The 288,358-nt window shown below is 32.9% G+C and overlaps 13 protein-coding genes and 1 long non-coding RNA gene across 23 annotated transcripts in view; 5 read left to right on the top strand and 9 right to left on the bottom strand.

Moving 5' to 3' along the window:
• The window catches only part of LOC145325246 (protein drumstick-like), an 18,394-nt gene extending 2,397 nt beyond the window's left edge, over nucleotides 1-15,997 (bottom strand). Inside the window, exons 1-2 of the mRNA XM_080168178.1 lie at nucleotides 15,851-15,997; nucleotides 14,254-14,322 (exon numbers count right to left, since the gene is read on the bottom strand). Coding sequence (XP_080024304.1) covers nucleotides 14,254-14,322 — 69 coding nt within the window. The 5' untranslated portion in view covers nucleotides 15,851-15,997. The remainder of the gene's footprint in view (nucleotides 1-14,253; nucleotides 14,323-15,850) is intronic.
• A 41,133-nt stretch (nucleotides 15,998-57,130) lies between these two features.
• On the top strand, nucleotides 57,131-58,447 carry LOC145325244 (uncharacterized). Its single transcript, XM_080168176.1, has one exon. The coding sequence runs from the start codon at nucleotides 57,563-57,565 to the stop codon at nucleotides 58,346-58,348; it is 786 nt and encodes a 261-aa protein (XP_080024302.1). The 5' UTR covers nucleotides 57,131-57,562; the 3' UTR covers nucleotides 58,349-58,447.
• Nucleotides 58,448-59,827: 1,380 nt separating this feature from the next.
• Nucleotides 59,828-112,156, bottom strand: subdued (anoctamin 1). Of its 4 annotated transcripts, XM_080168173.1 has the most exons (38): nucleotides 112,032-112,156; nucleotides 109,606-109,683; nucleotides 108,640-108,675; nucleotides 107,274-107,362; nucleotides 106,908-106,928; nucleotides 105,998-106,039; nucleotides 104,898-104,974; nucleotides 104,659-104,719; nucleotides 104,271-104,310; nucleotides 101,649-101,679; nucleotides 98,281-98,335; nucleotides 97,995-98,032; nucleotides 97,556-97,626; nucleotides 94,659-94,766; nucleotides 93,330-93,474; nucleotides 92,821-92,920; nucleotides 84,039-84,118; nucleotides 83,624-83,662; nucleotides 82,671-82,736; nucleotides 82,169-82,235; nucleotides 76,233-76,324; nucleotides 75,547-75,626; nucleotides 75,074-75,158; nucleotides 72,436-72,536; nucleotides 70,893-70,941; nucleotides 69,970-70,113; nucleotides 69,481-69,562; nucleotides 69,019-69,106; nucleotides 68,463-68,523; nucleotides 68,202-68,263; nucleotides 67,729-67,788; nucleotides 67,013-67,094; nucleotides 65,862-65,974; nucleotides 65,178-65,287; nucleotides 64,640-64,742; nucleotides 62,165-62,236; nucleotides 61,697-61,788; nucleotides 59,828-60,886 (listed from the first exon to the last, which is right to left on the bottom strand). In XM_080168173.1, the coding sequence occupies exons 4-37, from the start codon at nucleotides 107,325-107,327 to the stop codon at nucleotides 61,712-61,714; spliced, it is 2,556 nt and encodes an 851-aa protein (XP_080024299.1). In that variant the 5' UTR covers nucleotides 107,328-107,362; nucleotides 108,640-108,675; nucleotides 109,606-109,683; nucleotides 112,032-112,156; the 3' UTR covers nucleotides 59,828-60,886; nucleotides 61,697-61,711. The 4 variants fall into 4 exon arrangements, with proteins under 4 accessions (XP_080024299.1, XP_080024298.1, XP_080024300.1 ...); XM_080168172.1 differs by having other exon boundaries at nucleotides 59,828-61,788; XM_080168175.1 differs by lacking the exons at nucleotides 59,828-60,886; nucleotides 61,697-61,788 and adding an exon at nucleotides 62,857-62,881.
• Nucleotides 77,945-80,955, bottom strand: LOC145325242 (uncharacterized). Its single transcript, XM_080168170.1, has 4 exons — nucleotides 80,517-80,955; nucleotides 80,163-80,284; nucleotides 79,251-79,832; nucleotides 77,945-78,594 (listed from the first exon to the last, which is right to left on the bottom strand). The coding sequence occupies exons 1-4, from the start codon at nucleotides 80,821-80,823 to the stop codon at nucleotides 78,088-78,090; spliced, it is 1,518 nt and encodes a 505-aa protein (XP_080024296.1). The 5' UTR covers nucleotides 80,824-80,955; the 3' UTR covers nucleotides 77,945-78,087.
• Nucleotides 112,157-125,984: 13,828 nt separating the features above from the next.
• On the bottom strand, nucleotides 125,985-149,135 carry LOC145325238 (steroid receptor RNA activator 1-like). Of its 2 annotated transcripts, XM_080168165.1 has the most exons (7): nucleotides 149,008-149,134; nucleotides 131,998-132,122; nucleotides 131,535-131,652; nucleotides 129,830-129,990; nucleotides 129,174-129,316; nucleotides 128,461-128,581; nucleotides 125,985-126,554 (listed from the first exon to the last, which is right to left on the bottom strand). In XM_080168165.1, the coding sequence occupies exons 1-7, from the start codon at nucleotides 149,018-149,020 to the stop codon at nucleotides 126,483-126,485; spliced, it is 753 nt and encodes a 250-aa protein (XP_080024291.1). In that variant the 5' UTR covers nucleotides 149,021-149,134; the 3' UTR covers nucleotides 125,985-126,482. The 2 variants fall into 2 exon arrangements, with proteins under 2 accessions (XP_080024291.1, XP_080024292.1); XM_080168166.1 differs by lacking the exon at nucleotides 128,461-128,581 and having other exon boundaries at nucleotides 149,008-149,135.
• LOC145325233 (uncharacterized) lies at nucleotides 132,831-143,579 on the bottom strand. Its single transcript, XM_080168158.1, has 9 exons — nucleotides 143,514-143,579; nucleotides 143,180-143,298; nucleotides 143,007-143,073; nucleotides 142,661-142,865; nucleotides 133,938-142,458; nucleotides 133,604-133,722; nucleotides 133,431-133,497; nucleotides 133,085-133,289; nucleotides 132,831-132,882 (listed from the first exon to the last, which is right to left on the bottom strand). The coding sequence occupies exon 5, from the start codon at nucleotides 142,292-142,294 to the stop codon at nucleotides 135,209-135,211; it is 7,086 nt and encodes a 2,361-aa protein (XP_080024284.1). The 5' UTR covers nucleotides 142,295-142,458; nucleotides 142,661-142,865; nucleotides 143,007-143,073; nucleotides 143,180-143,298; nucleotides 143,514-143,579; the 3' UTR covers nucleotides 132,831-132,882; nucleotides 133,085-133,289; nucleotides 133,431-133,497; nucleotides 133,604-133,722; nucleotides 133,938-135,208.
• Nucleotides 149,045-221,679, bottom strand: LOC145324492 (uncharacterized). Its single transcript, XM_080167076.1, has 4 exons — nucleotides 221,650-221,679; nucleotides 151,944-152,069; nucleotides 150,084-150,186; nucleotides 149,045-149,053 (listed from the first exon to the last, which is right to left on the bottom strand). Exons 2-4 carry the CDS (start codon nucleotides 152,048-152,050, stop codon nucleotides 149,045-149,047), a joined length of 219 nt encoding a protein of 72 aa, XP_080023202.1. The 5' UTR covers nucleotides 152,051-152,069; nucleotides 221,650-221,679.
• On the bottom strand, nucleotides 152,067-154,962 carry LOC145325234 (DNA-binding protein SMUBP-2-like). Of its 3 annotated transcripts, none has more exons than XM_080168159.1 (2): nucleotides 152,659-154,962; nucleotides 152,067-152,339 (listed from the first exon to the last, which is right to left on the bottom strand). In XM_080168159.1, exon 1 carries the CDS (start codon nucleotides 154,855-154,857, stop codon nucleotides 152,701-152,703), a length of 2,157 nt encoding a protein of 718 aa, XP_080024285.1. In that variant the 5' UTR covers nucleotides 154,858-154,962; the 3' UTR covers nucleotides 152,067-152,339; nucleotides 152,659-152,700. The 3 variants fall into 3 exon arrangements, with proteins under 3 accessions (XP_080024285.1, XP_080024286.1, XP_080024287.1); XM_080168160.1 differs by having other exon boundaries at nucleotides 152,067-152,330; XM_080168161.1 differs by having other exon boundaries at nucleotides 152,067-152,241.
• Nucleotides 165,342-168,106, top strand: LOC145325241 (uncharacterized). Its single transcript, XR_013881418.1, has 4 exons — nucleotides 165,342-165,484; nucleotides 165,933-166,006; nucleotides 166,522-166,578; nucleotides 167,207-168,106. It is a non-coding gene; the product is annotated as an uncharacterized LOC145325241 (long non-coding RNA).
• Nucleotides 168,236-190,547, top strand: LOC145325237 (uncharacterized). The gene is made up of 11 exons (XM_080168164.1): nucleotides 168,236-168,340; nucleotides 176,280-176,350; nucleotides 176,918-177,024; nucleotides 177,510-177,569; nucleotides 177,837-177,921; nucleotides 178,863-178,912; nucleotides 179,459-179,509; nucleotides 179,822-179,892; nucleotides 180,340-180,443; nucleotides 189,410-189,501; nucleotides 189,941-190,547. The coding sequence occupies exons 1-11, from the start codon at nucleotides 168,268-168,270 to the stop codon at nucleotides 189,993-189,995; spliced, it is 819 nt and encodes a 272-aa protein (XP_080024290.1). The 5' UTR covers nucleotides 168,236-168,267; the 3' UTR covers nucleotides 189,996-190,547.
• Nucleotides 182,760-187,038, bottom strand: LOC145325240 (uncharacterized). Its single transcript, XM_080168169.1, has 5 exons — nucleotides 186,651-187,038; nucleotides 186,094-186,153; nucleotides 183,790-183,865; nucleotides 183,193-183,255; nucleotides 182,760-182,874 (listed from the first exon to the last, which is right to left on the bottom strand). The coding sequence occupies exons 1-5, from the start codon at nucleotides 186,732-186,734 to the stop codon at nucleotides 182,831-182,833; spliced, it is 327 nt and encodes a 108-aa protein (XP_080024295.1). The 5' UTR covers nucleotides 186,735-187,038; the 3' UTR covers nucleotides 182,760-182,830.
• Nucleotides 209,719-270,203, top strand: LOC145325232 (uncharacterized). Of its 4 annotated transcripts, none has more exons than XM_080168157.1 (35): nucleotides 209,719-212,370; nucleotides 214,313-214,393; nucleotides 215,203-215,275; nucleotides 225,155-225,267; nucleotides 225,897-226,029; nucleotides 227,410-227,509; nucleotides 229,414-229,518; nucleotides 229,811-229,941; nucleotides 247,481-247,611; nucleotides 247,904-248,007; nucleotides 248,436-248,515; nucleotides 249,969-250,075; nucleotides 250,504-250,584; nucleotides 251,127-251,201; nucleotides 251,524-251,570; nucleotides 255,315-255,647; nucleotides 256,131-256,243; nucleotides 256,714-256,841; nucleotides 257,239-257,383; nucleotides 257,780-257,898; nucleotides 258,253-258,332; nucleotides 258,651-258,704; nucleotides 258,906-258,998; nucleotides 259,311-259,547; nucleotides 259,835-260,701; nucleotides 261,333-261,418; nucleotides 261,663-263,474; nucleotides 263,785-264,781; nucleotides 265,014-265,208; nucleotides 266,472-266,539; nucleotides 266,849-267,529; nucleotides 267,871-267,935; nucleotides 268,100-268,352; nucleotides 268,538-268,651; nucleotides 268,944-270,203. In XM_080168157.1, the coding sequence occupies exons 2-35, from the start codon at nucleotides 214,314-214,316 to the stop codon at nucleotides 269,040-269,042; spliced, it is 7,899 nt and encodes a 2,632-aa protein (XP_080024283.1). In that variant the 5' UTR covers nucleotides 209,719-212,370; nucleotide 214,313; the 3' UTR covers nucleotides 269,043-270,203. The 4 variants fall into 4 exon arrangements, with proteins under 4 accessions (XP_080024283.1, XP_080024280.1, XP_080024282.1 ...); XM_080168154.1 differs by having other exon boundaries at nucleotides 251,524-252,905; XM_080168156.1 differs by lacking the exons at nucleotides 209,719-212,370; nucleotides 214,313-214,393; nucleotides 215,203-215,275; nucleotides 225,155-225,267 and adding an exon at nucleotides 225,296-225,361 and having other exon boundaries at nucleotides 251,524-252,905.
• Nucleotides 240,923-243,035, top strand: LOC145325239 (uncharacterized). The gene is made up of 5 exons (XM_080168167.1): nucleotides 240,923-241,175; nucleotides 241,512-241,648; nucleotides 241,926-242,007; nucleotides 242,330-242,510; nucleotides 242,890-243,035. The coding sequence occupies exons 1-5, from the start codon at nucleotides 241,026-241,028 to the stop codon at nucleotides 243,018-243,020; spliced, it is 681 nt and encodes a 226-aa protein (XP_080024293.1). The 5' UTR covers nucleotides 240,923-241,025; the 3' UTR covers nucleotides 243,021-243,035.
• Nucleotides 270,204-274,266: 4,063 nt separating the features above from the next.
• LOC145325236 (uncharacterized) overlaps nucleotides 274,267-288,358 on the bottom strand; it is a 14,548-nt gene continuing 456 nt past the window's right edge. The window contains exons 2-13 of the mRNA XM_080168162.1: nucleotides 288,090-288,162; nucleotides 284,982-285,053; nucleotides 283,897-283,949; nucleotides 283,658-283,706; nucleotides 282,676-282,777; nucleotides 280,024-280,050; nucleotides 279,577-279,645; nucleotides 278,074-278,196; nucleotides 277,724-277,791; nucleotides 277,061-277,139; nucleotides 276,778-276,857; nucleotides 274,267-274,606 (exon numbers count right to left, since the gene is read on the bottom strand). Of these exons, the coding sequence (XP_080024288.1) occupies nucleotides 274,549-274,606; nucleotides 276,778-276,857; nucleotides 277,061-277,139; nucleotides 277,724-277,791; nucleotides 278,074-278,196; nucleotides 279,577-279,645; nucleotides 280,024-280,050; nucleotides 282,676-282,777; nucleotides 283,658-283,706; nucleotides 283,897-283,949; nucleotides 284,982-285,053; nucleotides 288,090-288,162 (853 nt within the window). The 3' untranslated portion in view covers nucleotides 274,267-274,548. The remainder of the gene's footprint in view (nucleotides 274,607-276,777; nucleotides 276,858-277,060; nucleotides 277,140-277,723; nucleotides 277,792-278,073; nucleotides 278,197-279,576; nucleotides 279,646-280,023; nucleotides 280,051-282,675; nucleotides 282,778-283,657; nucleotides 283,707-283,896; nucleotides 283,950-284,981; nucleotides 285,054-288,089; nucleotides 288,163-288,358) is intronic.

The following is a 288,358-nucleotide window of genomic DNA, read 5'->3' as shown; positions in this document are numbered from 1 at the left end:
AATTATCAATTTGTATTTAGATGAATATAGTAAAACAAGGATGACAACATCCATTAAAACGAAGCTTTAAAATGGTAGGAAAAACGAAAATTTAAACTTGTAGAGTGTCAGAATTGAACTGAATAAGCAGAATAAAAATGTATAAGTCTAAACCAAATTGTAAGTAAATTTGTTGCGAAACTGTTTAAATACAGGATAATGTTTAAGTGTAGACTTACATTTTTAGGTCTTGATAAAAGAAATGCTTTACTTATAACATTGTACCTTGTTGTAATAGGAATCAGTATCCAAAAATCAGATGATTAGGATAATTATATTATACAAAATGTTTTGCCAAAAAGTAAAAAAAAAGTCAGCATATTCAAAATGGACGTTCAGACAATATAGGAAGCATCAGGACAATTCTGTTTGAATAGATAGAAAGAGCCAACCGTTCTGGACGGAACGACCCTAATTATAGAAAACCTTCGCTTTTAAAAATACAATTAGAGTAAGGAGAAAAATAATAGACATAGAAAGAACTTAAGATTGTTAAAAACGATAAGAAGATCGAAAGAAAGAGTAAAATAGAGTGATTTATAAAGCTAGAAAAACGAATGTGAAAAAGGGTAAGCATGGTTTATGCCTTAAAATTATGCATATCTTGATTTTAGGTCTATATCTTTTTAACCCGGGTTTAAATAGTTGCCCTGTAAAACTGCTAAAATAAATAAAAAAGTATTTAGGCAGATATATTAGGGAAATCACAAGAGACACATATTTAAGAGACAGTTGCACCTAACTTTGTATATTATTTCTTAGATTTATGGATATTGCTACATTTGAGATTAATGCTACGTCTTTGTAGGGAAATTAATGCATATTTTGACAATATTTAATATTCTTTTTTTTTGCTAAAAAGCAATAACGTTTCCCTGCCAAAGAAACTCGTTTTCCAGAGAGTTATTGACTGGTTGTATTTAAATCCGTCATGGGTATTATATATCTGTTTAGATGCCTGCCAAATACCTTTCAATAAGTACACTCGATAATCTTTACAAAGTTGGGTAGTTGCAAGCATATTTTAGTTCTTAAAAGTTTTTATAAGATTATATATTTCAAAAAGCTATTTCAAAATTATAATGGTACCCAAAGTATCATAAACACGAACCCACATTTGTTGGACTAAGAAATTGTGACTCCTTTTAAAAATAATTTATACAAGGATGGTAATTTTATGTACATCCCCAATGATGATAATCACAATTAACACTCTTGTAAATTAAAATTATTGGTTGAAAATTTCGGACACTGTCAATTGGAACCAATTAATAAAGTTTTAATAAAAGTACCCAAAATTTGTTAGCAAACAAATAAGAATAAGTCTTCATGTATATCATAATTTAAGTAAAGAAAAATATCTTTAATCTCCTAACTAGATAATCCATCTATATTGTAAATAGATGGATGGACAAAAAGTTATTCTATTTGTATATAGATTAGTCCATCTTTTTATGCATATTTAAGAATAAGAAAAAGATTAACTTTTAGGCAAAGGGTCAACGATTCATTTTTGAATAGAAATGAAGGGTTATTTAAAAAAACAAATTAAAAAAATATAGATATTTTTGTAATAAAGTCTAATTTTCAAATATGTCTGTCTTTTTAGAATACTTATATTTACCTCATATAGGAGCTTTATTACTTAAACATTATGTTAGACTTATCAAAAATTGGTTTGCCCTATTCTGCCATTTGCTTGTAGCGAAGCATAATTTTAATGTCTGTCCGTCTGTTTTCTAGACCAATGAACATACATTAAATTAAATTCACTTGGTCCTTCGGTCAGTCATTCATATCCATCCATGATTTTTGCTTCACTACTGATAAATGTTATCATCCTTGTTTTAAGAATACTTGTATTAATCCCATATATGAATATTAATATTATATGAAGTGACTGAAATTACTAATTTTAGCCCTAGGAGATGATTAGAAGATGATTATTTCTCAGCAGAATCATGCTGCGAGATCAATTCTATGTATATGAAGTGTTCTTGTTATGAATTCAAACTTTTAAATAGCAAAAATTTGTAAAATTAAGCTTGGTTGTCTAAACTAGTTGGGTAGGGGGGTCCTTCACAACTCCTTCATTATTAATTTAGTTTTAAAAAAAGGAAATTTATTGAGGGGGAAGTTTTTTTCTAGAGGCAATTTCTCTTGGGAGGGTGGTACCCTCCTCAAAAATTATTATAAACCTTCCCATGACCTATGAGAAGCTAACCTGTAAAGGGGAACCACATCGGTTTAGCGGTTTGCAAGATCCTTTGGTACAAACAGCAAACATCCTGTTACTTTATTATAAATCTTACTATAATACAATCATATGACTATAATGTCAAAATTTTATTTCATATTTTTTTATTTGGTTACATTGTTTGAATACTTTAATATTAAAATGGGTGGTAGATTGAGATATAAAGATTTAAAAGGAGAGAAAGATGGAGAGATAGATAAATAGAGAGAGAGAAAGAAAGAGAGAGAGAGAGAGAGAGAGAGAGAGGGAGAGAGAGAGAGAGAGAGACAGATAGAGAGAGAGTAAGAGAGAGGACATGAATATGTTCATTAAGTAACAATATTATATTTCAATATTCATATCAACATGATTCGAATTTGTTATGTAGATTTATAGATATAGCTATATAGTCATGGAATGTGGTACATGAAAAATGTATTAAGCTTTGGATTTTTTAAATATTATAGTTATCAATAACAATTATAGCATGCTTTTGTACAGTAAGACGACGAAAAATAATATATTAAGTCTTAATAGTTATTTGTGTATTTAAAGAAAAGAATTTTCACTAAAAAATATGAAAATAAACTAAAATTTCCAACCATTAGTTTAAATGATGTATTTTAAGAGGGTTCTTTATGAATTTAAATAAGATACCCAGGAAAAAACTATTTAACCTTAAAGTCAAGTCAAATCTGTTTACGGTGAAAGATACAGACTTTCAAAAATTCTAAATGTGTATAAATTTAGAATTGAAAAGTAAAAAGAAAAGAGAAATTGGTTTTCAATATAAAAAAGGATAACAACTTTAAAAGTAGCGAAGCACATAAATAAGAGCCTAAAAGACGGACAGACGAATATATAGAGCAGATAATTATTGTTCAAGAAAATCTTCACAAGAAATTTCAGAAGCATATCTATACTAAGTATACTTTAGTAAAAAAATAACTTTTCAGACAGAGTGAGTTTTCAAATACAAATTTCAACCTTGTATCTCTACGATAAAAGCAAGTAGATTAAATTCAGACTTATAGACAGACAGAAAAAGTATTATAAGTAAGAAATGGAGTAGCTTGGCTTAATTCAGCACAAACATTTTATGTTTCAAAATGATTAAAATCACTGAATATCTACCCCTGTTCCAAAATATGAAAAGGTTAAGCAAAGTCTTTAAGTCTGTGGAGCTATTGTTAAAATTTTAACTAGTTTTTGTCAAGTTTCTTCTTATAGTTGCCATCTTATATACTCATGTCAGCACTTTTTCATACATTTTTTCAGGGATAAATGAATATCTTATTATTATAAATAAAAAAATTATTTTAACAACAAGACTGTGCTTAACTTATTTTTGATAAAATTTGTTTATGTTATTTTAATAATACAATCTCTTTTCAAATTTAGCAAGTTGTATGTGGTTTTTCCAATAAGATCTTAGAAACCACGAGAATGCCATTATCAGGGAAGATTTACATTAGTCTTAGTCATAAAAATGTTTTTCCTTTTTTAAAGGGGGAGCTAAATACTAGAGGCGAAGCATTACATATATCCAAGAAAAAAATCTTGAAAAAATAACGGTTTTTTTTGGAGAAACAAAACCTTTTTTCCTGAATTTTTCTTATTAGTCTGAACAACTTTTTAGCTATTAAAGGCCGCACCTTTTTAGTTAACATTACTAAAGATTACTAAAAGATAATTTCCTTAATTAAATTTAAGCTCGTAAGTAAAAAATGATCCATAAGAAAAGTCTAAAAATCTTAACAGTATTAGTAAACTTTTTATCTGTGTTTTTAATAATAAAAAACAACTATTTGTATGAAATATTTTCTGTCGTTGCTTTAATAATGGAATCATTTTTATACCAAAGTAACACAATGTCTGTCTGTGTGCCTGTCTTTCTGTACCAAAGGATCTGCTCATAGGTTAAAACTATATTGGGGGAGGGTACAACCACCCTCCGAAAAGAAATTTCTCCTAGAAAAAACGGCAATAATACTAAAATTTAAAGTGAGGGGAGGTCGACTTCAATTCCTCCCCCTCCTCAAGTTACCCCTAGAGGTCTTTAGGGGCGTAGCCGATGGTTATAGAGAAACTACGCCACCTAATAGTAATAGATATTAAACGACCTACAATTTACCCTAATAATTTGAAATGATATTGAATTCTAATTTATTACAACTTCCACACCCAATTTGAATTTATCAATAAATCTATGAAATTAATGATTTTAACGACTAATCGCAAACACACACACACACACCACATCAAGACAATGTAAGGTAAATAAATATAGATGAAAATAAGAAAAATAGAAAATTTTAATAAAACAACGATGATTACGAATTCTAATAGTAACAAAACTGTTTACTATATATTAATATTCTAACCTAAATGATTATGAATTTTTTACTGATAATTTCCTTTAATCTATTTCTGATTTTTGATGATAATGATTTTATTACAAAGTGTAAATGATCCAGAATAAATTCTAGATTTATGAACACGAGCAAATATTATTGATGGATTTTTTTTCCATAAATTTTATATTATCAAAGATAAGTATAGTAAAGAAAACTACCTGACTAAAAGTGCAAATAATGCACAAAACGCGCGTATAATAAGTATTTTCCGCGCATGTTTGTGTGATACGATATAAGACCCTCCATTATGTGTGAAAATAGCATGTAAGGTAAGCTGTAAGGTTGCTAACATCTTAAAAAGGAATGTGATAAGAAGTTTTAGCCTTCTATATTTTACAGCAGCCGTGAAAATCAGGTTTTCCCCAAAACTTTTTAGACAGACGGACATTTCAAATTATAAAGTAGCTTTGTTATCGATTTTTCTCTTAAATTCGAACCTACTAAAATCTTCGGAATAAATTTCCTTATTTTGAAAGTTATGTATGGACTTTTTATAAATAAATATCTCGTGGACAATTTATTAACATTTTTGGCAGAAGATTGCCAGATAAATCAAAATTTGGACTAAATTTATGGCTTAGTGGTTTTTTTGGGATAGGTCAATTGGCCTTAGTCGTGAGTTTTTAGGCCTAAGTGGTTTTTATGATAAGAAATATAAAGAAAAAAACATCTTATCCACAGACGGACATGCATTTCTAGCGTAAACGTTTCAAACAGACGGATTTTTGGAATTATAGAGTAGCTTCTTTACTTAAGTAGACTAATATTGCTTGAGTAATACATTTTAGTTACAAGTATAAAAATAAAGATGACAACATCCATAAAAGCGAAGCTCTGATATTGAAGGACAAATGAACATTAACACTTGTAGAGTGTCAGAACTAAATAAGCAGAATATTAATGCTTAAATCTAACAAAATTATAAGTAAATTTGTTGCAAAACTGCTTAAATACATGATACTGTTTAAGGACATACTTACACTCTTAGGACTTGAATACAGATATGCTTTGCTTTTAACATAGTACCTTGAGGCTTGTTGAACTAGAAATCAATATTCCAAAAATCAGATGAATCGGATAATTCTGACATACAAAATTTTGTGGTCAAAATAGAAAAAAATCATCTTGTTTTAAATGGATGTACGGACTTTCTGGTAACGATTATAGAGTTGCTGCGCTTTTTAAGTCGTGCCTAACTGTTAGGAATCATCATGTAATGTTTAAAATTCATAGGACATTTACAACCTGTTAAAATTTACGAAAAGAGCCAACCGTTACGGACAGGCGGACCGACCCTAATCATACAAAAGCTTCGCTTTTATAAATTGTTACAATAACACATGGTTAAATATAAAAATAACAAAAAATGTAGAGAATCTTAAAACAATCAGAACCCTATGATTTTAGAAAACTTTAAATTTTAAAGGTCTAGAAATTTGGAATGCATTTCAGTAATTGACAAGAAGGAAGGGATATTGCAAGGGAAAATAAAACAGTATTTTCTTTGATGAAAATTTTAATGAGATCATTTTTTGTTCCAATAGATTATGAATGCTTCAATGTAATAAAAGTGGTCATCTTCTTTGATATTCACGTCGACATTTTGACAACAAAAATAATATTAATGCTTGAATAAAATGAAAGTTCTACGAGAAACTAAAACCCTGCGGAGACTTATCCATTCAAGGTTCTCCTAAACCTTACCTAACCTATGTTTTTTTCGTTTGGTGTCAAATTTTTAGATAGAGCGAAAATGAAAAATGGGAAAATATAATTAATTTTCTCGTATTCATTCGAATCCGGTGGATAGGAACCGGTTCTCATCCATACGAAAAAACTATGTCTAGCATCGTATTATATCCAGTTTTCTACGAATATAGAAATGTACAATCATAAGATTAAAACTGGTTTTTTTAGCCGGTGCCTTCGGCACCACGGGGCTCAAAAAAACTAGTTTTAATCTTATAATTGTATATTCTATATCCGCGGAAAGCCGTTTATAATACGATACGAGAAATAACTATTCCATTGATCTATCCCCATATCCCTCAAAGTTTGGCATCCTTCACATATAACCCAGCATTTATGGTTTCATGTAGGTCAGAGTTGAAATTCTTACCAGATGATTTGTGGGGTGTGTATTCATTTCCGCAAGTGTATCTCATTTAGTAAACCGCTAATTATTAGAGTAAAACACTAGAGGGAGAAGGGGTTATAAAACTGCAATTCCCCATCCCAAGGACACTGTGCCGACTTTCAATTGGGTCTTTGAAATTCAACGAATTGCGTCGGGAATATAACACAGCCAAATCTTTACAAAAGAGCAAAAAGCAATTTGCTAGCAGACGTAAAAAGTCCTTAACCCTTACAGATCGGGGGGGGGGGTCATATTGACCCCCCCCTCTAGTTTTTTCAATGTCATTTTTTTTGTAGGTAAGATGGAGAGCTGTGACTTCATGACTTTTTAAGTTTAGTAATTATGCGTCGGCAAGAGTTGATTTTATTAGGATATCTGGTCTGTGTCGGTCGTGGTGTCCGGTCAAAGTCGGTTGGGTAGCACCAAAATTAAAAAAAAATTCTAAATAAATCTTAATTTCTACATTATGACTTTTGTGTATAAGGTAGAAACCTAAAATTTTTTTGGTGAATACTGAGATATCAATGACCTTATGAGAAAAGTGGTGCTATGCCCGTTTGACCGCACCCTGACCGACTTTATGACCGATTTTTGTCCGGCTTTTACTACAGACATATATCATGTATATCATGGCTTCTATTACAGCTAGAGACATATAAATTTTTTTGGTAAATTCTTGAGCAACAATAAACAGATAAAAATATTAATTGGCGCCGCCAACCGCCGTTTTACCGCCGTAACCGCCGAAAATGGCGGTTTCCGTTATTTGCGGTTTTTCGGCGATGATCAGAAAAAGTAATTTTTTTGTTATGAAAAATAAAAGTTCGTCCTAAAATTTGGTCATCCTAGCTGCAAAATTAGCTGCTCTACAGCTGTTTTAAAATTTAGCGGCTGGCCGCTAAAAAGCGGCTAAGGAGCGGCCTGGCCGCTATGACTAGAAAAAGTAATTTTCTCTAAAAATACACATGAACCACCAGAAAAAAATTTTACGTCTTTATCTGTAACAGAAGCCGAGATAAAGGGGGGGGTCAATATGACCCCCCCCCCCGATCTATTAAGGTGGGAATAGGGGCCCGATCTGTAAGGGTTAATAGGGGGATCCTGGTAGTTGTCTGGTTATACATCTATACTTTAAATTTATTTGCTAATTATTACAACAGCACTAAACATCCCCTCTAATTTTAATGCTATTGTGTTTCTTTGCTATCATTGTGATTATATGCGGAGGTGAATTCACACCTAAGATTATTATTAGAAGAAATGTTATAGAAACTTTAAAGACGTACCTTTTTTCAAAAAATTATTTTAATAGGACAATAGAAGATTTAGGAAACAAGATGCATTAACATTAAGAAAAGGAAAAGAAAATGAGAGAAAAAAAAAAAGTTGCATAATTTTTGGATTATTTTCTTATATATCATTGATTTGAAATAGGCTATTAGATAAATTTTCTTCGAGGAAGAAAGTAATATTTCAAACTTTTAAAAAGCAATGTTTATGATAAAGAAACAGGATGTTTGTCTGTCTGTACCGAGGAATCGCTAAACCGATATGGTTCTCCTCTACTGGGTAGCTTCTCTTAAATCCTGGGAAGACTTATAACTATTTTGGGGAGGGTACCACCACCTTCCAAGAGAAATTTAAATTTTTTAAAAATCTAAAATAAAAATTAGGTTATCAAATTCAACTTTCCCCTCTTCTAGTGCTCCTAGAGGCTTCTAGGGGCGTATCCACCAGTTTAAAATATAAAGTATCTAATTTTGACCACAAAATATTGAAATATGAAGTTTACATGTATCTAAACATACCACAGAGGAATTTAGAATTTTGGTAAAACATCTCCCATGATATATTTCAATTTAGAGAAGGTTTTTCATCACATTTGACCTTTTACCACATATTTATAAACTTTGGAATTTAGAATTCTTGTCAAATTCGAATACTTTCCACAAATAAGGATGTTCATTCTGATAAGTTTTTTATTAAATTTGGAGATCTTAGAATTGACCTTTTAATTTAAAACCTTTCACGAGGATTCCAGCAACAATAAAGCGTTGCTGCAACTGTATTATAATTAGTAAAAAGTCCTTATGGTTTTAAATATGAAGAACTAAGTTTTTTTTATATAAAATTGTTATATGAAAGAATTGTTTTTCTAAGTTTTTGATATGGCGATTCTTAGGAAAATTAAAAATAATGTTAAAAGTGAAGCATCTCTACATTTACTCCCTAAAAGGAAAATAATGACATACTTCATCCTAGATTTTGCGCAATTTTATTGTCATTTTACATTTATTAGAGAAAGCTCTTTCGTTTGTCTTATTTGTAAATCTTTTTTTATAGAATTTTTTCATCCTTGTTAATTAAAATTCTAGATTTTCATGCTTAAATTACTTAAAAATCAATTTTACAAGTAATTAAAACAAAACTACATAAAATATAAAATGAATCGAGGATTTTTTATTCAAATTTTTTCATTGTTTTGGCCATAGCAGGGAAAAAGGGGAAGTAAATGAAATAAAATTATACGAAAAAAGTCAAAAGCGAATCCTTTGTGTGTTTGGGGTATGTCAGACCTTGCAACGACGTAAAGAATGGCTCATTACATAATTAGGCTTGTTAGAATCTACCTATTAATTTCAAACCGTGAACCGTGAATGTTAGAATGTCAGAATGGCAAAACGAACATTAAATTCTAAGCTAGTTTTACAACAAATTTTGATTTAAAAGAATCATTCTATTGATTTGAAACAAGGGCTTTGTAAAGATTATACAAAGGTGTTTGTCAAATGTGGATGTTCACTATTTGTCATCAGGAGGGCGTCAAAACACCCTTGCAACATGAATCATTTAATCATTATTGATATACTTATTTCTTTATTTAAGTTTCACAAAATGAATGTTAATTTTTCCAAGTATATCATGACATAGAAATATGCTAATTAGTAGTTTCAATTAAATATCCAAAATTGCGTGATCTTCGAGACTTGTGAGCAAAAATATTTTGCGCATTTTTTGCTCAATAAAGAATTATTTTAATAATTCAATATCATGGTTTTATTTGGGGCTGACATGATCTAATAAAGATTAAAAGGTAAAAAAGGATGATTTTGTTTAAAAGAATCATACAAAGCATATAATGAAATATTACATTGAGTAATAAAAACAAAATTTAAGAAAAGCTTTGCGTATAATTGAAAATTATAAGCAAAGCCATAAGTAAGATTGAAGGGGCTGAAAAATAATCAGTGTACAGTACACCCATCTCCCTTTACTTTAAGGGTGGTTCAAACGATTCACACACCCCCTTTGCCAAACATACAGGGATAATACAATGGTCAATAAATGATGTACATTCCCAATGATAATACATAAAATTTATCTTTAGCGTAAAATTAGTGCTTGAAAAGTTTGAACACTTACCTTAAAAACCAACCAATCAAAATTTACTAAAGTCTCCAAATTTATCAAACCGAAGAATAAGAAAGAAGTCCTAAAGGTTAAGAAAACGCTATTATAAAACTTTGGGGACTAGTCTAATAAACAGCTCGTTGTCCTCTCTCTCTCTGGTGCAAATTGCTGATTATTAGGCAAAATGAGCAAAACTCAATGTAAAATAAAAGTTCAAACATCAAATGTAACTTTTTTCTTGAAATTGAATAAATTAGAAGGCTACACACAATATTTGGACATTAAAAAATTTAAAATATTTGGACAAAGGTGTAAAATTTGCGAATCATCTTCGAATAAAAAAGTTTTTTTTATTTCATGGTTTTTGCTAATTTATCTATTCAGAAAGAAAGAAAAAAAGTTAAAATATGCTTTAGAAAGTCAAAATTTCTTCTGTGCAGAGCAAAAAGTTAAATTATTCATAATTCATAAATAAAGGATTAAAGCATGAAATATTATATTTTTGCTTTTTTTGTTTCATCAAATACAAAATTGATAAATAAACAAAAAGATTTAAAACAAAGTTATTTCAACTGAGAAAATTTTAGGCTATGTAGAAAATCATTTTCTAGTATGGCTTCGTAACCGATTAGTATCCTCTTGATTAAATCTGGTTCTCAACAATTATGAAGAATCATGTATAGCATCGTATTACAGAAAATTTTCCACGGATATTAATTAGAAATTATAAAATTAGTATCAGTTTTGTTAGTCCAGACCTAACTAAACTGGGTTTAATCTTAAAATTTTTCATTTTAAAATCTGCTGAAATCTGTCTACAATACGATGCGAATAGCATTCTTAAATTTTTTTTTGTAAAAATTTGTTTTTTCATAAGTGATATTTTATTTTCATTTCCGTGGATAGTTAAAAGATATCTTTATTATATCAAACAAATTAACCAAAATCTAATCCTGAATAAGGGTTATATATTAAGAGATATAAGTTTTCCGGAATTTTAATGTAGGGAGTAGATTTGAAATCTGCATCAAATTTTAAGGATTTTTTATAAAATTCGTTTTTTGTAAAATTCTTTATCTAAAAGCGAAAATACATTTTAAGTTAATTAATTTTGACCAATAGGATAGGTGGATTTTAAACTACCTGCGCTCTAATTGGTTGAATGATGTACGACATCCAATCAGAGCGCAGATTTTTTAAATCCACCAATCACAGATGCCAAAATTAATTAACTTAATTTGTAATTCCGCTTTTAGATAAAGAATTATACAAAAAACGAATTTTATAAAAAATCCTTAAAATTTGATGCAGATTTCAAATCTACTCCCTACATTACAATTCCGGAAAACTTATATCTCTTATTATATATGTAATTTATAAATGTTTAATCCATGTATAAATAATGTAATTCATATTATCAGGTGAGACTACAATTCTGCAAATTATCATTTTGTCTGGTTATCAGAGAAGCATTTCATAAGAAAATAAAATACTGCTCCCATACGAAAAATTGATATATATCCCCAATAATGATAATGAAAATTACCCATTCTGTAGATACAATTAGTGGTTGAAATTTAATAAAAGTCCCCAAGGTTGTTAAGTCAAATAAAAAGAAAATGCTATTATAAACTGTGGGGAGTAGTGTAATAAACAGTACAATATCCCCTTCCCCCCTGCGTTGCTATTGTGATTATGTGAAACACTTGTGTTTAATGAACCTATGCGGAATTGAAGACTTACCCTAATACCGACCGTATAAATGTAATTTAATCTTGGAGTAATCCATTCTATATAGCTAGTTAGGATAACGATTTTATCACAAGTTCGCACAGTTTGGCAACGTCTTTTAATATGTAAGTGGACCTTCCACCCCCCTCCCCTGTCCCTTCAAAATACGTCGGGGAATGTGATATAAGAAAAGTTATGTGATATGGTAGTTTCCTTTCTCTTTCGTTAAAATCTTTTAAATTTTTAGGGATGTTTAGGGATAAGAACATGTCAACGAATGGACAATGAATCCATACCCTATTATGACATACAACATGTCCCTTTCTGTTTTTAGAATGGAAGAGGGTAATTTCAGTCTACTTACAATTTAAAGGATATTGATAAGAATTTAAACGATCAAGTAATATTACATTTAACAAGGCCAATAATTATATCTTACATTTTCCCACCTTATAGCCTACTAACGTTATCTAAATAGAGCAGCTTCTCTTTAGCTATCTTTGTCTGTATGTCTACTACATTTGGTACAAGTAATACATGCACTTATTAATATGAGGTTTTGTGAGTTTCATAGCTTTAATATTAAGAATGAAATGAATCACATAAAAATATTTAGGCTTATTTATTTCAATATAGGTGTTTTTTCTATTTTTGTAGGTATGCCTATCTTTAATGCAGGTAAGACTATCTTACTTGATAGGTTTAGTTATATAGAGTTGCTTTGCATGTCATTTGAGTTTTGCCAATATAATGATTAAAAAAACAAAATAAAGGATTTCCATCACGTTATTAATTAAGGATGGCAACATTTATAATGCCTGATCCTTCTAGTAATCATTATGAAATTAGATTAGTTAAATAAATTCATGGATTCTCTGGTTATGATTTTATATGTAGTTACTTCAATTTAACATCATTGTTTGATATTGATAAAACGATTCTAACATATCTTAATTTATAAATAAAGCTAACCGATATAGACATGCAAACCGTCAAATTATAGGAAACCTTTGCTTTTGAAGTCTAAGTAGAAATTTTTAAAATAATAATAAATCGCCAGCTAAAAAAATCTAGCAATCTAATATATGCAATTTTCACAGCATGACGTAAGTATGGGAAACAAAAGTTGAAAAAAAGGCTTTAAAATATTTAATAAAATTTATATTGGTATTTAACATTTAGGAGCACAGCTACTCGTTATTTTAGATTGTGATTGTTAAACTAACGTTACGTAATTTTTAAGCATATCAATAAATACTTCAATGCTTTTTATATGTACTTGAGTCTACGCTCCTAAAGGCCTTGAAAATGTTTGTTTTTTTAGGACGATTTGTTTTGAGAGAATCGCATAAACCTTCCCTCTGAAACTAAGAGCTTCACAGCAATGAAGAACTATATCGGTTCAGCTTTTAGCGAGATCCTTCGATACAGTTAGACAACCTTTCATTCTTATATAAACTATTGAAATTTAAATCGTGTTAAAATTCACTTTTGCATTTCTTTGGATTTTTTGTTCTAGATTTTGACCATGCCTGTAGAACAATATTGAACCATTTTAGATTTATTGTTTCAAAACATTAAATTTCGTGTTAAGTATTACATCAATATTGAGAGCCAGATCTATCAGGGTTAAAAAGATATTCAAGACGATAAGGTACACTAAAACAATGCAATTTCATATTGAAACTGAAATTTTCGTCCATTCTTTTTTCTATTCAAAACATATTTCATTGAAAAATTTATGGTATAACCTGTGTATTTAATTAAAAAAAAAACATGTAATGAATTCGAATTTTTCTTTTGCAGAAAATCTTCGAAGAACTCTATCCCTGTAATCTCTAAAAATTGAGAGTATCCCATGTCAAAAAAGAATTTACTTTTCAATATTGAAAATACGATACCGTTTTATTTCACACAATCTATAATACTACTATACAGGGCAACTTAAAGGGTGTCTGAAAGTCCGTCCATATGTCAATCAGAATAAAACCTATATTATATAACATTTTTTTCTTGTAAATTATGAAAACAAGAAAGTTAGTATAAAAATGATGAGACAAACAAAAAAAAATCAAAACTTTTTTATTTCATTAAATAATATTATTTTTAGATGTAAAAATCTGCATATTTGTGTATTTATCAACTTATTTTTTTAACAAATTACAACGCTCATGGTAAGATAAATTTTAGACCTTAAATAGCTACAAAACCAATAGTGGCATCATACTGTTGGGTGTAACAAAATGTAGTATAGCTTCGCTACAAATGACATAAAAACCAACCTTCATAGATCTTTTTCTACCAATGAGTTTAGCCTCGTATAGCTCAATTGTGCAGCTAACAGAAAACATCTAAAAAATCAAATAACAAGATTAGGTTTCAGAAAAACTGGCGCCTCTTGAATTTAGAAAATCTACCAGTTCCTTTTACTGAACTTGCTAAAAGGTATGTAGTGACGCTCGGAATTAGTCTTTAAAAAATTCTCTACTAGGGAATTATTAGGTTTTGTGATAAATTAGATTGGTAAGAATGAGCCTTAAAAGAAGAAAAAATATTATATTTTAATTAAACTTAGCTTTTACGAAATCTTTTACTTAATGAAAGCAAACTAATGAATTTTTAGTAATTATGTATAAATGTATTTATTTAAACCCTTAGGCGTTTTTACACATAATTATTTTAACTTTAAGCAACTTATGCATGTTTAATTATCTACTTCCCCCATAAGTAAGTATTCCTAAAGTATTTGAATATCTAGAAAAAAAATAATTCAATGCAAATTCAGTGTTATATTGATAAAACTTTTATATAGACAATAAATCCTTAGAATTTTTTTCTGGAATTAATTTATGATATAGGTTTTTAAAAAATACAATAATATGCATATTTATAATATTGTGTAAACCTTAACTATTAATTAAGAATTAGGTATTAAAACTTTTCCATTAAGAATCGAACTATAATAAAGGTTAAAAAAATGTGCAAGAATAATCCTCACTCTAATGGGTGGTGTCAAGAGTAAGATATGAAGAGAATTCCCACATTTTGGTTAGGTAATCATAGGATAATGCAATAGGGATATAGATAACAAATAAAAAGCAACCTTCCGCAGTTAGTATAATAAAAAATTGTCTAAAATATGATAAGATACAAGATTTTCCAGTGTGGCACAGAACCAGTTGTAATCCATGGAATATTAATCGGTTTTAAAGCCATACTGGATATATCTTTTTACAGATTTAAAAAAAAAATACCTACATAATTGACTATAAAATCAATCTTTTTCAAAATTCTTTTATTTATTATAAATACTTGGGAAGAAAAGGCTTAGATTGATTCAATCGTTATTATCACGGTTAAATCAATAAAGATAGAATCTTATTACTATTTTACTGTACTATTTGATTTTAAGAATACTTTTCTGCCCCTATCAAAATAACCAATACCACACACATATAAGATTCAAGGTTTTTAATACATTTTTAAAGAACTTTTTAAAAAGATCCTTTTTATTGTTATTTTTGTTACATATAGACCTAATTTATAGTTATAGGTCATTTATGGATAACTCAACCAAAAAAACAAAAAAAGATACATATCAATTCATATATTTTTTTTAATTTAACAATAAATGAAAATCATAGATTCTAAAACAAAATTAAGGCCGTTCCTTGTATTATGAACCCTGACACCCATATGTGTGATTGAATATTATCACCCATCCACCCAATAATAACAATCATAATCACTTTAAAAATAGATTTGGCTACACAGTTATATAGGTGGATACCTTAACCAATATCACGCAATCCAATTAGTGGCAGCTGAAGAGAAAAAAAGGGCGGGAAAATGTTCCACATATGAACTAAAAATGATTACCTTGTGACAGATGACTTTCCTTCCAAAAAAAAGCAGGTATATATTTTAATCTGTCTGAGTTGTAGTGGGCTATATAATTATAATTTGATAGTAATGAACAAAATATTTAGTATTAGCTCGTACAGCCTAGGTCCTAACTGGTATACTGGTCTTACGCGCTCCTAAAAGGCTCCCCGCGCCCTTTTTTGGGACACCCCTCAGCCCCCCATGTACCTCTCAAAAGCACTTTTAGATAAGATATCTCTGAAAAAGGACCCCTATTATTTCTTACCCACCTCCCTTTTGTATATTTTTCATTAGTTATAAAATACATAACGTGCTTTATGGAAAATGGGGGGGGGGGGTGTATATTTCCATAGGGGATGGTAAAGTTTAGGGCGCGCCGTAAATGTGATGTCAATGGCCCAAAAAGTGCTATCGCATTTCTCCCCCCTCCCCCTTTACCTTTTTCTCCCATACATGTGTATATGTCTTGGTTTTGGCGGCATCTCACAACGTAGGGAGATGTTGATCTTAATTTAAATAAAAAAAATTATAAAGTACTCTTGTAAATTATGTAACACAATAAAAAAAGAAAAATTTTATAGAGAAATTAAAGAAATGATAAAGATTTTAAAAAATTAGAGAGATTTTTATCCAATTTAATTAGGAAAAAGGAGTTTTTAAAGAAGTGATTATAAAGATGCTAAACTTATAATACTGTCCCTAATTGTATTAGGAATTACATTTTAAAGATCCAGTTGGTAAGATAAAACAAAATCAATGTCAAACATGTCAAACATGTCAAAAATGGTCAATATGGATTTTTCAAATTATACCTAATAGTAACAGATATACAGTTACAAGGTTTTAATTTTCTCAAAATTGGTACCATTTTGAGAACAAAATGCAAAGCTGTACGTCCCCGAAGGCGCGATATATGTGTATAATGAAAAAAGATTTGTAGTGTCTATGTATGTACATTATTATGTACACTATTACATACATTTTATACATGATCAAACATAATTATTTTTACATATAAACAAAAGGAAACTTATAACAAAAAAAGGATATAAATATAGAAAAGTAACATAATCGATGTCTGTCTGTCTATCTGTACCAAAAGATCTTTCTACTCGCTGAACGATATGGTTCTCTCTAACAGTAAAGCTTCACTGAGGTCCTGGTAAGGTTTATAACTATTTTAGAGAAGGCTGCTACCACCCTCACAAAATTGGCAAATGGCAAATAGAAAAACTCACAAAAAAAATATAATGGCACCCTCTTCCCCTCTACAAAAATTGCCATGTTCATTTCTTAATTCTATTCTTTACCTAAAAATCAAATCAACAAGCAAGTGTATCATCTATTTATAATCATGTGCTCATATACAAATTTATAAAAAGATTATACAAAATTTCGAACACAAAGAAAAATTATTGATACCATGATGAAAACTGTTTGGCATACAGTTTAAGAGATTTTAAGCATCACACAAAGGAAAATATCTATTACATTAAGAACACAATAGGAAAAATCCAGGGCTCGGCAGCCGCGCCGCATGTAAGCCTTATATCTATAAACCCGCCTGTGATCAAAAAATAATTTCTATTTAGGAGCAGGTTTAGACATCTGGCTGAAAACAAAGTTACAAAATGACGATTTTACTGAGGCTTACGCAACGCTGCCGAGCCCTGGAAAAATCCTTTTATTGCTCTAAAGTAAAATTTGGCGTAATGCCATATTCTTAAGTACCACACAACGCGACAAATTTAAAAACTCAAACATTTTTTGCTTAACACTTAATATTATTACTTTACATAGTTATAGAAAAGGTTTAGTTTTTACCAGATTTTCAAAAAATTTTAATTTATATTTTTGTCAGGTTTCAACAAATCAAGGTTGAAGTTATAATAACTGCAGAAAAACTATTTTGCTTTAAACTTGTGTACTAGTCAGAAATAGTTTTCAAAATTCCAGATGTCTATATTTAGTTTACGAACGAAGGAAATGTGATATTTATTCAGCTGCTATTAAAAAGGTTCACTAATTTAGACCATCTAGAGACAGAGAGGGGCTAAAAATAGCTTTCAACCATTCCATGACTTAAATCTGAAAACATTACAGGACCCATGTGAAGATTAAAGTAGAGAACCCAATCGGCTAGGTGATCATAAGCTTCAGACAAAAAAACCTTACCACTTTAAATAAAAGAATATAACTTCTATAACTTAGTCAAATAATTTACCTAGAAAAAATATAAATCTACACCTTTTCCATGACATTAAAGTAAGTAATGGGAAATAAACTAATCCTTTACTTGCAAATTTAGTAACAAGGATGATTAGTGATTACGTCATATAGAAAGATGGCTTTTAAACAAATGATTAAAAATTATATTTGTCAATTTTTCTCTAAATTGATATTAACTTTCTGAATTATCTTCTTTTTGTAATTGTTTTACACTTTGCCCCTTGACATCTCCTTGATATTGCTTACTGATAGGTAAACAAACGGGATAAGACTTTTAGAGTAGCTATGCAACTAAAAATAATAAAACCCAAGGAATGAGACAATGGAAGATAAATTGATTTGCAGCCCATAAGTAGAAAAAAATCATTGCTTTAAAATTTTTTACACCAACCGATCAAGATTAAATAAAAGTACCTAAAGTTTTTCAAGTAGGAATGTTGTTTTTTATGGTCAGTTTTATTTCCAGTCCAATGTCCTTTCTTCCCTGGTAAAACCTAACTTAATACAAGACTCAATATTTACCATTTATTCACTTCTTTCCGTTGCATTGAAAGTAATAAGTATTCAGAAAAAAAGTGATGTTCTATTTAATATTCTCTAGTTTCAATAGAGAAGCGTCTTTATAAATCACTTTGTTAGTCTGACTGTTCTTGGGATGAAACTTTAAAACTAACGGTGTCTTTATTAATATCATAAATATCGAATTTGTAATGGGAAAAAATGAAATAAATGTCTGATGAGGTCCATGAAGATTCCTATTACCAATTAGAATCATTTACATATGACTTTGTCAGTAAATCTGTTTGGCTGTTCAAATGATTTAGAATAATGTTTTTTTTATAATTATAACCTTTGCTATTTCAGCTTGTTGTCACTCTGAACTTTGTTTACCTTAAAAAAAACAGTTATATATCTATCTATCTATCTTTTAGCTGTTATTTTTAGATTCCTAGTCCCTTCCAATTCCTAGTTTTGTCATCCTTAAAGCACAGTAATAAGTTTTTATGTTTTTGTTATTTTGTCGCAATTATATTTGGTAAATTTGTTAACTATAAATCGGCGGGTATGATTTACCCCCCCCCCCCCCATTCCTCCTGCAAATGCTAATTTTCACAATTTTTTTTCTTTTCTTTTTAGTAAAGTTTTTGTAATTCCAAATTTCCGTTCTTTCGTCTGTATGTTTTCTCAGCTGCTATAGGAGATATACGACCAATGAGCATCCAGGACAATAATTTACTTGGGCCTCAGTCTCTTTGTAATGCTCTGATGATTATTTTATTTCTGTAGTAAAAGATTCATTCGCTCATCTGCTATTCACGATAAAAAGGTAATTTTGCTAATAAGAAATGAAAACGCCCGCAGATAAAGAGTTAAATGGTTAAATTGGTTAAATAGTAAAGACATATGAGGGGCCATAAACTTTATGGGAAACAGGGGACAGAGAAACGTATGTTGACAAACAGACAAAATTACTGGTAATTTAATCGTCTCCTAGACATTAAAACATTCGACCATAGGCTTTCAGTGTGCATATTAGGGATCTTAAGGGATAATACAATGAACTGGTAAGTTATACCCCTAATTATTAATTATTATTAACAAAATTAACCCTTCTCTAGCTTAAAATCATTAGTCAATAAATTTATAAACTGCTGGGTTAAACAACACAAAATTTACACTGCAATGCAATACATGACATAAAAAAACATGCAAAAGTTAGCCTTTTTTAGTGTATCCTGTATGACGCTGTTTATGTGTCCTTCATGATTGATTTTAGGAACAGTAATCTCTATTTTTGAAGATTTTGAAGATTACTTAGTTTTTCAATTGAGCAAAATTAAATGAAGTATTTACCAATCGGTTACAATATTAGGTACACATCTTGAATATTTGAATTTCGACCAGATTGAGATCCTAATATAAAATATGTTTAGACAACGTCTTACAAACAAGTATATTTTTTTTCTGGAAATTCCGGAGACGCCTTTACCTATAATGTCACTCGCCTTACATAGCTGCAGCATATTATTTGGCAATTTACCTCCAAGCACATTATTTGAGGAAGATGGGATATATTTTGTATGCTTATCGTAGGTTGGGTTATTAAAAGTCACAAAAACTCCCTAGGAAGAGAACCTAGTGGGGAAAAGGGACCTCAAACGTGCTTTTTCATTATAATGAATTATTACAATTTATGGGTTTTTTAACAAGATGTAGGTTGAGTAAAAGCACCTATTGTTTAACCTTGTAGTAAATAATTCTTGACGAAAACAAGCTTCATTATTTTGCTTTAACCCTTTTACAATCTTTTACAAATTTTACCTAAACCTCAAATGACAGTAAAATTAAGAAATATTGTAATTGAGGGTTTCAATGTTTTTCTGTAGCAAAGCTACTCCATAATGAGGGTATGGCCGAAAGACCGTCGTTCCGTCTATATAATAGCCAAAAATTGTTTGTTTGTTGATGTATGTAATAAATTTGCAAACATAAAATGCTTTCATTAAATGGACTTTAATGATTTAATGACCATACCAATAAATATACGTGGGTATTATGAAAAATTGGGGAAAAATTGTCGTCAATTCAGGTTGCTAATATGGACATCACTTATTAGTCAGTTCGTTCATCTAATAGAAGGGAAAGGATGGGGTAAAGGGGTGGATGGGGGGATCGTTATTTAAATAAATAAATCCATTACTATACCTTTCAAAATTATATTTTTACTGATTAATACTTTACTGTTTGTTAAACCAAATACGTTGTTGTCTTTTTCAAGACATTTTAAATCAGCGTTTCGGAGCCGGAGCCGTATTTTTTGTTAAAAACGGCTCCGGCTCCAGATTAGCTAAAAATGATTTTTTAAGTAATATTATAATTTGGCAACGGTCTATTTCCATATAATAAACTGAAAAACTATTTACTTAACAAATAGACACACCTCCTTCTATTTTTATATAGCTTTAATAAAATAAAAGCAAATATTTTATATTATTTATTTTATTTTATCAAATTCAATAATGAACAAAAATTGATATATTAATTTTAAGGTAGAAGCCGGAGCTGGAGCCAGAGCAGGAGCCGGAGCTGGAGCCGCATCAAAATTAAACGGCTCCGAAACGCTGTTTTAAATGATTGGGTTCTGCTTTTCAGGGAATCATCCTATGATATATAACTATGAATGTGTTGAATAACAAATTAAGAATATTAAAATAACCTCTTGATTCTACCTTGTTTTTTTTGCAGTTTATATTTAACTAGAGACCAACAACTTTTAGTGAAAATCCCTTAAGACTAGAGCCAAACTTTTATCTACTTAAATCTTTGTCTGTTCTGTTATCAACAATTACTATTCTACTCAATCTATCCGCTATAATTCCGCAAAAAAGTACATTTGCAGGAAAAAAAACACAAATATTTCATGTGTTTTTTAGGCCTTTTGAAGGCGCATTAGAAACGGGTTAAAGAGGGCAAAAAAAGTTGTGTTGTATAGGATGCCATTTACTAGATCATTGGATGCATTGCGCGGTTTTTAACAATACATTTGACTAGAGCGGCTAGAGCAGCTTGCTTATCATTACGATGTAAAAGAGTATTGGATAAAGTTTTTCTCCTGCAGCTAGTATGTTAAAACATTGCTTCTATTTTTAAAAGCTCTTTAAAGTGCCCTTAGAAAAGGGGAAAGCTTTAAAAACTGTTGAAAAAATAAGTATCCCGAATGATGTCATATTAGAATAATCCATACTCTAATATGACGTTAGTTTGGATACTTTGGCCAAAAAAATTATTTATCACCATTTTTATTGGCACAATAAAGAGCTTCCTATATTTATATTGTCAAATTAAGAATAGATTCTGGAAATAATTTTTAATATCCTAAATTTAACCCATTTTCGACACCATTCAAATGTATTAGTACATTATAATTAGAAATAATATGATTTTAAAAACTGTTATTGTTACTGCAAAAGCCAGAGCTGTTTCAAAATAAAAGTAGATTGACATTTTTAACATAAAGCTTGTTGTTCAAAATTACCCACTCTTAAAAATGCTTTTACATTTTTCAACTTGTTCAATACAACTGAATTTTATGTGTTATTGTTGTACGTCTTTTTTTCATTAAACTTTTAGAATACCAGTATTATATACAAAAAGAGTTTAATAAAATTATTCAGTATATAATTTGCACACTATAAGTGAAGTGACGGGTAGCTTAAAGTTTAAACTTACTATTTGTTTTGAATTTTTATAGTGGGATATGACACATAATATATTTTGTAGGTTACCTGAATTTTTTCCCCAGATTTATACTTTTACTGCACTATTCGTTGCACTTTCCTAATATTCAATGAGCAATGTCTTTTAGTCTGTTATAAAAATAAAGGTAATATTTATTCTAACAAATCTATTATACATTCCTACTCTATTAAAACACCTCTATTGGTCAAATAAAGTTGAATCTTTTGCATAAATCACAACTTGTGTGTGTGTGTATGTGTGTGTGTTTGGATTCTTTTAAATGTTTCTTTTATCCTTACGACTTTCCTCAAGTTTTTTGGAAAGTCTGTCTTTCGGTAACGCTTTTGTTTCAACACGTAGCAGAGTTGGTTTGAATGATTGAAGAAGATTTAAACTATTTAATAATCTTAAATGACAGAATATATTGGCATCCTACATTTTTAACAAAAAGAAAACATAAAAGTGTAATACAGAAATATTTCAAAGGATTTAACCTGGATAATTTTTAAAGACATGATACGCCACGAGATCATATTTGGTGTATCTCTGAACCAAAGCTTGATAATAAAATACATGATTATACGGTCCTGAAGACAACCAATTACTCATTGATTGTACGACCTTTGTTTGGCTGTCCAAACGGTGCATAGTATAAGTTACCTATTCTGACTATAATAAGAGGTCATAGCTGACATAATATCGACAATCTAATGGCATTATAACTACATACTTTTGTTGACATAATAACGACAAAATATTTTAAAAGAAAGCAAGATAAATAAAACACAGAGGTTAGGAAAGTGCATTGAAATTAAAGGCCGTAATCCTAGAAATATTGGCGGACCTCTTTCTCTTTTTAATTTTTTTCTTTCTTTTTCTACAGGATGGTAGGGATGGTATAGTTGGTAAAAATTCGTTCAGGCTTATAAACAGGAGGATGTTCTAGATTGTTTTTTAGGGTAGATTCTGTTTATCAGTATTTTCAGCAAAAATATAACTCCAACTTTTCTAATGATAAAGTTATCTTTTTCACTTGATTTTTGGAATATAAATTCCTAGTACTATCATGTATAATGTTTTAAGTAAAGCATTCATTTTATCATGTAAGTATAACCATTTTAAGCATCCTGCATAGAATTTTTATTATTAAATGCGTTGCTACTCTATATTTGTTGATGTCCATTTGTTCGGCATTTTGTTCTTTTTTATTAATAAAAACTGGCATTGCCAATTATTGGAATCCTCAAATCCTCTATCAAACTCCTTAATACAATTAAATGTCCTATCACAATTTCTCTGTATTTTCTATCTATCTCTCTCCCTCAATATGCAGACTTTAAAAATATGCAATCACTTCCACCAAAAGTAGCATAACCGCAAAATATTAATTCAACACAAAAATCCCATTCCTCTCAGCATTCTTTAATCATTAACACCCCTAACGACTCAGTTGCTATTTTGTCATTTGCTAATAAGAAGAAGCACTTTGCTATTGTGCCGAATTGAGGATGTGATGACACACCAACTCAAATCCATCAATGGAGATAAAAGAAATAAAACCCAAATTTTCTCCTTTTTTCCACTGCAAACTTTTAAGCGGTGAATGAAATTCTTGGGATTTTATTGAACATGTGAAATTTTAAGTGTATGCATGTAAAAACAACAAGAATGACTATACACGAATTGGTCGCAGGGCTTGGTAATTTATTTAATACCCAGAAAAGATAATGATTCGAATTATGAAATACTAAAGACGTCAAATTTGTACCTTCTGCTGCTATACCCTTAATGGTACAAAAATAAGCCAAATCCTATTAATTTCCTTAGGCTAACATAGGAGTTAAGATTTTCTAAGTTTCTTTAAATCTATGCAGTAAGGCTCAGAAAATCCCAGCTCCAAAGAAATTTAATAGGATTTGGCTTAATAACAATAGAAAAGGGAACGTCTTTGCCTTGTAACCGGCTTTACTCACATAGTCAGCTCAGTCGTTTTGGGTTTAAAGTCTTCAAATTTCGGCACCTTCAAATTATCGGATAGACACATTTAGATTGACGGACAGACAACCGGACAAAGTAATTCACATAAAAGCTACGCCATATTTACAAAATTTTAGTTTATGTGTCTTTCGGTTTAAAGGGCATTGAATAAAGGGTGAATAAAATTTGTATTTTTGTTGGAAAACAACAATAAATAGACATTCTATCAAATTCTTTCAAAAAATAAAATAGAATTTCTCTAAAAAAAACTTTATAAATTTTAAAAACCTTTATTTGTTTTCTTTAATTGTTTGTTTTGTCTTTTTTCCTTCCTTCTATGTTCTATTGCAGCTTCAATTACTTCTGCTTTTCAAATTCAAGGCGCATGTTATATTTCGCTTTCATCTTTTATTATAGATTATTTAAATATTGGACTTCCTATAATTATTCATTGGCGCCCCTGATATATCGTAAACAAGGATAACTTTGTGCATAATAAAGAAGCTCTTTTGGCTAGCGAACATAATCGATCTTAAAATGACTAAAAGAGAAACAAGTTCTATAAAAATGTTCATTTACTAATATAACTTTAAGGAAGCGATTATTATAGTAACATTTTTCAAATTTCATTTCTCAGAACAAACGTACTTGCAAATAATAGAGTAGCCAAGCCACGCATTTATAATTATTACATTTTAAAACTATTAAAAAAGGTTCTTTTTTAATTGCACTTTGATAACAAAAGAAATAAATAGTGAGTTATAGATTAGCTATGCTTCCAAAAAGATTAATTAACTACGATGTTCATTTAGAGTTAGATTTATTGTATAAAGTTGCTTTAAGGTATACCATAGTATATCATTAGAAGGCCTCTTTAAATATTCAAGAATAAGAGGTACGTTGAGTAACATGAAAAAAATGTTAGGATATAAAGAAATCCTTATTTGATATTTTGATATCGCCTATATCGATTTGAAGCAAAGTTTTTAAAAGAAAACTCTTGCATATTAGTAAATATATTTATTACTAGCGGCTACGCCCTTATCATCTAGGATCTTTGAATAGATCCCCCTACTTAAACTTAATAAATCAGATAGCCTAAAACCATCCCAAGACCTTTGTGAAGCTTCCTTTAACTGGAGAACCCAATCAGTTCAGCAGTCATCGAAATCTTAAGCTACAGACAAAAAAACCTTATTACTTTATAATTTAGGATTATAGGATATAAAAAACATATTTTCTTATTTACCCCATCGTCTTTTTATTGCATCGAAATAAAGGTCGTGTTATCAAAGGGTTGGTTGTCTGCAAAAGTTGCAAGGGCTTGGTTCTCCCTTTTTTAACCATATTAATCTATTATCATAGTTCCATTTTTCTTTAAAATATCATATCCCTAAAAATCCTGACTTTAAAATGCCCAGAGATAGGCCTTAAAATAAAAACAGGGGCTAACTTCTAGGCCTTGCATGGGATTAGGTTAATTATTCAGAAAAATCATTGGTAGAAGTTGAACTTTCATTGTAGTAAAATTATTTAATTTTGTTGTGGAATAATAAACTATTTTTGACCTCAAATTTCTACAATTTTTATATACTTTTTCCATGGACTAAAATGAAGATTCCATACAAAAAATAACCTAATTTTCTTTAAAATATTTATTTCTTTGTAAAGATTTCAGCCATTTACTGGTAGATTTTTCCATTTTTTCAAGTAGATTTTTTTTCATGATAATTGTTACAGTTTCACTAGAAATCATTACTTATTCAAATTTCATCATATTTTGCTTCTGCTAACTATTAACATTTAACTTACTCAATTTACAAATAGGTCAGCAAACTTTGTGATAAACTAAAGTAATAAGATGGTTGTCTATCTGTTTGTTTGCTAAGATATCGTATACGGATGGCCGATAATTCCACAGATTAAATGGAAGTTTTCCATGAGTCAAGGTAAGGTTCAAGGCTATTTAGACCATTTAATTTTTCAAAAGAAGTTGTATCAACTTTTTTTTTTATAGCTAGCCGGTTCTTTTAGTAAGTAGTAGATGTAAAATTTTTCATAGAATTCAAATATGCAATCGGTTTTTTTGTAGACCTCTTATTTTTTAAGTAATTTAAGTTTTTAAAAAAAATAATTAAGTCGGTTTTAAGGTACTAAAACGCAACAAAATAAAAGAAGAAAATGGTCAGTAAGAACAAAAATAGTAAGATCTTTAATTTGACACCTTACTTTTAAAATTCTGTTGAGTAATTATTGAAAAAATCTATTTTTTTAACCTCGGTATAATAAAAACTTTAGACCTAAATATTTTCTCAAACAGACATAAAAAACATGGGTTCATATATACCATTAGAATCAGAAAAATATTACGAATCCATTGTAAGCAAAATTGAAAAAAATTAAAAAATTAAAAAATTACAGAAATGGCCAATTATTTTTTTTGTTCAGACAACACTATTGTCTTCCCTTTTTTACCCCCTCTTTACCCCCTCTTTACCCCCTTCCCATTTTTATACTCAATTGAAGAATTAAGACGTTGCCTGTACAACATAATATGATATTTTCATATAATTCCTTTTATTGTAGTTTATATACTATATTGTAAACTTTTTTTTTCAATTTTGCTTACAATGGATTCGTAATATTTTTCTGATTCTAATGGTATATATGAACCCATATTTTTTTATTTGTGAAATAATAAAATTAAGTTCAAAGTTTTTATTCTCGTGGGTTTAAAAAAATCGATTTTTTCAATAATTACCTGACAGAATTGAAAAAGTAAGGTGTCAAATTAAAGATCTTACTATTTTTGTTCATAATGACCATTTTCTTTCTTTTTTTTGTTGCATTTTAGTACCTTAAAATCGACTTAATTTTTTTTTTTTTAAACTTAAATTACTTAAAAAATAAGAGGTCTACAAAAAAACCGATTGCATATCTGAATTCTATGAAAAATTTTACATCTACTACTTACTAAAAGAACCGGCTAGCTATAAAAAAAATAGTTGATACACCTTCTTTGTAAATTAAATAGGTCATTTTTTAGCTATAAAAAGGATGACAACATCCAAAAAATCGAAGTTCTGAAACGGTAGGACAAACGAACATTAAAAATTGTAGGGTGTCAGAACTGAATAATCAGAATAGAATCCATGTAATTCGAAATAAAATTGTAAGTAAATTTGTTGAAAATCTGCCTACATGCAAGATAATTTTTAAGGACATACTTACATTTTTAGGACTTGATTATAGAGATGAAAAGATTATAGAAAAGGTAAGATATAAGTACATTTTTAAGCTTTAGTGATTAAAAAGAAGTTTATTTTGGAAAATGTAAAATATAAGTACATTATTGTATAACGAACAAAGTTCATTTAAAGACCTAATTCATAAATCCATAAAATAATAGTGCATAGTATAATAATACTTCAATAGGATATAGCGATCTGTAAATGGGTCAGAATTGGTATTTTTGAATATTTTTTAAAAACCATATTTAGTGGTAAATTGTAATATAATGAAATAAATTTTTTCATATATTTTAACCAGTGGTGTGCAAAGGGATTTACCAGGGGGGGGGGATTAAAACGAGAGGGCATGCCTTTTCCAATTTCATTGTAAAGGGGGTGAAGGCATCCCACTTAATCACGCCTAGATTTTTTCATACAAAAGAAATCAAGAGACTTAGTGGTCTTTGAATTTTTTAAATAAAATATTTTTTTAGTCAATTTAATCTCCCCTTTTCCCTGTGATCTTTATGAGGTTAAAAATCTTGGGTTCCCATGGATTCAAAAGAACAAACGGTTGGCAAATAAATTTCCAACGGTGTGCCATAATTTGCGCATGAATATTAATATTGCAAATTTATTTTTCTGTCAAAATGAGAAAGAAATACGATTATAATGACATACAGAATTTAATCAGGGGCGTCCAAGCTTTTTTTTTGGGGGGGGTAAAAAAATTTAGGGGGGGGGTAATTCGTGTTTGGGGGGGGTAAAATGGCGCGCGAAGCGCGCCGAAATTTTTTTTTACCCCCCCCAAAATTTTTACCCCGGGGGTAAAATTTGATTGGGGGGGGTAATTACCCCCCCTAAAGTCTGTTGGGGGGGGGTAAATACTCCCCCCAAATCTGTTGGGGGGGGTAATTACCCCCCCCAAACTAATTTACCCCGGGGGTAAAATTTTTGGGGGGGGTAATTTAATTATGTAAAAAAGCACCTACCTAATCTATTAAGTTAATAAGTACTATCCTATAACATAAAGTAGTAAGTAAGGTTTATTTGACTATAGCTTCAGATTTCATTACTTTTAATACTGAGTTCTCCTTGTTAGGAAAGCTTCACATAGATCCCATGATGGTTCCACACTATTATAGGTCAATCCTTTGAGTGGTTTTAGGCTATTTTTCTCCTCCCTTTTTACCCTTTAGAAAACACGTGTTCTTAGATGCTAAGGGCGCCACTACTATTCAAATATATAGTAGTATCTCATTCTTTAGAACATAAAAATACAATAATTAACTCACTAACCAATGAACCAATATGATTATACTTTAAAGTGAAGCGTCTTATAGGTCCTGGTAAGTTTTATAACTAGTTTTGAGACACCCTGACATCCTCCCAAAAGAAATCGCCTATAGAAATTCTTTTTCATTATTTAATGAAATATTTAATTTAGTTAGGTATCTATTTTATGGAATCTTCAGTGCTTTACAATTACATCATAGATCCCCCCCCCCAAAAAAAAATTTTCAGTAAAATTTTTTTTTAAGAACATTCAATTTGGGGGGGGGGGGGGTAAATACCCCCCCCAAAAATTTTTTTTAAAGAACATTTATCTTGGGGGGGGTAATTACCCCCCCCCCCAAAATGGTTTGGGGGGGGTAAATACTCCCCCCAAAATCGTTAGGGGTTCCTACGGCACCCCCAAGGTAGGGGTAATTTTTTTTTTGGGGGGGTATTGTTCAAAAAATTTTGGGGGTGCCAAATGGCCCATTACCCCCCCCCCTTGGACGCCTATGAATTTAATATCAAAGTTTAAGAATCAAACAATTTTCAAAGACATTCAAAATGTTAAAATTGCAATCGCAATTGTTAATGTTTAATATTTGGCTAATAAAACCAATTTTTGATTTTAACTATCAATATTTTGTTATTATAAGATTGTTTGCTAATGTGGTAATGTGGTAATGCTAAAAAAATACACTATGATAAATGTATCTCTATCTTTTTTGTTGTTTAAATAATCTTCCTGTATTACCATTCCGATTTTGGCTGTTTAATTTTTTTCTGTGCCGAATTAATGGCACACCAATGAATTGCGAGCATCGGAGCAAAAGCACAATAATCCTAAAACCTCATTTCTTTCTTTAATCTGGGAGCAATTGGGGTTTGGGTCAATTTCATTCTCTGTTTTCCAATTAAGCCGCTAATGCTAGCCGCTAGACCTATTAAGTTCTCCATTTTTGGAAAGCATTAAAGAGGTCCCATGATACTTTAACTCTTTGCATGGTTTTAGACTACTTTTCAACCCCCTCTCATCTCCTTCGAGTAAAAAAATCTTTGCTACTTAAGGAAGAATTATATCTTATTATACACTTGATCGTAAACTTATTAGAAAATCTTATATTATAATATGAATAGTTAAACTAAGCCAGGGATCTAAAGGGATAAGACAATGGCTATAAATAGGTGTACCTCACCAATGATGATAGACAAAATGTTGTAGATTACAATTAGCAGTTGCAACGTTTAAAAACACTCGGCCTTATGAAGTTGAACCAATCGAACAAAATTAATTAAAGTCCCGAAATTTTTGAAGCCAACGAATAAGAAACAATTTTATAAAAAAAACCTTGAGATGCCAAATGTCCCCTCCCTCCCTGAAACTAAGCACATGCATAACAAGGATGACAACATCCATAAAAGCGAAGCACTGAAACGGTAGGACAAACGGACATTTACACTTGTATAGTGTCTAAACTGAATAATCAGAATATAAAAGTATAAGAGTCGAAGCAAAATAGTAAGTAAATTTGTTGAAAAACTGCTTGATACAGGATAATGTTTATGGACATACTTACATTTTTAGGACTTGATTATAGAGTTGCTTTGCTTGTAATATTGTTTTTTGTTGTTCCAGGAATCAATATACCAAAAATCAGATCTAACGGAAAATTAGATCACATAAAAATTTATGTTAAAAAAGTAGAAAAATCAACATGTTTCAAATGGACATACGGGCATTCTGGTAATGTTTATAGAGTTGCTACGCTTTCTAAATCGTACCTAACTGATACAGGAAACATCATGCAAAGTTTAAAATCGATAGGACAATTCTAACATATCTAAATTAACGAATTAAAGCTATCTATCTCGGACGGACGTACGGACGGACTGACGTACGGACCGACCCTAATTATAGAAAAGCTTCGCTTTTAAAAATAACACAACAATCCTAGCTAGTAATAACAGATTTTCATATACCAAAAATAACAAAGTTTTTATTTATTCAGGTTGGTAAAAATTAGAGAGGGATGGGATATTGAAGTTGAAATTAGAATGGTCCCAAAATGTTAAAAAATACATTTCCAATTTCGCTGTCTTAAAATATGTGAGACTTTTACTAATTCCAAATCTTAAGTAAAAATAGAACTAATTTCAGAGTTGTATAAATATTTGCTCTAAGACAAGGTATGCAAATTTTTATAATTTTGATGGGGTTGTTTTGTATTATGCTATAATAAGAAGGTGCTCATAAAATCAAGCAAAGTTTTTAAAATAGCACATTTAATACTATATTTTACACCTAAAAGCATCAAAATTTAATACAAGTGTTCATATGGAACACATTATAGGCTTACTATTTCTATATATATATGCTAGCGGCTACGCCTCTAGAAGACTCTAGGGGCATTAAGGTGTGGGGGGGGAGAAGTCGAACATCCCCTTTTATTTCATTTTAAGATTTTAGGCTTCACTGTAAAGGAGAACTATATCGGTACAGCGGTTAGTGAGGTTCTCGCCACAGACAAAAAAAACTTGCTACTTCATATAATAGGATATATACAAAGTCTAGAATTCATTTCTTTATTATGGAGAAATTTCTTGGGTTTTTTTTATTTCTTAAAATAAATTATACAATTTCACATGAACATATGATGTTAGGTTTGCGTAAGTGAGGGTGCTAGGGCTTGAAATAGGTTCAAGAGGCCACTAACTGATATATAATTCAGGGAGGGACGGGACATTAGACTGGAAATAATACTAATCCCCAAAGTTTAGTAAACACATCCTTTTATTCTTTGGGTTTAGTCGTACAAGCCCTCTGTGTCCAAAAATTACCACCAACAATTTAATTTTAGAAGGGTTAATTTTGTTCACCGTTAATGGGGGTTTACATTAACTAATCTAGCATTGTCTTATCCCTAAAGATCCTTATGATATAAAAGATATTTACATGGATGAATAAAAATCTTATATAAGCACAAACGAGCATTAACAACTATAGAGTAGCAGTTCATGAGCATTCATTTGGAGTTATTAAAAATAATTTTTGATTAGAGATAAAAAAAATTAAAAACCTTTCCGGTCAATTTTAACTATCGTCTATTTAATTTCAATTTTAAATATCTAAAATCTGAATAAAATAGACGGAAATCAACATGATCGACATGGACAGGATATGTTGGCTGGCAATCTGTTGATGATTATAGAGTGTCTTTGCTTATTTAAAAAAAATAAAGTACAAGTTATTTTTTTGTAAATCATTTTCATGAAGACATCATCAGCATTTATCAAACAATTATTGAATAATACAAACAAATAATACAATGTCTGTCTGTTTTCTTGTTTGTACCAAAGGATCTCGCTAACTATTGAACAGATCGGGTTCTCCTTAACAGGGTTCTTAGGGCTTCTCATAGGTCCCGGAAAAGTTTATAACTATTTTAGGGGAGGGTACCTCCCAAGACAAATAATCGCCCCTAGAAAAAAATTCCTCCTACCCAAAAATCGTTTTTTTACAATCTAAATGTAAAAAATTGGTTTTGGGATTCAACACCTCCCTCCTGAAGTGTGGTTAACTAGTAACTTTGTATGTAATTCTCCTATTAATCCTCAATTTTATATATTTTTTTATTATAGTTTAAAATTACTAAATATATCAACATAATTTTGTGAGCTTTAAAAGTTGCAAGAAACTTTAAACTAGGTAAAAAGATAAAAAGATAACTAAAGATGTTAAAAATGGTTCCTACTGCTGCTATGTCAGATGCGCGACATAAATAGTTAGAGTAGGGGGAATGCCTTGGCCCAAAACAGGCGCAACTCGTTACCATGCACAGTTGGGACTTCTCAGACAAAGGTCGTGCATCACAAAGAGTTGGTTGTCTGTTGGGATGTTACTTAACCTAATATCCTTGGGTGTTTGGACAGAGAAGGGTGCGTACCAGTCATCCTTAGTTCTCCTGGATTGCTGGACCAGGACCTAGACAGTACACCAAGTCGAAAAGGTCCTGGTCTGTATTTCTGCCCGTACGAGGTAATAGAGACTAGAACTTATTTAAGGATTTACTAGAACTAGAAAACCCTACAAATGTTATAATTCTATCCTATTATAAAGTAGTAGGTTTTTTGTTTGTCTGTTAATATATCACTAACTACTAAAAGTTCGGAAATCATTACAAGGGTCCCAGGATAGTTTTAGGCTATTTTGCTGTCCTATTTGATAGGTATAAATTAAAGTATTAGCTGGGTTTTATTATTATATTGGAAGGATTTTGGCTATTTTCTTGGGCTAGCGAACACATGATTTTAATAATATATCCTGTAATAAATTACTGCTTGGGAATAAACTGAGTATATAATATAAATATTTATGCATTGCTTATGCCAAAACTTTAAAGTATTGCCATTAATTCAACCATGCACGCACACACATACGCACAGACACACACACACACACACACACACACACACACACACACACATGACTTATATGACCACACATCTGTTGATTACTAACATTGATACAGACATATATCCTTAGAAAACAAGGATGGTGACGTAAACCAAATAAGCAAAGCTCAACAAATTAGACAAACGAACATTAGCATTATTTAGAGTAGCAGGCTTCAAATGCTTTAATATGTAATTATTGAGATGTTATGCTATGTCATTGTTCGCCATAGCAAAGGGACGAATCATTATTTCAAAATTTAGTGTCCAAATTAAAAAAAAAAATTTTTTAATGATCTTCTTAAATTAATTATGATGTCCAAAACTTTTCAAGATGAAATTTTAAAACTCTATGACGATTCTATTACATCTAAATTGATAGACTAATTGCCTAACCCAAAGGTTTACAAAGTATTTGCTTTTAAGACTTTTATTTTGTGTACATGATATCTATAATACAAAGTAGTACGATGTCTGTCTGTCTGTCTGTCTGTCTGTCTGTCTGACTGTCTGTCCGTCTGTCTGTCTGTCTGTCTGCAAAGAATTTTTGTCTGTAGCATAAGATTGGATATCTACTGAACCGATTGAGTTCTTCAGTTTAGGTAAGATATGCATAAGTATTGGGATGGTTCTAGGCTCTTCTTTATGTCTTTCCCTATCTCTTAGAATACATAGCCCCTAGATGCTAGGGGCAAAGTCGCTAGTATTTTATATATCTAACTTCATTTTTCTATTATTTTTGTCTTTGTAGGTGATTACTGAGAAAGCCTAGTAGAAGAGAGAGGAGAGGATGGTATAAAATCAACATCAACCAAAGCTTTAACTAATCATTAGTACCCTTTATCATAACACTCATACATACCACAAAATTTGCTGTGTATCTCATGTTAAATATTGTGTATGATATTCTCGCATATAGCACAAGTTTCAGGCATTCCTCGCATATTCTACTCATATACATGGAAATATTAGGTCCCGGGATTTTCATATTTTTTAGATAAAAAAAAAACATTTCAAAATAATAATATTCTGTGGATTATTTGCAAATTTAAAACACTTGAAATAGAAAAATTTTTATAAATAAATTATTTGAAAATGTGAAAATCCAGGGACCATAATGGTTGGCCAAGGCTGAGAAATAGTTGATGCCCGCGTTCTCATAACTCGTGCCTTCCTTCAGGCACACACCATGCTTCAGATATTACACACACACACACACACACGGATAGAGCACCTAAGTCACGGGTCAAATAAGGGGTCAGAGGGGGGAATTCACGGTTTTGAGTAAAGAGAGAGAGAGAGGAGGGGAGAGAAAGAAAGAAAAGAAAGAAAGAGAAGAGTAAAGTGGAAAAAATTATGCTTTTATATGATGACTGGGTTCAAACAGATAAAGAAAAAACTCTTAGATAGATAGATAGAAAGATCAAAAGATAGAAAGATTATAGAATATGAAGACAGAGAAAGGTAGATAGATAGATAGATAGATAGATAGATAGATAGATAGATAGATAGATAGATAGATAGATAGATAGATAGATAGATAGATAGATAGATAGATAGATAGATAGATAGATAGATAGATAGATAGATAGATAGATAGATAGATAGATAGATAGATAGATAGATAGATAGAGATAGAGAGAGAGAGAGAGAGAAATAAGAATAAGTATAAGTGTATATACATATAGATAGATAGATGTAAGGAAAGAGAAACAGAAAAAAATAAAAAGATATAAAGAGAGATAGGTTCCTAGAGGCGAATAAGAGAAAGAGAGAGAAAAACGTAAAAAAGTGAGAAAGACAGAGAGTGATAATGGTTCTGAATTACAAGCACACTTTTTTCCTTCTCTCCCTTTTTTCTTTCTCTCTCTCTCTCTCTCTCTCTCTCTTTTCCTTTCTTTCTTTGTAAAAGGGCATCATCATTACATGGTGTTTATACTTTTATGCTAAATAAGTTACACAAGGCTCAAGGTAAAGGTTGTTTGCTCATTTAGCCTGTTACCATTAATGGCATGTATCTAAACAAAGCAGCGTGGCGGTAGGAACCATATATGCAACCTTTAAAGATATCACGGTTGGGCCCTCAGATGTCAAAACTTTATTTTAGTGTTTGGCCAAAATGACTTTGCAATTGTATCTGTAAGTACGTCTAATAACACCCTTTGCTATTTTTAAAATCCTAGAAAATTTTTTTTGCAAGAAAATTGCATAAATTCGCAACCTTTTTTAGAACCACTACATAACTCGAGTTTTAAAACTTTTTATATAAAATCCTTTTTACAAAAAATATCAATAATTACTTAAAATTAAACCTGAAAGAAAAAAAATCTCATTACACGTGTTAATTTGCATGTTTTAGGTCTTTTTTTGAGGAAAGTATAACTTCCACATTTTTGACAATAATTATATTTTTTTAACATTTCAAAGTAAAATATAATAAAACTTAAACGATTTTTCTTGAATTATCAGTTGAAAATTTCATCAAACATGCAATTTAAGTGATGAAAATTTAATAAAATCATTTTTTGAATGTTTAGAATTACCAATTTTCTACATTTAAAACAAAATGTTAACAAAATTTAAAAACATTTTAACATATAACTTCAAAAATCAATAACATTTTATAAAAAGATGTTTCAAAAAATAAATCATTAAAAGGTATTAAAATGCATTTCAAATTACTTAAAATTAAAACGAGAACATCTTTTTACAATGTATTCTGTGTAATAGAGTTTAAATGACATGATTAGTAAATGAAATATTTCCTAAACTCATTAAGCCTTTTTGTGACTATATTAAAAATAATTTATTTTGTTTTATAGTGTTTTTTTATTCAAATATTTGACAAAATTTTCCCTACGTCAATAAAATAAAGTCAGTTTTTTACTGTTCCCAGGTTTTTCTTTATAATTATAACAATTAAATATAATATAAATCTTCATTATCTTTTATTTGAATTATCATACACATTAAAATGTAAAGTATAAGCTAGAATAGCACTTTTTTTAACGAATATTTTAATGACATTATATCAAAATAATTCCTCTTAAATATCACACAACATATGATTGGGAAGTATAGCCATTTCTTGGAGGTACAATATTTACAAAAATACCATTAATTCTGTTTTTATCAGAAGTTAAAAAAATTGAACAATTCTAAAACAATGGTTGGCTGTCTAGATATTGAGTACACTAAGACTACGGCTCTGTTCTATTGAAATAACGTTGCAAAAAGAGGGGTTCTGAAAGTAATCTACCTAATTATTTTTAAAGAACCAACAAGTACTGTCAGTATCTTTTTTCTTGTAATCTAGCAGACAATCAAATCATAACACAATTTTCATGATAAAATATTCAGGTTTCTACTTCACATTTTAAAAAATATACTGATCAATAAAATGTTCAAAATTTTACTTTGTACTAATTGAAAAAATATGTTGTAATTCTTATTTTAAAGTTACATTTTTATCCCTGACAAAATCATAGACGACTTTTAAAGGCATCTTATCTAAACTTTTTGAAGAAAAACTTAAAAACGTTAATTAAGTATTAAAACTATTTTCTTCGATTTTTCTGAAGTTATTATCGCATTCTATGGGTTTTTTATTATCATTTACTTATATCAAAAGTGCCAAACATTGTACCCTAACTTATTCATTTAATAAAAAACCAAGCGTGATATAACACATTTATTTTACAAAATATTTGTTGTTTTACAGAAACTATCATTATTATCTGGACTTGAAATTAAAGGCAGAGGTCAAATCATTCTTTTGTGTTGCGTAGTATCTCTACAAGCTATTCTTATTTGTAGCAGCTTATAGTGTCTAATAAAAAATTACCTCATACAATGCAAATGACCAATGATAGGCCAGTAAACAATGTAATTGACCAATTGTAGCCTATCATTGGTCATTTCTATTGTATGACGTCATTTTTTATTAGGCACTATAAACTGCTACTTATTATTATCTAGATAATAGTTGAGTAGTATCTCTATAAATCATTCTAAACCCTTATAAATAGTTACAAATATAAATTTATAGTATAGATGTATAACCAGATAACAATCTAGATCACCATGCTAGGGACCTATTCGTCTGCTAGCAAATTGCTTTCTGCTCTTTTGTATCGACTTGGCTGTGTTCTTAATTGAAAGTCGGCACAAAGTCTTTGTAAAGTGGATATACAGTTATTTATCCCCTTCCCCCTCTAGTGTTTTACTCTAATGTTGCCAAGCTTCTCCACAATCATTCTTGAATACTGCACATAAAACTGGGTTTTTTTGCTTTAATTGTAACGATTATGGATTTTTTTATCCTTGTTTTTTTCTTGAATTTCTAGCATATTTCACAAAGGCATCTTCACATAGTTTTAAGAAATTCTCCAACTTTTTTTCTGACAAAATTCTTTTGGGAATTAAAATTTAAAACATATAATTATGTTCTCATCTTTTAATAGCTGAAGAATGTTTTGAAAAGTTTCTATACATGGATTATGTAGGTTATCAAAAGCAGATGTCTTAAAATTATTTGTAGGGGATCTATAAGTAAAATTAGAAGATTTAAAAATTAATGTAATTAAGTTTGTTTGTGGATGTTTTTTGTTGTTGTATACATACGGTCATAGACTGCGTAGAGACTGGGGAATTTTTTAGACTGCATAGAAACTGTAGGATATGAAGGCTGCATAGAGACTGTAGAGAAAATGACAGGTTAATATACAAACGTATCCTCAATTTTAGAGTAATTATTAAATTTTGAAGCATAAATGCTACTGAAATGCTATTAGCTAAAAAGATTTTAACGATCATAAAGAAGATATCAATTTAAAAATATGTAAAATCTTTTTTATAAAAGAAATAGGATCTGTGTCTGTGTGCACTGAAGGTTCTCCTAATAGCCGCTTCGCAGTGTAGCTTCTTATAGGTCCTGGGAAGGTTTATAGCTATTATGGAAGGATAGTACCACCACCCTCCCAAGAGAAATGTTTTGACTCTTAAATATAAACTAAATTTGAAGGTTGGGGGTCGACCCCCTCAATAATGAAGTTTTTCATATATCCAGAGGAGGACTTAAAAAAAAATCGCTAATAGAAAAAAGAACCCTTCCAAAAACAATTATATTATTTTTTTCAAAACTAAAATTAAAAGTTTAGGGTCCAATCCCCCCTTTAACTTAAGTGTCTCTAGAGGCCTCTAGAAGCGTAGCAGCTAGTAAGAAAGAAAGAGAAAGGAGAGTGTATATTTAAATATCTGAATGTCAACCATAGAGAAAATATGGCAAGCCATCGGACAGGAATAGCTATTAGTAAAAACAACAAGATAAATTATGTCCATAAGTAGCGCAGTAAAGAAGTAAGTTTTCAACAAGTACGTGCGGACTTATCTTGTATATAGCGTGGCTGATCTTCTTTAAATAAAGTTTAATAAAATTGTGATTTTTGTTTTTTCTTAGGCGATTTCTCTTGCGATTGTGGAGGTACTCTTCCCTAAATTATATAAAAGAAAAGTCCAGAGAAGTCAATTTATTAAGGAGACCCAAGTCTGCCTTGCAATTAGTGAGAATTTTTGGTACAAAGAGATAAGCTGTTTATATTGCCTATAAAAGAAATAAGGTAATACAATACAAATGACCAATAAGAGGCCAATACAGAGAATAGATTACCATTGGCAGGCCAGTTTGATGTCATTTTATACAGACACTATAAAAAGCTACACACACAGATATATTTTTACGAATCTTTGTCTCACTGGTCGGGGTGAAAAAAATGGGGGAAATATGCATGCATACACTTAAATAATATAGCCAACCCTGTGGGGTTCCAACATATTTACAATCATAAACTATCCATCCTTTCATCCCATAACCTTTCAGGAATTTATACAAAACAGTGGAAAATCCGTAGTGTTTTTTTGCTTTCAGGGAAGTTTATATTTTGTTCTTTGCAAAGAAAACTATTTGCAAGGTTGATTTTGTTTATTGGAAGCGCAGCACTACCAAGCACTTTAATAATAATAGACCCTTTTTTTGCACGAACTTTGTCTAGGAGACCATAGTATTGTGGGTCTAGGCCTTTAGTGTTATGTGCCAGGCATTGTAGCAGTGGATAACATTTTAATGTCTCTTGTATGATGCAGTGTGCCCCAGACACCTATCCGACACTATCGCTAGGGCACACGGTAACATTTTGTTATCTACATTGTAATCAAAGAAAAATCAAGGCATCTTCAGTAATTGTTATTAATCGCTTTGCACTATAAACAGGTTTCCGCGGATATAAAAATGTACAAATTTAAGATTGAAACTAGTTTTGTTAGCTATGAGATTTTTATATTCTTAGAAAATTGGATAAAATACGATGTGATACATTATTTTTCAGTATCGCTTAAAACCGGTTCTAATACAGCAAATATTAATAGGTTTCAAAGCCTTGCTAGAAATGTATTTCTTTCTGGCTAATTTAGCAAGTTTGTATGAGTGTCAAAATATGGCAATTGAAATGAAAATAAAAGTTGCTAGTAGGCGAGTAAGAATGCATGCAAGTTCCCAGGCTTTCTTCAATTCATTTCATACAGGGATCTTAAGGGATAAGACATTGGACGATAATTGAAATTCCAATGTACTTCGACTGAATTTGTTGGTTGGAAGTTTGGACATCATTAGTTTAAAAACATCCTATAAAGATTCAATAAACATTTTGGGTACTAGTATAATTTACAGTCCAATGTCCCCTCCCTCCTTGGTTTCATAAGATACATCATCCTAACATCCACACTTGCACAGTTATCATGGATATAAGGACTTCTAATTTTATACATTGAATAGAAGAAAAAAAATTCGGGTTCTTTCCATCAAAGTGCCCATCGAGCATGTTAAAGTTAATATAAATCTAACTATCTTATTTTGTTAATAGCCTTTTTTTATTGTAAGCAATTTTTAAAAAATTTCATAAACAAAAAAGAAATACTATTTATTATATAAGTTTATTGTTTTGAAGCATAAGATCTTTGCCTTTTTAGATGGGTTGCGTTGCACTTTTTATATTGTTATAGACCTAGGGGTAGTTTTAAGATTGAGACCTTCCACAAATAATTTGCCCCTACTGGCTAGGGTCACCGCCACCAGAAATTGATAAACTATATCAGATGCATTGGAAAAATTATCTAAAATTCAAAAAATGATTATTTTACTTATTTCCTTAACCTTGTTCATTCATATAGCAACCCATGATTGCATTATTATTCATTAGCAAAATTCATTTTCATCAATTATTAAAATCCATTCTCACCCATTCTCAGTTATATTTTCACATAATCATAGCTTTCATGAGAAAGGGGCACAACATCATCCCAAGATTCATTTTAATTTGATTCATATACACACACAAATAGATTTATCATGATAATGAAATAATTCAAGAAATTTTCTGTAAACCTAACCACTGCGGGGAGCCTTAACCATGAGGGACTACCCAACCTTACCGAACATTACCTAAAGTTAAACACAAATACACGCAAAACTAAACATAAGCCCCCTTTATTTATATTTATTTTTAAAAGGTTTTTAATTATATAACCTCTGTTTTAGACACTGGTTTATTACATTTTAAAGCGAACCTTTTCTATAATTAGGGTGTGTCCTGTCCATAATTAGGTACGATTTAGAAAAGGTAGCACTTCTAAAATCGTTACCAGAATGTCCATACGTCCATTCAAACATATTGATTTTTACTTTTTAACAACATATGTCATATGACTATCTGATTGATCTGTTTTTTGGCCTGAATACTGATTCTTGGGACAATAAGTACAGCATCTTTATAATTTAGTCTTAAAAATGTCCTTACAATATCCTATATTTAATAAGTTTTGCAACAAATTCAAATCCATTTTGTTTACATTTAAATTTTGCTTATTCACTTCTGACACTCAACAATTGTTAATGTTCGTTTATCGTACCGTTTCAGAGCTTCGCTTTTATGGGTGTTGCCAGTATGTGAACTATTTTTCAACAATTATATAAATACAGATGTAGGTTTATGAGAAAAAAGTATTATTGCTCAGATTGCATGTGGGAATGTTAAATAAATGGTTATACAATTTAAAGGTATGCTTCCAACCAGGGATCTAAAGGGATAAGACAATGGCCGATAAATTGGTGTACATCCCAAATGATGATATACAAAATTGCCCTTTCTGTAGATTACAATTAGTGGTTGAAACGTAGGGACACTTAATTTAATAAACCATCAAATTAAATAAAAGCCCCCAAGGCTGTTAAGCCAACAAATAAGAAAATATTATTATAAAACTTTGGGGACTAGTGTAATTAACAAACCAATCCCTCCCTGGCTTCCAACACCTAGCGGTGTGCCTTCCCTACCGCTAATTGACATATCCTAGAGTTTTTTTTCATGGCAATTAAATTTGGAAATGTGTCTAAAGATGATACAGAGGTGAAGGAGAAATGGCAGTTAATGCTATAGAAATAAATTACAGTTCTGATAATTTCATATCTCTTTAAATTTTGCGTATGTGATGGCACAGAGCACTTAGTGCAGGTCTTGGCAATTTAAAATGACAGTATGTTTTGAAATTATACAATGCTTGCAACAAAATAATTTTAGACATATATTTCTCAGGGAGTAAGATTAGCAGGGAAAAGGGTACATTGGACAGCTATTTACCTTCTGTTTTTTATAACTAAGTTATCTTTTTCGTTAGCTCAAAAACTTTTGTTAAATTTTGATTTGTTGGTTTCAAACTAGCAGTGTCTAAACTTTCAAACAATATCTTTAGAGGGGTAAATTTTGTTAATCAAAATTGTGGGTATAAATTAATTTTTTGTCCATTATATTATCCATAAGATCTTTGGAGGTGGACTTTAAATCATACTTGTCCCCACAGTATATGAAAAACGTTTTCTTATTCATTGGATCAAAAAATTTTATTACTTTAATTAATCTTAATTGCCTGTTTTAAAGTTGCAGTGTACAAACATTTGTACCAATAATTTCAAGATATCCCTCAAGATTCCTAACATTTTCTGATTTAAGTTTTCTGACTGGTTTTGAATAAAAAATTTGCTGTACAGTTCTTTCACACATTTCTACAATTTACAAAATAACAAACAAATTTTAAAATTGTCTTGAAAGTAATTTACTCTTTTTTGACCCCGAGGCGTTAAATCTAAATAAAAAAACTAGACTACTGAAAAAATGGAACTATGATAAGTGTATTTTTTTTACTATACGTCTTTAGTAAAAAGTATAAAAAGAAAGCTAAAGATGCAGGTTGCAGTAAAAGTATATGCTTTCATCTTTAGGATTTGATTATAGAGATGCCTTGCTTATATTATTGTACCTTGTTGTTCTAGAAAACATTATTTCAAGAATCAGTTGAAAATCAGCTTGTTTTAAATGGACGCACGGGCTTTCTGGTAACGAATAGATTTGCTACGCTTATAAATCAAACCTGTTATAGGATTCAAAATACTAAGTTTGAAATCGATAGGACAATTTTAACATGTCTAAATCAACTAAAAGAGCTAACCGTTACAGACATACGTACAATCCAATTCTAATTATAGAAAAACTTCGATTTTAATAACAGATTTAAAAAGTTCTTGTTCTGTTTTTTTTTATTTAAAACTGCTTTGTTCTTACATTTCTTTTTGGGAAGTTTTTTAAACTTTTTTTTAAGCTTTAGAATATTTAAATTTAAATGAATTTATCGATTATAAAATCAAAATATATTTACACTTTAAGCATGAATATTGAACAAGGCGCAATAAATATTTTTCCTTTAATTTCAAAAATTGTTATGCATTACTTGGAAGGGACCCTCGCTTACTTTTGTATTTCAATTACTTTTCTAAGGAATATCTTTTATCCACAAAAACCAGAATCTGACTATAATAGTTTCATTTAGGGCTCGGCAGCTGTGCGTCAGCCGCGACTAAGCCTCAAATTTAAACCCTTCTAGATTTGAAATGAACGTGTTACTCTATCACTCAATGCTATTTACCTAAGTAATACCCAACAGACAACCAACCATTGCATGACCTCTGCATGGAAGTCCTAGCTGTGCATCGTAATGATTTGCAATTGTTTATTAACGAAGGCATTCCCCCTACAATTACTGACATAACAGCAGGGCAGTAGGTATAATTTTACTGACTCTAGTATGACACGGTAGATTTAGACTCAATATTTCTTTTTAATTTGTACTGCATTAAGATATTTTTTGTCTAAAGCTTAAAATTTTACTAACTACTAATCTGATAGGGAAGCTTCATTGCTGGTTTCAGGCCATTCTACTCTTAAATTTAAGTGTTGGGTTGGTTTTATAATATTTTACAACCCCTTTCTTACCACTAAAAATACAATGCCCCTTAATGCTAGAGACGAATCCGCTAGTTTAATTTCTTTTAGAAAAGTTTATTTTGTGCAAATAAGACAAAACAAAAGACTGTCCACTGAGATAAGTTGATACCTAGAAAAGTGTAGCAAATCTGGATTTTAATAACAATTTAAATTCTCTCATCATAGGGTCCAAACAATTTTATACACTGATAACAGCAGGGGTGCAGGGATAGGTGGATTGGAGACAAATTAATCATTTTCAATGAAAGGGAGGGACAAAGATTTTAAATTTAAGATATCCTGTAATGTTTCTCTGAAGCTTCAAATCTCAAAAATTGCTGCTCCGAATTAACTGTACTTTTCAGATAATCTTCAAGACCTTAGACAGGTTTTGAGCTATTTTTCTGACCAATAAGCTGAGGGCGAAGATATTCGCAAGAAAGAAGGAGGTAAAAATGTGAATAGTAAAGTTTACTAAAATGATTGCTAATGAAGTTACCATTTATTTATTCCTTTATATCTGATTTTATGTAATCTAGATAGCAAAGTGAAATATTAACACCAACGCACCAAGCATCAATTATCAAGTATAGCACGTGAACAAAGTAGTGCAGCGTTAATTCAATTATAGTTATTTATCACATCGTATTATAGACAATTTTCCGCGGATAAAAAAATGAAAAATTATAAGATTAAATCCGAAGTCCCTGTCCAACAAAATTGGTATTGAACTTATGAATTCTATTTAATAATCGTGGAAAATTGCCTACATTACGACGATAGACATAATTTTAAAGTATGGCTGAGAAGTTTGAAACCTTTATGGTAATTTTTAATGTTGAAATTTTCGATTAAAGATATCCATAACAAACTTACTATATACCCTTAATGATAAAAAGATTCGCAATTTACAAAAATAATATTGAATTGAAAATTGATTTTTTCAATCACAGAATTTTAATGACCCCAAAAAAAGTAGAATTAGTTACTTTGTTTATTTTCTTGTCATTTTTTTCAACCATTTCTCTTATCTTATATATTTTTACAAGCCTTTTTAACCCTTCATTTTAATGACGTAGAAAACAGCAAAAAAAAATTTTTTTTTAAGGCGTTAAAAATGGCACCCAATTCTGCTATGTCTTACTCATCTTGGAGCAAGCTAGAACTTTTAAACAAAGGCCGTACAATTAAATGGTCGAGTTTGTTGTCTTCTAGATGAAAAAAATACCCAAGGTCCTGAGATTTAGGAAACTAAAGTAGCTGGATTTGGATATATGTAAGTGTGTGTCAAATAAGATCTCGACTATTTTTGACATGAAATTTCTTGGGATTCTTTGTATTTAGGCTTGTAAGGTTTTAGACTATTTTGAGGGAGTTGAGTTATTAAAATTCCCTAAAAGACTTAGCACTGTATCCCCTTCCTTTACAAGAAAACTCCTTTCCAAAAAAATTTAAACGAATTTTCAATGATTTTACATAGTAGCGTTTGGTAAAGGGTGTAGAACGGTGTCAACACCACCCTTAATATTGAAATTGAGAAGGCCTGACTTCCCTTTTTTCATCCTCTAATGGTTTTACATTTCTCTGGTAAATCGCTGTGCACGCCACAAGTTAAACATTTTCTGTAATATAGGAACACTATTCCTTCCAAACTGATAAGCTAGTTTTGTTTTGAGGCGACACCACACAAATATCATAGACCTCAATATACCTCCCAAACAGATACTACGTAGGGACTCAGTTGTAAAGGAGTCATGTAAGGCAGGGATCTAAAGGGATAAGACAATTACAAATAAATTGATGTATATCCCCAATGATGTTATACAAAATTATACCTTTCGTAGATTAAAATTAATGGTTAAAACTTTTGAACTTATAATCCAACCAATCAAAATTCACGTCAAAAGTTAATAAGCCAACAATTAAGAAAACATTATTATAAAACTTTGGGGACAAGTAACAGTAAATTGTCCCCTCTCTCTCTTCGTGTAAGGTTAATGTAGAAAAAATATCATAGGACTGAGCAAAATAAATTCAGATAATATGACAAAAATAGAAGAATTGCACGAAACCAATAAAAAAAGCATTTAGGTCTATTGAAGCAAGAACGACAAACAGACGGGCAAACAATGTATAGACTAGGTGTGCACATGTCACAGAAATCTTAACTGAAAATTTCTGCTGACTATCTTATATAGCAGCTGAGAAAATCATATTTTCCCCCAAGCGTACGGATTTACTGACGGACGGACAAATAAGGATAAATATAGAGTAGCTTCTAAAATATAGTAGTATGTAAGAAGTGAACATCAAGTAGATGTTAATTTGTTGTACACGTAGTATTATTTATTGATAAAATGAATAAAAATTTGGTGTCAAATGAGCTAAAATATTAACATTCTGGTAATGGTTATAGAGTTTCTTAATGCAAGTTTTAAAACAATAAGATGATTAATTTTTTGATAAAATTGTTTTTCGCTTAAAATCACCTTTAGATAGGGACCTGAGGTGTTAGATGCCGCCTATTTGACACTTTCATGGGTGGAGATAAAGTAATTTTGTGGGTAGTCATTAGACCACACTTTTAGAATAGATAAATATTCACGGATATAGGGATATTAGACCACACTTTCAGAATAGATAAATATTCACGGATATAGGGATATTAGACCACACTTTTAGAATAGATAAATATTCAGGGATATAGGGATATTAGACCATACTTTCAGAATAGATAAATATTCAGGGATATAGGGATATTAGACCACACTTTCAGAATAGATAAATATTCACAGATATAGGGATATTAGACCATACTTTCAGAATAGATAAATATTCACGGATATAGGGATATTAGACCACACTTTCAGAATAGATAAATATTCAGGGATATAGGGATATTAGACCACACTTTCAGAATAGATAAATATTCACGGATATAGGGATATTAGACCATACTTTCAGAATAGATAAATATTCACGGATATAGGGATATTAGACCACACTTTCAGAATAGATAAATAATCATGGATATAGGGATATTAGACCACACTTTCAGAATAGATAAATATTCATGGATATAGGGATATTAGACCACACTTTCAGAATAGATAAATATTCATGGATATAGGGATATTAGACCACACTTTCAGAATAGATAACTATTCATGGATATAGGGATATTAGACCACACTTTCAGAATATATAAATATTCATGGATATAGGGATATTAGACCACACTTTCAGAATAGATAAATATTCATGGATATAGGGATATTAGACCACACTTTCAGAATATATAAATATTCATGGATATAGGGATATTAGACCATACTTTCAGAATATATAAATATTCATGGATATAGGGATATTAGACCATACTTTCAGAATATATAAATATTCACGGATATAGGGATATTAGACCACACTTTCAGAATAGATAAATATTCACGGATATAGGGATATTAGACCACACTTTCAGAATAGATAAATATTCACGGATATAGGGATATTAGACCACACTTTTAGAATAGATAAATATTCACGGATATAGGGATATTAGACCACACTTTCAGAATAGATAAATATTCATGGATATAGGGATATTAGACCACACTTTCAGAATAGATAAATATTCACGGATATAGAATTATTAGACCATACTTTCAGAATATATAAATATTCAGGGATATAGGAATATTAGACTGCACTTTCAGAATAGATAAATATTCACGGATATAGGGATATTAGACCACACTTTCAGAATAGATAAATATTCATGGATATAGGGATATTAGACCACACTTTCAGAATAGATAAATATTCACGGATATAGAATTATTAGACCATACTTTCAGAATATATAAATATTCAGGGATATAGGAATATTAGACCGCACTTTCAGAATAGATAAATATTCATGGATATAGGGATATTAGACCACACTTTCAGAATAGATAAATATTCATGGATATAGGGATATTAGACCACACTTTCAGAATAGATAAATATTCACGGATATAGGGATATTAGACCACACTTTTAGAATAGATAAATATTCACGGATATAGGGATATTAGACCACACTTTCAGAATAGATAAATATTCACGGATATAGGGATATTAGACCATACTTTCAGAATATATAAATATTCACGGATATAGGGATATTAGACCACACTTTCAGAATAGATAAATATTCACGGATATAGGGATATTAGACCACACTTTCAGAATAGATAAATATTCACGGATATAGGGATATTAGACCACACTTTTAGAATAGATAAATATTCACGGATATAGGGATATTAGACCACACTTTCAGAATAGATAAATATTCATGGATATAGGGATATTAGACCACACTTTCAGAATAGATAAATATTCACGGATATAGAATTATTAGACCATACTTTCAGAATATATAAATATTCAGGGATATAGGAATATTAGACTGCACTTTCAGAATAGATAAATATTCACGGATATAGGGATATTAGACCACACTTTCAGAATAGATAAATATTCATGGATATAGGGATATTAGACCACACTTTCAGAATAGATAAATATTCACGGATATAGAATTATTAGACCATACTTTCAGAATATATAAATATTCAGGGATATAGGAATATTAGACCGCACTTTCAGAATAGATAAATATTCATGGATATAGGGATATTAGACCACACTTTCAGAATAGATAAATATTCATGGATATAGGGATATTAGACCACACTTTCAGAATAGATAAATATTCACGGATATAGGGATATTAGACCACACTTTTAGAATAGATAAATATTCACGGATATAGGGATATTAGACCACACTTTCAGAATAGATAAATATTCATGGATATAGGGATATTAGACCACACTTTCAGAATAGATAAATATTCACGGATATAGAATTATTAGACCATACTTTCAGAATATATAAATATTCAGGGATATAGGAATATTAGACCGCACTTTCAGAATAGATAAATATTCACGGATATAGGGATATTAGACCACACTTTCAGAATAGATAAATATTCAGGTATTTAGGGATGCTATTTATTAAACTAGTCCCCAAAGCTTCAATAAAGTTTTCTTATTCGTTGGCATAACAACTTTTAAACTTTTAATGAATTTTCATTGGTTGGTTCATTAAGTTCAACCACTAATTTTAATCTACATAAGAGAGAATGTTGTGTATCATGATTGGGGATGTACATTAATTGAATGGCCATTGTCTTATCCCTTTAGATCCCTGGCTATATTAGCTATATGGGTTAAGTAAGGAAAGAAATGGCACGTTAAATAAAAATATATTTTCATAACTAAAACTCAAATTTATAAGGCATTTTCCTTTCTCGTTTTAAAATGTCCTGAATGCATTTATTGGCGCATCCGCTTGCAACCTAAAAGGTATACCCTAAGCAAATCTCATTTCATAGTTCCCTAATTTAATCATAGCCTTAGGGGAGGGCGGGAAATGTATAAAAAAAAACTTAAAACCATCCCAAGACATTATAAAGCTTCTTTGAAATTTAAACTTTAAAAAAACTTCTCTTAAAAGCAAATAATCAAGCCAATTTTAAAATACTTAGAGAATAAATATTTGGTTTCAATTCAAACAATTTATTGATTTCTACTTTCATTTTACTTAATATTTGTTTTAGTTCAAACGATCAAAATAGGCTTTTTGGGTATGTGTGTGCTATTAAAAGAGTGTTTGTGTGTGTGTGTTTGAGACAGTTTCAGTGTGCTTCTGTGTGTGTGTGTGTGACATTATGTGTGGTCAACCCATATAACCCATATTATCTTCTAACACTAACTAAACGCAGTTTCCTATTGGTTTCAGACTTTTAAAAAATAAAAAAAACTCCCCCCCCCCCTCCAACAAAAAAAATTGCTAATTGCTTTGAAACTTTTCCCCATCTGTGTTAAATTAAAAGATTAAGATAAGTCAAATGCAGACCTATTATAAAGGTTATCATGTTGTTAACAATTGAGATAGGCACATGCATTTTTATTTTAGCAATGATTAGTCAATCAATACAATATATTTTTGTGGAGGGTCTTCTAAAAGTCTCCAAAACATCAAATGGGAAATTACACAACTCTTTTATGTCTTCTAAATGGATACCAAAACAAAAAAGGTCCCCTCCCCCCCCCCCATTCTTTCATTCGACTCATTTTATGTTTGAATTTTTTCACCAATTTGTCCATTTGTGTCTTCAAATTGGACTGTCCCTGTCAAAATACCTAGAGAAGATGTTTGAGAAATAAACTACAAACATGATTCTTTTTGTAGGATATAGAAACAAAATCACATTAACCCCATATAAATTGAATTTCTTTATTTACTAAATGAATCAGGAATTAGTTTAGCAAATTATAATTTATTTGGAAAAATCCACTTTAAAGGCATTTTCATGGTTCAAGCTCCTATCCCACAAGAATCTTCTTTTGAAATTCAAGCTGTCCATTTGAATAGCAGCCATATAAAATACACAGTGACATGTACTGACAACAGAATGACGGACAGCAATTGTGAATCATGGAGTAGCCTTACTGACAAACTAAGTTTTAAAACTAATTGAAACTATTTCGAAAGTACATATCATATAAAGTTTGTAAGTTAGGGATCTTAGTTTGTTAAAGACCATCTTGAAAATATCTTTAGAGGGATTTAGGTGTTCCCTCAAACTAGACAATGTGTCAAATGATTAATTTAGCAGCTTTAGCTGAATTAAACTTATTATTTTTTAAGGCAAAAAACATGAATGTCAAAAGCTCGACAATGATGATAAAAAGACAAAATTTAACGTTCATATTATTTTAAGGAAAAAATTTGAATTGCTACGATTTTAAAATTATATTTAATTCTGTCATTTTTTAAGGACATAAAAATGTGAGAGACGCTTGACTTTATGTGAATGTATGAATGTGTCTTTTTTTTGTCTGCGAGTGTGTGGCTTAACAGGGATAAGGGGTTAAATAATGACAAAAATGTAATGTTTTTCTGGATATAATTATTACCTTTTGTTCGACCATTGACTATCTTAATTTGTTTATTCTATCAAAAAATGGCTGGACATAACGTTTTTAGGTTATTTTCTATTAATGAATCCCTGTATAGTTAAGTTTGAATAGTTTGACAATACTGTATCCATGTATCCCTGTATAGTTAAGTTTGATTAGTTTGACAATACTGTATCAATGTATCCCTGTATAGTTAAGTTTGAATGAATAGTTTGACAATACTGTATCCATGTATCCCTGTATAGTTAAGTTTGATTAGTTTGACAATAATGTATCCATGTATCCCTGTATAGTTAAGTTTGAATGAATAGTTTGACAATAATGTATCCATGTATCCCTGTATAGTTAAGTTTGAATGAATAGTTTGACAATACTGTATCCATGTATCCCTGTATAGTTAAGTTTGAATGAATAGTTTGACAATACTGTATCCATGTATCCCTGTATAGTTAAGTTTGAATGAATAGTTTGACAATGCTGTATCCATGTATCCCTGTATAGTTAAGTTTGAATGAATAGTTTAACAATACTGTATCCATGTATCCCTGTATAGTTAAGTTTAAATGAATAGTTTGACAATACTGTATCCATGTATCCCTGTATAGTTAAGTTTGAATGAATAGTTTGACAATACTGTATCCATGTATCCCTGTATAGTTAAGTTTGAATGAATAGTTTGACAATACTGTATCCATGTATCCCTGTATAGTTAAGTTTGATTAGTTTGACAATACTGTATCCATGTATCCCTGTATAGTTAAGTTTAAATGAATAGTTTAACAATACTGTATCCATGTATCCCTGTATAGTTAAGTTTAAATGAATAGTTTGACAATACTGTATCCATGTATCCCTGTATAGTTAAGTTTGAATGAATAGTTTGACAATACTGTATCCATGTATCCCTGTATAGTTAAGTTTGAATGAATAGTTTGACAATACTGTATCCATGTATCCCTGTATTGTTAAGTTTGAATGAATAGTTTGACAATACTGTATCCATGTATCCCTGTATTGTTAAGTTTGAATGAATAGTTTGACAATACTGTATCCATGTATCCCTGTATAGTTAAGTTTGAATGAATAGTTTGACAATAATGTATCCATGTATCCCTGTATAGTTAAGTTTGAATGAATAGTTTGACAATACTGTATCCATGTATCCCTGTATAGTTAAGTTTGAATGAATAGTTTGACAATACTGTATCCATGTATCCCTGTATAGTTAAGTTTGAATGAATAGTTTGACAATAATGTATCCATGTATCCCTGTATTGTTAAGTTTGAATGAATAGTTTGACAATACTCGTAATTTCTTCACAACAATCTCTTCTTACAATTAGACCCCAAAGATTAGACCTTGCAGGACGCCTCAAATTTTATTTCTCACAGACAGTTTCCCAACGGTAGTCGAATGAAATGGAGAACAAAGCACAAAAGACCCTAATAATACCGTAATTCATTATTTTCTCATTGATTTAGCCACAAAAGAAATAAATGTAGCCTAAACACCATAATAGTTTTGAGTAGAACCAATTATAACACAGGTTTATTGCCAAATTTTTCTAATGGAGGGAGGGGGGTTAAGGTTTAATTTCTTTTATAGGGTGGAGGCACCTACACTCCCCCAATATAGTATTAAGACTTCCCTGGAACTACAAGAAGTTTCACTGTAAAGCGGTTTGCATTACTTTTATATAAGGATTAGGATCAATCCTGTAGAATTACAGGGCTAGACTAGGAAATTTTATTTAATTTGTCTGATTTTTCGTATTGTCTTAAGATTAACCATTTAAAAATCAATTACAGAAGGATAGATATGTAACTTGGATCTTAATACTGAAAAGGTACAAAATATTCGTAGCACCCTAACAAACAATTGAGAGTTGAATCTTTATTTGCCTCAAAAATATCTTCAGCTCTTATCCATGGAAGCAATCTTTCTCTCTCTTGCCACAATAATTTAAAAGTAAACCTTTTCTAAAATTGGGTAGTTGTATTTTAGAATCGTCCTATCATATTTAAATCTTGCATGAAGGTTCCTTTACTGATAAAATAGTAAACAAGATATTTTATGTTTATTGACTTTTTTGTTATTTTGACGTCATAGAAATATCATATTTATTTAAATATTTAAAAGATTGATTTCTATTAGCAAAAGGAAAAATGTAACAGGCATTGGCCAAGCTTTTAAGATTAAAATTTCTTATTCTGTTTAATATTGTAGCGGCTTCGCCCCTAGCCTCTAGAGGCTTTGCCCCAAGAGGTATAATTACATCTTTTATTACCTACCCAGCCGAAAAAAATGTGAATGAACTGCAAATTTTTGCGAATAAATGGCGAATTCGCAAAATTCGTAAAAATTAAGTACTTCTGGTGATGTCCCACTTCACCACTATTTTAAATGATTTTAAAAAAATTGGTGGGGGATTTTTTTTATTTTGGGGGGGTTAGGTGTCCCTCCCCTCAAGAAAATAGCCTAAAACCACCACAGAACCAGTAGGTATATTCCCTGAAGAGTAGAATCCGATCGGTTCAGTGGTTACCGAGATCTTAAGAGACAGACGGACAGACAGACGGACGGACGGACAGACATCATTCTACTTTGTATTATAGATGATGCTTCCCTAAAACCGATGTTGTCATCCTAGTTTACAATAGACCTAACAAATCTTCTTGATTTCCCTGCATCCTTTTGTATAGAGTTTATAGCTACTCTATAATTGATTGTAATCTTCAGAAACACATATAATAACATAATACATAGTGGTCTTAGGAATCATCATAAATCAGATAATTTAAGTTTTTTGACGTAAAAAACATGATCTTAAAAAGAGAAAAAAATCATCTTAAAAATTAGATTTTTCTAGTAATTATTTAAGAGTTGCTAAGCTTTTCAAAATAAACCTTGTGGTTGAAGGAATCTTCATATTCTAAAATCAATAGAATGATTCAAATTTGTCTACATTGATATGTTGTATATTTTCAAATTCATGATAATGACTCATTAGGTAATCCTAACATAGCATGTAAAACTGCTCAAGAATACTAAGAATTAAATACGAACACAGTAATAGTGTCTGACTGATTATTACGTAACAAAAAAAATTAGCCAATGAGAGGCCACTATAAATTTTACCATTGGTCAATAACGGCCTCTCATTGGCTAATTTTTTTTTGTTACGTCATAATCAGTAAGACACTATTACTGTGTTCATTAAATACATTTTTAAAAATAAAAAAACCACAAAATCACAATACTATAACAGGTTTTAATTACCAGAAAGTTAGGTGTAACTTTCTTCAACGTTTGCCTCCAAGTATTAATGTCGAGTGTGATATTTTTTTCGCACAACAAAAACTATGTTAATGGTATGGAGAAAATTACATCATACTGGTCTCAAAAACTTAACTTTTTAAAAACGTCCTCTGATTTGTTGGCATAAAAAAAACTTTGGTGACTTTTGCATAATTTTGAGTGATTTGTACAGACATCAGTGGTATTACTGTTACAGAAATAATCATGCAAAGTTTGAAAATGATTGAAAATTCTAACATACATAATTGATTATAAGAACTATTCGTTACGTACGGATGGACAGACTGGAATCTACTTCGTTCTAAAAAGCATTTTAACTGATATTTGCGATTAATTTGCCCTGTAGATATTTATGCGGGAATGATAGCACACTTCTATGTTGTCATACATAATGACATAAGAAGCATACAAGACACAAAAAAATGTACAAGACAAAAATGACATTCACAAGAAAAACAAGAAATACTCCCCGTCATATTTTATAAGCCTTTTTAAACTTTTGTAGATTTTAATAGCTTATGTCATATTTTGTGGCTTTGCCCTAACTTTAGGATTTATTTCTTATAATAGTCTAAACCCCTCCAAAAGGAAAGAAAATTGAACACTGGTAAGTCTAATAAAAAATAATTTTTATTTATGTTTTTATGTTTATTTTTTTTAAGCAAATCTTGTCAATAATTAGGATCTTTCCTTCCACACGTAACAGATAATTATAATCGTTAATTTAGGCATTTTATAACTGTCCTACCGATTTCAAACTTTCAATGCTTTTAGCAACTCTATAAGTGTTACCTGAAAGTTCGTACGTCCATTTAAAACATGATGATTTTTTGACAAAATTTTTTGTAAGATATAATTATTCTATTCATCTGACTTTTAAATTAATGATTCGAAGAAAAAACAATTACAATACTATAAGTGAAGCATCTACATATATTCAAGTTTTAAGAATGTATTTGTCCTGTATTTAGGCAATTTTGAAACAAAATTTTGTTTAGAGTCATAAGTTAATATACTAATAAGTTAATGGTTGTTTGTTTTACCGTCTTATTTAAGAGCCTCTCTTTAATGGATGTTGTCATCCTTGTTTTATAGAAAGAAGTATATTCATTTTAGAATATATCCATGTTTAGTGTATGCTAAAGACGTGTACGTGGTTTGCATATAATACCAGTAAAAAAAATATATGCCTAGCTTCAAAAAAGAGACAAACATTCTAAAAATTAAATTGTGTACATGACAGATTCAAGTACAAAAACGTTTTAATTTAATCAAAATGTAACTAATTATAGTAACTATACCCTTTTTATAGTCATGTTTAAATATATCCAATAATTATAGCTTTTCATTCAGTGTACATAAAAAATAAACAGTATAAAATTGAAAGTTTATCTAAAATTTGTTCAAGTGGCAGAAACGTAGCAATCAATAATGTCAATAATCTAGTTTTTTGGGACAATCAAGATTTTTAAGGTTTCTTTCGGTTTTCATTTGATTTATGCCAAGGGTACCTTTGAAACATATGCTGTCTTTTTTAAAAACATTTTTTTCTGAAAAAATGTCAGTTGGCATGAAAAAAAACATATATGAATGTACGTATATCCAGTAAACTGCCTTAAGTAGTAGTGCCTTACATAGGCCTGTAATATGCCTCGTTGTTTGGATATTAACATCCATATATGCAGGCCCATATCCTATATGCAAAACTTTCTGGAGGGGGGTGTTGGGGGCATATAGTAGGGATAAGGTGGCCCCATTTGCATGCAAGGGGGCTGGCTACCGCGAAGCAAATACACACACACACACATACAGTAGAAGGAGCACGGTAATTTGGAGTGCGCGCGTTTTTCCTACCAACAATGCACAAATGCCGCTGTCTCACTCGTCAAATTTTGCCGCCAAAATTTTCCTCTTTCTTAGAACCATTACAGAGCAAGGGGGAAGGGGGGGAGTAGCAATATATAGTAGATGGATATATGACTTCTTGGGAAGGTTATTTTGTGTACTTGGAATCATGTGCGCTACCATCCATACACACAAACACATAAATTCAAGTATACTACCAAAACAACCCTCCCCCCACTGGAAAAAAGAGAGGTGATTGTTTAGAGAAATTCACTTTTATGGGGTGAGTGTGGCATGCATCCATATATTTTGCCACACCACCCCCCCCCCCCCCCCCCATTTACTGGAATTTTTGGGGAGGGAATTTTAGCCCAGGCGGGAGCAACCGGGAGCCTTGAGGGGGCAAAGTATCCGGAGCTGTAGTAGAGCGCACCCGAGATGCTCCCGAGGGGGGCAAATATAACTCCCCCCCGCCCCCGAAAAGAAATACACTAGGCCATGAAGCAGTAGGAACCAACCATCCTATATCAACTTCTTGATTCTTGTCAGAAAACTTTCAAATTGAGGGGTGAAGACCCTCCCTAAAGGGGAAATTCAGTGACCCATTCATTTAGCTGTAAGGGAAGTGGGAATATATTGCTTTAAAAAAAGGGGGGTTAAGAGGTTTGACATGGTTCAAATATATCTCCCCCCCCCTCTTTAGCATCCTTTTTATCATCATCTCACCTCCTTGCTTGGTAACCCCCCTTTTTAATGACACTACCATAAGCAGCAGTCTTATTTGGAAGCTGGAATCTTTAGCTACTCAGAATCTACCAAAAATTGTACAAAAATGCTGTTAAAGTGTTAAAGAAAATAGATATTATAAAGTTGAAATAAAACAATAGTTAAATTTAAGTGCAATAATCAAAACTAAAATAAAACATTGTGTTAATTAGAGTACATTTTGATAATACAAGAAATGGATAAGTTAGGAGGAGGTGGGGCTGGGGTGAGCCCCCCCGCATATTTGTCCCCAGGGATGTTATTTCCGCACCTACACTACCCCGCCCTGCTGGCCCATCATGCACAAATGCTGCAGCAACGAGAAAAATCTGCATTTAGTCCAATTATGTCAAAATCTACCAATTCCTCCACAAATAATTCGCCAAATACACCGCCTTCCCCGCCGTTAGACTCGCCGCCGCCGGGCTATAGATCTGCCAACACACCGCCGGAAGATGACAAGTCTCTGATTCCTAAGTTTGGTTTGCCTTCTTTGTCAGGGAAGCGTTGATTTTCATTGTTAAAAAAAACCTTAAAAAAAAGAAAGACTTACAGTTTAAATTAAGTTCATCATTTAAATATGATATTTAATAATATCAAATCGTATGTTTTACAAATATATTGGACAACAATTTGATATAAACAAAACATTTAATACATGTATACTAGATTAATACATATTATTTAAATATGAAATGTAAACACTTGTTGATATTATTATACTTTATTACAAGTTCAAATCATTTTATCAAAATCTCAATGAAAATCAACACTGAAATATTACAGGATCTCCCCCAACAAGTTTAGTCAGCCCTCTCCCATCCACCTCACCCCCCAACCTTACCACCCCCTTATCCTCAGCCTCGCCCCCCAATTTGTTGCCCCCACTGTCCTCGGGAGGCCTCCCAACCACCCCCCTGTCGGGGCTTCCCTCTGGAATACTACCAAACTTTAATCAAGCCCTGCTGATGCGCCATTGGTTGGGCTCAACTAACCTAACCCAGCCCACCTCAAGTCCTTTCTACCCCTCCTATGACCCGAGGCTGTTTAGAGGCCCGGGGCGGGCGTCCCGGCCAAAAAAGCGTTTCATCTGCAAGTATTGCAACCGTGAATTTACCAAGTCGTACAATTTGTTGATCCACGAGCGTACACACACAGATGAGCGGCCATATCCTTGTGATATCTGCGGCAAATCTTTCCGCCGTCAGGATCATTTGCGGGACCACAGATACATCCACAGCAAGGAGAAGCCGTACAAGTGCGGGGAGTGCGGCAAGGGATTCTGTCAGAGTCGTACACTGGCCGTACATAAAATCCTGCACATGGAGGATTCCCCCAACCATACCTGTCCAATCTGCAGGAGGTCTTTCAATCAAAGATCAAATCTGAAAACCCACCTCCTAACCCACACGGATGTCAAACCAAAACAGTTGTTGGAACTGGCTGAACGGATTGAAAGTCTTAGCGGCTGCCGGCCAACCTGTGGCGGGAATAATAACAATAATAATAGTGCAAATACCGCTGCCAAGGCGGAAGGAAAACCGTTACAGCCGTCTATTGAAGAAATGAGCAACGAAGACATCGCCGCTGAAGACCAAGAAATTGACGTCTGTTCGGACGACGATAATTTATCACCACCGGCGAAAGTTGGCGGTTTTACCGCCCATGGATTGTTATCATTGGCGGGCAATACAAATGAAGCCGCGGTGAAATTAAGTCACGCGTTTAGCATAGCTGCGCTTATGCGCAAGTGATTACTCTAGTTGTTATGTTGTTTAAGATAATTTATTTGATATAAAATGTGATCATCTGTTTTAGAGATATTAATTTGCAATAAATATTATAGAAAATTATTTGATTTTGTTCATCTATTGGTACTTTCGGCCACTAATACTGTTTATTAATTTCAAAGCGTGTTCTTAAAGCTTAACTTCCCTCAATCACTTGTAGAGTGTCAGAACTGAATAATCAGAATATAAACAAAGAAAATTTGAAACAAAAATTTGATGATAAACTGCTTAAATACAAGATAATTTTTAATGACAAACTTACGTTTCTAGAACTTGATTATAAAGATGCTATGCGTATAAAATTGTACTTTGTTGTCCTGGGAATCAGTATTTTAAAAAGTAAGGTAATTTGCTAGCTGTTTAAAAAGTTAAAAATCAACATGTTTAAAATGGGCATACGGACATTCTGGTAATGATTATAGAGTTGCTACACTTTCTAAATCGTACCTGACTACTACAGGAATCTCCATGCAAAGTTTGAAATTGATAGGACAATTCTAACATGCCTAAATTAATGAAAAGAACTATCCGTCTCTGACGGACGGATCGACCCTAATTATAGAGAAGCTTTGCTTTAAAAAGCATTATGTGTAATAGCTTCATACTTTCTGAATTATTAAACAAAAGCTCTAAACACAAAACTAATTACAATGTCTTTTCCAATAAATTATGTAATTCCTTTTCTCCTCTTCAGGGAAGCCTAAATAGGCCCGCTAGTTCTATTTTATAAAGTAGGAACAGGTTTTAGTCTGAAACTTAAGATCTCAATAACTAGTGAACCGATAGGGTTATCTAATTTAGATAATCTTCAAAAGGGCCCTGTTTTAGGCTATTTAAGTTGCTATAAGTCTTTGGATGGTTTTAAACTATTTTTCTAGCCTTTAAATATACAGCCCTTAGTTGAAAGTTAAAGTAATCGTTTACCTGATACTTTCAAGCTTCTCTTTACAGGAATATAAATTATCTATAATTCATCTTGCCTTCTAAAAATTTTCTAAGTAACACACTTTTAATAAAATTATTTAAGAGGTTTGGTGATTATAATTTCTTTATGTTGAAGGAAAGGTTTCGTGATTTTAATAGTAACTTTTTTTTAATGTAAAAAGGTAATACAGGAAGCAATCCTGAATTTACTTTACTGTTATATAAACAAGTACGGATTAACCTTTAGTAGCGAAGTTATTTAAACAAAGAAGCATACATAGGAAAGTGTGTGATATTGCTACTTAATATGTGCTAAACTTTACGTTCGCTTGTTCTTCCATCTGAATTTAAAGCTTTGCTTTTATGGAAGTTGTCATATTTATTTTCTACAGAATTTGGCCCATTACCATTCTTATGTATTTTTTTTCTTACGTGGTAACAATAATGGCAACATACATAAAATCGAAGCTCAACAATTGAAAACCACAACATTATCTAATTTTAAAGTAACACAACTAATATTTTTCTAATTTTATTCATAAAATACAATTGTTTGATAATAATAATCAAGTAGAAGATCAGTTAAAGAAGTTTTCCAGTATGACTTCAAAACCGAATAACATCCGCTGGATTAGAACCGGTTCTCAGCCATACTAAAAAATCATGTATAGCATCGTATTACAGACAATATTCAACGAACATTAAAGTAAAAAGCATAAAATTGATACCAGTTTTGTTAGACCAGGCCTCTGGTCCCTCGGAGCTAATAAAACTTGATTTTCTGTTATAATTTTTCATTTCAAAATCCGCGGAAAGCTGTCTATAATACATGCGATAACATTTATTATATAAATTAAATAACTAAACTAATACAAAAAATGAGCTATTGTTATAATAAAGTATGTAAGTAGAAGTACTAAATCAAAAATATTAAAATCATTCATGGTACAGAGATATGTATGACACTTCTTTACACATTGGCGCGACTCTTATTTAGGATAAAGATTTTGTCAAAAAGATATGAATAGTAGATCACAAGAGAAAAAAAGATAGAATAGTTATATCGCACCGTATTATAGACAGTTTTCCGGGGACAATAAAAGGAAAAATTTTAAAATAAAAAAAAAACAGTTTTATTAGTCCCGAGAGGCTTTTTATGATTTTTATTTTAATATTCGAGGAAAATTGTCTGTAACACGATGCAGCACATGATTTTTAAGTATGGCTGAGAACCGGTTATTATCCAGAGGATATTAATCGGTTTCGAAAATTTCAAGACTCTGCTGTGTTCGTTCATCTTACCTTTATTTTATATTAATCAGGAAAAAGGGACCAGAATTTTGGCAAAAAGTGAAATGTTTCATTATCCCAATTTATTTATTATTTCATTTTAAAAATCCATTTTACCCCGAGTTTACCCCCAACAAAATATCCTATATTAGGTAATTATTACTAATATTAATGAAATTGATAAATCGCTGCTTCAGATATTTGCAAAATTAAAAATCACATTTTTTTGTGGTACATAAAGCGTATAAATATGCATAGTTGTTTTTAATTGGTCTTTTTGGCATCTTACTAAATATTTTGAAATATAAATACAAGAATGACAACATCCATAAAAAGCGAAGCATAAAAATAATTGACGAGGACAATGTGATATAAAAAACACGGAACCTTTCATTTGTATTTTTATGTTTATATTTTGTAGCATGACATATATATCGATAGACAGGGTAAATTACATATTGAATACAAATCGGTAGACAGAATATTTCTTTTAAAAATTCAGGTGTTTATTGAGATAATCACAGGCTGAATGACGAAAAGACAAAGAGAATTATAGAGCACATTCGCTACTAACAACCAATAATACAAATGACTAAATTAATTCTTTAAGTTAGAAAATATATTTTTAAGCATTAGTAAATAAATAAATAATAGATAACTATGAATTTCTTTTCAAATTAATTTTGCTTTTCATGATGAATTGAGCAAATAAATTCAAACTTTTTGGCTAGAGTGTTCTATTACCTTAAAGTTATCTTGAGTTAATGGTTCGATTCCTCCAATTACAAAATTTGACGAGTTAAAAAGATCCTTACATTCACTTAGTAGAAAGGCAATAGCAGTGAAATAAATTTACAAGCCCTTCTACCCCCCCCCCCCCTCTCACTTGTAGCAAAATTTTAGATGTATTTCTGAAGGTTAAAATCTTGCTAACCACTGAACCAATTACGTTGTGCTCCTCAGATAATAAATCTACGAGACTTGTTGATTTTATAAGATATTTTATGAAAGGGATGGATGGAACACCACCCTCAAAAAAATTGTCAAATTTATTTGAACTGCATTGTCCTGTATAATCAAAACGTCTTTAATACTCACTAAGATAAAACTGGTTTAAATGTCTATATATCTATTTCTCATGTTTAGAAAATCTATGGTCAAAGCGTCAGAACTTGGAGACAGGTCTTCACCTAAAATATAAAAAACATTTTGTCAGAAAGTTAAAACAAAACACAATGTTTTATTTTTTCAAAGGTAGGATTAGCACGACGACATTTGAGATATTAAGTTAGAATATTTAGTATAATTCATGATGCTATATTAACAGGAAAGTTTGGGCGGTTTCCCTCAAAGTGCCTTGTCGAGCACTGAAAACTTCATCTATCCCATGGTTAGGGAACTCTATGTTAAGGCCCCGAAAGGTTGGGTCCAACCGAAGGGGTAAGGAAAAAAGAAAAAAACTACACCTTTCTTACAATTAATTTATTTTTAAAAATGAGTAGTGAGGGTTCCCTGCTTCGCTATGGACTTTAAGGTAAAGTTTATATATAACTTGCATTAACTGACCTAAAGGAAGACTATCTCTACTTCGTAATGAATGATGGCTTGTAGAACTTTTAGAGGTTATTTTACCTTCATCTAAAAATAAAAACAAAATTATTTTGATTATTAGGACAAAAATCTTTCTCTTATACAAAGCATTTTAATGCAATATAATCATACAACTACCACAGTTTTTATATTTGTTTATCAGTTCTTACATAAATTTAAAACAAGCATTTCTTTTAGAAAAAGCATTTATAAAACATTAGGTAACCAAAACAAAACAAAAAACTAATAAAATAGTAAGGGCAAGGATCAAAGATCAAACTATTTCTTTGGGTCAAAAAATTTCTTTTAACAAAAATTTCGAAAAGTGATTGGGGGGGGGGGGTGACCAAAACACATAGGAACTTAACAAAAAAAAGAGCTATATAACTGAAATTATGAATGGCAATTGCTTAAATGTAGTACAATGTGGAAATGTTAAATAATGGCAGCGCCAAAAAAACGCCGTTTCCATTTCTTTTGGCTTTCCACCCCATTTAAGAATTCTTTTGAATGTCCTTATATATTTATGGTATTTCGCGGGAGCGGCGGTTCCGCCGCCGTTACTTCACAGGTCCTCAGTGTATTTTAACAAAAAAGATAAAAATTTCAATAATCACAAAAAGGACAATTGGACAAAGTGTGAAAACGAAAAGCTTTTTATTAACTACCTGTTTTCAATAACAACATGCGATTCTATAAAAAAAATATTAGGTAATAAAATTCTGGTAAAAATTATCAAAAAAATAAAAATTTTAGAATATGATAACGGAACATATCTGACACATAAATTATTTATTACTAGCGGCTATGGCCCCCCCTAGAAGCCCCTAGATGCACTTAAGGTGGGAGGGGGAAAAGTCAAACCTCCCCATTTTCAACATGAGTTTTTTTGGGGGGGAGGTCATTTTTATTAGAAGGGTGGTGATACCCTCCCCCAAAATAGTTATAAACCTTTCCCAGGACCCATGAGAAGCTACCATGTAAAGGAGATCTTTAACGGTTCGGAACAGACAGACATCCTGTTATTTTATTATAAGGATATCTACCTGACAAAGTATCTGGTATATTAGGTACAGAGTTACTCTTGTGTAATTCTTTCTATCTATCTATCTATCTATATTAGTATGATATATCTCACCTGACCAAAGTATCTGGAATATTAGGTGCAGAGTTACTCTTGTGTAATTCTTTCTATCTATCTATCTATCTATATATACATATATCTATCTATATTAGTATGATATATCTCACCTGACCAAAGTATCTGGAATATTAGGTGCAGAGTTACTCTTGTGTAATTCTTTCTATCTATCTATCTATCTATATATACATATATCTATCTATATTAGTATGGTATATCTTACCTGACAAAGTATCTGGAATATTAGGTACAGAGTTACACTTGTGTAATTCTTTCTTTCTATCTATCTATATTAGTATGATATATCTTACCAGACAAAGTATCTGGAATATTAGGTACAGAGTTACTCTTGTGTAATTCTTTCTATCTATCTATCTATATTAGTATGATATATCTTACCAGACAAAGTATCTGGAATATTAGGTACAGAGTTACTCTTGTGTAATTCTTTCTATCTATCTATCTATATTAGTATGATATATCTTACCAGACAAAGTATCTGGAATATTAGGTACAGAGTTACTCTTGTGTAATTCTTTCTATCTATCTATCTATATTAGTATGATATATCTTACCAGACAAAGTATCTGGAATATTAGGTACAGAGTTACTCTTGTGTAATTCTTTCTATCTATCTATCTATCTATATTAGTATGGTATATCTTACCTGACAAAGTATCTGGTATATTAGGTACAGAGATACTCTTGTGTAATTCTTTCTATCTATCTATCTATCTATCTATACATATATCTATCTATATTAGTATGGTATATCTTACCTGACAAAGTATCTGGTATATTAGGTACAGAGTTACTCTTGTGTAATTCTTTCTATCTATCTATCTATCTATATTAGTATGGTATATCTTACCTGACAAAGTATCTGGTATATTAGGTACAGAGATACTCTTGTGTAATTCTTTCTATCTATCTATCTATATTAGTATGGTATATCTTACCTGACAAAGTATCTGGTATATTAGGTACAGAGATACTCTTGTGTAATTCTTTCTATCTATCTATCTATATTAGTATGGTATATCTTACCTGACAAAGTATCTGGAATATTAGGTACAGAGTTACTTTTGTGTAATTCTTTCTATCTACATTAGTATAGTATATCTTACCTGACAAAGTATCTGGAATATTAGGTACAGAGTTACTTAGGTGTAATTCTTTCTATCCATCTATCTATATTAGTATGGTATATCTACCTGACAAAGTATCTGGAATATTAGGTACAGAGTTACTCGTGTGTAATTCTTTCTATCTATCTATCTATCTATCTATATTAGTATAGTATATCTTACCTGACAAAGTATCTGGAATATTAGGTACAGAGTTACTCTTGTGCAATTCTTTCTCCTTCTTTAATCTCTCAGTTCGGATTATAATCTCCTTTGTAATGTATGCCTACAAGTAATATCAATGTGTGCCTTGACTAATGTATTGAAGTGGTGGAATAAACTAAATCGTTTTAAATTCCACCCCTGCATTAACAGAGAAAAATGTTATCATATCATTATCTTTATATACTCAATTCCATATTCAACAAGAAAACCAGAAGTATTTTTTGTTAATCTAAAAAATATAAAAAAAAACACCTTGGCGACCAGTGTATTGTTAATCTATCGTTGTTTAATTACCTTGCAAAAGTATGTCATTAAAGCAAGGATCTTAAGTGATTGGACACTGGACGTTTAAAATTCTTGGAGGATTAGTTTGAACACATTAGTATCATTAGTCAGGATTAACATAACCCCTTAAAAGCGGCGACCATAATTTGTTTAGACAAAAAAATTACTTTACAATTTTGAGTCGATAAGATATAAAATTAATATTGCTTACCTCTCTTCTGATCTTATATTTAAGACTGGCGGACATATCTGGAATAATAAGCTTGACTGTAACTATGGTCATGGCAACTATATTCTCAAACACAACTACAAACACCAACTGTACCAAGAAAGAATACTATGAATAGTTATGCAAGGATGATAATATTTACAAGCAGCAAAGCTCGAATGGCGTAACTGATTAACAGATAAGCAGAGTTAAAGAGTAGATGCAATTTAATCTTAACCAACAGAATGTTTAGATATAAAAGGTGGACAACATGAGATCTAGGGCAGGTGATCATTCAAAAAACAACTTTCGGACAAATATCTTTAATAACAACTTAGAAAATTACAATAGGTACGGATGGACGGATGTCTTTCCTGATAATAGTCAAATTTCACAAATATGACAATCAGACGAACGGACAGACAAATTTAAAAAACTTGAGGGACAAGACAAAAGACGATAAATTCGTGTACATTGTACAATGTATATCCCCAATGATAATGAGCAAAATTATCCCATCAATAGATTAAGTTATTGGTAAAAAAGTTTAGACACTGCTGTACTGGTGAGACCCAACCAATCAAGATTTGATAAAAATAACCAAAAGTTTTTATGACAACGAATGAGAAAGCATAGTTATAAAACTTTGGGTACCAGTACAATTTAAGATTGATAGAATTCTTTCCTTGGCGAACATGACATGATAGAAGACGAGACTTGGTTCATACTTGTTATCATGCCAGGGTGGAAGATTATAGTCAGGGTAGCGGCACAAACTTGTCTGTAGAGGATCCTCACTCCTACAAAAATAGCATACATTAAATTAAAACAATAGAGGGGGAAGGGGTTACAAAACTATATATCATCACCCCGTGGACAATGAGCTGACATTCTATTGGGCCTTTGAGTATCAGCCAATAGCTTTGGAAATGTTAACACAGCATAGTCAAAACCAAAGAAAAGGAAGCACTTTGCTGGCAGACGAAAAAGGTCCCCAACATTGGAACCAGGTAGTATAGTTGTCTGAGTTATGCATCTATTCATAAACATTTATTGCTTAACTAAATTCACTATTCTATTAATTTCATAGGTAATTCTCTAGTCCAAATAAAAGATTTAAACTACTCCTAATGGCAAAAAGCGCTTCAAATTTAAATAACTTAATAAAAATAGTTAATAAGTTCTTAACTGTTAATAAGCAATTTATTTTCTTCTAAGACTGCGCTATGAAGGATGGTATAAAAAGTTTTATTACACCACTTTAAATATATCAAAACTTGCGAAGCATCATTTAAACTTTCAGCAATATCTTATTAGAAGAGAATGAAATATGTAGCCTTCCCTCTAAGCAGAGGAAATATATTATAAGAGGAAAGTATTATAAAAGGGCAGAAAACATATATGTACATAAATATTAAATAATTTATAAATATCAGCATGTCTGTCTGTATGTGTGTGATAAGCAAAGCATATATTTAACCTTTACTAGGGGCACTTTTTGGATGGGGAAAAATCGACTTTCCAATTTTAATATTAGTTTTAAAAAGAAAACATAACAAACAAAGTTGGTGGGGGAGCATTTTTTCTAGGGGGGATTTCTCTTAGTAGGGTGGAGAAACCCTTCCCCAAATAGTTATAGACATTCCCTGGTCTCTTAAAAGCCTAAAAACTTCTAAGGTATCAGTTCAGCAGTTAGCGAGATACTACATAAACAGACAGACAGACATTCTTTTACTTGTATAAAAGAATACATGGTTTAATCTCGGAGGGGGGGGGGGGGCGGGGAGGTTCATTGGGAGTCATTTTATGTTAAGTATCATAACATAAAAGTTAGTTACCTTAATTCATAGTATGAAAGTGTAAAGTTGACATAACCATTTAATGATCCGTCCTCACTGTAATGAGCTCTATATACCATCTGTGCAGTGCATGAAACATTTAGTTTTAGTATTCTTATACAGAATCGGAAAGAGCAGGTATAAGGATGACAAAAATTCAAATACGTCTAAATTGAAAAGCTACTAATTGGTTCACCCCTAGACAATAAGAGAAAGGAAGTAGAGTTGATAGGAATTCTACCCCAAGAAATTTAAAAAGCTTCCTTGAAAGGCAAAACCAATTTGGACCAACAATGTCCTAGTTATTTAAATTCAAACAAAAAATCCTTACTTCTTTATATGATAGGATAAAAAAAGTTGAAAAATGGGTTTTGCAACCGGCAAACCAGGTTATGAAACTACCAAACTATGTCAATATCTTTTTCTGTCCTTTTCCAATGATATAATTTTTGGAATAAATATACCTATAATTTTTTTTCTGATTTATATCCTTTTGTGAATGTTAAAGTTATAAATCTGCATATTACATAGATTTTCGTGTACTTAGACTGTCATATGTCAAACAGGTATCTGTTATGACACAGTAATTCGATGTTTAAGTTAGATAATGTATGGGGAAAATCATAATACCAAAATAGTACAACTATAGACAAACTAAACATTATACTAGAGTAGCTACGATACTTAAAAATAGAATAAAAAACCAATGTTTCCCTTTGGTATGAATTCACTTGTAAAGGCAATTATAAAAGCATTTGTGATCACAGCAATTCTTCCTAAAATAAAATAAAATTTAGTGGCAAGGTTATTATGAATATTATATAATTCAAAGAGTAAAGTATTGTATTGGTTTGTTGATACTAGGTACTACTGTTTATCAATATAAATTGAAAATTAAAGATATCATGAATTAGTTTCACTTGGCGCTAGCATCAACTGACTATCAAATGCCTCTAGAAAGTCATACTAACAAAGAAAAAAAGACTCAAAAATTCTGCATATCCTGATGTATTAAGATGTATTATCTGTATTGATTCTTCTTTTTAAAGGGGACATTGGACTGTAAATTACACTGGTACCTAAAGGTTCATACACCTTATCTTAAAAATTTCGGGTACTTTTATTGCATTTTGATTGAGTAGTTCCAAACTTGTAGAGTCCAAACTTTTCAACCAATAATTAAAATTACCTAATGTTTCTAAAATATCAAACCATATTCCTATATCTCGCACTTTTTGAGCAACAGGACGCCTGAAAAAAAATTATATTTTTACAATTAATGTACCTACTTTTTTTCATTCTCATTTAAATGGAGTTTGGCCAAGGTAATATTAAAATTATTCGACGAATGCATAAAAAACAACAATTGGAACTTCCATAAGTAGGGACAAACGGACAAAGTGAGTTATAGCGCAGATGTTGAGTTGTCATACAAAAAATATTTGTTTACCTATGAAGTACTAACAACTTCTTGGCATCTAATCGCATCTCCAAAATATTGTTCAGAAATGCTAAAAATAAAAAAATGTATTTGTTATATGGAAATTCATTTATTGATTTATTAACCATAGTTTCATAATGTTGTAGGATGAGACACTTTTGCATAGCTACTAAGAACATTCAAACTTTAATGTCTAAGCACATAGTATACAAGTTAGTACACTACGCTTTGATTGGGAGTAACCAAGTTCAAGTCCCTCCATAGACTTTGCACTTGGTTGACATATGCTGTTACAATTTGTAAAATTGTAATTACGCAACCTTCCCTGCGATGCCCTAAGGTTTAATTGTAAGAATGGAGAATTAGGAAGTAAGGGTTCTACCTATCAAGTAACTTATATCTTGCTTTCCCTTGTCCATGCTCCTTATTCATATGAGAGTGCCATTAATACGGGTGGCTTAATATGGAACACCTGCCAAAACTTAGGGTGATGTAACAATTGAGTAGCTTCCACGAGAATTGTGGAGATATTATAATGTAAGAGATAAAAAAAGTTCTTATTTACCCAATAACGGGGCCAGTGGGAAGGCACAAACAAAAATGGTGATAAATCCATATTGAATAACCATCTCCAAATACTCGTAAAATAATCCCTAAAAATAGTAGTTTTAGATATAAAGATGGAATTAACTCATAAATATGTAAAACTTTCAATCAAAGGCTTAGATACATTTTTATTAATAGCAGGCTAGTCGGCAGTTTCCGGAGCAAAAACTTTTTTATAGAGAAAAAACGTATTTTTGATGCTATTTTATATTAGGTTTGGTAAAGCAACTCGCAGGTATAAAGCCCCGCAGGATTTTTAAGGTATATTAATGAAAATATAGGCAAGTCTAGAGTTAAATATGATTTTATTTTAAAATATTGAAATTTAAGTTCCTGGCCCACAAACAAAATCTTTGACTTTAAACTAATTACTACTATGAGTCTTAATATTAAATATTGGTCGGTCCAGCAATCTTCTCACCTGATGTCCCCATTCAACTAGTTTAAAGTCTCTGACATACTGCGGTGTATTTTCTTCTTTTGTCTTTTCTTGATTCCATGATCTATGGTAAAATGGTAATTTGTGTATTTTAGACTTCAACAAAGCATTTCTTAGTTTAATAGATTTGTCCTAAAGAAAAATGTAATGAAAAAAGTCAATACCTAGACGATAATTTGCTGTACAAACTCAATGATGAATAGCAAAATTACCCCTTCTGAAGATTAAAAGTATTTGTTGAAATTGTATCAAGTCAAATTCAATAAAAGTTTTTAGTCCAACAAAAAAGAAAACGTGATTGTAAAACCAGTGTAAACTACAGTCCAATGTAGCCTACCTCCCTAGAGGAATCTAATAGTTGTAAAAAAATCAATTTTGTTTACCTAATTTAAATGGTAGCAACATTTAGCCAAATTTCAATTTTTAATTTACCAAACATTTGATGAACAAACAATGATTACACTTACTCACCTTAGTTTGACCAGGTTGACTAACTTCCAAAGCAGCGGCATATAATATTCAACAATAGAGAGTAGAAACTGTTTTCCAAAGAATATGATACCAAGCTGAACACAAAGCTCCATAAAACAACCTCCAGGCGAACATTCTTCTTGTCTAAACGTTTATTTAATCACTTAAATAGGTAAAATTTCTGAATAAAAATAAAGATTTTTATATTCAATAATCTTAACTGATAATAATATGATAATTCTCGCAAAACACTGAACCAACATGGTTCTCCTTTTCAGTGAAGCTTCTTATAGGTCCTGAGATGGTTTTAGGCTATTTCTTTTTAAAAACAAGTCTCGGTATGGTTTTAGGCTATTTTTCTGCCCTTCAATACACCTTAGAATATGGAGCCTCAAGATGCTAGGGGCGAACCCGCTAGTAGTTAGTTAAGGTAAGATGTCTTTGTCTATAGTTTTCAAAAGTTGCGCTTTTTTACAATAAGTGTCTTTCAGTCCACCCGATTTAACAGATAAATATTTTCGTTAATTCAGGCATGTTAGAATTTCCCAATCAGTACAATCAGGGGTTGCTATTCAGCCAATTGATTCCATTTGAAATTACCGACCTATCTTTAAATCTTTGTTAAAATGTAGGTATGTTTTCACTTTCACAAAACAAACATAAATTTTTATCAAAAAGTTAAAACAAATCAAATGTCTAATAAAATAAAACTTTTCTTTATGTAAATTCATCTCATACATAAATAAAGGTTTGTGTTTCAACATTTAGAAGCGAAGATATCTTTCCAGAGAAGGAGACTTGTAATGAACGAGGGCAAACAAACTTATGCACCTTCCAGATGGGAGGTTACGCAATTTTTAAAATAAATATAATATATTTCTGAAATATATAATTTTGTTGAAGTTTTTTTTGTGTGAAATTACCTGTAACCAAAAAGCTTGTGGTATTTACCCGGTCTTCCAATATATTGACCTACATAAAAAAGTAGTTTAATCGTCAATTCAAACAATAACCATTTTCAAACACGACGATCTAATAAATAATCCCACTATAATTTTATAACTTACAGTAACAAAACATTTCATAATGTTAAGAAATAATTATTATGGATAAAATTGGACTACTATGTAAATCCATACTAATAATCGTAAAAGAAATGACAATCCAAGGCACTTTTCACTAATCGGCTTCGAATTCTTCTCAAAATATTGGCGGATGCGACAGAAACGGATTCGAACTGCAGATGAAACTGAACTAAGAGTACATATTTTTATGGATTGGGGTTCTGACTTTTTTTCTCCAAAAAATTGGCGGATTCATTATAAACAGATTCGGATAACCATCTCTCAATATAATAAAACTAGTAACTTCGTCCCATCATCGAGGGTAGCGCGGAAAGGTTTGGGAAAATAGCCTAAAACCTTTCCAAGAAAAATATAAAGCTTCCCTGGAAAGTAAAACCCATAATATTATTAAAGCACTAAACAACTAGTTTTGTATTTCTTTCAAGTTTAGTTTACTCTATTCAAAAAGATTGTCAGAATATGACACGAAACAAAAAGTTTTGACTTAGAAAGTTAAAATTCATAACTTTATAAGTCTCTTTAATATGGGCACAACCAAAGAATACATTTTTGTTTGAAAATAACTTTCAAGTTGCACATACGACTAATTAAAGTTTGCCAAGCGTTGGTTAAAAACACAAGCACTCACTTAACAAAGTTCTATTAAAACCAGGGAAACGAGGATTGGTCGTTAAAAAATAAAATAATACTCCAACCTCAATAAATATCATATCCTATTATATAAAGTAGTAAGCTTTTTTCTGTCTATAGCGAAGGATCTCACTAACCACTGAACTGATGTGGTTCTCCTTTACAGTGAAGCTTCTTAAAGGTCCTGAGGTGGTTTTAGGCTATTTTTGCCCTTCCATATCCCTTTGAATATAGAGCCCCTAGATGCTAAGGGCACAGTCGCTAGTTTAAGATAATGAAATTACTAAAACCACGAATTCAATGCACAAACCTGTAAAGCCCTAAAGAAATAAGACATAAAATAAAAGACAAAATGAAATAATTTACATAACACCTTATATTTTTTCTTTTCTTCACGTCTATCCACTCCGGGGGGGACATAAACCTTTACCCAAGCTTCAAAGTACAAACCCGCGGCATAAGAGTAAATTAATGATGCCTGCTTCATGTCTGGTTCGAGTCTAAACCACTTGTCACTAATTGCAAGAATGTATTGGCCCGTAAACAGGCGCAAACCATAACAATGCACAGTTAAGACTTAAAGCCATGGTAGTGCAATCAAAGAGTTTGCTGTATGTTTGATGTTAGAGTATTGCATCATCCCATTACAAGCGAATGATGCTTTATGTTCTCTAGATGAACATTTGAAATGGAAGGAGAATCTCGGCGCCAATGAGGTTATTATAGATAAGCTTTACTTATAAGTTCCCACCTTTGATGAAAGCAATGTAGAATATTGAGAAGTAATAATTCACAAACTGGAACAGATAAATTTTCAGGGCCAACGAATCGTCAAATTCAGTCTGGGTTCGTCTAAAACAATAAATACCTAATCATTAACAGTGGGATGTATGTCTGTGCTGTCTGTGCGTCATTTAAGATCTCTAAAATGACTTGTTTGAAGTAAGTAAAATTTTCATCTTAAAGTTGGATCTTGAAAAGTTTTCATCTAAAAGAAAATCTAGTATAGCAATTTATATAAAAGTAATAGGATGTCTGTCTGTCTGTGTGCGTGTGTGATTGTAGCGAAGGATCTCGCTAACCACTGAACTTTACAATGGAGCTTCTTGTACGACCAGAGAAGGCTTAGGTATAACTTTTTAGTTGGGGAGTACCTCCATCCTCCAAATAGAAATCACAATTGGAAATAAAAATACCCACCCAAAAAAAGCTTATGGGTTGTAGCCGCTATAAAAATAAAGCATGTAAGTAAAGATAAACCTAAGTTGAAATAAATCTACCTACACACTTAATTATAATCATAATAATTTAGTAATCTGATATCTTCATTAAAAAATAATATATTTTCTCTTATCCTTTTTCCAATTATAAAAATAATAGGTAATATTTTAATAATATTTTTCTTTTCATACTTTTCCATCATCATAAAATTTTTATTTGTAAAGAAATATTTTTTAGAAGATCTCAATTAGGTAATTATTTTATAATAATGAACAAAAGAATTTCTATAAAAGTTTTTGATTTATCTTAGTATCGGATTTTTTGTAGTTAACAAAAGAAACATCTTGTGGTCATCTAAATCGAATGAAGGTATAAGCTACAGATACAAGGTTGCATCTAAACAAATTGAGCTTAATCTTTGGCAGGGTGGTTTAAAGATCTTAAAACCCGAAAGTCAAAGCATCTCAATTTTTATGCCAAGCCTGCTACATCTCCTAAACCATGCCCGTCTATATCCCTCTTCTTCCCTGGGTATACTACTAAAATTTTACAAAGTTGACATCAATTTTTTACTTAACAATTTTGGTGTAAAGACACTACAAAAAAATCGCAAATTTTTAAAACTCCTCTACCCAGGATCAACCAAAATATACTTTGACAAAACAGTACAATTTTTGAAAAATCTAGAATTAAACAAAAACACAATGCTTAAAACATTAATTGCTTCTTCTTTTTGGGCAAAGAGGTTTACAAAAAATCAGATACAAATTTTAGCAGATAACTCACTTGTAACTTTGTTCGATTTACTTGAACACAGAATAATAGGAGATAGAATTATGCTTTTACCGACTATTCGTTCTGACATTCATACTTTAATACAAGATAGTAGACTAGTTAAAAAACTTCAATCTTATGTAGAAGTAATAAGTAGTAAACAAAATATATTATGCCTAGATACAATTGACCAAAAGAAATTAAGTAAGATAAGATTACCTCTTATAAATGTTAATGATTTTAAGCCTTCCATTTTATCATTGCATTTTAAATGGTTGCAGAGAGAAAAATACGATCAACATGCCCCAAGTATTAAAACAAGGAAAAGAGATGGTCTTTATTTTCCAGATATTGAAAGTTTTGAAAACAGTTTTAAAAAAGTAATGTCATTACCTTTAATTTTGCATTATAAATCTTTCTTAGTAGAACAGCTTAATAGAACCCTTGTAAGCAGAAAAAAGTTAATGCATTTTGGCTTACTTGACAATGCTATTTGTCCAAAATGCAATGCAGAATCAACAACCGAACATGGGATTTTTTATTGCTATTTTGCTAAGTACTTTATTCATGCATTGGCACTATTTCTAGACCAAAAATATAATGATGGGAATCCAGAATTCATTTTTTTAAAAGAAAACTTTTTCCTTTTTAACATCATTTATCCTCAATTCAATGATAAAGATTTTCTTCAAATTTCAACAATCATTTTAGTAGCCAAAGACAGAGCATTGAAATCTAGCAAGGACGAAGCTATAAAAAAATGGACTGTTAATAATTGCTACTCTCAAACTCTTTTTGTTGCCCAATTTGCCATAAAAATTTTAGAAAAAACTTCTTCATATATTAACATTGCATCTGAATTTTTGAATTTTCTTTTACAATATAAAGATAATATTACTTACTTTCAAACCTAAAAATGTTTTTTTTCCAATGAAGTAAAATTTTAACTATTAATACAAACAAAATATTAAACATATTGTTTCATTAATGCGAAATATTTTACTGTATTTTTATTATAAAAAAAATCCAAAAATATTATAGTTTATTTCATGTTCTTTGTAATTATATTGAAATAAATTAATTTATAAATAAAAAAAAAAAAAGAAGCACAATAAAAAGGAGAATGAACAAAGCAACAAAACAAAATATTGAATACCTAGATATTCAACAAAAAAAAAAGAGAGATATCTAAGAAAATCATGAAACCTTTGAAAAGCATGACCGAATAAATAAGATTTCTCCCTTAGCGTTACAGACATTTCGAATGAAAGAGTCGCTTCCCTACAAAACATAGTAATAGGTCTGTCAAAGTTATAATATAGTCTATAAAATTCGATGAATTTACAGACTGATGCGCGAGGCTAATCTACTGACAAATAGTTAGTTCAACATACCTTAGTTCTTTTTCCGTCAGCCAGTAGGCTACTTGCTCATATATCCAGTTGAATATTAAAATCAATATTAAATTGATTCCAGCACCTAAAATTTATTATAAGTTCATTATTTTTCCTCTAAAACAACAACATAAAACACTTATTCCCAACAAAAATTGACAATAACATTTTTATCAGTCGATGAAAAATAACATTTTATCAAACAGGCTTCACCTAACAACTTTTAGAGAAATACAAGTTTTTATCTAATTTTCATCTTATAGATTTTTATATAAAGAAGAAAGGTTTTTTTGTCAGAAGCCAAAGATCTTATAAAACAATGGTCTTAATTAGTTATACTTTTCAGGGAAGCCTTGGGGTGGTTTTAGGCTATTCTCTTCAATTAAAACTAGATGTTAATATAAGAACCATTCAACAAGCTCTTAACATGACAACATGATATGAAAGCGTAGCTTCTAAAGAACAAACTATACCTGTCATTGAAATGAATAATGACCAATTTCCTCTGATTGTGCTGTCATGAATTGTAGCCAAAGCAACCACCATACTCATTCTAAATTAGTCATTACTTGCAGCAAACATAAATTTTATAATCAATAATACAAAGAAGAACGAAGTCTGTCCGTCTGAAGATTAAGATCTCGGTAATCGCTCAATCGGCACGGTTGTGCTTCTCAGGGAATAAAATTACTGTTCCTGTATTGCGGTGGGCCAACCAAGTAGACAACTAATTTTTAAAAATAATATCTTACAAGTCTTAAAATAGAGAAAATCTTTGAATTAAAAGAAATTATTAAAAGCTAAAATAAATACTTCCAAGCTTTACTTATTTTGTGGAAAGTGGAGGATAAGGTACCAAATAATGCCACGGTCGTAGCGGTCATGCGTCTTGAGTCATATTGGAAGGGTGACGCAAATTTTAGATCTCAGTTTTCGCTATTTGATTTACTATTTTTCTCTATAAGATAAAAGCGATGCTTGCTAGATTATCTAATTTGCTATAATATAAAGAAAAATTTTTCTCTAATCGCCAAACCTGGGGTCTGAAATTTGCATCACCCTTCCAATCTGAAAGTAGGGAAGAGAATAAGGGATGGGGTAGAAACGGTTATCATAATGTTTTATCTTCTCGACTTTAAGTTAAACTCTATCTGCGTACCTGTATAGAATGACCGCAAATACCGCTGCGCAAGCCAACATGATCAGACAAAGTACAGAAGTCCAGGAGACCATTATTCCTGGAAGCTTCATCTACAAAGATTATTTTTGGTGTTTAAAAAAAACTTAAAACTGGATCAAGTAATTGATAAATTGAACTTTGTAGATCAAAAATAAAATACACAAAATCCTATTCTGACATACAAAGTTCCTTCAAATGATATATTTTTTCGTAAAATTTTAGGTAATCTACAGGGTGTTTTTTTTTAATAAGTTAAAAGTATTGATTAATTTAACCCACTTGCCATTGACAGAAATGAATAATCTATATCTTAAATTCTTCATTGATGTGGGACATTTTGTATGAGAAAAAAATATTTGGCGATTTTCAACAAATTCTGCCTTAAAAACCGGTTTGTCTAAAGTACTTATTTTTGGAAGATTTTTGGATCATGACTAATTTAAAGGGTTTGCAAAAATGCGTACATTTTTAAAAATCAAATAGCGCGGCTTGTGTTAATAGTAGAAAAATGTTATGCATATCGTTAAAATCGTTATAAACACTAGTTTTTAGGTGTTTAAGAACTATTCCTGTGCTACGTATAGTTAAGGAGCTACGTGTTAAAATGTCCCAACTTACTTAAAATTTATAACACTTCTCACATTTTCCAATGTAGCTTCTATACTACAAATAGCCTGTATGTGTTACATATATTTCCAAAAACTAGAGTTTATGACAATTCTAACGGTATGCGTAACATTTTTCTACTATTAACACAAGACGCGCCATTCGATTTTTAAAAATGTACGCATTTTTGCACAATCTTTAAATTCGTCATGATCAAAAAATCTTCCAAAAATAGGTACTTTGGAAAAACCGGTTTTTAAGGCTGAATTTGTTAAAAATCGCCAAATATTTTTTTCTCATACAAAATGTCCCACATCAATGAAGAAATTAAGATATAGATTATTAATTTCTGTCAATGGCAAGTGGGTTAAATTAAGCAATACTTTTAACTTATTAAAAAAAACACCCTGTATAATACAAAGTAGAATGATGTCTGTCCGTCCGTCCGTCTGAAGCTTAAGATCTTGGTAACCACTGAACCAATTGGGTTCTACTCTTCAGGGTATATACCTATTGGTCCTGTGGTGGTTTTAAGCTATTTTCTTGGGGGACACCCCAAACCCCCCCCCCAAAATGAAAATTTTCCCCCCCAAAAATTTTTTTTTGTATTTTTATTCTAATTTTAATGTTTTTTAAGTTTTTATATAATTTTATATATGTTTTAAATTTTTTATATCTTTTTATATTTTTTTATACTTTTAATTTTTTTTTCTTCTTTTTAAATTTCTTTTCTTCTTTTCAACTTTGTTTTTTCAAATTCAAAAAGATTGTAAAACCTTCTTTCTCCTGTAGGGGCAAAGCCCCAAAAAGGCTAATGGCAAAGAAATTTTTAAAAACATTAAAAAAGAGAAAAAATTCGAAGGGTTACGACAAACGTAAGAGTCCCAAACGTCAGAGTGGAAAAACATCAGAGTGGACAAACGCAAGAGTCCCAAACGTCAGAGTGGGACAAACGTCAGAGTGGGACAAACGTCAGAGTGGACAAACGCAGGATTTTTGGGACAAACGTCAGAGTGGACATTTTATAAGTAAAACGTATGAGTCTCGATTTTATAATCATTACCATATAAAAAAAAACATTTATATTTTTACTTTTTTTCATATTTATTTAACAACTGTGTTAGAACGAAAATTTTACACCCTTTCAAATATATCACATATATATTATAAAGTTTAAATATTGGCATACCCAAATTTTTAACAAACATAATTTTTGTGCAGTGGAATATTACTCATTAATAACGTCATGGTTGTAGTATCCCACAATTGTTTGCATAAATATGACAGGGCTGACATCCTCGTCATATTTCTCTACTATGCTTGCCAGCTCCTTCCTTCGCATATTTGTGTAGGTGTTTCTTGCACTGCTTTTGGTTGTCTCGTTATTTTGAGGTCCTAGTAGCGCGTCCCTGAGCTTTAAATTGGCTGTTGCTTCTTCTGCTTGCAAACGAGCTACTACAGTCCAAGTACCTGAATTTGCAGGCAATGCTGATGATAAACCATAGTTATATCCTTCAGCAGAATTTGTAGTAAGAAACTCATCATTGATGACAGCATCATGCTTGTTCCATAAAGTATGTGGGAATCTTGGTTGGTTTCTTATTCCGGTCCTCCCATTTATGGCTCCAACGAAATTCTTGTCAAAGTACTCAATAAATTCATCAACTTCGTCTTTTTCTTCTGGCCAAGCTGGTTCAAGTTCTTTAATCTTCTTCTCTACAACAGTATCACGAATCTAAATAAATATAAATTTGAGAAAAAAAATTAAATGTAAATTTAAAACTATCTTATTGGTTATGCCTAACATTGTTTTGCGCCCCCCCCCCCCCCAAACATAACAATGACTCTGGACAAGCACAATATTTTCTTTATAATTAGGTTAGGTTAGGTTATAGGCTAGGGGGCCGAGCGCCCGCGGCTAGGCAGGCTAGGGGGCCGAGCGCTGCGGCTAGGTAGGCCAGGGTGCTGAGTGCTGCAGCCAGAGTCATTTTCTTTATGATTAGGTTAGGTTAGGTTATAGGCTAGGGGGCCGAGCGCCCGCGGCTAGGCAGGCTAGGGGGCCGAGCGCTGCGGCTAGGTAGGCCAGGTTGCTGAGTGCTGCAGCCAGAGTCATTTTCTTTATGACTAGGTTAGGTTAGGTTATAGGCTAGGGGGCCGAGCGCCCGCGGCTAGGCAGGCTAGGGGGCCGAGCGCTGCGGCTAGGCAGGCTAGGGTGCTGCAGCCAGAGTCATAGTTTTGTCAGGAGGTTGGGGGGGGGGGGGGGAGGGGTAGGGTGGTATTAAAATTTTTGTTTTTTTTTCTTTTGTTCAAATAAATTGAGGTCAATATATTGAAATTAATTGTTTACACCTAAATTACTTTGTTTATAAATTCAATACTGTATAACTTTACCTTATGAATATCATCTATTGGCACCAGAGAAAGAGCCCATATGTACCGGATTAGTATCTGAAACTCCTTACAATTTTGATACAGAGAGCCAAGACCAAGCTCATTGACACAGTGAGCCCTAAGTGCACGTTTGAAATGAGTGTCACATCCATACACTGGAACTCCTGGGTAACTGATCTTAATGGCTTTTCTGATATTTATCTCAAAATCGCAATGGAATCCGCTGGATGGAGCTGCTACTCCCTTAGACATCAGGAAGGAAAAGACTCTGGCATAACTTGCCAGCTCCTTGTTTGGAAGGAAAGCAAACAGAGCTGGTAAATACACCCCACTTGGCATTTTTGCTGTTATAATAAAAAGTTGATAGAAAAGAGATTTCCGTACAACCTCAAAAGTTCCATCGCCAATCCAAGACTCTGCCCTGTTTAACATCTCCAGTTGGTTTGGGCTACAAAAGATTAAAATCTTTTTCTCAGTTCCATACTTGTCAACAATAGACTCTTCTAATTGAAGAAATTTATCTCCAGCCACTGTCTCCTTGAGAATCTCAGGTACAGTCATTGTAGACCAATCTTTAGCTTCCTAGAAAACAAAAATATTAATCAAGCTTTTTATAGAATATTATTTTTAGAAGTTAGGTTAGGCCAAGAAAAGGATACACAAATAATCTAGGCTTTTAAACCATATTTCTAATGTATATTAGGTTAGATATAAACACATTTGAGCACGCTCATAACAGGTTTGATGTCAATACTTATACTATGGTTAGGACTATTAAGTAAAATTCAATAAAGAAATCCTAAATTGTGTAATTCTCCTTTCACGCTTAGTGCACACAATTGAATTTTATAGGACACAGTGCTATGTACTTGGGGATATATTTTGCTTTGTTTACAGTTAAACTATGATTACCTTTGGTATCGCAAGATTCTCACGTCTCGCTCGAATTATATTCTTCTTAATGTTGGCACTTGTTTTCATCATCATAATTCCATCCATACCAAAATTATTAAGAATGTTCATGCTCAAGTTTCCTGAAAAAAATATATATAGCTTTAAAAAAAATGAACAAGGATGATATTATTTATAACGCCAAAGTCATGAAACGTTAGTACAAACATTAACAGATTGACGGACTGGTGGACAGACAGGCCCTATTTATAGAAAAGCTTTTAAAAATATTATATGTACGATTATGATCATTTAACTATTAATTATAAGAATTTCCTTCAAAACAATTTGATATTTACAAAGTAATTTGCCTACCTAAAACATTTTTAGGAGTTTCCAATGTTGTTGCCGCAGTTTGGATGGCTTCTTTTACGATTTTGTCAACTTCTTTTTTAGCAAGGTCGCTGTCATGAGAGTGGTATCCATTGAGTTGCACAAGCTTATCTGTTTTAATATCAACAGAAGCAGCTGCGTTGCAGTTATGTGTTTTATGCAGTACACATTTGTAGAATGTTCGGTTTTTCGTAGCACCACGTTTCCTGTATTGAAAGTTATCCGCATCATGGAGGTGTTTTCCTCCCTGCTTTGCCTGGGAGTACCTGGCAGGGTACGGCGGCTGCATGGCTATCGGCTCACAACAAAATCTCTCACGTCTGATTGTTACCAAAGACAAAACACGAATAAGATGTCATTCAAAATTGGAAGATTTTTATAAAATATTTGAAAGATTTTTTGCAAAAAATTAGAAGATTTTTTGTCATATAATTAAAATAGCATAGACTCTGATGTTTTACTTAAGCAATGTCCACTCTGACGTTTGTCCACTCCGACGTTTGTCCCACTCTGACGTTTGTCCACTCTGACGTTTGGGACTCTTGCGTTTGGGACTCTTGCGTTTGTCCACTCTGACGTTTGGGACTCTTACGTTTGGGGTAGGACCGAAAATATAAATGAATATAAATAAATATAAACAGATATAAACAAGTTATAAAGAGATATAAAGAGATATAAAATGTTATAAAGAGTTATAAAAAGTTTAAAAATACAGAAAATATCTAAGAAAATGTAAAAAAAAAAATTTTTAATTCTCCCCTGAACCTTTAGGGAAAAGCCCCTAGAGGCTAGGGGCGAAGCCGCTAGTCTATAATACAAAGTAGAATGATATCTGTCCGTCCGTCCATCTGAAGCTTAAGATCTCGGTAACCACTGAACCGATTGGATTCTACTCTTCAGGGTATATACCTATTGGTCCTGTGGTAGTTTTAGGCTATTTTCTTGGGGGGTGGGACACCCCCAACCCCCCAAAAAAACAAAAAAATCCCCCCCTTATTTTTTTTGCAGAAGATTTCCTTGGTTCTTATATGAATTTCACCTTATTTTTTTTTATCACCTCTTGAGGCAAAGCCCCTAGAGGCTAGGGGCGAAGCCGCTAGTATCTAATAATTCAGTAAGAAGTATGTATAAAAGTATAATAAGATATCTTTTTTGCTTGGATATCTTAACCAGAGTAGAAAGTTTTATTTCTTAAAATGCGGGTATACTAATTACCTTCTTGCACACAAAAGCTATAGAATATTCTGCAGAAAAAAAGTCAAGGAACATTAAATGAACAAGTAGCGAAATATTGTTAAAGGTGGAAAATTATGGACAAAAGTAGGATAAAAATTAGATTGTTAATTAAACTGATACCCAAAGTTTTATAATCACGTTATAGTTAAAAAACTTGGGTACATATGTTTACATTATAATTGGTTGGTTCCAAACTAGAAATGTTATAACTTTTAAACCCTAATCTGAAGGAGTAATTTTGTTTATGACTATTTGGTATGTATATCAATTTATCGTCCATTGTCTTATCCTCTAAGATCCCTTTAAATCAAACATACAAAAAAAAGTTGTGCAGTTATAAGACCACCCAAATGGGCAAATTGTAGAATAGATTCGCAACTAACAAGGATGGTGGTTACCTTCCAAAATGGCGGAGATGGTTCACTTGTTTGTGTTATGAAATTCACTGTCTTTGTTTCCACATTTCTGTAATAGAAAAGAAAAAAAATAAGATACATAAACAGAAAAAAAGATAGCTTATGATAGATTTATACGAAATTCAATTGTTTATATGTAAATAGCTAGTATTATTTTATATCATTTGTGAAACTTGTAAATATATCAAAAAATTTAATGAAAATTGGGCCGAAGGACAGTCAAGATTGACTTTAAAGGCCCTGTAGTACAGTTACCCTAATTATGTCAATGTAAATAAATATATCTATAAAAATTTATGTAACTTAAAATGTATTTAATTATTTGTAAAACTAATCTGTAATTTACTGCTAATAAATCATATCATATATGACAAATGAAATGAAAAAAAAGTGTTGCCCCCAAACGGCAGCTGAAAATCACGTACAGGTTTCGTGATTTTCCCCCCGAATTAATTTCGTTGTTGAAAGCTGCATTATAACTTACTTTAATTTAGCTAGATATTCAGGTCGAGGATGTTCTTCCTCGGGATCATAACCAAACACATCCCATCTAAAACAAATAAAATCACGTTAAACATAAACAAGAATGACAATATCCATAAGTAGCGAGGCACGAAAAATCATGAATAGATAAAGTGAGGTTTATAGCAATGATCAGAAAGAGAGGGAATATTAGATAATTATATAAAAATAACAAAACCTATATAAAAAAACATATTTATTTTTTCAAATATGACAGACAGACGGACGTAGAAAATTATATGCTAGTTGTCATTAGTTCAGAAAATCTTCACCAGAAATTTTAACCGTCTATATTAAATTGCAACCAAATAAATCACATTTCCCTAAGAGCATTACGTATTTGCTCATTTTCGTTCACATAAATGATTTATTGAGCTTCCCTTTTATGGATGTTATCATTCGTGTTTTGCATTAAAATAAATACTCTGTATAATGAATATTGTAGACACATCAACAAATGAAAAACATAATTCCCCCAGCCAACACATCACAAAGTGCAAAAATTCACAGAACTTGAATTACTTATTTATGATTCACAACATTAGTTAATCATGAAATGTAATAATAAATTAATATAGAATAAACTTTTCATTATGGTAATGAAACAAGGATGACAACATCCATACCTAAGTAGCACAAAAATCGTGGAATGGAAAAAGGACATAGTGTGTTATAGAGCAGTCTTTCAGCAAAGAAAATAAAAAGAGAGAATATGCAAAAACTTAAAGAAAAACACAAACCCCTAAACAAAAGTTGTACATATGTCTATGAAGCATGAGCGACAGACAGATAGATGGACAAAACAATATATAGTTTAAATAGAAAATCGTATCAACACTAAAAATTTAGCTGTCAATATACAATAAAAGTGAAGGAGGCTAGTAGCGAAGCCACCAGTCAAAAATAAAGTCAAACCTGTGTGTTATTTCAGCTGAATATCTCTTCCAACATTCTTCATCAAAAAATATATATATTTTAGAAATGTAAATAAAATTTAAATAATAAAGTTAATACCTAGGGAATTTGCAGAGATCGTAGGGATAAGACAATGAGAGATAAATTTAAAAACTTTACCCATGATAGCAAATAAAATGACCCCTTTTGTAGAATTAAAAGTATTGGTTAAAAGATTGGAGCACTAGCATTTTGGAACCAATTGATCAGAATTGGATGAAAGTAAACTAAGTTTTTTAGTTTTTTTTTTATTTTCTCTTAATCTAAATTGGCTTGATATTTGTGTGTAAAAAAAGGTCGGATAAATTATGTAACGAATGCAATTTTATACTTCATAATTGGCAAAGATTCAGGTATATTTCCAAAATATATTCCTAGAAAGAAAACAGCCCACAATGACATGAATACAGCAAAAAATACAGTCGTACCATTGTCGAACAAATATTTGGCCTTAGAAAATAGAATCCATTTAATATTTTTTAGTGAAAGGGAGGGGGGGGGGGTGATGATTTTAAGCTCATTAAGGTACTTTGAGAGAAAGAGTCAGTCTTTTTCCTTTAAGAGGGTATTTTATTTTTCCCTGAAACCAATAAAAAAAATCGTTGCATATCTCAGCTTTTCAAACTACTATCAAAAAGAAAATTAAGTGATAGCCTACAAATGAACGGTAGATCAATGATAATCCCCCACTCTTTTTTTCAAATGTATTGATAATAATGATGGGGGGAGGTTAGTTTTTTCCTTGCGCTGCCTTAACCCTGCGAGGATACCAAGTACTTGATAAAGACCTAAAGTAATGATCAAACAAACGAAAAACTAACCACCCCCCTCCTCCCTTATCTTCAATTCGATTGTGGTATCCGCCTAGGATAAAGGGCAGACACCAGAGTTCAAATTGACTACGGCAGTGTGAACAGACGTGGACACCTTACTATAGAGAAGCTACGCTTCTCTAACAATCACTAAATAACAAACAGCATCTATTCAGTTGTTCCTTTATTGAAGGTCTAAGAATTACTAAAGCTATATACAACAAACAATAACTACACAGATAGGAATAAATAATCATAAATAAAAGCAACATAATACATATACAATAGTCAGTTTGGGCAATAATGATCCCCCATCCCTGGGAAGGGTGGGGGGAATTAACAATGCAGCTTAACCATAATAAGGCTGTCAGATTCAATCATTAATTTTAGGCATAGGGAGGGGGTCGGCAGACCCCTTCCCCAGGACTCGGGGGAGGGCCGTTGGCCCTTCCCTGAACCCCGGTCAGGGGTGCCATAGGCATGGCTCACGGTTGCCGAATACCACAACTCTCCCCTCGGAAGGCTGGGAGGGAGCCTCCCTGCCAGACTTCCGATAGTGGTTGAGGCCTTCGGCCCGCTCCTTAGGGCTAATATATATACAAGTGATAATGATTCAATGGAATCCTAGTGGTGATTTTCAGGGCTGATGGGCTCCCAACGTGGGGTAGAAGGTAGAGGCTGGTTTTGGTTGGACACGTAGCTCGGCGCCGGCAGGTGTCAGGTTGGCGTGGGGCACAGCTGCTGCGGGGCCGGTCAGCAGCGGGGCATTCTGGTTGTTGTTGGCAGCGGCTGGGGCACTGGCTGCCAAGTTGACCGTCTGAGCGGCAGCCTGGCCTCCCGAGGGGCCGCGGGGTCTTCCAGAGGGCGGTCCAGGCCTACCTGGGCGGTCATGCCCGCTATCGGCTGATTGCATGGACACCATTTCCTCGGCGGCTTCCCGGCCGATGGGAATGGCATCCCAGTCTACTGAAAAGTCCCGGGACTTGGCATGGGTGAGCCGGGCTCTGGCCAAGGCCTTCCTGTACAAGGTTGGATGGTACAGGAACACTTGTGACATCGCATTCATGGCGGCCCGTACACCTCCTTGTGCGGCTGCCAGGGAAATGATGGTCAGGTCCCCCAGCAGTTTGAGGATCAACAACAGCAAACACAGTATGGCTGCGCCATCTCCCCACTCGTGGATAGCTTGTCTGAACCCAGCCCAGACATCCAGGGCGGCCTCTCCTTCCTCCGCCAGTCGGTCGATATTGTAGGACACGATCCCATGGTCTCCTGTGGCCGAACAGCTACCTTGCTGAACGCATGAGCCATAGGACAGGCCGGTCAGCATGGCGCTTTTATACGCTGGGAACGCTAGCAGTTGCTGCCAGTCGTTCAACTCAGCCTGCGAATACAAACCTCCCGAACTAAAGTCATCCAAGGGTTCTGTCAGCAGCTGCTTGGGCGTATCCAGCAGGGGTGGCCTCTTCTTAGGTGCGGGGGTTAGCTCTATCCAGCCTTCCTCCGCGTGCACAGTCAGGGGGTAGGTGGAGGAGCAGGGAATCTTGGTGGCGTGACCGCTATACACCCGTGTCACAGCGTCTACAAATCCTGTGGGTTCCACTGGTACTTTGTCCCAACATTCCTTGCTTTCACGGACAACGTATTTGTTGCGTTGGCAGGTGAGCTGGAGCAGGACATCTCCCCTCAGCACCGAGAACGTGCTCCCCTGGACATGCACCGGGTGGGCCGGGTCTAGTTGCTGGAGCTTCCAGCAATTGGCCGCTACTTCTTCTGCCGCTGTGCTTTTCATGCGTGTCTCCAGGGTAAATCCAATGTAGCCTGCATGTATCTGGGCCTGCAGGGGGACATCAACATCCCTGGCCGATACTCTGGGCAGCGCTGCCGCGGCCGGGTCAGCTGCCACGAACAATGCTGGGTGGTTGGTGGCATGGGCCTCAAAGTCGCAGTTCACTATTGAGGTGGGGGTAGTCATGTTGATGAAGAACTGAGCTTGATGGTCAACCAGGAACGCATCCATCACTAGGCTAGGCTGGAGGCTGCGGATCAGCCTCAAGGGGCAATCTCTCCCCAGGTGGTCCCACACGTAGGTTGCTTCCCCAGTGATGCAAGACAGCTCAGAATGGGGACATTCTAAGGTCAGGTGGTCAGATTGGGACTCCACCCGTCCATCCTCTACTACGTAGGTCTCTTCCTTGACCAGCAGCCGTCGTTCCTGGAGCACTAATTCATTGCGGTACAGCTGGCCCTCGAAGTGGACGTCCTCCCCTTCACAACCCACCCCCTCTGGGCTGTTGACCAAGGCGCCCACCTTGTCGAGGGTGAAGAACAGGGGGTGGTTCAGCTGGAACGTCAGTGGCTGGGTCTTGCCTGGCAGCGTGTAGACTCGGTTCCTGGCCAGGTCTCGGCACGTTTCTGGATCAATCTTGGTTGGCCTCATGAGGGTGGGGACCGAGGTCACCTTGAGGTGACCCCATACCCCACACCTGAATGTCCACTGGGACACGGTGAGCTGGCAACTGTATCCTGTTGTTTCTCTAATCTTGACTTGCTGCAGGACATGTACTTCATGGCCCAGGGACACCTCCTGGTGTAGCGGTTCCGTGCTACACATCTTTTCCTTATTGTAGGCTGTGACGTGGGTGGGGTTGGCGCAGTCCCACCCTACCAGGACGTAGCTAGTTGTAGGCCACACGGCTGCCAGCAGTAGTCCCCACAGAACCATCCACCAGTGTGAAAAACTACCAGACAGCCATCTACCTCTCGCACGCGGCTGGGGATCTTCGGCTCGGGTCACGGCTGCTTCTTGGGGCTGGACATGGCTGGGCTGCTCCTGGCTAGATACAAATTTCCATTGAGCGTTATCTTTGTGTGTCCGGGGCACCCCGATACCCTCCCCAATGACAGACTGACAGGCGACTGGCGCCTGCCTGGGTGTCGGCTCCCCTAGCCCCAAGGGGTCCCTTCCCCTGTCCATGGCATGCCCAGTGGCATGGGGCTGAAGTGCGGGTGGCACAGGCTCGCCCTGTCTCACGTCCCTCCCCTGCCCTAGGAACTCAGGTGCATGTGGCACAGGCAAGTCCTTATATCCCCAAATTTCAATCTCCCCAGCCTCTGGTGCATGAGGCACAGGCAAGGTTGGGGTTTTACAATAATTTGGGTACAATACATTTGTTAAATTTAACTTATCCTGGCTCGACTGGAGGTGCTGGGCATCTGGGTTCCCTCGGCTGGCAGGGGGCGCTGGATGGTGTATGGCTGGGCTCTCCCTACAGGCTGGTGGCGCTGGCTGGCTGGGGGTGACGGGTGTCACCCCTTCCTCTGGGACTGCTGGCTCGTTCCAGGATCCAGGTATCTCGGTGGCGGCGACGGTTGTCGCCCCAGGCACCAGGTGGGAGGCGCTGGATAGCACCCCCCAGTCATCGCAGGTGGCGGCGCCGGGTGGCGCCCCATACATCGACTCTGATGCGCTGGCTAGCGCCTCCTGCCTCTCTCGTTCAACGGCCGCCAGGGCCTCCCCGTACACCGTCTCAGTGGCGCTGGGTAGCGCCTCTCCACTCTTGCTGGGTAGGCTTGGTCGGGCAGGCCCCATCATGTTTAGGCTAAAGGGCTGGGGCCTCAGAACTTCTGGCTCAGCAATGTTGTTGGGCTGCACAAACTCCGGCCCCAGGTGGTTGAGGCTGAAGCCCAGGCCAACCCGGTTGGGTTCAGCCGCGCCTCCCAGCACGTTGATCCTAGCTGGAACGGTTCCAAACTGCGGCATTCCGTGAACATGGCTCGCCTCGTGTACTCAGGTACAGAGGCGATCTCATGACTCAGCATTTCACGTTTCACATTAGCGTTACGAATGCCACGATTTAGTTCATCGATTAATAATTCGAGATCCTCATGGCTGTAGGCCTCCCTATACAAGGCACACTTTGTGGATATGTATGCTTGTATAGGTTCTGTCGAGTGTTGCCTGTAATCCCTGAAGGCTTGCTTCAAAGTCTGGGATTCAAAGGCTGGACGAAATAACATTTCACACTCGGCCTTGACTTGTTCGTAAGTCAAGGCTTGGCCTGCCTCGCCAAACAGATGAGACGCCATTTCCGCCGCTTGCCCTACTAGTGACAGTAAAAGGGCATTGCGGCGGTTGAGGGTGTCATGGGGCGGCATGCGGTAAGCCGCCCATGACATCTCGAGTCTGCGGATGTGGGAGCTCCAAGATTGCTTGGGCGGCCCTCTATACTCCGGCAGGTTACTCAGCATCAGCTTGCGGTACTCGGCTGGAGCCGGCTGGGGGTCATCCTGGAGCCATCCTTGGGCTTGGTCGCCTCCTGGCGCTTGCGGCTGCTCCATCGGGTCAACGGTTCAGCGGCGGGACACAAGGTTATAAGGCAATACTATAAATGGTTATCACTTGCGGCTCTCTAGCCTAGCAGCCAACACTGTTTATCACTAGGTTGGTAGTTTAGCTACAAAGATATAACTTAGATGTACTTGTCACTAGTTTTATTCTGAGTTTGTAGAGTAGGCTGGTAGGGGTAGCTAGCTGTTGAGGGTCTGAACTGCTGTCAGGAACTGATTGGGTTTTCCTTTATCACACTATAGATAGGAGGGAGAAGCTTGTAATTCTTTATTTTCTAAAAATATCTCTGTTAGATGCTATGGAGTAGCTCCGCTCCCGTGTGTGTGTGTGTGCGTGAAATCTCCTTTCCTTGCAGCGCGCTTACGCACCGTCAAATCCGCGCACACAGGTAAAACGCGCACTTATCCCTCAACTCGCTCTCTCATTGGTCCGCTTTGTCCGTTGAATTTTATGATATTTCCCGAACTCTGTTGCGCGACCCGTAAATGGCGCTCTGTTTTCCCGGTCGCTAGCTCCACACCGTGGGCGGACTTAGTCAAGTGTGGGTAGGAGGGGGGAAGCGCGTGAGGGGACGGGGTAAATCCGTCCGTTCCCCCTGTGAGGAAGGGGGAGTGCTGTGGGTTTGAGGTAACTGTGTGATGAGGTAATGGTGCCCTTTCTCCTTAATCCTAGGCTTATTGTTATGTCACCTTGATTCTATTTTCTTCAATGGAGAGTGGGCCCCTCCCTTTCCTCTGGAATAAGGGGTGTATTTTGTTGTGCTGGAGGCTTGGGTGGTTAGATTGTTTATCAAGGCATTGTGATATTACATCTAGATTCTATTTTTGGCCTTATCACAATACATAACAGATTTGCTTACCAAGCCTGTTCTATTTTTAGTTTTATCACAATACACAACAAATTTTTGCCAATCCTTGCTCATAAATCTATTGTTTAGCCATCACACTAGGGTGGTAATCCCTACAATGTGATATAATATCTGCTTTTCTAGATGGGTGGCTGCGCTGTAGCCTCTCAGGATACTTGGAGTTGACGTAGTTTTCTCTGCTTGGTACACTACACTCGTATGTTGGCTCGCAGCTCGCAGCTATTTGGCGTGTTTCAGCCTATCGGCGGCAGGGAATGTCCCGTCCTACAGCGCCGTATATCCGAATCCGACTGTTGGCGGCAGGGAATGTCCCGTCCTGTGGCGCTGCTGGTTCGAATCCTTGGCTTGTTTCAGTCTATCGGCGGCAGGGAATGTCCCGTCCTGCAGCGCCGTGTATCCGAATCCGGCTGATGGCGGCAGGGAATGTCCCGTCCTGCTAGCGCCGCTGGTTCGAATCCTGCTATCTCTTGCAGTAAATGTTGGCCTATTTTCAGCCGTTTGCACTTATTTGGCCTGTTTCAGCCAGTCCGCAGGCCTGTTTCAGCCCTTTGAGCGCTCAATTCTCCGTTAGATGTCGGCGCTTCTCGCGGTTCTCCGTCAAGTTTCGCTGTTTCACTTCCACAACTGCCGGATGCAGAGTTAGACCTTGCTATCCAGGGTGGGTAAATCAGGTTGCTTGTGTCAGTTTTGCCAGTTTCACTGCTGGGAGTACCTTAGCCTCAGCTGCGCGTCTGCTCTACACTTGTGGTTTTCCGTAATCTCACACAGCTGTCACCAAAAGTTGTGGTATCCGCCTAGGATAAAGGGCAGACACCAGAGTTCAAATTGACTACGGCAGTGTGAACAGACGTGGACACCTTACTATAGAGAAGCTACGCTTCTCTAACAATCACTAAATAACAAACAGCATCTATTTAGTTGTTCCTTTATTGAAGGTCTAAGGATTACTAAAGCTATATACAACAAACAATAACTACACAGATAGGAATAAATAATCATAAATAAAAGCAACATAATACATATACAATAGTCAGTTTGGGCAATAATGATCCCCCATCCCTGGGAAGGGTGGGGGGAATTAACAATGCAGCTTAACCATAATAAGGCTGTCAGATTCAATCATTAATTTTAGGCATAGGGAGGGGGTCGGCAGACCCCTTCCCCAGGACTCGGGGGAGGGCCGTTGGCCCTTCCCTGAACCCCGGTCAGGGGTGCCATAGGCATGGCTCACGGTTGCCGAATACCACAACTCTCCCCTCGGAAGGCTGGGAGGGAGCCTCCCTGCCAGACTTCCGACAGTGGTTGAGGCCTTCGGCCCGCTCCTTAGGGCTAATATATATACAAGTGATAATGATTCAATGGAATCCTAGTGGTGATTTTCAGGGCTGATGGGCTCCCAACGTGGGGTAGAAGGTAGAGGCTGGTTTTGGTTGGACACGTAGCTCGGCGCCGGCAGGTGTCAGGTTGGCGTGGGGCACAGCTGCTGCGGGGCCGGTCAGCAGCGGGGCATTCTGGTTGTTGTTGGCAGCGGCTGGGGCACTGGCTGCCAAGTTGACCGTCTGAGCGGCAGCCTGGCCTCCCGAGGGGCCGCGGGGTCTTCCAGAGGGCGGTCCAGGCCTACCTGGGCGGTCATGCCCGCTATCGGCTGATTGCATGGACACCATTTCCTCGGCGGCTTCCCGGCCGATGGGAATGGCATCCCAGTCTACTGAAAAGTCCCGGGACTTGGCATGGGTGAGCCGGGCTCTGGCCAAGGCCTTCCTGTACAAGGTTGGATGGTACAGGAACACTTGTGACATCGCATTCATGGCGGCCCGTACACCTCCTTGTGCGGCTGCCAGGGAAATGATGGTCAGGTCCCCCAGCAGTTTGAGGATCAACAACAGCAAACACAGTATGGCTGCGCCATCTCCCCACTCGTACAATAGTCAGTTTGGGCAATAATGATCCCCCATCCCTGGGAAGGGTGGGGGGAATTAACAATGCAGCTTAACCATAATAAGGCTGTCAGATTCAATCATTAATTTTAGGCATAGGGAGGGGGTCGGCAGACCCCTTCCCCAGGACTCGGGGGAGGGCCGTTGGCCCTTCCCCGAACCCCGGTCAGGGGTGCCATAGGCATGGCTCACGGTTGCCGAATACCACACGATGACGGGTAAATAAAATCTGAAATATAAATGACGCCCGTGAGTACAAAATATATACGCATATTTTGGTCAATTTTGGTGTTTTTTTTAAAAATGCAAAATATAATGATAACTATTAAAACAATTTTTAAGTATAACTTTTATCTTATTAGGATAACAATTAAAAAAGAAAAATATTTTTACTATATGCAATTCGTGTTTAAACACCTAATTGAAAAAAATAATGCAAGATATAGCTTTTATTTTAAGATAGACTAGGGGCAACGCCCCCTAGAAGCCTTTAGGTATTATTAAAGTGGGAGGGGGATAAGTCAACCGCCTTTCTACTTTTTAATTTGAGTTTTAATAAAAAATATTATAAAAAAAATTTAGGTAGGGGATTTGAAATTGGCGCATTTGTATAAACACCAGTTAATGCACAAAAATAAGGGGGGGGAACAAAACAGGTTTTAAAAAATCCGAGATCTCGAACTACTGTCATCTTCAATTCATTCCAAAATTAGAAGGGGGAGGGGTTAGGGTATCATAATTGTACTTTGTGTGATAGCGCTAAAATTTTGCAAGATTGAAAAATCTTCCAAACTCTAATTTGCAATTCCATTATCGAGTTCACAGATTTCTGATAGGACACATTTTTTTTAAGTTAAAAAGAATAGAAACACGTATATCAGTCGCGCGCAGCTTAAGAATAATGAATCACACTATTCAAATAAAAACTGTAATCATATATAATAAAATATTAAGGTTTTTTGTTCCACTGGATTGCATTTTTCAGGAAAGCCTTTTAAATGTCTTGGGATGGTTTTAGGATATTTTCTCGATATCCTCACCTGCATGGGGCGAAGCAAATAGTGCAAAAAAATGGACAATGGAATAAAAGTAAAATTAACTTTTTTTATATGCTTAAACTTTCCTTACAAAGTATTAATGAATTACAACTTTGATTTTCTTTTAAGTTGATATCAAATGTATTCCTTAGACAAGAGGCAGGTATCTTTAAGTCTCCAAGATTCACAGAAGTTATCACAGATAGGACACATTGTTGTATTACCCATTCTATCCTCGTCACAGACATCATCACTAAATCATTCAGAATTAAGTTTAACTCCTAGAACTTAGGGATAGAACAACAGACGATAAATTACCATTGGAATTCAATCAAGATCCCCTAGAGGCCACTAGGGGCATGGCTCTAGTCATAGACAAGATAAATAGATTTCGCAAAAATTAAAACGTAAAAATTATTCTTTTAAACAAACAAAAGAGATTCAATAATCCAATGGTGTAATTTAATAACCTACCTCGGAGTATCAGACCCCATAGTAATGACTCCACAAAGAAAACAGAATAGTCCCACAATGCTGGGAGGTATCAACATAAAGGTATAGAACCTACCTAGGAGTATCAGACCCCATAGTAATGACTCCATACAGAAAACAGAATAGTCCCACAATGCTGGAAGGTATCAACATAAAGGTATAGAACCTACCTAGGAGTATCAGAACCCATAGTAATGACTCCATACAGAAAACAGAAGAGTCCCACAATGCTGGGAGGTATCAACATAAAGGTGTAGAACCCTAGCCAGGCAAAGTAAAGACCAATCTTGACACCAAAATAATTTCTAACAGCATCTGAAATACAAATGTTCATCATTTTATCAAAAATATATAGTTTACTTATAAATCTTTTAAATAATATTACCTAAATATATTGAACAAAAAATTTGGCTTAAGAGTTTATACCAAACATTTTTTTATTTTAGCAATGAATTGATGATTTTTTTAATGTTTATATGAGAACCAATATTGTTTAAGCATTAGTAAATCCCACATCTTAAAGTTTTAAGTATTTTCTTTGTCTGTTGGGATCTTACTAACCATTAAGACGTCTAATTCCCTTTTAAAAAAGGTTAAAATAACTCCCGTGAGGGTTTTAAGCTATTCATATTGAAATTAAAGTCTTGGAATGATTTTAAGGCACTTAATAACCCCCTCCCTTAGACGCTAGGAGCTCTTCTGCTAGTATTATAGACAGATAAACTTAATTAACTTTCGACCATTGTTAGTTTTGTAGTAAATAGTATAATTATAATCATAAGAAAAAGAAAAATTACCTTTTCCAACTTTCTCTTTCATTCAGAGAAAAAACTAATGAGTGTAACAATTACATTGAGACAAAGGGAATAATTAATTGCACTGGGAATTAGTTTGTGTACAAAATTTTGGTAACAAAGTGTATAGAAAAGATACTAGGATGACAAAATGAATATGTACTTACTTAGAACAGAATAATTAGAGAAAAAATAGAGAGAGAGAGGGAACAATAGGCTGTTTATTACACTAGCTCCCAAAGTTTTATAAAAACTTTTGGGACTTGGGTTAATTTTGGATGGTTTACTAATTTGAGTGTTCAAACGTTTCAATCAATAATTTTAAGCTACATAAGGGGTACTTTTGTGTATTATCATTCGGGACGTACATCAACTTAACGGCCATTGTCTTATTCCTTTAGATACCTGGAAAAAAACCTAGACAAATAGCAAGAATTTCACCTTTATCCCATATAAAAGTAACAGGTTTTTCTTTGTGTCTGCCTGTTTATAGCTTAAAATAACGCTAACCGCTGAACAGATAAGATTCTCCTTAACTGCAAACCTCCTTTTAGATTAAAGGAAGGTTTATAACATATAACTAAAAATCGCTTCTAAGAAATCCCCCCAAATTTATTTTATTTTTTCATTTAAACTAAATTGAAAATGGAGGGTCGACTAGTTTTAAAAAATTAAATTCAACCTCTGAATAACGAAGTTTATTACCTAAAGGTTGATATTTCCACCATTTCTTGAGTGAAGCCCATTCTCTGTACAGTAGATGTCTCATTGACGATGGAGTCTTTATAGTTCCATCATGCAGAGGATATGCAGCTAAAATAATAAATATTATGGATAGAGTATTTATAGTTCCATCATGCAGAGGATATGCAGCTGAAATAATAAATATTATGGGTAGAATATTTATAGTTCCATCATGCAGAGGATATGCAGCTGAAATAATAAATATTATGGATAGAGTATTTATAGTTCCATCATGCAGAGGATATGCAGCTGAAATATTAAATATTATGGATAGAGTATTTATAGTTCCATCATTGAGAGGATATACAGCTGAAATATTAAATATTATGGATAGAGTATTTATAGTTCCATCATGCAGAGGATATGCAATGCAGCTGAAATAATAAATATTATGAATAGAGTCTTTATAGTTCCATCATGCAGAGGATATGCAGCTGAAATAATAAATATCATAGATTGAGTATTTATAGTTCCATCATGCAGAGGATATGCAGCTGAAATAATAAATATTATGGATAGAGTATTTATAGTTCCATCATGCAGAGGATATGCAGCTGAAATAATAAATACTATGGATAGAGTATTTATAGTTCCATCATGCAGAGGATATGCAGCTGAAATATTAAATATTATGGATAGAGTATTTATTGTTCCATCATGCAGAGGATATGCAGCTGAAATAATAAATATTATGGATAGAGTATTAATAATTCCATCATTGAGAGGATATACAGCTGAAATAATAAATATTATGAATAGAGTATTTATAGTTCCATCATGCAGAGGATATGCAGCTGAAATATTAAATATTATGGATAGAGTATTTATAATTCCATCATGCAGAGGATATGCAGCTGAAATAATAAATATTATGAATAGAGTATTTATAGTTCCATCATTGAGAGGATATACAGCTGAAATAAAAAATATTATGAATAGAGTATTTATGGTTCCATCATGCAGAGGATATGCAGCTGAAATTATGGATAGAGTATTTATAATTCCAGCATGCAGAGGATATGCAGCTGAAATAATAAATATTATGGATTGAGTATTTATAGTTCCATCATGCAGAGGATATACAGCTGAAATAATAAATATTATGGATATGAGTATTTATAGTTCCATTAATCCTTAACGGTCGGGTGGGGGGCGTTGAACGCCCCCCCCACCCTCCGGTTTTTTCTATCTCATTTTCTGTGTGTGAAAGATGAAGAGCCCAAACTGCGTGACTTTTTAAGTATGGGTATGACACATAACTGAGAGTTGGAATTTTTTAAATATCTCCATCCTGGCGGGCACAGGATGCCAGCAAACCTGGCAGGGTCATCCAGGTAAAGAGCCAAAATATTTTTTTTGACTAAAACAAAGCATTTTATCATACCAAAATACTAAAATATCCTCTAGTAGTACATCCTTATATAAAATACAGGTGTTCAAGACACTTTCAGGTTCCAGATATGATCCTGCAGGTCCTGCTCCTCCAGGTCTCCAGAAATCTTTAAAAGGCTCCTGTGGCCGCAATTTTTGACTTAGAGACTTCAATTTTTTCCCGCCGACCGCCGACTGCAGCTGTGGCCGCTGAAATTTATATTTTTATATTTGTAATGTAAAATCTACATAAAGATAAACATTTTCTGGAAAAAAATTGTTCTTCTAGCTTCAAAATTAAGAAAATTACAGCTGTTTGAAATTTTTAAGTAAAAAAAGACCTAAAAACAAAGGTTGTCTTAGACTTATAAAAGATCGGAAATTCATTATCAAACAGGGGACATGCACAAAAAATTTTAGCCCTCTAGCTCTAATAGGAACTGAGAAAATAAAAGAAGGCGTTGAACGACCCCCCCCCCCCCCCCCGACCAATTAAGGTGCGGCAAGGGGCCCGACTGTAAAGGGTTAAAGTGTAAGTAAATCATGACAAAATATACATATTACTAGCTATAAACTATAGTAACCAATATAATATAGCAATTACAATGTAATTTACTCAAAATAAAGCATTATAAGTAATAACATGTAATTGTACAATACATAGCTAATCATGCAACTAAGGTCATTAAAAGATTTGGGTCTGTTATATAAATCTTTGTTTTTAAAAGCAAAGCTTTTTTATAATTTGGGCTATTCTGCCATTACATCCGTCCGTAACGGATAGCTCTTACTGTTAACTTAGGAATGTTAGATTTGTCCTATTAATTTCAAACTTGTCATGGTGATTTCTATAGTAGTTAGGTACGATTTAGAAAGCGGAGTAACTCTAATCGTTACCAGAATATCTATTATGTATAGGTATTTATGTAATAAAATTCCTCTGTTTTTTCGAAAACTGATTCCTAGGACAACAAAATACAATTTTATAAGTGAAGCATCTTAAAAATGTAAGTATGTCCTTAAACATTATCTTTTATTTAGGCAATTTTGAAACAAATTTACCTGTACTTACACATTCAGTTCTGCCACTTTACAAATATTAATGTTCGTTTGTCCTACCATTTCAGATCTTCGTTTTTATGGATGTTGTCATCCATGCTTGGTGTATTATTTATTAAGATTCCAACATCTTTGACAGTTTTTGATATAAATTGTCAAGATATATCATTGTAAATATTCTTTACTTTTTTGATAAAACAAGGACAAAAACTTCTATAAAAGCGTAGCTCAACAAATCAGACAGTCAAACAAACGAACATTAACAAATGCAGATTTAATATTGAACATTATTTAGTCAATACAAAAATTAAGAGATGATTAAAGAGATGCTTTGCTTATAACAGTGTCTAATTTGACGATCAGACATATTTGTTGCAAACGAATGGACCTTATGATTTAATTTTCAAAAAACAAGAACAATGACTTACCTAAGTAGACACCATCATTAATGAGACGACTAATACCAAAGGCGAAGTCATCAGACGGATTCACAGAAAACCTTTGGGCGGATTTTAATTATAATTTTTTGGACCATTTTAAAAATTAAAATAATAAAATTAAATTTTGAATGCAAGCCACCAACCTCAGTGTAGATTATTTTTTTCCACACCTCCCTATAAACTTTTGAAAAAAGTCGGGGGGGGGGGGGGGGGTTAACTGTAAAGAATGTCAGGGATCTTTGGGGATAAGACATCAATAATTATTTCAACAAAACTACCCCTTTGGTAAAGGAGTTATAAGTGGAAAAATTTGGACACTTAAAATTTGATTAAATGCAAGTTTTAAGACATCGAATGAGAGAACATGTATATAAATCTTTAGGGATCAGCATTATTTACAGTCCAATTCTAATTATAATATAAGCACCTTTTCCGTTGTAGAAGAAATTCAATGATTCTTGATCTAATTACAAGTTATCAACATGATTAGGTAGTTAATTAAGAAAGTGAGAAGGCTTCATAAAAAAAGTTAATCAAATAACAAGGACAATTTTGTTTATAAGTAACGCAAGTATTAAAAGCAATAAGTGAAGATAAGCAGAAATATTTTAAGATCATTTACACAAAATTGTCAGGCAATGTAAATATACAATAAGTAAAAAAATGTTATACTCATTGAAAAAATGTACATTTTTTAAATCATGTTATTTCCTGGTAGATTGTGAAAAGAAGTTTTCGTCTTCATGGTCGAATAAGTAATCTTTATCTCTAAAACAGAAAGTTAATAATGAGATAAAGAAGAAAAAAAAGGTTAAGATATACCAGATGATTGGGTTATTTATATGGATAAATTTATGGCTGTGAAGCCGTTCAAGTTTATGGCACCCAGGTTGCTGTTTTACTAGCAGAAGTCGCTGGGCAAGACAGCCGCCCCCAGATTGCTTCCAGATTTCCACTTTCTATGTTACTAACCCCCAAAAATGACCATTAGCCTGACTGGAATTGGCTTTGCCCAAGGAAAAGTATGCTAACTCTCACCTCATTTTTTTTGTTTTAGTTTAAAAGTAGAAATAATTGAGGATGGTTCTAAACAATCATAGGACCAGTATGTATATTTCACTTTTAAAAAAATCCTAATTGGTTCTGCAGTTTGTCTCAGACAGGCATCGTTCTATTTTGTATCATAGAAGTAGGTCAATATATGCATTGACAATATGCTGCATATTGAAAGATAAATAAGGAAAATTATGGCCATAAAAACACAGCAACAATATGTTAATAAAATGTTGATTAATTAAAACAGTATTTAATTACAATAAAATAGAAAATCTAATGTTTTTATACATATAAAAATATTTCAACTACAGAACATCTCTGCTACAAGCGTAGATCGTATGCACCAAACCTAATATCAAGCAATTTATTTAATTGTAGAGTAGCTGCGCTACCAAAAAATAAGATATAGCAGTACTTTTATAAGTAATCAAATATATATTGACTTTGTCTGTGACCAAATGAGTCACATTTATAACATAACACTCCAATATATAACAGAGAGAGGGGGGACAGTGGGCTGTTTAATACACTAGTCCCCAAAGTTTTATAATAATGTTTTCTTATTCGTTGACTCGCCAACTTAAGGGACTTTAGTGCATTTTGATTTGTTGATTCATTAAGTTGAGTGTTCAAACGGTGCAGCCAATAATTTTAATCTACAGAAGGAGTAATTATGTGTATCATCATTGGAGATGTACATCAAATGATCAACCATATTGTCTTATCACTTTAGATCCCTGCACCCCAATACTAAGTAAAGTCAATATATTAAAAGTGCAGATTTAATCTAATATTGTATTTTCAATATTTCAACTTACTTTAAAGTTGGATACATCCTATTACACAAAAGAAGTACCTGATGTTTTTTGTTTGTTTGAATCTTAAGATTTCGATAACTACTCAACTAATTTAGTTTTACTTAGGATGGTTTTAGGCTATTTTTATGCCCCCTTCTTACCCCTTTGAATACAGAGACGCCTATAAGCTAGCTGCTAGTACATCAATTATGCATATCATCTAGTCATGACAATATATAATATAAACTAGTGATGGGAATCCGGATCCGGAATCCGAATCCGGAATCACCCCAATTTTCGGCCTATTTTGGAATCCGAATCCGGATCCGGAATCCTTTTTTTATAGCGGATTCCGGATTCTAAATTGGTAGGCTAAAATTACCGTCTTGAGTTTTTCTTACAACTCCCTCTTAAATTTTTTTGTACATAACAAATTTTAAAAATTACTAATGTGATGTAAATGTTTAACACTTTAAACAAATCAAGGCTTCAACCAAGTAACATAGTGTTAAATTAATGAAAAAAGCTATCCCTCTGTGACGGACGGCCTTTTAAAATACTGCTAGAATCCGGAATCCGAATCCGGAATCCGCCAAAAATAAGAATCCGGAATCCGCAAGAATCCGTCACTTTTTTTGACGGATTCCTTCAGAATCCGGAATCCGAATCCGGCCCAAAAATTCGACGGATTCCCATCCCTAATATAAACAGGATTCATAAAGCTTAACATCTTATTCTCTTTATTTCTAAATTGAATTTTATATGACTCGAGGTTTTAGGGATAGGTTATGCAAGATTAATTCGGCTTTTTTCAACACAAAAATAAATATTTTACAGTGGTTAAAACCATATCTGTAGGCACCCTTAAAATTTTGGGTAAATTATCTTCCATTAAAATACCACTCTATCCCTTATTCCTGGGTTTATTTTTAGAAATTCATTTCCACAGTTGAGATGTGCAAAATCCTTTGAAATATAAATATACATACATTGAAAAATGTTAATATATAAAGAAATACATACATTCACATAGTAGAACATTTTAACTAAACCGATTTGAAAATAAATCTTATTCTTATAACTAACGCATTTATGTTCAAAGGAAGCATGAGAAAGAGGCTAGGGAAAAACCTTTTTTTGATGATATAAGGAGCAGTAAATTTTTAGCAGGTATAGTCAACAAATCCCTGAATGCAACCTTTTTAAATCATTTAATATTAAGCAATTCTATTGGCAGTGAGCCTTAAACCTAAAAAAAGGAGTATAGATTCCTGGGGGTCGAAAGATCAAGTTTTAAAAGTTCAAACATTAAGGAAGAAAGAGTTGTATAGGACACTAGTTGGTTTAAGGAATAACAAACGTATAAGTATAGAAGTATAATCCAGACTACCTACCCCAATTGGTGGAGTCCCTTTTCGTCTGCAAGCAAATTACTTTTTGTTCTTTTGCATGGGATGTATAGTATAGATGCTTAATTCAAACTACCTGCCCCAATTGGTGGAGACCCTCTGGGTCTGCTAACAATTACTTTTGTTCTTTCGCAGGGTATTTATGTGTTTATATATCTGACGTTATTAGCTGATTTCAAAGACACAATACAAAATCGGGACAAGGTCCCCGCCCTGTAAGCTGACATACATAAAACTTATGCCCCCTCTTTTATTTACTTTAATCAAGGGATAATACAGAAATATAAAAAGACAAAACTAGAGGAAACAAAAAGATTGCAGTGTAAAGTTAATTGAACAAATTGATTTACTTTCCAAGTTCCCACTCAATTAATCAACATAGCTAATATATGTGTGAAAATAACAGGAAACAAGGAACAGATCTATTATTTACAGAACGGGGGGGCCTTTGTTTCGCATGTTTTCTGTAAAGTTGTCTGTAACAAATTAATCAAATGTTCTTATTAAGTCAAACTGTTCTTAATTTTATCGAGCCCAACTCTAGTATATATATATTTGGTGATAATTTAGAACAGCTTGACTTTATCAGAGCATTTGACTATACTGTTAAACAAAACTTTATGAAAAATACGCGAAAATTACCCCCTTTAAATTAAGAATAGGGTTTCTATAGGGCACTGAAGGCATAGGTCCTTCCCCTAGGGTTTAAACATCAAAAACTACCACGCCCCTTTTTTTCAATTGATTTTATAAATATAAATGGGGGGGGGGGGTTCTGTGCACGTTAGGAACTTTGAAGAAAGCACCATAAAAAGTTACCTGGAGTAAATGGCTGTATATTCATTATCCTAGATTATTTATCCTCTTTAAATCTTTAACTTTAAATCAAAATATACTGGGCCTAACTTTTGTTGGAATCAAAAATTGATGAAAAGAGAGGGAAAAGTTTACAAGAAAACTGATGCCTTTTTTAAAATGGACTCCTATGTATTTGTTAAACAAGACTACATCCAACTACTTCGATGAAAATTAGCTAAGAAATGCCAAATTAAAACTTTTTGGCGAATACCGTTTTGATGGTACCCCTACTTATAACAAGAAACCATTAAAAATGTTTTGAGGTAAAATGGGGGAAGAAGTAAATCTAAATGCTCTTTTTTAGAAAGGCATAAAAAAATAGCTGCATTAAATGAACAATTGTAGGCGGCAATAATTTAACAACTTGTTATGTATGTAAAGTCATTTTAGGTTATGCCTATTTGCAAAGGCTTGAATGATATTCAGGTTGATGCAGTGTTGAATAGGTGCAATTCTATAAGAACCAATACAAATATTCATACTTCTATTATCGCTTTTCCTATTATTATTGATATAATATCAAAGAGTTATTGTAAATGTATTCCTTTGTCCTTCCAGGCAAAAAAAATAATCATGTTCTTTTTTGTGTACTAGCAGCTGCGCCCCTTGTGGATCTATATTCAAAGGAGTATAGATTTGGCAGAAAGTCTAAAATAGTCTAAAACCATCCAAAGAATGAAATCTATACATAAAACAGCTTAAACCCATCCCGGGACCTAAGTAAACCATACATAAAATAAAGAACCCAATCGGTTCAATACTTATAGGGAACTTAAGCTTTAGACAAAAATCTAACAATTTCATATTACCTATAGGATTACTCTTCATAATTTACAATTAAACCTCCACGACTTTATACTACAAATATTTACAAGCTATTAAGTCAAACATCACATAAAAAACTAATCTCTTTACTATACCAGTAGTATAATCAAAATATTTCTTCTTAAAAGAAGGTTCTACTAAGTCTAAACCCAACCCACCCTAATCTACTGAAAAGATCAACAAAGAAATTGTTCAATATAAAAGAGGACTATCCACGAACAAGAGCAAGTGATTCTAAGCATCTTCCATCATTGACCCATAGTATTTTTAAAAGCGAAGCTTTTCTATAATTAGGGTCGGTCCGTCCGTACGTCCGTCCGTCCGTCCGTCCGAGATAGTTAGCTTTTATTCGTTAATTTAAGCATGTTAGAATTGTCCTATCGATTTCAAACTTTGCATGGTGATTTCTGTAGTAGTTAGGTACGATTTAGAAAGCGTAGCAACTCTATAATCATTACCAAAATGTCCGTACGTCCATTTTAAACATGTTGATTTCTTTAATTTTTTAAATAGCTTTTTTCGTTAATTTAGGCATGTTTATTCGTTAATTTAAGCATGTTAGAATTGTCCTATCGATTTCAAACTTTGCATGGTGATTTCTGTAGTAGTAAGGTACGATTTAGAAAGCGTAGCAAATCTATAATCATTACCAAAATGTCCGTACGTCCATTTTAAACATGTTGATTTCTTTAATTTTTTAAATAGCTTTTTTCGTTAATTTAGGCATGTTAGAATTGTTCTAGCGATTTCAAATTTTGCATGGTAATTCCTGTAATAGTTTTGTACGATTTAGAAAGCGTAGCAACTCTATAATCATTACCAGAATGTCAGTACGTCCATTTTAAACATGTTGATTTTTCTACTTTTTTAACAACAAATTTTTATATGATCTAATTATCCGTTTGATCTGATATTTGGTATATTGACTCCTGGGACAACAAAGAACAATATTTTAAGCGAAGCAACTCTATAATCAAGCCCTAAAGATGTAAGTATGTCCATAAACATTATCCTGTATCAAGCAGTTTTTCAACAAATTTACTTACAATTTTGCTTCGAATCTTATACTTTTATATTCTGATTATTCTGTTCAGACACTATACAAATATTAATGTCCGTTTGTCCTTCCGTTTCAGTGCTTCGCTTTTATGGATGTTGTCATCCTTGTTTTTAGTAAATCTACTAGGTTTATGTTTAATATTTGTTTTATCGACTAAAAAGTTAGGTTTCACCACGGTTTTATATAAATTTTTTTTTGAAATGTTAAGCATTGTTTGGTGCAATATCATCGAATGTTTTGATGAGTTCAAGCGGTTGTTAAAAAGCTTTGACACAAAATAAATTATTGTGATTAAAAATGTATATTTAGAAAAAGGGTTGGTGACTTGTAAACAGTTTAATTAATGCACTTTTGCAATTTACAACATTTGATGCTTTTCTGCAGTGTTATTTTATTTTGTCCTTTGAACTCAACAAAGCATTTGATGATATTGTTTTAAAAATTGCTTTACATTTCAAAGTTTTTTTCATATAAAACCATGGTGAAACCTAACTATTTAGTCAATAAAACAAATATTAATCATAAACCTAGTATATTCAATAAAAAAATACTATGGATCAATGCTGGAAGATGCTTAGAATCACTTGCTCTTGTTCGTGGATAGTCCCCTTTAGAATTGCAGGTTTTGAAACAGATAAGAAAACAGATTAGAAGCTTTGATTTTTAATTTAAAATATATTAAGAGGATAAATATTCCTGGTTTGGGTTGAATATCTCTTTACTTGGGTAGAATGGTTCCTGAAAAATATTCAAAATTTAACTTTCTGATTTTTATTTTCAAGTCAATCAAAAGCTTTGTACGTCTTTCACTGACAAGGATATATGAATAAATTATACTTTTTTTTGTCCCCCAAGAGATTTCTCGAGCTTCGTCTGGAATTCCTAACTGTGCATGGTAATTAGGAGCTCCTGTTTATGGGCCAAGGCATTCTCCCAACTTTTAGTGTCACGTGCCAGTAATAGCAGTGTTAGTTACCTCTTTTAACGTCTTTAGAATGAAAAAGTGTGGCCTAGACTCGAACCCGACACCTCTCCGTCAGGCACGCTATCATATACGCTAATGACGCGGGTAACTAGATAACTTACTTGTAAACGTTGAATCCATGAGGTCACTTCATCCGCTACATTGCTGAATATTGGAATTCTGTACAACAGCAAACATCAGTTTTGTGTATTGCCCTTTTGTAGATTTTAATCATTGGTTGAAAAGTTTGAACACTACTAGTTTAAAACCAACCAAGCAAACAGCATTACTCAAAATCAAGTTCATAAAGTACAAAATTAATCTTAAGGGGAAAAATCTTCTAAAACTGATGAAGTTCCTGATTGAATCTAGATTATTTTCACTGCTGCCATCTAACTGGGTTAATTTGAACTCTAACATATCAACTCCCTCAGCCCCCTATAAATAAAATAATACTATTGTGCTGATTTATGTACTTTAAACTACATAAGTGTCCTAGCTATTAAAAATTAGAATTAGAAAATCGGCGTTAGTATAATATAAGGGAAATCTAAGTGGGGGGGTATAAGGGTAGTTCCCCCCCCCCCAAACAAACAGATTCAAGGGGTCCCGAACAACACCACCTCCCCCCTTATAAAAATTTACCTCCAAGTTTTGAATGCCATCTTTGCCCCCCTATTTTTTTTTCTTTTTTTTTGGGGGGGGGGAGGGATACATCTCAAAAAAATTTCTTTCTGGCCATGACCTCAGATATATTTATACATTATCAATCCAAAACCTTGTCAATGCTATGAAAAGACTCATAATAATAGACTTCATTATACAATCATTATAAATTCAGTAGGTATTTCTTTTTTAATTTCCATTGAAAGCTAGAAAACCATTAAAAAATTGTGAAGAAAAACCTATCGACATAATATTTCCATTATAAACTTTGAACAAAGGTGATTAATCAATTCTTGCTATTTGGAAAATTTTAATTCTTCTATTTAATTATACTAATGGCTACGCCCCTAGAAGCATCTATTCTATATGCACTTAAAGAGGAGCGGGAGACGACATTTCCCCATTTCAATTCAAGTTTTAGTTTTAAAAATGAAAAAAAAATTAAACGGGAGGAAATTTTTTATTATGAGGGTGGAGATACTCTCCCCTAAAATAGTTTTAACCCTTCCCTGGACCTATAAGAAGCTTCACTGTAAAAGAGAACCATATCGGTTCATTGGTTAGTGAAATCCTTCAATACAGACAAAAAAAAAGCTTACTACTCTATATTTTAGAATGTATGAGCGTGCGGAAGGGGGTGTATGTATGGGGTGTTTACACCCCTCTTAAATTTAAGATTGGGAAGGACTGACTTTCCTTTTTCACCATTTCAAGAAATATCCGCCTTTGGCAAAACCCTGTGCACGCCTCTAGTCTCTCTTTTATAAAAATATCTATCTATATTATTTTATTTACCTGTCTGGAGCCTTGAGATGCCAGCAATTCAGCAGAAAATTTCTAAACAAATCATCAATTAAACAATTACATAAATGATTTTGTTTGGTCTCTCTTAGTATAATTACAGTAGTAGTCATTTGTTTTTATAAGGTGCTTTGTTCCTAGCCTTTAAGGGAAGCAGGGGAGGTCTAGAAATAGCCCTAAACCATCCCAAGCTGCTTATCATACTTTGCTGAAAATTACAGCTAATTCAGACCAGCATTCTTTAAGATCTTTAACTTCAGGCATAGGATTATGGTTTATTTTTATAGGAAAAAGAGAACTTCCTTTGTTTATCTTAGACAAGACGATTTCGATTAAAACAAACAAACCAACATGTAGGACTTAATGAAAAGCTTTGATTCTAAAAATTCCCATTTAATAAAAAATACAAATATATACCTTGTAATGTACATTAAGAACAAAGATTAGTATTCTTTTATTAAAATAAATATAAAAAATTTTCCCTTGTTAGTAAAATTATTAATTACTTTACATTAAATTTTATGTTGTTAGATATCTTCTTAATAAAGTGTAAAATAGTGAAGCTTGAAAGAAAAGTATTTAGAAGTGGAGTCATTTTATTCTAAAACCAGACAACCAACCATTTAAGACTGTATCCTTATCAAGACATAACCCTTAATACAATACAATGACTTCAATCTACATATGAATAACAAACTGACCGTCGAAAAAAGCTTATAATTACTTATATTTTGTTAGTAAACTTATTTTTATCCGTATTTTAAATAATATCATTATATGTTAATAATAGTATAGGTATATTTCTTTAGTTAGTAACAACTAAAACAACAAGAATGAGCAATACAAAAAGCGAAGCTATATATTATTTAGATGCGCAAACACTAATATAAATGTTACCCCTTACCCCAAGTCGCTTAAATTCATTCTGCAAAATTAAAAATGTTTTAATAAGCAATGTGTGTGTTTTTAGACTAGATAAAGGCGTATGATTACCTAATTAATTTAATATTTTTGCAAGACAATATTTTACTTTTTTACCTATTGCATAAAAAATAAGAAACTGATCTGCTAAAATTCAGATATGCTAATTTAAGAGCAGCTTCACTTCTTTAACTAATTTCGATAGGCAGTTTAATTTTAATTCATTTATAATAAGTATGCTATCAAAGTTAAAAGGAAATTAGCAATTTTTTACTGATTAATGAGGCAAAGGGTTCACAAAATTTTAATTTTTTTTTGTTTTGCTACTTTAGTTTTTAAATTTACTTACTCTAATAGGCATTCTAATTTTGAGGATTTCCGCGTATCTCTTTAGCACCTCCATAGGGGCGTGGATTTTTATAAAGCTCAAAGCACATCCTAAATAAAATAAATATTTTAACTCTCTATGTGGTTGCTATATGAGATAGGGGTGCTTTTCCTCAAAGAGCTTAGTAAGCACTAAACCTTTTGAAATAAATTGCAACTAAGGAATAAGGGTAGATTTTTCTTCCACTGCGAGTGCAAAGTCATACCCTGTCTAACCTTAAGTAAAACACAAACTCAACCTGCCTCCATTATTTTTTCGTGGGAAACTGCTAAGATAGACTTTATAAATTTCTTTTAAATTCAACCCTTATCTACGCACTCCAGATAACTTTGCGCGTCGTAGGTGTGTTTAGTTATTCTTTTAATTCAAATTGTTTTATATCAAAAGGCTAGGTAGGTACATAACTCATGAAGGTTGTCAGCCTTGTTTTATAAAATGTAAATATGTGAGAATCCCTACGTAATTTATCATATGTAAACAACATCATTTGTTAGCCAGGCAAACAAAATTTGGAAATTCCCCTTTAGAATATTTTGGACCAAATTGATTAAATTTATAAAAAAATATTGCATTCATCCTTTGAATTCATTTTAAACTAAACATATTCATTGGTATAATTTTCCTATTATTAAAGTTTTCTTTAACATAGAGTGGTGAAAATAAAGCAATTATATTATTTACTGAAAGAGGAGAGAGGTCGATGGTGCCAAAGAAGAAATAAATAGTGCAATCAAAATGGATACATATAGAATATACGTGGATAATATGACAGGAGAAAAATTGTCTCCCATTGGGCAGTAAGTTCATTTAGTAGGAGGGGAGGGGATGGGGTAAAGGGGGTATATGGAGTGGGTGGTTATTTTAGCCTTAAAAGTTTCACTTTATTAGAGTACTAGCGGCTTCGCCCCTAGCCTCTAGGGGCTTTGCCCCAGGAGGTTTGATCAAACCAATTTTTCGTATTTAGATTTAAAATAAAAAAGAAAAAGAAAAAATTTTTTTTTGGGGGGGGGGTTAGTCCACCTTACTATTTTAATTTTAGTTTTAAAAAAGAAAAAAAAAATTTTTTTGGGGGGGTATTTTTGATTTTTGGGGGGGTTGGGGGTGTCCCATCCCCCGAGAAAATAGTTATAAACCTTCCCGGGACCTATGAGAAGCTACCCTGTAAAGGAGAACCCGATCGGTTCAGCGGTTAGCGAGATCCTTCGCTACAAACAAACAGACAAACAAACACACACACAAACAGACAGGCATCGTTCTAATTTGTATTATAGATATGATAATCTAATGTAAGGTATAATAAATCCATTGCAATCAAAATAAAAATTACCTCCAGAATCCTCAATTTCTAACTGCAGTCCTTCCTGTCAATTGATTAAATATTCACCTAATATCATATGTTAAACAAGGATAAACAAACAAACAACACCTATAAGACAACCAACCATTTATCTTTTACATTCTTTTCTTAAAGCATCATAAGTTTGGTTGGTTAAATGAATTGAGTAGGTATATTTATATTGAAAGCATTTTCACTACCTAAATTTCACAACCTTATAAACAGGTAACAGGATCTGTGTCTGTATGTCTATTTGTACATAGGAATCTCACCAACAACTGAACCCATATGGTTTCCCTTACAGCGTATCTTCTCATAGGTCCTGGGAAGGTTTATAGCTATTTTGGGGAAGGGGATCAAACTTTTTAAACTACAATAGTGTTGTTGTTGTTGTAGCCTTGATTCTCTGAAGTTAGGATTCAGATGCACGAGGAGATTGGAAGTGAGAATCCTTTGGCCAATCTTAGATTGGTAAGCTTCGCGAACAGCTAATTGTATTCTATGTTACATTACAAGCTGACCCGCAATTCTCGTGGAAGCTACTCAATTATTACATCACCCTGGCCTAGAGTTTTGGCAGGTGTTCCATATTAAGCCACCCTAATTAATGGCACTCTCCTTAGAGGAGCATGGACGAGGGAAAGCATGGTTAAAGCTGCTTGATTGGTAGAATCCTAACTTCCTACAAATCTCCCTCCCTACAACCTTAGGGCATCTTAGGGAAGGTTGCGTGATCATTATCTGACAAATTGCGATAGCATTTGTCAACCAAGTGCAACGTCTATGTGGGGACTTGAACTCGGTTTCTCCCATCCACAGCGTAGTGCGCTAACCACTACACTATGGGACACCCTACTACAATAGTAAGTAGGGAGGTTGAAGAAAAATTTATATCATCAGCCGAATACATTGACTTGTAAAGTAGCAGTACGCTTAAATGTGAGTATTTAATTTCCTTTAGCAAATTATCTTGAAATACTTTTCTCTTGCTGAAGTTGGCTATGCAATCTGGCTCGTTCACTTTGTTTTCATAAACTAAAAAGTATAATTTATTAATTTGAATATATGGAAATATCTCTTTATTCTAATTCTGTTTAAATCATGTCAATTAAGATTTCCTATTTTTATGTTTTAAAAAATATGTTTTTTTCAATGATGCTTGTAGTATCTTCCCTATCCTTTATTATACCGTCAAAACAAGAAGTCAAGAGGGGATGAGGGGGGGGGGGTTTGAATTATATTCTAAGGGCTTTTATCTCTAATAAATAATATCAAATCCGAGGTTTCCTTAAACTTAGAGGACATATACAGACAAACATCTTATTATTTTAAACTGGAAGCGGATTTTTAAATCACATTATTTTATTAAGAAGAAAAAATTTGATTATCAAATCAATTTTAGTTTTACGTTTTGATTTTATAAGAAGAAGTTTACAAAAAGAAATTTGAACCCTATTTCCTTATCTATAAGCATAATGATAAAAAAAGGTTATTATTATATTTATTATTTGCAGAGCAATGGTTTTGATTGATAATCATCTAGGTATTCTTATCACTATCATGGGAAGAGCAAATACAAAACATAATAACTATTCTACATCAAAGAGCATTGTATCTTAAAATCATTGGCGCTTTTACACAGATTTCTTGTTGAGCCCTGATAACTACCTCTCTTTTTTTGTAAGCATCGAATTCTTTTCAATAAGCCTTCCATATCAAGTTTATGTTCCTTAACTTAAGTCATCTTTAAAAGGCATAGGTAATATATTAAGTTATTTAGCTGTTTAGGTTTACAAATCTAGCTTAATTGAAAAAACACTCTTGGTGGAACCTTTGTTTGAATAGTGTAATAATATATTATACAATATTAATATCATATGTTTGTTTACAGAATAAAAACACATCCTGAATACTAAAGTATTTGGATACAGAGAGAAGGGGGAACAATTAGCTGTTTATTGTAATTGTCCCTAAAGTTTTATCATAACGTTTTCTTACTCGCTGGCTTATCATCTTTGGGGACTTTGGTGAATTTTGATTGGTTAGTTAATTAAGTTGAGTGTTGAAACGTTTCGACCACTAATTATAATCTACAGAAGGGTTAATTTTGTGTATCATCATTGGGGATGTTCATTTATTTATCGTCTGTTGTCTTATCCCTTAAGATCCCTGATTTGGATAAGTATGTATAATAGTGTATTCCGTCTCAATTTAATTTTTAGAATTAAACGTTTTTAAATATTCTATCCCTATCTTCAACTTAGTATTATGTTATCTTTTGTTTTCCATAGATTTTTAACAGGTAAACCTGAAAAAATCGAGATTAAAAACAAAATATCTAACGAATTCATATGTGTTCTGTATATTTTCCAGGGATTTAAAGTGATAAGACAATGGCTGATAAATTAATGTACATCCCCAATGATGATAAACAAAGATACCCCATCAGTAGCGTAATATTAGTGGTTGAAACATTTTAAAACTCAACTTAATAAAACAACCAATCAAAATTCACTAAAGTCCCCAAAATTGTTGAACCAAGAAATAAAAAACGTTATCTTAAAACTTTGGAGACTTGTGTAATAAACAGTCCATTGTCCCCTCTATCTGTATAATTTCCCATTACGTTAGATCCTGACAATTTCATAGTGATGGAGTGTATTTTTACCCACATGAGATTAGTGTTGTTGTTGAAATGATTTATTCGTTTTACAGAAATAATCATACATCATATAATAAGTAAAATACGAAAAAAAGATAAATTAGATACGTGTCAGTAGGTTAAGGTTAAGGGTTAGCACAAGTAGGAGGATGAAGTAAAAAGGGTGGATGTGGGGAATCATTATTTTAACCATCTGAGACATCACGTTATCAAGAGTAAATGAAAATCTGGTGAATCATCCAAGTAATAATATATCTATTATTATACCTATGGTTTTCTAGGGATGGGATTTCCAAGTTTATCTACTAGTTATATTTTTAAGGGATGGAAAACTCTAGATATTTACCAAATCAATTTATTTCAAAGTGATTTGATCATAAACAAGAACAGACAAGGAAGGCAAAAACTATCATTATAATGTATGTAGAATATACGTGATATTATTAAAGGGGAAAAATTTCGTCAATTTAGCTTGCTAACATTAAACTCATTTATTGGTCAGTTCGTCAAAGACGGGAGGGTATGGGAGCGGAATGTGGGAATCGTTATTTGAGCCCGGTGCCTGTTATTATTAGAGGACATGAAAATCTGGTGTAATATCCAAGTAATAGTAAATCCAGTACCATTTTATGTTTTATAAGTATACCAACAAAGGAAAACAGACAGAAGACATTTGTAAATAAAGAGTAGATTCGCCTCTAAATAGTCAATCAAAACATACCAAGAATAAAATCAACTCTTTTCTTCTCTGTAGAATGACTGTTCACAATATTTCTTAATAAAGATTTTGAATTCAAGAATTTCAAAGATCAAAGGAAGTGTATATAATAGTTTTTTTTATATCTGGAAGGACAGCCGACAATTTTAAATGCGGCTCAGAAGCTGCAAATTGTTAGGGTAAGGCGGGGGAAGTTTCGGTAAGGGGCTATTTTCGGTAATTTCGACCTACCTTCATTAAATGACCTTTTTCTCCATGTTCCTTTCAAATGACAGAAAAAAACATAAAAGCAAATTTGTTCCTTATTAAATTGCCTACAAAAAAGTGAGATGAATATTAAGGGTACTTATTGGGTCTCAAAGTCGGACGAAAAATTTTTTATTTTCAAAAATTTTTAAGTAGGTGTGTAAAGATCGACGTACACGAAAATTGGTAAGACCTAGAGCTGACCCGTAAAAACCTTTTGAACTAATAATTGCCCGCTCTTTCCAAATTTGTTGAGAGCTTTAAAATCGGGGTAATATTTTTTTCAAAAATGACCAAAGTTGGCGCCGGGGGAAATTTCGGTAATTTCAAAAGAAATTAAAATTCAACTTTTAAGGTCATGTTTTCATGTTTTCTTTTGTCAAATCTATTATTCCATATGGACTTTTTAAGAATTAGGCCTAAAAATGAATAGAACAGACAAAAAACAAAAAAAAATTAATTTTATTTTTTGAAGCAAATTTTTGCGAGGAAAAAATCAAAATTTCTGGTCCTTTGAAAAAAAATATTTTTGACATAGGAGGAATAGTCCGATCTTTATGAATTTTTTGTGTGGTTAATCCCAATAACCTATACAAATTATGATTTATTACGCTTGTTTGGTCATTTGGCCTTTTTTCATCGATTTTTTTAAGGTTAAAATGTAGTCAAGATTTTTTGCAAAGATGACACTTTTGCTTCAAATTCGATTATTGAGGTCAATTTTTAATCAATTTTCATGTTTTTTGGTCTAAATCTATAGTTCAATGTGAGTTTTTTTAGGATCAGGCCTAAAAAGTAATAAAATACGTTTTTTTCTTATATTAATTTTAAGTTTAAAAAAAAAAATTTTCGAAAAAATAATCGAAAATTCGCGTCTTTCAAAAAAATTCATTTTTAACATTTTTAAAATTACCGAAAATTCCCCCGCTGGTGGGGAATTTTCGGTAACTTTTTTGCGGTCAATTTCGGCAAACTTCTAAAAGTCCTAGGATAACGTCCTTTTAGGACCTGATAGTCCTTTCCATAAGCTTTCTACCGGTCTTGGTTTCATTTGAAAATATTAATATTTACCCCATTTTTTTTCAAAAAAAACGAAAAAATGCCGAAATTTCCCCCCCCCTTACCCTATTTTTTTAAAGAAAATTAAATTTTTAATGAGAATTTAAACACACCAAAAATGAAATGTAGCTGCGCTACTAATAACTAGCCCATACATTATGATGATATTGCAAAAGTTAAAGATAAAAATTGATTACACAAAATAATGTTAAGAAATATTTCCTGAAGAAAAGACTTTTATCGTCCCCGGCTGCATCCTAAAAATAAAAATAGATTAATTGCTGGATAGAAATAAATTTTAAAAAAAATTAAATAAAAACATAGATCTTAATTTACATTTCTCGCATGGTTTTTTAGACAGGTAAGGACCAACAAAAGAATTAATGCTATTATTTTTATATACATTTCAGCGGATAATTTGGCGGTTTGGGTATAGTCCCTTTCGTAACATCACACCTTATGGGGCGATTCTTCGTATTTTTCACAGTAGCATTTCTCCTATTTCTAGCCCCTGCGGGGGGCTCTAACCCTGCGGGGCCAATTACCTAACCCTGTGGGGCAATCACCTAATCCAATATAACCTAATCTAACCTAAAAAAATCTATAAAAAGCCATTTAAAAAATAAGACGAATCACCCCTCGTGGGGCGATGTTACGAAAGGGAATATTCCCAGCGGTTTCCCCAAAATAAACCTAAATTTATACAATTAAATCACATAGCGACGTAAAGCCCGAATCATAAAGAAGGATTATATTATATAGTAAATTAAATTAAAAACTTTAGGATTGTATCCTGAGCTGGATCTTTAAATCATTTTAGTGGTGAGCCAGATTGGTTCGGCTCACCCCGATCTGGCTCACCACTAAAATGATTTAAAGATCCAGCTCTGTTTTGTTGGCCCCGAAGAGTCAAAGTCCCATGCCAACAAAATAGGGATAATCCTATCATTATTTTTTTTTTCATGGACTGAATATTTGTCTATAATAAGATTCATATTGTTTAAGTATTGATGAGAACTGGTTTTATTCCAGCAGATATAAGTCGGATTCAGAGCCGTACTAGGAACTATTTTCACCAACCTCTTGACTCATTTCACACTTAGCCATATACTAACTAAAAACTCTTTGTTTTAGGATTTTTCTGCATAAAAATAAACAGGATTACTTGTTAGTCATTATGTAAACTAGAAACAAGAATAAAAACATCCATAGCTATGAGATTATGAAAACTCTCAGATATAAAAAATTTAATTAACAGAAAATAAACAAAGTAATACCTAAGTGTTCTTGGACAGACAAATTGATGTTAAAAATTGGTTTTATAAAGTATAAGAATCAGGTAAAAAAAAGTTTCATAAACTTTTTTTCATTAAATAAAAACACCTCAAATTTTTGAGTTATAGACTAGCTTTAACACTTCAGTACAGGGAGTGAAGGAATATTGGACTGTAAATTACACTGGTACAAGATGTCTTATAACAACGTAATCTTTTTCGTTGGCTAAAAAACTTTGGGTACTTTTATTGAATTTTTCTTTGGTTGGTTCCAAATAAGTAGTGTCAAGCTTTTCAACCATAAGTGAAAATTTTGTTTTTGCTAAAGTCTGACTTATAATATCATATTAATTTTAATCTACAAAAGGAGTAATTTTGTTTGTCATCATTTTGGATATATTACAATAAATCGTCTATTTCCTTATCCCTTGAAATTCCTGCTAAAGTATGACTTATTGAATCATATTTTAATCTACAGGAGAAGTAATTTTGTTTATCATCAATTGGAATGTAAATCAACTAATCGTCTATTGAAATTCCTGCTAAAGTATGACTTATTGAATCATCTATTAGCTCTGTTTTATTATAATGCAACCATGATGGTAAAAAAAGATAAAATTCTATTATGAAACCATTGAGTTACATCATCCGTATATAAAAATAACAGAAAGTCTATATGTCTGTCTGTACCGAAGGATCTCGCTAACCGCTGAACCGATATGGTTCTCCTTTACTGTGTAGCTTCCCATAGGTCCCGGGAAGGTTTATATCTATTTTAGGGAAGGGTAAAACTAAAACATCCCCACCCCCAAAAAAAATTGCCTCCCCTAAACTTTCCTTTCAAAAATAAAATAAAAAATGAGGGGTTAGAAGTCAACCCAGCACCACCTCAAATACCCCTAGATAGAGGCTTCTTTGGGGGGGGGGGGGGCGTTACCGCTAGTTATTGTAAAAATTTGAGTTTGTATAAGAATAAAGTAATTAAATGTGTGTGTGAGTGTTCATGAATTTTAGTAGGTAAATCCCCAACGATTAATCTCCCAAAATGTTCTTTTTACTTAAAATGTCCAAAAGGGCAAACGAAAAAAAAAGAGTATGTTTTAATCATAATTTGCTTTAGCCCTATTTTATTTTGTAAATTGTACCCTAGGGAATGTTTACTCTCTCTCTCTCTTCAGGAAATTAGGGTATTACTCCAAGAGAAAAAAACTATTTAATTCCCAACTTAAATGCGTGCAGAAGTGATCATAATAAAGACAAAATAAAAAATATTTTTTCCAGTATGGCTTTACAACCGATAAAAATCCACTGGATTAGAACCATGTCTGAGTTATACAGATGAATCATGTATCGTATTACATGCAATTTTCTGCGAATAAAATAAAAATCGTAATATATTTACCAGTTTTGTAAGCCTGGGCCTTCGGCTCCTGGGAATGCAATACCTTACTATGAATGATAATTCCAACTTTTCAAATAGAAATAAATGTTGTCATTTTAAGTGGCGTACAAAGTGTTTGCCAGGAGATTGTATTTCTTAATAAAAGGGGAAGTCAAGGTTTTCCAATTTTAAATGCAATGGGTTGTTGACACCCTTCTTCCTTCCACACTCTAGAGGTGTAAATAAATGAGAAAAAACTGTGAAAGGAATTACTTTTATTATGGAAGCAAAATAGTTTTTCTCCAATATCCTTGTTAATTCTCTATGTTTATATTATCTATAGCTAAATATTAAACATTCCTCGCAATTTTTTATTGCAAATAAGCATTACAGCTAAATTCTGCAGAGAAATCATTGTAATATTGTTATTTGTAGTATGTCTACTATAAATATCTTACATGTTAATATGTCTGTCTATCGTGGTCGGTAATGCACTTGAAATGTTATTAGTTAAATTAATGCTATGATATAGAGAAATGTTTAATAGCCATGAATGAGAAAAAAACAATAAACTGTAATACCAAAAGTGAAACTGTGTAGAGACTTGATCAACGCACGTTCAGTTTCATGGTATCTAAACTGAAATATCCTTTAAAATTATGAAAAAATGACCATCCGACAATTTATAGAACTTCCAAAGAGCTTTACTAATTTAAAAATAAAGCTTACCAAGTTTTGGATTTCACAAAATCCATCCATAGATACATTCATTTTGTCTCTTGCTTGTTTGTTGTTTTTTAAATAGTGTAAAATATTTATAAATATATTCTAGGTGTACATTTTTTCTTCTTATTTTTTTCTGAAAATCTTAAACCAAAAATTATATAAAAATGTTTTATCATACCAAAAAAAATCCTTTATTAGGTATTTTTGCTTACAAAATAATTTTAAAAAAGGTTATATATGAATAACATAAATTTAAAGTTCCACAATGTGTGGTTTTCATTTGATTACTTGATTGGCATCCCACAATTATAAAAACAAATGTCATGCGTATGACTTATAAGCAGTAAATATACTAAAATGCGGCTAAGCCCATATAGACCTCTATGAGCACTTAAGGACCTTCCAAAACTTTTCTAGAAACAATAAGAAGCTTTTTTAAAACGAGAGCAATTTAGTTCAGCGGTTATCAAGATTTTTTAAACATACAGCGAGGATAACAGACAGGTACACATCCTGTTACTGTTATGTAAGGATTAAATAAGGGGGGGGGGAAGTTTGTACACTTATAGGAAATGAAATTCAGTACCAAAGTTTGGGAGGGTCGTATGGGCTTGTTTTTAAAGTTATCAACCTAATTCTTTTTGTAGGCTCTCTTATATGACTTGATATACACGTATTTCTTTGAAAATTGAATTTCGGTACTTTCCTTCTAGGGGCTTGTGGAGCAAAAGACCCCCCAAAACACTAAAAATATGAGTTCTGACCTTATTTTTAAAGATATCGACCTGATTTTTTCTTTATAATACTTTTTTAACATACCCGAATCAACGAACCATTACAGATTTCATTTTGGGACTTTCCTTCTAGGGGCTTGTGGAGCAAGAGACCCCCAAAACACAAAAATATGAGTACTGGGCTTATTTTTAAAGATATCGACCTGATTTTTTTTATAATACTTTTTTAACTTAACCAAATTAACGAACCATTACAGATTTCATTTTGGGCCTTTCCTCTTAGGGGCTTTTGGAGCAAGAGACCCCCAAAACACAAAAATATGAGTACTGGGCTTATTTTTTGAAGATATCAACCTGCTTTTTTTTACATAAAAATAATATTTAAACATAACCAAATCTACGAACCATTACAGATTTCATTTTGGGACTTTCCTTCTAGGGGCTTGTGGAGCAAGAGACCCCAAAAACACAAAAATATGAGTTCTGACCTTATTTTTGAAGATATCGACCTGATTTTTTTTATAATACTTTTTTAACATAACCGAATTAACGAACCATTACAGATTTCACTTTGGAACTTTCCTTCTAGGGGCTTGTGGAGCAAGAGACCCCAAAAACACAAAAATATGAGTACTGGGCTTATTTTTTGAAGATATCAACCTGCTTTTTTTTACATAAAAATAATATTTAAACATAACCAAATCTACGAACCATTACAGATTTCATTTTGGGACTTTCCTTCTAGGGGCTTGTGGAGCAAGAGACCCCCAAAAATCATAAAAATATGAGTTGTGGGCTTCTTTTTTAAGATATCAATCTGATTTTTTATATAAAAATACTATTTTAACATAACCGAATCTACGAACCATTAAAGATTTCATTTTGGGACTTTCCTTCTACGGGCTTGTGGAGCAAAAGTCCCCAAAAACACTAAAAATATGAGTTCTGAGCTTATTTTTTAAGATATCAACCTGATTTTTAAAAAATAATACTGTTTTAACATAACCAAATTAAGAAAACATTACAGATTTCAATTTGGGACTTTCCTTCTAGGGGCTAGTGGAGCAAAGATTCCAAAACCACTAAAAATATGAGTTTTGAGCTTATTTTTAAAGATATCAACCTGATCTTTTTAAAATAATACTTTTTTAACATAACCGAACTAAGAAACCATTAAGGATTTCATTTTGGGACTTTCCTTCTAGGGGCTTGTGGAGCAAAAGACCCCCAAAACACTAAAAATATGAGTTCTGAGCTTATTTTTTAAGATAACCTGAGAACTCAATTTATATTGTTTTGGAGGTGTTTTACCCTACTTTCCCCTAAAAGGAAAGTGCCAAAATGAAATTATTAGTGGCTACCTAGTTCAAACATGTGAAAAAAGTTTTCATGAAAAAAATCAGCTCAATATCTCTAAAAATATTTTTTTGGGGTCTTTTGCCCCACTAGCTTCTAGAAGGAAAGTCCCAAAATGAAATCTGTAATGGTTTCTTAGTTCGGTTATGTTAAAAAAAGTATTATTTTATAAAGATCAGGTTGATATCTTTAAAAATAAGCTCAGAAATCATTTTTAGTGTTTTTGGGGTCTTTTGCTCCACAAGCCCCTAGAAGGAAAGTCCCAAAATGAAATCTGTAATGGCTCGTAGATTCGGTTATGTTAAAATAGTATTTTTATATAAAAAATCAGGTTGATATCTTTAAAAATAAGCTCAGAACTCATATTTTTAGTGTTTTTGGGGTCTTTTGCTCCACAAGCCCGTAGAAGGAAAGTCCCAAAAATGAAATCTGTAATGGTTTGTAGATTCGGTTATGTTAAAATAGTATTTTTTTATTATATAAAAAAAAGGTTGATATCTTAAAAGAGAAGCCCACAACTCATATTTTTATGATTTTTGGGGGTCTCTTGCTCCACAAGACCCTAGAAGGAAAGTCCCAAAATGAAATCTGTAATGGTTTGTAGATTGGGTTATGTTTAAATATTATTTTTATATAAAAAAAAGCAGGTTGATATCTTCAAAAATAAGCCCAGTACTCATATTTTTGTGTTTTTGGGGTCTCTTGCTCCAAAAGCCCCTAAGAGGAAAGGCCCAAAATGAAATCTGTAATGGTTCGTTAATTTGGTTAAGTTAAAAAAGTATTATAAAAAAAAATCAGGTCGATATCTTTAAAAATAAGCCCAGTACTCATATTTTTGTGTTTTGGGGGTCTCTTGCTCCACAAGCCCCTAGAAGGAAAGTCCCAAAATGAAATCTGTAATGGTTCGTTGATTCGGGTATGTTAAAAAAGTATTATAAAGAAAAAATCAGGTCGATATCTTTAAAAATAAGGTCAGAACTCATATTTTCAGTGTTTTGGGGGGTCTTTTGCTCCACAAGCCCCTAGAAGGAAAGTACCGAAATTCAATTTTCAAAGAAATACGTGTATATCAAGTCATATAAGAGAGCCTACAAAAAGAATTAGGTTGATAACTTTAAAAACAAGCCCATACGACCCTCCCAAACTTTGGTACTGAATTTCATTTCCTATAAGTGTACAAACTTCCCCCCCCCTTATCATTTCATATTTACTGTTTGTTAGAATGTTACATAAAACTAGCGACTACGCTCCTTGAGGCCTCTAGCGGCTCTATAGGTCAGAGAATTGGAGTTTTTTTAGGTGTGGGGGGGGGATAGAGTATTTTTACAGGTGTTTTTCTTGGGATTGTGGAGGTACCCTACTCCAAAAATAGTTATAAACCTTCCATTGACTTGTAGTAAGAAACTTCACTGAAAAGTAGAACCATAATATCTGTCCAGTGGTTAGCGACACACAAACACATCCTATTACTTTTATATTTGGATATAGAGAAGCTTTCTATTCTATTAACAAAGATTAATGTGTCAACACAGAGATGAATATTAATTATGCTGATATTAAGGGTAAACTTCTATGCTAAATTTCTTTATTATGGTGTGTCCGACCGTACTACCTTAACGGATAGCCTTCATAGCTATAATATCAGGTTATTATTGTCCTATCACTTGTGAACCTGAAGTAAGGATTTTTACAAAGTAGAATTGTCCTATGAACTTGATTTCATAAATGGGGTATTCCTGTCCAGTTTTTTTGTTTAGGAATGAATATTTCTTACCCGAGGGAATAAATGATGGACCGATAGGTCATCATTTATTCACGAGGGTAAGAAATATTCATTCCTAAACAAAAAAACTGGACAGGAATATCATTCTCATTTAAACAAAAACTCATTTTTATGCTAGTAAAATGTGGTTTAATTTTGGTTTTTAAATTTTATTTATTTCCCTGGTATAATTTTTCTTTCTTTTAGTAATTAATAAAAATTTAAAAATCTTCCAAAAAAAATTAAAAATCTTCTAAAATCATACCAGGGATATAAATGAGATACCAGGGAAATAAATGGGGTATTCCTGTCCAGTTTTTTGTTTAGGAATGAATATTTCTTACCCGAGGGAATAAATGATGGACCGATAGGTCATCATTTATTCACGAGGGTAAGAAATATTCATTCTTAAACAAAAAACTGGACAGGAATATCATTCTCATTTAAACATAAAACTCATTTTTTTATGCTAAAATGTGGTTTAATTTTGGTTTTTAATTTTCATTTATTTCCCGGCTATGATCATTTATATTATTATTTTCTTTCTTTTAGTAATTAATAAAAATTATAAAATCTTCCAAAAAAAATTAAAAATTTTCTAAAATCATACCAGGGATATAAATGAGATACCAGGGAAATAAATGAATATTTACATCCACTATTTAAGGGGTTGTTTATATGGGAATGAATATTTACATCCACTATTTAAGGGGTTGTTTATATGGAAATGGGGATTCCTAAAATAACAAGGCTGTAAGCAAGAGTGATTTTAAAAAGTCACCAAATTTAGAATTTTACATAAAACAACACAAAAGAAATTCAGATGCCTATTTCTTTTTTTCTCTCTAAAATTAACACTATAATTAAACGTGCTTTTATTGAATGTAAAAACGACTTTTTACAATTTTTAACATCTGTAAAACTTGTATAGTATCAAAATACATTTTAATATAAAGAAAAAGAAATTATAGGGGACTAAATAACAATTTTGTTATATTATAATATTTCTTGTTTGTTGCTAACCCTAGTTGTAGAAAAGCATCGCTTTAAACAAAAATCTTAAGTTAAGAAGCCAATGGTATTCGTTTACAGTTTGAACTTTGAGCGCAGCAAACCAAATACTTCAAGGGTGCGCTCTATGCGCTCATCAAGTACTAGAAAACACCGGTTTTTCGATGAAAGAAGAATCTCATAATCAAGAGTCAAGGGATATTTAAACACAGACAGGATAAGGGGATATCTTAATATGGTGCAAATTGATTGTACTATTTTTCTGACCTTTTGGATAGGTATGCTTAATATATAAAGATCATAATGGGAAAATTCTTTATCTCCCATCATCATATCCCTGTAAATATAAAAGATTTTAAAACACATTGTCACTATTTATGAATCATGGTTTCTATATTCTATTTGATGAACAATTTTATGTATAATTCCTAATATATAAATTGTAAGGTTTTTTGTGTGATAACTGCTAAACTGATTAGATTTTCATTTTATGGAAGTTTCTTATAGGTCCGTGGATGGTTTTAGGCTATTTAGTTCTTTTATATAAATTTGGTTTTAGGCATTTTCCTTACTCCTTCGAATACACAGCTTCTAGATGCTAGGATCGCAGCCGCTTGTATGTTATAAATTAAAGTCTACAATCATTTTTGTCTCTGCTTTTTATGTGTCAAGCAAAGTAGGAATCGTACACCAACTGTGGGTGACCCACAGAATTACAAAGAGATAAAATGTCTTACAAGGTCCTATACTTGTATATATGAGTTTCTCAATAGGGTTTCAAAAACTTTCGAGTTTTGCGTAAAATGAATTGCGTCCGTAAGTTGCAAATTAAGTGATGTCAACAACCCTCTGGCACGCCCCTGGGGTTGTCGACACCCTTTTCCGGCACGTCCCTACCACCCCATGAATGCTGCTATTCATAAGGCAACAAGTGCATCTCATTACACTATTAATCATTTAATAATTCCGGGGTGGGGGAGGGGGGCAATCTTCCTTTAGGCTATGATATAAATCTGTATAGCCTGTAATGGATTGGTACAACGTTTACTTTAATAAAATGTAGAACACAGTAGAAGATGTCAATTTAAAACTCAATTATAAAAAGACAACAACAAATATCTAATGCAAAAGTCACTGATCCCAAATTCTTTAGAAAAAATGCAAATCTAACTGTTTTTCACAAAACTAACTTCTTTTGTTTAATTTTAGCCATTCTTTTCACACTTTTAACTTTTTCAAATTTTTATATGAATATAGTATTTGTTATCAATGTTAAATGTATGGGTTTTTTTTGTAAAAATCACAATCAACTTCAATAACACTTTACAAAAAAAATGCACAAAAGACTAGAAATTTGCGTAGGCATGGAAAATGCACTTGAAAAAATCCACTAAACCTTTTTCTACTTGCACACTCACTAGCAGAAAAAATACTGGTCCGTCCGTCTAAGCCGCTACGCTAGATATGTAAAAGCAAAGCAATATATTGAACTAACACTCTCTCTATCTCGTAGATTATTCTAAGGGCAATTGATATTGTAAATCACAGCAAATTCGTTGCTTGCATTTCTTCCTAAAGGTCTGAAATATAGCAAGTATTAACAGACTTTAAAACTCTATATATTAGAGAAAGAGCAATACAAAATTCTGTAAGAGGGAGGTGGGTCTAATATTTTACAAAGCAACATAGAAAATAATAAAAATAGCATAATATTTGAAGTTGTTAGGTATATTGATAAAGAAACCCTCATTACATTTAAATTAAGGCAAAGAATAGTTTAAATGATGCCCATGAACATGTGAAGCTCCCCTGGAAATTATCGAAACAGCCGTTTCAAAGAACATGAATAGAATACTGACAACTAGTCGAGTATATAAATAAACATGTATTATTTTCTAAAAAGGTTCAAATGACAATTAGAACGGGTCATAGTAATTGATGAAAGTATAACAGAAATAGCAGTAGTTTCCCTCAAAGTGCCTAGTCGAACACAGAAAAAAAGGCAATGGGAGTGGGGTTGTAATGTAAATCTACATATAGGGGCGAAGTTTTTCTTCACCCCCCCCCCCCCCAAATAAAAAAACATATTGGGCAATATCCACTTTCCCCCCTACCCCCGACTACTCTTTTTTTTGGTGTTGTGAGGGGGGGAGGGGGGTCTAGGAAGTCTGGACATAAAATTTCTTTGAAAGAGGTGTGACATTTTGCTTAAAGTACTAAGGTTGTCATTTGACAAGTGTAACTTAGAAAAAACAAAAGTTTGTCACTTATTATCAGACAAACAACCTAATTAGCTAAAGTGCAATTTTGACTGCATTGAAAAATGCTCCAAGAAGTAAGAGTGTGTTTACGGGAGATCAGCTGATCTACTCCCCCAATCTCCACCCAAAACTGTGCATTACCCTTTCTCTCTCTCACTCGCTGTCTACAAGTGATTTTCATGGCCAAAAATATACAGTCACAGTGCTATAGAAAAGATACCAAGTTATAACTATACTGTTATAGTAAACTGTAAAGAAACTGTTTATTATTAAAATGAGAACTCGTGAAGTTCGAGGTTACCCCCCATTGGGAATATTTAGGGGAGACTGACCCCCCCCCCACTCCCGGGAAAATTTTGTGGGTATATTGGGCACGGGTCACTGAGTATAAGTCTATATATCTGTTGAAAAAGGTTAAATAAATATTAAATAATCTTGAAATAGACAAAAGTGCAAAAACAGTTTTTAATTCTAACATTTTACAACATTGGAAACAAGTTAGTATTTTTAGAACCTTCTACTTTCTGTTACTTCAAATAGTTGCTGAAGCTGTGAGACTATATTACTAAGCTCCTCAACAAAGTGTAGAAATACTAGCGAAATCGTCAAGGGGCACTGTTATAGAAGAGGCGTAGGGGGGCTAAAAAATGGTCTAAAACCAACACAGGACCTATGTGAATTGCTAACCAAAGTAGTTTTAGTGGGTAGTTATTGAGATCTTAACCTTCAGACAAAAATACTCTTACATCTTTAAATAATAATTTACTATGTTACAATGTATGGACAAGCGGATATTTTCCTAATATGATAAATATGAATAGCTAAGATTCTTAACAGCAGAATTTATTTGAAAGCTATATGTATAGGTCTGGATCTAAGAGATAAGACAATGGCTGATAAATTGATGCACATCCCCGATAATAATACACAAAATACCCTCTTCTGTAAATTACAATAAGTGTTTGAAACTTAGGACACCTTACTGAACCAACCAATCAAAATTCAATGAAAGACCCTATAGTTGTTAAGTCAACGAATAAAAAACGTTATTATAAAACTTCTAGTGTATTAAACAGCCCAAAGTCCCCTCCCTCCCTGTGTATAGGTGCAAATAGTGGCTTCACCGTAGCACCCAGTTCTGTATCCCAGTAGACAAAAATAGTTTTAAGAATAAGAATTAAGATATCATAAAGCCATTTCGACAGCTTTATACTGACGCCGGCTCAGATGAGCTATAGAGTAGTTTCGCTACTGTAAAAGGAGAATTCTGTCCATATGTAGGACAGTTAAAAATATTTCACAGATGTCTTGCAAATTAATTCTATACAAAATAACGACAAAAGATTTTCCAGTATGGCTTCGAAACCGCTAGATTAAAATCGGTTCACCGCAATACTAAAAAATCATGTATAGCAACATATTACAAACAATTTTCCACGAATATATAAAATTAAAATATACCAGTATTATCAGCCCTGTACTAACAAAACTGGTTTTAATATTATAATTCTTAATTTTAATATCCACGGAAAACATTTAGCAGTTTACTTACACTACTCTAAAAGGATCCAATTTCTATATTTAGTAACAGCTCAGAGCTGGATCTTTAAATCATTTTAGTGATGAGCCAGATCGGGGTGAGCCGAATTTCAGCCAATCACAGCGCGGCATTTCATAAAATGCTGTGCTCTCATTGGTGGAAAGTTGGCTCACCCCGATCCGGCTCACCACTAAAATGATTTAAAGATCCAGCTCTGAATTATATTTTTTCTGAAAAAGACAGATGTTATATAGTAGTTGGCTTTTTCCTTTGATACATTTGATGTGTTTCTAAGGATGAAAGACAGACCAATACTATAAGATGCTCATTATTGTGGGGAAACCACACGAAAAATTCAACTTTCTATCTTAAATAGCTGCCTATATCCACCATAGCGTTACGGAATGACAAACAAAGTAAGTTTAAGTGTAGCTTCGCTTCTAAATATTAAATAGAGTAATATAAATATCAAATCATCCAGCCTAGAATATTGTAGCCCTAATCCTTCATTAATCAACATAGAAGAACAGACGGACAATCTGAATATTTTGGAAATTCTTCGTTTATGATTATAAAATATCAAATATAATAAATAAATTACCGATCTTAATGAGTAAAATTGATATTTATTCAACACTAAAATATGTAGGTATATTGTATATATGTTTTTAAAACCAAAAAATAAAATATTACATGATATATAAAATGCTTTATTTGTTTCTAAAACTTAGTTTATCTAATTTCACCATATTAACCATGTATCTTAAAATACGGAATAAGAAACATTTATAATATTTAACTTATTCGTGAAGTAAAAATAAAAACGAAACCTTCCCAACACAGTGAAAAAACAATAGGTTATATCTATTATTAAATATAAAATTTAGATCACATTTTTTAGAAAAATACAAATACTTTAGACGTTATAATGCTAATTTGACATCATTTTATATAAAAATCTGTCCTAAAATTGCTTAAGCAATTTTTAATCAAATGAAAGTTTTCAAATTATGCACCATAATATATAACTAAGATTTCTGAGGGGGGTAGTTCCATTGGTAGAATTTCCTAGTTAAATACATGGAAGTATCTCCTTTATTATTCCTAATTATCTTGAGCTGGGACTGGGACGAAGTAGGGGAATGCCTGAGCTGATTTGGTCGTTTCTTCAGGAACCTAAATTGAAAACAATCATGAAAGAAATTTAAAGACTTGCCTAAGACTATTGAACACAAATCTGGTATAGAATCTGGTTTTAAAATGTCCGCCTGTCAACTACAGTTATGTACAAACGTAATTTTCCTGGCTGATATTCAGGATACACAACAGATTTTTTCCCGTGTTCAATGAACTTCTACTCTGTAACTTACTTGTTCCGTCTGTTTGTTTTTAATGATCTAGAGAACATATTTTTTTATATATTTTCTATAGTCTACACGGTGTTTCAGAAAAAACTGCGTTTTCCGTTTTTCTGACACAACCAGAAGGAATACAGAAAAAACGATTATAAGTTCTTATTCTCTGTAAAAAAGTACATCAAATTTATAACAGGTGTTTTTCATTATCTCTAAAAATACGGCCTCTATGTTAAGTACATAGTTTTCAAAAAAACTTTATGTGAAAAATGTTGTGCAAGAAAAATTAAAATAACTCTTCTATCATGTATAGAAAAATCGTAGAATTTCAATATTAATTTAGAAAAAGGTATAAGAAAAGTACCTTAATGAGTTTTAAAGGTGAAATGCTTTTTAGCTCCTTACAAAAGCATTTTTAAGAAACTGCAATTTGTCATTTTTCACATTTCTTGATTGTGATGCATTTGCAGTAAAAGAATCTTCTTTAATAACGTAGGTTATAGTAAAAAGAAAAAAACTCCTTTTTATTTGACAAAAAATCTCTAAAGACAAAAAAGTTATTAAAGTTTGAATTTTTTTATTAAAGCATTTAATTACAAATTATGGATAAATTATGAGTTTATATCTTAACCTGTCAATCAAATTAAAGGATTATAGGAATAAATGAGGGGTGGTGATTTACGAACATGAGCAATTTTTAAGGTCATGTTTCTCAAGTATACAAAAAGAAAAACTGAATATTTGTTTTTAGTGAGGGAATTTTAAATGAAATTTTTAGTGAAATTGGTAGAAAATTGTATTGGCCGTATTAAGATGTTGTTTTCAAGTGAATAAAGGGGGGGGGGGGGGCGAAAGTGACACTTTTTGAAACCAAAACTAAAAGTCAACAAAGGAACTCAACTAAAAAGAGTTACAGGTCTGAGATTTTGCATGGCAGTTGCTTTATAGGGGTAAAATATGGAACTGTGAAGAAACGGCGGCGCAACCACCGATAACCGCCGTTTCCCGCCGAATTTTTTGTTGCCTTTTCTCGGCGGTTTACGGCGGTTGCGACGCCGTTTCTTCACAGTTCCATATTGTACCCCTATAAAGCAACTGCCATGCAAAATGTCAGACCTGTAACTCTTTTTTTAATTGAGTTCCTTTGACTTTTAGTTTTTGTTTCAAAAAGTGTCACTTTCGCCCCCCCCCCCTTTTTGAAAACCAACCTTAAGGCACAAAATTCTACCAGAAAAAAGCATCATACGTATCTTTTGAAATATTTATGCTTTAAAATGCGCCGTTATTTTCAGAGATATTAAAAAACACCTGTTACATTTTCGATGCATATTGACATGTAATTATTTTTTTTGTACTCCTAATTGTTGTTTCCCAAATTTGGAAAACGCAGTTTTTTTTTAAACGCCCTGTATATATATCAATTCGTTGGCCTAACTGAAAGACAGTCTAACTGCACCAAAAGGGGTATTTTTTATCCCTTCAAATATGTAAATAAAATTCAAAAAGAAGCATATTTTGTTTTATAAGTTGACCTCTGACTCTTCAAACTAATCTTTTATTTTTCTTTTGCATGCCACACCGAACTTGAAGGCCAAATTCAATATTTCTAAAATATAAGGAAACTACATCCCAAAGGAGAACTTTTTTGCCAAATAACCTATTCTCTGGCTCCTAAGACTCCTTATGTCCCTATTTCTATTTTAAGGTAGCCAAATATAAATTTTTACCTGTTGTTTAGCTTTGATATCTGCAATGAGATGTCTGAGACATATAATCCATTGTGCACACTCGGCCGGGTAATCAGCGCCTAAACTCGTTAGCATTGCTTCACCATTGCTCAAGTTATTCCTATAAAAAAACGTATAATCTAGCGGACTTTTTGATACTTCATAATTGGCATGCGGTTAGGGAGGGTTTCAATACCCCCCCTCTAAAATTAAATTATGTAGTCCTGTCTTCCTCTTTTATCACGCCCTAATGGTTTTACACCCCTTTGTGGTGATCCCTGTGCACGCCACTGACGGAGATTCTTAGAGAAAGCACCACATTGCAATTTTTTCTAGAACTTTAATGTTGTGAAGTTATTTTTTGATATCAGCTGGATAAATTAATACTACATAAAAAACGGGATCGGAATTACGAAGGGCCGAGGTCTTTTTTAAAATCATTATAGACTATAAGAAGCAAAGTGGCCAAACAACTAAACATGCAAACATGATCAAAAGATTCTCCAACATAAAATCTGAAAGACTTAAATCATGCATAAACAAACCTTAAAACGCACTGAAATGCGCAAAAAGCACAAGTATTTCCTTTCGCCAAACACTCCATGGAATTACTGGCTGTTAATTGAAAAAGGTATAAGTAAACTCTTCTCAAAATGGAAAGTTGTCAAAAAAAAAAACTAGTGCCCTTGTTTTAAGCATATTCTTAAATTTACCTTTGTATAGTGAGAACAAACTTGGACAGTATGGAAATAATTTTGTCTTGAACAGGTTGTCCTGTGCTCAAAGATTTCCGCATTAGCGCCATTCTTTTACCCAGATCAGCAGCCTTCTCTCCACAATGTTCATCCATAAGGTCCTAGAGCAATAGAGATTATTTTTAAACAAGTCTACATATTTAGACACAATCCTATAATATAAAATAATATTTTTTCTGTCAAAATATTGATCCAAATAATCTTTTTTTTTGTTTGTCGAAATCAGTTCGTTCTTTTTGGGGGTTTCAAGCTAATTGTCTGACCTTCCGCTCTTCCATAGGAGCTAAGGGAGAAGCGACTACCTAGTTACTAATAAGACATTAAATTTTTTAGCTACATACATGATACAGTATTAGCAGCGTAATTGAAAACTTGTCTGTTTGATGTAGGAGGTGTCAAATTCGAATCTAGACCCATCCACGTCATACTAGAGACGTTAACAATAGTACCTACTGCTAGTATATCAGGCACAAATAGTAAGAGTATGAATCAAGCCCGTAGGTTCATTCATCACTTTAAGGTTGTTAGGAATACAGTTTTTATTTTCGTATTTAAATCCATTTAGGTTAGTTGTAGCATTTAGAAAAAATATAAAGAACTTTTCTTATTTTTACCTTTAATTGTGTCATAATTTCATCTAGACTTAGTTCAGTTTCATTCATATCTTCTGGAGAAGCTTGGAGTGGTGGAGGGCATGACCCGGCAGAAGTTGGAAGGGGTGGGGGTGGTAGACCCCCACACATCGTTGGGGGAGGTGGTGGGGGCATACATGTACCTTAAACAGTAAAAGGTAAATCTGGAGAGTCTGGTATATAGATTTTTTGCTTTATTTTAATTGTTATTATTTTCTAGGGGGGGGGGGGGGGTTAATGCAACCATCTCGTAATCAGTGAGCAAATGGCACTTAGAATTCGAATTTCGATCTAAACTTTTGCATGAGTAATCCTTGGTAGGTCTATTTTCCCTAAATCGAACAAAAAGTTGGAAAAGTAACGGCTGGCGGCTCAGCCGTTTAGCCGTTTTTTTTGCCTATTTTGAGGGTAAATTCATCATCAATTACGTAGGAATCAACTTTTTAAAACATATTTTTGGTTTAATTCATGTTAAATAATAGCAATAATCATTTTTGAAACTTCTACTACCAACAGCTACCGTTTAGAACCGTTTGATAGCGTTTTGGAGTGGCAACGAGAATAAGCTGGAGATAGGTTTCGTGAATAATTTGTACTATAGATATCCAAAAAATGGCAAAACGGCTGAGCCGGCAGCCGTTAGCCGTCACTTTTCCCACTTTTTGTTCGATTTAGGGAAAATAGACCTACCAAGGATTACTAATGCAAAATTTCAGATGGAAATTCGAATTATAAGTGCCATTTGCTCACTGATTACGAGATGGTTGCATTAAACCCCCCCCCCCCCCCCCTTACACTTATAATTGAATTTGACAGTCAACAGGTATGGCTATCAGAGAAACTTCTATATAATTTAATATTTATGGATCTCAAATGATAAAACAAAATTTACTCTCTATACAATAAAATTAATAGTTGAAAGTTTGGATACTTGAAGGTTTGTAAAGGGAGTAGGCGGAAGTGACACTTTTTAAAACTAAAACTAAGTCAAAGGAACTCAACTAAATGAAGAGTTACAGCTCTGAGATTTGGCATGGCAGTTGCATTAAAGAGGTACAACATGGAACTGTGAAGAAACGGCAGCAGAACCGCCGTTTCCCGCCGAAATTTTTTTCCAGTCATCTGAGATAAACTTTTTTTCAATTAAAATTTCCCTTATACTTTCACTTGACCCTTGTAATATTTGACACTTCAGATTTTTTAAGAAAAAAAAGTTTACCTCAGATAATTAAAAATTGTCTAATTTGCCAGAAAATGGGAAAAAAATCGGCTGGGAAACGGCGGGTTTCGGCTGGAGCGGCAGTTCCGCCTCCGTTTCTTCACATTTCCATATTGTACCTCTTTTAAAGCAACTGTCAAATCTCAGAGCTGTAACTCTTTTTTTAGTTGGGTTCCTTTGGCCTTTAGTTTTGGTTTTAAAAAGTGTCACTCCCCCCTACTTTACAACCCAATCAAGATTTAATACAAGTCTTTAAAGTTTTCAATCAACAAATAAGAAATCGCGTTTATGACACTTTAGGTACAAATACAATTGAATTTACAGTACTAAATCATCTCCTTCCCTTAAATAAATCACCCTTCAAAAAATTGTGATTCTGTTAAATCGAACTAAATGTATTTTACTCAGGTATTCTGAATTTAGTCAAAAATTGGAAAACGGGTTCAGAACTCTAGATATTGATTATACCTGGCAAAGCTTTTGCGCCGGCATCTGGAAGGCTATTTCCAGAGGTCAATGGAGGTTGACCTCCATTTGCAGTAGTAGGTGGGGGGATACCACCTTGGGGTGGGTAAGCAACTCTTCTATATAACATAACACAAAAATAAATAGATGACATGACAAGAGTTTGTTACTTTCACATATAGGAAAAAATTGTTGAACAGGTTTCAATAGGCATGTGAACAAAATATTTTTCTGAATAATTTGATTTCCCCCCCCCCCCCCATCCAAAAAAAACACCTATATTTAAAAAATAAATTGAAAACAAGGAGAAGGGTTAAGGCCTGAGCCCAATATAACCTAACTTAACCTGAATTAACCCCCTTATTTCCAACTTATTTGTTTGCTCGGTTAGGCACTTACAGGAAAACCATCAAAGTGGGTACTTCTAAACATTATCATAAACCATTTTTTGTGAGTATATGTCCCTGTTAAGTCTTGGTCCACTAGATTTGATCTGATTTCCCGTTGAATCATTGTAGCTAAATTGAGGGGGGTCATTCCACGCTCGGTCAAAGTTGCCGGGGGCTATCGGCACCGCTGGGGTTGCCTTACCTAAACAAAAAAAAAGCATTCGATAAGTATTTGTTTATATGTGTTTCCTGAAGATCTGTATAAATGTCAGGTTAATGTTGACAGAGATTTTAGGGACCATTTGTTTAATGTTTAGCCTAATAAATTGAAATGAAATTCATAACGTTTAAAGGTTTAATCTTATACCAAGTAGGTAGGTAATTAGACCATTTTTTAATAAAACTCAGTTTCACATAAAAATCGCATTTCCACAATTTTAATGGATCTTAAAGGAAAAGATATTTGACGATGAATTGATATACTTTGTACCTCCCCAGTTAAGATTTACAAAATAACCCATTTTGTAAATCAAAATTATAAGTGGAAAAGTTTGAATCACCCAAATTGGAATTTAATGAAATTAAGGGATAATGTACAGGGTGGCCACAGACTTTTTTTTCAGAATAGCATAAAATAGTAGGTATGCAGAAAAAAAGTGAATAGTATGCAATAGTATGTACAAATTCCATAAAATAGTATGAAATAGCATGCATTTAACCCATTAGTGACGAACCGGCTTTTAACGCCCGGTTCCAGAAAATGCCGAAAAAAACGGTTCTCAGTTTTAGGATTGCATCATTCTCAGTATGAATCCCCCCTCTACTACCCTGGTGTACTACAACCCACTAGTTAGAGATGTAGCAGTGCGGCAGGTGTCCCAGAATGAACAACTGCCATTAAAACAATCAATGAAGCTTTCAATACTCGTTTATTCAGGTAGAATACAGCGGTTTTAAACAACCTAAAATAAAATCACAGAATTAGGTTGTTATAAATGAACTACAAATAGAACAATAAAGTATAATACAGAGTTAAAATACTAAAAATTGCATTGCTTTCTTAGTTTCTTTTAAAAGTCTTTTATTTTGATTTCGGGCTTTTCAGAATAGTGCATTTCAATAAAACAATCCAATGGTTCATTAGTCAAAGAATGTAAAACTTACTTCTCGAATCCAGCTCTTTCCACTTAATAATTTCCAGAACTACAGGCTTATCAGATCATCTCATCAACATAACCACCAGCAAATATCCACAGCAGCAATCAATACAGAACAATTCCACGGCAGTCAAGGACTTAATACTTCAGACCACAAGCCAGATTTGAGGATAACTCCATATGAATCGGTGTTACAGTGGCAGAATTTCAGTCTAAAAACATCAATCATATACTTTATGTTAGAAGGAGCACCATTTATAGAATAATCAAGGGTAACTCTGTGTTTTTAAGCTTTGACTTTGAGGCTTTCTAATTAATTTGAAGGAATTAATATAAAGGTGAGTATTCTGTACCTTAATTTTAGCGAAGGATCTCCTTTTTCGCTATTGGTTCCAATTTCTTTGTTCCACTTGGTGAATCCTGTAACGAAAAACCATAATTAGGTGATATTTGGATAGGCAGCAATCTACACTATAACTTTGATTCCAAATTTCATTAGGTAGTTATTCAATCAACAACATTTTACCTATGGTTCTTTGTGCTCAAGCTTTCCCTCTGATCTGTCACGAGGGGCACCAACAAGCTTCTCCACTAGAGATAAAAAGAGGGCAGATCCACTCTCAACAGGCTCAGCTAATTCCAGGCCTTAATAATATCAAATTAAGCCCAAACTTTTAATGGACTACAATGCTTTTAAAGTTAACTTGGAGGCCGTTACGGTACTCATTTATTGGTTCTTTACAATTAGATAGGGGCAGTGAATTCAATAGATTTATATCTTCAAATTTGGTTTAAATGAAATCTTTGCATATACGGCTTCGCTGGGTGAATGAATTGACTATTTTTAATATTTGTTTTACCTTGTATCTCAGCAGAGACAATTTATTATTACATTTTGAGAACTTTTTCACTCGTTAGCACTTTCTGAAATGGATTAGCCCATATTATTTGATGTAGATATAGGTTTCTTTATCACTTTTTACATATATATATAATACAATTTTAACGGTAGTAAATTTAACCAATTTTTGCTTAAAAGAAACAAAATAAGTTGTTAAAAACTAATAAACTTGGAAGTAAAAAGCTCAAATTAATTTTATAAATGCTTTGAATTGATTTAAATGTGTATTTTGTACCAAAAAATAACAATTTTCTTTAAACTTTTAGATAGACTATTTTTCCTTGCTTATATTAAGATGGCTGACGTTAGACTGATACAACGAATATAGAGATTTGAACGCTTGCGCGTCATAGATTAATCACATACATAGATTGGATAATATTTCATATTATTTTTTACAAAATTAAACATTCTTTGCTAAAAATGAATTTGAAAATAAAAATGGCTTTTGCATTAAACAATTTACAATTTAATATAAATTTAAGTTTTGTAGTAATTAGCATTATTTCCGATACATATTTTTTGCTCTATGGTGAAGAAATAGGTTGCGTGAATTTACTTTAACATATTTTAAATTACTAAACTTTGGCCTTGTTATGGAAGCCTTCTCTCAGTCTTCGTGGGGTGATTTGACTGGATTCCTTCTAAATATAAAACACTCCCCCAGGCAAAAAATCCACGAAAATCATCCCAGGTGTCTTCAGTTCCGGCCCTTACGGAGCTCACAGAACCAGTTTGAACTTTGAACTTTGAACTTTGACAAATATTATTTGAACTTTTACTTTGAACTTTGACAGAAATAAATCTTTGAACTTTTACTTTGAACTTTGACAGAAATAAATCTTTGAACTTTTACTTTGAACTGTAGTTTTAACTTTGAACTTTTAACTTTGACAGAAAATAAAATTTTTGAACTTTTACTTTGAACTATAGTTTTAACTTTGAACTTTGAACTTTGACAGAAAATAAAATTTGAACTTTTACTTTGAGCTATAGTTTTAATTGAACATTACATAATTTTAAAATCAGGTAAAACTTTGTACTTTACTAAAACTTTGATAAAATTTGGCATTGTTTAATTAATAACACAGAGCAATTGTCTTATGTTTTACTTTGGTCACGGAGCACTTGTCGCGTGATTTTACAATTTAATAGACTGATAAATTGATAGATTGAGAGTTTGAAAATTTGAAAACATGATAAATTGAAAGATTGAGAGAAAGGATAGAACTATGTGCTGTACTTACGGACCCATTGGAGATGGACTGCCTCAACATCTGCCTCCGCCAGCTGTCCTCCAAGCTCTAACTCGTGCTCCTGGTGCACCACCGCCAGGCCTCTCACCGCTCGCTTGGTTGTCCTCATATCCTTCTCCCCGTGGTTTCTATACTCTATCGTCACCTCTCGTACGTGCCCATCCCTAGATATGTGCACTTCTCTGGCTCTGCCAATCCTCCATATACACGTACCTAGGGGGCTACTGCCATCTCTACGGAACAGGACTATGTCTCCTGCCCCAACCTCTCCAACATTTTTACTCCACTTCTTGGGCTTTGGTACATACTCACCAACTTTCAACTCTTTCCACGCTTCCCACCAGGATCTTTCCACATCCTCCATGGCTTCCAACATCTTGCCAGGCCTTTCCACCGTTAACTGGCCCCCAGGTGCTCTGTTATTATTCCTGCCCAACAATAACCTGGATGGAGTTATCAAATCCAGTTGATCAATGTTCTGATACCTCGATCCTAAACACAAAGGCATCGAGTTCAAATCGTTACAACAGAACGACAACGCTGTCTCAAACTCCAACGGCGTGAACTTCAGCCCCTTGAACGCCACATTGAGAATCTCCTTGATGGACCGTATCGACCTCTCTACCACTCCTTGGTAATTCGAACTCTTAACGGGAGCAAGCTCAACCGTTAATTTGGCGCCCTTCTCCTGGTTCAACAGGTTCTGCACACTGGCTACACATATGTCAGCTGTCTCGAAAGCTCTCACTAGCTGGGTGCCATTATCTATCTTGACTAGACATGGGATGCCATACCGATTAATGTGGCGGGTAAGGGTTAACAAAAAACTTTCTGTGTCATACCCAGTCATACTATACGCCGCCACAGCCAGCGTCGCCGGACACTTGTACACCGCCGCCCACAATTTCATCGGAAATCTATGTGTGCCATAACTGCATCTTCCTTCTACAGGCCCAAACAAGTCAATCATACAAGTTGTGTATGCCGGCGCTATCTTCAACCGGCACGGGTCTACAGCACCAAACTCTCTCTCTATCTCCTTGGCCTTGTATCGCCGACAAAAGAAACAGTTCTTTTTTACCTCAATCGCCAAAGAGTTGCCCTCTAAGATAAAGGCGTGTTCTCTGCTCCTTCTCAATGTTGCAATGGATCCTCCATGGTGCGTCACATTCTCATGGCAGTGACGCATGATACTGTACGCCACCGGACTGTACCTGTCCAGCACAGGCTTGGCAAAGGCCAACTTCTCTAGATCCAGCATATTTTCCGCCAATGCATCGTTGCCTCCCGGTAAGATCCTCCCATGGTGGTACATAATGCCATCCTTGACTGTGCCAATGCTTTTTAACTTGTCTCGACTGTTGAATTTAGTTACCTCTGCCGTAGTCTTGCTAAAAACATACTTTTCCGCTCTCTTCAAAACATGCTCATCAACATCCACCAACACAGTGCCAGACACAACACTAAACTTGTTGCTGCTCCTCCGCCGCCAAATATCAACAATCTTCAAACATACAGCAATCAGCCGGACATACCTATCCCACGGGACCTTACTCGGGTTAACCAAGTAATGTGAAAACTCGTACCTCTCAACCATCCTCGCCGAAAAATTAGCCAGCACCAGCCCACGGCTTTCTTTGTTCCTCATCTCCTTCAGCGCCGCAACTTTCGTGTCCTGGTCAAGGGTAATCTCATCAATACTTCTCGTTGGCCACTCTGACTTTGGCCTGCTCATCCAAGCCTTTCCATCCTGCCACTCCGATCCAGGCCCAATCTCTGGGGATCCATCAGGTCTAGTCAATATATCAGCTATGTTCTGTGCTGACTCAACGTGGCGCCAACTCGTCACGTCACAGAATCGCCTTACCTCAATCGCCAGGTTGCGGATGCCAGTCTGCAGTGGTCGTGTATCACAGTGGATCCAGTATAGCGCAACCATTGAATCTGTAACATAGGTGATCTTCTTGACATAATTCTCAAAATTAAGTTTAACTAGGTGAGCCAATACACATCCCATGGCACATGCTGTCATCTCAGCTTTGGGGATGGTTAGTTTGGTGGTCAGCTTTGACTTGGACGCCACCATTCTGGTTACAAACCCGCCTGACAACAACTTCATTCTTGCGTGGACGACGCTACCAGCTAGCACCTGACTTGCATCTGTAGACACAATCAATTCAACCCCATGCTCTACATCCACAGGGTTACAGAACACACTACGTGTGAATCGTATGTTTCTTAGTTGCTGGACCATCATCAAATTTTCCACCCAAGTGTCTAGGTAGTTGTCCGGCAGGATCTCGTCCCACTCTGTCCCCAGTGAACAGATGGAACACATGTCAATTTTTAGCTTATTGGACCTCGGTGACACTAACCCGAGAGGGTCCCAGCACTCCATGGTTTTGCCCAACAGAATCCTTTTTGTGAACATGACCCGCAGCGCTTCCTTCAGGTCACCGGTCACTTCTTCTGGCACTTTACCTCGCTTCTTTTTGCCCAGGAACAAAGGTTTCACCTCGAGGGATATTGTGTCTTCCTTCGGCCGCCAACAATACCCAACGAGCCCAACACTTTCTCCATCTACAGACACTTGTTCATCCGGGTCGTGACCACTCCTCGTGACCGCTTTGACCGACTGCTGGCCCATTTCTAATACCTTTACCAGCTGCTCTCCTGCTAAGTCGCGTGTCTTCTCATCACGGTGGGCAGAAACAATATCATCCATGTAGGCTTTCTTTCGGATCACAGCTGCTCCAATCCGAAGCTCTGGTTGTTTGGCTTCAGCTATGTCCGCAACCATCTTAAAACCGTGGATGGTTTGGTTTCCTGAACTCTTGATCCCATAAATAATTGTTCTGACCACGTAAACAATGACTGCTCCAAGCAGGGACAATCCATCAATCCACAGGAACTTGTGATATCTATAATGCTGCGGCTGCAAGAACACGGAATTGTATGCCATCCGGATGTCGGCGCTAAGGGCAGCCCCTCCGCATCTGAATCCAATCAACAAGTGCAACAAATTAGCCAGCTGGTTACTTCCTTTACATAATATGTCATTTAGGCTCTTGCCTGTCTTGGTCTTGGAACTGCCGTCAAACACAAGCCGAACCGGGGTAGATATACTGTGGCTGTTATGGACAATGCGCCACGGAATCACATATCCAGCTTTTCTGGCCTCCACCTGTTCCTCTGGCGGCAGCGCCGCTAATGGTGCTACAAACCCATTATCCGCCAACTTGTTAAAACTCCGCAGGATCTCCTCTCTGGCAACTTCACTCTTGTTGGCTAACTTGACCTGAGTGCCCAATATCTTTTCGGCAACGTAGGTATTATCTGCCAAAGCTGATTCAGGATTCTCAGTAAATGGCAGGTAAGCAAATAACCTCCTCTGCTCGGCATCATAGCTGACACTTTGCTCTATATCATGTTGTTCACGTTCTTCCAACAATGATTCTTTCTCCACTCGCTCACCTTTCTTGCACTCGGAACAGACGCGGCACTTGACACAACGGTATGACATATCTGCACCTATCTGGTCTATCATCTGGTATTCCTTGAGCATCTTACTTGGTCCGGCGGCAAAAACGTGGTGGACAAACACATCATCCTCATCCATTAAGGGGTTCTCGGCTCCAGCATAATGCGAACATACCTCATGATGGTGATCAATGGTTGTGGCACTTTCATGAATCATCCCATTGTTGGAAAACAAACAGTCTCTCTGATATCTATATGCTTTAAACTCTGCAGTTAAAAATGCAGCAGGTCCCATCAGATGAGCGCGGCTCATAACATCTTTCCAAACTTCATGTGGTCCAGCTAATATCCCGTTGTGGCCTCCATATCCAGCCAACCTGGATTTCATAATGCAGAGTCCACCTGGCAAGGTAAGTACCACCTGTGGGTAATATAAGTTGTATTGAATGCCAATCATGATATCAACCGGCTGTCCTCCAATTTCAGGTTCAGTTGTCGGCATCTTTGCGGCAGGATGGCTCTTAGTAAAGACGGCATTAAGTTCTTCCCATACCTGTTTCAGCGGCCACTCTGGGAAACGTGTGCTAACTTTGTCCATTTGCAGGCCTTCAATGGTCGCAACCCGTCTTTTACCATCTTCACTTACCATCGGCAGCCAGAAACGCTCAATGCCATAGGGGATCTCAACCCTCTGGCCGCCAGCTACCTCAAGGGCGGTGGGGCCAGGCCGCTGCGTCTCTGTATCCAACGACGCACATGCCCGTGTGCTCAGGCAGGCTCCATAGCAACCGTTGTCGTAAAACAGGAGCAGCTTCTCACCGTTGGTTCCTTTTACATATTGCAACATGTATATGGGCTGGTTCTGTATACTTGGCTCCACTATGACGTCGTCAACTTTACCTCGGCCGCCGCTGGCGGCGAAACTCGCGTATACATCTCTGTCACCTTTGTCGGGCAAAGCATGATAACTGGCAAAGAAAAACCTGACATCGGTTGGTAGCAGCTTCTCGTCCAGGGAACGTTTAAATTCTGCCTCCTTCTCCATGTTGGCTTCCAGGTGATAGGTGCAGATGGCGATATGGTTCTTCCACACATCTGGCTTGTCCTTACAGGTTCCTTCATTGCAGATCCACTTGCTGTCACAGTACGGTTCGTGTTCTTTGAACCAGGCCTCCCTATTCTTCATGTCAAACTTGGCATCTAATCTCAGACATCTGTAGCATGCCTCTGCTTTCACCGTCCTACCGAACCTTCTCTTGACACGAGTTTCTTGGAACACTTCACAATACGCCAGGGATGTATGTGAACCTGGGCACAATCTACACTTAACTTGTTTCGCCTGTCTGCTTTTGTTCATCATAATGGCGGCAGCAGCATCTCCACTTGTCTTCTTGTCTTTATCTTTAGCCTTCTTCTTTTCCTTGTTGTTGGCGTGGGACACGGACCCGTTGTTGGCCGCAGCCGGATCGGCACCAGCTGAACTTGCTTCAGCGGTAACGTAGCTTTTTGCGGAACCGGCGGAACTTTCAATAGCTTGGGCGGCCGTATTAACAACTCCTTCTCCATCACTGCTCAACTCACAATCTGCTGGCATCACACTGTACTTGGATGTGACTTGTTTCCTTGACTTGCTGCTGTCATAGTAACGTGTGCCAGACGTCACCATGATATCTATTTTAGCCGTGACCTCCCACAACATGGTCTGCAGAAATTGTGTCAAGGTCTTGATCATCATAGACTTGGTCTGTCTGGTACCAGGGTCAGTTCTTTTCTCAGCCAACAGAATCTTGTGAAATTCAATGAGGTCATCTTTCAACAACGCACCTGACAGGACAGCCAATACCGGTGACGACTCATACATATCCAGGATCTTATGTTGTGTAGCTAGCTTGGTGAGTGCTACAAGCTTCTGCTCAACTTTTATCAGCCAGCTGCGTTTTTCAAACAAGTTATCCGGGCAGGATCCACAGGCTTTGATTTCGCTTGATTTCGCGGAAAATAACAGTTCAGGCTTGCCGTACACTACCTTCAGGTGATCCATGGCTTCCTTGTACGTCTCTAGGTTGAGGATACAGTCCTTTGCGATACCAACCACGCATTCAAATTTAAGCTTTAGGTATTTCTCGTGCTCGTTGAATCCACCCATTGTTTCAAAGAATAGCTCCATCTGTGTTTGGAAGCTATAAAAGTCGAGGTTGCCGTGACCCGACTCGCCACTAAAAGTGGGAGGTTTGAGCTTGACCTTGTTGACACCAGCATCGTTAGTTCCAGGCGCAAGTCCAGCTTCGTCATACAGCACATCAAGGTGGGCTCTGGCCATTCGTTGGGCATTTATGCAGCTCTGCTCAGCTTCGTCCAACATCTCTACGGCACTGCAATCTCCGCAACTCGTTGCACACTTCAACAGGTCACTTATCTTCTTTTGGAAGTCTCTGTGTTGCTCCGAAGCCTGCTTGAACAAGGTTTCCCCTCCTTTGATCTCATTGGTGGCCCTCGTCTTTAACTTCATCAGCTGTTTGTATGCGCTGGTCACATACATAGTGTTGTCACTCAAATTCTTCAAACCATAATCTAAGCGTTGCCGGTGTACAGAGGACGCCTGATTTCCCGCGGCGGCACTCTCAGATGGCGGCGGCGGCTGGGGCGGCTGTATCCTTGCATCCTCCTTCCTCCTTAACTCCTGGGCTTCCCACAGTTGCTTCCTGAGGCCGTTTAAGTGTGCCAGACATTCGCTTGAGTTGATACTGTCATCCTCGGTGAACTCATCACAAGGGTTGCTTTTGAAGAACACTACAGCATTTGATAACTCATTCACTAATGTATGAACTTCACTGTTTATTGTTTCAGCCTGGGCTGTTGGGACATGAGCTGGGTTTATAAACACCAGATTATTGTCCCAGGTGAAAGTCACTCTTTCAATAACATCAATATGTTTCTTTATTTGAGCCTTTGCCATTTTACTGCGGCGTTTATCACTGGCTTTCGGCGGCGGCTGTTGCTGCTCCGGCGGCGGCAAAGGTTGCAGGCCTGCCTGCAGCTGTACCGGCGGTGGTGGCTCTCTAGCTGGCGATGTCGGCACTCTAACCGGCGGTGTCGGCACTCTTGGCGGCGGGGTTGGCGTCCTTGGTGGCACCAACGGCTGTGTTGGGTCACACGCCGCTACAACAGTTGCTTGACTTATACGTGACTCCGGCCGTTCCTCGTCACCAGTCGCAAACACCTCGCAGTCACAGGCTTGTCCTGGCGGGCACTGACATTCGCTTGTTCTTTGAAGGTTGTGGTGCTGACTAAACACCGTTGCCAAACTGTCGTTTCTAAACACTGATTGCTCTGTGGAAGTTCGCAGCTGTTGAATACCAGCCACACTCAGGTCTCCATAACTCCAATTCGTGTCTCTATCAACATCGTTCTGGTGGCGTTGGTCAGTATATGATCTTCTGTCCCTGATCCCGTTGATCAAATCGTTTACTCTGGAGTCTGTCTCCTCGTACACTCCCTCAGCTCGTGCTATACTCGAACTGCGGTAACCATGGAATTCCGGCGGCGATGAGGAGGCTTCTCTGGGGCTCGTGTAGCTCATAGGTTGCTCTGGGTAGCGAACTCTTGTTTAAAACTGTACTACAACCCACTAGTTAGAGATGTAGCAGTGCGGCAGGTGTCCCAGAATGAACAACTGCCATTAAAACAATCAATGAAGCTTTCAATACTCGTTTATTCAGGTAGAATACAGCGGTTTTAAACAACCTAAAATAAAATCACAGAATTAGGTTGTTATAAATGAACTACAAATAGAACAATAAAGTATAATACAGAGTTAAAATACTAAAAATTGCATTGCTTTCTTAGTTTCTTTTAAAAGTCTTTTATTTTGATTTCGGGCTTTTCAGAATAGTGCATTTCAATAAAACAATCCAATGGTTCATTAGTCAAAGAATGTAAAACTTACTTCTCGAATCCAGCTCTTTCCACTTAATAATTTCCAGAACTACAGGCTTATCAGATCATCTCATCAACATAACCACCAGCAAATATCCACAGCAGCAATCAATACAGAACAATTCCACGGCAGTCAAGGACTTAATACTTCAGACCACAAGCCAGATTTGAGGATAACTCCATATGAATCGGTGTTACAGTGGCAGAATTTCAGTCTAAAAACATCAATCATATACTTTATGTTAGAAGGAGCACCATTTATAGAATAATCAAGGGTAACTCTGTGTTTTTAAGCTTTGACTTTGAGGCTTTCTAATTAATTTGAAGGAATTAATATAAAGGTGAGTATTCTGTACCTTAATTTTAGCGAAGGATCTCCTTTTTCGCTATTGGTTCCAATTTCTTTGTTCCACTTGGTGAATCCTGTAACGAAAAACCATAATTAGGTGATATTTGGATAGGCAGCAATCTACACTATAACTTTGATTCCAAATTTCATTAGGTAGTTATTCAATCAACAACATTTTACCTATGGTTCTTTGTGCTCAAGCTTTCCCTCTGATCCGTCACGAGGGGCACCAACAAGCTTCTCCACTAGAGATAAAAAGAGGGCAGATCCACTCTCAACAGGCTCAGCTAATTCCAGGCCTTAATAATATCAAATTAAGCCCAAACTTTTAATGGACTACAATGCTTTTAAAGTTAACTTGGAGGCCGTTATGGTACTCATTTATTGGTTCTTTACAATTAGATAGGGGCAGTGAATTCAATAGATTTATATCTTCAACTTTGGTTTAAATGAAATCTTTGCATATACGGCTTCGCTGGGTGAATGAATTGACTATTTTTAATATTTGTTTTACCTTGTATCTCAGCAGAGACAATTTATTATTACATTTTGAGAACTTTTTCACTCGTTAGCACTTTCTGAAATGGATTAGCCCATATTATTTGATGTAGATATAGGTTTCTTTATCACTTTTTACATATATATATAATACAATTTTAACGGTAGTAAATTTAACCAATTTTTGCTTAAAAGAAACAAAATAAGTTGTTAAAAACTAATAAACTTGGAAGTAAAAAGCTCAAATTAATTTTATAAATGCTTTGAATTGATTTAAATGTGTATTTTGTACCAAAAAATAACAATTTTCTTTAAACTTTTAGATAGACTATTTTTCCTTGCTTATATTAAGATGGCTGACGTTAGACTGATACAACGAATATAGAGATTTGAACGCTTGCGCGTCATAGATTAATCACATACATAGATTGGATAATATTTCATATTATTTTTTACAAAATTAAACATTCTTTGCTAAAAATGAATTTGAAAATAAAAATGGCTTTTGCATTAAACAATTTACAATTTAATATAAATTTAAGTTTTGTAGTAATTAGCATTATTTCCGATACATATTTTTTGCTCTATGGTGAAGAAATAGGTTGCGTGAATTTACTTTAACATATTTTAAATTACTAAACTTTGGCCTTGTTATGGAAGCCTTCTCTCAGTCTTCGTGGGGTGATTTGACTGGATTCCTTCTAAATATAAAACACCTGGTTTTCATTTCCCCCTGGAGCAGGCAGATTTGCTTACTTCCGTTTGCCGGTATAGCTCAACAAAATTTGAAAACCAAGAAAAACAAGGTGATTTTATAATACCCCTCCTAACTTTTTTGTTTATGAAGTAAAGTTAGTGATTTTTTTCGTGAAATTTAAAGTTTATTGGCATTTACATTCATTTGTGAATTCGTTTTATTCAAATTATTATTTTTTATATGATTTTTTTATCGTTTTTTTACGTTCTATATAGACCCGGCTCGGCATATGGGGGGAAAGTCTGAAATTTTCATTACCCGGTTTTACTAATAGATCTTTTTTACAACAACAACAAAAACCGGGTTTATTAACCAAAAAGGGGTGGTACCTATAGCCAAAATCTTAAATGTGATATAAATTGTTTTGTATGTTAGTTGTAGCTCTATCAATTACATGAGGTTATGTAGTTTTCAATTACGGATCGTATCGTAGTTTTAAAAAGTGTTCATCTCACTTTGGGCGTTCAAAAATTACATTTTTAATTTTTTGGGCCAAATAACCGGGTATTTAGGTCGCAAACGGGCTTTAATGCCGGGGGAAAGCACCAAAAAACGCCAAAAACGGTTATTAATGCCGCAAGGTTTTTTTACTCGCGCCGAACCGGGTTTTATTGCAACTTTCCTGTGCACGCCACTAGAGCAAAACAAAAAAATTGGAATTCCGTTTTTACCATTATAAAGCTTCCCTGAGATTTTCAGCTCGATCGGTCCATAAAAGTGGCGCTCGGCACTAATGGGTTAAAACAAAATAATACAAAATAGCATGCATTTTAAACACAATAATGGACATTTTAAATCAACTTAATGACTTAAAATGCAGGAAGGAGAGGGGGGGTCTTAAGGTGTTGATTTCTGCATAAACTATAGCTTTAGTCCAAAAAAAAAACTGCTCTGATGATCAAGTGGTTAAAAAGATACCTAACTAGGGTTAGGTTAATCTTAAGGTCTTTTTGAGCCACGGTGGGCTAGGGGGGAGGGGGCATCAAATTGACTTCTAGACTAAAAGTTGGTTGATAAAGTTGGTAAATTAAGGGATTTCAGGTCATTTTTAGGGTTTTATAAAGCCCTAAAAGGCTAGGGGCATAGGGGTGGGGGGGGCGTAATGACTTCTAAACTTAAAAGTTATTTTATACACATTGTTTCAGTTAAAAATACCTGCACGGTTCAAATGTGATCCAAGAGAAAACTAAGGTTTGGTCAATTTTTAGGGTTTCATTAAGTCCCAGAGAGCTAGGGGGATTGGGGCTAAGGTGTTGCTTCTTGCTAAAATTATAACTCATGCCTCTGATAACTTAAATTGAAAAAAATATGCTTTTATGATTAAATGGTTTAGGGATAATTAAGGTCAGGTTCATTTTAGGGTTTTATCGAGCCCCGGAGGGCTAGGGGGGAGAATGACTTTTAAACTAAAAGTTGGTCTGCACTAATAAAAGCTTAAGTCCAAAATATCTGCACGGTTTATTAAGTGGTTTTAGAGAAAACTGAGGTTGCTTGAGTTGCTTCTTGCTTAAACTATACCTCTCATAGCTTAAGTCCAAAAAAATCTGCTCTCATGATCAAATGGTTTATGAGATAGTTAAGGTTAGGTTCATTTAAAGGCTTTTTTTAACCCCCGCGGGGCTAGGGGGAGTGGAATTGGGGTGACATCTAACTAAATGTTAATTTACCCATAAAAGCTTAAGTCCAAAAAATCTGCAAGGTTCATAATTTTTGGTTCCTGAGAACCCCCCCCCCTAGATATACCACACTTTTCTGGGATCTTGCTGAGTCAAGTATCAACTGTTGGGAATATCAAAGGATGACTCCATGCAAAATTTGAGCCGGATCCGGCCAAAACCGGCCGTGAATTTTATGAAAAACCGGTTTTTTCCGGTTTTTAAGGGTTATCTGTAAATCGATTCAGCTAAAGCAAAACCGGTTGGAGGTACCAAAAATTTTACTTCACATGAAATTTATCCAATGCAATTGTCTACAAAAATGTACTTCATCATCAACTTGATTGGACAACTATTTTCCCTCCTAAATGTCCATTAAAACCTCGGAAACGGCAAAAATCGCCAAAAATCACGCCTTCGGCGGCGAAAAACGGCTAAACGGTCAGCCGGAGGCAAATGAAACATAAATAAAGAAATGTCCGCCTCAAAAAGTTGTTCAACATCAAAGAGATGCTTGAAGTCTCTAAAACGACTCCTTCCCCTCCTTCAAGGGGAAAAACTGAAAAAACGTGATTTTCAAAAGTATGCCCACTTCGTGGGTGTGGGGGGAACTGAACCCGTCACCTCAGGGTCACCAAATATAAAGTCTAGGCGGCCCACAATGCTAAATTTTCACCAAGTGGAAGTCTTGTGTCAATATCTCTTATGAGAAAAAAGTTATTAATTAATTAAAATTTCAAATTGTGATTTTTTGATGGATTTCTTTGATGAAATGACAGGCTGGTCAATTTTTAGGCCATTTTTTGCGGTTTTTGGGCCGTCACGCCCAAACGGTTTGAGATAATCTCACGGGACTTTTTGCCCGACCTAAGTCTGGTTATTTGTGAGGTCTAAGAAAAAAAAATCCCGGATTGGATGAAGCACATCGTCGCTGTGCGCCGTCAAAAATCGCTGGTTGGCTCATTTTGCCCCCTGAAACCCTCACCTCGTGCCATTTTTCTGTGTAAAGATTTTATATAATAATCTTTTGCATAAGTCTGATTTTTTTTCCTAGACCTCACAAATAACCAGACTTAGGTTGGGCAAAAGGTCCCGTGAGATTTTATCAAACCGTTTGGACGTGACAGCCCAAAAACCGCAAAAAATGGCCTAAAAATTGACCAGCCTGTCATTTCATCAAAGAAATCCATCAAAAAATCACAATTTGAAATTTTAATTAATTAATAACTTTTTTCTCATACGAGATATTGACACAAGACTTTCACTTTGTGAAAATTTAGCATTGTTGGCCGCCTAGACTTTATATTTGGTGACCCTGGGGTGACGGGTTCAGTTCCCCCCACACCCACGAAGTGGGCATACTTTTGAAAATCACGTTTTTTCAGTTTTTCCCCTTGAAGGAGGGGAAGGAGTCGTTTTAGAGACTTCAAGCATCTCTTTGATGTTGAACAACTTTTTGAGGCGGACATTTCTTTATTTATGTTTCATTCGCCTCCGGCTGACCGTTTAGCCGTTATTCGCCACCGAAGGCGTGATTTTTGGCGATTTTTGCCGTTTCCGAGGTTTTAATGGACATTTAGGAGGGGAAAGAGTTGTCCAATCAAGTTGATGATGAAGTACATTTTTGTAGGCAATTGCATTGGATAAATTTCATGTGACGTAAAATTTTTTGTACCTCCAACCGGTTTTGCTCCAGCTGAATCGATTTACAGATACCCCTTAAAAACCGGAAAAAAACGGTTTTTCATAAAATTCACGGCCGGTTTTGGCCGGATCCGGCTCAAATTTTGCATGGAGTCATCCTTTGATATTCCCAACAGTTGATACTTGACTCAGCAAGATCCCAGAAAAGTGTGGTATATCTACCCCCCCCCCCCCTTGATCTAATAGGCACCGAGTGACTTAAATAATGGGTTTGGGTATGACACTTAAGTGAGAGTAAGAATTTTATGAATATCTCATTCCTAGCGGGCACAGGATGCCAGCAAACCTGGCAGGATCATTTAGGTAAAGAGTAAAAATATTTGAGTTTAAGAAAGCATTTTATGTTACCAAAATACTAAAATATCATATATATGTAAATAGGCAACAATTTAAGGTTCTAGGTTTGATCCTGCACGTCCTGATCCTCCAGGTTTCCAGAAATGTTTAAAAGGATCCTTTGACGGAAATTTTGACTTTAAATTTTAAACTAAAGCTTTTCCAACATGTCATCCACCTTCGTTTTCCTGCCGAGCCCCAGCTGGCAGCTGCTAAGTACAGCTTCCGCTGCTGAAATTCATGTTTTGAGATTCCTAACATAAAATTTACAAACACAAAAACATTTTCTGAAAAAATTGGTCTTCTAGCTTCAAAATTACAGCTGTTAAAATTGTTATGTGAAAAAGGACCTAAAAACAGAGGATTTATATAAGTTAAGAGATCATAAACCTCAGTTACCTATAGGATCATTTAATAATAAAAGTACTCCTCAATGCTATTAAAATTTAAAATTTAATTATCTTTACATTGAATATGGAAATACCAATAACTTTCAAAAAAGGTACAACAATCTGAACTGAAGAACTACTTTCTTCTGGAAACATTTCTTAAAAAAATTGAAAACAAAGTAGCGAGTTTGCCGTATTTTCACAGTAGCATTTGATAAGTTATTTTAGGTTAGGTAAGTGGTAATGATTGCCCCGCAGTGTTAGAGCCCCCCGCAGGGGCTACAAATAGGATAAAAGATACTGTGAAAATGCGATAAAACCCGATACTTCGCTTTCTTTTCATGATCTAAAAAAATCAGTTCGTTTTAATTACCTAAAAATTGAAGATTTATCTGACATACAAATAAATTGTGGCAAATAGTAGGTATGCAGTTTTTGGAAAATAGTGGAAATAGTATGCAGTTTTGGACAATAGTGGAAATAGCATATTTTTTTGGAATAGTATGCATAGCATGCAAAAATAGTGGAATTAGCATGTTTGTGGCCAGCCTGAATGTAAGTACCATAGCGTTCCGAATTTTTACAAAAATTTCAGCTTCTATATCATATATAGCAGCTTAGAAAATTTCTTTTTCCCAAAAGTGTTTTTTGTTGTTGTAAATTACTTACCTGGTTCGGTCATTGCTTTATTTGTTTTTAATCTTTTCTAGTTTTTCTGAAACAATGCAAAATTTAACATGGTCTTAATCAATCATTTCTATTCTTATATAACTATTTGCAGCGGTGTCCCAGCATCTAAAATAGAGGGTAGTAAAAAGCTGAAGTTATCCCACCACATAATTTTTAATTACTAACCTAACCTAAAGTAATAAACAAACAAGCGACCCCTTCATCCTCTAACAAAGGAAGGGGGGTCATGTACTTAACTTTGAGCTAAACCGACAACAATAAATAACACAAACATGTTAAATTCAGTTAAAAGAAAAAAATGATCTAATAACGAACAACTTTTTTTTATTAATTTTTGCATTTTCCTGCGAGTAAGGGGGGGGGAAGTTTGTACACTTATAGGAAATAAAAATTCAGTACCAAAGTTTGGGAGGGTCGTATGGGCTTGTTTTTAAAGTTATCAACCTAATTCTTTTTGTAGGCTGTCTTATATGACTTGATATACACGGAAAACTTTGAAAATTGAATTTTGGGACTTTCCCTCTAGGGGCTAGTGGGGCAAAAGACCCCCCGAAACACTAAAATTTTAAGTTATGAGCTTATTTTTAAAGATATCGAGCTAATTTTTTAAATGGAACCTTTTATTACATAGATGAGTTGATTAGCCACCCCATATTTCATTTTTGCACTTTACTTCTAGGGGCTTTTGGAGTAAAACAACCCCCCCAAATACAAAATTTATAAGTTTTGAGCTTACATGCCCCTAGAGGTAAGGTGCAAAAATGAAATATGGGATGGCTAATCAACTCATTTATGCAATAAAAGCTTCCATTTAAAAAATCAGCTCGATATCTTTAAAAATAAGCTCATAACTTAAAATTTTAGTGTTTTGGGGGGTCTTTTGCACCACTAGCCCCTAGAGGGAAAGTCCCAAAATTCAATTTTCAAGTTTTCCGTGTATATCAAGTCATATAAGAGAGCCTACAAAAAGAATTAGGTTGATAACTTTAAAAACAAGCCCATACGACCCTCCCAAACTTTGGTACTGAATTTTTATTTCCTATAAGTGTACAAACTTCCCCCCCCCTTGGGCCCTCTCTTTTCTTGAGTTCGGCTGCGTTGTTAGCCTCCTCCTCTTTCTTGCGGTCAGGGAAAAATATTTCGTTGATAAACTCGAATCTACAAAAAAGATGACAATAATACAATGACATTAAAGTTAACCTAACAAACCTAAATGCAACCATCTCGTAATCAAGGATTAAATGGCACTTAGAATTCGAATTTTGATCTGAAATTTTGCATGAATAATCTTTGGTAGGTCTATTTTCCCTAAATCGAACAAAAAGTTGGAAAAGTAACGGCTAACGGCTCAGCCGTTTTGCCACTTTTTCGCTATCTTAAGAGCAAATTAGTCACAAAATCTATCTCCACATAATACTTTTTGTCGCTCAAAAACCTTATTAAACGGTTCTAGCCGGAAGGTGTTGGTAATAGAAATTTAAAAAATGGTTATTGCTATCATTTAACATAAATTTAACCAAAAATATGTTTTAAAAAGTTGATTCCTACGTAATTAATGATGAATTTGCCCTGAAAATAGGCAAAAAACGGCTAAACGGCTGAGCCGCCAGCCGTTACTTTTCCAATTTTTTGTTTGATTTAGGGAAAATAGACCTACCAAGGATTACTTATGAAAAATTTTTGATCGAAATTCGAATTATAAGTGCCATTTGCTCACTGATTACGAGATGGTTGCATTAACCCCCCCCCCCCCTTATTGCAGGGGTGTATATATTCTGCATGGGATCCCTTGCTAATGGGAGTGGAGGAAATACAAAATATGTGGTAGAGGGAGAAATATAAATGTTAAGAGTTCTGAAAACATATTTTTTTCCATTCTCGGGGGAAAAGCTCGAAGAATATGTGGGAGGGGTAAAATATCGATGAATAAAATAAAGAGTAGGTACTCATTGGGGTTAAAAACTAGGGGGGAAGAGGGGTTGATGCAACCATCTCGTAATAAATGAGTAAATAGCACTTAGAATTCGAATTTCCATCTTCAGGGCAAATAAGTCACGAAATCTATCTCCACATAATACTTTTTGCTGCTCCAAAACGTTATCAAACGGTTCAGCCGGTAGCTGTTATTACTAGAAATTTTAAAAAATGGTTATTGTTACCTATCATTTAACATGAATTAAACCAAAAATATGTTTTAAAAAGTTGATATTAAGATTGTGATAATGTAACAAGACTTCATAAGGGGTGAATGTATATACTAGGGTTGGCAATCCGGATCCGGAATCCGCCCAATTTTTGGCCCATTTTGGAATCCGAATAAGGAATGAGTTTTTTAATAGCGGATTCCGGATTCTTATTTGGTAGGCTAAAATTAGCGTCTTGAGTTTTTTCTTTCAACTCCTCTTGAAGGCAAAGATTTTCATCATTATATATAATGTCTTTTAAAATCTGGTTCGATTCTCGGAAGTGAATTATAGATTTAGGACATATGTAGCACTTAATTTTTTTTAAAAATTTAAAATCCTTTTAAAATATTGCAAGAATCCGGAATCCGCCAAAAATAAGAATCCAGAATCCGCAAGGAATCCGCCACTTTAAGAATCCGGAATCCGAATCCGGCCCAAAAATTCGACGGATTGCCATCAATAGTATATACCACAACTTATCAAACCTAAAACTAAAAAATCGACCCAAAAAAGTTACAGCACTCGGATTTGCTATACTGGGTACCTAATAATTTTTAACATTTGAACTCAATTGTAAAGAAATTTTTTTTTCTTTTTAAGTAGCAACATGTTTCTAATATTACCTAGGTACCAGTGCAATGAAAAAATTGTGCAAAATTAAGTGATCTAAAAAAGTTGCAATAAAAATTTTATAAAGGCGCTGAAAAAAAACAGATTTGATAATTTTACCTGGACAGAAAAACCTTCCACATAAACCACCAGCTGAGAGCAATTATTATTAGGACAAGGACGAGGGAGAAAAGGATGGTTAACACAGCGCTGATCTCTTCCAACATAACTTATTAAACATTATCTGAAACAAGGATCACACATCAATAATAGCAAAACTCGCAGGAATCAGAAGGGATAAGACAATGCACGATATACTAATGTACTTCCCCAATGATAACACACCCATTTTTTACAGCTACAAAAATAAATACAGAGTTCATTTTAAAATAAATTGTAACATTTAACACATGCTGTCCTATTACAGATGGTAATATTGATCATTTCAAAATTGATGAAAAAAATACATGTTTATATTTTTTATGCAAATATAAGAAGGGGTGTATACTGTATATTCTGCACAAGATTCTTTTTTTTCTCCTGCTGCAAAAAATATTTCATTCCCCCCCCCCCCTTCCCCAACATAGTTAAAATTAAATTTCTCATCATTCTACGAGATTTTCTTGTCCATAGATGAGAGGACAAGTAGCTTTTTGCTGATTTATCAAATATTTCCCCCCATATCTTTGGTATTTTTGTCCGATTTTCAAATTTTTTCTGGATAATAGTATCAGCTGATGTTTTCAGTACACTTAAATTTTTCATTATTTTTCCCACCTACATATCCCCCCCCCCCCCCCCTCCATTAGCAGGGGATCCCATGCAGAATATACACCCAATTATTAAAATCAATACAAATCATACAGCAATATCTTATTTATTTTCTACTGATTGTATTATAGAATTGTTGAACAGTACAAAAAGAATCATTTTCTTTACAATAATTAATCAAGCTTGCTAACCCAGCATCCACTCGCATCATGGAAGCATTACCAACAATAATGCAACATCTTTGGGCTCTAGTAACACTAACATTAATTCGTCTTGTTTCTGTTAGAAAGCCCAGATCTTTATCACTGTTAGACCTGACCATACTTATAATAACAAGCTGTTTTTCTCTGCCTTGAAAACCATCCACAGTTCTAACCTCAACATCTTTATAGCCTACCCCCTCATACAGTAAACTTCTAATGAGCATGATTTGAGCCCAATAAGGAGTTATTACACAGATATCATCTTGAGAAATGCCTAGGTAAACAAATTTTTCTACAAGTTCAGCAACAAAGATAGCCTCATCGCAATTACTGACGGATTCATCATCTTGTTTATCCTCTATCCAGTTGTCTTGTTCGTGGGTTGATATAAACAGTAGAGGGGTGTCAAGAAGAGGGTTTGATACAGCTTTCCCTTTATCAGTTTCAGGTAATAGATCTTCAAGTAATATATCCTTGACATCTGTTGAAGATTTAATTCTGTTTTTATAAAAGTATTTACTACTCCAACCGCATATCAACTCATTGGATCTGTATTGAGTTTCTAACAAACAAATTTGTTTATGGGCAGATTTAGCCATTATTTCAAATAGGCTTACTCCAAGGCCAAGTTTCTGTGCAGCCTCTGTATTTGTAATTGGCGGTAGTTGACAATGATCTCCGGCCATAAGTAGGCGTGGAGCATGTTTTATCATTGGCAGGATATTATTAGCAGCTGTAAACCCAGCTTCATCTATAACAAATAAGTCAAACATTTTTCTACGAAAATATTTACTTAAATTTCCTTTAGCTTGTAAAACTGTGCAAATAACAACAGAACTTTCTTCAATCGCTTCATCTTCTAGGATACGCATCAAAGTAAAGTAATCATTATTCAACTTGTGTTGTTTCGCTATTATATCAGCTTTGCCCTTAAACTGATCAATAAGTTGTCTACGAGTAAAGGCTAATTCGTCTTGAATCTTTTCTAATTCTGGACAATTTTTAAGGTTGTCCACAGAGTATTTACCAACTTCCTTATTGGGAAACCTTAAAGGATTTCCTAGTCTGACAAACTTTTTGTCTATAACACTGGGCCAATATTTAGCAAGCGCAATAGTAAAAGCATCACAAGCTGCATGACTAGAAGCTGTGACAAGAACCTTATCACCATTTAGAACAGCACTTAGGACTGCTGCCGCCAGTGTTGTTGTTTTGCCAGTTCCTGGCGGCCCATGGATTAGTGTTAAAGGATGACATTCACTTATCATATCTAAAGCTCTCATTTTGGAAGGGTCTGTTCTAATTTTAGGATTTAATATTGTAACAGTTTGTTCTTTTCGTTCTTGAATTTGAGGTTCCGCTCTGTTAGTTTCATTCTTCAAGATTGTGTCAAATATTATTCCACTTGGAGTGTTCAATTCTAATGTTAATCGGCTTGATAACATTTTCTTTAAACTAGATGATTGTTGTGTATAAATAGCCTTCTCACTTTGTTTGATAAGCCTAAGTTCTCCATCCATTCCCTTTCGTATAAAATATTCGTTGAGAAACTTGAAAAATGAATCAAACCTCACAGTCAAGCTAGAGGAATCAACCTGAGCAATCATTCCATTTATACACCAACAGTTTTCCAATTTTTCAAAGTTTCCATTTTTAGAATATTGAAGGGTAACTAAAGTTCCTGTTCTCCACGAGGGACCTCCTAGGAGGCGGCTACTTTTTATCAATTTTACTTCAACTTGGGCTCTATAGCCAGTGCAAAGGTTTAGGTAGTTTGTGTCTATGGTGATGTCTCGCAGGGCTAGGCCGCGCAATTCAAGCTCTCGTGAGGTCAAACTTTCTCTCAGTTTCTTTTCTTGGTCAATAACTTCATACAGTTCAAAACCTGTGGCTAAAAGTATTCTTTTTAAATATTCCACTGCGGGTTTGTCCTCTTCAGGGTGCCGATATCTCTTTATCTTGCGCTGATTTGAAAAATTACAAACTTGTGATGCGACACCCAGGTGAAATTTTGAAAGATTGTTTAAGACTGGTCTACGAAGTAACATTTTATAACTCATCTTGAAAGTCTTAATAACTATTCTTATTTTAAATATTATATTAGATATTAGATCTTGGCATATGAGCTTGAGCTGATGATGTTAATTAACATTAATCTGAAATAAACAAAATAAGATATAAAGATACTTAAGTGAAATTATAGGTTGATAAACTATTAGGATTGTACCACATATATGTAAATTTCTATTTTTAATTAAGAGTAGTTTGACTTCTATAACACGATAACATAATTATAAATACACAGGGATATGACAATGGACGATTACTTGATGACTCCCCCCCCCCCCCATCCCCCTTAAGACTCCAACGATATAACCTCTCTGTAGAGCATTATTAATTGGTTGAAAAGTTGATCACTTTATGTAATCACAAAGCCGATTACAAGTAGATTAAGAATTCAGGATAAAAAGAAACGAAAAAAATTATATACATTGTAAAATAAATCTCATGTTGGTTAAAATATCAATTCAATTGTAGGTAACAATTCAACAAGTAGCGAAGCACAAAAAAATATATTTTTAGTAAAATGACTGTGACAGACCCAGGGGGGTAAATTGTATATTGGATGCGTATAGTTGAACAGCGCTTAAAATTAGCATTTGAAATCAAGTTTTATAGTAATCAAGTTTGAAAGAAAACGACCGCTTTCTCTTCTTTGACGACAGAAATAGAACAAACCGACTGACTAGGGCCTGTCGCATTTTTAGCAGACAACCGAATGTCTACTTTCGTCTTCAATGTTTTGATTTGGCAAAAATTAAAATGCGCGAATGCCAAAACAAAAAATCTTTGAAAAATGTCGTCATGGCCATAAATTTTGGTTGGACAAAATCTACAAGACAAAATTTCCCCATTACGAAATTCAAACTTTTAGCAGATGAGAGGACATTTTTGTGTTATGGGTACCAAAATGTTTTTAGGCTTTTTTCTCATTGTTTGGCTTAACAGCTATAAGGATACTTTAATTTATCTCAATTTGGCTAGTTTAAAATCATCCTCTTTTATGTTAGAGAAAAATTAGGACTTCAAAAAAAAACGACATTTGATTTAATAATTAAATGCGGCATTCTTAAAATGTAAACATTAGACTTTGCACTTGAATGAAGCAGAGCTGCTTATTCTTTGGACTTGGTTGACAATTGGCAATGAAATGTTAATTATGACACGATTCAACATTATCTGGTACATAGCACTTTAAAAATGGTAGAGGGAGGGTGAAAGACGTCCGTATTAATTAGGAATTATAGAATGTTGTAAAAATTTAGTCATCTTTCTGTGTCTTACCTAATCTATAGATTCTTATTTAAAATAATGTTTTTTTTGTTGACTTGTTTAGATGTTGTGTTAAGATTTGTCCGTAAAAAATCATTTCTTTATCTTTCTAACTTGAACCATTTTTTGATACTTTCTTAAGGGTATACTGGAGTTATAAAGAATTATTCATCCAGCTTAATCTATTTTTTTTTTACAATTATGTATGAAAATTTTTGTTTGTTTCAGATAAAGACAAAAGAAAATGGTTGAATCATTAATACAGAATGTTTAAAAAATCCGTGGAAAACCAAAGAAATATTTTCCCAATCCAATGTTTACCATTCCCTGTATTAAAATTAATTCTTGACAGACTAAATTTTGATGACAAAAAGAATTTGAAGTTAGTGTGTAGACAATTGGAGAAGAATATTTTATTTGCAGGCATAGAAACAAGCTTTCATTTTAAAGATTTCATTTTTTCTCTTTTTATGTTGGGGAGTTTTAAAATCCGCAGTTTAATTCAATAGAAATACTTGAGTTTTTTCTCATTTACTTAAAAAGTCATGCAGCTTCAAACCTAATGCTAAACTTTAGTCGATAACTTTTCTCTATTACCAACAAGAAAGCTTGATTTATATTTGTATATAGATAAATCTCAAACAAGCTGGAATATCATCTTGAGAAAAGACAATAAATGTGATATCTATAAATCTTTAAAGAAATCGAGAAATAGACATTCTGATATATTAAAATGTTTCCAAATTAAACTAAATCTTCTAAGCAAGCCCAGATATTCATATTTTTCTCATAAGATTATCAAATTATGGAGAGGACAAATCACAGAATTGTCAATAAGCATTAATGGAAGTGAAAATTATTTATTAAACAATGAAATTTATCTAGAAAAATTAGAATCTTTAACGTTGCAAAGAACAATATGTGTAAAACAATCTTGTCTTCCTTGTACAAAAAAAGTTGATATAACTGTATTAATCTCATCTTTTATAGAAAGGCATTCAGGAACATTAGAAAATCTAACATTACTTCATTTTAATGAAAATGAAATTCCTCTGCTAAGTGCAAGATTGAAATCTTTCTCCGCGTCATTTTGTTCTGCTGCTGATATCATTTATGCGTTGAGAGAATCTCAACTCTCCCTGCAGTCATTAAATTTGTTCAGAATCTCAGGTTAGGGATAAAGAAACATGATAACGAATGTTCTAAAGTAGTTTGATGTATGTATGTGCATCCAATCCGGTTAGATATGATTGACCTATAATTTTGGACTAAATTAAGGGGGGCGTCGGATCTGACACTTTTGCGTAAACAGGGTGCATAGGCTTTGTGTTAGGAGTTAGAGGATAGGTTATTTGGGGAAAAAGTTTATATTTGGGGTATATTTTTCTTATATTAAAAAAAAATTTTGATAGTTATCCAGGTTCAGGTGCTGCAGGCTGGAAGGTCGTTTCTGGACAGGTATAAATGAAAAAAAAATTTAGTTTGAAGAGTTAGAGATCAACTTATTAATCCAAATATGCATCTTTAGGGATGTTATGAGCATATATGAAGAGAAAATAAAAATCAGCTTCCATGTTCAGGTACTGCAGGCCTCCAGGTGGATTCTGGACAGGTAAAACTAAAAAATTTCACTTTTAAAGTTAGAGCATAACTTATTTTACAAAAGTTGCTACTTTATGGATAGTATTAACTCAATTGAAGAAAAATTTGAAATTGGGCTCTAGGTTCAGGTACTGCAGGCCTCCAGGTGGTTCCTGGACAGGTAAAAACAAAAAAATTTCACTTTTAAAGTTAGAGCATAACTTATTTAACAAAAGTTGCTACTTTATGGATAGTATTACCTTTATTGAAGAAAAATTTGAAATCGGGCTCCAGGTTCAGGTACTGCAGGTCTCCAGGTGGATCCTGGACAGGTAAAAACTAAAAATTTTCACTTTTAAAGTTAGAGCATAATTTATTTAACAGAAGTTGCTACTTTATGGATAGTATTAACTCAATTGAAGAAAAATATGAAATCGGGCTCAAGGTTCAGGTACTGCAGGCCTCCAGGTGAATTCTGGACAGGTAAAAACTGAAAATTTTTACTTTTGAAGTTAAAACAAAACTTATTTTACAAAGTTTGCTACTTTATGGATGGTATTAACCAATTTGAAGATAATTTGAAATCGGGCTCATGGTTCAGGTACTGCAGGCCTCCATTTGAATTCTGTACAGGTAAAAACTGAAAATTTTTACTTTTGAAGTTAGAACAAAACTTATTTAACAAAAGTTGCTACTTTATGGATAGTATTAACTCATTTGAAGAAAAATTTGAAATCGAGCTCAAATTTCATATACTGTATGCCTGCAGGTGGATTCTGGACATGTAAAAAGAGTTAGAATTATATCTTCAAAAATAATATTAACAATCAACTAGAATAAAAAAAATAATAAAACATTGTCAACAGGTCAGTCACTAAAGGAAGCCTGCAGGAAATACACTGCTCTAACTGCGGTAAAAATCCAACAAGTAGACATAATACCATTAAGTGATACAAAAAAGTTATTGAAGTTTAAGGCTTCGAATTCGGTGAATTAAGCCTAATTGTGGCAGTCTTTCAGCAATTAAAGGGGGGGTGGGGGTAAAATGTGGTGACTCGTGCCACGACATACCAGCAATTTTATTTTGGAGATAATTGGGTAAATTCTTTTGGGTTGGGTCACTAATTACCCCAAGTTTTGGTATCTTTCAAAAAAAACGGCGGCGGGACCGCCGCTCCCGCCGTTCACCGCCATTTTCCGCCGCCGCCCAAAAAAACTTTATTGCATTTCTCGCCGAATTAGGCAATTTAGAATCATTTGAGACCATGTTATTTTTTTCAAAAATTTTTCCCCTTATAACCAACCCTGTCATTAGTCATTTTTTTCAAATTCTCGTTTATCAAGGATTCAAGGTATATCTTAAATTCAGTGCTTCTCCAGTTCTTTTAAAGATATTGAAACAAAATCTTTTGAGGTAGGTCAGTAAAAAATATTTTATTAAAAAATGGCGGCGGTAACGCCGCTCCCGCCTTCCACCGCCGTTTTCTGCCGCCGCCAAATATAATTTTTTTATTGCATTTCTCGCCGAATTAGGCAATTTGAAATCATTTTAGACCATGTTATTTTTTTTCAAAAATTTTTACCCTTTTTTGGGCGGTGGCGGAAAACGGCGGTGAACGGCGAGAGCGGCGGTCCCGCCGCCGTTTTTTTTTGAAAGATACCAAAACTTGGGGTAAGGGGGGGGGGAAGTTCTGCCACTTTCGCGTAAACAGTGTGCAGTGGACTAGGTATTGATTTTAGATTATAGGTTATTTAGGATAAAAGTTTACTTTTGGGTATTAGTTCACGTATATTTAATCATTTTTTGAATAGGTCTCCAGGTTCAGGTGCTGCAGGCTGGAAGGTCGTTTCTGGACAGGTAAAAAAATTTAAAAAATTTAGTTTGAAGAGTTAGAGAGCAACTTATAAAACAAAATATGCTTCTTTTTGAATGTTATTAACATATCTGCAGAAAAAATTAAATTCGGCCTCCAGGTTCAGGTGCTGCAGGCCTCCAGGTACACTCTTGACAGGTAAAAATTAAAAAAAATTATTTGAAGAGTTAGAGGTACACTTATTAAACCAAATATGCATCTTTTTATATGTTATTACCATATTAGAAGAAAAAATGACAATCGGCCTCCAGGTTCAGGTGCTGCAGGCCTCCAGGTACACTCTGGACAGGTAAAAATTAAGTTTTCTTATTTGAAGAGTTAGAGGTACACTTATTTAACCAAATATGCATCTTTATGGATGTTATCATCATATTTACAGAAAAATTTAAAATCGGCCTCCAGGTTCAGGTGCTGCAGGCCTCCAGGTACACTCTGGACAGGTAAAAATTAAAATTTCTTATTTGAAGAGTTTGATGTACACTTATTTAACCAAATATGCATCTTTTTGGATGTTATTACCATATTTGAAGGTAAATTGACAATCGGCCTCCAGGTTCAAGTGCTGCAGGCCTCCAGGTACACTCTGGACAGGTAAAAATCAAAATTTCTTATTTGAAGAGTTAGAGGTACACTTATAAAACAAAATATGCATCTTTTTGGATGTTATTACCATATTTGAAGAAAAAATGACAATTGGCCTCCAGGTTCAGGTGCTGCAGGCCTCCAGGTACATTCTGGACAGGTAAAAATTTTAAAAAAATTATTTAAAGAGTTAGAGGTAAACTTATTAAACCAAATATGCGTATTTTTGGATGTTATTATCATATTTGAAGGTAAATTGATATTCGGCCTCCAGGTACAGGTGCTGCAGGCCTCCAGATCCATTCTAGACAGGTAAAAATTTAAAAAAATTATTTAAAGGGTTACAGGTACACTTATAAAACCAAATATGCATCTTTTTGGATGTTATTATCATATTTACAGAAAAAATTCAAATTGGACTCTAGTTTCAGGTGCTGCATGCCTCCAGGTATTTAAGTGTCAGGAATTCCTGCCTTTTTCTTTAGACGTGGATTGAATATACAATCTAAGAATTTCTTTATATTTTACTAACCTGGATGGAGAATCTGTAGCTCTGAATGACATCTGGATAAAATTAACCTCTCTCAGTAGTAATTTTAAAATTATTTCACTAGCATCTATACTTTATAATCTGAATCCTATTGAAATTGCATTCCCCATTCTGAGTATCTGTAATATTATATCTTAGACAGAATTATATTTTGCATATGTGTGGAAAACCATACATAAACAAAAAGTAATAAATACAGATCTATCTAGCTGGCTCCTGGAGGCCACCTTGACCCTATCTGGAGCACAACTCAAACCTTTCATCTAAATAAAACAAATTATAAAATTGATTTTTTAAACCTGTCCAGCAGGCTCCTGGAGGCTACCTAGAGCCTGCCTGAAACAAAAATAGAAGACTTACTTAATAAATTTTGTCATATTATTATATTTTAATAATTTTCTATTTAGAAACCTTTCCTCTAATATCAAATATTACCTTTATTGGAATTTACCTTGCCAGCGGCCACAAGCAGTCACCAGTGGTCACCAGGATCCAGGTAAGGTGTCCAAATCAAAAAGTATCAAAAAATATTATAACTGCCTGTCCAGAGTGTACCTGGAGGCCTGCAGCACCTGAACCTGGAGGCCGATTGTGAATTTACCTTCAAATATGGTAATAACATCCAATAAGTTGCATATTTGGTTTAATAAGTGTATCTCTAACTCTTTAAATAAGAAATTTAAATTTTTACCTGTCCAGAGTGTACCTGGAGGCCTGCAGCACCTAAACCTGGAGGCCGATTGTCAATTTACCTTCAAATATGGTAATAACATCCAAAAAGATGCATATTTTGTTTTATAAGTGTACCTCTAACTCTTCAAATAAGAAATTTTAATTTCTACCTGTCCAGAGTGTACCTGGAGGCCTGCAGCACCTGAACCTGGAGGCCGATTGTCATTTTTTCTTCAAATATGGTAATAACATCCAAAAAGATGCATATTTGGTTAAATAAGTGTACATCAAACTCTTCAAATAAGAAATTTTAATTTTTACCTGTCCAGAGTGTACCTGGAGGCCTGCAGCACCTGAACCTGGAGGCCGATTGTCATTTTTTCTTCAAATATGGTAATAACATCCAAAAAGATGCATATTTGGTTAAATAAGTGTACCTCTATCTCTTCAAATAAATGTTTTTAATTTTTACCTGTCCAGAGTGTACCTGGAGGCCTGCAGCACCTGAACCTGGAGGCCGATTGTCATTTTTTTCTTCAAATATGGTAATAACATCCAAAAAGATGCATATTTGGTGAAATAAGTGTACATCAAACTCTTCAAATAAGAAATTTTAATTTTTACCTGTCCAGAGTGTACCTGGAGGCCTGCAGCACCTGAACCTGGAGGCCGATTTTAAATTTTTCTGCAAATATGATGATAACATCCATAAAGATGCATGTTTGGTTAAATAAGTGTACCTCTAACTCTTCAAATAAGAAAACTTAATTTTTACCTGTCCAGAGTGTACCTGGAGGCCTGCAGCACCTGAACCTGGAGGCCGATTGTCATTTTTTCTTCTAATATGGTAATAACATTCAAAAAGATGCATATTTGGTTTAATAAGTGTACCTCTAACTCTTCAAATAATTTTTTTTAATTTTTACCTGTCAAGAGTGTACCTGGAGGCCTGCAGCACCTGAACCTGGAGGCCGATTGTCATTTTTTCTTCTAATATGGTAATAACATTCAAAAAGATGCATATTTGGTTTAATAAGTGTACCTCTAACTCTTCAAATAATTTTTTTAATTTTTACCTGTCCAGAGTGTACCTGGAGGCCTGCAGCACCTGAACCTGGAGGCCGAATTTAATTTTTTCTGCAGATATGTTAATAACATTCAAAAAGAAGCATATTTTGTTTTATAAGTTGCTCTCTAACTCTTCAAACAAAAATTTTTTAATTTTTTTACCTGTCCAGAAACGACCTTCCAGCCTGCAGCACCTGAACCTGGAGACCTATTCAAAAAATGATTAAATATACGTGAACTAATACCCAAAAGTAAACTTTTATCCTAAATAACCTATAATCTAAAATCAATACCTAGTCCACTGCACACTGTTTACGCGAAAGTGGCAGAACTTCCCCCCCCCCCCCCCTTACTGACCCAGCCCAAAAGATTTCACCCAATTATCTCTAAAACTAAGGGAGTAGCATCCAAAATAAAATTGCTGGTATGTCGTGGCACGAGTCACCACATTTTACCCCCCCCCCCCCTTTAAATTATTTAATACTAGCCACAAAATAGCAACTTTTGTTTTAACTTCAAAGGTATTATTTTTAGTTTTTACCTATCAAGAACCGGGAGCCTGATTTCAAATTTATCTTCAAATTGGTTAATACTATCCATAAAGTAGCAACTATTGTTAGATAAGTTAGGCTCTAAATTTAAAAGTGAAAATTTTTAGTTTTTACCTGTCTAGGATCCACCTGGAAGCCTGCAGTACCTGAACCTGGAGCCTGATTTCAAATTTTTCTTCAATTGAGTTAATACTATCCATAAAGTAGCAACTTCTGATAAATAAGTTATGCTCTAACTTTAAAAGTGAAAATTTTTAGTTTTTACCTGTCCAGGATCCACCTGGAGTCCTGCAGTACCTAAACCTGGAGCCCGATTTCAAATTTATCTTCAAATAAATTAATACTATCCATAAAGTAGCAAACTTTGTTAAACAAGTTTTGTTCTAACTTCAAAAATAAAAATTTTCAGTTTTTACCTGTCCAGAATCCACCTGGAGGCCTGCAGTACCTGAACCTGGAGCCCGATTTCAAATTTTTCTTCAATTGAGTTAATACTATCCATAAAGTAGCAACTTCTGATAAATAAGTTATGCTCTAACTTTAAAAGTGAAAATTTTTAGTTTTTACCTGTCCAGGATCCACCTGGAGTCCTGCAGTAACTGAACCTGGAGCCCGATTTCAAATTTATCTTCAAATAAATTAATACTATCCATAAAGTAGCAAACTTTGTAAAACAAGTTTTGTTCTAACTTCAAAAATAAAATTTTTCAGTTTTTACCTGTCCAGGATCCACCTGGAGGCCTGCAGTACCTGAACCTGGAGCCCGATTTCAAATTTTTCTTTAAATTAGTTCATACCATCCATAAAGTAGCAACTTTTGATAACTAAGGTTTGTTCTAACTTCAAAAGTAAAAATTTTCAGTTTTTACCTGTCCAGAATTCACCTGGAGGCCTGCAGTACCTGAACCTGGAGGCTGATTTTTATTATCTCTTCTTATATGCTCATAACATCCCTAAAGATGCATATTTGGATTAATAAGTTGATCTCTAACTCTTCAAACAAAATTTTTTTTTCATTTATACCTGTCCAGAAACGACCTTCCAGCCTGCAGCACCTGAACCTGGATACCTATCAAAAAAAAATTTAAATATAAGAAAAATATACCCCAAATGTAAACTTTTTTCCCAAATAACCTATCCTCTAACTCCTAACACAAAGCCTATGCACCCTGTTTAAGCAAAAGTGTCAGATCCGACGCCCCCCTTGAGTTAGGTGATATAATATTGTCCTCTTTAACCCTTATTGATTAAAACTTTCCTTAAATCGAGTTAAGGCTGTTTAGTAAAACAGTCTTGTTTATTATATTGCCGGTCTATTTAAAGGGGGGAGGCGGATGTGCCACTTTTTGAAACCAAAAGTAAAACGTGCATGATCTCAGCCCCAAAAAAAGTGACAGCTCTAAAATTCGGCACAGCAGTTGCTTTTGTGGAGAACAATATGGAACTGTGAAGAAACGGCGGCGGAACCGCCGCATCAGCCGGTTTTTTTGGCCTTTTTTCGCCAAATTAGACAGTTCTCAATCATCTGAGATAAACTATATTCTTAAAAAATTTTCCCTTATATTTTCACGAACTTTTCAAACATGTCAATATTTAAAGAATTGCAAGTGTAAAATCTTACAAGTGTCAAGTGAAAATATAAGCAAAATTTTTATAAAAATGATTGAAAATTGTCTATTATGGCGAGAAAAGGCAAAAAAATCGGCGGGAAACGGCGGTTTTCGGCGGGTGCGGCGTTTCCGCCGCCGTTTCTTCACAGTTCCATATTGTTCTCCACATAAGCAACTGCTGTGCTGAATTTTAAAGCTGTAACTCTTTTATGGGCTGAGATCATGCACGTTTTACTTTTGGTTTCAAAAAGTGGCACATCCGCCTCCCCCCTTTCTTTATCCCTTTTATTAATTAGGTGGAAAATGCTTGAAAGAATTATCATTTAAAAGTTTAGCAGATTTATCAATATCACAATGTTCTCCAAGCATAGCAGAGTCATTAGTTAACAACTCATTACATTTGCTGGAGAAATTAACAATCAAAGATAGAAGCGCTTGTAATATTGTAATAAAAGATGATTTTGATAAGTTAAAGTCATTGTATATAGAGAATCCTTACAGTATTTCTGCTTTTTTATCAAGGAAAGTTTTAGCTTTATTCCAATGTTAACAAGGCTAACCTACCTATAGTTTGACTAGGAAAATGTATCAAATGTAAATCATTGAATTTCTCTATTACTTGATTTGTCATTACCATCATTATTACCGTCAAAATCTAACACTTACCATCGTTATTGAGTAGCCACTCTTGTAAACAGTTGAAGCTAAAACCTTTTTAAATAACAGAAGCCGGAAAACCGTTGAGCATTTTTATGTCCGCTACTTCCACTCTAACCCCGTGCATACGCTGCCTAACCTCTGGCTGCTGGTTATGGCGTCCTGGGACAATGAGATACTCATGCGGGGATCTTTTACAAATCTTAGGAATTTTTCTCCATTTTTATTATGATTTATTTTTGCTGTGTTTTCTTCAAGGTGCTTAGTGGAGCAAAGTAACCCCTCCCCTTATTTTGAATTAAAATGAAATTACCTAATAGGTTAGGTTAGATTATACATGGTACTAAATAGAACCAAAGGGTTAGGACCACCCGCAGGGTTTAGGAACAGGAAAAAATAAGCACTTAGAAAGAAAACAACGCCGCGCTTTTGCTTAAAAATCTTTATTAATAAAAAGGGAAAGTAATAGAATAGGACAATGAACGACAATTTGCTGGCAAATATGGGGATTGGGGGAGAAAGGGACATTTTCTATATTGTTTAAACACGGAAAATTGGTATAGTCTTAAAAGTTTAAATCTGTACTTAGTTTTATTTCCTCTTTGGTTAGTTAAATTTTTTTAAATATTGAGAAAAATTTTAATTTTAAAACAAGGACGCTAATAATCTTACGAAGTCAGCGGTTGGATACAATTCAAAATTCTTCTGTTAATCTACCTCATTTAGAAAAGGTTTACCATTCAATACATATTATTTGTCTATTAGTTAGATTTAGGTTCTTTTTTTAAAATGATTTAAGAACAAAATGAAAAATAGTACCTAAAATTAGTATAAATTTTTATTTACTCTTTTTTAAAGAGGCCCTTTACTTTGCTTAGACAAACCAAGTACTTCCCTTATTCAAAACAATTCTTCTGCAAGTGAACCGTTAACAATCTTTTGAAAAAAAAACTTACTTGATTGTTTACTAAGTGTTTGATTAGACTTGGCTGGTTACGCATGGGGCTAGGAAAGCCCCGAAGCTGGAATAACATAATTTACAAACGTTGATTTTTTTTATAAATACATGTTAAAAATTAATCGGTATTATTTTCATTTACGATAACATGTATGTAGTATATAAGTCTTATTGAATTTAGATAATTAAGAAATCACTATGTTAGCTAAAATTGCTGGATAGCTTAAATGGAAGTACCCCTTCGCTAATATGTAAAATTGCATGTATTGTATGCTGCTTACTGTGTAGATTGTGCTTCCTGAAAATGTGTCAGAATATGTTGGAAATGTAGAAACTCTTATTCAGGAAATAAAGTTTACCTTCTTAGATCATTCACCTGGTAACTTTAAAGCAGTCCGAGTGAAGGTTGCTAAAAATTCTTAGCAAAATATTGAGATTGTCATATGGGAAAGAGCATTAGACTGTAAATTATACTTGTCCCCAAATTTTTATAAAAACTTTCTTTATTTGTTGGCTAAAATTTTTGGTACTCAAAGAACTCTTGATTGGTGGCTTCAAATTAGCAGTTTCTAAACTTTTGAATCGATAAAATTAAATTACAGAAAGGTTGCTTTTGTTACCTATTGGGATGTACATCAATTTACTTTCCATTGTCGTATCCCTTAAGATCTCTTGGGCTTCTAGACTAACGGCCGCTGCTAATATAACAGGTGGTTGCGATTTCATTTTTTAGCTTTCAGTCACCTTGTCGTTGAGGGGAAAAAGAGGAATACTTTTACTTTTTAAAAAAATTTTAAAATAATGATCGTTTTCGTCTAGACAAAGATAATTTTCAGGATGTGAGTTTCTTCAAAGGTGTTTCATTCCTTGTCATTATCTTGAAAATTATTTGTATTTTATGACATAATATTTCCTTTTAATATGTACATAGGTATAGCTAATTTAAAGTTTTAAACTTTATTGAAATATTCAGAGTATCAGAACAAAGTGGGGTGAAAACATAATTATCAAATTCAACAATTTAATCAGTGTTGTTAATGATTTGAAGTTCCCAGATGATTTTATAAATATTTAGTTATTATTTTTATTTGAATATTGTCATTCTTGTTGTAAAGAACTTAACGCAAAAGGCAAACTTATATAAAGATGTTAGCGTGTGATTTTATTTTTAATCGTTCAAAAGACCCTTGTTGAGAAAATTTAAAAGAACTTTTGGGAATAGTCCTTTTCGTGACATCGCTCCATAAGGGGCGATTTGTCGTATTTTTAAAATGGCTTTTTATAGGTTATTTTAGGTTAGGTTAGGTTATATTGGGTTAGGTGATTGCCCCACAGGGTTAGGTAATTGGCCCCGCAGGGTTAGAGCCCCCCGCAGGGTTAGAGCCCCCCGCAGGGGCTAGAAATAGGAGAAAACCTACTGTTAAAATTACGAAGAATCGCCCCATAAGGTGCGATGTCACGAAAGGGACTATACCCGAACTTTTTCTATTCAACGTTTGCTTATTCTAGATTAAGCTTTCATATTTGAACTTATTTTCTAGCGAGTACTCCGAAATTAAAATATACTAAATATTGTAAGATAAATTTGCTTGTTACTAAGTTAGATAATGAATCATTTTCCCCTTTATATTATTTGTTCCTTTTAGGTTTTTTAGATATTTTATAAACATAAAACAAAGGATTAAACAAGGATAACCATATTCATATGCATCACAGCAACAATAAGAACCAAACTATAAAAAAGATAAAGAAAATAAATTAAAAGAGTTTTCAAAATAAAACTTTAAATGTCGAATAGTTCAAAGAAAAGATTGCTTTAGCCTTAATTTTCAAAGACAGAGTATAACATTTGACATATGGAGCTATAGAGCAGTTGCGCTGAAATATTTATTAAGTTTCATATTATGACTGCACATTTTCTTATCTATTTTCCCCTATTAAAATTTAAGTTTGAGTGGGGGGGGGGGTTGCTAAAATAGTTTTTATAAATATCGCCAATAATCCTGTATATATATCCTAATATTGCAGTTAAAAATGATAGTGAGTTCTATAAACAAGTTACGACATGGAATTAAAATAACTGGCATTTATAACTCTTCTTTAAAAGGTGCTTCAGTCTTGTTTAAAGCAAAGCTTTCTATAATTAGAAATAAGGTAACAAGGATGACAACATCCATAAGTAGCGAAGCACAAAAATCATGGATGGGAATACGTACAAGTAGATTTAAAGTGTATTTATTAAAATCAAGAATAGATTTATTTGAGAAAATAAACACAAAACCTTGTTTTATTTTGTATAATGAGGACGGTCAAAGTAAATTACTTAAAAGATGCTCATAACAAAAAAAAATTATTTTGATACTGAAAGTTTTAAAATTTGACCAAAAACACCAAAGATATGGGGAAATGTGTAAAACATATAAAAATAGCCAAAAACCTGCTAAAAGGCAGTCTAACGGCCATGGTTGTTTTCTTAAAATAACAGGAAATTTAATTTTGATATATATAACCGAAAAAATTTGGAAATCGGACCATAAACACCAAAGATATGGAGAAAAATGTAAAAAATACAAAATAGCCTGAAACCTGTTTAAAGCAGTCTGACTGTCATAGTTGTTTTTTTAAACAACAGGAAATTTAATTTTGATACTTATACCTGAAAAAAATTTTGAAATCGGACCATAAACACCAAAGATATGGAAAATAATGTGAAAAATACAAAAATAGCCTAAAACCTGCTTAAAGGCAGTCTGACTGTCATGGTTGTTTTCTTTAAACGACAGGAAATTTAATTTTGATATCTATAACTGAAAAAAATTTGGAAATCGGACCATAAACACCAAAGATATGGAGAAAAATATAAAAATAGCCTAAAACCTGCTAAAAGGCAGTCTGGCCTTCATGGTTGTTTCTTTAAACGACGGGAAATTTAATTTTGATATCTGTAACTGAAAATTTTTTGAAAATCGGACCATAAACACTGAAGATATGGAGAAAAGTGTGAAAAATATAAAAATAGCCTAAAACCTGCTAAAAATCGGTCCGATCGCCAATGATGTTTTATAGTCAATTGTGCTCCTTAATAATAGGAATGTTGTCAAAAAATTTCAGCATTCTATCTTTTATAGGAGCTGAGTAATTCCCATTTCCCCCATAGCGTTACGGACTGACGGACTGACGGACGGACAAAGTGAATTATAGAGTAGCTTCGCTACTAACAAAGTGAATTATAGAGTAGCTTCGCTACTAACAAAGTGAATTATAGAGTAGCTTCGCTACTAACAATATGTCATAAAGATTTGCTGTAAAAGTTTTTATGTTACTGACGTCTCATAGATGGTGCTTAAGAATATGTTGTTTTGAGCTTGTATTAACTTTTTATGCCTTTTTGAAAAAAAAGGCATTTAGTGTTTTTATTTCGCTTTGCTTTTCTTTGATGCTGTTTTGTGTAAAATTTTGAATATAACTTGATATCAATTTGAATATTCTTTTTTTAAACAAATAAAATATCATTTGAGTTTCAAAGATAAGATAACAGTTAAAGAACACGGAAAAGGAAAAATTTAATAGGAAAAAAATGCTCAATTTTACTACACTGTGTGTTTTTAGTAGCGAAGGTACTCTATAATTCACAATGTCCGTCCGTCTGTCCGTCCGTCTGTCCGTCCGTAAGGGGGGGGGGAAGTTCTGACACTTTTGCGTAAACAGTGATTATAGGCTTTGTCTTTGGAGATAATGGATAGGTTATTTGACAAAAAAGTTTCCTTTTGGGATGTAGTTTTCCTATTTTTAAAAAAAAATTTGGATTCGGCCTCCAGGTTCCGGTACTCCAGGCCTCCAGGTGGATTCTGGACAGGTAAAAATTGAAAATTCAAGATAGAACAAAACTTATTTAACAAAAGTTTGTACTTTATGGATGGTATGAACTAATTTGAAGAAATTTTTAAAATCGGGCTCCAGGTTCTGGTACTGCAGGCCTCCAGGTGGATCCTGGACAGGTAAAAATTGAAAATTTTTAATTTTAAAGTTAGAACAAAACTTATTTAACAAAAGTGGCTTCTTTATAGATGGTTTTAACTAATCTGAAGAAAATTTTGAAATCGGGCTCCAGGTTCTGGTACTGCAGGCCTCCAGGTGGATCCTGGACATGTAAAAATTGTAAATTTTTACTTTAAAAGTTAGAACAAAACTTACTTAACAAAAGTGGCTTCTTTATGGATAGTATGAACTAATTTGAAGAAAATTTTGAAATCGGGCTCCAGGTTCAGGTGCTGCAGGCCTCCAAGTGGATCCTGGACAGGTAAAAATTGAAAATTTTTAATTTAAAAGTTAGAACAAAACTTATTTAACAAAAGTTGCTACTTTATGGATGGTATGAACTAATTTGAAGAAAATTTTGAAATCGGGCTCCAGGTTCAGGTACTGCAGGTCTCCAGCTGGATCCTGGACGGGTAAAAATTGATAATTTTTACTTTAAAAGTTAGAACAAAACTTATTTTTACAAAAGTGGCTTAAGTTAACTAATCTGAAGAAAATTTAGATATCGGGCTCCAGGTTCAGGTGCTGCAGGCCTCCAGGTGGATCCTGGACAGGTAAAAGTAAAAAATTTTTACTTTAAAAGTTAAAACAAAACTTATTTTTACAAGAGTGGCTTCTTTATAGATGGTTTTAACTAATCTGAAGAAAATTTTGAAATCGAGCTCCAGGTTCAGGTACTGCAGGCCTCCAGGTGGATCCTGGACAGATAAACAGTAATTTTTAGTAGCGAAGCTACTCTATAATTCACTATGTCCGTCCGTCCGTCCGTCAGTCAGTCCGTAACGCTATGGGGGAAACGTGATTTTCTCGGCTCCTATTTAAGATAGACAGCTGAAATTTTGAGTGAAGATTCCTATGACATATGCCCATCTAATCTATACATTGTTTTGTCCGTCTGTCTATCATTTGGGGTGCTAGATCGATTCCTAGATTTTTACGTTTTTGTAATTTTCTCGATTCCTGTTCAAGAAAAATGGCTGGAATTTTCAGGTATTGAATAAATTTAAATTTCACATATTCTGATAAAGTTTTGTTTAGATGCCCTTATTGGTTGGGGTGCTAGATCGATTCCTAGATTTTTAAGTTTTCATGATTTTGTCAATTCCTATACAAGATAGACAGTTGAAATTTTCAGGGATTGAATAAGTTTACATTTTGCATATTTCCATTAATTTTTATTAAGATACCTTTATTGGTTAGGGTGCTAGATCGATTCCTAGTTTTCAAGTTTTTGTGATTTTCTCAACTCCTGTTCAAGATAAACGGTTGGATTTTTTAGTAATTAATTAAGTCAACATTCTTCATATTTTGACCAAGTTTTTTAAACACTTACTATTTTTTGGGGTGCTAAATTGAATTTAGATTTTAGCGTTTTTCTTATTAGCTTAAGGCTTCAAAAGACCATTATACAATATATATTTTTAAAAGGTTTCGTGATTTTTATAATTGAAGTTTTTTATTACATAATCTATAGATCATTTCCTGTTGTATATTTATAATTTTTTAGCTTCACTACTTATGGATGTTGTCATCCTTGTTTACTTTAAAAGTTAGAAAAAAACTTATTTAAAAAAAAGTGGCTTCTTTATAGATGGTATGAACTATTTTGAAGAAAATTTTGAAATCGGGCTTCAGGTTCAGGTACTGCAGGCCTCCAGGTATATCCTGGACAGGTAAAAATTGAAATTCTTTACTTTAAAAGTTAGAACAAAACTTATTTAACAAAAGTGGCTTCTTTATGGATGGTAGGAAGTAATTTGAAGAAAATTTTGAAATCGGGCTCCAGGTTCAGGTACTGCAGGCCTCCAGGTGGATCCTGGACAGGTAAAAACTAAAAATTTTTTTTTGTATTAAAGTTAGTGTGGTATCCGCCTAGGGTAAATGGCAGACACCAGAGTTCGAATAAAGACTACGGCAGTGTGAACAGACGTGGACACCTTACTATAGAGAAGCTACGCTTCTCTAGCATTCACTAGACAAGAATCAACATCTATTTCAGTTGTCACTTTATTGAAGGTTTAAAGGATACTAAAGCTATATACAACAAACAATAACTACATGGATAGGAATAAATAATCATAACATAAAAGCATTATAATACATATACAATAGTCAGTTTGGGCAATCATGATCCCCCATCCCTGGAAAGGGTGGGGGGAATTAAGAATACAGTTAACCATAATATAAATACATATGGATTAGGAATAAGGATAGTTAAAGATAAATCATACAGTAAAACATAGATAATTGCAATGGTTAGGTAGATGGCTATCCCTGTCTGGGGCAGGCAGGATAGCCCATGGAGCAGCACAATAGGTAGATAAGCATAGAGGGGTTGAGTGGTAGGTCTGGGTACTAAAGAGGGAAGGTTTGATGATTACTTGTGACAACAACAGTCTGTGTGGGGGTGATTCTATCAGGTGAGGGCAGGTTTAGATCCTTTATCCTCAGGGTTGAGGTGGTGCTGATAACTTGGTGGTTGAAGGGGAAGGTTCCGGTGCTTAAGATGGGAGAGGGAGGGGTAACACCCCTCCCTCCATTTGCAGGACAACTGAGAGATGAAATCAGTACCGTTATCTGACATATTTTCAGGTGGCTTTACAATTGTAGAATAACAGGATTTAGCTAGGTGCGTAGCATCACTATAATGTCTTGGTTTCTGCATGGTCCAGAGCTGCCGCATACCACATTAGAACAAAACTTATTGAACAAAAGTTGATACTTTATGGATGGTATTAAATACTTTAAAGAAAAATTTGAAATTGGGCTCCAGGTTCAGGTGCTGCAGGCCTCCAGGTAGATCCTGGACAGGTAAAAATTGAATTTTTTCACTTTAAAAGTTAGATCAAAACTTATTTTACAAAAGTTGATACTTTATGGATGGTATTAACTAATTTGAAGAAAATTTTGAAATTTCAAAATTTTCTTCAAATTACTTCCTACCATCTTTAAAGAAGCCACTTTTGTCAAATAAGTTTTGTTTTAACTTTTAAAGAAAAATTTTTTAATTTTTACCTGTCCAGGATCCACCTGGAGGCCTGCAGTACCTGAACCTGGCGCCTGATTTCAAAATTTTCTTCAAATTACTTCCTACCATCTATAAATAAGCCACTTTTGTTAAATAAGTTTTGTTCTATCTTTTAAAGTAAAAATTGAAATTTTTACCTGAACCTGGAGCCTGATTTCAAAATTTGTTTCAGATTAGTTAATACCATCTATAAAGAAGCCACTTTTGTTAAATAAGTTTTGTTTTAACTTTTAAAGTAAAAATTTCAGTTTTTACCTGTCCAGGATCCACCTGAAGGCCTGCAGTACCTAAACCTGGAGCCCGATTTCAAAATTTTTCTTCAAATTAGTTAATACTATCTATAAAGAAGCCACTTTTGTCAAATAAGTTTTGTTCTAACTTTTAAAGTAAAAAATTCAGTTTTTACCTGTCCAGGATCCACCTGGAGGCCTGCAGTACCTGAACCTGGAGCCCGATTTCAAAATTTTCCTCAAATTAGTTCAAACCATCTATAAAGAAGCCACTTTTGTTAAATAAGTTTTGTTCTAACTTTTAAATTAAAAATTTTCAATTTTTACCTGTCCAGGATCCACCTGGAGGCCTGCAGTACCAGAACCTGGAGCCCGATTTTAAAAATTTCTTCAAATTAGATCATACCATCCATAAAGTAGCAACTTTTGTTAAATAAGTTTTGTTCTAACTTTTAAAGTAAAAATTTTCAATTTTTACCTGTCCAGGATCCACCTGGAGGCCTGCAGCACCTGAACCTGGAGCCCGATTTCAAAATTTTCTTCAAATTAGTTCATACTATCCATAAAGAAGCCACTTTTGTTAAGTAAGTTTTGTTCTAACTTTTAAAGTAAAAATTTACAATTTTTACATGTCCAGGATCCACCTGGAGGCCTGCAGTACCAGAACCTGGAGCCCGATTTCAAAATTTTCTTCAGATTAGTTAAAACCATCTATAAAGAAGCCACTTTTGTTAAATAAGTTTTGTTCTAACTTTAAAATTAAAAATTTTCAATTTTTACCTGTCCAGGATCCACCTGGAGGCCTGCAGTACCAGAACCTGGAGCCCGATTTTAAAAATTTCTTCAAATTAGTTCATACCATCCATAAAGTACAAACTTTTGTTAAATAAGTTTTGTTCTATCTTGAATTTTCAATTTTTACCTGTCCAGAATCCACCTGGAGGCCTGGAGTACCGGAACCTGGAGGCCGAAACCAAAAATTTCTTCAAATTAGTTAATACCATCCATAAAGTACCAACTTTTGTTAAATAAGTTTTGTTCTAACTTTAAAATTAAAAATTTTCAATTTTTACCTGTCCAGGATCTACCTGGAGGCCTGCAGTACCAGAACCTGGAGCCCGATTTCAAAAATTTCTTCAAATTAGTTCATATCATCCATAAAGTACCAACTTTTGTTAAATAAGTTTTGTTCTATCTTGAATTTTTTTTTTTACCTGTCCAGAATCCACCTGGAGGCCTGGAGTACCGGAACCTGGAGGCCGAATCCAAATTTTTTTTGAAAATAGGAAAACTACATCCCAAAAGGAAACTTTTTTGCCAAATAACCTATCCATTATCTCCAAAGACAAAGCCTATAATCACTGTTTACGCAAAAGTGTCAGAACTTCCCCCCCCCCCTTAATTAATTGGGGGAAACGTGATTTTCTCGGCTCCTATAAAAGATAGAGAGCTGAAATTTTTTGACAACATTCCCATCATTAAGGAGCACAATTTACTATAAAACATCAATGGCGGTCGGACTGCTTTTTAGCAGGTTTTAGGCTGTTTTTTATATTTTCCAAATTTTCCCCATATCTTAGGTGTTTATGGTCCGATTTTCAAAATTTTCTCAGTTAAAGATTTCAAAATTAAATTTCCCGTCATTTGAAGAAAACAACAATGACGGTCAGACTGCCTTTTTGCAAGTTTTTGGCTATTTTTATATTTTTCACATTTTTCCCCATATCTTTGGTGTTTATGGTCCGATTTTCGAAATTTTTTCAGTTAAAGATATCAAAATTAAATTTCCTTTCGTTTGAAGAAAACAACAATGACAATCAGACTGCCTTTTTTGCAGGTTTTTGGCTATTTTTATATTTTTCCTATTTTTACCCATATCTTTGGTGTTTATGGTCCAATTTTCATAAATTTTTCAGTTAAAGATATTAAAATTAAATTTCTGGCGTTTTAAGAAAAGAAACAATGGCGGCAGGTTTTTGGCTATTTTTATATGTTGATATATTTCCCCATATCTTTGGAATTTTTGGTCCAACTTTAAAACTTTTTTGCATTAACAGTTTCAAAATATTTTTTCCCATTGTCATGTGCATCTAGTATGTAATTTACTTTAACCATCTTCATCATACAAAATTAAACAAGGTTTCATGTTTATTTTCTCCAATAAATCCATTATTGATTTTAATAAATACACTTTAAATCTACTTCTACGTATTCCCATCCACAATTTTTGTGCTTCGCTACTTATGGATGTTGTCATCCTTGTTGAGAATATAAAACACTTTGCAAATAAGTCAAATTTTAACATTTTTTATATTTAAAAAATCTTCCAAATTTTTTTCCCAACGATTTTACCTCTCAGTGAAATAGGAGTAATTTGAATTGAATTTGTAATTGAAAATAAACTAGTCTTTATTTTTCTGTGATTGCAATTGTTTTATTTAAACTTTATAGTTTTATTAGAGTGTTTTCTTTTTAAAATTATCTTTTTGAAATAAATGACTATATGACAATATGATATAATGTTTAATAGTTCAATTATTTTTAAAGATTGTTTAGGTATTAATACTTATAAATTTTTTTGAAATAGAATTTATATTGAAAATTTTTCCTTGAAACGCTTATTGTCTTTCATATTTGTATTATTCCACTAAATCTAAAAGTATTAGGTATTAAACTTTAAATAAAGTTTTTAAAAAGACATCAGTATTCATGTCAACTTATTTTATTTATTTCATCTTTTTTCATACTAGTGCGAAGCATAATGAGCTGCTGCCCGTCAGACGCGTGGGGACAACTCGATCCCAAGGACTATACTCCTAAGGTTAGCTAGAATTACAAATAGATTTACAAAAGAAAGATAGGTAGGCTGACAATAAACTTATATTGATTTTCATAATTTTAGAAAAAAAGACTCAACACAAGGATGACACCATCCATTATAATCAAAGCACAAAAAATTTTCGTTGGTCAAACGAACAAAGTGAATTATACAGCAGTCAGAAAAAGCTATTTAGAACATAAACAATCACGAACCTTCTATATGTGAAATATGTAAAAGTCTTTTGTAGCTTATCTTGGCGGACCAACTAAATTAAATAATGGATGCTTATTGGTACAGGAAATCTTCACCAAAATAATCAGCTGTTTATATTTAAAATCAGCTGAAAAAATCTTATTCCTCAACGTCTCTAAGAGACAGTCGGTCATTTAGAATTAAAGAGAAGCATCGTCAAAACAGGAACGATACAAACAAAATTGCTTGCCAGTATTGGGCTTTAATATAACAGACATACTCAAGGACAGAGAGATAAAAGCTAAAAAAGAAACCATCAAATCAACATTAAGACTTCAGAATATTTAAAGAATCATTTTTAAAAATGTATTTCAGGGTACCATTGAGACTGTTGATGACTTAGATATTTACAGAGTTGGGGAGGGAGAGAAGACTATCATTTGGAATTATGATATCTTTGGTATCAATGGCGGTAGAACAAAGTAAGTACAGAGCATCTTCACTTCTAAAATGGTCTTATATTTTCATCATCTATGATAATTTAAATTCTGTTAGTTTTTTATATGTTAAATCATTGTATTTGGCCATAACTTACATGCTGACAAAACAGACCTTTTTTGACCTAGGATAATTTCATAGTTTCATTACAAGCCCGAGTATAAAAATACCATACCTATACAAATTAATGTGTTAATTTTTAAATGCTTGGATACCATAGAAATTACTTTTTATTTTTGTATTTTTCTCTTATTTTTAATTGATTCTGTATACTGTATGTTTACGTTCAGGTATTGTTTTGTAAACATTTTTACAGAGTTATGGCCAAATATAAGATCGAACATATAAAATTCTAACGGGCTATATTCTATAAGTCTTTTTTTTCAATACATTATTCTAGGATGCCCTCTGTTATTATTATATCTTTTTTGTGCTTACTTGGTTGAGTTTTATTTTAGATTTATTTCAGGTTGCTTGCAGATTTGTTTGCCAGCAAAGGATATCAGGTTCTTATACCTGACTATTACAGGTGAATGTTGTTCTTGATATGTTGAACATGATTTTCTTATATATACTGTATAGAGATGAGTTACAACTAAAAATAGATTTTAGTTTTGTCTTAGATTTAACATTGAATGAAACTTTATTTAGGTCTTAGTAGATAATCAAATCACAATATCTTTAGTTTTAAAAGAGGATCTGATACATTATACCATGTATGTAGATAGATTGTAGACACTTATAACCCCTCCTCCTCTCCGCTTTATTTTAAATTAAATTAATTGAAAATGTTTAGGAAAGGAGAGGGCAGAAATCCTTTTGTAGATAAAGATATCATGGACTTTATCAAAGCTAGAACTATCTGGGACAATCTTCAAAAGGTAAACATTAAATATGCTGTTTCTCTCAGAATGCGTAGTCAAGTAATGAAACTCCCAACCCCGCATTATTCAAAAAAGATTTAAAATAGGGGGGGGGGGGTATTTTTCGTTTCTTTGTTCCTTACTTTATGTTAGGTTAGAGTTATGACACTGCAGATACATGCCCCTCGGGCCTCCCGCAGATTTAAGGAAAAAAAAAAATAACTATCACCCCCTTTGAGTGGGGTGTGTCAGATCAAAACACTTAAAATCCTAAAACCATCAGTTGTTGACAAAATCCTAAACTACAGACAAAAAAAAATTTTAAGCATCTTTTGTATGTTCGTTAAGATCTCGCTAAGAATTAACCAGATAGATTTCTCCTTTTTATTGTAGTGTGTTTATTGAATAATAAGATTAAGACGGACTGACGGACATAGTTGATAATTCCAAGATAAAGGGTGTTAAAATAAAAACCAATCGCTGCACTTTTTTCAATATAAACCTTACAGTTTTGGTCCAAAACTAATAAAAAATAATACAATTCATGCCCAAGCAATGACAATGAGAAAACAATATTGAATTTTGAATCTACTCACCCTTCCAGAGCCCTAGAGCTTAAGACCTAGCCCTTGCAGATAATTTTGCCCTACGCCGAAAGTGCATATTTTATTACAAATTTGTCTTCTTAAAAACCATTTGCTCACAATTTGAACCACCATAAGTACTTAAAATCTTGTAGATAGACCCCATAATGTTTGGGGTTTTTGATATGTCAAATTGGCATAGATTGAGTTAGAAACCTTGTTAAGGTGTCTAAAGAAAGATCTTTACACGCCCCATCAAAAACTCCAAACATTATGGGGTCTATCTCCAAGATTTGAAGTACTTAAGTGATTCAAATTGTGAGCGATCGGTTATTTTTTAAATACCCTTCAATTTCAGTTTTTTAAATATTTTAGGATTGGTTGGAAAAAATTCGGCCATATGCTGAGAAACACGGGGCTAAAAGGTACAATATAAATATCAAATAGTTTTTTTTAAGTCGGACACAGGGATATTGAAGGAGAAGTGTTTTGGATACACCACTTTGTCTGTAGCCTTAGATTTCACTAACCACTTAACCGATTGGGTTCTCCATTTTAGGACCCGGGATGGGTTTAGGCAATTTTATTTTCGATTTAAGTCTTGGGATAGGGATGGTTTTAGGCTATTTTTTCCCAACCTTTTTAAATACAAAGCCCCTAGAGGCCAGGGGCGCAGCCGCTAGTTACGAATAAAATAATGATTAATCAAATATAGACATAGAATACTACGTCAATGCTTTCGTAGTCATTAGGCATAAATAAATTACCAAATGATTGTACAGTAGATATTTTAATGAGTTTTAATCCGTATCCAAAATATGTTTTGTTGAAGCGAAGTTTTTCTACATTTGTGGTTGGTCTTAAACTCCCTTAAAATTACTAGGTACTAAAATTTTTGAAAACTAATATTGTAAAAAAAATTTACTCAGGCAAGATATTAGAAAGTAATGATATCATTATAATTTATTTAGGTTTGGAGCTATTGGAACTTGTTGGGGAACTTATATGGTCCTCAAGTTAGGGTAAGAATTCAGGTTATAGCAGTTAGTTAATAGTTATATAGAAATGTAGCTAGAATCAAGATAGTTAGAGTAGGGGAAGAGCCTTGGTCAAAAACAGGCGCAACTCATTATTATTTAGAGTTAAGAATTCCAGACAAATGTAAATAATCTATTTTAGATAATATGTAGGGTAAGTACTTATTTTAAAATTAATATTAAAAAATACCTTCAGTTTATAAAAGTGTGACACTTTAATAGTATCATTAGAGGGGAGATGGTACTAGCCTTTAATTTACTGTTATAATAAGTCATTTACTATTTTCGTTTTTTTAGTGGTTTACCTGACGTTTTTGCTGGTGTCTCCTGGCATCCAAGCCACGCTCCTATTGCTAAGAACATGCTAGGTAGATTTTTTTTCCAGAATGGCTTGGAAACCAATTAATATCCGCTAGATTATAACCGTTTCTCAGCTATACTGAAAAATTATGTATAGCTTCGTATAATATCCAGTTTTGTTAGTCCGTGCCTTCGGCAAATCGGAAGTAACACAAATTGTTTTAATCTTATAATTGTACATTTATTTATCCGCGGAAAGCTGTTTATAATACGATGCGATAAATAAATATTATTGTTTGGTGACTTTGTCAGTAGACTTAGGATCCAATGTGTAAACCTCTATGTTATATTTTATTTTAAAGCAGTGACGTGAACATTAAACAACGATTCACTGAAAGGTATAAAACCAATAGTGGGTGTAAAAGAGGGAAGGCAGGCCTTCTCATTTCAATTTTAAGGAAGGCAAAGAGCAGTAATTCACTTTTACATGCTAACCTTTAAATTTGTCATTTTAGGAGAGGATTTGAAAGAATTGTTTGGAAGCGTAGCTGCTCCTCAATTGTTTATGCCCGCTGGTGGTGATGCACCTGAAGATATGGCCAATGGTCTGGCTAAAGAGGTTAGTAACAACATTTTTGTATTTTTAAAGTTTATACCTATTGCCCAAAACATTTTCCATAAAAATTTTTTTGATAATGAATAATGAAGACATGTAAAATTTGGCAAATAGAATTAGCATTAATAGGCTGAATAATTGTACCTTTCTTCATAACTATTAGCCAATGTTAAAACTCAAAAGGGATTTCTTTTTATATTTTTTCAAACTAGTGGCTGTGCCCCTATCATCGAGTGGCTCTGTATTGAAAGGGGTATGGAAGGGAAGAAAATTGGCCAAAAAATTGTAAGCCTTCTCTAACATTCGCAAGAAAATTTCCAAATCCAAAGTATTTGTATTACCAATTTAACAATTTAGCTATTTAAATTTATCTTTATTATTAATGATTCTTCTTTAATTTCATCATTAACCAGCCCAACAAATTTATTTACCAAAATTGTGTCATTTTGCGATTATGAACTCTTTGCGGATATGTCAGTGATATCACAAATATACAATTATTAGTGTACTTATTCCCTTTAAAAGTATACAGTTTAAAACTTTAATTTGTGTAAAAAACACTACCTAAACTTTTAATTTATTGCTTTTAACTGCGATTTTCTTTATAAATTGATTTTTTAACAAGGATAGGTTTAATTTCAAAATATTATAAAAAATTCCAAAAGCAACTTACCACTTCTATAGATAATGCTTTGACTAAAGAACAGGTTTTAATAACAGCAATTTGGACTTTAAATGCTTTTTCAAAGTGTTTGTGATTTGTGATTATTTTACTCGTTACAAGATTATTATTTGGGACTGGTTTTCTGAAATAAATATAGTTATGAATCTTAGTTACATATTCAAGACTACATTAGACAATGTCATACCAACAGTTAGAAAAACTGATAATTATAGAGAAGCTGCAATTTATTAACAATAACCAGAACAATCTATTTCTTACGTAGCGTATTAAAATATAAATAGCAATATTATATAAAGATAATTTGAAAATGGAGACTAGATTAAAAATTAGAACGCTGAAATAATGAATTAGAGTTGCTTTATTGAAGTACAATGTGGAACTATGAAGAAGTGGCACTTTGAAAAAATTTTCTCAATCTATTTTATATCCTTTTTTAAAAGTCTTGGAACACATAAATCTATGGTACCTTAGCAAAAGGCCAGTCTATAAAGGACATACGGACGTATCTTTGTTAAAGAGTAGCTACAACCAAATGGAAAGAAGAGGCCTAATTAACTGTAGGCCTAGTACACTACAGTGACATTAATAATGATAAAAAGGTCAAAAATGTCAGAAATGTCATCATTTATTTATATGAGGTAGATTAATTTATTGTGATGAACAAACAAAGAAACTGATATTCTTTTAATCAATTTAGATTATGGAAAATAACCTTTTTTCTTTTATTTCATTATTAACATACTAGTGGCTCTGTCCCTAGAGGCCTATAAGTAAACTCAAGGGGAGGAGTGGGTAAGTGCCCCCCTCTCACAACTTTTCATTGTAGTTTCAAAAGGAAAAGAAATAAATTAATTTTTTGGTTGGAGGTATATTTATCTAGAGTTACCCTGCCCCAAAATAGTTATGATCCTTCCCTGGACATACATACATAAACCTTCATTGTAAAGGAGAACCATGTCGGTCCAGTGGTTAGCGAGATCTTAAGCTACTAATAGATAGAAATACCGGTATTCTTTTACTTTTAAATAAGGAATCAAACTTTCTTTTTTACTGGAAATTTTTTTTTGTGGAGAGAAATCTTGGTGGCTTATAATGGTTAATTTCACACAAATATTTCATGATAAAAATTATTGAATATATCTTTCTCTATCACTTTGTGTGTATGAGTATCAATATTGACAATTAACAATATATATGTTTTTTAGCAGCGAAGCTACTCGATAATTCACTTTGTCTGTCCGTCCGTCAGTCAGTCCGTAACGCTCTGGGGGAAACGTGATTTTCTCGGCTCCTATTCAAGATAGACAGCTAAAATTTTTTATTGATTTTAAAGGTTGCGTGATATTAAGGGTTTCGTGATTTCCCTATTTTATAAAGTTTAATGTTTATTGTATGACACTGATCTCTATTAAATTTTTTCCCGATATCCCTTCATAATTTTTGAGCTTCGCTACTTATGGATGTTGTCATCCTTGTTCTTTTATATACTGTTAAAAGCAAAATACAATAAAAATTCACGTAGGTATAATGTTTCTCTCTTACTTCAAATAATTAAAATATTTTAAAACTTCGCAATTATTGGACCTTATCGTTTTTGTAAAAGATTTGTTTATGGGGTTAGAGATAATTTATAAAAGATTTTAAAAATTTTATGTAATCAACTTGGCTATGAAAATAAAAATTATGATTTTATAATAGTTTTGTTTTAATGAACTTTAATGTCTGAAACCACTGGTATTCTCCTTATATCTGAAATTTATATTTGTTATTGAATAAATAAGTATGAAAATTATCATTTGTTTGAGTAACAGGATGTCTTTCTGACTTTCTCACTAATTGCTGAACCGATATGGTTATCCTTTGAATAAAGTAGAATACTTTTAGCCTCTCATAAGATTTCTCCCCTAGAAATAGAACATACCTTCCCACTATAAATTTTTCTTTTGTTTTTTATTCTTAAAACTATAATTTGAAGTGGAAAATCGATTTTGCCCCTTCTCTTTCCTGAAGTACCGCTAGTTTAAATATAAGCAAGTGATTTTTCAACCAATGAAAAACAATTTTTACCTTTATCATCAAATTTTTGTCTTGGTAGAGCATAATTGGGTTTGGTAATGATTCTCTTAATATCTAAAACAAAGATGACAACATCCATAAGTAGCGAAGCACAAAAAAATTATAAATAGATAAATTGACAAAGTGAGTTATAGAGCATATGTTTGGTCACTTGGTGGTCCAAAAAATTGGAATCAAACCAGAAGGACTGACAAATATAATTATAGAGTAGCTTCGCTACTATAAAGACTTAAATGCAACGTCTTATGCTTATCCAAAGTTTATGAACGCGTTTCCTCAGTTCTCGTCAATTGTTTTTTCCCTTAAGATCCCTGGTAATTACTGCCAAAATTTAATACTTCCATTAAAATCAAATGCTCTTCTTAGTTAATCAAATTTGAATAAAAATTCAAATGAACGGAACAATTTCGTAATTATAGTAAGATATTGATAATTCTTTTAATTGTGCCTCGTAAATCTTGAATAGGTATAATGAATATTTTAGTTTTTATGTAATGTTTTCAATATACCTCAAATGCATTTGTTATGCTTCTTCGAATACAAATATTTTTGAGGCCTAATGTGATCTTGGAGATTTACATACAATACCTGTGTCTTGATTATCTTCAAATTCATCCCACACCAACTCTCCATCCTCAAAATTTAGGGTTCCTTTCATTCTTCGCTGAAATAAAAACTTTTAAAACAAAGATATCAAAATCCATAATAACAAAAGTTTAAAATAAAACTTTCACTACCGATGGTTCTCTATACGTATTTATGTTTGTCCATAAGTTTGTCGGAATAACATGATTTAAATCCTTAAAATATTCATCAAATGAAGATATACATTGGTTGTGCAATGGATAAGTAATCAATTTACAACGTTCTCCGTTTGGTAGATGTGACATATAAAAGACAAGGGGGGGGGGGGGGAAAGGTTTCTTTTAAATATAAGAATGTTGAGTTTGGTGTCAAATACTTTGTTAAAGTCTAAGTTTATAAAATTAAAACTATTTAAAGCATAATTCTTTAATAATCAAAAGACTGTAATCTTGCTATGTATGCATAAGGAAAGGAAATGCATTTTTATAATATTGCCAAGGGTGGCTGTGCGGGTGTTCTTACAAAGCAGATATTGTTACATTTTTGGAACAAAAAAAGTGTTTTTATAAGCTTTGTTTCTGATGTCTGTATGTTATTTTTGAAATCCTTTTATTAAAATGGTTAGTTTAATTATCCTTTAATGTTTATTTTAAAATCCCCCTTGAGATGTTCGTCAGAAACGTTGTAGGCTAAATGTAAATTTCAAAGCTCCTGTTAAAGATAGACGGCTGTTTTTGATGTAAAGATTCATCATACCAATTTGTAATTATTCTATAATTTATGACTTAATTTATCCGTTGGTAATTTTCTATTAAGTAAAAATTTTCTTTTTCTGCTAAAACTTCCTTAACAAATAAAACATGGCAGTTTCAATGCATTTTAACTGTTTTGTGAAAACATAAACTTCTTCTGCAATTTTACTATTTAAAAAGAAAGTGGTTTGACATCATAGAACTGTTGCATTGCATGACTGGCTCTTATTTCAGGTAGCCTAGCTGCTCTATAACCAACTTTGTATGTCCTTGTTTTTGTACTTTGTCAAAATGTGATGTATAGATTATAGCTTTGAATTATGAACCAGAGATTGTTTTGAATCGCTCACTGCTTTATTTGTTAATCTAGGGGATACGCCCCTAGAGGCCTCTTGGGGGCACTTGAGGTAGCGGGAGAAGTCAACACTTTTAATTATAGTTTTAAAAAAAAAATTTGAGGGTTTATTTTTTTCTGAGGGCGATTTTTCTTGTAAGGGTCGTGGTACCCTCCCCCAAAATAGTTGTAAACCATTCCAAGACATATGAAAAGCTACCATGAAAAGGAGAACCATATAGGATCATTTGGACACAAACAAATCTTGTTACTTTTAATAAAAATAAAAACTTTTATTGCAGTTATATAAAAAACTTCTATTCTACTTTTAGCTATTCTTTTTAAAAGCGAAGCTTTTCTATAATTAGGGTCGGTCCGTACGTCCATCCGTCCGTCCGAGATAGTTAGCTTTTATTCGTTAATTTAGGCATGTTAGAATTGTCCTATCGATTTCAAATTTTTCATGGTGATTTCTGTAGTAGTTAGGTACGATTTAGAAAGCGTAGCAACTCTATAATCGTTACCAGAATGTCCGTACGTCCATTTTAAACATGTTGATTTTTTTACTTTTTTAATAACAATTTTTTATGTGATAAAATCATCCGATTAATCTGATTTTTTGATTACTGATTCTTATTACAATAAGGTACAATATTATGAGCGAAGCATCTCTATAATCAAGTATTAAAAAAGTCAGTATGTCCTTAAACAGAATTCTGTATTTGAGAAGTTTTGCAACAAATTTACGTATAATTTTGTCAAACCTTATATTTTCATATTTTGTATATTCAGTTTTGACACTCAACAAAAGGTAATTGTTGTCTGTCATATCGTTTCCTAGCTTCGCTTTTATGGATGTTGTCATCCTTGTTATTTATAAGCTTCGCTTCTTGATGTTTTCATCATTTTTTAAAGACAGGCTTAATTTTTTAGGATTTGATTATAGAGATCATTATTACAAAAGTCGTAAAAAATAATCTAATTTTATTATACAAAAAAGTTAAAACTGTTCATTTTGTTGACAGCCTTACTTTATGGTAACGATTATAGAGTTGCTGCGCTTTCTAAATCGTACCTAGCTGTTATAGGAATTATTATGCTAAGTTATAAAATCAATAGGACAATTCTAACATGTCAAAATAAACAAAAATAGCTTACCATTATGGACGGACGGATCGACCCTAATTAAATTATAGAAAAGTTTCGCTTTTAAAATTTCACCTTTTCTTTAACAAATGTTTTCAAATGATTACTTATAACTGATATGTCTGTTCTTCTATCCTAGAACAATGTTTGATTATTAGGTAGCTTTGATATTGATAGGAGCGTAGCTATATTATATACTAGCGGCATAAGGAGGGGGGAAAGGGTTGAATTCGATAACAGATTTTTTTCAAGGGGGATTTTTTGTATATACACAACTTTTGTTTTTAAGTCCTAACTATGGTTTTTATTGGTTGATTAGCCATAGTTTCTTTGGGTTTGGACTTAAGTCGTTATTCAGTAGGTTGAGACACTTTTATATGGCTACTAGGGCCAGCTCAAGCTTCACGTTCAAGCACATTATGGCTCGACCCGCTATCTCACCGTGTATGGCAATAATGTTAGCCTGATTATTGGCTAATGTATTATTCCTTCTATTACTCTTATATCATGCTTTTTGAGGAACAGTTAAAGTAGTAGGAATCATTTTGACATCTTTGATTATGATGCGGTTTTGTCAAAGACTTGAACCTGTTCTCAATAATTTTATGCACTAAATCTAAATATTGACTTACTTTATAAGCATAAATAGCGTAGAAAATGGAAGGCAAGGTAAAAACCAATATTGCAGTTACAACCTTTATGCTTGGCTTACCCATGTCGACTAAACTTTGTTTCTGCACCGCTTATTGTAATTTTTACTCACTTTTTGTGTGTAGAGGTAAATTGACAGTTAGTTTACTGTATTTCCTATCATATTTCAGTGTAGCTAGTCTATAATTAATGTACTTTTACTTGATGGTTAGTCTATTTTTTGGTAATCTGAGAAAAACATCAATAAAAATATGTGTTCATTAGTAATATTGTATTGAAGTTTCTGTACATTTTAATTGTATGTCTATCTGTCCAAGTTGTTAAAAATAAAAAAAAATAAACTAATTTCCTTGTTTCTTTGGTTGAACTTCTTTCCCATTACTCTTTAATTTTGTGTGTGTGTGCGTTTGATGAGACATTAATGAATAACCCTTATTCTTATATTTATCTTGTTAATAGCAAAGCTTTTCAATATCTGAGTTCAGTCCGCTCATCTATCTATCTTCTCGTTGATTTAGACATGTAAGAATTATCTTATATATTTCAAACTTGGCATGATGATTCATTTAAAAGTTAGAAAGACTTTAGAAAGGGTAGAAACTCTAAAATCATTACCAGAAAACCCGATGGTCGTTTTGGCAAGAATTTATTCCCGTCTTTTTGGAATAATGATAATTAGAACAAAAGGTACAAGTGTATTTTACAGTGAAATATCCCCTCTCTCTTTCTGTTTTTCCTTCCTATACTACATAGGGACAATATTGTCCTTGTTAAACATACTCTATAATTTATTTGTGTACTCATATTCCTAAATTTTAGTACGACACACAAATTGTATATTAACAAATACTTTGAAGATAACAAGGACAATAATATAGGTAGCGAAGCTTTGTAGATATTTTGGGTATAGTCCCTTTCTTGGCGACACTCCTTAAGGGGCGATTCTTCGTTTTTTTTCTCAGTAGCTTTTCTCCTATTTCTAGCCCCCGCGGGGCCAATTGCCTAACCCTGTGGGGTAATCACCTAACCAAACATAACCTAACCTAAAATAACCTATCAAAAGCCATTTTAAAAATACGACGAATCGCCCCTTAAGGGGCGTTGCCACAAAAGGGACTATTCCCGATATTCTAAATGCTGTATCTTTAGAGACAAAAGGAAACTTTATAATGGAGGGAAGGGACATTGGGCTGTTTATTACACGAGTTTTATAATAACGTTTTCTTTTCTTATTCGTTGGATTAAAAATTTTGGGTACTTTTCATTGTTTGGTTCATTAAGTTAAATGTCCAAAAGTTTCATTAACTATTTATAATCTACATAAGGGTTATTTTGTGTATCATCATTTGGGATGTACATTAACTTGTCGGCCATTATCTTAGCCCTTTGGATACCTGAAACTATACATTTTCATTCAAAATCTGATGGAACATAACAGTCCTTCAGAAATATATGTATTTAATTAAAATATAACAACCTGATATTATATATTTAGGACTTACGTATATAAATGGTTATAGAGTAGATTTACTACTTAATTTTCTAACTACGCACTGTATTAATATTTGATTAGTAAAAACTAATTTCCACTCAAATGATAATTATTGTAAATTTTTCATGAAGTCGGGAACTGTCAAATTTGTTTATCGCATAGTTTTAGCCAATTTATGGGTTTGGGTATAAATTGTGCTAAAATCAATTCAAAAAGTGAATTATGAGTTCTCTATATTACTAGCGGCTACGCCCCTAGAGAACCCTTAAAGAGAGGGGAAGGAGAAAGTCTACACCCTCTTTTTTTCAATTGTAGTTTATAATTTTTTTCTACGGGCGATTTCTCCTAGGAGGGTGATGGTACCCTCCTACAAAATAGTTAACAACCTTTCTAGGACCTATGAGAAGCTATCCTGTAAAGAAGAACCATATAGGTTCAGTGGTTAGCAAGATGCTTCGCTACAGACAAAAAAGCTTACTACTTTATATAATAGGACTAGCAGCTTCGCCCCTAGCCTCCAGGGGCTTTGCTCCAAGATGTTTGATCAACCTATTTTTGTGTAATTAAGATTTAAAAAGAAAAGTAAAAAAAATTTGGTGGGGAGGGGAATTTTTTTTCTTTTTCTTTGGGGGGGGGGGTTGGTCGACCCCCTTTTTAATTTTTAGTTTTAATAAGAAAAAAAATTGGGGGGGTATTTTTCATTTTTTGGAGGGGTTGGGGGTGTCCCATAAAACCATCACAGGACCAGTAGGTATATTCCCTGAAGAGTAGAGCCCAATCGGTTCAGTGGTTACTGAGATCTTAAGCTTCAGACATACGGACAGACAGACAGACATCGTACTACTTTGTATTATAGATAGCCATAACGGCATCTCTTCATGTCTCCAAGAGTAGGTGTCTCCTAGAGGTTAAGTGGCCAATCATGTCATTTTGTAAATTTTGATTTTTTAATAAAAAAAGGGAAAAAACTTAGGGGTCATCTTTTAGGTTTGGGGACACCTCTGTACAAATTAGCATCCAGTATATAATTTACTTGGTCCTTATGTCTGTCTCTCATGATTCAATTACAGATAAGTTTCTAAATTCTTAAGGTTTGTCACACTTCTGCTATATAACTCACTTTGTCCATTTGTCCTTCCATATTTTTTTGGGCTTCGCTACTTATGGATTTTGTCATCCTTGTTTTATCTTTATGCTTAGGTACATATTTTTCCGTCTTGTCCATTTTATCCATATCTGCTCATTTAGGTGATGGGAGATAAATTGAAAGTGGTGGAATGCCTCGACATGAAACATGGTTGGACAACAAGAGGTGATATCTCTGATCCAAACATTAAAAGGTATACAACTCTATTGGCAGGGAAGTGGACCCTCTACTTTACAATTTACTTATGAAAATAAAACTTGTGGGGAAGGGCGTTAGGAGGGTGGAGGTAACCGCCCAAAAAAATTTCCTGGCCAGGAAAAAAGATTCACTGTAAAGTAGCTAAATGTCTGTCCAACGGCAGAAAAAAAAACACAATTTTTTGGTATAGTACCTTTCGTGACATCGCCTCTTAAGTGGCGTACGTCGTATTTTCACAGTAGCTTTACTCCTATTTCTATCCCATCATATGCGGGGTGCTCTAACCATGTGGGGCCAATGGATTAACCCTGCGAGGCAATCACCTAACCTAAAATAACCTATCAAAAGATCCTGTGAAAATACCCTAAGAGTCGATGTCATGAAAGGGACTTTACCCCAATTTTTCATTATATAACAGATTTTCTTAATTTCAGAGATTTGGATCTTGCAATCAAAGAGGCTTTGGATCATTTTGGAAAACACCTTTAAACGAACAAGAAATGTTGGAAAAGAGAAAAGTTATTTATCGCTTCGTGTTATAGACAACTTTCTGCGGATAGTAAAATAAAAAGTCTAATCTCGGTTTTGTTAGCCCCCAAGTGCCGAAGGCCCGGACCAACAGAACTGGTGTTAATGTTATGTTTTTACTTTTTATATTATCATTTGTAGAAAAGTGTTTGTAATACAGTACGATACGTGATTTTTTTAAATCAGGCACAGAACCGGTTCTAATCCAGCGAATATCAATCGGTTTTGAAGCCATACCGTAAATAATATTCTGTTTAACTAATAGTTGGATAGGGCAGACTTGAATTTAAGTTGTCAACATTAAATTGAACACTAAGATTTAAATTTTGAATTCATTTCTATCAAAACTCCATAGTTGTTCTCTTCTACTATTGGTTATACATAATATTTAACTTTGCATTAAAATGTGATTTTTTTATCTTTATACTAAAAATGTGATTTTGAAACTCAGTCAATTTAAAAGTGGTTATTGTTAAATTATATTTTTACTTTTACAATATATGAATTTTGGTTTTTAGCATTTTTTGCTAGAAAGTTCTTTTTTCTACATAATAGTTTCAGATGACTAATACTAATATGATAATGGTGAAATAGTGATTGTGAAATAACCCCATTAAAAATAATGATCTCATCAAAGACGACATTCAGGCAGATGCAAGGGAAAAATCACCAAACCTTTGTTGTATATTTTACTGTGACCACGTCTATTCCCCTTCTGTTTTTTCTCTCTCTATTTTACGCTCTCCATATGACTAGCTTCTCTCTACACTCTAAAGTTGTGAAAGAGACAGTGTCATTTAAATATAAAATGAAAGTTGTTGCTTATATGTAATTTTTTGAAGTGGAGATTAAGTGAAATGATAGATTAGGCCACGATAATCATTATAATTAAAAATTTAAGAAGGTGATTCAAAACACACTGAATACATGCTGTATTAATTTAGCATACTCATTCTAGTTTATCCAGGCTGAGAGCATTCCATGAAGAGTTATTCACATTTTGTTCTGGTATTGCAGATTATAGAACAGTTGATTAAACTCTGACTCAATTAAAACACATAAAAGAAAAATGTAATATTGTTTCATAAAAAGAAGCGTTCTAGAGGACAGCTACTGGCCTCCAATTGCAAGAATGAAGTTTTATGAAGTTAAATATAGATTTGTGACATAATAGTCCAAAAAGTATACAGAAGAGTTTGTTTTTAAATATGCTTTAAGTAAACTTAAACTTAAAAATAATTTAACTATTGAACTATGATTCAGTTTTTGTATTTGTGGCAGTCTACAATCACAAAAATAAATTTTTATAATATAAACTTTTTATTAAATTGTTATAATTGTCTGCAAAAAAAATTTAAATGGACCACAGTTTATTAGTTAAGTTGTTGTAGTTATACAAAGCCTAATAATTCAACTTATTTCAGGATTGATAGTTTTAACCATTAAATTATTGGATCAATCCAAAAAAAAGTTTCTTGTTTTTATTGCTATCCCTGTGAATTTCAAAATACAAAGAATAGCAGCATGATGACCATGTGTCAATGTAGAGTTATTGTGTCAGCCAAATTTCAAACCAAAGGGAGGAGTAGATTGTGCTTTCAATCCGTAAAGGTTGTGAGTCTTAAGTTAAAAACAGTAGTAGAATAATAAAAATTTTATGTTAATTTTTAATAAAAGGGGGGGGGGGGAGTTTAATGCAACCATCTTGTAATCAATGATTAAATGGCACTTAGAATTTAAATTTCGATCTGAAATTTTGCATGAATAATCCTTGGTAGGTCTATTTTCCCTAAATTAAACAAAAAGTTGGAAAAGTAACAGCTGGCAGCAATTTTTTGGATATCTTAAAAGCAAATTAGTCACAAAACCTATCTACACATAATACATTTTGTGGTTCAAAAACCCTATCAAACAGTTCTAGCCGGTAGCTGTTGGTACTAGAAATATAAAAACTGGTTATTGCTATCATTTAACATGAATTAAACCAAAAATATGTTTTAAAAAGTTGATTCCTATGAAATTAATGATGAATTTGTCCTGAAAATAGGCAAAAAACAGCAGAGCTTGATCTTTAAATCATTTTAGTGGTGAATCAAATCGGGGTGCGCGAAATCACCATTAAAATGATTTAAAGATCCAGCTCTGAGCTGCCAGCTGTTACTTTTCCAACTTTTTGTTCAATTTAGGGAAAATAGACCTACCAAGGATACTTCATGAAAAATTTCAGATCAAAATTTGAATTCTAAGTCCCATTTAATCATTGATTACCCCTTTTTTTTAGTCTATAGTTCTTTTCAATAAGAAATACACATATTTAGTGAATATTATCATTCTGCTACTATTTTTAAGCCTTAAAACTCACACCTTAGCACAACCTACTCCTCCCTTTGTCTAAAACCAATAGGCAGAAAATAATTTCAAGCTGGTCCCTAGATTTTGTATGTCTTCTTTATGCATGAAGTGAAGAAGCTAAAACTAACAAGCAAAAAAAAAAAGTTTGGGTGGCAGAAAAGAAATTGCAATGAAGTTACAAAATACATTTATGAATTATATCAGTTGTTGGTTACTGGTTAATTGACGTTATTCTATTAGAATTATGTGATGGTGTGATGTTAGAGGGAATGAAACATTATGCTGCAACTGCGCAATTGATGGAATTTTTTTTACAATTAGGATAGGTTACGTTATAGGCTAGGGGGCCAAGCGCCCGGTGCTAGGAAGGCTAGGGGGCCAAGCAATGTGGCTATGCAGGCTAGGGTGCTGAGCACTACAGCCAACACTTATATGTATTTTGAGAAAATCATGCAACCTCACATAAATCTAATAGAACAACATCATGAATATTAATGTTTTTGTTTTCATACATATTTTTCTTTCTTAAAATACTGATTTTGATTACTTACATTGTTTCTTTTTGAAAGATTAAATGTTTTATGTTTTTTTTTTTAATGTCAATATTAAACTTCATACTGTATATATATACTTAATTTTATATTTCAGTGTTGCTGTCTCTTTCTCTTATACTTGGATCTATATGTACTACTGTTTCCGTATTCTACCACCAGGCGTCTCTGCTAGTCAAATTTTCACAGCAGCACCAGTCGCCATATTATAGCGCAATCCGGGAGTCATCACTCTCTACAGTGCAAAATTTGTGAAAACATTTTTGTGAAAATCCGCGAAACGGCACTACAAAATCGGCCGCATGGTTAAGGATAGTGAGGCAACGGCTGCAGCCGAGTTATTGGCATGAGTGACAACCGCCGGAAAATTAGATTTCTGGGTGAAAATTGAAAAAGTTTGAACCCTGAGAGTAGTTGGGGGCCTCTGCTATATAGACAAAGGCAGCTGAATTCTAGATTGGTAAATTTTAAAATTTCATTTTCAATTTTAGGCCTCTTAACAGTGTTAGGTGACCTATGTTTGATAAGTATATTATGTTTTAGACCATGCGATGTTATATAAGCAACGAATGGGTTAATTTAAATCGATTTTTGGGGTTGAAAATTGAAAAAATTCGTTTGAATATCGGGATTTTCTATTCCCCGAGAATTGTGTGTTATGGGATGGCGGGCCAAAAGGGATGGGGGGTATGGGAAGGGAATTAAGTGGTGGGGGGGGGGGATTTAGCTGCCATTTATACTTCTCTCTCTCTCTTTCTTTCACTCCTTCCTGTTTACTGTCAATGCCCTCTATCTCTGTATAACCCCTCTCCACTCCCCAACACCTACAAAGTTCTGAAATAAGTACAATAACTGCATTTTTGTCTTAACGGCACTGTGACTAGAGAGAGTAAAGTATAGACACAAATTTAGTTGAAGGGGGGTAATCAAGTTAAAAAGGGAAGTGAGTCTATATCTATGACTGGTTAAGTGATATCTCTCTCTATAATAGAAGGAGGGGGGAGGGAAAGGTTAAGCTTAAGTATTGAAAAATAGATGTGGAAGTAAACTGGGGGGAAGATTAATAAGGGGAGTCATAGTGATTTTTCCATGCAGATATACTTATTACAAATATATAGAGAGATATTTTAAAAAGGGAGGGCTACAAACAATTGTCATAACAAGGGGAAGGATGTAAAAAGAAGCTGTTAAAACTAAAACTAAATACCTGGACTTATAATCAGAGATATTTTTCTGTTACCCTTTCTTTTTTATGCACAACCTAGCTCTAAATGAGATGGGAGACAAAAAAAAGGGAGCCATAACTGCTGGTAGAAGCTAAAATTTGAATTTAAATGGTATTGTTGTAAGAGGAATGATTTATATTAAATGCAAAGCATAAAATTAAATTTTAGCCTATTTTTCCTTGTCTTTATATTTGTTAATGAAAAGCAGTAAGAATTACTCACTCATCCCCCTCTGAACTATAATTTGTAACCATTATATTCAAATACATGTATTTTACAATCAGCTGTTATTTTGGGGCCAAAGAGTAAAAACCCGCCAATTTGGATGGACAGCTGATTTACAAATGGGATACTACGATGTAGAAATAATATGAAAAGATTGGTGCAATGTTAATTTTGGGATTTAGAAAAATGAAATGAAATTTAAAAATTTTCAAATGAAATAAAAAAAAACTTTAATAACAAATTATTTATACTATAGGATTTTTACTATAAAGTAAAACTTTTATGGGTTTAGGTTTGAGAAAACATAAAAACAACATTTAAATGTATAATGAATAAATGTAATAAATAATCGTTTTAAATTTGAAAGATGTCATAAGTTAACATGTATCTGTAATTTTTCATACTTAAATTATCTGCACTGGCCCCCAAATGAATCGTAAAATAAAATTTGAAATTGTCAGGTAGACCTTTTACAGTCTTGCCGTTACTAAGATCTTAAGAAAAAGACACTTTCTATGTAATTTTATGTGTATTCTTTTTTTTGTCTGAAAAAGCGAATTAGAAATTGCAAGTAAGGTTTATTTTGACATACAAATATTTATTTTGGAGATGGTCCAACTAAATATTATACAAATTACAACATTTTTCCAACTCTATCATCCCACTGATAAATGTTTATTTTTTATTTTTGTATGTTAATTGATATCTCCTGAACGACTGCTGTTATATTGTATTCTTTCTAGATTAGTTCATAAATTTAGGATAGAGGAGTGTAGGTAGAAAACCATTCCGACAACCCCATAAAGGTTTATAGGCTGTTTATTACACTAGTCCCAAAAGTTTTATAATTTTCGTTTTCTTATTCGTTGTCATGACAACTTTGGGGACTAAAGTGAATTTTGATTGTTTGGTTCTTTAACGTTTTCAAACGTTTTAACCACTAATTTTAATCTACAGAAGAGGTAATTTTGTGTATCATCATTGGGGATGTTTATTAATTTGTCGGCCATTGTCTTATCGCATTAGATCCCTGGGTTTATGGTCTTAGCTAACAAAATGAGAGATTTTGCCTTAAACTCTTTTCTGAAATCCTTTTAATTCTTTTAATTGCCCTGAAATTAATTATCCTCTCAATTTCTGATGTAATTAATCAAAATAGAAGTTGTAGGGCTTTACTCTATTAATAGGATCTAGTGTAGACAGAGAGAGAGGGTACAATGGGCTGTTTATTACACTAGTCCCAAAAGTTCTACAATAACGTTTTCTTATTCGTTAAGCTTATCAACTCTGGGGACTTTAACTGAATTTTAATGGTTATTAAGTTAACCATCAGATCAAAATTAAATAAAAGTTCCCAAAGTTGTTATGTCAGCTAACAAATAAGAAAATGTTATTATAAAAATTAGGGGACTAGAGTAATAAACAGCCCAGTTTTTTTTCTTGAAGGCAAAATATCAGAATTTTTTTTATTTTTTTTTTGTACATATCAAACAAACTTATTAAAGTGCAGCAGCTGCTAATTCTCTGCTTTCAAACTTCGCTCACTAATTATGCTGTCATTCTTGTTTTCTCATATTGATTGATAATTTGCAATAATAAATAGAGAAGTTTGTTCTGCTTTTTGCTCTTATTCTGATATCCTAATAAACTTGTTTACTGTTTTTTCTTCAATTTTGTTTTTCAACTTTAAAAACAAGAAAATTTGTTTTCATATACCTATTTATTTATTGACTCTCTAGGTGAACTACAAGAGTACAGGGATGGGACAATCCACGATAATTTATTGTTCTTTATGCTTAAATTCTGCCTGTGATAATATAACTAGTAGGTTAATTTTGATGAAATAAAAGAAATGTAGATTAATCAAACTGACATTATCCCTTCCCTTCCTGTTGATTTTTTAAATATTACTTTCTTATTCATCATTATATTTCTCAGAAATTTTTTTAAAAGCGAAGCTTTTCTATAATTAGGGTCGGTCCGTCCGTCCGTACGTCCGTTCGTAACGGATAGCTTTTTTCGTTAATTTAGACATGTTAGAATTGTCCTATCTATTTCCAATTTTGCATGGTGATTCCTTTAGTAGTTAGGTACGATTTAGAAAGCGTAGCAACTCTATAATCATTACCAGAATGTCCGTACGTCCATTTTAAACATGTTGATTTTTTTTACATTTTTAACAACAAATTTGTATGTGACCTAATTATCCGATTGGTCTGATTTTGGTATACTGATTACTGGGACAACAAAGTACAATATTATAAGCGAAGCAACTCTATAATCAAGTCCTAAAAATGTAAGTATGTCCATAATCATTATCTTGTATCAAGCAGTTTTTCAACAATTTTAATCACAATTTTGCTTTGACTCTTATACATTCGCATTCTGATTATTCAGTTCTGACATTATACAAGTGTTAATGTCCGTTTGTCCTACCGTTTCAGAGCTTCGCTTTTATGGATGTAGTTATCCTTGTTAATTACTTTTTTAGTAAATGCTCTGTAAATGAGGCCTTGTTGTCGGTACGTCTGTTTATCAGATTAAACGACTGACTACAGCTAACTCTTCTGTAAAGGACTATAAAAGTCTTAAGTTTACAAAGTACATCACTCTCTATACATTTCCACACACTAAAATACTGATGCTTTGATATTAAGCATTCTTTGTAATTGTATAATTCAAAGATTTCTTGTATGTTAAATGTATCACAGTTTGTTGTTCTTTCATAAGATTTGTTAAGATTATAGAGCAGCTGCGCTTCTAAAATTGTCTTCTCGCCTTTTATGAATTGAGTCTTTGAAACTAAACACCCAGATAAATAGACAGATAGAAAGATAGTTCACCAACTTGCGTCTTTTTCTACAGATAATATATGTACATGTATTAGCCTTATAGTGTAAAATAATTCAATAGCTTTTGTGTCTGAAGCAAAAGATCTCTGAAATGGCTCGGCTTAGGGCGCTGTACTTTTCAGGAAAGCTGTATATAAATCATAAATCTTCACAAAAAAATGGCATATGTCAATCTCATTTAGTAGCGTAGTAAATAACATTTCCGCCACATCTAACAAAGAGTAGCTTTACTTTTTTCCATGATGAAATCTAAATTTTTTACATTAATTGGTATGTTTTTTTTACATGCCTCTATGGAGTTTAATGGAAGATTTGTTTTTCCTTTACCTATCCCCCTACACTCATATAGACATACTAAATTACATATCTTTTTCAGTCAGATTAATAGTTAGATCTTCTCACTAACAATTGTCTCAACAATACGATGAAATATATTGCAGTAGACATTGGAGACTTGGGGCTTTAAAATATACCGGTCCTACCTAAATTTGTATAAGTTAGCTTAAAAACTTGGTTGATTTAAACTACCAATGAATATTGTCCAAAGTTTCCAATAAATTATTTCAATCTACAGAATGGGTTTATTTTGTTTTTTCATCATTGGGGATGAACATCAGTTTATCACGATCGACAAAATTTTAATTTTGCAGCTAATGTCAATAAATCACTCAAAACGACTAAGAAATAAACACTTTAAATATTCTTTATTGGTAGCCAACTTGCGTTTTCTACAAGCAATTAAAAGTCAATCAAACTTTCTTAAAATAAACTTCTAGGAAATTTGCACATGCAGAATAACTTTTGTGTCTTGAACAAAATAAGTGTTTTTAGATTAATTTCTTTACCTATGTTAGTTTACTACCTAACTTAAACAGCATGCATTAGAATAATATGTTTCTAAAGAACAGAAAAGGTTTACCAAATAAATCTTTATTCGGGTTTCATTGTAGTAAGAAGGCCAGTCTACAAATATATGTCTCTTATCCTCCTTTTCAAAGAGAATGACAGACAGACAGACGAATATAACATGTTTAGAATATTAGATCATTAAAAGCATTAGAAATCAATCAAACAGAGATAATGTAAATAAATAAAACTTTTATTTTTCTGCAATTCAAGTTGGACTGAGAATTTTTCATATCGCAGCTACTTTTTACCTAGGGCATGTTAGTTTGTCTCTCAGATAAAATATATTACATAACGATCATTAAATATTCTTAATACTGCTGTTTCATTTTTACAGAGAGTAAAATTTTACTGTATTACACTTTGCTGTTTTTTTCCTAGCAATCATTGTAATTATTGAGCTACTTGTGGACATAATTGTCCTAGTAATGTTCATTGTTGACAGTTATTGTCTTTAAATCTGTTTGTTTTCATACATAAATAACCCTTCGCATGTGTGTACGTGTGTGTGTGTGTTTATGTCTTTAATGGCTATCTATAAAATGTCAAATAAAGGGATTTGTAAACATACCCCAAAAAGTACATCAATTTCGACTTTAACTTTTGTTTTAGACTAGTGGCTTTGCCCCTACACTCTGAATGAATTCTGGCCGGGACCTATAAATATGCTTCCCTGAAATGACAAACTTAATTATTTCAGTCTTCAACGCGATCTGATTTTAAATTGACAGACACAAAATATTACTTATATAGATTATTAATTGAAGACAGCTTATATATCCAGTATGGCTTCGATACCCATTGATATCCGCTGGATTATATAACCGGTAATATCTTGTATCGTATCGTATCATAGACAATTTTTTACAAATAGAAAAAGGAAAAATATTAGTACCAGTTTTGTTATCACGAGCCTTCGGCCCCTCAGAGCTAAGAAATTCATAAATAATCTTATAATTTATCCTTTTACTATTAAAGGAAAGCTGTCTATAATACGATGCAATAAAAAACTATTATGATTTTGTTTTGTTAATATACCTACAACTTAACCCCTGATTATTATATAATTCAGTTTCTACTTAACTGTGCTCCTCTTATTATAGTTCTGATATCCTATTGAGTCTAACTTTCACTACATCTAATTTACATCCATTAATTCAATAAATAACCCCAGTCAGACATTTATCCTCTATTTATTTAATAGGTTACATTGTCAAAAGCAAAGCCTTTCTTGCATGTTAGGTCAGTTCGTTCGTAACGAATAGCTCTGTTAGTGGTAATTTAAGCATGTTAGATTTTAATATAGTTTTCAGACATTATTAGGTTCATTATAGGCAGGATAGGAGTAGAAACGTGTTTATTATTTTTTAACTTTAGACATGAATTTAGTTATATCAGTTTACTATTCTATTTTTAAAAATATTTGTTTGCTTCTTATTGTTGCGCTAGTTATGGATATGATTTGCTGTGTTACTTGTTTATAATGTTTTAAAGAAGATATGTTATGAAAACATTATTACAACAGCACAAACTACCACTTTCTTTACTTTAACATAAAACATTTAGACCACAACAAACTTTTTGTTTATAAAAAACGTATTTTTTTATGCTTATTGTAGTTTAGGTCAGGTTAGGTTAGTAAATATGAGCCCCGCAGTAAATAGATCTAGAACTAAGCTTTTTTCTTCAAAATAAAGGAAGGGTTATCTTTGATCAATAAATAGGTTTAAGTAAAAGTATTTTTATTTTCTTTGTGTTTTTTATAACAAACAATACACAGTTTGGTGATATGAAAATATACGGAAGTTAGAGAACACCTGTTTTGCTCTTTCTCTAAAACTCTATTACTCAACTCTTGTACGTGTGTTCTGATATCCTGATGTTTGAAACTTCATAGCTCCCACCAATATGCATAATTTCCAGTGATTAATGATCCGCTGTCAGAGGAACAAACAAACAAACAGACAAACATAACACACAGGCGGAAGGACCATGTTACTATAGACCAATCTGATTTCATGTGAAAGGGATAAGAAAATGTATAATAGATTAATTCTCTCTTTAACTCTGCTTTAAGTAGATTTTTAGTATGTATTTTAAATGTATTTTTCTGTAAACAAATTTTCTCCGCCTCCTGAAAATATTAATAACAAGACGCTCTTGGTTTTAAAACTGTTTTATGTCACTTGTCTGATTTTGTAGTAGTCTGTTTTATTTTAACATCTTTAGTTATGATGCATTTTGTTGGTTAAGACTTGAAACTACGTGTCAAAATATATTTATTTGGGAGAAGGTAAAATTTGGGGGAAGAGGTTCTAAGTAAACTCTTAACGATCAAGGGATGAAAGTTGTTTGAGAAAGGGAGGGTGGGTGCGATAGATAGATATGTTTAGTGGTGTGTTTTGTGTAGGCGTGTGTGCGTTTGTGGGTGTGTTATAGAGAAAGAGAAAGAGAAAATGATATGTCATACTTACTTACATTAGATAAATAAACCCCGAACCACTTCATTATGCAATCTACATTTTCCTGGATATTTTGTCTACGGTAGACCATAAGTGTACAGCTTTACAGTACATTGTTTCTATTTGTTAAAGCAACACATATGATAAAAGAAAAAGATTCTTTTTAAAGTAAAATGCTTATATTTCAATCAAAATCTATATTTTTGTATTTTTTACCGATCCACTTCATTATGCAAATCAAAAGAAAATCAATGAGAAAACGTTTGTTTTGCCCTTTTCTCCACTTTTAAAAAATAATTCTGATAAAATAACAATTTTTTAAGGGATTTATGCATTAATTATAATGAAAAACAGTTTAAGGTAGATTTTATTGATTTTTCTAAATAAGAAATAATTGAAAAAAAGAAATTCTATCCCTATCACTTTAGAGGACAGCTGCCGACCCCCAGTCATATGGATGAAGCTAAATGCATGTAAAAAATATAAATTTGCCTGAAAAGTATACAAAAATGTTTTTTGATGTGTTAAAAAAATCCATTTTAAAATCTTGATTTTGAGGATGATGGCCTTTAAGATGCTCTTACTGGTGGTGATGGTGAGCTAAATGTTATCAAAGTGCATGCCCTTGAAGAAAACTTATATATTGAACTATGGTCCAATTTTTGTAGTCATAGCAGCCTCCAGCCAAGCAATATTAAAAAAGAAAAAAATTGCAATTTTAATTACTAAAATTCATAAAGTAAATAATGTAGTTTTTAGATAATGGTTATATTTCATGTCGAAAGGCTCCACTGGAGGCTGCTATGACTACAAAAAATGGTACATAGGTTAATAGACAAGTTGTTGTAATGGTCATGTACTTAGATAACATTTAGCTCACCTTCACCACCAGTAAGAGCATCTTAAAGGCCATCATCCTCAAAATCAAGATTTTAAAATGGATTTTTTTAACACATCAAAAAACATTTTTGTATACTTTTCAGGGTAATTTTTATCTTTAACATGTATTTAGCTTCATCCATAAGACTGGAGGTCAGCAGCTGTCCTCTAAAGTGATAAGGATAGAATTTATTTTTTTCAACTATTTCTTATTTAGAAAAATCATTAAAATCTACCTTAAACTGTTTTTCATTATAATTAATGCATAAATCCCTTAAAATATTGCTATTTTATCAGAATCATTTTTTAAAATTGGAGAAAAGTGCAAAACAAACGTTTTCTCATTGATTTTCTTTTGATTTGCATAATGACGTGGATCGGTAAAAAATAAAAAAATATAGATTTTGATTGAAATATAAGCATTTTACTTTAAAAAGAATCTTTTTCTTTTATCATATGTGTTGCTTTAACAAATAGAAACAATGTACTGTAAAGCTGTACACTTATGGACTTCCGTAGACAAAATATCCAGGAAAATGTAGATTGCATAATGAAGTGGTTCGGGGTTTAGATAATGTATAACATTAGTGGCTGCGCCGTAGCACCTAGAGTCTCATCATACTAATGGGTATAAAGATATCCTTAAACCATCCCTAGATTAAAATAAGAAAATAAAAAAGACTGAGACCACCTCAGGGCCCATGTGAAGCTTCCCTGCAATAGGAAACTCAATCTATTTAGTGGCTAATATGATCTTAAAGGACATACTTGATAGATGGATGAATAACATGTCATTATAAGATAGATAGATAAAAAGAAAATTATATGTTTTGGTAGAGTAAATATGGTCTACTTTTACATATTTTTATAGATTCATATATATATATATAGACATAATGTAATAATGGCACAGATATCATGGTTTATTTTTATGTCAGATAAATTTGATGGATGAATATATAGAAAAAAGGTATACAATTATAACATGTATGTTTTACTAATTTGTTGAGTCTAATTATACCTATCGTATATCTTCGCTAAAAACCATATACATTAAGACAATTATTCCTTTTTATGAAAACTTAAAACATCTAGATAGCAAGATACAGCAGCTAAGAACATGTTAAAAAGAAAACTATTTGTCTAAAATGTTATTTTGACAGTTATATATTAAGAGTAGTTAACTACCTAATCAGATTGTTATTAGTAGTGCAGCTCCTTTATAACTTGGGTATGTTCTTTTTTCCTTATAGAATGATTAACAGTTTGCCGTTCTTTATTTCTAAATTACATTTTACTTGCTGTTATTACTGTAGTATAGTCTAATGTATTTATTCTTTAATTTTTAGCTTGACAATGCTGCGCTTCTTATGGATACAATTGCCCTTGTAACATATTAAATGGTTATAAAACGAGATTATTGTAACATTAAAAGATATTATAATGTAATTTAATATGATAATATAATAGTATTAACTTGTCAAATTTTAGATAAGAATAGGATGTATTTTAATCAGTCTTGTTTGAATGGATAGTAGAGATGTGGCTTCTAAAGAAATAAAGTTTTTCTTAAACTTTTCCAACAGTCAAAAAGGTTTATAAATACCTAACTATTCTAGTTACATATCCTATTACATAAAGTATTCACCTTTTCTGTAGCGAAGGATATTACTTACCGCTGGACCATTATGGTTCTCCTTTACAATGAAGCTTCTTACAAAACCATGGAAGGTTAATAACTATTTTGTGGAGGGTATTTAAACTCTCCCAAGTAAAATCACACCTAATTCTTTTTATTTTAAAAGCCGAAATTGAAAATTAGGGTGAGAGGCCACTTTCGTTCCCCACATTAAGTGCCCCTAGAAGCCTCTAGGGGCGTAGCCGCTAGTATTATAATATAATACCAAGTTGATTACCTTTTTGGGAGTGGCTTCTTCTTTAATTTTTAACATCTCAAATATGACGCGGGTTATTATTGTATGATAGAATAATGTGCTTTTTGTAAAAGGGCACAATAGTTTTTCTTTAAGGGGCATCAAAAATATATAAAAAAAACCTTAAGTAATCCTTTTACATTATTTAATTTTCTTGTTAAATTTTCTCTCAACTTTTCTGTATCCTCTAGTTTAAGAGAAGTTGAATATTTTCCTATGAAAATGTTTAGGGACACAACTCTTGGAAGTGTATGACCCTTCTCTAAGACAAAATAGCTAAAAACCTGATCTGGCTTACCAAACAGTTGTAAGAATAAGCGGATCAGTCATTAAAGAAATCTTAACAATTTAATATACATACACAAAAACGTCTGAACTATATAAGTGTGTAGAACTTTATTACGTAGATTATATGAAAATCAAAATAACGTTATTTCATATTTATCAGTGACAAAAAAAAATTGTACCACACTTAATGACGATTGAGTAATGCCTCCCTCCGTCTCTCCTCTTATTTTTGAATAATTGAAATTTAGAGTGGGGAGGGGGGGGGGGAGGAACTACCATCTTTTATTTTAAATTTTTTAAATAATAAGAGAAGGGGATACCAGTGTTTTTATGTATGTATTTTTTGTGTGTTGATTCTGCTGACTTGAAAAAAATTAACATTATCCTTTTTTTGTTTTGAATTTTGACCGTGACATCTTTCAGTAATATACTTGTATAGGTGTCCATAACATCTAGGGGCTCTGTATTCAAAGGTAGTTAGGGTAATGCTTTAGCCCATAAACAGGTTTAGCTGCCATGCAGAATCTTTCAATAGATTTAAAGAGGGAGGGGACATTGAATTGTAAATCATTCTTCCACGTTTGTTGGATTCAAAACTTAGGGATCTTTGTTGATTTTTGATTGGTTTAAAAAAATAGCACTGTCTATTATTATATCCCTTATAAATCCCAGAATGATTGTAACTAAAAGAATCTAAGAGGGTTAGTTATATGGTTAAAAGGAAATCAAATGGATATTATAAAAATTCTACATAGTTGGAAATGAGTAATATTGTTTTCTTCAGAATTTCCAACTAAGTACTTTTTTAACTTGTTTATAATATGAAAATAAGGTCTATTATGTCCGCAAGTAGCGCAGTAACATTAACCTGACAATCTATGGGGGCCAAATTGTGTATGTGTGTAGCAAATGATCTCTCTAACCACTGAACTTTGTTGTAGTAAAGCTTATTATAGGTCCAGAGAGGTTACTATCTTGTGGGAGAGTGCCTTGACCCTCACAAAAGAAATCGCACCCGGAAAAAAAGCACTCGAATTTTCATCTGAACTTTTGCATGAGTAATCCTTGGTAAGTCTATTTTCCCTAAATCGAACAAAAAGTTGGAAAAGTAACGGCTGGCGGTTCAGCCGTTTAGCCGTTTTTTGCCTATTTTCAGGGTAAATTCATCATCAATTACGTAGGAATCAACTTTATAACATATTTTTGATTTAATTCTTGTTAAATAATAGCAATAACCATTTTTAAAACTTCTAGTACCAACAGCTACCGTCTGGAACCGTTTGATAGCGTTTTGGAGTGGAAAAGAGTATTATGTAGAGAGAGGTTTCGTGATTAATTTGCAATATAGTTATCCAAAAAATGGCAAAACGGCTGAGCCGCCAGCCGTTACTTTTCCAACTTTTTGTTCGATTTAGGGAAAATAGACCTACCAAGGATTCTCATGCAAAATTTCAGATGAAAATTCGAATTCTAAGTGCCATTTGCTCACTGATTACGAGATGGTTGCATTAAAAAACCCCCCCCTTGTTGTATGTTTTTTGTAGAAAAAAACATTTATTTTCGAAATTAGTTCTTAGTACATAAATTAATATGTACTGACGTCATATTAAAATATACATTTTGATAAAACCAGGATAATTATATTCATAAGAAGCACAGCTTTAACCAGATAATAGCATTTCTTATAGATACATTAAACTTCCTTGAAAACACAGCCAAATGGCTTAAGCAATTAGAGAGATCTTTTGCTCCATATAAAAATTCCTAGCTAAGTATATATACAGCCACAAGACACTCATAGAGGTTCTCTGAAAATTACAAACAAATAACGAGTATTTTTGGAGATAACCAGACAAAAACTACTTTTGAAAGAAGAAGGATAAAACAATATGTGTATTTAAGATTACTATCTGTCTATTAATCTCTGTATTAAAACACAATGTAAATTATATCGCCCAAGGCATACAAACTGACAAATATTATTATTTATTTTAGAGCAATAAGATACCATGAAATAACAGTAGAATTATTCTTCTAAACAAACTGCTAATGAGCTGTAATACTAATATAAAATTAATTATAGAACCCTCATTCATTGTTGAGTGTAGATTTTCTACATTTTGGATGTGTATTTGGCTGCTTGGTATAACTTTTAGCTCTAATAATGTATTCTAAGCATGCAAGACTCCAAGTATATATTTAAAACATGACTTGAAGATTCCTTAAACATTAAGGCATGTTACCATGATATTAGCTTGCTTCGCTTTTATGGATGCTTTAATTCTTGTTTAACAAACAGTTACAATAGTGTCAAATTACTCAAAGAGTTGGTAGTTAAAAAGTTTATGACCACTTGATTCAATTTTAAATCTGATTTAGGTATTCAAAATTATTTTTCGCGGATTTTTAAAAATATTTTTGAAAGATTAAAATATAGTGGATTCTTACTGACTTTAGAATTATTGTATTTTTTAAATCAAAGTAAATTGTAATTTGAATAGGTAGTTGCTTTTCTTTAAAAATTGCACTTAATATTGATTTTTCACTTTACATATATAAATTGATACAGCTAGGATAATAACATTGATAGGGATTTATTAATTTTAATTTACTTAAATCATATAGGTAATATATGTGTGAAATAAATCATAAAATGGAGTTGAAAGTGATTTTGTTTTGGAAAGTATAGGACAATTTTGTCGTAAATCGCATCAACTATTAAATACGTAGAGACTATAGAGTCTAGACTTCGTAGAGACTGTAGAGTTAGAAATCAATACTTTATGAGATTAAATAAACAATCTTATTGCTTCATTGTTTATAAACGTCTGACACTCGAAATACCCTACTGCGCTACTTTTAAATATCATAACCATTTCTTTACAAATGTAGCTTGACATTGCTGAATAACTGTCCTTTATCCACGATTTTGACATTCAATATAAAACATTTATTTCATATTTTATACCTACGTATTTAGCTTTATTTATGTCATTTAAAAGAAACAAATTTTGTATAGTTACTGTTCTTTATTATTCATTTTTATCGATTTTAAAATTTTTACTTTTTTATACATTAAAACCATTTTGAAATAAGTAGCACAAATATCTAAGTTATCTAATAACCTTAGACATACAAATGGGGTATTCCTGTCCAGTTTTTTGTTTAGGAATGAATATTTCTTACCCGAGGGAATAAATGATGGACTGATAGGTCATCATTTATTCACGAGGGTAAGAAATATTCATTCCTAAACAAAAAACTGGACAGGAATATCATTCTCATTTAAACAAAAAACTCAATTTTTTATGCTAAAATGTGGTTTAATTTTGGTTTTTAATTTTCATTTATTTCCCGGCTATGATCATTTATATCCCTGATATCAAGTTTCTTTTAATAATTAATAAAAATTCAAAAATCTTCCAAAAAAAATTAAAAATCTTCTAAAAATGACTACCTCCCGGGAAATAAATTACTACCTCCGGGAAATAAATGAATATTTACATCCACTATTTAAGGGGTTGTTTATATGGGAATGATAATTTATTCTTATAAATTAAGTATCTTTGCTGTAGATAAGGAATTTTTGGTTGAAACAATAAGATTGCATTTGTCGCTTTATTGATTTTTAAGATTTAAAACGAGCCTTACTACTCTTTTTTTTACAATATTGTCCTTGTTAAATAGCTTTATTACACTTGTTTTAAATAGCTTTATTACACTTGTTTTAAATATGAATAACATTTTTATTTGCGTTTATACTATTATTTATACCTAATGATTTTATTAAACTTTAGGAAAAACTTATTGTATCACATATTTTAATGGCTTCTTGCACTTTGTATGTTAGTTAAAAAGAATTTAAAATTTTGTTCCCAATACAAATAGGTACAATATAATATTCTGTTGGTAATTCATGAATTTGATTCTCTATGCATATTTAATGTAGTTTTTTTTTATTTCAGGTAATGTTTAAGGAGAGAACGTGATGAAATCAAGAATAGTGATTCATTGGAAAAGTGAAAATACGTACCTATGAAAAGTTTAAAGGGAGGGGGCGGTTGTGACACTTTTTGAATCCAAAACTACAGAAATTCAACTTACAAAAGAGTTACAGCACTGAAATTTAGAATGATGGTCACTTTAAAGAGGTACAATGTGGAACTATGAAAAAAAGTTGTTGAAACCACCGCTACCGCCGTTTCCCGCCAAAAAAAAACAAATCGGCGATAGCGGCGGTTCCAACGCCGTTTCTTCACAGTTCCACATTGTACCTCTTTAAAGCAACTGCTATACCAAATTTCAGTGCTGTAACTCTTTTTTTAGTTGAGTTCCTTTGACTTTTAGTTTTTAGTTTGAAAAAGTGTCACAACCGCCTCCCCCCTTTATATGAACATAATTTATGTTTTTCAATAGTCAAAGTCAAGGGTGAAAAATTGTTAAAAATAAACCTTATACATATATGTATAAGATGTAGATTTTCAGATTGTAAAATACATAATATTTTAGCAATACTAGATTGCTTTATTGAATTTATTAGGTTGGGTAAAGTTAACTACCTAGTTAAAGTTAGTTGAAGAAGGTTAGATTTAGCTCTTTCCCCGCAAGGGTTCTTGGTTTTGTTGAACAATCTTCTAAAAAAGTAATAGGTACCTAGTGAAATGTTAGATACATATAATTACATTGTGAATCTTTTCTAGGACAACATTTTTTTAAATTTTTTTTATTGTTTAAAAGTTAAAAGCAAAATAGTTTTTTCTCTGATCAAATATACTTTCCAGAAGTGAATAATATAAATATTACGCCATTAAATACACAAACAGTCTGAATGTACATTTCATGTTTATACATTTTGGGGAGAGATATTTTTTAAGCTCCAAGAGGTTTGGCCTCTTCCTCCAAAAGCCTGCCCTGGAAACTTTCTGATACATATATACACCCTGTTATTATAGTAGATACTAGCGGCTACGCCACTTGGGGCCCTTGAGGTGGGTGGTTCAAAAGTGGACCCCTACATTTTCAAAATTATTTTTAAAAAGAAAGTTTTAAAAATAAATTTAGGGTTGGCATTTTTTCTAGGGGCGATATCTCTTCGGAGGGGGGTTTTACACTCTCTCAAAATAGTTCTAAACCTTCCCAGGACCTATGTGAAGCTACATTGTAAAAGGGAATCGTATCGGTTCAGCTGTTAACGAGATCCTTTAGCACAGAGAAAGAGACATCCTGTTACCTTTAATATTTTGAGACTTTTAACATACAGAAACTTGTATTTAATTGTATTAATATTGAATTATATATATAAATCAAATTAATATTTTATAATATGTTCAATTATGAATTTTAAATACTTTGCAAACAAATATTTTTCAGGTTTTTAACTTTTTAATGCAGCATGCGAATTTTATTCTAGAAAACAATCATATTTACAAGATTAACGGGATGTCAGTATGTTTTTTTGTTGTTGCAGTATTCGAATTTTATTCCAGTAAAAAATCCTATATATAAAATATTCCTAGTAAAAAGTAACAGGATGTCTGTCTGATATTTTAAGCCCGTGAAACAAGGTTACCCGCATTTATAATAAAATTATCCTTTCCCATTTGAAACTTAAAATTACTCTTGTCATTGGTGCAATATTGACTAGAGCTTGTTAGGGTTAAAACGAATATTTATTAGGTATCTACCATATTCTATATATTAAGAATTTTGTAAACAAATAAATAGATGCTACCAAAATGTTAACTCAAGTAAATGTTTGTCCTGACAAGGTTTTAGGCTTTTTAAATTTTAGGTTGGTTGAGGTCATTTAAATGTTTATTGGTAGTTTGATGTGTTTCTGACTTTGTCTCAGTCTGTTTTTCACACAATACCTCTGAAACGACTGAGAATAATCAGAAGAGCATTTATCAACTATGGACTATAGATAAGGAATTATTGGGGAACAAGGGAAAACAAATTTCCAAGATTCAAATTGCTTAAGTTGTCAAAAGCAATACCTATTATGTACCTAATTTTTATATATTTTTTTCCTTTTTTATTTTCTCTCTCAATAGGTTTCTTTGATGATATTAGATATATATTACCAATAAGGATTACAATTTTTCAATAGTGTACTAAATTAAATATTTCCAAAAACAACATAAAAAAAAACTGTAATTTTCCTTGCTATCATTAAGTTAACATTTTTCTATATTTGCCCCCAAAAAATGTTTATTCCTTTTTAGAAACAGAAAATCTAATGAAAAAAATAAAAATCATCTAAAATTTTTTTCGAAATTCCGTGACAATTTTGGCAAATGACTACTTGCATTTTCAAGCTAAAAACCTGAATTTATATTTTCATTTATTACGCCTTAATTTCCTTTCTAGCACAAGGATAAATATTGTTATAAAATGTCAGAATTATTTCCTACATAAGAAAAATTAGGTTTTTTCCCTCAAGTAACTTTTTAAGCACAGAAACCCCCTTCCCTATATTTTTTCGAATAGAATGAAAATAATTTCGTTTGTTTGTTTATTACTTTAGGTCAGGTAAGGCTAGTTTATTGTGGTTAATGGTTTAACCATTAGGTATAGGCTCCGCAATTTAGAGCCCCTCGCAGGGGTTAGGCAAATAAAAATAGTTTAGACGGATATAATATATTGTAGAGCAGCTGTAATTCTTTAAAACACAAAACATAGCACAAATGTATTTTTTAAGCTGTAATCAAAAATGAGAATGTTATGTAATCTTTGTATTTTTATCAGATTTCATTTGCTTGGATTGTAACATAAGTACGTTTTTTTACAAAAACAATTCTAAAAAGGACAATCTGCTCCAAAATATCTTTGTATAGCTGCTTTAACCTAATAATATATCCAAAGATGAACATACAAGTATCATTTTGTATTTGTCGATAAACAATTTGGTGTTTTTTCACTGTAGAAAAAGATTTGTTAGTATTATGTATTTAATAGGTACCTACCTACCGATTTTTGGAAAGCGAAGCTTTTCTTTAAATAGGCTCTGTACCTCCTTACGTAACGGTTAGCCCTTTTTATAATTTTTAAAATATTAGAATTACAAACTTTGGATGATGATTCCTGTAACTGTTAGGTACAATTTAGAAAGCGTAGCAGCTCTATAAATCGATATCAGAAAGAGAAAGTCTGTACGTCTATTTGAAACATGCTGATTTTGAACAATATTTTGCATGACAGCACAATATTTGCTGTTTTATTTGCACATGATAAATTGATTAAATATCCCAACCTAATTATTTCATGTCAACTTTATAGATAAGAGTGTGGCTTTAAGATGGATAGGTTTTTTTCTTGCAGATTAATATGGTCAATGGTCATTGAAGCATTTTGTTGATAAGTTAAACTCTGGCCAGCAGACATTAAAATATAAGAATAGAGGGGGCACGAGCTATATGTAACTTTTACTACAGGATGAGGGCCTTGTGCCGTCTTTCAATTGGGTCTTTTTATATCAGCAAATAGCGTCGGAAATATTAATACAGCCAAGTTGATACTAAAAAGCAGAAAGCAATTTGCCAGCAGACGTAAGATCCCCACCACAGTTTGTCTAGGTTATAATACACTTATACTTATACATTTATTCAGAAGACAATCATTCCCTGGAAAATACATTTTTTGAAAGTTCTAACTTTTTTGGTTAATATGTTGCATTTCTTTATGGGCCAAGGCATTGTACTAAACCATTTTTGAGACATCATTTTTAGCACTAAACTGTGTATTGTTTCATTTTAAATTGTTATTACACTGAAACTGTTTGTCATGCGAAAAGGAAAAGTAGTTTTTGATTTAAAAATTCCCCCAAAATTGTGCTACTTTTATGCCACTCTTAAAGATAAGCTGGAATTATGTAATGATAGAAACTAATCTTTATAATAGTAGTTTACATCTATTTGTCTAATAATTTGTTAAAATAAAACTAGTTATCAACATATTGTTTACTAAATGCAATTTTTATAAGCGTAGATAATCTATCATAAGTGTCTATATTTCAATACGTAATTAAGGGAGCTTGAGGTCAAATTATGTCTAAAGTATGAAAGAAAAGAATTATCTGATAATCTTGAAAAAAATTTATTAAGATTAGATTCAATGCAATGAAGGTTGATTTTTAAAAGTATTTTTTTTGGTATCATTGATAAGGTTAATTTATGTTCAAAATTAATAGAACGATTATATAATTCTACATTTTAGAAGTTGAAGCCTTTACCTCTTAAATCCTGTACTTTAGAATAATTTTCTGAAAGACTTTGTATGGGCCAATAGCAGGTTTTTGGCTATTATGTAAGGCATATTAACTATTGCATAGTAAAAAATCCTCTCTAAGAAATAATCTATGTATGAGAATGAGTGACTGACAAATTGACAAAAATCCTCTAAATTTATTTTTGAAAATCCTCAAATCTTATTTTAATTTCAGATAATCACAATGTTCTTCATTCAGTTAAAGATACCTTCAGTAAAGTGAATAAAAAAAACAAAAAAAATTAACATTTACACAGCAGTGAAGCTTAAAAAATCAAATAATAAGAAGTGAGATATAAAAAAGTGGTCAAAATACAGAAAAAAATATTTCATATCAAAGCTAATTTTTTCGTAGTGTGGATGAAAGGCCTTAACAATTTTCTGTACGTAGTACAGGTAAGCAATCTAGGACATTCTTGTTCGTATGTAGTGCAGCAATAACAAGCTTTTATAAAAAGTACTTATTGATCTTTTAATAGTTGATGGGGTATATAAATATTTGTTAAATAACCAATTAAATCGTCAAAAAAAGCTTTTTTTCATCCTGAAAAAAAGGCATTAAGTTTTTCTTTAGGTACCTACACAAAAATTTGTTTAATAATTTTCGTCCTTTCCATGCTCTATGGGACCTCAAATCAGTGGTCTTAAAAAAGTTTGTTTATGAAAGGACATTAATATTTTTTACAATTTTCTTAAGGCATTATTTCTTGTGAAAACTAATATTGAAATTTTTAATAATCTGTATAAAAGTAAGGAAGATTTAATGGCTACCTAAGTATATATTCCTAATAAACAAGTTTTCATACAGACCAAAATACCTACGTAGGTGCTTTATTTATATTTACATACCAACTCATTTCAAGAGTTTTATTTACCAATCACCTTTTTAAATAAACAATGATAAGCAATTAAAATCACCTTCAATTTTACAAATTTAAAGTTTGCATTTTTCATTAGGTAGTTTGTTTTGATAAACCAATAGTGCTTTATTTTTCTTTATGAAATTTTCATCATTTGGCTATTTGAATTCAATTGTATAATGATCAATAATATAAATAAAATAAACAAACCTATGGTGTAGTCTTTTCTTCACTTTTTCCAGTTTTGATTATTATACAACTGTTTCCAAAATAAATTTACCAGTTACCCAAGGCAGAATATTCTGTATTGAATTTAAGATTAGATTAGTTTACATCTATTGACAAATTTCTGCCCCTTTTTATACAATTATCCTTAATTGTGTTTGTAGAAATTTTTCTCAATGAATATAAATGTATTTATTGATTCTATACTTAGGTACCTACCTACCTAATTATTTGTTTGTCTTGTTCTACTTTTCATTCTACAGTAATATTGTTTAGTTAAAATATTCTAGGTTTAAAATAGGTTCCTAATCATTTTTGAAGGGTACATTGATAGTTCGATGAAAAGTCTTTAAATTTTCTTTAATGAATTTTCAATTTAGTAAAGAATTAAATTTTTCATTGATCTATCCCTTTAACCTTGATTGTTTGAACGCCGGTGGCGAATATAATGACAACTTGCAAATCAATACTAGAAAATTCACAGAAAAATTATTCACAGGGAGAAAGGGAAATGTAAACAATCTTGCATTAATTAAAATAAAGTATTCAATTTGTTGATCTTTGTTGAATGTCATGAATTTGGTTACATAATTAAACCCTACATGAAGATCTTGGTGTCATTTTGATAATAAATACCTTGAAATTTGAAATTATCTAAGCGTACATTTCTGACTGAAAGGAAAATTTTACATACATACATATTTTGTTATTTGTTTGTCCTTTAAATATTTGTCATGAATTATTTATTTACTTTCTAAAGGGATATTTTTATGAAAACCTTAGTTATGTACCTACCTAGATTTTTTTTTTGTAAAGTTTCAAACACTAACGAAGCATAAAGAAAGGACATTAGTTTATCTTATATTAAATTGAAAAAGTTTTATAGACATTATTCAAATATCCCCGGCTTCTTCCAAATATTAAAATCTTACATATTTGCTTTACCATTTAAATTGATATACTTTTCCCCCAATATCAAGGGGTTTTTTACTCAAATAGATTAGTATCATTTTTATGAAGTAATAAAGGGAAAATCTTTTAAAAGGCATAGGTGGTTTTTTAGAGCATTATCTCCTTGGGAGTTTGAATTATTTACACGTTAAATAGCTTAAACTTGACTCTTATTGTGGATCTGTCTGTCTGCTGTCCTTCTTCTTGATTGACACATACATGTAAAGGCTATTCTTACACAACTACCTACCTACAGACAAAGCTTTAGGTACTACAGATTATTCATAAGAACCTTATTTCAGGATGACTAAAGAGGAATCGGGCGATGTTTGGATTTCATGGCTACTGGAGGCTATACATAAAATAAGATATCAAAAACAAAGGTAGGATTCCTAGGAGCATATTATAAGATAGATATATATTAAGATAGATATTAATCTTTGTAAAATAAGAAAAGAATAAAGAGGAACCCAGAGAATAGCTAGTTATCTGGAAAAACAGCCAAAAAATATCTAAGAATCTTGGATATATTTCAGATATTAAATGTAGCTTATTGTTATCGATATTTCTATCAATCTATTTATCTATCTTAAGACTATTGTTGAAAGAGTAACTTAGTGTATTCGCCAGCATGACTCCTAGAATACAAATATATCTACCTATCTACTCTAGGCATAAGGAGTAGCTCAGTGAATTCGCCTTCTCTATTCCTAGAATAAAATGTATCTATCTACTCGAGGCCTAAGGTTGAAAGAGTAGCTCAGTGTATTCGCCACCTCTATTCATAGTATACAAATGTATCTATCTAACAATCTATCTACTCTAGGCCTAATGTTGAACGAGTAGCTCAGTGAATTCGCCACCTCTATTCATAGTATACAAATGTATCTATCTAACAATCTATCTACTCTAGGCCTAATGTTGAACGAGTAGCTGAGTGTATTCGCCACCTCTATTCATAGTATACACATGTATCTATCCTACTAAATCATTCTATCTACTCTAGGCCTAATTTTGAAAGAGTAGCTCAGTGTATACGCCACCTCTATTCATAGTATACAAATGTATCTATCCTACTAAATCTATCTATCTATTCTAGGCCTAATGTTGAAAGAGTAGCTCAGTGTATACGCCACCTCTATTCATAGTATACACATGTATCTATCCTACTAAATCATTCTATCTACTCCAGGCCTAATGTTGAACGAGTAGCTCAGTGTATTCGCCAGCACCATCCCCAGTACACAAATGAAACTGTCCATCAGGTGAGAAATAATAACAATCTAAATTGGTCGGTTTGTCAGTAATGCAATTGTGTTGTTATGTGGCTCACCACACAAAATCTTTTACTTTGTTTGTCTTTTACTTAAAAAACAGACCGACAAAGTATTTTGCAGTGTAGCTTGCCAACTTTTAAAGAAATTTCTGATTATACATCAAAATAAATAGTTTTAGGGGGTCATGATAAAAGATTGAAAAAAAGTATTAAAAAAGTTTACATAAAAACATTGTCTTTCATTATCCTAAAGTACCTACCGACCCTAATTGTATTTTAAATACAATTTTTTTTTCAAAAACAATACGCTGGCAATTTTCTTTCTATTTGTTAATTTTGTACTTTTGTATTTTTTTCCTGTTGCACAAAAAAAAATTTCTTTAGATTTTTGGAATTCTGTGAATTGCAAAGGGCTAAAAAGTTGTACTATACCTACTCTTTTTTACACTTTAACACCTTATGTCTTTTGTGTAACAGATCTATAGTAGAGATGTATCTACAGACAACTACCTCCCTTCCTTTTGCAAAGACCTTCTTCGTCTGCTTCTAAATTATTTTCTGCTTCTTGGCTGTGTTGATATAAACGACACCATTGGTTGATTTGCAATGACCCAATAGAAAGGTAGCACAAGGTGGTTGCGATGGGGAGATACAGTTATTTAACTCTTTCTCCCTCTAGTGTTTTACTCTAATTTTCGTGTCATTAGGTTGATTGCACCAAAAGTATTACTATACCATTGAATACTAGATTCCATTTTTAAAAGAGGATTGATGTGGGACAGTTGTCATGTAAAGTACATTTAATAACTCTTTTAAGAGGTAGTTTTGGGTAGATTACTATACTATTCACTTTTTTTTTAAATTGGAGGGGACATTGGAGTGTAAATCATACTGGTACCCAAAGTTTTATAAACATGTTCTCTCATTTAAACAAACAATCCAGTATTTCATCCTTATTCATACACAAGACTTAATAAACTATAGTCAATACAACAGGTTGCCAAATTTTGAAGAGCTCCGCAACTGTAAAATGACGTAATCTTTGTTGTTAATAAACATTTCTAATTATTTTTAAGAAGAAATTAAAAATGTTTATTTTTACACCTCTTTAAGTCACTGCCTAGTTGTCCCTATATGTTTACACAATACAGAAAATTTTACACAATTGCAAGATTTTGTCTTGACTTTAAGGTAAAAAGATGTGCAACACATTAAAGTAGAATTAGTCCCAAACCCTTATAAAATGTCTTTTTGCACTTTTCTCTAGAACTATTTTTTGCGCATTTTTAAAAATAATTTGGAGGATTTTCTGGACACCATTGCATTGTTGCAATTTTGTGTTAAGGATTGCGAAAACATTGAGGGCAAAAAATTGTCTAAAACAGAACAAGGCGTGAATACAAAAATAGAAATAAAGCATAATATAATCTAAAATTTATAATGTAATCTAAGAAGGATAGGCATTTTAAAAAACAGCAGGGAAAAAACAACAAGCTAAGCAGCTAAAAATATTTAATTGAAAGCATAATTGTGTGTTAATACTATTTAGACACTTAGTTATTGTGTAATTTTGTTAGTTTTATATAAGTACACAAAAAGAAGACATACATACGTAAATACACATCACGCGCCTGTGCACGCGCGCATACACAGACAGACACACATGCTCCTTGCAAATTCACATGTTCTGTGTTTATGTTTATGTTTATGTTTATGTTGATAATACTCTTGAGAGCCCAAACATAGGGCTATAATAAGAGGTTTACTGGGCAGCAGTCATCAGTTTTGGTTGGCTAAATATTCAGCAACTCTTTTCTTGAATGATGACAGTTTAGGCAGCATTTTTATATCATTTGGCAGTTCGTTCCATTTCTTTGCAGCTCTGGTACTGTAAAAGTTATTTCCAAGCTCAGTCCTCCTGTGTTCTATGTGTAAAGAGTTCACGTTGTTTATATTTCTGGTAGTGGGTCGGGAAGGGTCAACATATTTAAACCAGGTGGCCGGGTCTACTTTGTCCAAGCCATTTAAAATTTTGTAAGTTTGAACAAGATCAGCTTTAACTCTTCCGTCCTGTAGGCTGAGAAGCTTTAACTCCTTTAGTTTTCCTTCATATGAATTTGCAGATAGACCTGAAATCATAGATACAGCTTTTTGTTGGACTTTTTCAAGGCAGTTAATGTCTCCTATTTGCCATGGGTTCCAGGCTGGGGTGGCAAATTCCATATGAACACGAACATAACGTTTATAGAGATTTAAAAATGTTACTTTGTCTCTATAGTGAAATGCTTGGCAAATTTGTTTTAAAACACCATTAGCGATGCGTGCAGCTTCTTTACATTGTAAACCTGGCTTCAAATTTTTATCAAATAAAACTCCAACATCTTTTTCACTTTCAGCTTTTAACAGAGTTTGACCATTTATGGTGTAATCAAATTTTTTATTTGTTCTTCCAACATGCATTATTTTACACTTGTCCACATTAAATGGCATTCCCCAGGATACTGACCAGTCAAAAAGAGCGTCTAATTGAGACTGTAACAATTTTCTATCATCATCATTTTTGACAGGATGGCCAAGTTTGGTATCGTCGGCAAACTTTCTCAATATTGCAATCAGAATAGCATTTTCATCAATATCATCTATAAATAATAAAAACAGGAGCGGGCCAAGCACTGAGCCCTGTGGGACTCCTGATTTCACCTCAATCCAGTCAGATTCCTTGCCATTTATAACAACTCTTTGTTTTCTTCCAGTTAGCCAATTTTGTATCCAGGTAAATATTTCCCCTTGAATTCCAAAACTTTGGACTTTTTTCATGAGTTTGGTTCTTGAGACTTTATCGAATGCTTTGGCAAAGTCAAGGTAAACAACATCTACAGGTATGCTCTCATCCAGGCTTTTCATAATATGCTCCGTGAATTCTAGAAGGTTGGTGGTGCATGATTTGCCTTTCAGGAATCCATGTTGGCTGCTTTTCATCAGGTTGTATCTAATAATATGGTCATTAATAGCATCTTTAATTATGGACTCCAGTAATTTACAAACAATACTAGTTAAAGATATTGGTCTATAGTTACAAGATTTTCCTTTGCTGCCTTTTTTAAAAATGGGTGTTATATTCGCATCTTTCCAATCAGAAGGTACAGTGCCAGATCTTAAGGATTTGTTGAATAAAACTGCCAATGGACCAGTTATATAATCCTTAAATTTTTTCAATATTGGTGTGGGAATATTGTCAGGTCCGCAACTGTTGGTGTTCTTCAAATTGTCAATTTTTTCAGCAATCATCAATTTTGTAACAATAATAAGATTTAACGGAATTTCATAATCTTTTTCAGTGGTGGGAGGTGTATTTCCATTAGCATCATCAGAAACGAACACAGAAGCAAAATAGGAATTAAGGATGTCAGACATCTCCTTGGCATCTGTAACAACTTTTTTGTCACTTATGAGAGGACCAACACCAGTTTTTGTTTTAGTTTTTGATTTGAGGTAGGAATTGAATTGCTTTTTATTTGAACTGCTGGCTATTTTTCTTTCAAATTTGCGTTTTGCATTCCTAACTGCTTTCCTGCAATTTTTTTCAACCTTTTTGTAAATCTTCAGGTTTTCTTCTGTTCTGTCATGGCAATAAATAGCAAACCTTCTACTTTTTTGTCTGCTAAGGCTTATCACTTTTTTTGTAATCCAGGCAGGTCTTTTTAAATTGTCACTTCTTTTTTTCAGCGGGACATATTTTTTTATACCATCTAACATCACGGATTTAAAATATTCCCATCCATTTTCTGTATCTAAATTTTTGATGTTGTTTTCAAGCTTACTGTTCATTATATGTTCACAAAATTCTGCATACTTCAAATTGTTCCAATCAGGTATGTCATTAGATGACTCGTTGGTTTTTAGGTCACATAAAATATCTATGCTGATGATGGCATGGTCACTATTGGCTAAATTTCCAATGTTCTCTATATTAAGAACTCTATTTGGAACATTAGTAAACACGAGATCTAAAATATTACCTCTATTATGAGTAGGAAAATTTACAAGTTGTTCCAATGATTTTTCACAAGTTGTATCAACAAATCTTTGGTATTTATTGCATGAGTTCAGAGTTTGCCAGTTTATGTCAGTCATATTAAAATCACCAATAATGAGGTGATTTTCGTCTTCACTTATTGCACTAAAATGCTCACATAAATTGTCAAGGTTTTCTTGGTTGGAGTTTGGAGATCTATAAATTAAAGTCACAACAAAATCCGTTGTCTGGTCATCATTTAAAACTTTGAAACTACACAATTGATTAAAATTTGAGTCTATGTCACAGGATAAAATTTTGAGTCCATTTCTCACATAAATTAGTAGACCACCTCCAATTCCATTGAGTGTGTCATTACGGTCAACACGTAGTTTTTCATCAATAAAAAAGCCTGGAATATTTAACACATTATTTGAAGTTTCACTGTAACACCATGATTCAGTTATAAGTATTATATCAGGGTTTTTTTCACTTGAAATAACCTCTAAGTCTTTAACTTTGCTCACAATACTGCGTGCATTACAATACAAAACATTTAGCACCGTTTTTTGACTCTGGGCCTTTCCTCCCGTGTTTCCAGGAGGTCGTCGTCCTCCTCCATCTCCTCCCTGGTCCTTCTCGTGCTGTTGGTCCTGGTTCGGTAGTCCAGACGTGTTGTAGCCTCCCTTATCCTTTCTTTTCTCATTTGCCGTTGACCTTTTATTCCCACCAGCTTCCAAACAAAGTTTTTTGCTTCTTCTGTTGAAAGAGAATCATTTTTTGCTTCTACTTCTTCACGGAGCTTTTTGTCATTTGCCAACTGTATTTTAGTGAGATCTGGGGAAATAGATATTTGCCTATTTGTTCTGCTTTTACCTAATTTCCATGCTGAAGAGAGCACTTTATCACGTGTATTTGTTTCTCTAAATCCAATAGTGATTGGTCTAGTTTTGTTATTTTTGAACTCACCAACTCTAGCAAGAAACTTGACATCATTTTTCATATCTATTTTGACAGAGATATCAGTGAAGATTTCAGAGACAAGGGATGAATCTTTACTTTTTTTTAACACTTGGCTGCTCATTCTCGTCTTGTTCAGGTACACCATATATGATAATGTTGAACTTTTTGTGCTCTCTAAGATCAAGTTCAGAATAAACTGTCTCGTTGCTTCCACCACCACTATTCTTCAGTTCACCAACATCGTCTGTAAGTAACTTGATATCTTTCTTGGCCTGCGCTATATCAGCAGTTTGGGATTTGTCTGAGGTTTCAAGACTATCAACTCTTAATTTCAAAGAGTCTATTTCCACTTTATTAGAAGTAACCATCTGCTGTAATTTAGAAAGGCCCCTGGAACATCCATCACAAGACCAGAAATGTGAACCCTTTTTCTGAAAAATCTTGTCTATCAGTTTGTATTCATCATCATCTAGACCACAATCTTTATGTAACCAACGATCACATATGGAACAGGATACAGAATATTGCTTGCCAGTGACTTTTTCTTTGCATTCAATACAAAGAGCATCCTCCTTTTTCTTAGACATATTGATGAAAATCTCGTAAGTTGTAGATGAGAAAAGGTCCAAAATCAGACACAGCTAGTTTTGTCTGATTCACTCCACAATAACTCCCAACATAAACATACAATATATTCCACTCTCTCCCCTACCCTACCGAGATGTGATAGGTACGGGGCACCCTCGCGGATGTGTAAGAGAGAATATATAAATAAAATCACAATTTAAATTACAAAATATTACAGAGTTTGGGTGTCCGTTCCTCTTTTTTTTGGTTAGGTAATATTTTATTTGTTTACTTTTTGGTACTATTTTTTGGCATCTTTTTTTTGTGTGCCTTTTTATATTTGTTTATTTAACGGTTTTTTTTTCAACTTTTTTTTTCCAACTATTTTTTAAAAACTTTTTTTTCAACTTTTTTTTCAACTTTTTTTTTTTCAATTTTTTTTCAACTTTTTTTTCTGTTTTTTTTTTCAACTTTTTTTTCTGTTTTTTTTTTTAAGTACCTATTTATTAATTGGACCGGACAATCTTTTTATTGCTACAAATGCAATGCTCTGTAATATTAGGGTTAAGGTTGTTAGTCAGGAATACATATATCCTGTGGTTATGTTATATGTGTTAGTCGTGTTAGGTTAAGTATACAGTTTTAAATTAATTATAATTTTAGATATATCTCTTTCACAAATATAATCTTAATTATAATTATCCTGGTTATACATATACAGGAGGGTTATATATTCCGCCTCAACTGTTTCTCCATATCTCAAAGCACAACATTTTTTCCGGCAGCCGCCGGGGAAGACATTTTTATATGAAAAATCTCTTGTAGAAGTGAATCAAGCAATATTAGCCCGGTCGTAATGTATGTACTATAGTGCAATTTCAGGAAATTAGGGATAAGCCATGGAAACCGGGTAGACTAAAATTTTGCCATTGAAAAAGTTAACAGGGTTAGTAGGTTTCAAACCATGAAGAAAAGATATGTCTTGCATAAAGTAATTGTTCACAGAAAAATAAATAATCTCTTTTTGTCTCATAATGTTTTTTTATCTGAGACTTCTATTGAATTACATATTACCTTAATTAATAATCCTTTTTACAAAAGTAGTTTGATTTGTAAACATTCTTGTATGTCTTGTATGTAAGATGTTCATGATTGTTATTGTTTTTTCTACTTTCTAAAATTTTACGAATTATGCCTTCTTTTCCAACCTTCAAGTAAAAGCAAATAGAGACTTAAAAATTAGAAAAAAATGCATGAAATACAATGATTGCCTCTCCCAAAATCCCTGAGATAAAAATAAGACAACATGCATTTGTAAAACAATCAAACAACAAGAGCCGGGCATTACATGCTAGCTACCCAGGTCAAATTAGATTAGAGTTCTCCTTGTAGACTAATCATTAATAGGTTTACATGCCTGCTACCCAGGTCAAATTAGATTAGAGTTCTCCTTGTAGACTTATCATTAATAGGTTTACATGCCTGCTACCCAGGTCAAATTAGATTAGAGTTACCATTGTAGACTTCTCATCAATAGGTTTACATGCTACCTACTCAGGTCAAATTAGATTAGAGTTATTATTGTAGACTCATCATTAATAGGTTTACATGCCTGCTACCCATGTCAAATTAAATTTGAGTTCTCCTTGTAGACTTCTCATTAATAGGTTTACATGCCTGCTACCCAGGTCAAATTAAATTAGAGTTCTCCTTGTAGACTCATCATTAATAGGTTTACATGCTACCTACTTAGGTCAAATTAGATTAGAATTATCATTGTAGACTTATCATTGATCGATTTAAATCCTAGCTACCCATGTCAAATTAATTTAGAGTTATTATTGTAGACTCATCATTAATAGGTTTACATGCTACCTACCCAGGTCAAATTAGATTAGAGTTCTCCTTGTAGACTAATCATTAATAGGTTTACACGCCTGCTACCCAGGTCAAATTAGATTAGAGTTCTCCTTGTAGTCGTAGACTTATCATTAATAGGTTTACATGCCTGCTACCCAGGTCAAATTAAATTAGAGTTCTCCTTGTAGACTCATCATTAATAGGTTTACATGCTACCTACTCAGGTCAAATTAGATTAGAGTTATCATTGTAGACTTATCATTGATCGATTTAAATCCTAGCTACCCATGTCAAATTAACTTCAATAGACTATTCATTAGAACGTTTTTTTGTCATACAAGAATTAAAGTCAAATGACTTTCGATTTAAAATTTCTAGACTTCCAAGAAATAGAATTAATTTTATTGGCTTATCAATATTTAATTTTAAGGATACCATAATGTAAAATATTGATCAAAGGTATAAAATTACAATACAGTTAGTGAGAATAGACTGTCCAAAATAGGCTTTATTTTGGTCAGGTAATATAATTGAACAGGATGATTAGCCTAAAATAACTCAATTGTAAACTGCTAATTACACACATATATTATCTTAACTTAAAATATTTGTAGCAAAGTACACTGTTTGGACTTTTCTTCTTTTCAATCAGTTTTTTTTAGTTTTTATTTAACTTTTAAACTACTTGATAAGACCATAAAATTGTTGACTTATAGGATTGCAATTTTTAGGGATGCTTAGTCGTTATTTTCAGTTTTAGACTTTATTATTAGTAGTAAAAAATATCATCTTTACTAAAATCATAAAACTAGGTACTGAAATGAAGATTAAATATTAGAAAAAGAATTGAAATTATTTTTTGAAATGTTTAATAACAATTCTTGATTTGATAAAAATGAATGTTATATAACAGGTATGATTACTTCAAAAGCACCGTATCAAAAACAGGTTAAATTTAAGAAGAAAGCATCAATTACAATAATTAAATAAATAATTATATAGACTTTTAACCCTTTAAATAAACACAAAATCAATTTTAAAGAAAGATTGATACGGCAAAGGAAAACACACCTAACTTCTTGTTTGTTTTTGATAGCTTAAATCTCAAGAAAAATGCTTGTCTAGATCAAGCTAACAGACCACAGTGCGTAATACTTATAGAGTAACTTGGCTTCCAAAAATGAATGTTATAAAAATGAAAAAAGTTTCCATTCATCGTCAATTAAATATTGTAAAGTTGAGAGTAAAACTTATCGAGTTAAAAACTTAAAATCTTCAAATTTAGAGGTTTCGTGAATTTTAAAAATGGGAAAAACTTTGATTTTATAAAATTTGAGTTTTGAATCAAATAATTTTATACCTAGTTAAAAACAAGCCCAGTTATGTCAATGAATATTACAACAAGCTAGCTATATTTTAGAATAGATTCATTTAAGTTTAACAACGATACTAGCGACTGTTCCCTAAATAGTTATAAACCTTCCCTGGAACATATATGAAGCTTTACTGTATATTAGAAATGTAATAGTCATAGCGGTTAGCGAGACACTTCACTACACAGACAGACAAACATCCTTTTACTCCTATACCTATACAGATTAATAGCAAAGTTTTTTAATTAACTACCTTACCATAATTGCTCTATATGGGCCTGTAAGGGTTTTTCTTTTATAGGACGAAAAACAGTTGGATTATCTTATTCTAGGAATAGAGTAGCTGCGCTACTGATAATGGTAAAATTAATTTTACGTCAAACAAATTGTAGAGTAGCTCTTCTCAACTGTTTATCTATCTATCAATATTACTTTTCATAGCTTGTTGAAAACTTTATTTATATGAAACATAATTTTTGCAAACAAAGTCACATATGTAATACATTCAATTCATTGAAGATTTATGGGCATACACACACACACACACACACATGTACACAAAACATCTATTAACTTATTTCTAATAGCACAGATACTCTTTAACTATGGCATGCATTAAAGAAATTTGCTATGAACACACATAGACAAACATGTTTGTATTAAAGATACCTAAGAAATATGGCATAAATTATTATGAACTAATATATTTTGTTTATTCAAAATCCTTTGCTATTTTACAGATTTATTGTATACAACTATTTTAAAAAATTTATGTACTGCTTCTTTTGGACACAATTGCCCTTGTTAACAATTGTATAAATCTTAAAATAAGATATGATTGCATTTTTAATTTATGAAAGTAACAGGCTGACTGTCTGTATATGTGTGTTTCTGCAGCTAGAATTCTTGTTTTACTACTCGACCGATATGGTTTCCCTTTTAGAGTTTCAAATAGAAAGAAGGTGTAAAACTAATTTAGGGGATTATACCTTACATCTTGGAGAAATCGCTTTAAGACAAAGAAAAGAAAAATAGTAAAATACCATTACCCAGGTAGTCAATCACATTTTTTAATATTTATTTTTTTCAGCATTTGGAGGCAGCGGTGCGAGACGGGAACATAGTGAGACATGAGAGCAAGGGGCAAATATCATACAAAGATCCTAACTCCAGAAGTAAAAGTGGCCACAGTAAAACATTAAGGTAACTATAGGATAGTAACATATAATAACAAGAAATGAATATATTACAAAGATCCTAACTCCAGAAGTAAAAGTGGTCACAGTAAAACATTAAGGTAACTATAGAATAGTAACACATAATAAGAAATGAATATCTTACAAAGATCCTGACTCCAGAAGTAAAAGTGGTCACAGTAAAACATTAAGGTAACTATACAATAGTAACACATAATAACAAAAAAAAAATATATTACAAAGATCCTAACTCCAGAATTTAAAGTGGTTACAGTAAAAGTCCTTCCTTTAAATTTTTTTGACAACAACTTAATGTATGATATAATTATCCTGTTCGTCTGATTTTTGGAATAATGATTTCTAGGACAACTAAGTACACTATTACAAGCAAGGCATACTTATGATCAAATCCTAAAAATGAAAGTATGTTCTTTTACTGTATTTTGCAAAAAAAATTATGTACATATATCTTTATCTAGACTTACAAATAAATGTCCTGCTTATCAAGTTCACTTTACAATAGTTATTGTTCGTTTGTCCTTCCTTCTGATTTTAAGCTTCGCTTTTATGGATGTTGTCATCCCTGTTTTAATACTTTTTCCTGACATCCAACGTGAACTATTTTTATTTTTGTAGGTTAAGTGGCGATAGCGACCTGTGCAAGGTGTTTGTGAAATCCTTGCGCGAGGTGCACAGATCTCCAGATGGAACTACAATCAGAGAAATTGAGAACTTTGTTCTATCAAACTATCAGATTTCCTATCAACAGGCAAGTCTCATTGTAGTAAAGTAACAGGATCTATGTTTGTGTGTGACAAAGGACCTCGCTTACTGTTGAACCGATATGGTTTTCCTTCACAATGTAGCTTCTCATTAGGTCCTGGGAAGGGTTTAGAACTATTTTGAGAGAGGGTACTACCGGCCTTTCAAGAGAAATCACCCATAAAAAAAATTATCCTTTCAAAAAAAAATTTTAAGTTTCTTTTTAAAACTACAATTGAAAGTGGTGGAGGGTCGACTTAACATCCCCTCAAAGGCCCCTAGGGGCGAAGCCGCAAGTACTATATAAAGTAGTAATATGTTTGTGTGTATTATAGGACATCATTGATCCAACTTTGTATTAATTCTGGTCAGGTTTTAAGCTTTTTTTTCAAGGAAGTGATAAGATAAAACTAGTCAATGTTGCTAAAATATTTTTTTAGGTTAATAAAAAAATATGTCTATAAGATTGTCATGAAATGGTTGATAAAAAATGTAAAAGAAAATAAGACATTAAAATAATTTTTTCTCCAAAACATTGTTTTTGCGGTATTTTTATTTTGTTCCATAACTTATTTTTGCATTTTTCATATGGGGTAAAAATGCAAAATTCATTTATAACCGCGCTACCGTGACATTGCTTTTACTCTGTCATTCATTTTTAAAATGCTTTGTTAAATAAAATTAAAAACCTAATACATTTGCCAGTATGGCTTTGAAACTGCTGGATTAGAACCTGTTCTCAGCCATTCTGAAAAAATCATGTACAGTATCGTATTACAGATATAATTTGCTACGAATATTAAAAAATAATTCATAAAATTAATTCCAGTTTTGTTAGCCAGGGCCTTCCGCCCATTTATACTAACAAAGCTAGTTTTAATCTTTTATTTTTTTTCAATTTAATATCCGCGGAAAGCTGTCTATAATACGATGCGTTGAATGATATTAATAAAACATAGAATATAGATTAAATCAATATTTTATATATTGAATTCAAATTTTAAAATTTTGTCGTGCATTTTTCTGACATGTTCTTTGTTTAAACTTTTATATCAAAAATTTTACTAGATCATTTTTTTATAGAGATTGTTCAATTGCAACAAAAAAATATACTTTCCCATAACTGAAAAAATACAAATGAATGTCTGGTTTAGCTGGGAATAGTTTTTTAGCTTTCCGTGGATATTAAAATGAAATATCATATATTTGTTAGCCCCTAGAGGCCGCAGGCTCGGGCTCACAAAACTGGTAATTCGTGGAAAATTGTCTGTAATAAAATGCTATACATAATTTTTCAGTATGGCTGAGAAACAGCGGATATTAATCGGTTTCGCAGCTGTACTGGAAAAGATTAAATTGTGATTAAAATTTTATTTTGTCTTTTTAGGATTGTAGTTTACGAGAGCTTCTAAAACAAGGAGGAAGGAAAGCATTAGCGCGTGGCTTAGCTACCTGTAACCCTATCAATAATACCTTCAAACCTTTAGGTGAGTTCGTGTGATAAAAAATATTGAAAAAACAAGGATGACAACATCCATAAGTAGCGAAGCACAAACAATTAAATAAGAATTTAGATATTAGTTGTCAAAAGCATGTATATTAGAAAAAAATCACGAAACCTTTTCAACATTTGTTTTTAATTTCTTAATATTTATATCTCAGTACTATGATAAACTGACTGATGGTTAAAGTAAATTACATAGTGGATGCTCAAAACAACGGGAAATTTAATTTTGATATGTTTAACTACAAAAATTTAAAAAAAAACGGACCATAAACACCAAAGGTATGGAATAAAATGTGCAAAATTCAAAAATAGCCTAAAACCTGCTTAAAGACAGTCTGACCGTCATAGTTGTTTTCTTAAATCGACAGAAAATTCAATTTTGATATCTTCAACTGAAAAAATTTTGGAAATCGGACCATAAACACCAAAGATATGGAGAAAAATGTGAAAAATACAACAATAGCCTAAAAACCTGCTAAAAAGCGGTCCGACCGCCATTGACGTTTTATAGTTAATTGTGCTCCATAATAATAGGATTGTTGTCAAAAAATTTCAGCCTTTTATCTTTTATAGGAGCCGAGAAATTTACGTTTCCCCCAAACTAAGATGGACGGACAGACGGACATTTCAAATCATAGAGTAGCTTCTCTACTAAAAAGGCTTTAACCAAAAGCAAAGATAGGATTACTGATAGGTAAACAAACAGACAGAATAAAAAATTGAAAAGCTTCGGTTTTCATAAATGCAGATTGACTATTAATATAATATGTACACTGAGACAAACAGATACTTCTGTAATATAGATTTTGCTACTTATATTTAGATTTATAAAACCATTCTCGCGAATATAAAATTTAACTTAAATTGAAATTAAATTAATTCCTTATTGAATTTTATTTGAAGATTTAGTTTTATAAAGTCATAAACAGGGAATAATGCATATTAAGAAGATTTTTACTCCATTTTTTTCAGTTAAAATTAGCAGTTTTTGTAATGTGCTGTGTTTAAAAAAAAACAAAGCTTTTCTACAGTTCGGATTGGTCCGTCCGTCACATCCTTGTCTGTAATTTATAAAGCTTAGCCACTCTATTATGTTTACCAGAAAGTACTTTTATACATTTTGATGGCTATATATAAGTTATTTGTTTGTTTCTCTTTTTTCAATTATTAAAATTCTTTTATGAATGTTGTCATCCTTGTTTATACAGTTTGTTTGTAAATATTGTCTTATTCCCAATAATCTTATATTTTTTTGAGCAAATTGGTTTTCTTCAGATGTATTATCCCCCATCTGTAGGTAAAGTTGGTGGATAGTTATATAAACTTTTTTATGTATTTTGTGTATTTTTAAAAAACTCATGAAGATTTTACTAAAAAAAATTTTTATACTAAAACATCTGACTGTTCGTTTGTCTGTGGTCACCCACAGTCCCTCAGGGGCTTAGACTTGAAAGATATTTTGTTGAGGGGGGGAGGATGGGATATCCATAAAATATTCCTGAAACAAGTTTTCAGGACATTTTTCTTAAGATGTTAGGTGGCTTAGATAGTTAAATATTTGTTTACTTCCCACCTAATGTGTGAAGTTTCCAAAGTGGTAATTGTTAATGTAGGGTATATCCCCCGTTCAAAAAATCTAAAGTAGATATATGTAAATTCTATGCTTTTTAATCTCTCATATGTGTAAGTAAATATATATAAAATGATTCATATTTTGTTGCGTCAAAACTTAACATTCATACTTTGCAATATCATTATTCTCATGTTTAGACTTTTATATACTAATTGGAATACATTAGAGGTTCTTCCAATAATATAAGTGTAAATGATAATCTTTTTTGGTATTATTTTTATGCATCTACAAATAATCAACATTTTTTTCAGTTAAAAAGAAGCATGCCTCCAAAGAGCACCGCCATGGCCACACGAACAGCCATGGCTTGGGACACACTAACAACACACACAGCCTTAATAACAAACTTTTGCCAGGTAAAATATTTTTGATCAGACAGATTTTTGATTGGCAGAAAAGATGGAGATTTAAAATGGATACTTCAGATAAAGTTTCCAAGTAGATAAATAGATTCATTATTTATAATGTAATAATCTTAAATAAAAAAAAACACTTTTCAAACTTAAAATGTCAAACATTCTTTGACTGCACGACCTTTTTCTGGAAATATTAACTTTGCAGGTGGTGACAATGCATTTTACCTGTTAGAGGCCAAGGCATACTCATAATTTTATAGCGGGAAAGTTTAATAACTAAATTTCTTTTTAGATTACATGAAGCCACTGCATGGGTCAGGCCTGCATCAGCTTACTGTAGCCACTGACCCGGCCTCACTGGCTTCTAGTAAAAAGAAGAAACGGCCCAAATCTGTCTCAAGCTCAACAGAAGTTTCACCAAAGGTAGGATTTAATTAAATTTTGTATTGCTACAAGAAGTGCAGCCTTTTAAATTAAAATTTTATAAATTATCTGGCTTACTTAAGAAGAAAGTGAAAAATAATATCTTTCTTGGCATTTTGGCTGTATAATAATTAAATTAAATTAGGAAATCATATATGCTCCTTCTTGCAAAGGCAAAGCTAAGTATTTAATTTTATTAAATATCTTTAAACACCAAAATTAGACCTTTTTCTGTCTTAAATTCAAAACAGTTAAACTCAAATGCCAATAATTGCAAATTTTTGTGCCTAGGTTCTTTCTTATTCTTGAAATTTTATCATTAATAAAAAAGCTGCACTTTAAGATGTTTTTATATTTGTATTTCTTTTTCTAATTATAAGTATTGTACATGTAGAGTAGTTTACCTAATCTATATATTTTATAAGAGTACTTGATATGTATTGTATATACAAAATGTATTCAAGTAATTTGTCAACAAAATGATAATATAATATGTAAGTGAAATATTTTTTATTATAAGTGTATATTTTGTAAAAAGGCAAAATATTGGTTATTGATTTCTTTATATTTGTATAATAAAATGTACGTTACGAAGTATTTAGTGTAGTTCTGTAGACTGAAAAAAATGGATCTGGTAAAATTAACAGGAAAATGTTGCTGGAATTGATTATTTCAAAAAAGACTATTAAGGCTAACACAATGGCTTGCATATCTTTGATACCGACAAAAAAGGACTACAATAATCTGAAATAACCAATATTCAATGATGTACATTTGTCTAGAAGAACACATAAATGCATATGCACGAGTCGGAGTCATGTTAAAGTTCTCAGTCTTTTTAGAAATTCGTTCCAGCAACATTTAATGTTAACTGTACAAGATCCAAATAAAGGTTGTGTCAAGTATATTGGAAGACAAGTGTCTTTGAAGGTACTGAATTAATTCAGATCTCTATTTTTGGTCATCTTTACATAGGTTCTAGGATTGTTTTAATCTTTTTTATGAGTGCTAGATGCTAGGGGTAAAGCCACTTTAAGTAGTACTTATTTAGTAATTGCACTACCATTTATTCTTTAATAAAAAATCCAAATCAAGAAGTTGAGTTTTTAATTTATTAGAATATTGATTTTGTTTCTTGGTCGTTGAGTTTTTTGAAATTTAAAACCATAGCAAATATTCCATTATTTGATCATCACAATGTTTAAAAGTCAATTTGATTGATTAGCTTTTACAAAAAGATTTAAATTTATTTTTATATTTTAATTCCTAAAACTTTTTCCTATGGGAATTTAATTAATCTCCTCTTTAAATGTAAAGTAATATATAATACTCACAAAAGAGCGCAATAATGTCATATGAATTTATACGGAATTAGCTATTTTATTTTTAGCTAAAATAAACCAACACCCTACTTGAGTTGCTTACAACCTACCCCTATTAGCACCTATTACCCCTTGTAATTTAACTAACTTACCCCCTTTTTCAACCCACTATCATAAGTGACTAAATTGGTTGTAGCAGAAGTATATCTGACATGAAAAATATATTTTCTAACCGGTTTATGATAATAACAATAATAAAAGGAAAATCTCATTATTCGCTCTTTTTTAGGTGCAACTACAAATCCTAGCGATTTTAAAAGACTAAAAAAAATGATAAAAAGATTTTATCCCCCATTATAATAAAATTAGCATTATATTCGAAATGTAAACCTAGATATTTAATTATATCCAATATGATGCATTTCAGTATGGCTGAGAACTGATTCTAATTAAGTTAAAAGATATCAAAATAACAGCTTTAAAAACTGTTTTTTAATAAGTCAAAAAGCATCATTTTTAACTTAAAAACGGCGTAAAAAACGTTATTCTATAGCTTTAAATTACTAACAATATTTGTTTAAAAGTATTTTTATATTGGACGGTTTGTAACGTAAAAACGACGTAAAAAACCATTAAAATACTTGATATTCTATAGCCATTAAATTGCTAACAATATTTGTAAAAAAGTATCATGAAATTGGATTGCTTTTAACGTAAAAATGGCGTAAATAAAAAAGGTTTAAAAAACCGTTTTTCTATAGCCATTAAATTACTAATAATATTTGTTAAAAGATATTGTTAAATTGGACGGTTTTCAACGTAAAAATGGCATAAAAACGATTAAAATAACCATTATTCTAAAGCCATTAAATTACTAATTTTTATGAAATTAATTACTAAATATTTGTTGAGAAGTATCATTAAATTGAACGATTTTAAACGTAAACACAACGTAAATTACGATTTAAAAACCGCTATTCTATAGCCATTAAATCACTAACAATATTTGTGCAAAATTGTCTGTAATATGATGCATTTCAGAATTGCTGAGGACCGACTCTAATCTAGCGGATATAGCCATATATAGTTTATAAAACTTTGGGTACCAAATGTAATCTACAGTCCAATGTTTACAAATGGTTATAAAACTTTGGGTACCAAATGTAATTTACAGTCCAATGTTTACAAATGGTTATAAAACTTTGGGTACCAAATGTAATTTACAGTTCAATGTTTACTAATGGTTATAAAAGTTTGGGTACCAATTAGTCTCGTTAATATCATTTGCCTTATTCATTTTAGGTTTATTAATTGAGAGAAAATTGTCTGTAATATGTTGCATTTCAGTATGGCTGAAAACCAATTATAATCTAGTGGATATTTATCGGTTGCCAAGCCATACTGGAAAAACTTAAAGATCCCTCATATCCTTATACTAAAGTAACAGGATGTTTGTCTGTCTGTGTGTACCGAAGGATCTCGCTAACCGCTAAACCGATCGGGTTCTCCTTAACAGGGTAGATTCTCATATGTCCTGGGAAGGTTTTAACTATTTTGGGGGAGGGTACTACCACCCTCCCAAAAGAAATGACAAAAAAATTGAAAATTTTCTTAAAATCTGGGAAACTTCAGCGTCAAATAAGGTGGTATCGTACATAAAAAATTAACTTTAACAAAAAAAAACATTTAAAGTGCACCTAGAGGCCTCTAGGGGCGTAGCCGCTAGTAATGGATATATTGACAAGGTAGAACTTGTTGTATAGTGCATTAAACTTTTCGTGCAAAAAAAACAACTTGTGTGGATTCCTTAGCCAAATGAGAATCGCCATTCTTTTATGCTTTGTGCTCGATTTTTATGTTTAAAACCCTTTAATTATGCAATATTTGTCCGTAGGTACTATGTATAAAAAAGTCTTTATTTATACTATTAAATAACAAATGTTGGTTGTTGTTAACTCATTAACTTTTTAACCTAGACAGCTTTCCACGGTTATTTAGAATGAAAATAAAACCAGTTTTATGGGCCCTGAGGTGCCTAAGTCCCGTGCTAAAAAAATTTAGCATTAATTTTATGATTTTTATTTTATTAATTGTGGAAATTTGATTGTTATACCAAGCTAAACTTTTTTTTTCAGTATTGCATAGAGCCGGTTCTAATCCAACGGATATAAATCGGTTTGGAAGCCATACTGGAATAGGTATTTATCGCATTGTATTATAGCCAGCTTTCCGCGGTTATTTAGAATGAAAAAATATACAAATAAAATCAGTTTTGTGGGACCTGAGGTGCCTAATGCCCATGCTTAAAATTTAACATTAATTTTATGATTTTTATTTTAATAATTGTGGAAATTTGACTGTAATACCAAGCTAAACATTATTTTTCAGTATTGCATAGAGCCGGTTCTAATCAAGCGGATATAAATCGGTTTGGAAGCCATACTGGAATAGATTTTTATTGTATTGTATTATAGACAGCTTTCCGCAGTTATTTAGAATAAAAAAATATACAAATAAAACCAGTTTTGTGGGCCCTGAGGTGCCTAAGACCCATGCTAAAAGATTAAACATTATTTTATGATTTCTATTTTAATTTGATTTCTATTAAATTTGGAAATTTGACTGTAAAATGAAGCTAAACATGATTTTTCAGTATTGCTTAGAGCCAGTTCTAATCCATCGGATATAAATCGGTTTGAAGCCATACTGGAATATATATTTATCGCATTGTATTATAGACAGCTTTCCACAGTTATTTATAATGAAAAAATATACAAATAAAACCAGTTTTGTGGACCCTGATGTGCCTAAGGCCCGTGGTAAAAAAATAACATTAATTTTATGATTTTTATTTTAATAATCGTGGAAATTTGACTGTAATACGAAGCTAAACATGATTTTTCAGTATTGCTTAGAGCCAGTTCTAATCCACGGATATAAATTGGTTTGAAGCCATACTGGAATAGTTATTTAGTTAGGATTTATGCTAGTTTTCATTTACTAGGTTTAAATTTCGGATCAATTATTTTTTTCCTTTCACAAAATTAACGTTAACTTTTCGTGCAAAAAAACCCACTTAAAGTAAAGATAGGAGTCTGAAATTTTTTGTGTAGATTCTTTAGCCAAATGAGAATCGCAGTTTTTTTATGCTTCATGATCGATTTTTACGTTTAAATCCCTTTAATTATGCAATCTTTGTCCGTAGGTACTACGTTTAAAAAAGTCTTTTTTTTTACTATTAAATAAAAAATGTTGAATGTCTTTGAGTGTCGTTAACTCGTTAGCCTTTCAATGTAGATCGATGAAATTTTAAACATAGCTAGTGAAAGTAGTTGGTAGTCTCAGTATAAAATTTCATTAATATCACATGAATACAAAAAAACTTATTACAATCGTAAAAAACGACACTAAAAACCATAAACCAAATGAAAATAAAAAAACATTTTTAATATAAATTATTTCAGACTGTTCACGTTATCGTCAGCTAAGGGGTTAATACGAGCCCACTTATTGAAACCATTTTTAAGATTTTTCATGAAAGCGAAAGTGTTCCCCATTTTCAGGCCATAAAGGGGGAGAGGGAAATGGCCACAAACCGGTTAGAAGATATATTTTTCATGTCAGATATACTTCTGCTACAACCGACTAAATTCTAGTCCGTCCAGGGAAAAGGGGACATTGAACTTTGATTAAACTGTTACCCAAAGTTTTATAATTATTTTCTTTCCTTAGATTTTGGTTAATTATGAAAGCATCTATAGGTATTCAATTTAACGTCCATTATCTTATCCCTAAAAGTCCCTGCAGTTCACTCACTTACAACCCCCTATTTATTTAAAAACTACCCCTCCTGCTTCCCCTACTCCTTACAAACTTATAAAGCACCCCTCTCCCCCGGCGCAAGTGTATAAAAACTACCCCCATGCCACCCCCGCTAGCTCTCAAATCCCATCATAACTGTGGGGTTAGGGGGTGCAACCTTCCCCCTTGAAGTAGCGAGAGCCCCCATAGGTACCTTTAAAGTAAGTTACCAGACAACTTTTTTGCCGGCCAAATAAGTAAAATTTATTTTTCAGATATTCATAATCAAAAAAAGAATAAATTAGAACGTTTGGAAAAATTGCTCAAATTTTAAGGGATTTTTGATAAATGCACAAATTTTTAAAAGTATACAAAAATCCGCGAAATGGCGACAGCAGTTTGTTTACATTTGCCAACACTGTCACCACAAACTAAACTAGCTTTATTTTCAATTTTTGTTAGTTTTATAATTTGTTGATATTATTGTGAGAATTTAAGTAATTTTAAGTCATATAAATGGTAATTTAGCCTGAAAAGTGATAAAATACAAATAATTTGTTCTCGTTTTAGTCATTTTGTGTGTTAAATTAGTGTTTTAAAGATAGGATTTTATATTTTTAAATAATAATCGCTAATAATATGTTTATTTTGATAAAGAATTACTTCAAATGTATCGTAATTAACTTGTAGTTATGTTTTTGGTCATTTTTAATAAAGTATATAATAGTTTTTAAGTTTTAATAACTACTAGACTGACTAAGTTCTCCTTTTTAATAGGGAACCTCCACATAGATGCTTTTTGGCTATTTTATGTGAAGAATAAAACCTTGGGGTTGTTTATGGCTACTTATATTCCCTTTAAATACAAGTCCCATAAATGTTAGATTCCTCACCCCCACCACGAATTTTTTTATTTTTACCTACAAGAAGAGGTTTAATTTTGCATTATATTTATCTTAGTGGGGGTATTTTTGTTTATTTTGTAATAGTTTTAAATGAAGTTTAAATTTAGATTATCAATTACAATTTAAAGGTTTTCCTTTATCCCTAATCTCTTGGGGGAATTCCATCTATGCAATTATATGAAGCTTCCCTCAAAGTACAAATAATTCTGACCAGCAGTTTCCGAGATCTTTAGTTTAAATTAGACATAAAAACCTCACAAAGGGGATTTTAAAATTGATAGTTCTTCAGTAGTGTCAAATTTTCTTAAGTCAGGCAAATGAAAAATAATGATATTCAGCTAAATTATTTATCTATCTATCTATTTTATTTCTGCTGTGTATTTCAGCTTATAGTCAGCTGTAGTATAGCTAACATAAAGAGGGTTGTATATTCATACAAAACAATTTAACATTTTATTTCAGCACCTTGGATGTTTCCATTTGTATTTTCAAAATAAGTGGCTTAAAAATTAATATAATTTTAGTTTATATAGCGCAGCTATTATTTAAGTTATCATTTCCTTCCGTCAGCCTGTTGTCTGTATGTTAATAAATATTGAATATAGTTCTTAACTCAATGAACTTTCTTTTAAAAAATGTCATATAAAATAAAAATTTCCAGTTTTTAATGTTCATCGTTGATTATGCTTTTGCTTATATAACACTGAATTTTTCTTTTTCAAATAAATATTGTTTTAACATGATAGGCTATACTTATCATGGATATAATTTTCCCTTTTAATAATAAAAAAAGTCTTCTTTGTTTATTTAATGCTTAAATACCTCCCCTCTGTAATCCTTGTAAGTTTGAATATATCCTAATTGTTAATTTACCATAACTAATTTCTATATTTCGCGGTTTTCTTCAATAACTTTAAATAGAAGGTTGATGGGGGGAAGGGGGTTGTTAAGAAAAGAAGGAGGTGTCTCCTACACCTGCCTTTTAAATGGAGGGCGCCTTGAAAATTTAATAGGGGGTGGTGAGGGGTAGTTCATTCTGCTAGTACTAGATAAGGGCTGAAAATTTGACAATATTTAAACACAATTTCATTTTAGTATAAATATAAAAAAATTGATATTGATTTTTAAATTGTGCGTATTTATGTCAAAAGTTCATTTTTGTTGTGAACAAAATCAATATTATTGCCGGGTTTTTATGGATGAATAGTAGCCAAACAAAAGGCCTAAGGGGCCGGGAAATAAAAATGGGAGGTTGTCAGGGAAATTTGGGAGCTTTTTATAGCATAGCTACTCTGTAAATAGCTCGCAAATATGCAAAATTAAACCCATCATAATCTCTAATTGTTAGTTAATGAATAAGGCTTTTTAATGACCCATTAGATTTCCCTTTTATTATATTTTAGGCATACAGAAATTTGTGCCACTTATGAATGTTGTCATCCTTGCTTCCCATGTATATTGTGTGTCTTTTTGGTAAACACCTGTCCATATAATTCTAGCAGTGAGCCAGCTAGGGATATAAGCTGATTGTTTTGGCAGTTAGATTAAAAATATAGTGGTTTATTTAGGGAGTACACAGTAAAGTAACATAATAAAAAAACATTGCATTTTTAGAAAAGTTTGAGGCAATTGCCTTTAATCAGATGATATCCATCTTTTTATGCTTTAAATTATTATTACCTATTTAAGACTAAATAGATGTTAAACTATTTAAATATTAAGGAAATGCTTTAAAAGATTTGGAAACGTCCCCTAAAATGTTATCAATGTTTGTTTGAAAAATTTAGGGAAGCGTTCCTAGAACTTCCTGTCATTCATGCAATCTCTTAAAAAGCTCAGTTTTTAATGTATTTTCTTCCTTATTTTTTTTAACAGTTTAAAAACTTTTTAAACAGAAGTTTCTTGTTATAAAGTATTTTTATTATAATAAGTTTTTCAAATATACTTAACTGTTTATTGCTGCGCTACCTAAGGGCATAATTAACTTTTTTCAGAATATTCCCTTTTAAACAAGATGGTAAAAATTAGTGGTGTTTTATATTGAGTATCTGCGCAAAATAAATATTTTTAAAGACTGTCATATTGGTTCTCATTGATTTCAGTTCAGTCATAGTAACGCTCTCACACAGTTAAGCCGTGCTCTTATACATTTGTGATCATTTCTAGAATAATTTTATAACACACAGTATATTTAAGCCTATGTTAGAATGTTATTTTATTGTGAAAAACTGCTTCTTAAACTATAATTTTATTTTTTGTGATTTTAGCTAGAATTTAAATTGAATATCTTTGAATTACGCTGAAAATAAGATAGATTCTTAATTAGATATATTTTAAATAAAATCTAAAGGCTTCGCTCCTAATAACAAATATTCCAAACCGTAGAAAATAGCTAAAAACCTACTTGTTACCTAGTCATTATATAGCTTTGAAGCAAGGCCTTTTTGCCGAATCCATTTTAAAAACTTAAATTATTTAGGTAAACATAGACAATCTTACTACTTATATATTAGCTTCGCTACTTTCAGTATAAAAATAGGCGTTCATTGAGATTTATGTTTAGGCCCGAAGGCTCGAAAATGTTCTTTGATTAAAGCCTTTTTAAAATCTGGTTTTGCAATGCACAAGGCCCATTACGCTAGGCATAAATACGTAGAATTGCATAATTCAAAAGCGCTCTCCTTTTGGTGCTTCGGTAAAAATGTTAAATTGGTTTTTAGAAGGATAAGCTTTCAAGATTTAATATTTTTACATCCCCTTTTATTAAGTTAAAGATTTAGATTATAAACTAATTATGAAGAGTGTATTATTATTGTTAATCTTATTGTCGCAAGATACAACCCTTATTTTTAATCCTTTTCTTGCTAGCAACAGACTGAATTTTTTTCTTTGTAATTTATCACAGTTAGCTTTTTAAAGGAGGTAAAAAATCCTTGATTTTTTTTGTAAATAAAAGCATCCATGAAAAAAAAGCGGGGGTTTTGAAGCTAGCTTTTTATTAACACGACAAAAAATACGAACATTACTTCGACGATAATCTAAGTAACAGCCCCCCCTTAACAAAAACCACATCCTCCCTCCTCCTATTTAAAATACTCCATCCATTCCCGCCCTTTTCTTTACCCCCTGTTTTTTTATTGTGATGATTTTTAAAAAGTTCTATCTACCTGCCTGTAATATGAGGATGGGGGGGGGGGGGGGGGGGAGGTAGATAGATTTATGGATATTTAAACTTGCCATAGACAAATTAGACAGAAAGATATTTTTTCAAGAAAAATAAAATGTTGAAACTTTACCTTTATCAATCAAAATAGATTCATAAAGAATTGAATAAAATTGTGTTTAATTTGTCCATGATTAAAATGCCATATGCAAGATGTAGCAAAAACTACTAGAAAAGTATGTACATTTAACAGGGAGGGAGAGGACTATTGCGCTTGAATTAATTAAACCATTTTCACCTACGATAGTGATTCTTTACAGATTTTACCCTTAGGAATTAAAGGGATTATTTATTTTCTTGTATTGTCTTATCCCAATATCCCTGGTTATATTGTATATCAAATACTAGTTTATTACATTGCAATGGTCCTAGAGTCTGCGTTTAGTTATGGTTGAACGTAGCCTAGTGGTTTGTTTTTATTAGTTTTCTTTCAAATACAATGTATCAGTGATTTTGACTTATCAAATCATATTCGACGGCAAAGATATCTTTGAGAGGGAAGAGATAAAAACTATTTTTCTAAATTAAATCATAATTTAAAGCTTAGAATTTTAGTTTAATCAAAAGTGTTGACTAACTGGCTGAAAAGTTGATAGCAAAATAGTTTTCTTTTGTTGGCAGATACCCTGTCCCTGATTTATTTGACACAACCTGAATATTTTATCTATGTACATTACATACCTATTTGTATGTTATAATTTCCTTTTCAGAAGCCACCATGGGTTGAACAATATGTAGTCCCTTAACAAAATATAATTGAGCCCAATATGGGCCTTTGGGCATATTTATACATACCATAGATATGTTTTTTCTTTATACGTGAATGAGAATCAGGCATTTAGATTGTATGATATTGTATTGTGAAAAAAGTTTTGTCGATTTTTTCGCACAAAATGGTCCAGCTCTTGCCTGAGAAGGGCTGCAACAGCACAGCTAAAAGTACAAATAACACACCAACAACAAGGATGGGAAATGTGTTTGGCACCGAGGCGGATTCATTCCCACAAAGTGATACAGACACTGAATTAAATGGCGGTGGCGCCTCGGAAAATTGTAAATTAAATAGTGAAGTGACAAAACATTTGAATGGAACCCCAACCAAAATAAAGTTGCAATCACCTAGGCTAAGAAATTCACCAAAAAGTTCACCACGCAATAATAAAACTCCACTCAAAACACCGTTAAAAACGCCGAATAAGAAAGTTTTACGTGGCGGAACGCCGTTATCTAACGGCAAAACACCGACGGCCTTGATTAATGGCAATGGAAGTGTCGGCCCTAAACGGCGGTCTGACACAGAAAGTGGATTTGGAACGGAGACTTGTACGGAAGATGAAAATTCAGGAATGGTTGAATATTTTATTTTCTATTATGTAGTTTTTAAGATTTCAATAACAGATTATAGTATAGATGTATATACAGATAACTACCTCCCTCCCTTTTTCAATGACCTTTCTCGTCTGCTACAAATTGTTTTATGTTAATTGGCTGTGTTAATATCCCCGACCCCATTGGTGGATTTCCAATGACCCAATTGAGGGTCGGCACAGGGACATTGTGATGGGGAGATACAGATATTTAAACCTTTCTCCCTGTAGTGTTTTTTCTCTAATATTTCAATATTTTAAAGTAAAATTTAATCTATAAAAATATGTTTAAATTCTGTAATTAGTAGGTAAATAGCTCATTTTTTTATAACTTCAAACAGAAACTAATCATTTGATTTCAAAAAAATTTAATATTCAACTATTAACAGATTGTTTGGGTCTGTTTACACCCGGACGATTGGACCCTTCCAAACGCCGGCGAACATTTAGCGGTAATTACAAGGAAATGCACGGGATCCGGCGAAAATCCGCGGGTGACGCTCTGAAAAATGGCGCCAACGAAGAAGCTAAAGATTTGATAAGTCTGTGCGGACAAGACATATTACCACAGCTGTCGGCCAATAGCATGAAGCGAGCATCTGAAGTTATTGTTAAGGTATGCATATTGTAGGGGACATAGAGTTGTTTATCACACTAGTCCACAAAGTTTTATGGCAACGATTGCTTACCTAGTCGTTGGCTTCACAACTTTGGAGACTTAAATTGAATTCTGATTGGTTGGTTCATTAAGATGAGCGTCCAAACATTTCAATCCCTATTTGTAATCTATAGAAAGAGTATTTTTATTGTAAAATTGGGGATGTACATCAATTTATTAGCCATTGTCTTATCCCTTTAGATATCTGGGGTGTATACAATATTTTGAAGGAAGGGTATTTTTCAAAGATTTATAAATCGCAGCAACTTTATTGTATAGTAATTTATTATGTAGGTGCGACGAGTCTCTACAGAAAGTCTTGGATCCGCCAGCGTTGCACTAGATAGCTGTGGCAACTCTGAACATTCCAGCTCAGAGGATGGATTAAGTCTGCTGAATCTTCTTAATAGTGGCCCAGTTGTTATTAAACGGTAAGTATTCTTGCATAAATTGCTTAAAAATGTTTAGAAACATAACATTATAAAAAACATTGTGAATATTGTTTGCTTTAAACTTTTCTACCAATTAAAAAAATCAAAACTAGAAATGGAAAATATGTTACTCTATTACAACAATGTGCTGTTGTCATTATCAACAATATTTCTATTTTAATATTAAAAGTTACTTTCAAACAGTATATAAAATAGTTTTTATTCTAGTTCTCGATCCCTCTGAACTTTAAGTGTAAACTTATATTTTTGTTTTCAGGACTGGACGTGAGCCAGACGTAGAATGTGAATATTGTGGTCTTCAAATCTTACAAAGGAACTATAAACGTCACAGAGATAAGGTCAGAGTTTAAAAGATCTATTGGTTAAATTATTATAAAGTTTTTTTTTCATGTAAAGGGTAATTTTAAAAAGTTTATTCAACCCTAGATTTTATTTTATTTCTATGTAACGTGATATTAGTAAAGGGGGTAAAAAGTTAGAGTTGGTCACATGAAAATTCTTGAGATTCTTCATTAGTTTGATTTTAAAAAGGTGTAGGTAGGTAGATAACAATTTTATTAGGTATATAATCTTTTTTGGCACTATAAGTTATTTTTAATTTAATAAAGTAAGTTAAAATTCTTTTTTCTTGATTTTCTCATCTTATATTTTTTTTCCTAGGTGCATTCTGAGAACCGGTTAAACTGTCACAAATGTGAATACCTGGCACCAGAACGCCCCCTGCTAAAGATCCACTACCAGCGCAGGCACTCTCTCACTCCATCTGAAGAAAGTAATATTAGCGTGGCATCTCGAAAATATTCTGTCGAGGATTCAATACTACCAGAAAATTTTGTTCCAGGAATGTCTTTAATAAACAGTCTTTAGTTATACCTAAACTTTTAGAAATAAACATATTTTGACTTTGAGCATCTCCTCTATAATTAAGCCATGTCCACATGACTATTGTTGTTCATTTATGGACTTCATTGTTCTAATGAATAAATATTAAGAACAGTTACAAACTCGTGTTTAGTAGGTAGTTTTTTGTGACAACAAATGAATTAGGTACCTAATTGGAATTTTTTTTTTAACAATTTCAGCTGTTTTTGGGAACTACTAAAGTATTTCTTCGACTGCCCCTGCTCAAATTATCAAATATTTTTCTCAAATGAATTTAACTGTTGGTTACAGATACTTGGCCTTTTTTGATTAAGATTGAAGACAATAAAATTTATTAGAATCTGAAAATCTACCAAGTATTGCAGAAGACAAGATGGAGATTGAAAATGAAACAGTTCAAACAAATGATTCTTCTATTAATAAGACTGACAGAAAATCTAGGAATGTTGAAAGTGTTACACATTTTTAAACATGTTTATTTTCACTTGCAGACCAGAAAATAGTTTAACAATTTTTTCTTCCGTTGTTCATTTATTTTCCTAATTTTTGTCTCTTCTAATGTCCATAATGTATGTATCACCTTCCAACTATTCTAGGAGTCCAAAGAAAGCACTAAGTCAAAGAAAAACCCCAAGAAAATCTGACAAGGATAATAACACTCAAGAAACTGATTTGGTTAGTCCTAAATTGACACGCCGACAATCCCAAGAACTTTCAGAAGCAAGTCCAAATCTTAAGAGTCCAAAGTTGACGCGAAGACGTTCTCAAGAATATACTGAAGACAGTCCAGACCTTAAAAGTCCTGAATTAAACTGCAGTAGACGACGGTCTCAAGCAACAATTGAAGAACCCAGTCCACAAACTACACCCAAAGGAGACAGTAAACAAAAAATAATTCCGGAATTTGAATTTGATTTTGTTGACGACGAACCAGAACACGTTGTTGATGAATGTATCAAAAAATTAGAACAGCTAAAACCTTCCCAAATGGCTGATGTCAATAAGAAGAAAGGCTGGTCGCCAGAACAGCATGCTGCACTGTACAAAGTCTGGAAACTGACATGGCATCCCACCGTGGAGCAAAAGTATACTCTGGCAGCAAAGACAGGAGTACCATTTGAAAATCTTAGATATTATTTTGATAATTATCGTAGGAAATATCTGAAATATTGGGATAGAAAGAGTCAGGGTGTTAAAACTGAAATGAACAAAAAGAGAACGCCAATGGAACATAGAGAAAAAAGAACATCTGTGATTGTTGTCAATAAAGAAAGTCCAGAAGTTGTGAAGAAAAAACTTGGCAGGCCGAAGAAAGAGAAGATCTGTAGTACTTACACTGAAGAATCTTTAGTGGAAAGCAAACGTACCATCGAGGAAATAATTGAAAACGGCGATAACGTATGTTTGGGAGTCGAACTTGATACCACACATAATCGTTGTCTGCTATGTTCATATAAAACCAAATCTCAAAAAGGATTCCACAGCCATGTAAAAATCCACCAATTTACAGCACTTTTCTGCGATGGAGATGCTGCCGAAAATGGCGTTGGCTGTCGAAAATTCTTCTCTGAAGATACTTTTGATAATCATGACTGCAATAATGAAGCTCCCGAATATTTCTCTCTTGATATAGATGATGATTTAGAAGAGGATAATCCTGCGCTGGCAGCTGTTGCCAAGCTGGCAAGTGAAGGATTACCAGCCTGTGTTGCATATGAAGAGGATGGGATTAGCTATTGCAATCTATGTGACTTTACTTATACAACAAGACAGAATCTGTACATACACTTGGATAAACATGGTGTTGAATATAGGTGAGCTACTTTATATTTACCTTTTATATTTGTTTTCAAATTTGTCTTTAAGCAGCTCAGTTTTTCTGGTTTGTCATAACTAGGTATAAAAGGCATATTTATTCACTAAAAAAATTATTGCCTTGTTATTGCTTCTATACTTTCTTTTATTAAATTTTGAAAAACTGTAGGGTAAGGGGGGGGAAGTTTCGGTAAGGGGCTATTCTCGGTAATTTCGACCTACCTTCATTAAATGACCTTTTTCTCCATGTTCCTTTCAAATGACAGAAAAAAACATGAAAGCAAATTTGTTCCTTATTAAATTCCCTACAAAAAAGTATAAAATGAATTTTTTGTGAGATGAATATTAAGGGTACTTATTGGGTCTCAAAGTCGGACGAAAAATTTTTTTTTTCCAAAAATTTTTTAGTAGGTGTGTAAAGATCGATCTACACAAAAATTGGTAAGACCTAGAGCTGATCTGAAAAACTTTTTGAACTAGAAATTGCCCGCTTTTTCCAAATCCGTTGAGAGCTTTAAAATCGGGTTAATATTTTTTTTAAAAATGACCAAAGTTGGCGCCGGGGGAAAAATCGGTAATTTCAAAAGAAATTAAAATTCAACTTTTAAGGTCATGTTTTCATGTTTTCTTTTGTCAAATCTATTATTCCATATGGACTTTTTAAGAATTAGGCCTAAAAATGAATAGAACAGATAAAAAACAAAAAAAAAATTAATTTTATTTTTTGAATCAAAATTTTGCGAGGAAAAAATCAAAATTTCTGGTCCTTTGAAAAAAAAAATATTTTTGACATAGGAGGAATAGTCCGATCTTTATGAATTTTTTTGTGGTTAATCCCAATCACCTATACTAATTATGATTTATTACGCTTGTTTGCTCGTTTGGCCTTTTTTCATCGATTTTTTTAAGGTTAAAATGTAGTCAAGATTTTTTGCAAAGATGACACTTTTGCTTCAAATTCAATTTTTGAGGTCAATTTTTAATCAATTTTCATGTTTTTTGGGCTAAATCTATAGTTCAATGTGAGCTTTTTTAGGATCAGGCCTAAAAAGTAATAAAATACGTTTTTTTCTTACATTAATTTTAAGTTTAAAAAAAAAAATTTTCAAAAAAAAAATCGAAAATTCGCGTCTTTCAAAAAAATTCATTTTTAACATAGAAGGAATAGTCCGATCATTATGAAACTTTTTGTGGATAATCCCTATAACCTATACTAATTATGATTATTTATGTTCGACTGGCCGTTTGGCCGTTTTTCATCGATTTTTTTTAGGTTGAAAAAAATTACCGATATTTCCCCCGGTGGTGGGGAAATATCGGTAACTTTTTTGCGGTCAATTTCGGCCAACTTCTAAAAGTCCTAGGATAATGTCCTTTTAGGACCTGATAGTCCTTTCCGTAAGCTTTCTACTGGTCTTGGTTTCATTTGAAATTATTAATATTTACCCCATTTTTTTCAAAAAAACCGAAAAAAAACCGAAATTTCCCCCCCCTTACCCTAGGTAATTCTAAATTAAAGCAAAATTTTTTTGTTCACCTTTTGATACCTACTAGTTGCTAACAATTTTATAATACTTAGATACTTAAACTTCATTTATTCTATAATAATACTTGCATACCAAATTTATTTTTATTTTTAGATTATGTCGAGACAAACTATGTCGCAAAATCTTCTCCCCCGACACATTTGATTTCCACGGTTGTTTCTCGCAAATCCCGGAACAGCTGGGAAAATTTCCGGTCAACAGAAAATCCAGGAAAGTATCTGAGAACGAGGAGGTATCTTCTGATAATGAAGGGTCAGATGAAGACAGTGCGGAGGAAAGCGACAGTGAGGATGAATCAGAGAGTGAGGAAGATGAAAACGAAACTCCCCTGCTGGATATTGTCACACAGATGACTAATGACCGCTTGGGAGTGTGCGTTGGCTATGAAGTAACCGACGGGCACAATCAGTGCAATATGTGCGACTATTTCTGTTCCTTCCGCGGTAATCTACATCCGCACATCCGAAAACATGGAATAACAAGCTTTGAATTCTGTAAAAAGCCAAGAGAAGAATCGACGCTAGATGAAAGTCATACCCGTGGCTGCAGAAAAATATTCACAATTGATTCGTTTCCTTATCATACTTGTACGGACGAAACTGAGGAAAAGCTGGGAGATTATGCAATCGGCGGCCCGGGCCGGAAATCCAAGAAAAAGCTGAAAAAACGGCGGTCACGACAGCTGCAATACGGAACGCCTGACGGCACACCGGCAAAGTTTTACTGTGACGGCTATACAAAGCTGTTTCACAGGCTAGCCGCCAGAGACGGGCATAGTATGGGCATGGATGCTACCTTTGTGCGAAACGGCCAGCTGGAGCTGGTCTATTTGACCGCTGGACAGCTGAAAGCAGTTAGGGAGTTCTGTTGGGGAAGTGATAAATACTTTCTGGTAGGTTAAAATCAATGGATTTAACAAAGAAGGGATGTTACACCTAAATAAAAACTAGTATGCCATTAGAATTTTTTTTAAAAATTAAATGTTGATAACCATTACAGCATTTTGTATTCCAAAAATCTATAAATTATTATTATTTTCATAGATTATAATATATCTTCTTGGCCTTATTACAATATGCGTCCACTTAGTTATGTTTGTACAGTCAAAAATATATTAATATAAATATTCATATTGTATGTATATTATGTATTTAATACTAATATTTGTCATTTGTATTACAAATTTACTATTTCTTATCAGTACAGCGTTAGGTTTATACTGATAATATATGACTTAATTTCTACTACTGTTGTATACATATTAATTTTACTATGTTTCACATTTATTATATTTAGGTATTCTTTATTGATTTTATTTAGGTCTTTTGTTTATTGTATTTACTCTGTACATTAATTTTATTATAAAAAATAGGTATTTACGTGTTAGAATTGAAGGGAAGCTACTCTAGAAGTTTTGAGTTTAATGTCTTTTAAACTAAATGTAACTTTGGTTAAATTACCTAGAATTTTTATAATCGCAAAAAAATCTGTCAAAATTCTTTAAGTAAAATTATGAAGTGAAGCTTTTCTTTAATTTACTCACAAACTATTTTGTTTTCCATTTTAGAAACCGCAGCCAGTACCAATCTGCTGTGAATGTTTGGGAACAACGGAGAAAAATCCTTCAGATGAACCTGAACAGCTGATTTCTTGTTGGGGCTGTGGCACTTCAGTCCATCCTTCTTGTAGGGTTTATAGGTGAGTTACATAGATTGAAGATAGTTTATATAGGTATTTTTCTTCTTTGGGTTGCTTCGATGATAAAAAGGGTAGGTACTAGAAAGAAAAAAGAGAGTCAAATCAATTAACAAAAAAGGTAGAATGAAAAATTGTTTGAATAGTGAAGTTTAAAAACATAGAACCTAAATGCCGTGTTTCAATATAATAACAAAAAATCTATTTGTTTAACGTTGATTTTGAGTGAATTTTGTTAATTTCCTCTTTGTATGTTACTTTATTCTTGCCAAAACTAATCTAAATTCTATTTTAGCAATGAGTTAACGCGCTACTTTGAAGAAAATGGATGGGTATGCGACGACTGCAAGTCTTGCATTGTCTGTGAGCTCTCACCATCGGAGAGTGACAAGAAATCAGGTATAGCAGATTATAGAGAAGCTTTGCTCATAATATCTTTAACTTAATAAGAAAGAGATAGTTCTATGATTTTTGTAAGATCCAGATTAGCTTGTTTCCATAGTAGATGAATTGGTATTTTTTTTAGCAGTTTCTAAAAAAACTGCGCGGTAAAAACAAATATTTTACTTCGTCTTTTATTTAAATAGCCGGATCATGGAAAGATAGGACGGAAACGAAGTAGCGGGTTACATCATATTTTCTCCTATTTCTAGCCTCTACGGGGGGCTCCAACCCTGTGGGGCAATCATTAACAATTACCTAACCTAAAATAATCTATCAAGAGCTACTGTGAAAATACGACGAAACCCACTACTTCGTTTTCTTTCTATGATCCAAATATCCTGTTAAGTAATAATAATAATATTATCACATTTTCTTCTATTTAGAACATTTAATGATCTGCGAGTATTGTGACCAAGGAGTGCACCTGTCCTGTCTACACCCTGTACCTGATAAGAGACCTAAGGTATAATATTTATATTAGTATTGTGACCAAGGAGTGCACCTGTCCTGTCTACACCCTGTACCTGATAAGAGACCTAAGGTATAATATTTATATTAGTATTGTGATCAAGGAGTGCACCTGTCCTGTCTACACCCTGTACCTGATAAGAGACCTAAGGTATAATATTTATATTAGTATTGTGATCAAGGAGTGCACCTGTCCTGTCTACACCCTGTACCTGATAAGAGACCTAAGGTATAATATTTATATTAGTTTGTGACCAAGGAGTGCACCTGTCCTGTCTACACCCTGTACCTGATAAGAGACCTAAGGTATCATTTCTATTCAGGGAGGGAGGGGAAATTAGACTATTTATTACACTAGTCCCCAAAGTCTTAAAATAATATTTTCTTATTCATTTGCTAAACAACTTTGGAGACTTTAATTAAATTTTGATATGTTGGTTCATTTAGTTGATTGTCCAAACGTTTCAACACTAATTGTAATCTACAGAAGGGGTAATTTTGTGGATCATCATTGGGGATGTACATAAATTTTTAGGACAATGTCTTATCCCTTTAGATCCCTGAATTTTATGACTTTATTGGCTGTGATGCCAATCCGCATCTGTATTTTAATAATCTGCCAATATTTTGACAACCCGATCCGAATCCGATTTTTTGAAAAATTGTGCCTCTGATTTGCTTATTATACTTCATATCTCTCTGATCTGGAAATATTTGATTTATTGAGTCTTCAATCTTTACCTAATTAAAGTCCAGAGGTTAATCATTTAATTTTAAAGTCATGCAGTCCATTTATTGGTTTAAATATTTTTTTTTCTTCTTGATTATTTATACCTATCCATTTACTGGATATTTATTTGTATAAATCTTAGACTTGATCAAATTAAAAAATAACAAATATGGTTACCAATTAAAAGAATATACGTTTCTTAAATGTTCCATTACTGCTAAGCAAATTATGTTAGAAAAGTTCTGCAAAATTGTTAATTAGTAAAAAAATATTTATTTAGAAAAAGATTAGGTACTTAACTTTTAAATATAAATCCAATATAATCTTTCTACTTATTAAAAAAACATCTCTTAAAATCTTTATTTATTTATCAAAATAAATATTAATTTAATAGTTTTTCTCTTTATCAAACAAATATTATAATACATCTATTAATCTACCTGATTGTCAATGTCTAGTTTCCTTCTATTCTAGTAACGGGATGTGTGTTTGTTTGTACCGAAGGCTCTCGCCAACCGCTGAACCGATATGATTCTCCTTTATTTTTCATAGGTCCTAGGAAGGTTCTTAACTATTTTGGGAGGTACCATCACCCTTCCAAGAGAAATCGCCCCTAGAAAAAATTGGGATATCGAATTCAACTCCCCTCTAGTAGCCAATACTCTATCCTTAAATTATCTTTCTAACTAGATACATATTTATTAATCTATCTATCTAGGTTTGGAATTGTGATGATTGTCGGTTAGCCCGAGGAATGTTACCCATGGGTAATATTAGAAAGGCCAAACAAGAACTACCAGACGTTGTCAAGAAATCGGCGGCAAAGTAAGTTTTTTAGTAGCAGCGCTTCTACTCCTTAGTTTCTTTTAGACAGTTTAATGGTCTACTTTTGACCGATATACCATTCATTATTTTGCTCGGAGTGAGAGAGGGGACAATGAGTTGTTTATTACACTAGTCCCCAATTTTTTATAATAACCTTTCTTATTCTTAACAACTTTGGGGACTTTTAATGAATTTTAATTGGTTGCATTATTTAGTTGAGTGTCTAAACGTTTCAACCACAAATTGTAATCTACAGAAGGGATAGTTTTGTGTATTAACATTGGGGATGTACATCAATTTATCGGCCATTGTCTTATCCCTTTAGATCCCAGATACACACTAAGCAACGAGGTCATTGCTTGAATGTCATACAGTGACTATGTGAACAGTTTATGACCGCTTTAAGACCAATTTTGTCGATTTTTCAGGTCTTACTTTGCCAACCGGTCCTTGCTTGGATTTGAGGATGATGAGGACGACCTTCAGGAGGTTGTCAGACAGAAGGCCAGGTAGTAATTTTATTTGTTTTTTGTTACGTTACCGATAGTTGTGATAGTCTTCATTCTCTTCTACCATGGTACTTAGTTTTAAAAAAATAAGAGTAAAAACTTAGATTGGACGATAGTCTATGATAAAATATTCCCCTCCCCTCTCTCAATATAAACAAAACTAGCAGCTACGCCTCTATCATTTAGGGTATCTGTATTCAAAGAAGCAGAAGAGGCTAGAAAAATAGCTTAAAGCCATCCAAATACTGAAAATAAAAATTAAAAAAGGCTTAAACTATCACAGGACCTATGTAAAGCTTTCTTTAAATAGAGAACCCAATCGGTTTATAAGTAAGTTATTGAGATCTAAAGCTTTAAACAAAAACCCTTACTTCTATATATAATAGGATAAGGGAAAAATAGAATGAACGCCAGTCTACGATAAAATACCCCCCCTCTCTTTATACACAAAATTACCCAATTGTAAGTCAAGATTATTGTTACTTTAACCAATTGCAGGTTTCGTGGTTTTTTACAGGACATTTTTCATTTTTTTTTTCTAGGTATTCTCTATCTGAGGATGATGGGAGATACCCCCCGCCTCTGTCTCCCCAACAACCTATTCATAATAATTCTAGGCATGGATTTAGTTCCTGTATACCTAAATATTAAGGGGTTCGTTTAGGAATCGTAAGATGATGTGTGCCTCCCCTCATGATAAACAAAATTACCTCTTTAAAAAATTCAAATATTTGCTGAAAGATTTATCACTAATAGTTTCTACAATCAAATGAAAGTATTATAAAAGGTCCCCAAAGTTTATAAGCCAACGATTAAGAGAACGTGTTAATAAAACTTTGGCGACCAGTACAATTTAAAGTCTTATATTACCCCCCCCCCCCCGTGCGGCCCCTTCTTATCGTTTTTAATACATACACTAACTAAACCCTGATGGTACAGGCACCGTCACCCGCACGACAGCAGCAGTGGACACCATCACAACAATGGTAAGGAGGTCATTGATTTACTCACAGAGGATGAGGATTTTGGCGGCACCGGGGAAGGGGACACTGCTCCCAGCAGCCCTCCAGCCTCGCCTTTACCCCTTCTGGGGGCGCAAATTTCCCATCCGCCCGAGTTAATTAGTAACAAAGATATGTCAGGACTTAATAATGAGTTAACAAGTGATAATAATAAAATGGAGACAATGGACTTTGTTGAACATTTTCCGCAGTCCAGGCTCGGCACCTCGCCGCGGCGGAGTTCACCACTGCGCCGCCAGGCTAATTCAGCCGCCTCGTCACCTCAAAGAAAACTACCTCACTCGGACAGTGACGAAAAGGGCCACCCGACCACCCCAGGCCCAATGTTGTCCCCCAAGAAAAATTCATTCCTACAGCAGGCATTATCCCCCAGAAAATCGCCCCGTCCCGATCGTTTTAAAACTGGCCACGAAACGGACCCGAAAATGTCTCCGCTGCGTGATAGCAAGGAGTCATTGAGGGAAGAAAATGGCGGATTTGTTGGCAGTGGAAGTGTCTCTAAGAAGGATACAACTGCAGCCGGCAACCGTGAAGATAATGCTGTGATAGATTCTGAAAAGACTAAGAAGCGAACACTCAAGACTGGTGGGCTAGAGCTAGAAGGAGACCAGGGCTCCAACCATTCTGCTGCAGATTCCCTGCCGCGCAAGAAAAAGCGGACCAAGTCCATGTCAAAGGAGAGCAGTTGTAAGGCGACCCAGAATGGAGATAGTGATGTCAGCGATGCGGAGCTCGAAGCAGATAAATCTGATAAAAAATCCGGGAAAACTAAAAATGGACCTCTTGATTACATTCCACAAGACATCAGGTTTGATCCCAAGAGTTTGGAGAACAAGCCAAAAGGATTAGTTGATGCCCTGTCCAATTTCTTTACACCTGGCTTGAAACGAACATCCCGAACAGCAATGAACTCCCTGCTAAAGCCTGAAACTCGAGCTGATGAAAAAGAACCATCCAAGAAAGTGAGGCTTAGTGTGGACGAAAAAGAACTTCAACACAGGGAAGATAATTCTATCACTACTGATAGGAAAAGACATGCTTCTAGTGGACAACAACAAGTTAAAAGTCTGTACGACGGATTAAGTCATTTATACACCGACTGTGACAGCCGTTTAAGATCCGTTCCCATGACCAACTATTCGGAAAAGCAGGGACAAGTGGCGTCGGCTTCTGGTGCTAGCGGCGAACAAAAAGCGGGCCAGAGCCCCGAGAGGATAGCCAGCCCGCACAGGATGTCGGATAGTGAGCTGAAAGAGAAGGCAGAGAGTAACCTCAAGAAGCTCAAAGAGAAAGGAAACAGTAAGAATAGATACAGATCTTAGCATGGTTTTTTGTAGGGTAAAGCGGGGCGAACTCGGTCTTTTTTTCGTTTTTTTGAACCTGCAAATCGTAAAAATTATTTTTTTTAAATGGGACCAAGACCAGTAGAAAGATCTCGGAAAAGTCGATCAGGTCCTAAAAGGACGTAAACCTAGGACTTTAGGAAGTTTGTCAAAATTGATCTCTAAAACGGCACCGACTTCGCCCCGCCTTGAGGCGAAGTCGGTAGGGCATTTTCAAGCTTCGAAAAATCGATGACGTATTGATTTTATTACAGCATGCCCAAAAGGTAAAAGTTGCTAAATGTAATAAAGAGTATGCACAAAAAATTTTATTAAGATAGGTCAATTTTTTCTACCAAAAAAAATAATTTTTCCGAAGTACGCGAAATTTGACTTTTTTTTCAAAAATTTTTTTGATAAAAAACATAAAAATACTACTAGAAAAAATAACTTTTTATGACTTTAAAGGCCTGATCCTTAAAATTCAGGCAATTTTGAATAGATTTGGCCAAAAAAAAATTAGTTCTATTAGCAAAATTTCCTAAAAAAATCAAGTTGAAAAAAAGAGAAAAGTTTGGCAAAATCTGTGGTCGATTTTCCAGCTTCAAAAAACCTATGACATATTGATTTAATTACAGCATGCCCTAAAGGTTAAAGTTGCTAAATGTAATAAAGAGCATTCACAAAAAAAAATTATGAAGATCGGACAATTTTTTCTACAAAAAAAATTTTTTTTTTTAAGTACGAGAAATTTGACTTTTTTTCTCGAAAATTTCACTTTTTTATATAAAATTGAAAAAGTTAGTATAAAAAGTGAAAAAACCGAATTCGCCCCGCTTCACTTTTAGTCGATTTAAGAAAAAACTATACAAGCTTTTTTAAAGTTTTAAACGGAAATGGATAGCCTATTAGATTCTTAATAAGTCCCCTGAAGACGTCTAAGCTCTAGCTCTTACCAGTTTTTGTCCAACTTACCGTTTTTCCGACCGAAGCAAAAAAATCGAAAAAAAAATTTTTTGTCGTCCGACTTTAAGACCCAATAAGTACCCTAAAAATTCATCTCACAAAAATTTCATTTTATACTTTTTTGTAGGCAATTTAATAAGGAACAAATTTGATTTTATGTTTTTTTCTGTCAGTCGATTAGAACATGGAGAAAAATGTCATTTAATGAAGGTGGTCAAAAAAATACCGACTTCACCTCAAAACCGAGATCGCCCCGCTTTACCCTAGTAGTTTATTGCTTTTAGTTTGATGCACTACGGTATGTTCACTTGAAGTTAACACTCTTGCACCATTTTTTGTGTTTAATTTTTTCCACTGCTTCTTAGAGGCACATTATAGCTTTTTTGTTTTAAGTTGCATGTATTTTTTTTTTGTAAACACTGCTTTGGGTAAATTATTGCTTATTGACTAGTTTTATGCTTAACTAAAGAAATTTACTACCTAACATAAAATATTTTGTCAAAGAACTTTGAAATTGAATGTTTCATGGATTTTTTATTATAAATTATGAATCAAATGGTTTAAAGGATGTAGAATATACGTGGATATTATGATTATGACAGGGGGAAAAATTGTCGCCAATTTAGCTTGCTAATGTAGACGCATTTATTTGTCCATTCTTTCATGCAGTAGGAGGGAGGGGATGGAAGTGGGGTCGTTCTAGTACCCCGCTGCGTGTTTCACTTGATATGAAATTCATATTATCTTTTCAATGTAAAAAATTTTATATTCATTTAATTTGGTCTACTCAAATGTAACCGGAAAACATATTATATATTAGTAACTTTATGTTTGGTGTGCTTATAGTTTTGCATGTAAATATATGTAGCTTTGTTCTTTATGTTGTTCATAGCTTTGTTTAGTAGGTTTAGTTAACATGTACCTAACAATTTATTTTTTTCTTATTTTCACCTGGAAAAAAAAGAACTATTTTCATTCTTAACTTCTCACCAAGTCAGAAGATTCCAAAATAAACCTATTTTGTCTTAACAAATGATAATTTTTGAGTGGTAAAAAGAAAGGGGCATATAATTTTTTTTAACAATAAAACATACCTCTGAATTTGGACCAAAAGGAAATTAATGTAAAAACGAAAAAGTAACAAATAACTAATTAAAATGTTTGTATTTAGATGCTAAAATGGTTACTCGGTATTTAAATATTTTATTTAACACATCTATTATTGCTTAATGCCTTAAAAGGAAGATGACTATTGAGAATAAACCGTCTTCCTGAGTTTTCAAGACAATGAGGAAGATGTATTTATTATCAATTTTCCTATCCCTATTTTGCATGTGCTTATGATCATAACAACACTGTTAAATTAAATTCAAATAATTCATATTTTAATTTGCAAACACTATAACATATTTTTATTTAGAGCGAGAGAAGAAACGATTAAATGCTGCGCTACCAGCTGGTGTCACGGAAAAGGACGTACAGCTGTTCACGCAAGCCCAGGACAATGCCAAGGCATTCCTAGCGGAAGAGAACAAAAGCTTACTCTGCGGAGATTTGGAAACTTCGCCTACGGCGACTTTATCAGCTGCCAACCACAAATTGCTGGCGACACCGAAAGCCAGCGGAAATTTGGTTAATTTGGGCGCTAGTCCGGCCCTGAATAGGCCGCCAAGCACTCCGAAGGCGGGTGCCAGTGGTGTAAATGGTAATGGAATTAACACCCCTGCCCGCACTCCTGGCGGTCAAAATCAAGGTAAACTTAATTTTAATGAATGTATTTTATCTTAGAATATAAAGGAGTAAGGTTTTTTTTGACTGAAGTTAAAGATCTGGGAAAATGCTGGTCTAAATTGTGGTACTCAAAGATAAGTCTTTAAAAAATTCCTGGGGGGGGGGGGTTAAGGCTATGTTATTGATCTCCACAGCCTTCCCCTAGAGACTAGGGGGGGGAATTATTAATATTATTAAAAAAATATTTCCTCATTAAGATTTCGCAAGCGATTGAGTTCTCCATTTTATGGAAGCTTCATATAAGGACCAAAATGGTTTTGTCTGTTTTTCTGTCCCCTCCCTACCCCTTTAATACATTAATGCAGATCTTCTGGATGCTAGGGGCGCGGTGGTCCCGCTAATAAAAATTCTTTTGGTATTGCTCTCTTTTGAACGCTTTTTTTTGCTTTCTAAATATTTTTTTTGAATATTGGTTTTATTTATTAAAAATACATTATTTGTTTAGGTTTCCAGGGAAGCACTGCTGGAAGTCCCGGGTCCTTTGCCATGCGCAGCCCTCAGCAGATACAGTTTGGGAAATATGATATCAACACTTGGTATAGTTCACCCTATCCACAGGTAGTAACGTTAATTTGAACTGGCTTTCCCGTGCAAAAAAATACAGCTTGTCTTGCAAATTTTCATTTTTTTGCAGATTCGTCTGTGTTTAGAATTTTAATAACGGAACTAAACAATAAACAATTTTTTTTGAATTGTAGAACTATTAAGGGATCTTAAGGGATAAGGTAATGGGCGGTTAATTGATGAAATTCTCTAATGTTTGTTGATATGCTCAATTACACAACGTGTAGATTAAAATATTTGTTTGAAAAGTTTGAACAACTTCAGTTACATTTAGACCAACCAATAATGATTTAACAAAAGTAATTAAGTTTTTAAACAAACCAATGACAAAAGGTGTTTTTAAAACTTTTGGTACCATCACATATAATTTACAGTACAATTCCACCCCTTCCCTTTAGAAATATAAAACTTCAATTGAAAGGTTTAGTGATTTATAAGATTCTATTTTTATGATTTTATCTCAGGAGTATGCAAAGCTACCAAAGTTGTACCTGTGTGAGTTTTGTCTCAAGTACATGAAGTCCAGAGACGTACTCAACAGACATCTGGGCAAGTGTCCATGGAGACGACCACCGGGAACTGAGATCTATAGGTTAGTAGTTACGCTTATTGATTTTGAAGGATTTAAAAAAAAATAGATGTTGCTTTTTTCATAGCATACAATAAACATGGCATAATCCAATAAAGTAGTAAGATTTGTTTTGTATCCGAAGCTAAAGATTTCATAAACAACCGAACTGATTGAGTTTTAATTTCCTGGAAAGCGAAGGTCCCGGGATGGTTTTAGGCTTTTTAGGACTTTTGAAAAAAAGGGCAAATAGTTTTCATTTGGTTTAGATATTATGAATATAGCTCACATCTTATATATGAATTTATAAGTCGGAAGATTTATAAACTGTTACAAATATAAGCAAAACGGATAGTTGATAAAAGAAAAACTAGGAAAAAAGATGGTGAGACATACAATTTTATATGAATTTAATTTTCAGGAAGGACGGATTGTCAGTATTCGAAGTTGATGGAAACACGAACAAGATCTACTGTCAAAACTTGTGTCTTCTGGTCAAGCTTTTCCTTGATCACAAGACCTTGTATTATGATGTCGAGCCTTTCCTTTTCTATGTTTTAACTCAGGTAATACATTTTTTATTTTATGTTTATATTTAGTGTAACTTTTAAGTGAAAAAATACAGACCTCTCATTGATGTAGATCAAGCATATTTATCTTGGTCAGACTATTTCCATATTTACACATTCTCTTATTCGTTGACCAAAAAAACTTTAGGTTTTAAATTTGAATTTCGATTGGTTAGTTCCAAACTAGTAGTGTCCAAACTTTACAACCAATAATTTGAATCTACATAAGGGGTAATCTTGTTTATCATCATGGGGATATATATCAAGTTATTGTCTATTGTCTTATCCCTTAAGATCCCTAAATGACACACTATTACTCTGTATTGTAATTCACTAGAAGACTATTCTATTTTCCTACCTTTGCTTTTTAATTGATTGGATGTTTGTTTCTAGAATGACGAATACGGGTGCCACCTGGTGGGATATTTCAGCAAAGAGAAACATTGTCTGCAGAAGTATAATGTGTCTTGTATCATGACTATGCCCCATTGTCAACGCCGGGGCTATGGCAGGTAAATAGTATTTAATTTATCTGATGATAGATTTATAGATGTCTATATTATTATAAGCAAGCAAAACAAAAGTGTATTTTAACTTCATTGGAAACATAACAAATCTATAAATATAGATGTATAAAATAAACAGACAACAACCTGGATCCCTCTGTTGGGGACCTTTTACGTCTGCTAGCAAATTGCTTTCTGGTCGCTATTGGTTAATTTTGAAAGACCTAATTGAAAGTCGGCATAGGGTTCTCGGGGTGGGGACATTCAGTTATTTAACCCCTTCCCACTCTTTTGTTTTAATCTAATGGCAACAGTTTTATTTTAACAAGAATTTTAAATATTTGATTATTTTTATTTTAGGTTTCTCATTGATTTCTCATATCTGTTATCAAAGAAAGAGAAGCAACCAGGAACACCTGAAAAACCCCTGTCAGATCTAGGTAACATGGTTGGATAGATTATCATTATGGAAAAGTAACATTATGTCTGTGTGTAGAGAAGGATCTTGCTTATAACTGGACCGATATTGTTCTCCTTACATTGAAGTCTATACATATTTTGCAGGGGGGTTATCTCCACTCTCAAAAGAGAAATCTCCCGAAGAAAAAAATCCTAGAATAATAAAATTAAAGTAAAGGGTCGACTTACCTTTTTCCCTTATGTGCTTAATGAAATACAAAAATCTATTTAGAATATTTTTTAAATATACCTTATAAGAAAAAAGTTAATTTTTTGTAATACTTACTATTTAATTTTAGGTCGTGTATCATATCATTCCTACTGGAAATCTGTTATTCTAGAGCATTTAGCAAGTAAGCATTTAATTTTTTATTGATAGATTTTTAATTCATATTTTTGAAGATTTCTTAATCCGTAAAAATAATGTGTACTATATTTATGACTTTTAAAACTTTTAATATAACGGCAAAAAAAAATTCTTTAATTCAATGACTTTACGTTAAAAATGGTCCTTTTAAGTATCTTTAACTCTGTTTATATCATATTTTTATTAGGTATACGAGGTCGTGGACATGTAACAATCAACCAAATAGTTGCAGACACTGCGCTACATCCAGCGGATATTGCTTTAGCCTTCATGCTTTTAGGTATCATGGATAGATAGAAAATATGTAAGATTTTAGAGAGAGAGAGGGGAAAATTATTTAACTAGTCCCTAAAGTCTTATTAGTTGGGTAACATCTTTGGGGACTTTAACTGAATTTTGAAAAGTTGTTTCATTTTTTATGTGTCTAAACCTTTTAACAACTAATTTTAATCTACAGAAAGGGGAATTTTGTATATTACAAGTGGGGGTGTACTTCTATTTATCGGCCATTGTTTTATCCCTTTAGATCCCTAATTGAATTATCCAATAATACACTAACTTTTGGAATTTAAACCTAACTTTTCGTGTTCAGGATTTATCCGTAAGAGCATGGACGGCAAGTATATCCTGGCCGTGGATTGGTCCCGCATCGACGGCCACATGGCCGCTTTTGCCACCAAGTCCAGCAGCCGGCTGGTACTCGACCCCGAGGCTCTGCACTGGGTCCCACCCCCCGTTCCAGGATTATTACACAGCCCTCTGAAGGAGGAGAGTGAGGGAGAGGAGAATTCTGAGATGGAGGTGGTTTCTAGGAACATTGAAGAATCAGGTAAATAGATGGATAGAAGATAGATTAAATGGAAAAAAAGATGGATGTATAGAAAAAGTTAAAATAAATACGTAAATGAAAAGATAATATATTAGGCAGATAGAAAACATATAGCTGCTATCAGCAAAAAACTATGAACTAAATACTGGTTAAAGATAGAGAATTAAGTTAGATTTTAAGTTAGTTAGAAAATGATAATTGTCGAAATAAAGATATTTATCTGTAAAGATACCTAGTTTAAGTAGGTAGGTAATTCTTTATTGAATTAAATATATGCATAATTTTAGGAGGACGGAAAAAGCGTAGATCCAAAGTAGGAGGAAGGAAAAGTTTACAGAACCAGGGAAACTCTAAAGGGTTGGATGGAGGGGCGTCAAATTTACAACATCGACGCAACGCCAAGCATGATAGCCAAACCGACGGTAACTCAAGCAGCACAAACAGTCGGCGGAACATAAACCGCCGGCCAAAATACGAGGACATGAACAGCGGCGATTCTGCCGACGGCGAACAATCAGACTCGGACGCCGGCATGTCTTCCGCCGAAATGGCGGATGTTGCTGCCAAAAATGCCGCCGTCACAGCTGCTATGCTTGGCCACGGTGAGAATGGTAAAAAGTTCTCGCCGAAGAGTTCCCTAAACAACGGTTCACAATCACATAATAATCACAAACACAAATCATCTTTTCATCAAAACCGCCACTACAAATCGCCGAAAATGCTGGATCAAAACCAGAATCGGCCGCCTAAGGATAAAACCAGCAGTAGTAGTAAGAAAAAGCACATCCAAATGGCCGATTCCAGCGACTCGGAATCCGACGAAAATCAATCGCCTTTGAGTCGGGCCCGTAAAAATGAAAAACTGTTATCATCCCCAGCTAAATTCCACCTTCCCGCCTATAAACGGCGGATAGCTAGCTCGGGAGAAGAATCCGGGTCAGATTTACCGTTATCAAACAATAAATCTAACAAACATTCTGGTAGAAAATCCTCGAGCGAAAGAAAGCACAGACACAATCATCAAAGATTAACTAAGACTGAATTACAAGAACAGGAACGTTCAAGTGAGTCAGAGCGAAGTCAGGATGAGAATAAACCACCTGGAGGCGGGGGACAGGGTCAGGGGGCTCCCAAAGAGTCCAGAGCTATAGCAGGTATTAAGATATAAATAATACGAGTGAATTGTTTTGGATTTTACTTTAAGAAAATAGTACCTAGTTTTGTTACTGATCCTGCGTTGTCTTTTAAAATGTTTTTATTTTAGTAGCGAAGCTACTCTTAATTTGAAATGTCCGTATGTCTGAAACGTTTTGGGGAAACGTGATTTTCTCGGCTCCTATTAAAAATAGAAGGCTTAAACTTCTTGTCAACATTTCCACCAATATGAAGCATAATTAAGTATAAAACATCTATAGCGGTCGAACTGCTTTTGAGCAGCGTTTTAGTCGCTTTCACTTTTTGCAACAGATTATTCGGCTCTTCAAAAGATAAACGGTTGAAACTTCTTGCATATAGTCCTTTCATGTACCATAATTAGGTATGAAAAATACTTAGTATGGCTGCTTTAAAGCAGCTTTTTGGATGCTTTTCTTTTTCAACTTTCAACGTCATAAATTTATTTTTGTAAGGTTTACCTAGTGATTTTAAGTTTTGTATATTCTCTCTCTTTTCTTTGTTATAATTACAAATAATCTGCTCTTCGACCGTTTGTCTATTTTATAATTGATTTCATGCTTCGCAACTTATGGATGTTGTCATCCTCGTTTAATGTTTTATTTGATTTAGGAAAAGATTCCAAGAGAAAAGAGGAAAGAAATAATTCTCAACCAAATTCTCAAGATAATGTTTCCATGCCAGAGCTCGAACCACAGGTAGCAGATGGATATTCATATTTATTAAGAATAAGATTAATAAGTATCTAGTTAATAGACATTTGTGTATATGTAGATTACTATTGGGTACATACTTGGTTTCTATTATACATAGGTATAAAAATGTCTAAACGTATATCAAAACAAAAAAGCCTTTCTTTGATGCCTTAATGATAAAAAAAATAGGTTTCGTGATTTGTTAATGAAATTAAGAATATTTTAAATACAATCTATTTTTTTTCAGGTTCAAATGACTCATTCCCCTAGAAAACAACTTGCCGACCCAAGCTTATCCTCGGAAACACCAAATAAACCCATATCACCATCAAAAACCAAAACTTCACCTCCAATAAAAACGACACCTAATTCAGACAAGTCACCAACAAAGACTTTAATATCGCCCAGAGATTCAAGTCTATCATCAAAAAGTGATATTCATCAAATGCCTCAAAAGCATATTTCACCCACTGCATTGGTTAACACCAAGAGCAAGCAAATCTCAATTGAATCATTCATTCAGAAGTCAACAACCATGCCGCCCAACATTATTTCTCCCACTGCAGCAACTGTCAGTAGTCAATCAAAATTAAGTCCATCGCTAACAGTGGCGGCTGCCAGCAAACTGCTTTTACCTGTTACCTCGCCTTATGTACCTAATATCGGAAGTGTTCTTGACAAGACTGAGGGTGTTATTCTTGACAAAGGCCAAAGAGAAGCTATTGAAAGCAATTTTAGTCTTAATCAAGGCTATCTGACTGCTTTTGAGTCATTTACTTCAACCTTAGGTCAAGATAAATCAAAGGCTACTTTAAGACCTGATTTAGCATCTAGTAACAAATCAAAATTACCATCCCCTCATTCTTTAGACCAACAAAACAAGAACAAGGTTCTTTTAAAGACCGAAGAAAATTCCTCAGTAAAAGGATACACCTTAATTGCCTCGACCCTGCATCCAAAAACAATTCTTAGAGATGAGAAAAAGCGGCTGCTTGAGGAGGAAAAGAGGGCCGCAAAGGCTGAGCTTGAAGCCAAAAAGCAGCGGGAAGCTGAACGCAGAAAAGCTGCTGAGGAACAACAAAAAGCTGCGAGGCTTGAAAAAGAACGGCAGCAAAAAGAGGCCGATAGACAGAAAAAGCTGCAGCAACAACAGGCAGCGGCTGAAAAGAAGCGGCGGGAGGTGGAACAGAAACATCGGGAAGACCTGGAGCGGATACAAAAGATCCGCATGGAGGCGGAACAAAGAGAGCGGGAGGAAAAGCAGCGCCAACAGCGAGAGGCGGAAGAACGGGCGGCTAAAGAAGCCGAGGAAATGCGCCGCCGCGAGAAACTTGAACGGCGGCGACAAGAAAAAGAAGAGCGCAAACAGAAAGAACGTGAGGAAAATGAAAAACTTGTTCGCGAAAAAGAAAAACTTCGGGAAAAGGAAAGAATTCTTGCAGAGAAAAAGAAAAAGCAGCAAGAATCTTCTATTCAAGGAAAAATAATCTCCAATATTCCCTATCACCCACCGCCTTCTCATACACCCGGCCAAACCCAACCGCCACAACAAACGCAACAAAATTACGCTCAATTTCAACAACAGCAAACGAGCTCCGAGCTTTTACCACCCGTGTCCTCAGCTTCTGAAATCAAAACGCCCAAAAAGCTTAGACGTTGGCCAACTGAAAATGAAAGTCCTAATCCCAAGAAGAACTTTATTGAGAAGCACCAAGAACAGTTGGAAGAACAGGCTAGATTATCGTCAAGTTCAACTGAACAATCAACACCAGCTGTGCAACCACCAATTAAAACTCCAACAGCGACTCAACAAAATAATGTTCAGCAAAAGAATCCACGAACACAAAACACGGAAAATGTCCGAAATCAGAATGCTGAAAATCAGCGTACAACTAAAGATGGCACTAAGAGGGTGAATGCTAATGGCGGCAAAGGTCCTGAAGAGAAATCAGATTCAATATTTGAGAATCTTGGCTACAATTCTGGTGACGATGTGGTGAAGTTTGGTGATGATCAGCTGGATAAAAATCCTGCGCTGAAACCAGCTGAAAATAAACAGGTAATGATTTAAATGTTGACCATTTTAAGAATGTAAATTACAACTTTGAAATATTTGAAGTTTAGGTAGGTAGTTTGCAATTTAAAATCTCTTTGACAAATTCATTGGATTCTTTAGAAAAGTACCTATATGTTAAAAATAAATTGTACACTAATTACCGACTTAGAAAAAAATATGTGTAGTAGAATTTAAAGTGAAAATTATTTCAATCTTGCATTAAACTATCTAGGTATTGTTTTAAGATTTAGCTGGAAAAGAAGTATATCACTAACTTTGGCTTTATTAAGATGGTAAATATTTTTTTTATCAGGAGGATGACGATTCTTGTTCTGCTCCACCCCAAACATCTACGACAACTCAGCAGCAACAGCAAACAACAACAACGCCATCTATAGCAACCACAACAAGTTCAGTGAGTGTTGCTGCTACAATAACTATAACAACTTCAACTCAATCTACTTTGGCACCAACACAACCAGAAAAACTACCACCGTGTTCTGTTGCTGCAGTTGAGAAAAATTCAACCTCAAATGTTGTACAACAACCACCAATTTCAACAGCAAATAATGTTCAAGAAGAGCCCAAAGTAGTTGTAACTCAACCTGAAATGATAAATCAGCATCATACTCAAAATCAACAGCAGCAGGTTGAGCATATTCAACCACAGCAACCACAACCTCAAATTGATCAGATTTCACAACAACAAAATATTGAACAGCAACAACCTCAAGCACAGCAAGTGTTGGCTAACCAACATCAAGAAGAATTAGTGCAACATCAACATCATAATGTTCCACTAGAACACCAACAACAACAAGTTGTGCAAACTCAGCAACAACAAGCTCAAGTGGTTGCTCAAGTATCTCAACAACAACAAAGTCAAGTACAGCAAAGTCAACTACAACAACAACAACAAATGTCATCAGCTCAGCAGCAGCAACAACAGCCAGCTTCTTGCATGGAACAGGAGAAGCTAAATCAACAGCTTCATCAACAACAGTTGGATGCAAGCCAGCAGCAGCAGTTGCAACAACAGCATTTGATGCAACAACAATTACAGCAACAGCAGCAAATGCAAGAAGCAGCGGCTGCTGCCAACGCAATGCAACAACAACCATCAGCAGCTGCTAATCTGGAACAATGTGCAGTGCTGCAAGAACAACAGCGTAATCTTGAACAACAGCAGTTGCAGCAGTCCATGGACGCTGCCCAAGCGCAGCAACAGCAGTATATGACCGAGATGGCTGGTAGTTATTATCCTGGTGGTGACGGCACGGATCAGTCCAATCAACAACAATTTTATCCAGGTACAAACTTTTATTTCTTTTCATGATGTTTTATCGTGATAATATTCTAAAACTATAATAATTTGTCCGTCTCGCAACAAGAAGTACTAAAAATTGCGTAAAGGCTTAAAGCAGACATAAAGTGAAAATTTCAAAAATCTTTTCTAAATAATGTTCTACTCTTCTTTTTCATAAAATTATGGAATCCATATTGTTACCTTAAACTTTAATTTAAATTTGTTCCTAATTTCAGGTGATAAAGAGCAGCAAAGTCTTGGTGTGTACACTCCTGACTCTAGCAGTAACTCTGTCCATTCCATGCACAGTTACAACCCTGGCCAGCAGACCCCTGCCACAGATACATCAAGCACAGAGTATCATACAGCTGTTAACAAGCCTGGCAGTGTTCATACCAGTGAAGAGTATCATCCTAGCGAGGCTGATACAGGTACAGTCATAAATAAATAAAAACAAATAGAAAGAGTTTGCATATAGTATATAGACTAGCGGCTGCTCCCATAGCATCTTCTAGGGGCTCTATATTGGAATGATATGGAAGGGCAGAAAATAGCCTTAAACCACACCCGGACGTATTTACAGGGATAAGGGATGGGAAACGTAGGAAAATATTATTTCAGGCCTATTTCAAGCCTAGGCCTATTTCTAGCCTAATAAACCAGTTTTGGGATGGCGCAGTCGTTCGTATATTACGCTAATAAAAAAGCTGTGTGTGTGTGTGTGTGTAGATAAAGTATAGAATCAAATTCAGGTAGCTAGTTTAAAGTAAAAAACATAACTTTTTATAAACCTATATATTAATGGCTTTTGTTAAAATGAAGTTTTTTCTCTCCCAAAATTTTTTTATCTTTTACTTTGGTAATTTGAACTGTCAGAAAGCTATCGTTGGGTTTCCCTCAGACAGATTTTAGTTTGTATTATTTGCATTTTTATTAATGAGTAAAAATTTTATTTGAAAATTTCATTGCTAATTAAAATTCAAAATAAATAAATTAATATGCACTTGGGTAACATTCTATCAAGTATTCTTTGGATACTATTACGTAGTGATATATTTGTACTGTGTTGTATTGTACATATATTAGGGTTAAGATGTTGTATCAATTCCGTATTAAATTTTTAAAATTCAAAATACAACATCTAATTTATAAACTACCAAATGAAAATTCGTAGCTACCTCCTTTCCAAAAAATAATCCCGTTATTTTTTTTTTTTCTATATGGCTCTTTTTTAATGGTTAACTCTAAGCAGATTTAATAATTAAGCTAATGTGATCAAACACCATTTATATTTATTTTTTAGTAGCAGACGAAATCATTATTTTTTCGAGAACTGTCTGCTTCTAAAATTTTTCGCCAATTGGTGATTGGTTGTTAAAAACAGGCCGATTCTTATTGGTTTAGAGCTATAGCTACTTGGGAGCGTCCGCCAGTTTGATAGTAATTTGTAATAGTTGCAATATCCCTTTAGAATCTAGGCCGGGACCTAATTAATGGCCAGGTTTCCTATCCCTTATCCCTGCGTATTTATAAAAATGAAATATCCAAGGACCTATAAAAAGCTTCATTGTAAGAACCTTAGCGGTTCGGGAGTTATCGAAATCCTTCGCTACAGAAAAAAAAGATTAATACTTTTATATAATAGATTAAAATCTCGAGATATCGATTAAATAATTATGATATTTTATTCCCAGGTTCTGGTCAAGCTCATAATACCTCAGTTATGGAGAGTCCAAATAGCATTGCAGAAATGACGCCACAGGTATGTACACACAGTTCTTCATTATTCATAGTTGTACAATTGCTATGCATTTATTAAAACCATATAATAAGCTTAAAATGTAATCAATACCTTTACACATAAATAAATACCTATACTTGTGATTTGCCTCGAACAATGCAATGCAGTCAGTCAAAAATATTATTGTAACAAATTTAAAAATGTATTGCTTATTTTAGGCATTTTCTTAATCTTTTAGCTAAGTTGCATATTCAAGTTTTTTAATTTGAGGTAAACGCCTCAAGTATTAGAAATAATTCTTTGATCATTAGTGACAATAAAACTATTTAGGTGTACCAACAAGAGCAGGCAGCACTGAGTCAAGCTCACCATGCTCACGCTGCTCTGTCAGGCCACAGCTCACCACAGCAACAACAACTAACCTCCATGCAACAGCTTACAAAGCAGAGCCCACATCACAGCCTGAGCGCTCACTCACCACACCCCATTCCAATTCAATCCCCGCATCCCCAGCCTTCGCCGCATAACCAACAAACCTCCCCACATCCTGCGATGACCGCAAATCCTTCCCCATATCATTCCTCAATTCCGCATCATTCCCCCACTCCTGCCCCTAGTTCATATCCTTCACCGCGAGGTGCCAGTGGGAGCGCGGCAAGTAACGCCAGTCAAACGGCAAAATCACCGGGTCGTGGTGTTGCACCGCCATCGGCGCGTAGCACTGTCCAGCAGCAGTTAGCTGCCCAACAGCTACAGGCAACCGCTAACTACTTCAGTCACATGAATGAAGCTGCCCAGGCCGCGCATATGTTGGCTGCACAGCGCAAGTCCCATCAGGCACCGCATAGCGCCATGTATAGACATGATGCTGCGGCCTTTAGTATGTTTGCTGGTGGTATGTTCCCGACAGCGGCCACAGGACACCATACACCACCGCCGTCGGCGGCTTCGCTAGGAGCGGCGTCTGCGCACCATGGAGCTAGACACCCGATGGACCCTCATACACAGCAGGTAGCTTGTTTTCCCCCATAAGTTTTCTTCTTGTGACCTATTCCTTGAAGACTGCTTTATTTTTTTTTTGAGGGGGGGGGGTATTTTTAATAGTTATTTGTCGCATTGATTATAGACAGCATTCCGTGGATATTAAAATGAAAAGTTATTAGAATATATCTTGTATTAATTTTATCAATTTTATTTTAATATTCGTGGAAAATTGTCTATTATACGATGCTATACATAATTTTCACTAATACTATGCCTGAAAACCAGTTCTAATCCAGCGGATATTAATCGGTTTCGAAGCCATACTGGGAAATATATTTCTGATTCTGAACAGTATTTTAATATTTTAGGCATTCTATGGAAATCAGCATCAAGCTGCTCAGCCTATGCTTCAGTTACAACAGTTGACTCAAAGGTATTTTTTATATTGAATCTATGAATAAATCTATCATTTATTTTATTTTTCTGTCTTTAGTTTTGAATCAAACTTTATTAACATTTTCTATGAGCTTATTGAATTCCTTCTTAATTTTTCAAGTATACCAGACTTATGTCTCAATAACCTAACACTTAATTTAGGTTTGAATTGCTGCCACCTTCAGCCGTTCAGCACGCAGCTCCACCTGTGTCTGCTGTCAGCAAAGCTTCAACGCCTCCGTCGGCCATTGCGAATTCGCAGCGTGGCTCAAACAGTGGCAGCAAACAGTCGAGCAGCAGCAAGGCACGCAGTAGCAGTCAGGCGGCTCAAGTAGCGGCTGCGGCTGCTGCTCAAGCCGCGCAACATCCGGCGGCTGGCTTGGCTACCCTTCCTGGTTATGGATATCCTGTTCAGGTACATTATTAATCTATATAGGAATCACCATTTTTAAGTTTTAAACACAAAAGAGCATTCATTCATGTCAAAATTCGTATTCAAAATAGCTAATACACATCTACGTTGCATTTAGCTTTGTACAGAGTTTGAAGTTATTAGTACAATTCTAGCAATCTTTTTAAAATAATATTTGAATTTTTCAGGGAGGTGTACAGCGGACTGGTACAACACAGAGGCACAACTACTCCAGCTTGATGCAGTACAACGCAATGCAATACAATGCTATGCAGTACAATGCAATGCTCAACCCTGCATTGGTAAGTAGATAAAAAGATATTACAACCCAAAATAATGCAATGCTGATTATTGCTTTAGTAGTAGATAATAAGAACTATGATTTCCTATGCCTTGCCATTAGTTTCCATTTATGAGGGTGATATAATCTATAATATAAGTAGGTACTAAAATTGCTGGTCCGGGAAGATTATTCTAAGTATTGGTGCAGTTTTAGGCTATTTTTAAAGTTTCCATAGGTACTTCCGAGGCAATTGTTAAAAGATGTTCAAACAAGACTTGAAGACAAAAACCTCAAATAAAATTTTATTTTAGGTGAACCAGATGTATTCTGGGCACTATGATCCACAGCGCGGGGCAGCAGCTGCATCCACACAGATGTACGGATACGGGGCTCCCTACTATCCCAGATGATCTACACCACCCGTGCAGACAACCAGCTGTGTAGTTGTGTCTTGATAATTAGGTTCCTAAAGATATTTAATTACTTAAGTATCACGGTAGATTTTCTTTATTTGGAAGATTTTATTTTTAAGTTGTTAAAGCTAGAAGGTTATTTAGGACAGAATTTCAACTGTGATACTTTAATATTAAAAACCTTTTGGAACCTCATTTTTTTTTAAACCTTTGACTTTTGACTGAGTTGTGAGATAATATGCTGTTGTTTTTATATTTGATATAGTGTACCTGATCATTATGGACATCATTGTCCTTGGTTATCAAGAAATTGGGATTTTAAGATCGAAAAATTAAGAGTTTTTGCAACTATGATAGAAAGATAATTTAGTTTCTAAGAATAATGTTGATAAGAGGCATAAACAGATCATAGTGAGAATTTTTTATTTTTTTACTTTTTAATCAACAATTTCTTGATAATAAGAAAGGTTTAAGAAACCTTTAGATGAACTGAGAAAAAAACGATAATCTTTGATGTTTTGAAGTTATTAAATCGAGCTGTACGTTTCTATTGATTTTACTATTAAGTACCTACCTTGAATTAGAAATTATTGTTGAACAAACTTTGAAAATGTAGATGGCGGTTTTTTGAAAGAATTTCTGTTTTTGAACGAACTGACGTTTTAATATAATTGTACGTTGTAAATTTGTGATGAAAAGCAAAAATATTTAAAGACTAAAAACGTCTTGAATAGTAATTTATGTAATATTTTTTTGATCTCAATTTCTCAATAAAATAAGGAAAATTGATCTTATGTTTAGTTCCTTATTTTATTAAATGTTATTTTTTTTATTATGCAAAAGTATATTTTTGTTAGGTCTTTCATTTTCATTACTTTTTTGTATATCTTAAATTCGTCATTAAAGGCTTAATAATTATAAAAAAAATATTGTACCAAAAAAGTTTCAATTTTATCTGTTAAATTGTTTATTTTTCATTATATTAAATTAAAATCACTTTAAATACAATAGAAATTAATATAAAGGCATAATGTTATTTTACTGTAATAACCAAAAATATTAAAATATGTGTATTAAAATGAATAAAAAATATGGCAAATTGATATGAAAATATAATTGTCCAATTGTGTAAGAGAAATAAATTAAAAGTATCATTAATGTTGTTTTTATTATTAGTTGTAAATTTACTTTACAAATCCTATGTGTCGGTAGATATGTAATGAAACAATACGAAAAAGTTTTAGTTCAATAAATATTAATGTTTTCAAATGCAACACATGATATCCTTGAACATATTAAAAAGGTACTGTGATTGCTGGCGATAGGTTGGCTTGTGTTTGTGTAAGAACTTGTTTTTTATTTCCTTAATACAGAGGTTAAGGTGTAAGTTCAGTTTTGACAAAAGATAACGAAGATTTTCTACAATAACAAGGATGAAAATATCCATTACAGCGAGCCTTTACAAAAATTACTTAAAAGTAAGAACAAAAATTTTATGATGATTCCGACTTATTATCCTCGGATAATTTTGTAGAAACGCTAGATAGTTAGACTAAGATTAATTTTTTCAATGCACGTTATCTCTGTTAATGATTAAGTAGAGTTGCTACGCTTTAAAGAGTGTACCTTACTGTTCTAGGAATCTTCATGTATTCAAGGCTACACAAATAGAGTCTAGCATGTCATTTTAGAATAATTGATATTCTGTCTGATAGCTGACGGGTTCTATAGCTTGTAATTTGGCATTATCACACAGCTAAAATACAAAATTGTTCTTTATCGCTTCGTATTATATACAGCTTTCTGCGGATATCAAAAAAAGGTATAAGATCTAAACTAGTTTTTTAGCCCCTAGGCTACAAAACTGGTTTTAAATATATGATTTATTTTCATTCTCGTGGTAAATTATCTGTAATACGATGCTATAAATGATTTTTCAGTATGGCTGCGGATATTAATTGGTTTCGATGTCATACTGGAAAATATAACCTACTGCTGCTTTGTCAGACGCTTGACATGTAGTAGGTGAAATGCTTAGGCCTTTAGAATATATCACAATAAAAATAAACAAGTTTAGAATGGACGTACGGACAATGACATTTTAGTAGAGTTGCTAATCTTTCTAAAACGAACTAAACATCACAGGAATCATCATGCCTAGTTAAAAATCAACAAGACAATTCTTACATGTCTAAATGAGAGCTATCCGTTGCGGACGGACCGGAAATAATTATAGAGAAGCTTCGCTTTTAAAAAGATCAGTAAATTACTATTATATATTTATATTCATATGAGGTACTATGATTGAGCGATAGAGAATTTAATTGGGGTTCAGTCACTTCCGCCTATTACCACATCACCAAAGCTGGGTTTTTTTTCACATACAAGCAAATAAATAAAACAAAGACTAAGAAAAAGTTTAAAATTTCTGACTTTTAGCCAAAAAAAATATGGCATAATGTTTAACATTTTTTATGTATTTTACAAACTTAACTTTTTTAGCTGTTTTAATCAACAGTTTAAAGCAATTAATGATTAGGAGGGATGGTTTACAAGCTATCTAAATAATATTTCTGTCTCAGAATACCGTGAAATTAGAGGAGGGGTTAAAAATGAGAGTAAAAGAAAAAAGAAGGAGCCTTTTGCGGTTTTATATGTTTTGATAAAGTGAAACTGGTGCGTAAGTGATTGCACTCCTATGGAGAAAATTTTAATTTTTTGAGTGTCACGTATTACATACAAGATTTTAAATATTATCAAACATAATTTTAATGGGACAGGTATTCAGCTATTTTATTTACCCTGTTAACTTTTGTGCTCCCATTAACTCAATAAATACATCGATGATATGTCAACAATAGCATTTAACAATGCCATATAGTTGACTACCCCCATCACACATTCCATAGTTTCATCTCAAGCAAACATTCCATAATTTAATAAATCTAAATCGCTAAATATCTGTCCTTGATAATACTGAAATATATAGTACTAGCGGTTACGCTACTAAAGGCCTCTAGGGGCACTTGAGGCGGGGGTGTGGGGTGGGAGTTAAACCTTATTCACAATATCTTTTAGTTGTGAAAAGAAAAAAGTAAAAAGATAGAGGGGTTATGTTTAAAAATAGTTATAAACCTTCCAAGTACCTATGAAAAGCTACATTGTTAAGGAAAACCATATCGGTTGAAGAGATCCTTTGGTAAAAACCAACAGACATCCTTTTACTTTTAAATATAAAAAGTCTTTTAACTGTAATAGAGTTTGAGCATTTGGTCCTAGCGTTTGATTAAAGGCGTTAAAAGCAATTTTGTATACATTACATTATCACAAAAATAGTTCTTTTTATTTGTAAAATTTCAGAGAATTCAACAAACAAAGTGCCAAATCCTATAAGATTAAAAGGCAGGATTTCCTAATCCTTAGTCCTACTATTTTCCTATAAAAATATCGGGTATAGTCCTTTCCACGACATCCCTCCATAAGGAGCGATTCTTCGTATTTTTAAAATGGCTTTTTATAGGTTATTTTAGGTTAGGTTATATTGTGTTAGGTGATTGCCCCACAGGGTTAGGTAATTGGCCCCGCAGGGTTAGAGCCCCCCGCAGGGGCTAGAAATAGGAGAAAGGCTACTGTGAAAAATACGAAGAATCGCTTCTTATGGAGGGATGTCGTGGAAAGGACTATACCCAAAATATCTATTAACAAGTAAATTCTATCTTCTACGCTAGCCTAGGAGATTTTATAGGATTTGGCTATAAGTCTATATAAAAAGTTTTTCAATTGATTTTTGAATTTAGATTTTATATGCACACTAATCGTTGTATTATTATAAATAAGATATTTGGTGCTTTCCCTTAAAGTGTCTTGCAATCACAGACACCCCCCTCCTCCCCCTCCCCCTCCAACTCCATATTTTTTTCAATAAAGGGAAAGAGATAGGAGGTTTATTTTCTTTAAGGATAAAAAAAGTGTGAGGTTGATTTTTTGTGGTTGCTAGATACCTGAGGGAAACCGCTAAATAATCAATTGATATAGATACATTATTTTTTAAATCTTGCTTGCGTTTGTCGTCATAAATTGATATATTTAGCAGACTTAATAACACACCATATATTTAACTAAGAATATCGAATAAAATGTAGAAATAAAAAAATCCTCAACTTTTTCACTTCAATAAAACTGTGGAAATGTTTGACTTATAAATTGTTTAAGTGCACTTCTCCTTATTTCAAATTCTTGCCAAATTACAATTCATCTAAATTGACCTACAATACCCACCCACCCTCTAAAAAAAAGAATTGTGATTGTTAGTAAGAATATTATATAATGAGATTTTAAAGGTAAAAATTATTACTTGAGAGATAAACAAATAAAGATGCAATGATGGCTTTTAAAAATATACGCTAAAATGAAAAAATAAAACCCCGCCCATTTTCAGAATTATCTTTAGGACAGTTGGGGCTTTTTAAATGTTCTAAAATTAATTGCAGGGAATTGAAATTTAATTTTTGAAAAGAACTGTAGGATTAAGAGAAATTACATCCATTTCAATTAAATTTTGCACATTTGCAGAGAAAATAAAGCCATAATTATGTAATTGCATTGTCAATTAATCTCTTATGATGACATTAGTGAAACAAGAATTTCATTTTAATATGAGGCCCCATCAAAATTTATAAACAATTCTAAGTACCATTTTCTTACAAGAATAAGATTTAGAAAATATGTAAGCAGCATGTATTTGAATCCCAATTATTGCAAAACAAACAAAAAATTACTAAATTAAGTCATAATTTTCTAGATTATGTGTTTATAAAAATATTACCAAAAGATCTTTAAAAAGTATAATATTTTTACGTAATTTAAAAGTGTATGACCTAATTACATTTTTGAGAGTCAATATTTCAAGTTGAATATTCAATGTTTGAAAAATAAAAAATGTTAATAAACAACCGATTAATTCTTGTCCTTTCAAATGTATTAAATATAATTTTGGCTTCTGAACTTTATAATTTATGATTGTCGATAACAAAATTTTCAATGTCTGAATAACAAAACAGTTTGAATTCTGTCAAATTGGGTAGAGATTTTTCTTTTGTCTTTGAGAAAAACTATTTTTATTGACCAATTTATGAAAAAAAATAATTTTCTAATACTAACTTTAAATTTTATTGATATGGAGTTGACAAAATGATTATGATTTTAGGGATTTTAAATTTCATTTATTAATTTTAGAATTTTATGAAAATATATAACAACAATTTCATCAAACTTCTGTATTTGATGATTTATATTTATTCTAACTAATATACATTTTCTAATATTAAAAAGTAATGTATTGTACAAAGCAAATTGAGCAATTCTTTGTTTTTGTATGAAAATTAATAGATAAATTTCAATATCTTGTATTCAAGAAAATTTAAAGATTTATAATTGCCATTATAGAAGAAATGTAAATTTTTCCCGGGTGTGAAGCGCACTGGAATTTTTGACAACATATTTTTTACACACAGGCTGGTGGTATATGCTTCTCTGTTATGACAGCCTTGTCGTTTCTCCAACTGAAAATATTATAACAAGAATGATTACAGTCAAAGCATATAGATAAGGACAGTTTTTATTCATATGTAGCACAGCAATTACAATTACTTATCGGTTGTTAATGAAATCAAAGTCAAGTAGAGTAATATAAAGGATTTCATAAAATCCTTATTTCTACAATTAGTTCTATTTCTCTCAGTTATATATTTATACTTTAAACCTTTACCATATTTTATCCAGGGAGGGAGGGGACAATATGCTGTTTGTTTTAGTAGTCCCCAAAGTTTTATTATAACGTTTTCTTATTCGTTGACTTGACAACTTTGGAGACTTTTAATAAATCTTGAATAGTTGGGTTATTAAGCTTAGTGTCCGAACGTTCCAACCACTAATTACAATCTACAGAATAGATAATTTTGTGCATCATCATTGGGGATGTACATCAATTTATTGACGATTGTCTTATTCCTTTGGATACCACATTTTCTCTACATAAGCAATATTTTTGAAGAGGAAAACTTTTTTTGCACTTTCATCAGTATTTTCATTATTGCATTACTTCTCCTCATTCAATTAATAATATGTTTAAATCAGGGATCTAAAGGGCTAAGACAATGTTGAGGAAATGTGGTATCTAAAGGGAAAACGGCGGCGGATCTTTATGAAATTTTAATATGTTATGTAGACATATAAGAAAAGCTTAGTATTTTGGTAAGACAAAATGCTTTGTTTGAGTCCAAAAAAAATATTTTAGCTCTTTAACTGGATGACCCTGCTAGGTTTGCTAGCATCCTGTGCCCGCTAGGATGGAGATAATCAAAAAATTCCAACTTTCAGTTATGTGTCATACCCATATTTAAAAAGTTACTCAGTTATATTCCTCAATCTTTCACACACAGAAAATGAAATAGAAAAAAACATGAGTGGGGGGGGGGGGGGGTGGGGGTTGGCGGGGCGTTAAGGGACTATACCCGAAATTTCTACAAATGTAATCAGAATATTTAATAATTTAATAGAGTGAATTTTTTTCTGCGGAAAAATTTCAGATTAGAAGACAGACATTTTAAGATATATAGTAGCTTTACTGGTAAAAAATATGTAATAAAAAAAATGTACCTTTATACATATTTATTCAGGTAGTAGGCATATGTATTATACTTATGTATGAATATTGGAGATCACAGGGTTTGGATTAGGGGGGTTATATAACCCCCTGGCAAGTTCAAAATTGGGTTGTAGTGCCCCAGGGAAATATTTACGATAGGGGGGGGGGGGGGGGGTTAATAACACAAATGAAGTCCATACAAACCAACTAATCCAATAATCAATAAGCTAGGAGGAGGGGAGGGGAAGGGAAGGTATTCCTCGATTTAAAAACATTTAGGCACTTTTAACCTCCCCCACCCAGAATTGTGTGTATGCCCTTGATTATTGGTAATGCATATGCCCAAAGGCAGACAACAAAAAAGCATATTGAGAAAAAGAGACAAATATTGATAATCTTTAATGAACAGATTTTCTATTTTTTTCCTGAAAGGGCGACAGTGATAAGAATATAGAGGATAAATTAATCTTCTCATGGGAAAAGTGATACCTGGAAATATTGAGATCGGGGGTGAGGGAAGAGTTCAGAGTGGAATGAAAGTTAATTCATAAGAAATGATCTTTTCGACAACGTCTTTTTACTTTGATTGGAAATATTATATTTGTGTACTTAAATCATTGACAATTCTATTACAAAGAGAAAGACACAAATAAAAAGGATACAAATGTATGCAGTGTTGAGATAAATTTGATATAAGTTTAAAAATCTACTGATTTGTTTAGTTATTATATAAAATAAAAAGATAGAGGGAAAATATTACATAAATCATTTTTAAAAGATATGTATCATTTCTATGTTTTCTTAAGCATGACTGGCAGACCGACAGGACTAAACAAATTATGTACTGGATGCTTATTAGTACAGGGAATCATCACCTAGAATATCAGCTGTCAATCTTAAATAACAGCTGAGAAAATAATATTTTCTCTATACTGTACAGAAGGACTGACGGAAAGACAGTAGTTTTTCTACTAGTAAATGTAAAAGAGTTAAAAACTATGGAATGAACATTCATATTTTAATAAATCTTCACAATTAACACATCCTCTTGGCTTTTAATCCTACTTATATGTATATGTGTATTACCTGTACTGAAGTAAAGTCGAGTCCTTGGCAAATTCTGTGGCAGCTTTGGAAATATCTGTTTCTACTATTGGCTTTACCTCCTACCAAAGAAACAAATGTCATAAAATTGTTTTGTAATAAATTTATAATTTAGATACAATGATTTTCTTTACTTTTCCTTGATCTATAATATTGACTATTTATCAAAACTTATCCCAAAATTGTTTGTAAGCCAGTTAAAAATACCAATTCACAACTTCACTATTGATTGTAAATATTTTCTTATCTTTTTTTTGTATTTTACCTTAGCTTGGCAGATAACACATTTCTTTTTGTTGGCAGCGGCTGAGGCAGCACTATGTTCTGTTGCACATTCTGATATCCTGAATATTAGTACAATTATTTACCACTAGGGTGCAGCACTATGTTCTGTTGCACATTCTGATATCCTGAATGTTAGTACAATTATTTACCACTAGGGTGCAGCACTATGTTCTGTAGCACATTCTGATATCCTGAATATTAGTACAATTATTTACCACTAGGGTGCAGCACTAAGTTCTGTAGCACATTCTGATATCCTGAATGTTAGTACAATTATTTACCACTAGGGTTCAGCACTATGTTCTGTAGCACATTCTGATATCCTGAATATTAGTACAATTATTTACCACTAGGGTGCAGCACTAAGTTCTGTGTCACATTCTGATATCCTGAATATTAGAACAATTATTTACCACTAGGGTGCAGCACTATGTTCTGTAGCACATTCTGATATCCTGAATATTAGAACAATTATTTACCACTAGGGTGCAGCACTATGTTCTGTAGCACATTCTGATATCCTGAATATTAGAACAATTATTTACCACTAGGGTGCAGCACTAAGTTCTGTAGCACATTCTGATATAATTTATCTCAGTAACAGTTATCATTAAGAAGGTGTTATATATAACTATAAATTTACCTGGAGGCAGAATTATGACGACTGTGACTATGGGTATGGGGTTTTTCTCCATCCTTCTTTTCAGTCCCCTGCAATTGAAAATCATTTTTTTCTAACATATTTTACATGTTAAACCTTTTTACTTTCCTTTCTAACGATTTTTGAATAGTAATAAAAAATTGTGTTTTCATTAAAGTAAAACAATAGAACTGGGAAGGGATTAAATAACTGTGTGTTCTCACTCTGGGGACCCTGTGCCGACATTCAATTACATTTTTGAATATCAGCAAATAGCCTACTTAATACATTTATTGTGTTATCTTAGGTATATTCGAGCTTTTTAGTAAAGTTTACTTAAGACTAAATCTTACCTTTTCTTTATCATTCAATTCATTATCATCTTCTTCAAAGGCAGGATTATCAATTATAAATGAAACAAAGTCAGCTTTGTGTGGAGTGGGAGCTCTTGGAGGGTCCGGTGGATGGATCATTGTCTAAATAGAATAATCAAACAATGAATCATTTATAGTCGTTAGGATAACCCAATGATAGTTCATCAACTTATAAAAAAAATCGTAAGTAGATTATTAAGGTTAGATTAATGATAAATGGATCAATGATCTATGAAAGTTTAAACATAACAGAGTTATCAATGATATATTTTATTTTGATAGATTGATGAATTAAATGGATAAAAAGACTTTTTTTAAAGAAAGATTTTTATACTATGAAAAGATGGTTAAATGTTAAATTAATGATTTATGAATTGAGAAACAAAAGACAGAACATTTATAGTTTTATATGGATAAAAGAGTTATTAGTTGTTCCTGTGATATGAAGTAGTAAAGTTTTTGTCTGTAGCTTAATATTTTATAATTTAGGTTCAGCTTTTAGGCCACTTTTCAACCCATTGTGCGTCTTCAAATATAGAGCATCAAGATGATAGCCGATTGTATGAATTATTGCAGGTTGAAAGTTAGATATATAAAATTTTAATACATGAATCTTCAATCTAGTTCATTTATGGATATTTTAATATAATCTGAAAGAAAATTTGATAGCTTGATATAAATGTGAAGACAGGCTTACTAATAGATAGATAAACCTTCCGACAGAGAGCCAGACAATGTTTAATGTTATAATTAATTGCTGATAAAATGAATTATCCATTACTATGGATCTGATTATACTAATTATCATATAAAGAGAATCTGTCTGCAACTCTACTGCAGATAAAATCCTAAACAACAAGGAAAACACTGTTTAATATGGAGTAGCTACAGATTTTGTAAGAATCTAAATACAGTAACCATACTTTATAAATAGATGGTAAGGTAAGAGGCACATTACTAGAAGTAATAGATAGATAGAATTTTTTTTATCCCAGTCAACATAAGCAAAAAATATTTGTCCTAAAATTGTGACATTTCGGATAGGTTGGAACAGTTTATATGGCCAAAAAAATGATGTCATACAATACAACTGACCAATAATAGGCTAGTATGTATGAAATTTACCAATGGTAAAATTTAAATTGGCTTATCATTTGGTCATTTGTTTTGCATCGCGTCATTTTTTATTAGGCACTATAAGCTGCTTCGGTTAGGTTAGTTTGGTGTGTTATAGTTAAGTTAGGTAAGCAGGGGCGTCCAAGCTTTTTTATTTGGGGGGGGGGGGGTAAAATTTTGAAAATAAATATTTTGGGGGTGCCTACGGCACCCCCAACCTCATTTTTTTTTTTTTGGGGGGGGGGTAATCACCCAATTACCCCCCCCCCCTTGGACGTCTATGTAGGTAAGACACATGCAGATAACATCAAATAAAGTCAGATATATACATACAAAAGACAGATAGATAGATAGATGGATTGTCACCTGAAATTCTGTCCAGGAAATTTTTCCATCTTTATCTTGGTCGGCATAGGCAAACATTTCATTTATATCCTAACCATTTGCAAACATCAACTTGTTAATAATTCAAAATTGGAGAATGTGTCCATAGTTATTTATCGCATTTTATTATAGACAGGTAATTAGTAAAATAAAAAAATATAAATTATTTCCAGTTTTGATGTCCTTGTGAATTCGAGTTCTGAGTCAAACGGAAAATGCATGTATCGTATCGTTTTACAGACAATTTTCCAAGAAGAATGGGATACAAACCAAAACTCTGAAACTGCAAATACAATGATATAAGACTGGCAAGTACATTATTAAACAAAATCTGTAAAATAATTTGCTGTTCATATTTTCATTTATCTTTTTAAAGCTTGTTATTGTTGCATTATACTCAGATATTTATAATTATTAACAATTTGTAACCTTAATTTCAACTCTAACAGGTAGATTCTGAAAAATATAAATTAATTATCCCAAATGAAAAAGATACAATTAGAGTTTTGGATCTAGTGCAGTAAGATGTTGCTGTAAACGATTATCTCCAAAAATCTGTGAATTCTACAGGCTGCTAGCTGTCAAAGACTGAGGGTACATGTAATGCCCGCATAAGCGGCACAAGAAGACCTTTAAATAATCTGGATTAGTCAAAACCCAATGATGCACAGGGAAAGCTTCAGTGAAGAAAAGACGCTTAAAATAAGTCTTTTTCGCGCATTTATGAGCACTGCGAGATAACTGTGCATTATTGAGTAATAAATATACCAGATTATTTGAAGGCTTTGTTTTGTCGGTTAAAATTTTGTGAGAGAATAATCAATACGTTCCACTGTTTGGCCATAAGCAGCCTTTAAAGTTCATAGGTTTTTGGAGATAATCTTTGCCAGAAACATTTCACCATGAACTGCCCTAGTTCCAAAATTTTAATTAAAATTACTCAAATGTAATGAATCTTTTCTTTGTTTTATCAACTAATTACCATATTGATTATATAATTACTATTCAAGTTTAATTACAAATAATAATTTATATATTGCATGTAAGTTTTGTAATTAGATTTTATTGTAATTAAACAATACACTTTTATAAATCTTGTAAAATTATTGTTAAAAAATAATACATTAAATGCCATGCTAAAGTCTAAGTGTATTTAACTTGCTGTTTCAAAACCTTTTTGCTATTTTTTTTAAAAATATGATTATACAATATGATGATGATGAATTCGTAGTACTAAAAATAGTATAAGAAGACAACGCCTAATTATAATTATTTCTTTTCTTTTAATTTATGCGAAACTGTATTTAAATAATGAGATGAAAAACAGCATTGCAGACAAATTTTTAGCTTGCTCCAGCAAAAGGGATAAAGATTTATTGAAAGAAAGTGCTTGCATGTGTATCCAATGAGATTCCGTAAACCACTATACAGGTCATTCCACTTAGTAATCCAAAGGGATAAGACAATGGCCGATAAATTAATATTGTACATTCCCAATGATGATACACAAATTCAACCCTTCTGTAGATTACAATTGATTGTTGAAACGTCTGGACACTAAACTTAATAAACCAACCAATCAAAATTTAATAAAAGTCCCCATAGGTGTTAAGCAAACGAAAAAGAAAATGTTATTGTAAAACTTCGGGGACTAATATAATAAACAGCTCATTATCCCCTCCCTCATTGCACTCTCATATATTTTTTTAATTAGAAAATAACCACTTGGGTGATAATTGAAAAGACCGTTTAAAAATCCAGTGGTACAACTGACGGAGTTAAAGTTACTTATAGAGGAAACAGGGATAACAACATCCATAAGTAGCGAAGCTTAAAAAAAATGGAAAAGAATAAGATAAGATTTAAACTGTATTTGTTGAATTCAATAATAGATGTGTTATAGTTAATTATGCTCCTTGATAATGGGAATGTTGACAAGAAATTTCAGCCTCCTATATTAGATATGAACCAAGAAATTCACATTTCCCCCATAGCGTTACGGACTGACTGACAGACGGACGTACGTACAGACGAAGTGAATTATAGAGTATCTTCGCTACTAAAAAACTACAATACAATAAAATATTATTTCTTCAGCTGCAGAGTCCCTTTCCTCCTGGCAAGTAACAATGCAACAAAAAGTTAAATTCAGCATCAAAAAGTTCGACTCAATCTGTAGATACACATACATTCATTCAAGGAGACAGAGATATGGAAAATCAAACATTACCATAACAAAGAAAAAAAGTTAAAGGCATTGAAATTATTAGAAAAAAGAAGGCCAAAGCCATGTTATAGATGTAATGACATATTTTACTATACAGTAGAAGCGGCAAGAACATCAAAATAATTTTTTTAAGTATTAACCATAAACTTGAACTAAATAATGACAATCTTTTTTAATATATTTTTTATCTTATAACCCAACAACTAAAGCCTAAAATCATAATTAACCTGATTCTTTTTATAACTTTTTTTTACTATTTATTTATAGAATAATTGTCCATGTCTTTTTAAATCCCTGGTACAACTGTGTATTGAATAAGAAAGGCCTATTCTCTAGTAAAAGTGAAACTTCATGCCAAATGCAAGAAATTTCAAAGTGACACACCCAATTTTTGCAATTGGTAAAATAGAAAATAAAGGGATTATACAATCACAAAAAGAGGCACACAAAAAAGTCAGAAAGAGAGGGGACAATTGGCTGTTTATTAAATTAGTCCCCAAAGTTTTAAATAACGTTTTCTTATTCATTGGCTTAGCAACTTTGATAACTTTTAATGAATTTTAATTGGTAGGTTCATTTAGTTGAGTGTCCAAACTTTTAAACCACTAATTTATTATCTACATAAGGGGTAAATTTGTGTATCATCATTGGGAATGTACATCTTTTTATCAGCCATTGTCTTATCCCTTTAGATCCCTGAATAAAAACAATAGGCAAATTTCACAAAAAAGATACTTCTCACTGCTGCAAGCTTTGTTTCTTATCAATAAAGCTCTCTTTGCTAGTAAATATACACTATACAGCTGCTAAACTCTAAAAATACATGAATTATTAAATTTTTTATAAACTGGTACCTGCATTATTTCTATAAAATCATCTTTCATAATGTATCTTTGATTAATTTTGTACTTCTTGGCTCGAAATTCTTTTGGCAAAGGGTCTGTTCCACAAAAATGCTGAATTGAAAAATTTGTAAACAAAAGTGATGTGTAATCCTATTATATAAAGTCCTTATACTAAAGTAACAGGATGTTTGTCTTTTGTCTGTGTGTTTGTACCAAAGGATCTTGCTAACTGCTGAACCGATCAGGTTTTCCTTAACAGGGTAGCTTCTCATAGGTCCCGGGAAGGTTTATAACTATTTAGGAGGAGGCTGTCACCACCCACCCAAGAGAAATTGCCCATAGAAAAAAATTCCACCCCAAAAATTTTTTTTTAACTTAAATTAAAAATGAGGTGGTTTTTTTTTTACTTTTTCTTTTAAAATCTAAAATAATAAATTGGGTTATCAAATTTGACTTCCCCCTCCTCAAGTGTTCATATAGGCCTCTAGGGGCGTAGATGCTAGTTGAAATATTGATATGGCAAATAAATGCATTAGTTTTATGTTTTCCCTTTTTTTAAAACTAATATGTCTAGCATCTGTTAACACATTCAATATCACATATTTTTACTCTGCATCATGCATTCTTAATGAGAATGTTATTGGAATAGTTATCTATCACATTGTATTATAGACAGTTTTCGGCATATAGTAAGATGAAAAATTATAAGATTATATTCAATTTCCTAGCCTGGGTCAGCCTTTTAGGGTATTGATATTTACATTTTTATTTTATTGTACGTAGAAAATTGGCTATAAAATTATATGATATATGATTTTCAGTATACACTGGAAAAGGTTTACCAAAGAAAGATAAGAAGATTTTAAATTATCTCTATTCTATTCAAAACTAAAAGACATGGGCGTACAAATGTGTGGTGTCAACAATCAAAATAATTTTAAAGGCCAGCCTTCCCCTCAGTTATTATGTACTGAAAATTATATTGAAATACCTTGAACATTATTTTTCTAAATTCGAATTCATCTTCTTCTCTAAATTTTCTAAAATAAAAAAATAAAAAATTTTCTCAAAATTTTTTATGTAAATAATGTAAGTATAAATAGACAAAGTATATTTCCTCCATAGCATGACGGACTGACTGACTGATAGACATACAGATGAAGACTTTGGGTGTAAAATGTAAAAATTACTAAAATTTATATATGTTGTTATAAATATCAAATCTATTACCTTAATATTAATTTACAAAAATCATCAAAATAAATCACTCCTTTCTTCTCAACCTAAGATAAGAAATTTTTTTAGCCCAGAGATTGAACCATTATTACAAATTTGCTCAAAGGAAAATTTTGGTATAGTCCCTTTTGTGGCAATGCCTCTTAGTGGGCGTTTTGTTGTATTTTCACATTAGTTTTTATAGCTTTTATATTAGGTTAGGCTAGGTTAAGTTGGGTCAGGTGATTGCCACGAAGGGTTAGGCAATTGTCCCTGCAGGATTAGAGCTCCATGCAGGGGCTTTAATAGGGGAAAAGCTAATGTGAAAATACGATGAAACGCCCCTTAAGAGGCATTGCCATGAAAGGGACTTTACCAAAAAATTTCATTAATTATTGTCAACTGTTTGTTAACTCTTGAATATTAATAAAACTATTTCTAGTTGAGTGTTTTAAAAATGAGTTGCTTCACTTTAAATTTTGAATATTTAAGTTTACAAATTACTGAGGATACATATTATAATTATTCTAATGTCCTCACCATTAAAATCATATTTTTCTTTCTACAAATTCATTCTACTAAATATTTTTGATTAAAAAAAAAGAAAATAAGCTCAACAAATCTTAAAGGATAAAATGATATTAAACTTTAATACATTATATAACATAACAAGTTTTTAAAATCTTCTTTATTTTAAAGTTAGTATGTTTTTCAACCTATTTTTAAAAAAATACACTATTCTAAGACATGAAGATATATTTCGATTTTAGCAATCATTTTCAATTCATTTTGTCTAAAAAAATATAGGTATGAGACATTAGATAACAGCAAATATGATCAAAGATATTAAACATACATTTATATAGAACAATGTCACAAATTATTTTGAATCTTAGGTATCACCAGAAAATACAAATGACAACTGAAAAAGTTTGAAAAAAAGATTAAAACATTAGTTTTTTAAAAGGAGGAGTAGGTAATAATTCTTGGCCTTGTTTGAGTTGATCTTTTAAAGGAGATAAATCTTTGTTTGAAGAATTATTTGGTCCAGATATTTTAGTGGCAGACATTCACATCCAATACTAAAAAAATGCACAAACCTCATTCCCCATATCAATAATTTCTTGTTCCGTTGGATTAAGGCCTAAACTCTGCATACTCGGTAACAGGTCCTAAAATTGAAAAATCTATCAATTTATTTATAACTATCGGTTCCTCCCCTAGAAGCCTCTAGGTGGACCTTGGGGTGGGGAGGGGGAAGTTGACTGTCATATTCCCTCTTTAATTTTAGTTTTAAAAAGAAAAATAACACAATTTTCTTGAGGGGTAGGGTTTTTTTCTATGGGTGATATCTTCCTCAAAACAGTTATAAACTATCCCAGGACCTATGAAAAGCTTTATTGTAAAGGAGAACCATAACGGTTTAGCAGTTAGCAAGATCCTTCGGTACAGACAGACACACAGATGGAATCACAGGCAGCATGTTACTTTTATATAAGGATGAAACAATGAAATTAATTATATAAAGATTTTGCTTTGAAAAGATTTACTGAAAGATACATTTTACATAATTTTTACACTTTTGCTATATATTATATATAAACTTTATTTTTTTTTTTTTTTTAGCTGAACTACTTTGCATATTATGTATTGTGCCTTTTTTACTTTTATAGATGTGAGTAAATGCATACATTTTAAACTTTTGTCCTTTCCTTTTAGATTAAATTGGACCCTAAATAATACTCAGAAATCTTAAGGGAAAAGAGAATGGACGATTAATTGATATTCATTCTCACTGATGAATAAGATATTATGGTTATAAAACTCTGGATATCATTGTAATTAGCAGTTCAATGTCTACTCCATCCCTGATATTACACAATTTTAAAAAATATTTTACTATCCTGATTTTATAGAGTCAAGGTATGAATTTACGGTTTTGTGTGTCCATAAACATGGCAGCAATAACAGGCTGACTAAAGAGAAGATGTTTATAGTGCCTAAACTACCAATGGCAGGCCAGTATAATTTTAGTTGACCTATGGTAGGCCAGTATGACGTCATCATTAAATTGAATTATATTATTGCAGTTAATGTTAATATGTCATTGGATAGTAGTTACTTATTTCAAACTGATCAAATTAAATGTAAGTGGATGAAAATATACTCAAATCAATCAAGAAGGAAATTGTAATTCTATGAAATATTTATCAGGGATTAGGATACATGACATTAAGTGAGAAATATTCAAAGACAGACATTTTATATTTTTTTTAGTAGGTGACAAAGCTTATCTTTAACCCTTAGTGTCATCACTTTAGTCTGTCCATTGGGAAAATGTAAATTACACAACTGCCAGTCAAAAGGTTTATAAAGTTACTGATTCATTTTTCAAATCAATGAAAATTGAAAATGTTTTTGTGAGGATACATAAAGATGTTTACATCCTGAAGCTTTTTGATAGTGCCTGTAAAAATTACGTCATACTGGCCTACTATTCTTTAATTACAATGTATACTGGGCTGCCATTGGTCACTTGTATTGTATGTCGTAGTTTTTTTATAGACACTATAAAAAGGCTTTGCCATCCTTATTTTTCTGATTACTGGGAAGCTAAACAAATACATGAAACTTTCAAACTTGATATAAAGTTTGATTTACTTATCTTCCATTGTCCTATCCTTTTATCCCAGAAATACTGCAACAATGTTTTGCACCCTTGTATCAATGGAAAAACTTTGGGCTGTTCCTTCAAATCTCTGAAACAGCTGAGTTACATCAAAGTTTCTGGTTGTAATAGCATTATGCTTTGTTATTTTACTATATTTTGATTAAGTTTGGAACCACCTTTTAAGATGATAGACTGACAACATTTTATTATGATAACACTTTATGATGTATAAATATGTGTGTTTAGGAGACTTTTATCATGCGACATATTCATATTTTTACAGACAAATTATGCTGCACTTTACCTTAGTGTAAAAAGTTGATATAATCTTTTCAAGAATTTATTTAAAATCCACAGAAAAATTGTAAAATTATGTAATTTCAGTAAAGAAGGTGTATCAACTTTTTTTTTTTATAGCTAGCTTGTTCTTTTAGTAAGTAGTAGATGTAAAATTTTTCATAGAATTCAGATATGCAATCGGTTTTTTTGTAGACCTCTTATTTTTTAAGTAATTTAAGTTTAAAAAAAAAAAATTAAGTCGATTTTAAGGTACTAAAATGCAACAAAAAAAAGAAAGAAAATGGCCATTATGAACAAAAATAGTAAGATCTTTAATTTGACACCTTACTTTTTCAATTCTGTCAGGTAATTATTGAAAAAATCGATTTTTTTAAACCCACGAGAATAAAAACTTTGAACTTAATTTTATTATTCCACAGATAAAAAAATGTGGGTTCATATATACCTTTAGAATCAGAAAAATATTACGAATTCATTGTAAGCAAAATTGAAAAAAAAGTTTACAATATAGTATATAAACTACAATAAAAGGAATTATATGAAAATATCATATTATATTGTACAGGCAACGTCTTAATTCTTGAATTGAGTATAAAAATGGGAAGGGGGTAAAGAGGGGGTAAAGAGGGGGTAAAAAAGGGAAGACGATAGTGTTGCCTGAACAAAAAATACAATTGGCCATTTGTTTAATTTTTAATTTTTTTACTTTTTTTCAATTTTGCTTACAATGGATTCGTAATATTTTTCTGATTCTAAAGGTATATATGAACCCATGTTTTTTATGTCTGTTTGAGAAAATATTTAGGTCTAAAGTTTTTATTAAACCGAGGTTAAAAAAATAGATTTTTTCAATAATTACTCAACAGAATTTTAAAAGTAAGGTGTCAAATTAAAGATCTTACTATTTTTGTTCTTACTGGCCATTTTCTTCTTTTATTTTGTTGCGTTTTAGTACCTTAAAACCGACTTAATTATTTTTTTAAAAAACTTAAATTACTTAAAAAATAAGAGGTCTACAAAAAAACCGATTGCATATCTGAATTCTATGAAAAATTTTACATCTACTACTTACTAAAAGAACCGGCTAGCTATAAAAAAAAAAGTTGATACACCTTCTTTATAATAATCTAAAAAGATCAATTAATCAAAATTTGTTTGTATTAAGTACCTCATGACCCTCATAACAAATATCTGTTTTAACATGCATTATCCATAAATCACTGAATATGACACTTACCCCTGTTTTGATGGTACCAGAACGTAAACCGGTTTCGTATTGATGGAAGACGACCAATATTTGCTCCATTTCCCTATAATTAAAGTTTTCTCTTGATCCACACCAATTATAATCAGGGAACTAAAGGGATCAGACAATGGCATATAAATTGATGTTTATCCACAACCAATGCTACGCAAAATTACCCCTTCTGTTGACTAAAATTAGTGGAAGAAATTGGGACACTGCTTAATGAACCAACTCATCAAAATTCAATAAAAGTAACTGAA

The sequence above is a fragment of the Acartia tonsa genome, chromosome 7 (genome assembly GCF_053477335.1).
Source record: "Acartia tonsa isolate MP-2025a chromosome 7, ASM5347733v1, whole genome shotgun sequence".
NCBI lineage: Eukaryota > Metazoa > Arthropoda > Copepoda > Calanoida > Acartiidae > Acartia > Acartia tonsa.
This window is presented reverse-complemented; position numbering and strand designations above follow the sequence as displayed.

Bases quoted from the DNA above. Each gene is read 5' to 3' on its own strand.
- LOC145325244 (XM_080168176.1), top strand. From the start codon at position 57,563: ATGCGCCATTGGTTGGGCTCAACTAACCTAACCCAGCCCACCTCAAGT.
- LOC145325242 (XM_080168170.1), bottom strand. From the start codon at position 80,823: ATGCAGCCGCCGTACCCTGCCAGGTACTCCCAGGCAAAGCAGGGAGGA. The intron at 80,285-80,516 runs GTAGGCAAATTA...TATTTTTTTCAG, and splicing joins AACTCCTAAAAATGTTTTAG to GAAACTTGAGCATGAACATT. The intron at 78,595-79,250 runs GTAAAGTTATAC...ATATTTATTTAG, and splicing joins CAATAGATGATATTCATAAG to ATTCGTGATACTGTTGTAGA.
- subdued (XM_080168172.1), bottom strand. From the start codon at position 107,327: ATGGAGGTGCTAAAGAGATACGCGGAAATCCTCAAAATTAGAATGCCT. The intron at 93,475-94,658 runs GTAATAAACTTC...TTTGTATTTCAG, and splicing joins GTGGAAATATCAACCTTTAG to ATGCTGTTAGAAATTATTTT. The intron at 67,095-67,728 runs AGGGAAACATTG...CATGCACTGCAC, and splicing joins TACAAGTGAATTCATACCAA to AGATGGTATATAGAGCTCAT.
- LOC145325233 (XM_080168158.1), bottom strand. From the start codon at position 142,294: ATGAGCTACACGAGCCCCAGAGAAGCCTCCTCATCGCCGCCGGAATTC.
- LOC145325238 (XM_080168165.1), bottom strand. The intron at 131,653-131,997 runs AGGGACATATAC...GTTATGTTATAT, and splicing joins CTAGTGGACCAAGACTTAAC to AGAAGAGTTGCTTACCCACC. The intron at 126,555-128,460 runs GTAAAAATTTAT...TTTTCAATTTAG, and splicing joins ATATCAAAGCTAAACAACAG to GTTCCTGAAGAAACGACCAA.
- LOC145324492 (XM_080167076.1), bottom strand. From the start codon at position 152,050: ATGTTGGAAGAGATCAGCGCTGTGTTAACCATCCTTTTCTCCCTCGTC. The intron at 150,187-151,943 runs GTAAAATTATCA...TCTTTTTTGTAG, and splicing joins TGGAAGGTTTTTCTGTCCAG to ATTCGAGTTTATCAACGAAA.
- LOC145325234 (XM_080168159.1), bottom strand. From the start codon at position 154,857: ATGAGTTATAAAATGTTACTTCGTAGACCAGTCTTAAACAATCTTTCA.
- LOC145325237 (XM_080168164.1), top strand. From the start codon at position 168,268: ATGATAGTGAGTTCTATAAACAAGTTACGACATGGAATTAAAATAACT. The intron at 176,351-176,917 runs GTTAGCTAGAAT...AATGTATTTCAG, and splicing joins CCAAGGACTATACTCCTAAG to GGTACCATTGAGACTGTTGA. The intron at 177,570-177,836 runs GTGAATGTTGTT...GAAAATGTTTAG, and splicing joins CTTATACCTGACTATTACAG to GAAAGGAGAGGGCAGAAATC.
- LOC145325240 (XM_080168169.1), bottom strand. From the start codon at position 186,734: ATGGGTAAGCCAAGCATAAAGGTTGTAACTGCAATATTGGTTTTTACC. The intron at 183,866-186,093 runs GTGAAATTTTAA...TTTTTATTTCAG, and splicing joins AAACATTTGTTAAAGAAAAG to CGAAGAATGAAAGGAACCCT. The intron at 183,256-183,789 runs GTATTGTATGTA...TCTTTGTTTTAG, and splicing joins TGAAGATAATCAAGACACAG to ATATTAAGAGAATCATTACC.
- LOC145325232 (XM_080168154.1), top strand. From the start codon at position 214,314: ATGACTAAAGAGGAATCGGGCGATGTTTGGATTTCATGGCTACTGGAG. The intron at 252,906-255,314 runs GTAAGAATAGAT...ATTTTTATTTAG, and splicing joins GCTCAAAGAGAAAGGAAACA to AGCGAGAGAAGAAACGATTA. The intron at 267,530-267,870 runs GTAGCTTGTTTT...TTAATATTTTAG, and splicing joins TGGACCCTCATACACAGCAG to GCATTCTATGGAAATCAGCA.
- LOC145325239 (XM_080168167.1), top strand. From the start codon at position 241,026: ATGCACGGGATCCGGCGAAAATCCGCGGGTGACGCTCTGAAAAATGGC. The intron at 241,649-241,925 runs GTAAGTATTCTT...TTTTGTTTTCAG, and splicing joins GGCCCAGTTGTTATTAAACG to GACTGGACGTGAGCCAGACG. The intron at 242,511-242,889 runs GAATGTCTTTAA...AAAATTTATTAG, and splicing joins ACCAGAAAATTTTGTTCCAG to AATCTGAAAATCTACCAAGT.